The sequence below is a fragment of the Cherax quadricarinatus genome, chromosome 18, assembly GCF_038502225.1.
Source record: "Cherax quadricarinatus isolate ZL_2023a chromosome 18, ASM3850222v1, whole genome shotgun sequence".
Taxonomy (NCBI): Eukaryota; Metazoa; Arthropoda; class Malacostraca; order Decapoda; family Parastacidae; genus Cherax; species Cherax quadricarinatus.
In genome coordinates this window covers 19,921,884-20,161,427 of record NC_091309.1, presented here as the reverse complement: position 1 = coordinate 20,161,427, position 239,544 = coordinate 19,921,884, and the positions used below count along the sequence as shown (strand labels likewise).

The 239,544-nt window shown below is 39.9% G+C and overlaps 2 protein-coding genes across 28 annotated transcripts in view; one reads left to right on the top strand and one right to left on the bottom strand.

Moving 5' to 3' along the window:
• The first annotated feature begins 1,925 nt into the window (after positions 1–1,925).
• On the top strand, positions 1,926–171,294 carry LOC128689429 (mesoderm induction early response protein 1). Of its 5 annotated transcripts, none has more exons than XM_053777723.2 (12): positions 1,926–2,219; positions 8,892–9,059; positions 43,044–43,292; positions 57,570–57,614; positions 73,199–73,313; positions 78,628–78,668; positions 91,699–91,825; positions 93,695–93,927; positions 111,838–111,933; positions 118,113–118,289; positions 144,999–145,126; positions 166,222–171,294. In XM_053777723.2, exons 2-12 carry the CDS (start codon positions 8,961–8,963, stop codon positions 166,712–166,714), a joined length of 1,803 nt encoding a protein of 600 aa, XP_053633698.1. In that variant the 5' UTR covers positions 1,926–2,219; positions 8,892–8,960; the 3' UTR covers positions 166,715–171,294. The 5 variants fall into 5 exon arrangements, with proteins under 5 accessions (XP_053633698.1, XP_053633696.1, XP_069942418.1 ...); XM_053777721.2 differs by having other exon boundaries at positions 43,038–43,292; positions 166,222–171,290; XM_070086317.1 differs by having other exon boundaries at positions 43,038–43,292; positions 166,200–166,339.
• Positions 171,295–203,051: 31,757 nt separating this feature from the next.
• Positions 203,052–239,544, bottom strand: part of LOC128689428 (uro-adherence factor A) — an 828,046-nt gene continuing 791,553 nt past the window's right edge. For all 23 annotated transcript variants that reach the window (XM_053777700.2, XM_053777698.2, XM_053777703.2 and 20 more), the window contains 4 exons: positions 214,219–214,637; positions 213,767–213,996; positions 213,497–213,661; positions 203,052–203,656 (listed from right to left, as the gene is read on the bottom strand). In XM_053777700.2, the coding sequence (XP_053633675.1) occupies positions 203,634–203,656; positions 213,497–213,661; positions 213,767–213,996; positions 214,219–214,637 (837 nt within the window). In that variant the 3' untranslated portion in view covers positions 203,052–203,633. The remainder of the gene's footprint in view (positions 203,657–213,496; positions 213,662–213,766; positions 213,997–214,218; positions 214,638–239,544) is intronic.

The following is a 239,544-nucleotide window of genomic DNA, read 5'->3' as shown; positions in this document are numbered from 1 at the left end:
TGAAAGGTTGGGGTGGTAGGGGAAGTGGAATATTCAAACGGGTTCAGGAAGAAATACAAATATTATTCCTTGAAGCCTTTTTATCCACTTCTCCGAGGCTATGGGTCCCACAATTTACACCAGAGGTGGACCCCATCCTATATAAATATATATCCTATATATATATATATATATATATATATATATATATATATATATATATATATATATATATATATATATATATATATATATATATATATATATATATATATATATATATATATATATATATATATATATATATATATATATATATATATAATTATATTGCCCGATGCAGTGTATCAGATTCTGGAAAAAAAAAAACTCAAGGAAGGTTCCTTGATGTTGGCGAGGGGCTCTTGATTTAGGGAATTGGATCTGTGCTCCAGTTCCCCGAATTAAGCCTAAATGCCTTCCACATCCCCCTTCCCAGGCGCTGTATAATCCTCCGGGTTTAGCGCTTCCCCCTTGATTATAATAATAATAATAATCTGAAAAAAAGTTAATTAATTGAAGTGTTAAATATTCTGGGCAAAATGTATCCGCATATTTATTTATTGACAATAATTAAAAAAATCGGACTTTTTCTCCCAATAAGGCTACAATTATCTGCGCAGCCTTAGTTCACCAGGGTAGTACACAGGGCAGAAATAGTGTCAAGTACTGACACGATGGATAGACATGAATGCAATAAAATGCGACCCTTTATTGACAATTTTTCGCCCACAGTTTTAACAAATCACTAATATGTTTGTGACTTGATACCCGTCAGGGAAGGTTCCTTGACGTTGGTGAGGGGCTCTTGATCTGGGGAATTGGATCTGTGCTCCGGGTCCCTGAATTGAGTTGAATACCTTCCACCCCCCACCCCCCAACAGAGGCGCTGTATAATTCCTATGGGTTTAGCGCTCCCCATGATTATAATTATAATAATGTGACTTGATAAAGCCCATTGTGTGGGCGAAACGTCAACAAAGAATCACAATATACTGCATTCATTTTTATCCAGATGAGTACACATACAGGTACACATCTCTAATTAATTTGTATAACTTTTTAGTCATGTTGACTAATTAGACACATGTGCAACTCTTGGGTATCTTTAATGAGGAAACGTTTCGCCACACAGTGGCTTCATCAGTCCATACGTAGGAGAAACTTGAAGAACAGGAGAAGAATGAGGTAATCAGTCCCTCAACCTTGAGTCGATGTGTTCAGTCCATCAAGATTGATGGACTGAACACATCGACTCAAGGTTGAGGGACTGATTACCTCATTCTCCTCCTGTTCTTCAAGTTTCTCCTACGTATGGACTGATGAAGCCACTGTGTGGCGAAACGTTTCCTCAATAAAGATACCCAAGAGTTGCACATGTGTCTAATTTATCAACATGTCGGTTCTCTGAACCATTCATCTACATTTTTAGTCATGTTTTGATTCGAGAGGTAATCATTTATAAATTGATTTGATATATGTATGCATTTTTAATTCAATCTGTAATTTAAAAATATTAGTCGATATATTATGTAGATAAGATATACAAAATTAAAGTTTTTGAACATTTTATTTGTGGCCATCATTCTTTTTCATGTTCCCTTCACAAATAAGTCAATATATTATGACATTATCTGTATGACCCTTGTAGGTTTAGCGCTTCTTTTTTATTATAATAATAATAATTATGACAGAAGGAATTACGACAATTTGAAAGCCCCGCCTAATATTTGGCGCCCCAGCTATGATTGGCCATAATGTAGCCAATAAACAGAAAGAACATTGTTGTGGGTGATTTTGAACCAATGGTGGACACCCTTACTGAAGCTCTAGGCGTCCGGCGTCCCCCGATAGAAACCAACATGGCGGAGGTGAAGTTTGATCAATTCTTGTTGATATTGTTCATTTGTGCAAAAACTGTGTATTAATGGAGAAAAATGGCCAGATAAATTATATTCTAGCCACTGTTGAGATTGATAAAAAGGGTGGAGTAGTGGTAGTAGCGTAGATGTGATGAATGGAAATCACTAGGTGGCTTTGTTTACACTGGCTCGAGGTGGGGGGGATGAGAGCAGTGCGCCACGTTTTAAAGGGATTCGGTGAATAATTAGCGCAAAAGGTTCAAATTGCAGCTACATGGCGTGCCACTCGCTGCACAAGCTATTCAACCATCTTCTACTGCGGAAGAGTCGGTGTAATAGGTAACTGGAACGCCAAAATGAGTGCTGATAAGTGATTGACGATTGGCTGGGTGGGCTGCGTCTTGATTTCTTATCGCTGTTGGTAATTAAGGGCGTAGTAGAAGCTGGTTATTGCGTCGTGAAGTCCACGTATGTACCTGGCACCCCAGGCGGGGAGGGAAGAGCCCGGGCGGCATAGTGTTGGAGAGAGCAGGTGAGGGAGAGGAGTTATGGGTCGCGCTGGTGGTGGTGACGAGTGTGAACTGGACGTCACTCGCTCGCTCGCTCTCCCTCACGCACTCCCTCACCCACTCCCTCACGCACTCCCTCTCCTTCACCCACTCCCTCACGCACTCCCTCTCCTTCACGCACTCTCGCATCTCTTCCTCACGCACTCCCTCATCTCTTCCTCACGCACTCCCTCATCTCTTCCTCACGCACTCCCATACTCTTCCTCATGCTCCCTCGCACACCCACTTCCTCACGTACACTTCTTCATGCACTCGTTGCCTTTATACATTCCTCATTGCACTCATATCCGCAATGCACTCATTCTCCTTCCATGCACTCATTCTCCTTCCATGCACTCATTCTCCTTCCATGCACTTATTCTCCTTCCATGCACTTATTCTCCTTCCATGCACTTATTCTCCTTCCATGCACTTATTTCCCCTCTGTGCACTTATTCTCCCTTTATGCATTTATTCTCCCTGTATTCATTTATTTTCCCTTTATGCGTTTGTTCTCCCTTTATGCATCTATTCTCCCTTTATGCACTTATTTTCCTTATATGCACTTACTTTCCCTTTGCATTTATTCTCCCCCTGTGCACTTCTTCCCCATCCTATCTCTCATTCCCTTCTCAGACATTTATTCTCTCTTTTATACATTTAGTTACTTAGGTATTTTAATTTTTAAGGTTATGATCATTGTTTTTTACTGTAATTTACTGCTAGTCTATAAATAACAAGTTATTACAAGAACCTCCTATGCATATTAGTCACTTTGTCTGACTTTTCAGGGTTATCCTAAGCAATTTACACATGTTATTATGTATGATAATTGTACTTGTGGGGACCTGCACCCAAATAAACATACACTCATTTCCTCCCTAATGTCCTTGCCATCTCACTCTGTTCCCACCCTCCTCTATGTATTCCTTCACTCACAAACTTCTTCATACACACACTCCCTTATACTCAATTCCCCAAATATTTCAATACCCTCTTGTACACATTTTCGCACATTTGTGTGTCCAGTCACTTCCGTATACACTCCATCATATCACTCTAAGCAGTGTATTCAAGTTAGTCAGACTTAGATTTAGAAAGGATATCAGGAAGTACTGGTTTGGTAATAGTATAGATGACTGGAACAAGCTCCCAGGTAGCATCATTGGGTTGGGAACTTTGGGTAGCCTTAAATATAGATTGGAGAGTTACGTGAGTGGGTGTGAGCTGGACCTGCCTAACATGGGCTAATTTGCCTACTGCAGTGATTTGTTATTCTTATGTTCCCCTTTGGTAGGAAATGCCCTAGACATCTTATTTTAGGATTTATTGCTCTATGGACATAATTTGTTTCTTGAAATAGGTGTAAACCCTAGTTCAGTAAGCCAGCAGATGCTTAACCATTGAACAGGTCATCATCTGGTTAAGACCCGTCAGGAGACAAAATGCTGTTTCTTGATGAAAAAAGTTGCCACCACTACTCCTTCAGATACTCTCCCATATAAACTCATTCCCCCATGCACCTCACACTAACTCATACACACCCATGCTTGCTTCCTCATGTGTGCACTCCTTCATGTATGTAATCCCTCATGGGATCACATACATGAAGGAGTGCCTGTTACTCTCTCAAGGACTTCCAAACTCTTGAAGCACTCCCAGATCCCTCAAGCACTCCCAAATCCCTAATGCACACTCATATCCCTCATGCACTTCCAGATCCCACACATGCACTCCTTACAGTTAAAGTACTATGACTGAACCTTGAGCCTTGGAGTAAATGGTTAATAAATAATAAACTGTCTCTACTCTTAGAAAAAATAGAACCTAAACTTTTTGGCTTAAAAGGTGAACTGAAAATGGCAAATAATTTTGAAGTACATACTGTATAACGAGAAACCTTTCTCAATGGTAACGTCAGTGAAATATCTAAGAATATGCTTTTATCCATGCATGCTAGGTGAATTGATAGTGAATAGTGTACACAGTATAAAAAAAATAAATGCTAGATTAAATTTTGTCTATAGACAGGCATGGTGACTAACTGTTCAGGCATACAAGACTTTTTGTTTACAAATAATAACAATAATAAAAATAATCATAATGTTCATTTCTCTATACTATACAAATAATGTAATTTATGCGAATTAATACAGTGGTAGGCACAAAATAAAAATACTAATTATGCAATGTATTTTGAGCAGCAAATTATAAGGCTTACAAGTTAGTTAACTTAAGAACTAGACATAGACTATTAAGTAGGACTTCTAATGCAGTTAATTACAATCATAAGTGCAGTAAGGAAAGTAACTAATGACAAATGGCCAGTTACAAAAAAAAATACATATTTAAAATGATTCATTGTGGAGTGATTGAATAGAGATGGCAAAGATAGAGCAAGTTACTTAAATTACATTACAAATAAAATAGGATAAGGTATGTTACCAATTAAGTATGGGAGCTGGGGAAGGCTAGGAGAAGAACAGGGACAGAATTGGATGAAAGCCGGTTTTGTTTGACATAACATATTGCTGTCTCAGATGCCCATTGAATGCATTGCATTTCAGGCAAAGCTTGGCCTATACTGTTCTTAAAATTGAAATAGTTTTGTTATAGTTTTAATTTTAATATTTGAAGGTTTAATATTTATTTTGTTCTAACAAGGCGAGAGATATTAATTCACTAACAATACAAAATACTATGCAACAGTATAAGTTCACCGAGGATAATCTAGCTCTTATTCAGTAACATGGAGACTATTCTTGTTCTTTGTGCATCCTTAAATCCTGCCATCTTTTATACTGTACATATGTATCAGCTTTGTAAATAAATTTGCTTATTGCTTAATTAATCTTAAGTTAACTTTAAGCCTTCCCATAATGCTCTGCATACAAGGGGCTTCGGCATGTTACACTTAATTACTGTATTCCTTTGTACTTCTCTGTTTCATGTTCAAATTAGTAAATAAATTGTTTAAAGTCATTATGGTACTAGAAGTGGACACACACATATATTTACTATGAAGATGATAAATGACGAAAGTTGTCATGTGTGGTACAGCCCATAAGCTGTCACATATGGTAAAGCCCATAAGTTGTCATGTATGGTAAGACCTGTAAGTTGTTATATATGGTAAAGTCCATAAGTTGTCATATGTGGTAGTGCCCATAGATATACAAATCATTTCAGGCAGACTTAAGACTAAACAAACCTTCAGCTAATTGATAGAATAGTAAATAAACAATGTAACATAAGTTTTTTGAAGATGTGATAATTAGTACAATAATCACACTAAATAACAAATAAAAATCATTATTACAACATAGTGGCAACAAGCCAGGTCTCCAACACCTCACTTGTTATATAGCAGTTGAGAATGGAATGAGTTGCCTGATTATGTCAAGGCCAGTCTACAAATCAATTTATGAATGAAGCTAAAGAATGCCTAATAAATGAAACAGCAGAAATGAGGTGATTTTTTTCGTATTACTAATATATTTGCAATGATCTAATAAATTCATTTGTATTGTTATTCATAATATTAACCCTTTGACTGTTTCGGTCATATATATACGTCTTACGAAGTATCGTGTTTGACATATATATACTCATAAATTCTAGCGGCTTCAAATCAAGCAGGAGAAAGCTGGTAGGCCCACATGTGAGAGAATGGGTCTGTGCGGTCAGTGTGCACCATATAAAAAAAATCCTGGAGCACGCAGTGCATAATGAGAAAAAAAACTCCGCCTTTTTTTTTTAATTGAAATGCCGACTTTGTGGTCTATTTTCATATAGTATTTATGGTTGTATTCTCGTTTTCTTGGTCTCATTTGATAGAATGGAAAACATATTATAGAAATAGAGGTGATTTTGATTGGTTTTACTATAAAAAGAACCTGGGAATGGAGCTCAAAGTAGGGGAAATGTTTGATTTTTGCCGATGTTCAAAAGTAAACAAACGATGTCATTGTCCAATAAGTGTCCAACTAGCCATTCTAATATGCAGTCATGAATGGGTTGACATTATTTGTACAATTATTACAGTATTGCAGTAGTCTGCATAACAGTAAATCTTCTATTTTTTTGTTTGAATAAAAATTAAAAATAGAAAGCAAGAGTAATATCAGAGGGGCTTGGAAATGTGACTGATGAACAAAGAAAACGTTATTTTAGAGCCAGGAATGTCTGCATTGTTCATTCTGGACCTTATTTTTAAATTGTCATATTTTTTAATTTTCATGAAATTAACCAAATTGCAAATTTCTGACCACGTTATTGGGTAGTTGAAATCGGTAAATAGGCAGTTTCTTGTACTCAATCGATAGAAAAAAAATGGAGTTGTAAAAAAATATCTATGAGTTTGGTCGGCTGGAACAACGGAATTAGCCGAAAATAGGGCTCAAAGTGGGCGAAATCGCCAATTTTTAAATATCGCCGAGGTCGCTAACTGCGCGAGAACGTAATTCCGTCAGTTTTCCATCAAATTTCATACTTTTGATGTCATTACCATCGGGAAAAGATTCTCTATCATTTCATAAGAAAAAATAATTTTTTATTTTTTTAATTTTTGCAACACCAGGAGACACCTCAGGATTTGGGGTTGCGACAGTCGAGGGGTTAAGTATGCCTTCACTCAGGGTGTCATTTCTTTTAAAAATGGTGTTATATGAGATTGGGAGTGTTTCTCTCTATTTATTCTACTGTATCAACGTGTGGAGACAACTTGTACACAGTGTAAAGTGACGAAAACGAGACGTGTTTGCCTGGTTTGTTTACAGTATGTGTGGGTAGGGCTTCCCTGGCTGGATACCATACTTCCCAAACCTGACTTTCTACAAATAAAACTCATCTCTCACCAGGCCTGGTGGCTAAAGCTCCCCCTTCACACACGAAGGGCCCGGATTTAATTCCCAGTGAGTGGAAACATTTTGACACGTTTCCTTACACCTGTTGTCCTGTTCACCTAGCAGCAAATAGGTACCTGGGTGTTAGTCGACTGGTGTGGGTCGCATCCCGGGGGACAAGATTTGAGGACCCCAACAGAAATAAGTTAGATAGTCCTCGACGACGCACTGACTTTCTTGGGTTATCCTGGGTGGCTAACCCTCCGGGGTTAAAAACCCAAACGAAATCTTACCTTACATTAAGACTACAAATACTTTAAGGTAAGTAATGGTGGGTGTACTGTGTGTGTGTATTTTACTTTTTATTGTTTTTAATGCTTAGTTCTATTGCTAACATAATATATGCTAGTGTAAACTTGTTACCCCTGGCATTTACGTATATGCATTTATAAGTGGAAAAAATGGCGTCTTGCTTCCTGGTAATGTCTGCTTTCTGGCAGTAGCCTGGAACCTAACCTGCCATATAAGTGGGGCCCTACTATAACTGACATTTGTCCTTGAATGTTGTAATGATGTCTGAGACCCACTGAAAGACTTGGTTTATATCCGCTTGGAGATTTACAGTGTGCTCGATCGATGTCATTTTCATGCTGCTTGATGCTGTTTACAAACCAGTTGCAGTTTCGAGTTCTTGAACTACTGAATTCTCTCCCTATTTTTTCCAGTTCATTCTCAATTTTGTTAAGGTTAATGCATTGCATTAACATGGAAGAAGATATTCTTTTATTGGAAATCTTAAAATGCACTGAGTATCATGTTGTAGCCAGTAGTGTAACTCTTGAATGTAGTTATTGTTGTCATTGACAGCTGATAGTGCATTACCCAAGCCAGAATTTCAGTCTTCTCACCACTCATAGCCGTATAGTAAAACACTGTGCATAGCAGCACTGTATGTTGAAAACACTTTTCCTTCTGCTAAGCAGAAGTTAGTATAGTTGACTATCCGGTAATGCTAAATGCTAGGTAAGAATAATCATTTAACTAGTTACTCAATAGGTCTTTCTATTAAAAGCTCTCCCAAAAGTTAGCACTTGTTTGAAGTGTCACTCCCTGGTACAACTGTGTTACTATTGCATTTACTGATTGGTGCTTAAGTACATTGCACTTTCCTGCAAAGGTGAACTGCATATGGTTCTTTGCCTTAAATGTATAGTAGAAGTGCATCACAGGTCAGCACCATTCATTGAGACCTGGCAGTCATCTTTTCTCAACCAGGCTGAACGAATGTGTTTACACCTTTCAATTTTTGCCTTATTGTGTATCATATATCGGTTAGTGGATGCTGTTAAATGAATTTCCTTCTATGGATCAGTATTCTTGCTGGGTAAGGGGCAGAAGTTAAGTCTTATTATCTTACTACAGAGCTTTGGCAATTGGTAGAGCTAAGCTCTATTTGGGGGAGGCTAATGATGCTTAGTATATAGTTCCAGGACCTGAAAATTCAAAAATTCCATATTGAACAGATGCCCCCTCCCCTTATTTTTCAGAGGTTCAGTAGCAGGGATTATGTATGTGTAAACTTTTTCCCTAATAATTTTTTTTTTTTTCTTTGACAACAGAAAGAGAGCATAGGGACCACTGGAAGTGAAAGCGATGCTGGAGATGGAGAATTTGAGCCCACTGCGGAAATGCTAGTCGATGACTATGACGATGAGAGAACATTAGACGAAGAGGAGGATATGGAAGAAGGGACTGACCGAGAGGAAGAAATTGATAATCTTGAAAAGGTGGGTAGTGAAGATAACTTCTTGGGTGTTAAATAAATAATTAACTCTTAACTCTTTCTGGGCAGTGACCCCTGCTCTCGAGCTTACTTTCAGCGTTGCAAAATTTTCAGAAAAAAAAATTCTTATGAAATGGTAGAGAATCTTTTTCTAAAGGTGATTAAACAAAAAGTACAAAATTTGATAGAAAACTGATGAAATTATGCTTTCACGAATTTTGCTGTGTCAGCAATACTTACACGACTCTCGAAATCGTAATGACACGATTGCAAACAAACCATACCACAGGTGGGGTTTGATCCCGCGGTCAGAGAGTCTCAAAACTCCAGACCGTCGCGTTAGCCACGGTCTGTGGCTAGCTGGTCCAGTGGCTAACACGACTGTCTGGAGTTTTGAGACTCTCTGACCGCGGGATCAAACCCCACCCATGGTATGGTTTGATACTTACACATTGGCAATTTCCTCCGATTTTAGGCCAATTACATTGTTCCAGTTGACCAAATTCTTAGCTCTTTCGCTAGTTGTCTTTCATTTTATCGATCGAACACAAGAAATTGCCCAATCAATTATTTCAACTACCCAGTAGAGTGATCAGAAATTGGTAATTTGGCCAATTTTACTCTAAATTTCAAAATAAGGTCTAGAATAAACAATACAAGCATTCCTGGCACTAAAATAACATTTCCTCTTTGCATTAGTTACATTTTCAGGCTTTACACATGAATGCCATTTTGATTTTTTGTTCACAAAGAATTTTTATTCATACAAAAAAATAGATTTACTGTTCAATTTTGTAATAATTGTATAAATAATAGCGCATTCGTGAATGCATATTAGACCCACCAGTTGAGTTGACATGTATTGGATGCATGACATGATTTGTTTACTCTTGAACATCTTCAAAAATCAAACATTTCTGCTACTTTGAGCTCAATTTCAAGCTATTTTCAGTCCTAAAACCAATCAAAATCATCTCTATTTCTGTAATATATCTTCTATTTCATCAAATTAGACCAAGAAACTGAGAATACAACCATAAAAACCATACAAAAATACACCGCAAAGTTGCTCTTTTAAACCCAAGAACATGGTCTTTTTTTTTTAATTATGCACTGCCTGCTGCAGGAATTTTTTTCATGTGGTGCACACTTACTGCATAGACCTATTCTCTCTTATCTAGGCCCAAATTTACCACTCACAGCTCGACTTATCTGAGTGAGCTGAGCTCATGGCATAGCACCATAGAGCCGACACTGGCTTCAAAGCCGTAGTACAATGGGACCGACCTTGAAAGGATTACACTGGATACAGTGTGCATGTTTGTGTGTGTATATGCATATGAGGCCAGTTTTACACAAAAGTGAAAACAATTCTAATTTAATACGAGAGTCCAAAATAAACACTGTATACATTCCAGGCACTAAGCTTTTCCTCTGTTCATTAATTGTGTCCTAGGGACTCTCCTATATTACACTTGCTCTCCATTTTAAACTATAACCAGATCAGGGGGTGTAGGAGGCCCTTATTCACCCTCAAAAAAATTGTCAAAAATATTTCCTGTGCTTTGAGCCCTATTTCAAGCTACTTCAAGTCCTGAAATGTAAAAAAAAAAAAAAAAATAGGGCTTTATATTGCAACGAGACATGATGAAAGATAGTGTTTGGTGCCGGTGTGGTGCACCAACAACACAGCCACCCATGTCAGGTTGCTGTTTTACTGCATGTTATTATTTTTGTTAGGTATCCCTGAAGGGGAACCTTTAGGTTTATTTGTTTTACTTCCTCTAAATGTTCAATATTCTTTTGCTCATAACTCCAGAATCTCTCATTGATTGGATTCAAATTTAAACTCTTGTGTTGCTAACAAAGAAGATTCTAGGAGCAATTGCTATCAGCAAGTGTCCTCTGAATAAAGTTATTGAACCCATTCAGCATCCTGGAATGGCTTGAATAACTTACAAAACCCTCAGTGGCATAGCTTCTAACATTAAAAAGTTGCCTCCTAATTTAACGAGGGCAGAGAGCGAAATTCAAGTGTGTAGGTGCAGTTTTGACCATTTTATGAGTAAAATAGCATGAAACTTTGATTCTAGTTTAACCACAATCAAAATGTGTTTTCAGCTCTTTTGAATAGCTTCAGTATTTAATGGCTGATTCATCTTAAGACAGGATAGTACGTATTCAGTTTGGTTTGTGTGAGGGCAAATTTGTCAGGGCAATGAATATTTTTTTGAAAACTTGAAATCTTTGGAGCTTTTATCAAATGGAATTATTTTAAAAAGCTCAATTTTTTCTTAAAGGATTGTAGAGAATTTTAAGACTAATGTACCTCCAAATATAAAAATTTAAAACTGACAGAGAATAGGAGAATAGGATAGCAGATGAACAAGGAGGCTTTAGGAAAGGTAGGGGGTGTGTGGACCAGGTGTTTACAGTGAAACATATAAGTGAACAGTATTTAGATAAGGCTAAAGAGGTATTTGTGGCATTTATGGATTTGGAAAAGGCGTATGACAGGGTGGATAGGGGGGCAATGTGGCAGATGTTGCAAGTGTATGGTGTAGGAGGTAGGTTACTGAAAGCAGTGAAGAGTTTTTACGAGGATAGTGAGGCTCAAGTTAGAGTATGTAGGAAAGAGGGAAATTTTTTCCCAGTAAAAGTAGGCCTTAGACAAGGATGTGTGATGTCACCGTGGTTGTTTAATATATTTATAGATGGGGTTGTAAGAGAAGTAAATGCGAGGGTCTTGGCAAGAGGCGTGGAGTTAAAAGATAAAGAATCACACACAAAGTGGGAGTTGTCACAGCTGCTCTTTGCTGATGACACTGTGCTCTTGGGGGATTCTGAAGAGAGGTTGCAGAGATTGGTGGATGAATTTGGTAGGGTGTGCAAAAGAAGAAAATTAAAGGTGAATACAGGAAAGAGTAAGGTTATGAGGATAACAAAAAGATTAGGTGATGAAAGATTGGATATCAGATTGGAGGGAGAGAGTATGGAGGAGGTGAACATATTCAGATATTTGGGAGTGGACGTGTCAGCGGATGGGTCTATGAAAGATGAAGTGAATCATAGAATTGATGAGGGAAAAAGAGTGAGTGGTGCACTTAGGAGTCTGTGGAGACAAAGAACTTTGTCCTTGGAGGCAAAGAGGGGAATGTATGAGAGTATAGTTTTACCAACGCTTTTATATGGGTGTGAAGCGTGGGTGATGAATGTTGCAGCGAGGAGAAGGCTGGAGGCAGTGGAGATGTCATGTCTGAGGGCAATGTGTGGTGTGAATATAATGCAGAGAATTCGTAGTTTGGAAGTTAGGAGGAGGTGCGGGATTACCAAAACTGTTGTCCAGAGGGCTGAGGAAGGGTTGTTGAGGTGGTTCGGACATGTAGAGAGAATGGAGCGAAACAGAATGACTTCAAGAGTGTATCAGTCTGTAGTGGAAGGAAGGCGGGGTAGGGGTCGGCCTAGGAAAGGTTGGAGGGAGGGGGTAAAGGAGGTTTTGTGTGCGAGGGGCTTGGACTTCCAGCAGGCATGCGTGAGCGTGTTTGATAGGAGTGAATGGAGACAAATGGTTTTTAATACTTGACGTGCTGTTGGAGTGTGAGCAAAGTAACATTTATGAAGGGATTTAGGGAAACCGGCAGGCCGGACTTGAGTCCTGGAGATGGGAAGTACAGTGCCTGCACTCTGAAGGAGGGGTGTTAATGTTGCAGTTTAAAAACTGTAGTGTAAAGCACCCTTCTGGCAAGACAGTGATGGAGTGAATGATGGTGAAAGTTTTTCTTTTTCGGGCCACCCTGCCTTGGTGGGAATCGGCCAGTGTGATAATAAAAAAAAAAAAATAAAAACTGTTGAAAATTCATGTTTTTCTAGCATTTTTAAATTTCCTGAATTGAATGATGCCAGAGCCGTCCATCTGTTACCTGGAGAGGGTTTCAGGGGTCAATGCCCCCCGTGACTCGGTCTGAGACCAGGCCTCATGGTGGATCAGGGTCTGATCAACCAGGCTGTTACTGCTGGCCACATGCAAACTGACATATGATCCACAGCTACAGTTTCCTCGTACCATCTGAGGTTTTCATTTATAACTCCAGAATGCCTTACACAATCACTTTCACATTTTATACCCTGGTTAAATAATACTAGGTGAAGTTGACGTGTGCAGGTGCTCTCTGCTCGATTTTATATAGACCATTCCAAAATTCATTTCCACGAGATCGCTGTACAGAGCTTCGACTTCACTATTGCAGGTATAGCTGACACATTGACTAATTAATGTTATTGTAGTTTATAGATTCACACACATATACACATGCACATCCTGGTGATAGTGGTGGTGATGGCTTTGAGGATATTGTAATAGTGGTGGTGGATGGTCATACCATTGAAGGTTTTGACATAAGCTGGTGCTCAGCTTCATTTTATATAGACCATTCCCAGAATTGATTTCCATGAGATCACTTTACAGGGCTTTGACTTTGTGGTTTCAGGTATTGCCAACACATTGACTAGTGTTGTTATTGGTTATAGATTCACATACAGTAGAGCCCCCCATATCTATGGATTCAGGTTCCACAGTTTCGGTTATCCATGGTTTACCTCAGTCCAAAAATATTAACAAGGTTGCAATTTAAGGTTTCATTTATTTTATTTGCTGTATTATGCGATTTCATTATTTTTTTTTTTTACTGTTTGATTAAGAGTGTATAAAACATGGTCATATAAAGTTTAATTAAGAGCAGTCAACACACATATTCATAAAAGAATATATACAGCCTCTCTTTACTTATTGACAGAGTTCCATTCCTAAGACCATGTTGGTAAACAGATTCGTCACTCAGTGAGGAGCATACTATAATGGTAGTGCGTTTGTGTTGATCAACCATCTTTGATATTGTTTTACTGTCACCTTTGCACCATTTATAACACTTCTGGCATATTTTTAAATGCAGCTGGTGGTGGTAGGGGTGGGGATGGTGGAGGAATGTATTTTACTGTTATTTAATGTAGGTAATTCTTTGGGGGTGGGGGTGGTGAAGGAATGTATTAAACTATTATTTAATGTTGGTAATTCTTACGGGTGGGGGTGGTGAAGGTATGTATTTTACTATTATTTAATGTTGGTAATTCTTATTATGCAGAATTTATCAGTTCTTCTTTATCATAGGTATGTATGTAAATGAAAACCAACACATACAGGGTTTGCTACTACCTGTGGTTTCAGGCATCCGCAGTAATCTTGGAATGTAGAGTCTTGCCTATGGCTGGGCTCTGAGAGTGGTGAAACTCTCGAAACTCTTCAAAGGTATACCCGAGGATGGAGGAGGAGGAGGAGGACTCCTGTATATACAGTGCTAGTCACAGCATTGTGCCGGGTGAGAGCCCCGGCATAATGCCATGATGAAAATCAAAGGCCTACCATACAGTTTTTTTTTTTTATCAGTGCATTATGCTGGGTAGCAGCTGTTAGCATGATGTCACTGCCTGCTGCCACACTCCACAGTGACTCCTCAGTGCTCATATGGCTGCTGTGGTGAGAGGAAGTGTTTCACTTTTGTCTCTCATCTTCCCCATCTTTTGTCCAGTGTTCCCTTTGGTTTTGGGGCTATACATGTTTGATTATGGGTAAAAGGAAGTCTAACACCTGAAACTATAGCTCAAATCATAGGGCTTCACAAAGCTGGGAACCAGACAAAAGAAATAGTGGAGAACGTTGGTGTGTGTGAGTGCTCAGTGAGGAACTGGGTGCAGCATTTCAAGGCTGGTGGTGGTGTTGAGGTACTGTCTGCCAAACCTCGGCCTGGCCCCTCGAAGAAGACATCTGTTTATATGTTAACTGTGTTAAAGAAGCAGTTAGAGAGTACACCTAAGATAACTGCTAGAGAATTGAAAGAAAAGAACCCACATGTTCTCTCAGAGGTGTAAGAACTGTTTATGGGTGTGTGTCAGAACTGGGCAGAGGTGTAAGAACTGTTTATGGGTGTGTGTCAGAACTGGGCTACAGTAGTCACCACCAGGTTAAGAAACCGATCCTCTTCAAGCCACAGAAGAAATGTAGGCTGGATTATGCAAAGAAATATCTTCACTGGAATCCTCAACAGTGGTCTGAAGTACTTTGGAGTGATGAAGCAACCTTCACTATCATCTGTAACCGTGGGAAACACGTACTGGCCCAGAGGTAGTGACCCACTACACCTGTGGGACCACCAAACACCCAGACTCGCTCATGGTTTGGGGGTGTTTCAGTGCTCAGAGTGTTGATGAACTCATTGTGCTTCCTAAAAACCAGTATATGATTCAGTATAATTACCTGGAGTTATTGTGTGACAATTTACTTGAGGCATTTGACAAGTGTGGGGCTACAGTTTTTATGCAAGATGGTGCACTGTGTCATACTGCCAAATCTGTAGTTCATTGGCTTAAGGACTGAAGTGAGGTTCTTTAATGACTGGCCAGACAGTTCCCCAGACCTAAACCCTATTGAGAACCTCTGCTCAATAGTGAAACAAAGTTTACTGGGCAAGGATATCAGTTCCAACCCATGGCTGGAAGCTGCTCTACATGAGGCATGGAATATACCTCCCTAAACCCTCAAGAATTTGTGAGAGTGTCTTCCTACATGGCTGAGGGACGTGATTAACCCTTTGACTGTTGCAAGCCCCTTTCTGAAACTCATTGTATGTCGCAAAATTTTTGGAAAAAAAAAATTATTTTTGCTTATGAAATGATAGAGAATCTTTTCCCGATGGTAATGATACCAAAAGTACGAAATTTGGTCGAGAACTCGCAGAATTATGCTCCCACAAAGTTAGTGGTCTTGGCGACATACGCATCGGCGATTTCACTGACTTTGAGCCTTGTATTTGGCCAATTCCGTTGTTCCAGTTGACCAAACTCGTAGCTATTTCTTTAGGACTCCATTTTTTCTATCAATTGAGTACAAGAAACCACCCATTTACCGATTTGAACTACCCAATAAAGTGGTCAGAAATTGGCAATTTGGCCAATTTCACACAAATTAAAAAAAGATGCCAATTTCAAAATAGGGTCCAGAATAAACAATGTAGACATTCTTGGCACTAAAATAACATATCCTCTGTTCATTAGTCACGTCTCTAGGTCCCTCTTGTATTACTACAGTGGTCCCTCGATAATCGTAGTTCTCGGGAATCGTAGATTTCGGAAATCGTAGGGATATTTTTGTATAAACATGGGCTCGCTAATCGTAGGTTGACTCGTGAACAGTAGGTCGTCCAGGACGCGTATGCACGGTGTGAGCCGGGGCTGCCCCTCTACCCAGCCAGTGTGGTATTGTTTACCAGTGAGCAAAGGTCCCCTCACGTGCTCCTACGAAATATTTCATAATCCACTCATTTTAGTGCTTGCAAGTACTAAATAAGCTACCATGGCTCCAAAGAAAGCTCCTAGTGCCAAGCCTGTGGTAAAGGTGAGAAATACGATTGAATTTAAGAAAAAATTCATAGAACAATATGAAAGTGGCACAAGTGCGGCCGAACTGGCCAGGATGTATAAGAAACCCTACACAACCATATGTTCCATCGTGGCCAAGAAAGAGGAAATCAAGGACGCATTTGTTGCAAAGGGGGTAAATATGCTGACAAAAATGAGATCATCAGTACTCGAAGATGTTGAGAAGTTATTATTGGTGTGGATAAACGAAAAACAATTAGCAGGAGATACTCTTATGACTTCGATTATTTGTGAAAAGGCTAGGCAGTTGCACAACGATCTGGTAAAGAAATTGCCTGCAAATAGTGGTGATGTGAGTGAATTTAAGGCCAGCAAAGGTTGGTTTGAGAGATTTTAAGAACCGTATTGGCATACACAGTGTGGTAAGGCATGGTGAGGCTGCCAGTTTGGACCACAAGGCGGTTGAAAAATATGTGCATGAATTCAAGAAGTACATAGAGGCTGAAGGACTGAAACCTGAACAAGTGTTCAGTTGTGATGAAACAGGCCTCTTTTGGAAGAAAATGCCAAAGAGGACCTTCATTACACAGGAGGAAAAGGCAATGCCAGGACACAAGCCTATGAAAGACAGGCTGACGCTCATGTTCTGTGCTAATGCTAGTGGGGATTTCAAAGTGAGGTCATTACTAGTGTACCATTCTGAAAATCCCAGAGTGTTCAGGAAAAACAATGTTATGAAGAGTAAATTGTGTGTTTTGGAAATCTAATAGTAAGGCATGGGTCACGAGGGAAATTTTCGTCGAGTGGTTCAATGAAGTGTTTGGCCCTAGTGTGAAGAATTACCTCCTGGAAAAGAAATTGGATCTCAAGTGCTTGTTAGTAATGGACAGTGCACCTGCTCATCCTCCAAACTTGGATGACCTAATTTTCGAGGAGTTTGGATTCATCACAGTAAAGTTCTTGCCCCCGAATACCACTCCTCTCCTCCAGCCCATGGACCAGCAGGTCATTGCAAACTTTAAAAAACTCTACACCAAAGCAATGTTTCAAAGGTGCTTGAATGTAACCTCAGACACTCACTTGACCCTAAGAGAATTTTGGAGAGAACACTTCAGCATCCTCCATTGCATAACCCTTATAGGTATGGCTTGGGAGGGAGTGACTACCAGGACTTTGAACTCTGCTTGGAGAAAATTGTGGCCAGATTGTGTCGACAAGAGGGATTTTGAAGGGTTTGGGACTGACCCTGATGAGCCTATGTCTCTTGTTACATCAATTGTGGCACTGGGGAGTTCCATGGGGTTGGATGTGAGTTTGGAGGATGTGGAAGAGTTGGTGGAAGACCACAACGAAGAGCTCAACACTGAGGAGCTGCAAGAGCTTCAGCAGGAACAGCAACAGATCGCAGCTCAGAATCTTGCTGCAGAGGAGGAGGAAGAGAGATGGAAGAAGGTGCCTTCAGAAATTAAAGAGATTTTTGCTATGTGGGGTAAGATGGAAAGATTTATGGAGAAACATCACCCTGACAAGGCTGTTGCAAGCCATGTTGGCAACATGTACAGTGACAAAGTCTTGGCCCATTTTAGGGAAGCGTTAAAGAGATGCCAGAAACAGAGCTGGGTTTGTTGAGGTGGTTTGGTCATTTAGAGAGAATGGATCAAAGTAGAATGACATGGAGAGTGTATAATTCTGTAAGGGAAGGAAGGTGGGGTAGGGGTCATCTTCGAAAAGGTTGGAGGGAAGGGGTAAAGGAGGTGTTGTGGGCGAGGAGTTTGGACTTCCAGCAAGCGTGCGTGAGCATGTTAGATAGTGAATGGAGACAAATATTATTTGGGACCTGACGAGCTGTTGGAGTGTGAAGAGGGCAATACGTATTTATTGAAAGGATTCAAGGAAACCGGTTATTTTATATAACCGGACTTGAGTCCTGGAAATGGGAAGTACAGTGCCTGCACTCTAAAGGAGGGGTTTGGGATATTGGCGGTTTGGAGGGATATATTGTGTATTTTTATACGTATATACTTCTGAACTGTTGTATTCTGGGCATCTCTGCAAAAACAGTGATTATGTGTGAGTGAGGTGAAAGTGTTGAATGATGATGAAAGTATTTTTGGGGGATTTTCTTTCTTTTTGGGCCACCCTGCCTCAGTGGGAGATGGCCGACTTGTTGAAAAAAAAAAAATAAAAAATTTACCGTTATGCAGACTACTGCATTATTGTAAAAATGGTATAAATAATATCAGTGCACTAGTGAAAGAATATTAGACTCCCCAGTTGACGTGTATTGAACGTGTGGTGTGGTTTGCTTACTCTTGAACATTGGTAAAAATCGAACATTTCCGCTACTTTGAGCTCAATTTCAAGGTCATTTTCATCGTGAAACTAATCAAAATCATCTCTCTTTCTGCAATATGTTTTCCATTTTATCACTTGAGACCATGAAAACGAGAATACAACGATAAATACTATACGAAAATACACCTCAGAGTCGGCGTTTTAATATAAAAAAAACGGTCAGTTTTTTTTCTCATTATGCACTGTGTGCTGCAGGATTTTTCTTATGTGGTGGACACTGACCACACAGACCCATTCTCCTGCTTGATTTGAAGCCACTAGAATTATTGAGTATATATACGTCCAAAACACTGGCTCGTAAGACGTATATATACGACCAAAACAGTCAAAGGGTTAAGCATAAAGGACGCAGCACCAAGTATTAAAACCTCAGTAAGTGTGCAAGTATATATATTATAATCTTTCATGGTATGTGTTTGTGTTTTGGTACATGTTTGAGGGAGGGGCGGCATAATGCCGTGACTAGCACTGTACATGTGCATATGATAGTGGTAGTGTTTTTTTTTTTTTTTCCAACAAGTTGGCCGTTTCCCACCGAGGCAGGGTGACCCAAAAAGAAAGAAAATCCCCAAAAAGAAAATACTTTCATCATCATTCAACACTTTCACTTCACTCATACATAATCACTGTCTTTGCAGAGGCGCGCTCAGATACGACAGTTTTGAAGTCCCTCCCAACTGTCAATATCCCAGACCCCTCCTTTAACCCCTCAACGGTCCAAACATATACATGTACATGTATATACGTTCTTACCGCTAGTGCCCCAAGTGTATATATACGTTTTAATTTTCTTGCCTCCAGATTTGGCATGATTGGCCTGAGATGCCTGGTCAGCATAGAATGGGTCTTAACACTCGGTGTGCACCATATTAAAAAAATCCGGGACCACTTAGTACCTTGTGGGAGCGCCAGTTAAATTGAGTGCCAGCTTGAGCAAACAGTGGGGTAAACATCAAGGATTCACTGATGTAATGTCATATTAACACTCCCTTTTTAGGAGGAAAGTGATGTTAGCCCCAAGTTTAGGGTCTGTCTACCTCTGTGTCTTTGTCTATCTGTCTCTTTCTCTTTTTATCTCTCTCACAGGTACACACAAATACAATTATACTTTTTCCTCCTTCCTCCTCCTCCTTCCTTCCTCCTCCTCCTTTCTTCTTCCTTCTTCTTCTTCTTCTATACTCCCGTGTATCCAAAACATTACTGGGACCTATAAATACATGTATATATTTCTAGACAATAGTAAATGACCAAGGCAGGTGTAAATGTCCAAATGTCAATGTGTGTGTGACAATTTGAGTACAATTTCAGTACCTAATATTAGTGTCAGAACAAAAATTGGTTATGAAATGCCAAGAACTACAATAAATTGTCATTATCAGAACATAAAAATTATATAAAATAATATAGAAATGAGAAAAAATGGTATATTGGCAACACTTCCTCAAGAGGCAGGACTCGATGTTGCCGTCAGGTGAGCATTAAGTGCCAACTTTGCAGCCTCATATCTCAGTAAGTACTGACCCTATTTTTTTTACTTTAATCCTATAACACTCAGAAAATTTTTCTCTTTATTTCCGTGAAAAAAAATTATTTTTTTATTTTTCAAAATATTCAGGGCACTGGGGGAGAGAACATATACAGTATATACATTTGGACCATTTAGGGATTAAAGTGCAGGCATTGTACTTCCCATTTCCAGGACTCACGTCCGGCTAAATCTATAATAACTGGTTTCCCTGATTTTTTTTTTTTTTTTTTTTTAAACAAGTCGGCCGTCTCCCACCGAGGCAGGGTGACCCAAAAAAGAAAGAAAATCCCCAAAAAGAAAATACTTTCATCATCATTCAACACTTTCACCACACTCGCACATTATCACTGTTTTTGCAGAGGTGCTCAGAATACAACAGTCTAGAAGCATACACATATAAAGATACACAACATATCCCTCCAAACTGCCAATATCCCAAACCCCTCCTTTAAAGTGCAGGCATTGTACTTCCCATTTCCAGGACTCAAGTCCGACTATATGAATCTCTTCAATAAATATTACCTTGCTCACACTCCAACAGCTCGTCAAGTACCAAAAACCATTCGTCTTCATTTACTCCTATCTAACATGCTCACACACGCTTGCTGGAAGTCCAAGTCCCTCGCCCACAAAACTTTCTTTACCACCTCCAACCTTTTTGAGGATGACCCCTACCCCTCCTTCCTTCCCCTGCAGATTTATATGCTCTCCAAGTCATTCTACTTTGATCGATACTTTCTAAATGACCAAACCTCCTCAACAACCCCTCTTCAGCCCTCTGACTAATGCTTTCAGTAACTCCACACCTCCTAATTTCCACATTCTGAATTCTCTGCATAATATTTACACCACACATTGCCCTTAGACAGGACATCTCCACAGCCTCCAGCCGCCTCCTCGCTGCAGTATTTACAACCCAAGCTTCACACCCATATAAGAGTGTTGGTACCACTGTACTTTCATACATTCCCTTCTTTGCCTCCATAGATAACATTTTTTGTCTCCACAGATACCTCAACGCACCACTCACCTTTTTTTCCTTCATCAATTCTATGGTTAACCTCATCCTTCATAAACCCATCTGCTGACAAGTCAACTCCCAAATGTATATTAAAACATTCACTTCTTCCATACTCCCTCTCCCCAATGTGATATCCAATTTTTCTTCATCTAAATCATTTGATACCCTCATCACCTTTCTCTTATCTATGTTCACTTTCAACTTTCTACCTTTACACTAGGGATGTAAATAAATCTTGAGTTTCTGTAGTTAATTAAATGGTTGTGTGAATTGCGATGTTGTACACAGGCATTCCTTGCATCAGTCCTGCTTGCGTATTGGTGTTCTGAAATACATGTTTGGAGGTCTCTTGATGTTTCGCCCACGTATAATTTGTTGCAGTCATTACAAGGGATTATGTATACCCCTGCAGAGGATGGAAGCTTGTCCTGTCTGCTACTGGTGATTTCTTTGATGGTCGTGGTTGTGGAGGTAGATACTTGGAATGATGTATTGGAAAAGATGTTAGAAACATGTTTGGCAATGGAGTTGGTGGGGAGAGGTGTTTTGCAAAACACCTCTCCAAACTCTTGGGCACTATCAGTCCTGCACATCTCAAACACTTGGGTGATCTTCTCAATCGCATTCACAACATCAACATCAGGAACAAGAAACTTTCCAGCCTTGACATAACTTCCCTATTCACCAAAGTACCTACTACACAAGCCATCCATCTCCTGCGCAGAAAAATTGACGATTCACTTGATCTTCCTATTCCAGCCAGTGATTTCATCGACCTCGTTGAACTATGTGTCGGCTTTACGTGTTTCTCTTTCGAAAATCACCTCTTTCAACAGACTTTTGGTCTACCCATGGGCTCGCCACTCAGTGCCGTCCTGGCGAACTTATACATGGAACATCTGGAAGCCGAGCGTTTCTCCACCATTATTCCTTCGACTGTCATCTGGCTCCGTTATGTTGACGACATTCTCCTCATAACTCCCAGGCGCTTCAACGTTCAAGCTCTCCAAGACAAGCTCAACCAGGTCGAGCCCTCAATCCAGATCACACTTGAAGAAGAAGTCAACAACACTCTTCCTTTCCTTGATGTTTTTCTCTGCAAAACTGACCATGAACTTCGTTTTAAAGTCTATCGAAAACCAACCAACCAAAACGATCTACTCCACTTCTACTCTCACCACGACACCAAAACTAAACGTGGTGTAATTATAGGCTTCTTCCTGTGCGCACTCAGAATCTGCAGCAATGAGTTCCTTGAGGAAGAATGCACTATAATTGAACAAGTATTTTCTAAACTCCACTATCCTCGTCACTTCATCAGAGACTGCAGACGGCGGGCATTAAACATCTTCAACACACCCAGAAAAGACACTGCCGAGAAGAGATACATAGTCCTCCCCACCAACTCCATTGCCAAACATGTTTCCAACATCTTTTCCAATACATCATTCCAAGTATCTACCTCCACAACCACGACCATCAAAGAAATCACCAGTAGTAGACAGGACAAGCTTCCATCCTCTGCAGGGGTGTACATAATCCTTTGTAATGACTGCAACAAATTATACGTGGGCAAAACATCAAGAGACCTCCAAACACGTATTTCAGAACACCAGTACGCAAGCAGGACTGATGATACAAGGAATGCCTGTGTTCAACATCGCAATTCACAAAACCATTTAATTAACTACAGAAACTCAAGACTCATCGCCACAGAAGACAACACTCAATACCGAAGAATCCTGGAATCATCGCTTATCTCTATAACCAACAATTTCAACCAGAACAATGGCTTCTATAACATAGCTGAACCACTTGCCAAGAAACTTCTTCATCGCTATCCCACATAAGAACATAGAACACTGCAGAAGGTCTACTCACAACTTGTCCAATACCCCTGCCAAGCTACCCAAGACTCTGTAACCCCACCCGGTGGATCATCAGATGCAGCATTCTCCACCTGACCTCAACATTCTGAATCTGACTATAAATACTCCTGTACCTTCCACCCCAGGTAGATCTGTTTGTGACTTGAAAAAGCCCACTGTGTGGGCAAAACGTTGTCAATAAAGGATCACATTAAACTGCATATGTGTTTATGTTTCCACACTAGGGATGTATCAGATGTGAAAATTTAGATGTGGCGGATGCGGATGTGTATTCGGATGTCTTACTTATTTTGCGGATGCGGATGCAAATGCGGATATCTGCTTACAGTACAATGCGGATTGCGGATGTCACATCTTGACATCCTTGCGGATGCAGATTTTGCAGAATAGTCATAGTACACCATTTTTTTTTTTTACCGTATGACAAATACTCTTGTTGAGTGAGGGACTGAACACATCGATTCTAGGCTGAGGGACTGATTACCTGAAACTCCTCTCCTTATGCCTTCCTGCTTTGTATTGGACTGATGAAGCCATTGTGTGGTGATACATTTCTTCAATAAAGTTGGAAAAATTCAGACTCAGAAAGGATATAGGAAAGCACTGGTTTGGTAATAGAGTTGTGGATGAGTGGAACAAACTCCCAAGTACAGTTATTCAGGCTAAAACATTGTGTAGTTTTAAAAATAGGTTAGATAAATACATGAGTGGGTGTGAGTTGGACGTGACTAGCTTGTGCTGCTGGGTCTGGTGCAGTGCTCCATCCTTGAGTGGAGATGATCAGACTGGGTGGGTCATTGGGCTAATCCAGGGGGGGGGGGTCATTGGTCTAATCCGGGGGTGGCATGGACCTGCTCCGCATGGGTCAGTAGGCCTGTTGCAGTGTTCCTTCTTTCTTATGCTCTTATGTTCTTATATGTTGCATAAGTGTGTCAATTCTTCAAGCTGTCAGTTTCCAAACCATTTATCACATGCTTATTTGTATTTAACACCATTTCAACAATATCGCCATCACTCATGGAATGCACAACAGGTGGAGTTATGTAGAGATGACTGACGCTCCACACAAAAGAAAGAAGGAACACTGCAGGAAGCCTACTGGCCTGTGTGAGGCAGGTCCAATTCTCCCACCTTGGGTAATTTCAAATTTAGGTTGCATAAATACATGAGTGAGAGGGGTTGGATTTGAGTGGGACTTGCATGTGAGTAAAAGAATTATCAAAGCTTATTATGATCGAGGCTAGAACCTTAGGTAGCTGTAAAGAGAGATTGGACAAATATATGAGTGGGAGGGGATGAGTTTGATTGGTGTCGCGGGTGTGGGAGTGAATTCTTGAGTAGTTAAGACACATGTGCAACATCTGGATATCTTTATTGTAGACGTTTCGCCATCCAGTGGCTTTATCAATACAGATTCTAGGACATAATTGGAAGACAGTTGAACTATATACAGAAGATGAGGTAATCAGTCCCTCAGCCTTGGAGTTAGTGTTCACAGCATCGTGGTGGAGGAGAATCTGGAGCAAAGGCAAGAAGACTGGCGGTTATATAGGCGTCAGTGGATCAGGACGTGCAGCAGACGAGGGCATGTCACTGGTAGGCGGGATTCCCCAGTGGAAGTAGGTCCTTCCCAAAGAGATGGGTTAGTTGTAGCAGCCGTGAAGAAGGTCTTGTAGATGTTCTCTGAACCAAGATTCCATGATGTTGCAGTGTCTGACAAGTTGTGCAAGAAAGGTATAAAATACCAGCAATATGAAAGTTAAGACACATGTGCAACATCTGGATATGTTTATTGTAGACGTTTTGCCATCCAGTGGCTTTATCAATACAGATTCTAGGACATAATTGGAAGACAGTAGAACTATATACAAAAGATGAGGTAATCAATCCCTCAGCCTTGGAGTTAGTGTCGGTATTTTATACCTTTCTTGCACAATTCTTGAGTAGCTTTGGGTTGTGGTGGTTTTGATAAGGACCTGCCTTGAATGGGCCAGTAGACCTTCTGCAGTGTTACTCCATTCTTATGTTCTTCTTATTGCTTGGGTAGCATTTATTCTGTTAGTGGGTTGGATCTGTGAAGGACCTGCCTAGCATGTGCCAACATGCTAGGCAGTGTTCCTTCTTTCTTATGCTCTTGGTCAGGTCAGGTCACATTCATTTAAGGACATAAGAAAGAAGGAACACTGCAACGGGCCTGTTGGCCCATACTAGGAAGGTCCTTCACAATCCATTCCACTAACAGAATATTTGCCCAACCCAATTTTCAATGCTACCCAAACAATAAGCTTTGATAATTCTATTTACTCATGTGCAAATCCCACTCAAATCCAATGCCTCTCACTCGTGTGTTTATCCATCCTAATATGTTTATCAAACGTTATTTACATCCACTATATTAATTCTTGTTTTCCATTCATACACCTCCACAGTGTGTGATGAATGGTTTGAAAAAACCGACAAGTGTCTCAATCTTCACCTCCACAGTGTGACTGACTGTGTGAGTCTCACACACACACAGTCACACGGTCTCACACACACAGTGGAACTTACACATGGATAATTTCAAATTTAGGTTGGATAAATACAAACTGCAATAATGGATTCAAATTAGACAAGTTTAGATTTAGAAAAGATATAGGAAAGTATTGGTTTAGTAATAGGGTAGTTGATGAGTGGAACGGTCTACCTAGTAGGGTTATCGAAATTACCTTGGGTAGTTTCAAATTTAGGTTGGATTAAGTACATGAGGGAGAGGGGTTGGATTTGAGTGGGATGTGCACGTGAGTAAATGGAATTGTCTAAGCTTATTGCTTAGGTAGCGTTTATTCTGTTAGTGGGTTGGATTTGTGAAGGACCTGCCTAGTATGGGGCAACAGGCCTACTGTTGGGAAATAAACATGCAAGCTCTGTAATTTAGGCTATAATATCCGCCACATCCTCTTTGTTTGGCGCAGATGCGGATGCAAATGCGGATATATACTGTAAAGTAAAAGGACACAAGTGCAACTAATGTGACATTTATTGTGGCAACGTTTCGCTCTCCTAAATGCGGATATCTCATTTAGGAAAAAATAAGGATATGGATGTAAGAAATTGTGCGGATGTCCAATACATCCCTACTTTACACACCCTCCCAAACTCGTCTACTAACCTTTGCAACTTTTCTTTAAAATCTCCCATAAGCACAGTATCATCGGTAAAAAGTAAATGTACTTGATTCCATATACAATTTAATCCCACTCCTCTCCCCAACACCCTAACATTTACTTCTTTTACAACCCCATCTATAAATACATTAAACAACCATGGTGACATTACACATCCCTGTCTAAGACCTACTTTTACTGGGAAATAATCTCCCTCTCTCCTGCACACCCTAATCTGAGCCTTACTGTCCCCATGAAAACTCTTTATGTCATTTAGTAACTTACTACCTATTCCATACACTTTTTTTTTTTTTGAGGTTTTTTCAAGGGTTCTTAAGGAATGCAAAATGGAACTCTGTGAACCATTAACTAATATTTTTAATTTATCTCTTCAAACAGGTGTAGTGTCTGATATGTGGAAGATGGCTAATGTAATTCCTATTTTTAAAACAGGGGACAAGTCGTTATCATCAAATTACCGCCCAATAAGCCTGACCTCAATTGTAGGCAAATTACTAGTCAATTATAACTGAGATTATAAGAAGCCATCTCGATAAGCATAGCTTGATTAATGATACTCAGCATGGATTCACAAGAGGCCGGTCTTGTCTAACTAATTTATTAACTTTGTTCAGTAAAGCTTTTGAGGCTGTTGACCACGATAAAGAATTTGATATTGTTTACTTAGATTTTAGTAAGGCTTTTGATAGAGTTCCGCACCAAAGATTGTTAAAGAAAGTGGCAGCTCATGGCATTGGGGGAAGGGTGCTCTCGTGGATCGAATCATGGCTCACAGACAGGAAGCAGAGTGTGTCCATGAATGGGGTTAAGTCCGAGTGGGGATTGGTAACAAGTGGCGTTCCACAGGGATCAGTCTTGGGCCCATTGTTGTTTATAATATATATCAATGATCTTGATGAAGGAATTACTAGTGATATGAGCAAATTCGCCGATGACACAAAGATAGGTAGGATAATTGATTCAAACGTAGATGTTAGGGAACTTCAGGAGGATTTAAACAAACTCTATTCTTGGTCAGAAAAGTGGCAGATGCAGTTCAATGTTCTGAAGCTCGGGAATGTCCATAACCCTAGCACTTATAAGTTAAATAATGTAGAACTTAGCCATACAGATTGCAAAAAGGACTTGGGGGTTATGGTGAGCAGCAACCTTAAACCAAGACAGCAATGCCTAAGCGTACGTAATAAGGCAAATAAGATTACTGGGATTTATATCAAGAAGTGTAAGCAACAGAAGTCCAGGGGTCATACTGCAGCTTTATACATCATTAGTAAGGCCTCACCTAGATTATGCAGCTCAATTCTGGTCTCCATATTACAGAATGGACATAAATTCGTTAGAAAACATTCAGCGTAGGATGACTAAATTAATACATAGCATTAGAAATCTTCCTTATGAAGAAAGATTGAAGACTCTTAAGTTACATTCACTTGTTAGACGAAGAATGAGGGGAGACCTGATCGAAGTGTATAAGTGGAAGATAGGTATTAATATAGGGGATATTAATAAGGTGTTGAGGATATCTCTCCAAGAGAGAACCCGCAGTAATGGATTTAAATTAGATAAGTTTAGATTTAGAAAGGACATAGGAAAGTATTGGTTTGGAAATAGGGTAGTTGATGAGTGGAACAGTCTACCTAGATGGGTTATTGAGGCTGGGACTTTGGGTAGTTTCAAATTTAGGTTGGATAAGTACATGAGTGGGAGGGGTTGGATTTGAGTGGGACTTGCACATCAGAGCTTATTTCTTGGGTAGCATTGAAAATTGGGTTGGGCAAATGTTTTGTTAGTGGGACGAATTGTAAAGGACCTGCCTAGTATGGGCCGACAGGCCTGCTGCAGTGTTCCTCCTTTCTTATGTTCTTATGTTAACATCTGCCACATTGCTCCCCTATCCACTCTATCATATGCCTTTTCTAAATCCATAAATGCAATGAAAACTTCCCTACCTTTATATAAATACTGTTCACATATATGCTTCAATGTAAATACTTGATCTACACATCCCCTACCCACCCTAAAGCCTCCTTTCTCATCTGCAATCCTACTCTCTGTCTTACCTCTAATTCTTTCAATAATAACCCTACTGGACACTTTACCTGGTATACTCAGTAAATTTAATCCCCTATAATTTTTACCATCTATTTTGTCCCCCTTCCCTTTATATAAAGGAACTATTGTAGATGAATGGTTCAGAGAACCGACATGTTGTTGAATTAGACACATGTGCAACTCTTGGGTATCTTTATTGAGGAAACGTTTCGCCACACAGTGGCTTCATCAGTCCATACAAAGGAGAAACTTGAAGAACAGGAGGAGAATGAGGTAATCAGTCCCTCAGCCTTGAGTCGATGTGGTCAGTCCATCAATCTTGAATAGAATACGGCATATGAGCGGAGAAGCAGCTTATAAACCATAGACAGGTGAGGGACAGCAGTCGTAGGTGGTGTCACATTTGTCCAGTGTGGAAGTAGGTCGTGCCCAAGGGTTAGGCAAGTGGAGAATTCCCAAGTATTAAGATCCCAAGAAGTTGCAGTGTCTGACAGGATTGTAGATGAATGGTTCAGAGAACCGACATGTTGTTGAATTAGACACATGTGCAACTCTTGGGTATCTTTATCGAGGAAACGTTTCGCCACAGATACCCAAGAGTTGCACATGTGTCTAATTCAACAACATGTCGGTTCTCTGAACCATTCATCTACAATCCTGTCAGACACTGCAACTTCTTGGGATCTTAATACTTGAGAATTCTCCACTTGCCTAACCCTTGGACATGACCTACTTCCACATTGGACAAATGTGACACCACCTACGACTGCTGCCCCTCACCTGTCTACGGTTTATAAGCTGCTTCTCCGCTCATATGCCGTATTCTATTCAAGATTGATGGACTGACCACATCGACTCAAGGCTGAGGGACTGATTACCTCATTCTTCTCCTGTTCTTCAAGTTTCTCCTTTGTATGGACTGATGAAGCCACTGTGTGGCGAAACGTTTCCTCAATAAAGATACCCAAGAGTTGCACATGTGTCTAATTCAACATAAAGGAACTATACACACTCTGCCAGTCCCTAGGTACCTTCCTCTCTTTCATACATTTAATAAACAAAAATACCAGCCACTCCCACTCAATATATCCCCCTGCTTTCACACAGTATATCCCCTTGTTTTTAACATTTCTGTCATGATCCCATCAGTTCCAGCTGCTTTACACCCTTTCATTCTATGTAATGCCTCACGCACCTCCCCCACACTCGCATCCTGCTCTTCTTCACTCCTAAAAGATGTTATACCTCCCTGGCCAGTGCATGAAATTACCGCCTCTCTTTTATTGACATTTAAAAGTTCCTCAAAATATTCCACCATCTACCCAATCGCATTTTTCTTCCCACTGAAACTCTCCTACCCCCTTCAGCTTTGTTTCACTTAAAGCCAGGACATCCATCTTCTTCTCATTCATAACATCCACAATCATCTCTTTCTTATCATTTGCACAACATCCATGCACATTCATACATCCCACTTTGACGGTTTTCTTCTTTTTCTTTTTAGTAAGTTATACGGGAAAAAAGGTTACTAGCCCATTGTTCCCGGCATTTTAGTTGACTTTTACAACACGCATGGCTTACAGAGGAAAGATTCTTATTCCACTTCCCAATGGAAATGAAATGAAAAGCACTAAGAACAAGAACTATTAAGAATAAATCAAAGAAAACTCAGATGAATGTGTATACATAAATGTGTACATGTATGTGTAGTGTGACCTAAGTGTAAGTAGAAGTGGCAAGACATACCTGAAATCTTGCATGTTTATGAGACAGAAAAAAGACACCAGCAATCCTACCAACATGTAAAACAATTACGGACATTACACTCACTTGGTAGAACAGTAGTACAAGGTTTACAGGCCTAGCTGACATCAATGACATACTACTATATAGAAAGCCCCTTGTTATGCAGGGCATTTCAGGTAAATTAGGTCAGTTTTGTCCCAGGATGCGACCCACACCAGTCGACTAACACCCAGGTACCCATTTTTTACTGATGGGTGAACATAGACAACTGGTGTAAAGAAACGCACCCAATGTTTCTACCCTCATTGGGAATCGAACCCAGACATTCACCGTGTGAAGCGAGAGCTTTAATCACCAGGCCATGGGGCTGGTGCTAATAATGGTGGCAATGGATGTGGTGGTGGCGGCATCAGCAGCAGTAATGATGATGGACATATGTATATACATGCAAAAACATGCGCAGTAAAACCCCCATATCCGCGGATTCATTTTCAGTTATCCACAGTTTATTGTGGCCTGCAAATAACCTTTAATTTTGCTTAATAATAGCACAAAAACATAACAGTAGTGATGGGTGGCAGTTCTTCAAAGCTTCAAGGAAGCCATGAAGTGCTTTCCTTCAGCAAAAAGTGCTAATTCTCCATTTATTGTGTGTAATTTATCAATTTTACTTTTTCAGAGGTGTGTAAATGAAAAAACAACATACAGGGTTTGCTTTTATCACTGGTTTCAGGTCTTCATGGTATGTTATTACTGGTCTGCTGTTGAACAACGGTTCAGTGCCGATGAAGGTAGCGTAGGTAGCAATGATACGGCCGTGGACTAGTTTGGTTTTAATTGGATAGGAGTGAGTACACAACGGGCAGTGTGAGGGAATGACCAATAGCCAGTCCGTGGAGGGGAGCGCTTGTACCTCTCAAGTCAGTCGGCGGGGAAGTGAGAGCGAGAGGGCCCAGCGTCCCACTGACCTGGGTGAGCCTACAGAGGGCAGCACTTAAATGCCGTGAAATATGAACTAAGCTGGCAGACAGCATAGGCTGTCTGTGCTGACAGTACAGGCTGTCTACATTTGCTCGGCCATGCACCTCGCGTCGGGACAGTACTGGTGGGCCCGTAGGTGCAAAAGAATTACTTACACTAGCTATCCCAGGGAGGGACTGGCTTTCACTCACTTGTAAATAAAAAATTGACATAAAATGCAACAGGCAAAAAAAAAACTCCCATCCTGGGAAGAGAAAACTGGCTTGCCCACGCAGCTTCATTGAGGAGAGAGTCTGGAGACGTCAGCACTGGAGCTAAAATCTATATACAGGTTGTCCGCAGGGCTGAACATCAGGCTTGACTACTCGTCTACGAACGCTGTTGCACCCTCACATCTGCAAACAATGACTGACAGTAGCATTTCCTAAGGTGTGACATATGACTCGAAGGGCAGCACTGCCCTGACCGTAATACAGGCTTTAAAAGAGACACCGGGTGCACATACCTACAATAATACTATGTCCATGGAATTCATTATACTCTGGGTACCCTTCTAAAATTATTTACATGATGTTGTCCACCCTGACTCCATTATCAACTAGCTATACAATGTGTGTGCATTTATACCCATTTCTGCAGGCAAACAATTCGCGTAACTAGCGTAGGGGTCAGACGAGTCAGTAGGTACGTCAATGTCACAGAAATGTACTGTTGTCCTGGGTCACAGGCCATAAGTATGGAGCCTTACTGGGCTGTCGTCAGTAACAGTAGTAGTGGGAGAAGTAGACAGGTTGTCCCTAGCATTGGTCTGATCGTGGTGACTCCAGCTCTGCTTCGGCTTGCACATGGTCCACATACATGTGTATACAGTATACAGTAGACCCCCGGTTAACGAACTTTTTTCATTCCAGTAGTATGTTCAGGTGCCAGTACTGACCGAATTTTTTCCCATAAGGAATATTGTGAAGTAGATTAGTCCATTTCAGACCCCCAAACATACACGTACAAACGCACTTACATAAATACACTTACATAATTGGTCGCATTTGGAGGTGATCGTTAAGCGGGGGTCCACTGTATGTATGCATGTACATGCATGTATAGTGTGACCTGAGTGTAAGTAGAAGTAGTAAGCTATACCTGTTATCCCGCATGTTTATGCGGCAGAAAAAAGGACACCAGCAATCCTACCACTATGTAAAACAATTACAGTAGGGCCCCACTTATACGGCAGGTTAATTTCCAGGCTACTGCCGGAAAGCAGAACGCCATTTTTTCCCACTTAAAAATGCATATAAATGCTAGATAAGTTTACACTAACATATGTTAAGTTAGCAATAGAACTAGGCATTAAAAGCAATAAAAAGTAAAATACACACAATACACCCAGTACTTACCTTAAAATATTTGTAGTCTTAATGTAGGGTGAGAGGTGATTTTTATTTGTAGGAAGTCAGGTTTGGGAGGTATGGTAACCAGCCAGATAAGCCCATCCCACCCCACCCCACTGACATGTAATTAACCCTTTTAGAGTCCAGAGTCCAAATTTCAGTGTCCAAGAATTTTCAAAGAATAATTTTGTTGTTTTTTCTTATGAAATGATAGAGAATCTTTTTCTGAAGATAATAAAACAAAAAGTACAAAATTTGATGGAAAATTGACAAAATTATGCTTTCAAATTATGACGTGTCAGCGATATTTGCGCATCGGCGATTTTGCTGACTTTGACTCCCATTTTAGGCCAATTATCTTATTCCAGTCATCCAAATTCTTAGCTATTTCACTAGTATTACTTCTATTCTATTGATTGAGCACAAGAAATCGACAACTCAACTGTTTCAACTCCAAAATGAAGTGATTGGAAATTGGTAATTTGGCCAATTCAGTGCAAAGTTCAAAATATTCCAATTTCAAAATAGGGTCCAGAATAAACAATGCAGGCATTCCTGGCACTAAACTAACATTTCCTCTGTTCATTAGTTACATTTTCAGGCTTTACAAATGAATTCCATTTTGATTTTTAATTCACATAATGAATTTTTATTCAAACCATGCAATATTATAATAATTGTATAAATAATATCAGCACATTTGTGAACGTATATTAGACCCACCAGCTGGCGTGTATTAGACGTGTAAGGTCATTTGTTTACTTTTGAACATCGGCAAAATTTAACATATCCGCTACTTTGAGCTCAGTTTCCATCCATTTTCATTACTAAAACCAATCAAAATCATCTCTATTTCTGTAATATATCTTCCCTTTCTATCAAATGAGACCAAGAAATCGGAAATACAGTGGTCCCTCAATTATCATCCTTAATCCGTTCCTGGAAGTGGGACTATTATCGAAATAGACGATTTTCGAATCAATTTTCCCCATTAGAAATAACGTAAATACAATTACAGTGGACCCCCGCATAACGATGGCATCACATAGCGATTTTTCCGCATACCGATTACTTTTATCGCAAAATTTTTGCCGCGCATACCGATTAAAAACCCGCTCACCGATTTTCGTCCGAGACGCGTCCAATGTGCCCTCAGCCAGCCTCACATGTGCCGGCCGTCCCATTGTTTACCAGCCAGCCTCCGCGGTAACATCCAAGCATACACTCGGAATATTTCGTATTATTACAGTATTTTCGGTGCTGTTTCTGGAAAATAAGTGACCATGGGCCCCAAGAAAGCTTCTAGTGCCAACCCTACACCTCAAAGGGTAAGAATTACTATAGAAATGAAGAAAGAGATAATTGATAAGTATGAAAGTGGAGTGCGTATAGCCGACCTAGTCAAGCTGTACAAGAAACCCCAATCAACCATCGCTACTATTGTGGGCACCAGAAAGACAATCAAGGAAGCTGTTCTTGCCAAAGGTTCAACTGTGTTTTCGAAACAAAGATCGCAAGTGATGGAAGATGTTGAGAGACTCTTATTGGTGTGGATAAATGAAAAACAGCTAGCAGGAGATAGCATCTCTCAAGCGATCATATGTGAAAAGGCTAGGAAGTTGCATGAGGATTTAATTAGAAAAATGCCTGCAACTAGTGATGATGTGAGTGAATTTAAGGCCAGCAAAGGTTGGTTTGAGAGATTTAAGAAGCGTAGTGGCATCCATAGTGTGATAAGGCATGGCGAGGCTGCCAGTTCGGACCACGAAGCGGCTGAAAAATATGTGCAGGAATTCAAGGAGTACATAGAAACTGAAGGACTGAAACCTGAACAAGTGTTTAATTGTGATGAAACAGGCCTGTTCTGGAAGAAAATGCCAAGCAGGACCTACATTACTCAGGAGGAAAAGGCACTCCCAGGACATAAGCCTATGAAAGACAGGCTTACTTTGTTGATGTGTGCCAATGCTACTGGTGATTGCAAAGTGAAGCCTTTATTAGTGTATCACTCTGAAACTCCCAGAGCGTTCAGGCAAAAGAATGTCCTCAAGGATAATTTGTGTGTGCTGTGGAGGGCAAACAGTAAGGCATGGGTCACTAGGGAATTTTTCTATAACTGGTTACACCATGCATTTGCCCCCAATGTGAAAAATTACCTAACTGAAAAGAAATTAGAACTTAAGTGCCTCCTGGTGTTAGACAATGCCCCTGGTCATCCTACAGACGTGGCAGAGCGACTTTATGGGGACATGAGCTTCATTAAGGTGAAGTTTTTGCCTCCTAATACCACGCCTCTCCTGCAGCCCATGGACCAGCAGGTTATTTCCAACTTCAAGAAACTGTACACAAAAGCTCTGTTTGAAAGGTGCTTTGTAATGACCTCAGAAACTCAACTGACTCTAAGAGAGTTTTGGAGAGATCACTTTAATATCCTCAATTGTGTAAACCTTATAGGTAAGGCTTGGGAGGAAGTGACTAAGAGGACCTTGAACTCTGCTTGGAAGAAACTGTGGCCAGAATGTGTAGACAAAAGGGATTTTGAAGGGTTTGAGGCTAACCCTGAGAATCCTGTGCCAGTTGAGGAATCCATTGTGGCATTGGGAAAGTCCTTGGGGTTGGAGGTTAGTGGGGAGGATGTGGAAGAGTTGGTGGAGGAGGACAATGAAGAACTAACCACTGATGAGCTGATAGATCAACTTCAAGAGCAAGAGGCCAGACCTGGGGAAACTGGTTCAGAGGAGGGGAGAGAGAAATTGAAGAAGTTGCCTACTACAAAGATAAAGGAAATCTGTGCTAAGTGGCTTGAAGTGCAAACCTTCATGGATGAAAATCACCCTCACACAGCTATTGCAAGCCGTGCTGGTGATTATTACACTGACAATGTTGTGAAACACTTTAGGCAAGTCATAAAGGAACGAGAGGTACAGGCCACTATGGACAGATATCTTGTGCGAAAGAAGTCCAGTGACTCTGAAGCTGGCCCTAGTGGCATTAAAAAAAGAAGGGAAGTAACCCCAGAAAAGGACTTACTACCTCAAGTCCTAATGGAAGGGGATTCCCCTTCTAAACAGTAAGAAGATAATGCTCTCCCCTCCTCCCATCCCATCAATCATCACCAGATCTTCAATAAAAGTAAGTGTCATTTAATTGTGCATGCCTTTTTCAGTTTGTGTGTATTAAAATTAACATTTCATGTGGTAAAAAAAATTTTTTTTCATACTTTTGGGCGTCTTGCACGGATTAATTTTATTTCCATTATTTCTTATGGGGAAAATTCATTCGCATAACGATTATTTCGCATAACAATTATCCCTCTTGCACGGATTAAAATCGTTAACCGGGGGTCCACTGTAATCCGTTCCTGACACCCAGAAGTATTAAAACAAAAAAATTTTTTACACGAAATATAGATGTAGTACATAAACAATACAGTGGGACATGATGAATGAAACATTAACAGCATAATACTTACCTTTATTGGCAATTCTTCTTAGTGTATGGAAGACTGGAGAAGGAGAGAGATTGGATTATTTACAGTTTGGAAGGGGAATCCCCTTCCATCAACACCTCAGGTACCAATTGCTTTTCTGGGGTTACTTCTCTTCTCTGTTTCTTAATGCCATTAGGACCAGCTTGAGAGTGACTGGAGTCCTGTCTCGCAAAAAAACTGTCCAGAGAGCTATGTTTCTGGTGTCTCTTTAAAACTTCCCTAAAATGGGCCAAGACTCTGTCACTGTACAAGTTGCCGATATGGCTTGCAACAGGGTGATGTTTCTCCATAAATCTTTCCATCCTACCCCACATTTCAAAAATCTCCTTAATTTCTGAAGAAGGCACCTTCTTCCATCTCTCTTCCTCCTCTGCAGCAAGATTCTGAGCTGCGATCTGTTGCTCATCCTGCTGAAGCTCTTGCAGCTCGTCAGTGGTTAGCTCTTCGTTGTGGTCCTCCACCAACTCTTCCACATCCTCCAAACTCACATCCAACCCCATGGAACTCCCCAGTGCCACAATGGAGTTCACAACTGACATAGGTTCATCAGGGGCCACCTCAAACCCTTCAAAATCCCTCCTGTGGACACAATCTGGCCACAAGTTTCTCCAAGCAGAGTTCAAAGTCCTGGTAGTCACTCCCTCCCAAGCCTTACCTATAAGGCTTATGCAATGGAGAATACTGAAGTGTTCTTTCCAAAAATCTCTTAGGGTCAATTGAGTGTCTGAGGTCGCATTAAAGCACCTTTCAAACATTGCCTTGGTGTAGAGTTTTTTATAGTTTGAAATGACCTGCTGGTCCATGGGCTGGAGGAGAGGAGTGGTATTCGGGGGCAAGAACTTTACTGTGATGAACCCAAACTCCTTCAGAAATAGGTCATCCAAGTTTGGAGGATGAGCAGGTGCATTGTCCATTACTAGGAGGCACTTGAGATCCAATTTCTTTTCCAGGAGGTAATTCTTCACACTAGGACCTAACACTTCATTGAACCACTCGACGAAAATTTCCCTCGTGACCCATGCCTTATTATTAGATCTCCAAAACACATACAATTTCCTCTTCATAATATTGTTTTCCCTGAACACTCTGGGATTTTCAGAATGGTACACTAGTAACTGCTTCACTTTGAAATCCCCACTAGCATTAACACAGAACATGAGCGTCAGCCTGTTTCATAGGCTTGTGTCCTGGCAGTGCCTTTTCTTCCTGAGTAATGTAGGTCCTCTTTGGCATTTTCTTCCAAAAGAGGCCTGTTTTGTCACAATTGAACACTTGTTCAGGTTTCAGTCCTTCAGCCTCTATGTACTCCTTGAATTCCTGCGCATATTTTTCAGCCGAACTGGCAGCCTCACCATGCCTTATCACACTGTGTATTCCAGTACGCTTCTTAAATCTCTCAAAGCAGCCTTTGCTGGCCTTAAATTCACTCACATCGCCACTAGTTGCAGGCAATTTCTTTACCAAATTGTCATGCAACTGCCTAGCCTTTTCACAAATAATCGACTTCATAAGAGTATCTCCTGCTAATTGTTTCTCATTTATCCACACCAATAATAACTTCTCAACATCTTCGAGTACTGGTGATCTCATTTTTGTCAGCATATTTACCCCCTTTGCAACAACAGCTCCCTTGATTTCCTTTTTCTTGGCTATGATGGAAGATATGGTTGTACGGGATTTGTTATACATCCTGGCCAGTTCGCCCACACGTACGCCACTTTCATATTGTTCAATGATGTTTTTCTTAAATTCAATCGTATTTCTCACCTTCTTTACCAAAGGTTTGGCACTAGGAGCTTTCTTTGGAGTCATGGTAGCTTATTTAGCACTTGCAAGCACTAAAATGAATGGAATACATATTATGAAATACAGTGGACCCCCGCATAACGATGGCATCGCATAGCGATTTTTCCGCATAACGATTACTTTTATCGCAAAATTTTTGCCCCGCATACCGATTAAAAACCCGCATACCGATTTTCGTCCGAGACGCGTCCAATGTGCCCTCACATGTGCCGGCCGTCCCATTGTTTACCAGCCAGCCTCCGCGGTAACATCCAAGCATACACTCGGAATATTTCGTATTATTACAGTGTTTTCGGTGGTGTTTCTGGAAAATAAGTGACCATGGGCCCCAAGAAAGCTTCTAGTGCCAACCCTGTGGTAAAAAGGGTGAGAATTAGTATGGAAATTAAGAAAGATTTTGAAGGGTTTGGGGCTAACCCTGAGAAGCCTATGCCAGTTGTGGAATCCATTGTGCCTACTTCAAAGATTAAGGAAATGTGTGCAGAGTGGTTTGAACTGCAAACCTTTATAGATGAAAATCACCCTGACACAGCTGTTGCAAGCCGTGCTGGTGACTATTTCAATGACAATGTTATGGCCCATTTTAGGAAAGTCTTGAAGAAACGGGAGGTACAGAGCTCTATGGACAGATTTGTTGTGCGACAGAGGTCCAGTGACTCTGAAGCTGGTCCTAGTGGCATTAAAAGAAGAAGGGAAGTAACCCCAGAAAAGGACTTGCTACCTCAAGTCCTAATGGAAGGGGATTCCCCTTCTAAACAGTAAGAAGATAATGCTCTCCCCTCCTCCCATCCCATCAATCATCACCAGATCTTCAATAAAAGTAAGTGTCATGTAATTGTGCATGCCTTTTTCAGTTTGTGTGTATTAAAATTAACATTTCATGTGGTAAAAAAAATTTTTTTTCATACTTTTGGGCGTCTTGCACGGATTAATTTTATTTCCATTATTTCTTATGGGGAAAATTAATTCGCATAACGATTATTTCGCATAACGATGAGCCCTCTTGCACGGATTAAAATCGTTAACCGGGGGTCCACTGTATTTCGTATGAACACGTGAGGGGACAGTCGCTCACTGGTAAACAATGGCACACTGACTGGGAAGGGAGGCTGAGGCGGCTCAGCCGTGAGTATGCATCCAGGACGAAAGACGATTAGCGAGTTAACGGACCATTTGCGAGCCAATGTTTAGACGAAATAACGCGACGATTTCCGAAATGGACAACTTTCAGGCCAGACAATTATTGAGGGACCACTATACAACTATAAAAAAACATGAAAAAACACTGCAAAGTTGCTGTTTTAATCGAAAATTATGGTCTCAGTTTTTTTCCTCTCATTATGTACTGTGTGGTGCAGGATTTGTTTTGTGTGGTGCACACATACCACATAGATGTATTCTCTCATATCTAGGCCCAGATTTACCACTCACTGCTCATCAGAGTGAGTTGAGCTCATGGCGTAGATCTACGGTTTGGACCCTCAACATAAAGCCATAGATCTACGGCACAGACCCTGAAAGGCTTAAAGCACCCCAGAGCAATAAAATACAGTACATTCATTAATTACCTTAAAATATTTGTAGTCTTAATGTAGGGTGAGAGGTGAGTTTTATTTATAGGAAGTCAGGTTTGAGAAGTATGGTAGCCAGCCAGGGCAGCCCACCTCACCCCATGTAATGTAAACAAACTAGGCGAACATGTCTGGTGCTCGTTTGTTTTGTATTATACCATACTACAAACACTTTACATTGTGTACAAGTTGTCTCCATGTTGATACAGTAGAATAAATGAAGGGAAACACTCCCATTCTCATTTAACACCTTTTTAGAAGAAATGACGCCCTGAGTGAAGGCATACGAAAGTAATAATTTTCTAGTTACCCCCAGTAATATTATAGTGTACACATTTTCTCTGATGTTTGCCTGGCTACCACATCTCGTATTTATGTTAATATATTCTACTGTGGGGTGTATTTATCAAGTTTATATGTTACGTAGCGTGTTTATTTTATAATTTTGAAAAAATATCATAGATGGATTAATGGAAATGTCTATCTTAATGTAATATATGACATCTAATGCACCCAAGAGATTTCTTATTATTATTAACCCTTTGAGGGTCGACAGGCCCTCTCTGAGACTCGTTATCAGGGTCGGCCAAAAAAAAAAAAATTTTTTCTTATGAAAAGATAGAGAATCTTTTCCTGATCATAATGACACCAAAAGTACAAAATTTGATGGAAAACTTGCGGAATTATGCTCTTGCGAAGTTAGCAGTTTCGGCGATGTTTACGCATCGGCAATTTTGCCCACTTTGAGCCCCATTTTTGGCCTATTCCACTGTACTAGTCGACAAAAAACATGAATATTTCACTAGAACTCCATTTTTTTCTATAGAATGAGTGCAAGAAACCACCCATTTACCAATTTCAACTATCCAGTACAGTGGTCAGAATTTAGCAATTTTGCCAATTTCACACAAATTTCAAAAGATGCCAATTTCCAAATAGGGTCCAGAATAAACAAGAAAGAAATTCCTGGCACTAAAATGACATTTCCTCTGTTCATTAGTCACGTCTCAAGGCCCCTCTTACATTCTTTTGCTTTCCACTTTGAATTTTTATTCTCACAAAAAATAGAAGATTTACTGTTATGCAGACTACTGCATTAGTGTAAAAAATGGTATAAATAATATTGGCGCAATTGCGAAAGAATACGTATTAGACTCGCCTGTTGATGTATATTGGACGCTTGGCATGATTTGTTTACTTTTGAACTTTGGTAAAAATCGAACATTTCTGCTACTTTGAGCTCAATTTCAAGGTACTTTTCATTGTAAAACGAGTCAAAATCATCTCAATTTCTGTAATATGTCTTCCATTCTATAAAACGAGACCAAGAAAACTAGAATAGAACAATAAATACTATACGAAAATACAGTGCAAAGTCGCCGTTTTATTCCAAAAAAACGGTCAAAGTTTTTTTTTTTCTCATTATGCACTGTGTGCTGCAGGATTTTTTTATACTGTGCACACTGACCACAGACCCATTCTTTCATATGTAGGCCTACCAGCTTTCTCCCACTAGATTTGAGGGCGCTAGAATTTAGACGTACTAGTACGTCAAAAACCCTGGGTCGTAAGCTGTACTAGTATGGCCGAAACCCTCAAAGGGTTAATATGGCATTAAGGGTAGAGAGACTCTTAGTGATTTTAACCCTTTCAGGGTTTTGGACGTACTAGTACGGCTTACGCACCAGGGTTTTTGAAGTACTAGTACGCCTAAATTCTAGCGCCCTCAAATCTAGTGAGAGAAAGCTGGTAGGCATACATATGAAAGAATGAGTCTATGTGGTCAGTGTGTGCAGTATAAAAAAAAAATCCTGCAGCACACAGTGCGTAATGAGAAAAAAAAACTTTGACCTTGTTTTTGGATTAAAACAGCGACTTTGCACTGTATTTTCGTATGGTATTTATTGTTCTATTCTAGTTTTCCTGGTCTCATTTTACAGAATGGAAGAAATATTACATAAATTGAGATGATTTTGACTCGTTTTACAATGAAAAGTACCTAGAAATTGAGCTCAAAGCAGCAGAAATGTTTGATTTTTACCAAAGTTCAAAAGTAAACAAATCACGCTAAGCGTCCAATACACATCAACTGGTGAGTCTAATATTCTTTCACAAGTGTGCTGATCTTATTTATATCATTTCTACACTAATGCAGTAGTCTGCATAACAGTAAATCTTCTATTTTTTATGAGAATAAAAATTCAAAGTGGAAAGCAAAAGAAAGTAATAGGGGCATGGGGACGTGACTAATGAACAGAGGTAATATTATTTTAGTGCCAGGAATGACTTTTCTTGTTTATTCTGGACCCTATTTGGAAATTGGCATCTTTTGAAATTTGTGTGAAATTGGCAAAATTGCTAAAATCTGACAACAGTATTGGATAGTTAAAATTGGTAAATGGGTGGTTTCTTGCACTCATTCGATAGAAAAAATGGAGTTCTAGCGAAATAGTTACGATTTTTGTCGACTAGTACACTGGAATCGGCCGAAAATAGGGCTCAAAGTGGGCAAAATCGCCGATGCGTGAACATCATCAAGACCGCTAACTTCGCGAGAGCATAATTCCATAAGTTTTCCATCAAATTTTATACTTTTGGTGTCATTATGATCGGGAAAAGATTCTCTATCTTTTCATAAGAAAAGATCTTTTTTTTTTTTTTTAAATTTTGGGCGACCCTGAGAACAAGTCTGGGAGAGAGCCTGGGGACCCTGAAAGGGTTAATGTGTACCTGCATGCCAGTACAGTGTGTAAGTATATTTAAGTACAGTACACATAAGTATAATTATCAGAGTACATACAAAATATGCAGTAACTTTAAAACACGAGATTTTTGAAAGTTGCCAGACATAATAGAGAGATGTGCTCACGGAGAATGTAAACAAACCGGGTGGGGAGCGCTGTATTAGAAAGACTTGGAGCCATATAGCAAGTTATGGGCATAATTTGAAATCGCCGTATTAGTGAAACACCGTAAAGCGGGGCCCCTACTGTATAATTATTATTATTATTATTATTATTATTATTATTATTATTATTATTATTATTATTATTATTGGGTATCCCTGCCTTTAAGAGGTTGCCTGAATTTTTTTTCTTCTTTCATTTTCCTTCAGCTTTAAAATTTTATTTTGCCTGTAACTTGAGAATACCTCATCCAATCGCCTTTAAATTTTCAACACTTGTGTGTGGTAACAGGGACCAAATTCTTGGAACATTTGGCATGTTCATGTGCCCTATGATCTCAGTTGTTGAAGCCATTCCTGGCATTCTTCATTGGCCCAGATAATTTCCAAAATCCTCACTGGTGTAGTTTCAGATGTTCTTAAAAACGTTAGCCTCCTAATTTGACAATTGTGGAGATAAATTTCAAGTATGTTAGTGTAAACTTGATGACTTTATGTGTAAAATAGTGCTTAATTTTTATTCCGCTAAATCTTGTTTTATTATCGTTAAGTCCTATTAAATCTTTGGCAAGAGTGTCATTAAAAAGATCAATTTAATTTTAATGTATACAAGGAAACTTGCTAAAATTAGAAGACAGTATCTTTGCCCCAGGAACAGGACATGCCCATTGCACAGCTTCTGGCTATGTATGGAGGATATCCACCTGAAGAAGGTGAGGGAGAGGTGGAGGATCAAGCTAATGGAGAGAGGGGAACAAGTCGAAGAGTGAATGTACGTGAAAACAACAATGAGGGAGCAGTAGAGAATGAAGCAGAAGTTGAGAATGAAACAGAGGAGCCCGAAGAACCAGAAGTCATATCCTCAAGATCTTCCACTTCTGAGGAAAATCTAAATAACCATGATAAGGTATGCTATATGAGACTGTAGTTACTTTTTATAATACATACTGTGTGTATGTCACACAAACTACATAAATTTGTTAATTTTATCTGGCATTTGAACAGTATACAGTTCAGAATATGTGTAATGTTTGTTACTTTGTACAGGCTTTTCAGCTGTTAAAATCTTTCAGATCAGCACCAAAATATAAAATATATCTAGTTTTGCTCTGCATGAGTGGAGAACTCTTACCTTGATGTCATAGTTATATTCAAGTGAGAAAAAATGAAGATAAAACAGAGGCAAATAGCATAATGCAGATACAGTAAAGATTGAACAGTTGATCAAGTGCTACTATATGACTTGTAGACCATTAATGAAAAAAGAGGCCCGTTCGTCCCCCCCCCCCCCCTATAGATATTCTGCCATGATTAACTTTCACTAATTGATCACAATGCTTTTATTGTGCCTAAATGTAGTAAAACAGGAGAGCTTTACCTAACTTGTCAGGGAAAGTGTTTTGTCATTTGAGTACATTACTGGAATGCCCTGGACTGTAAACAAGCTGTTGGTTGGCCAGCGTGCATTTCACCAATTGCAGTCTTCCTCTTGTACAAGTATTTTTGTAGCTAATATCTCCTATAATAATAACTTGTATAAGAAATACCTTAACTATTTTTGCCTGTGTTTAGATACTTTGCATGAATGTTAAGAAATAAGGAAACAGCTGAGGTTTTCCAAGTACTGAACTACAAACCCCTCAAGTGAGGTGTAACTTGATGCTGGTGGTGAGCTCTTTATCCAAGGAATTTGCCCTATCCTCCCTTTCCTTTCATCCAATCAGTGCTATTTCCCAGGTTCTCTTTGGGTTTAGTACTTTTTCCTAATTTGAAAATTAGTACAATGTAGTACGTATTGGCAGTGTTTGTTATGCTTTAAATATATACAGTTTTGCTGGGACTCATTAGGACCTCTTTAAGTCTTGTAATACATCATTATGCTTGATAAAAAAAAAAAAGAAAAAAAATTAACCTGAACATTTCTCTCAAACAATGTTAATTTAAAAATTCATTTATCTTGATTGGAAGTGTACCAAAAAATTTGGAACCCAGCACACTTACCAAAGATAACTGCAGTATTTTTGATAAACTGAAAATAAACATTACAATGTGTTAGTCTGTTAGGTGAGTAGTGGTTGATTATGTTAATTGCTCTGGTGTGTGGCATGACTGACACTATCCCTCCTTCAATAAGCATGACATAAGAAACACTCATGCATAGATCATAAGAAATAGAAATTAATCAGACAGTTCAGATGTATGCTGGATTGTTGCAGTGGGGTGATATTTGGAGGGGGTGAGGGAGTGTTCACAACTGAGTATGGCATTGTAGTCTTACTGTTAATTTCTGCTGTCTCTCCCTCCTATTTACACCTATCCCTCGTTATGTGCAGGTTTGCTATGTGTAATTTTGCCTATATGCGGTGCACCCTGTTTCTACCAGGAATTCACTATATGTGGTTCATATTCAATCTTATGCAGTCAGTTGCTGTGCACTTTGCAAATGTCAGTGGGGCATTGTGGGAGTGACACCACACATCATCAAAACAACAGATGCCTCATATTGGCATATCTGTAAGACATTCCCTGAATGCTTGCTACTGCAGGTATTATTATGGCTTTGCATCCTACCAAGTCATCTATTAGCCCTGTTCCTGGTCCATAGAAGAAATGCAGGGCTTCTCTAATATTGGAGATGAAGTTGGAGATTTTGAATTGTTGTGATGCTGGCAAGGGGCCAGTTGTTCTTGGGTGTGCATACACTGTTGGCCTGTCACCCATTTACTATTAAAAAAAATACTGAAAGCATTAGGAGCTCTGTACTGAAGTCTATGCCACTTAATGCTTCAGTAACATTCAGAATAAGAAATCTTGAAAAAATGATGGCAGTGTAGGTGGAGGACCAGAACCAGAGGAAAATGAATCTCTGCTCCTTCCCAGTCTTGAATATTAGTCCTTCATGGCTAGAAAGGTCTGTTATGAAAAATTCTTTTGGCATCAAAGCCTTCACAACATTAAAGTGAAAAGAGAATTTGCAGTTGTTGATCATATTGCTGCTGCAAAGTTTCCTAAGAACCTTAAAGCAGTTATAGCTGCTGAGGGCTACAGTCCTAATGAGGTTTTCAATGCAAATGAGACAGGGCTCTTTTGGAAATGGATGCCATCTAGGTCATAGATATCTAGGGAGGAAAAGGTTGCGGTTGTATACAACGTAAAGAAGAACAGGCTCAGTGTTCTACTGTAGAGGAGTGCTGCAGATTTCAAGTGTAAGCCAATGCTGGTGTACCACTCCCTTAACCCACGTGCATTGAAAGAGTCGAGTAAGAACATGATGCCTGTACATTGGGCTGCAACCAAGAAGGGATGGGTGACAGGCCAGATTTTTGAAGATTATTTCATACAGCTTTTCATTGTGGAGGCAGAGCTCCACTGCAGACAGTCTGCCTTAGCCTTTAAGGTCTTGCTCATACTTGCCAGTGCCCCTAGACCCCCTAAGCACCTTGAACATATCCTGAATTTTAGCATATTGTTCCTTCCACCAAACACACTAATGCTGATCTAGCCTCTTGATCAGAAAGTTTCAACATTCAGGGACTGTTACTTAAGGAGGACAATGGCCTAATTGCTGAAGGATACTGATGGCCCTAACAAGCCAACATTTTATGAGTGGTGGAAGTCCTACAATGCTAGGGATGCAGTAAACAACAGTAATGTTTTTTGGGGGACAGTGCAGTCTGCTACCTTGAATGATGCTTGGAAGAACATTTGAGAAGACTGTGTTATGAACTTAAGTGCTTCCCAAAATTGTCAGAGAGTAATAAAAGTTGTTGAGCTTGGATTGAGGGTGGTAAGAGAAGGCTTCTTGGATTTTCAGAAAGATATTGTGAAGCTTATTAACTTCCTTAATGAAGAATTAAATATTGAAGACCTCATTGAGATTTCTACAGTTGAAAAAGAAAAGGAGGAAGAAGAGGATGAAGTGTGTCTTGATGTAAAGGATATGATTATGAAGAAGCTTGGAGAACTGTTTGCACATGCTGAGAGACTCCCAGTTTGCCATGGACATTGACCTTGTCTGGAGAGGAGCCTCAAGTTCAAATTTTGTGTGAATACCCTTAGTGCCTAAAATTAGGTATATGCTCAGAAACAATAAATGGTTAGGCAGACCTCCATGTTGCAGTACCTTCACCCACACCCAGACCCACTCCATCTGAAACTTCTACATCTCCATTTGTGTTGTTTGAAGTTGACAGCTCTTTGCATATGCCTTCTCTTGATGTTACCCTACCTCCTACAAGTGATATGGAGCCTGACCTTGACCACTTTGCTCCATCCTTTCCTCACACTTACTAATCCTTCAGCACCACCCTCCACCTACGCATCCACACGTGCTAGTGTGTCTGCTGCTGTTGGTGAGTACCAGTTCATAATTTTTCCTTAAATGTTTTAGAATCAAATTCATTTATATGTTTGACTATATGATGATTCTGTCATAAAGTCATATTTTTTGGTAAATATTAGTGAAAAAGGGGGAACTTGGCAAAGCTTTGGAGTGAATCTCTATTTATTACATGTTATAGTGGGTTGACTTTATGCATTTTCACTTTATATGCTATAATAATAATAATATAATATAATATATTTATTTACTACAAGTACATGTACAAGGAATGTGGCAGATGTTGCAAGTATATAGAATAGGTAGTAAGTTACTAAATGCTGCAAAGAGTTTTTATGAGAATAGGCTCAGGTTAGTGTGTGTGTAGAAGAGAGGGAGATTACTTCCTGGTAAAAGTAGGTCTTAGACAGGGATGTGTAATATCGCCGTGGTTGTTTAACCCTTAAACTGTCCAAACATATATGTACTTTCTCTTGCGCAGTGCCCCGAATATTTTGAAAATAAAAAAAAATGTTTTTTTTTTCCATTGAAATACAGAGAAAAATTTTTTAAGTGTAATAGGATTAAAATAAAAAAAATTAGGGTCAGTACTTACTGAGATATGAGGCTGCAAAGTTGACACTTAATGCTCGCCTGACGGCAACATCGAGTCCTGCCGCTTGAGGAAGTGTTGCCGATATACCATTTTTTCTCATTTTTATATTATTTTATATAATTTTTATGTTCTGATAATTACAATTTCGGGCGAGATATAAGCGACTATTGGCAGAAAGGTGGGCTAGTGCAAAGATGAGTAGTGGGGGGGGGGGGTTAAAGAGGGTTGGAATAGTTTTAAAAATGCAGTATTAGAATGTGGGGCAGAAGTTTGTGGTTATAGGAGGGTGGGGGCAGGAGGAAAGAGGAGTGATTGGTGGAATGATGAAGTAAAGGGTGTGATAAAAGAGAAAAAGGTAGCTTACGAGAGGTTTTTACAAAGCAGAAGTGTTATAAGAAGAGCAGAGTATATGGAGAGTAAAAGAAAGGTGAAGAGAGTGGTGAGAGAGTGCTAAAGGAGAGCAAATGAAAGAGTGGGAGAGGCACTGTCAAGAAATTTTAATGAAAATAAGAAAAAAATTTGGAGTGAGTTAAACAAGTTAAGAAAGCCTAGGGAAAGTATGGATTTGTCAGTTAAAAACAGAGTAGGGGAGTTAGTAGATGGGGAGATGGAGGTATTAGGTAGATGGCGAGAATATTTTGAGGAACTTTTAAATGTTGAGGAAGAAAGGGAGGCGGTAATTTCATGCACAGGCCAGGGAGGTATACCATCTTTTAGGAGTGAAGAAGAGCAGAATGTAAGTGTGGTGGAGGTACGTGAGGCATTACGTAGAATGAAAGGGGGTAAAGCAGCTGGAACTGATGGGATCATGACAGAAATGTTAAAAGCAGGGGGGATATAGTGTTGGAGTGGTTGGTACTTTTGTTTAATAAATGTATGAAAGAGGGGAAGGTACCTAGGGATTGGCAGAGAGCATGTATAGTCCCTTTATATAAAGGGAAAGGGGACAAAAGAGATTGTAAAAATTATAGAGGAATAAGTTTACTGAGTATACCAGGAAAAGTATACGGTAGGGTTATAATTGAAAGAATTAAGAGGTAAGACAGAATGTAGAATTGCGGATGAGCAAGGAGGCTTCAGAGTGGGTAGGGGATGTGTAGATCAAGTGTTTACATTGAAGCATATATGTGAACAGTATTTAGATAAAGGTAGGGAAGTTTTTATTGCATTTATGGATTTAGAAAAGGCGTATGATAGTGGATAGAGGAGCAATGTGGCAGATGTTGCAAGTATATGGAATAGGTGGTAAGTTACTAAATGCTGTAAAGAGCTTTTATGAGGATAGTGAGGCTCAGGTTAGGGTGTGTAGAAGAGAGGGAGAATACTTCCCGGTAAAAGTAGGTCTTAGACAGGGATGTGTAATGTCACCATGGTTGTTTAATATATTTATAGATGGGGTTGTAAAGGAAGTAAATGCTAGGGTGTTCGGGAGAGGGGTGGGATTAAATTATGGGGAATCAAATTCAAAATGGGAATTGACAGTTACTTTTTGCTGATGATACTGTGCTTATGGGAGATTCTAAAGAAAAATTGCAAAGGTTAGTGGATGAGTTTGAGAATGTGTGTAAAGTTAGAAAGTTGAAAGTGAACATAGAAAAGAGTAAGGTGATGAGGGTATCAAATGATTTAGATAAAGAAAAATTGGATATCAAATTGGGGAGGAGGAGTATGGAAGAAGTGAATGTTTTCAGATACTTGGGAGTTGACGTGTCGGCGGATGGATTTATGAAGGATGAGGTTAATCATAGAATTGACGAGGGAAAAAAGGTGAGTGGTGCATTGAGATATATGTGGAGTCAAAAAACGTTATCTATGGAGGCAAAGAAGGGAATGTATGAAAGTATAGTAGTACCAACACTCTTATATGGATGTGAAGCTTGGGTGGTAAATGCAGCAGCGAGGAGATGGTTGGAGGCAGTGATGTCCTGTCTAAGGGCAATGTGTGGTGTAAATATTATGCAGAAAATTCGGAGTGTGGAAATTAGGAGAATGTGTGGAGTTAATAAAAGCATTAGTCAGAGGGCAGAAGAGGGGTTGTTGAGGTGGTTTGGTCATTTAGAGAGAATGGATCAAAGTAGAATGACATGGAAAGCATATAAATCTATAGGGGAAGGAAAGAGGGCTAGGGATCGTCCTCGAAAGGGTTGGAAAGAGGGGGTAAAGGAGCTTTTGTGGCGAGGGGCTTGGACTTCCAGCAAGCGTGCATGAGCGTGTTAGATAGGAGTGAATAGAGACGAATGATACTTGGGACCTGACGATCTGTTGGAGTGTGAGCAGGGTAATATTTAGTGAAGGGATTCAGGAAAACCGGTTATTTTCATATAGTCGGACTTGAGTCCTGGAAATGGGAAGTACAATGCCTGCACTTTAAAGGAGGGGTTTGGGATATTGGCAGTTTGGAGGGATATGTTGTGTATCTTTATACGTATATACTTCTAAACTGTTGTATTCTGAGCACCTCTGCAAAAGCAGTGATAATGTGTGAGTGTGGTGAAAGTGTTGAATGATGATGAAAGTATTTTCTTTTTGGGGATTTTCTTTCTTTTTTGGGTCACCCTGCCTCGGTGGGAGACGACCGACTTGTTGAAAAAAAAAAAATTACAATTTATTGTATTGGCATTTCTTAACCAGTCTTTGTTCTGACACTAATATTAGGTACTTAAATTGTACTCAGATTGTCACAAACACATTGACAGGTAGACAATTACACCTGCCTTGGCCATTTACTATTGTCTAGGAATATATACAAAGTATTTATAGGTCCCAGCAATGTTTTGGATACATCAGAGTATAGAAGAAGGAAGAAAGAGGAGGAGGAAGAAAGAAGAAGCTCCCTTGAAGCAATGTGACAAGCATCCGGGATGGCAGTGATGAGATGTGGGATGACATTTGATGGGTGGGTGCCAGTGAGGGTGCAGAGATAAGAGGAGATAAGCTTTTACATTTGATGGGTGCCAGCGAGGGTGCAGAGATAAGGGATGACATTTGATGAGCTGGTATCTCTGTCTCTGATTATCTGTCTCTCTGTCTGCTTGACTCTTTCCATCTCTCTGCTTGTCTCTCTCTCTGTCTCAGAGAGAGCCACTGTGAACCAACAGGTATTCATATGCATTATATCTACAAGCACAGTAGAGCACTTTGGATTTTTTTAGGTTATCCTAGGTAAATTACACTATCTATAATTGTATTTGAGTGTACCTGTGAGACAGATAAAAAGAGATAGATAGACAGACAGGGATAAATAGAGATAGAGATAGACAGACCCTAAACTTGGGGTTAACATCACTTTTCTCTTAAAAGGGGAGTGTTAATGACATTACATCAGTGAATCCTTGGTGTTTGCCACACTGTTTGCTCTAGCTGGCACTCAAATTAACTGGTGCTCCTACAAGGTACGAAGTGGTTCCAGATTTTTTTAATATGGTGCACACCGAGTGTTAAGACCCATTCTATGCTGACCAGGCATCTCAGGCCAATCGTGACGAATTTGGAGGTAGGAAAATTAAAGTGTATATATACGTTTGGGGTGCTACGCGTAAGAATGTATGTATACGTTTGGACCGTTTAGGAGTTAATATATTTATAGATGGGGTTGTAAAAGAAGTAAATGCTAGGGTGTTGGGGAGAGGAGTGGAATTAAATTATGGGGAATGAAACACAAAATGGGAGTTGACACAGTTATTATTTGCTGATGATACTGTGCTTTTGGGAGATTCTAAAGAAAAGTTGCAAAGGTTAGTGGATGAGTTTGGGAGGGTGTGTAAAGGTAGAAAGTTGAAAGTGAACATAGATAAGAGTAAGGTGATGAGGGTATTATACAAATGATTTAGATAAAGAAAAAATGGATATCACATTGGAGAGAGGGAGTATGGAAGAAGTGAATGTTTTTAGATATTTGGGAGTTGCCTTGTCAGCGGATGGGTTTATGAAGGATGAGGTTAACCATAGAATTGATGAAGAAAACAAGGTGAGTGGTGCATTGAGGTATCTGTGGAGACAAAGAACATTATCCATGGAGGCAAAAAAGGGAATGTATGAAAGTATAGTGGTACCAACACTCTTACATGGGTGTGAAGCTTGGGTTGCAAATGCTGCAGCGAGGAGGCGGCTGGAGACAGTTATGTCCTAAGGGCAATGTGTGGTGTAAATATTATGCAGAGAATTAGGAGGTGTGGAGTTACTAAAAGTATTAATCAGAGGGCTGAAGAGGGGTTGTTGAGATGGTTTGGTCATTTAGAGAGAATGGATCAAAGTAGAATGACTTGGAGAGCGTATAAATCTGTTGGGGAAGGAAGGCAGGGTAGGGGTCGTCCTCGAAAGGGTTGGAGGGAGGGGGTAAAGAAGGTTGTGTGGGCGAGGGGCTTGGACTTCCAGCAAGCGTGCATGAGCGTGTTAGATAGGAGTGAATGGAGACGAATGGTATTTGGGACCTGACTAGCTGTTGGAGTGTGAGCAGGGTAATATTTAGTGGAGAGATTCAGGGAAACCAGTTATTTTTATGTAGCCGGTCTTGAATACCAGAAATGGGAGGTACAATGCCTGCACTTTAAAGGAGGGGTTTGGGATATTGGCAGTTTGGAGGGGTATGTTATAGTATATCTTTACATATGCTTCTAAACTATTGTATCTGGGCACCTTGGCAAAGACAGTGATTATGTGTGAGTGAGGTGAAAGTGTTGAATGATGATGCAAGTATTTTCTTTTTGGGGAGTTTCTTTTTGGGTCACCCTGCCTCGGTGGGAGACGGCCGACTTGTTGAAAAAAAAAAAAAGCATGTACAAGGTATCCAAGCTTATTTGACATCAATGACATAGTGCTGTATAGAATGCCACTTGTTATGCAGAGCATTTTGGGTAAATTAGGTCAGTTTTATCCCAGGTTGTGACCCACACCAGTTGACACACCCAGGTACCCATTTTACTGATGGGTAAACATAGACAAGTGGTGTAAGGAAACACGTTCAGTGTTTCCACCCCTTCGCTGGGTATCAATCCCAGACCCCTCACAGTGTGAAACGAGAGCTTTTGCCACCAGGCCACAGTGGCAGCAGTGGTAGTGCATAAAGCAAGGGATAGGTGTACTTATCAAAGACAGTTGTAGGTATTATTCATAATGTAATATTAACTGCTAATGTGGCCATGCGGCAACAAAAATAAAGAGAACCAGTAAGATTGGGAGGTAACAATTGAGAAAAAACATTGGAACTTGTGTCAGTTTTCACTGTGTTTGAACTTGGGTGCTGAATCTGCCTTCAACCCAAGCAAAAATGGTGAGACCTCTCAAATTTTACTCTACAACCTACCAATACACTTGAATTGTCTGTACGACGATTATAATTATTTATGATCTCTGCAAGAGGGGCTGATACTGTCATGCTTAGCGAAGGATGAGAAGGGATTATACCAACCATACTGCATTCATTGGTACAGTAAGTTGTACCTAACACTCTTGCCCAGTTTTCTCAATCTCATACTGCATCTCACAATTTATTATTTTTTTTATTGTTCTTTTATCAAATTAATTTAGATTTAGTATTGTGTATGGTTGTTTGGTATAGGTGTGGCAGGTTCTTATTTATTTGGCACAAGTTTGTCAAATATGAATTTTTGTATTATTATTATTACTGGAAATGCGAAGCATTATTATTTTGTTGTTTTTGGATATAACATATGAGAAAATTGACCTGTAGTTTCAATATATCATGGAATTACCCAGATAACTCTAATCAAGTCGCTGTCCCAGATTTCCGCTTGGCTGATTTCATGGGTATGAGAAATTACCTGGGTGGGTTAAATTGGGACGACCTTACTGTGTGTCAGGTTGGTAGGGTTGGTTGCCAATATGACGTATTTCAGAGCATAGTGCTGGCTGCCCAGATGACTTTTGTCCCAAGTAGGGAAATTAGATCTAACAAAAAATGATCCCAGATGGATAAACAATAGATTAAAACATCTCATTGGTCAAAAGAGAGGCATATATAGACATATCAGAAGAGGGGAAGGGCAGTTAAGAAATCAATATATTCAGTTAGAGAGAGAAATAAAAAAAGGAAAAAGAAAAGCAAAATGGGATTATAAGGCTAAAGTCGGAAGGAATTCGAAGACTAACCCAAAAGGGTTCTTTCAGGTATACAGAAGTAAGATTAGGGGTAAGATAGGCCCACTTAAGAGTAACTTGGGTCAGATTGCTGACAGTGATAAGGAAATGTGTGAACTTATCAATACCTACTTCCTCTCAGTTTTTACTCAGGAAGATACTAGTGAAATTCCAGAATTAAATTATGTAGAACAGGACGACAATAAACTATGCATGATTAGGGTAACTAGTGACATGGTCCTCAGACAAATAGAGAAATTAAAACCTAACAAATCCCCAGGTCCTGATGAACTGTTTGCAAGGGTGTTAAAGGAATGTAAAGAGGAACTTAGTATACCTTTGGCTAATCTTTTCAGTATGTCACTACAAACTGGCATAGTGTCAGACAAGTGGAAAATGGCAAATGTAATACCCATTTGCTAGGCAGATGACAGGTCCTTAGCTTTGAACTATAGACCAAAAAGCCTTACTTCCATAGTTGGTAAATGTATGGAATCAATAATTGCCGAAGAAATTCGTAGCCATCTTGAAAGGCATAAATTGATTAATGAATCTCAGCACAGTTTTATAAAGGGGCGTTCCTGTCTTGCGAATTTCCTAACTTTATTCACTAAGGTGTAGGTGTTTGAGGAGGTACATCATGGTATTGAATATAATATTGTGTATACGGACTTTAGTAAGGCTTTCGATAGAGTTCCACATCAGAGGCTGTTAGGCACACGGAATAGGAGGAGAAATCTTTTCCTGGGTAGAGGCATGGTTGACAAATAGGCAGCAGAGAGTTTGCATAAATGGGGAGAAATCAGAATGGGGGCACATCACAAGCGGTGTTCCATAGGGGTCAGTGTTGGGCCCCATGTTGTTCACAGTCTACATAAACAACATAGATGAGGGAATAAATAGCGACATAAGCAAATTTGCTGATGACACCAAAATAGGCCGTCCAGTTCATTCTAATGAGGACATTAGAGCACTCAGGATGATTTGAATAGACTGATGCAGTGGTCGGAGAAGTGTCAGATGCAGTTTAATGTAGACAAATGCAAAGCTCTAAATGTCGAAAAGGAAATTAACCATGCCACATATAAACTAAATAATGTAGATCTTAATATTACGGATTGCAAAAAGGATTTAGGAGTTTTGGTTAGCAGTAATCTGAAACCAAGACAACAGTGCATAAATGTTCGCAATAAAGCTAACAGAATCCTTGGCTTCATAGCAAGAAGTATAAATAATAAAAGTCCTCGGGTTGTTCTTCAACTCTGTAGTATATCTTTGGTTAGGCCTCATTTAGGTTATGCTGCACAGTTTTGGTCACCGTATTACAGAATGCATATAAATGCACTGGAAAACATACAATGGAGGATGACAAAGTTGATCCCATGTATCAGAAATCTTCCCTATGGGGATAGACTGAGGGCCCTGAATCTGCACTCTATAGAAAGGCATAGAATTAGGGGGGGTATGATTGAGGTATATAAATGGAAAACAGGAATTAATAAAGGGGATGTAAATAGAATGCTAAAAAATATCTAACATAAACAGGACTCGCAGCAATGGTTTTAAATTGGAAAAATTCTGATTCAGGAAGGATATAGGAAAGCACTGGTTTGGTAATAGAGTTGTGGATGAGTGGAACAAGCTCCTGAGTACTGTCATAGAAGCTAAGATGTTGTGTAGTTTTAAAATTAGGTTAGATAAATACTATATGAGTGGGTGTGAATTAGACTAACTAGCTTGTGCTACTAGGTCAGATGCCGTGCTCCTCCCTTAATTGACGTGTCTGACCTCGCTAGGTCAGTGAGGTCAGACGGTCAGTGAGCTTAAGGTCACTAGGTCAGTGAGCCTAAGCTGGTGGGAGAACTGGACCTGCCTCACATAGGCCAGTAGGCCTGTTGCAGTGTTCCTTCTTTCTTATGTTCTTACGTTTTATCGAGCTCTCTAATATAAGCTACAGCAAAAATTCCAACTCTCTCTCTAATAGGATGATTAACAGAATCATGTCTTTTAATCTAGCAAGGGTGGTAGGTTAATTTGTGTTTGGTTAAAAGAGCACCCACTGTGCAATGATGTTTTTTGTAATTTTAAAAATTTTCATGCAGTAGTAAATGAGAGAATGGCAGATGGAGTAGTAAAAATAGTGCAAAATAAACATTTGTGGAAAGAAAGAAAGGTATAAATGTTTAAATTAAATTTTGGGGGTTTATAATAAAATTAGGATGTGAGAAGTGAGTTATAAAGATTTTGGTAATGGACAATGCATAAAACATGTACAGTGGAACCTCAGTACTCGAACTTAATTTGTTCCAGAAGGCTCTTTGAGTATCAAACTAATTTTTTCCCAACCAATTTTCTTTTTTGTTGGCTGTTACCACTAATCTTCTTAGGCTCCATGGTGATTTATTTATACAATTAATATAAAAAAAACACCAAAAAATGCAAAGAAACACGAAATAGTTTACAGTGAATTTCTTGCATGGTTGAGTGCCGAGCAAACGGTCGACTACCTAGCAATTTTTATACTGAACAAAGCATTCGAATACCGAATTGTTCGAGTAAGGAGCTGTTCGAGTACTGAGGTTGCAATGAATATGTTTTCAGAAGAGGATAAATAGGTATACCAGTTATTATGAAATGCTTAATTAGAGCAGCTTATAGTAACCTAATAATGGTAAAAGATTGAAGGGTAGACTTTTGGACGTGCATGTTCTTAGAGAAACTGCTTTTATATCAGCTCATTATTCAGTGATAGAAGAAAGTGGGCAAGGAGAATAGTGCCTGTGGGTAAAATGTACAATGGAATTGCAGGGCTATTATCAAAAGAGTTTGGGGAAAGGCATTTGGTACAGTATTATTTCAGAGAAGCAAGGTTTATTAAGGAAGATTTTTTCATGGTTCAGAATTTAGTATTTTTATTAGTTTACTCATTATATATAGGGTAATTTCTGACATGGGTTAGGGTGGATTTTTTTTTTTGTGCATGCGTGTGCGCTCACATACATATGCACACACGCACGCCTAATTGTGGTTGCAGGGGTTGGATCAGCTCCTGGCCCTGCCTCTTCACTTGTGTGTGTGTTTTGTCTGTCTGTCTGTCTCTTCTGTCAAAAAGTTGTTTAGTTTATTTACAGCTTTGGGAGATAAGAGACTCAATTAATTTTATTTTAGATTTGTGAGTTATTTAGATTTCCTAATTAGACTGAAAGTTATGTATCTTTATTGTTATTTCTTTTTAAATTAAGTCTTAATTTGTATTGATAAGAAAAATTTTATCAGTGGATAAATATGCATTTAGTCAGCTATGGGTTGTTTTATCTTTTTCTTTGGATTTGATTTGTTTAATTTTCATAACCCAATATACATTACAAAGTTTATTTAGTCTATTCTTCATTTAACTTCTCTCCTATTTTTACATTTGTTATCTAAAGAATGTTTTAAATCACACTTTGGATGCTGTTTTATCCCATAATGGTTTTTATATTGATCAGTTTTATGCAGACACTTACCATCAGACATTGCTTTATTTTATCTTCTATTGTTTTTTTCTCTTTTCTTCCCACTTATTTGTGTACATGTGTGCATATTATTATTATTATTGTATTACATTCATGAAAAACACTATACCCATAGAGGTCAGATAGCACCTAGGGGAATGAGAGGCATTTGCATTTGATCTAATGAATGGGTGGGCAGATCCAATTTCTTGTATCAAGAGTCCCTCACCAGCATGAAGGACCTTCTATTTTTAAGGGGGAATTAAGTTTATAGGGGGAAAAAGGGGGTGAGCTGTTGCTCTTGGTCACATTTCGTGATTTTCAGTTGGCTGAGGTGAATCAGTTTTGTCAGTTTTATTTTTAAACTGTAAGTGGTCCATTTCTAGTGTCATTGCTCAACTCATTCCACTTCCTTACCTCATTTATTTTTAACAAGATTTCCTAGTATCCCTGTGACTTATTCAGGTGTGTTATTTCCAAATATGCCCTCTTGTTCTTGTTTCATCCATGGTAAGAGCCTATCATTACCTACCCTCTTTATGCCAGAGACATGAGGCCTAGTTCTTGCATTCTTTCTTCATAACTCATTCTCTTCAATTCAGGTACCAGCTTTAATGTGCTGCTTTGTATTTTCCTAAGTTTAACTTTGTGTTTTACTAGGTGAAGGTTCCATACCGTCGCTGCATACTCAAGACTGGGTTGTACGTGAGTTTTTTGAACAAGTCTGTCTAGCTTTTTTGTACAAGCTCAGGAAAACGATTATTACAAGATCTTTTCCTTAACTGTTTATTTGAGCTTTAGTCCCATTCAGATGATATTCTGTCTTTGTCTCCTTTCCCAGTCTCCCAGCTTCATAACTTTGCTTTTGCGCTTTTGCTCGAGTTAAATTCCATCAACTTTTACTTATCCATTCTTGAGGTCCATCCATGTCAATGTGCAGCCTTGTTTCATTCTCTGCAGTTTATATTCTTTTTATTTTGACATCATCCAGACATTAGAATATGTTGAAGTAAACTGTAACTAGCTCATTTGTGTACACTAAGAAATATAATGAACACAACACTGATCCCTGTGGAATTCTACTAGTTACACTTCCATCCTGATGTTTCATTATAGTGATTTTTATTATTTTAAAGTAATCCTTTATCCATGTTAATACCTTTTCTTTTACCTCAGTTTCATACATAGGCGTGTATGTGGCACCATATTAAAAGCTTTGCTGTTTAGGAATGTGCAGTCCATAAACCCATCTCATTCCTATTTTGTATGTTTATCTTTTGAGTTTTTGCATGCTGATCGTGTGTGTGAATTCCTGTTTGTAGCTTCAGAAGTAGATCTAAGATTTGGTGTTTTGTCTTTAATATTCATCATATAATATTTCAAAATTTCCAGTGCTTGTAGCACTTAATCCCTCCTCTTGAAATCCATTCTATTGTTCTACCACTGTTTACTAAGCAAGTACTATCATCTTTTCAAATGAGTATGAAGTGAAACCTATTAATTTTTTGCACTCTAGCAGGAGTGTTGATTTTTTCTTTGTTTCATGAACACTTAAGATGACAGGTAAATCTTACAAACTTCAAGTACTTCCATTCAGTATACCCATACCTTTAATTTTATATGTGCTTTATAGTAGTTCCTAATACAGTGGAACCCTGGATTTCAGCCGTAATCCATTCTAGAAGGTCGGCCTAAATCCGAAAAGGCCAAAAACTGAAGTAACATTTCCCAAAAGAATTAATGTAAATACAGTGAACCCCCGAGTTTCATGATTAATCTGTTCCAGAGGGTTTGCCGAAAGTCGGAATTCACGAATGTCGAAACCATTTTTCCCATAAGAAATAATGTAAATCCAATTACTGTAATCCGTTCCAGACACTCAAAAGTATTAACAAAAATTATTTTTTTGTTGCATTAAATATAGATTTACATACAGAAAAGAATGAGAAATCAGTATAAAAGAATATTACACTTACCTTTATTGAAGACTCTTAATTATGGAGGATGAGCAGGAGCATTGTCCATTACCAGGAGGCACATGAGTGGCAATTTTTTTTCCAGGAGGTATTCCTTCACACTCAGGCCAAACACTTCATTGAACCAATCAAGGAAAATTTCCCTCGTGACCCATGCCTTACTGTTAACCTTTCACATCACACACAATTTACTCTTGGCGACACTGTGTTTCTTGAACACTGAGATTTTCAGAGTGATACACCAGTAAAGGCTTCACTTTCAAATCCCCACTAGCATTACCACAACACGAGAATTAGCCTGTCTTTCATAGGCTTGTGTCCTGGGAGTGCCATTTCCTCCTGCATGACGTAGGTCCTCTTTGGCATTTTCTTCCAAAAAGAGGCCTGTTTTGTCACAATTGAACACTTGTTGTGGGACGAATTCTTCAGCTTCTAAATAGTCCTTGAAATCTTGCACGAATTTTTCAGCTGCACATTTGTCAGAACTGGCAGCCTTGCTATGCCTTACCACACTGTGTATGCCACTATGCTTCTTAAATCTCTCAAACCAGCCTTTGCTGACCTTAAATTCACTAACATAAGCACTTGTTGCAGGCATTTTCTTTACGAGGTCGGTATGCAACTGCCTTGCCTTTTCACAAATTATCGACTGCATAACACTATCTCCTGCTAATTGTTTTTCATTGATCCACACTACCAACAAATTCTCAACATCTTCGAGTATTTGCAATCACTTTTTGGCGAGGATATCTACCCCCTTCACAACAACAGCTTCCTTGATTTCCTTTTTCTTAGACACAATGGAAGTGATCGTTGAATGGAGTTTTCTGTACGTCCTGCTGAGCTCAGCCACACTCACTCCACTTTCATATTTTGTGATTTCTTTCTTTAATTGTATCATGTTTCTCACCTTCTTTACCAAAGGGCTGGCACTAAAAGCTTTCTTTGGGCACACAGTGGCTTATTTAACAGTTTCAAGAACCAAAAAAATGGATTATTACGAAATGTATCGTATAAACGCCTGGAGTGATGGTCACTCGTGGAGAAACAATGCCACACTGACGCTCTGAATGTTGTGTGGGAGCCTTTGTGTATGCCTGGCCGCTCCTGGCCACACAAACGTGTTCCATGTGACAGACAAATCGCAAGGCAAATCACGAACCACGAGGCTTTATTTTGATGAAAAAAGTTGCCGAAAGTGGAAATTCATGAAACGCGAGGCTCGTAAAACTCGGGGTCCACTGTACAATTCGTTCCAGACACCCAAAAATATTAACAAAAAATACATTTTTTAAAGATTAACTAAAGTTTTACATAAACAAAACAGTGAGAATTAAATAAAATGACTAATGAAATGGATTAATGAGCATTTAACATCACATTTACCTTTATTGAAGATTCTTGTTGGCATATGGAAGACGGGAAGGAGAGAGGGAGGACTGATTATTGTTTGAAGGGGAATCCCCCTTCATAAGGACTTCAGGTATTAAGTCCCTATCTGGGGTTACTTCTTTTCTTTGTCTTTTACTGGCACTAGGACCAGCTTGTGAGTCACTGCACCTCTGTTGCACAAAAAAACTGTCCAGAGAGGTCTGTTTCTGATGTCTTTCTAAAATTTGCCTGAAGTGGAACAAGGTTTTGTCACCGAACATGTTGCATATATGGCTTGTTTCAGCTTGGTCAGGGTGATATTTCTCCACAAGACTTTGCACCTCCCCCCACTTTGCACACATGTCCTTAATCGCTGAAGAAGGCACCTTCTTCCCTCTCTCTTCCTCCTCCTCTGAACCAATTTCCTCAGCTGTTGTCTGTTGCTGTTGCAGATGAAGGTCTTACATCTCTTCTGTGGTTAGCTCTTGGCCCCATGGTAGCGTATTTCGCAGTCGCGCTCAGTAAACAACCACAAAAAACAATGGATTATAACAAAATGTTTGGATGAATGCGCAGAGTGTTACTCACTCACCGAGAGACACAGCCAGACTGACTCACACACGTGGCGTGGCAGGCGGACACGTCCAGTATGGTCAATTTCCGAGTTGCCGACCGAAATCCAGGATAGAATTTCAGTCAAAAAAGTGGCCGAAATTCGATTTGGCCGATATCTGGGGGTCCACTGTATAATAATACAGTAACAGATAACAGAAATGAGACATTTCTACTATCTCATTGGCACATGTTTATTCGTAATCTATAAATATGGCCTCTTAGTTTACCTACTGATGTTATGAAATATTCCTTGTCATTTTTTTCATATCCTTTGATAATATATTCTTATTTTCTAAAGTTGGCCAGTGTTGCATAGAAGTTTTGCATTATAGCTGTAGGAATCTGCTTACAATCTTTCTATTAATCCTTTCACTATCACAACCCCCCAAATAAAAAATGCTGACAGTGTTATGATTTTTTTTTAAAAATCAGTCTTCTGAAATGTAGAACTTTTTTCTGAAGGTAAAGATGCCAAAAACATGAAATTTGATGGAAAACTTTCAGAATTAACCCCCTTCAGGGTCCAGACCCTGATCTGAGCCACATTTTCTGCAATTCCATTGTTCCAGTCGATAAAACTCATAACTGTTTCGCTAGTATTCCTTCTATTCTGTTGATTGAGTACAAGAAACCGCCCATTTACCTATTTCAACTACCCAATAAAGTGATCAGAAATCCGTAATGTCGCCAATTTCACACAAAATTAAAAAATTGCCAATTTAAAGATAGGGTTCAGAATAAATAATGTAGACCTTCTTGGCACTAAAAAAAACATTTCCTCTGTTCATTGGTTATGTCCCCAGGCCTCTCTTGTATTAGGCTTGCTTTAATTTTGAATTTTTATTCACACAAAAAGTAGAAGATTTACTGTTATGCATTCTAATGCATTATTGTAACAATTGTATAAATAATATCAGTGCATTCCTAAATTCATATTAGATTAGCCAGTTGAATGTGTATAGGATGAGTGATGCCATTTGTGTACTCTTGAATACCAGCAAAAAATTAACATTTTTGCTCCTCTTAACTCAGTTTCAAGTTATTTTCAGCCCTGAAACCAATCAAAATCATCTTTATTTATGTAATATATCTTCCATTCTATCAAATGAGACCAAGAAACCAAGAATACAATCATAAAGATCATTTGAAAATACACCTCAAAGTTGCTGTTTTAACCCAGTCTGTTTTTTTCCCCATTATGCACTGCTTGCTGTAGGATTTTTTTCATATGGTTCACACTTGCCATATAGACCCATTCTCTCATATCTAGACCCAAATTTACTGCTCACAGCTTGTCTGCATGAGCTGAGCTCATGGCATAGAACTACAGTACTGACCCTGGCTTCAGAGCCGTTGGACTATGGCACTTACCCCAAAAGGGTTAAGCAAGTGCAGAGTCGATGATCTGAGTGAGATTTATGCATAATCAACTTTTCCAACTTTGAGTCCTATTTTAGCCAATTCCAGTGCTCAATTCAACTTTATTTGAAGCATGTAGAGAGAATGGAGCGAAACAGAATGACTTCAAGAGTGTATCAGTCTGTAGTGGAAGGAAGGCGGGGTAGGGGTCGGCCTAGGAAAGGTTGGAGAGAGGGGGTAAAGGAGGTTTTGTGTGCGAGGGGCTTGGACTTCCAGCAGGCATGCGTGAGCGTGTTTGATAGGAGTGAATGGAGACAAATGGTTTTTAATACTTGACGTGCTGTTGGAGTGTGAGCAAAGTAACATTTATGAAGGGGTTCAGGGAAACCGGCAGGCCGGACTTGAGTCCTGGAGATGGGAAGTACAGTGCCTGCACTCTGAAGGAGGGGTGTTAATGTTGCAGTTTAAAAACTGTAGTGTAAAGCACCCTTCTGGCAAGACAGTGATGGAGTGAATGATGGTGAAAGTTTTTCTTTTTCGGGCCACCCTGCCTTGGTGAGAATCGGCCAGTGTGATAATAAAAAAAAAAAATAATAATTGAAGCTAGTTTGCTAGGATGCATTTTGTTCTTTCGATTGAATGGTAGTGCACGCAGAAGTTAGTAAGTTGGCAAATTTTGCATAAAATTAAAAAAAATCCAATTAAAAAATAATAAATAAATACTGTAGGCATTTCAGCCACTAAAATGACATTTCCTCTGTTCATTGACCATGTTCCCAGGCCTCTCCTATATTATGCTTGCCCTTCATTTTGAATCCATCATCACAGTCACCTAAAGTCAATACCTGACCAGCTGGACTGTAGTTCGTATGCCGAGTTGCGTGCGCCCAGCAGTAACAGCCTGGTTGATCAGGTCATGATCCACCATGAGGCCTGGTCACAGACTGGGCCACGGGGGCATTGACCCCCCTGAACCCTCTCCAGGTATACACCAGAAAATCAAGTTTTACCCTATTTTTCAAGTAAAATATAATGAAGAATGATTGGGCAGAGTTTAGGGCATCCCAATAATTGAAGGAGACCTACTAAAATCCCATAAGACAGACTGGAGACCCCAGGGGGCCCTACCCTTCCTCAATTTTTTTCACAGTTTTCCTGAGGAAGGGTAGGGCCCCCTGGTTCCCCTGGTCTGTCTCATGGAATTTTACTTGAATTGAATATTTCTGCCACTTTAAAACCTATTCCAAGCCACTTCTGGTTTGAAACTATCCAACATTATCTCTACTTCAGTAGTGTCTTCTCCATCCATCATTATCTCTACTTCAGTAGTTTCTTCTCCAAGAAACAGCCAATAAAGCCATGAAAAACCATATTAGAAAACACCTTAAACTCACTATTTTAAACCAAACTAGTTCAGAGATGTTTGCTTTTTCGATCATGCATAGTGTGGGGGCAGGATTTTTTTTTCTATGCATATTCAGCGTATAGACTCATTCTCTTTTGTCTAGGCAAAAATTTACCACTCATAGCTTATTTGAGGGAGCTGAGCTCATAATGAAGATCTACATAAGTGGCATCATTGACATTGATCTATGTGAGAAACAATGAAAAGGTTAATATTTTTGTCTGATATCTTTAATATTTTATTACACTTAATAAATTCAATTCCATCATCAATCTATCACTACTCTTGCACCATCTATCTATGTCTTCTTACAGGGATACATGTACATAGTCATTTTTATTTCTTATCTTGCTTGGATCTTTCCATCATCAGCAAACATGTTGATACACAGGTGCAGACTGACATGCACACATTCTCTCACACTAAAAAAAAGGCTTTTGATATGGTGCCCCCTGAAGGTTACATAGCAGATTGGAGAAGCAAGCTATAGTAAATAGGAAGATATTAACATGAATAAGGAAACACTTAAACAATAGAAACTTCAGAGTCACTATGAGTGATAAAACCTCAGTATTGGTGTGTAACTAGCAGAGTTCCACTAGGCTCTTTGTTGGGTCCTCTTACTGTTAGTGATATATTTAAATGACCTGATTGAAGGAGTTAACTCCTACATATCCTTGTTTTCACTTGCGAATGATGCAAAAATAATGAGAATAATACGAACTTAAGAGGATGGAAGAAAGTTGCAAGAAGACTTGGATAGACTTCAGGGATGGCCAAATATATGGTTATTGGAATTTAACCATAGTAAAAGCAAAGTTATGAAGCTAGGAGACAGGGGGCCTAAAGCAAAAAGCATTTAGGGGGAAAAAAGCTCACGGGAGCAAGTACTGAAGACCTTAACCCTTAAACTGTTCAAACGTAGATCTACGTTTTTTCAACATTTGAATGTATGTAAAAAAAGTAGATCTTCGTTTCTTTTTTTAATTTGAAAACGTGTAAAAAAAACTTTGATCTACTTTTTTTTTTTTAAATATGTAAAAAAAACGTAGATCTACTTTTGGAGCACTACGCATGTGAACATAGATCTGCTTGGACAGTTTAAGGGTTAACCCTTTCAGGGTCGACAGGCCCTGTCAGAGACTTGTTCTCAGGGTCGGCCAAATTTCAAAAAAAAAAAAAAAAATTTTTTCTTATGAAAAAATAGAGTTTATTTTACTGAACATTATAGGCTAAACAAAAAAAAATTTACCATCAATACTTACCGAGATATGGAGGCGTGAAGTTGATGAAAAAGGGGCACTGTGTGGCAACATCGCCGACTGCCGTCACCCAGTATTCTTTTATTTACTTTCTTATGTACTAATTTCTATTATTTTTTAATTTTTCTTTTTCCAAGTAACTTTTATGGCCTGTGAGACCAGTATGATCAGTATTTTGTAAGTTATTTCTTTTTCAATACTACACAATATGGGCGTAAACACTGTTGTCATTGTTTTGTTTACAAAAAATATTTGCACAAACAAACGATATGAAATGTTGTTTATTACTATTTTTCTATATTTTACATACACATATACAGTCATAGGGAATGTTTCTAGAAGTTCTGCAACCTGTGGAAATCTTTGAAACATTGTGTCATGCACAGTGTTTCACACACAAAACGAGTGTCTCTGCGTTGTTGTGGGCGTTTTCTTGTATGTGCACAGACGTAACACCTCTTTTGAGCCTTCTTCTTGAAAGCAGTAGCAGGCAGTTTTACCAGGAAGTGATCACCATGCTTCAAACGAGAAGAAAGTTGTTGAAAATTTGGTGGGCAGTCTACTGCAGGTGCTGTTCCTTGGTACTTGAATACTATTTGTCTGATGACAGACAAACAGAATTCGCTGTATGGTGGTTTGTTTCTGGTCCACATCTTACACATATTATAAGCATTCAGCATGGAAATGTCCAGAAGATGGAAAAGGAGTTTTATGTACCACTTATAACTCTTGCGAACACAATCACAAACCCAATCTGCATGTCACAGTTGTCCACTGAACGCATATTGAGGGTGTAGTCCATCACAGCTGCAGGTTTTAGAATGGGTTCATTGCTTTCTCTATGCTGCCTGCCAGTGTCTGCCATTTCATTAGGGTGAACTGATGACAACAGTGTGACATCTCATTTGTCATGCTACCGAAATGCCATGATGTCATTGGCAGCAAACACCTGCACCTCACCCCTACGAGTGCCAGCGTCAAGCCTGGGCATATGTTTCTGATTTGCATGCACTGTGCCACGCACATCTGTCATGTTCACACGCAAAAAATCACTGAGTGTGGGGCTTGTGTACCAGTTATCTGTATATAATATATGCCCCTTACCAAGATATGGTTCCCTCATTGTTCTAACCACATCACCAGAGATGCCCAATAACTTCCTGGTATTTTGCAATGTATAACTTCCAGTGTTCACAATAATATCCAATACCAGACCACTGTAACAATCACAAAGCACAAACAACTTTATACCAAAGCGTTTCCTCTTGCTTGGTATGTACTGCTTGAAAGAGAGTCTTCCTTTGAACAGAATCAAAGACTCGTCAATTACAAGCTTCCTGAAGGGATAAAAATGAATATTGAATTTCTCTTTCAGATACACAAACACATTCTTAATCTTATATAACCTGTCATTTCTGTCAGGCCTGGTTTTGTCTGAGAAGTGAAGCATACGTAACATTAGCATAAATCGATTCACTGGCATTATATCACTGAAACCTGGGGTTGCAATCAGGCGGTCTGTTGACCAGTATGATTTCACACTGTGCTTATACACATGTGGCATAAGCATTATTGTGGCAAAGAAAAGATACATCTCAGCCACAGTTGTCTCCTTCCACTGGTGTAGACATGATTTTGGTGAAAGTATTGTGTTTGCCATGGTGTACTCGTAGTATGTGTTGCTTTCCATGACAATACTTTCCATCAGGAGTTCGTCAAAGAATAACTCGAAACATTCCAGTTCACTGGCATTGTTCCCAAGCGTACAGGATGGCCGTATTCCACTTTGGCTGTCATCAAACTGGTGGGAATTTGGAACAAAATTGACAGCTTCCTGCCAATCCCAGGTGTGGTGTGTAGGTTGGTACTGGACAATGACAGGAGGTTGTGGTTGTGGAGGCTGGTGTGGTGGGTGGATGGGGGATGGTGGCCTTTGTTGTAGATCAGCTGAGGCAGCGGCATGGGTGGCAGCATGGCCCACTGCTGGTGCCTCAGGGCCGACACCACCACTACCACCACCATGCACATTTTCCATCCGAATTGCAACACTGTCATCGTCATTTTCACTGTGTGTTCCTGTTGTACAGCCACGGGATGTACTCCGAGATGTACTCCTTCCCCTTGGAATAGCATATGGCACACTACCAGAGCGCATATATCGTCGTATATACTGACGCTTCACTGGGGAATATTGCACTTCACTATCACTACTGGAACTAGTTTGAAGAGCTTGTAGTTCATATTCACTATCACTGTCATCACAAATGCTCACATTTGATTCTGGGATTTGGGAAAATAGGAGTTTCCTCTTTGATTCTGGTAGAACTGAACGTGAACAAGACGGCCCAGCACCCGAGGTGGAAGGCTGAGGGTCGTCTGGGTTTTCCTCACTATTACCGATATTATGGTCATTAGTTCCGGACAAAACCTCACCAAAACCTTGAAACTCATCTTCACTGGCACTTCCATCTGTATTAGAACTGTCACTGGGGAACAAAAGTGTCCCAGTTCACCGAGGAGTGAGGAACTTCTTACCGCGAGGCGTGGTGGACATTGTTTACAAAGATGATGTTCCCACAATGCACCACTGGGTCCCAGATTTTTTTAGTACTGTGCACACCCACCACACAGACCCATTCTCACATCTAGGCCTACCAGCCTTTTCCCGCAAGATTTGACGGCACTAGAATTTGTGCGTACTAGTACGTCAAAAACCCCTGCGTGTAAGCCGTACTAGTACGGCCGAAACCGTGAAAGGGTTTAAGTATTCATTTCTCCAATTCTGTTTACTGAGGTGCATATAAACAGAACATCAGCAGTATAAGCTAAACTTGCAAAGATAAAAGTAGGAATTTAGACAAAGACCTGTTTAAAATGCATTTACCCTCATTTACAATGCACTCTTGAATATGCAGTGCTGATGATCTAAATGTAAAAAGTGAAACTAGAGTGCAAGAGAGAGCTCAAAAGGAATGAGCTACAAAAGAAAAAAAGATGCGAGAGCCATTTCTTCTCACTTGAGGAGGGAAGATGAAGAGAGTATAACCACATACAAAATACTACAGGGCATACATGGTGTAGGCAGATAAGCATTTTACCAGAGATATAACAAGAACAATAAGTGATTTGAAATTAGACACAAACAAGCAAGAAGAACATTAGGAAATATTTATTTAATGTTAGCAGTATGTTGAATGAGCCGTGTAATGACAGTAGAGGTCAACTAGATGCAGGGTTTCAAAAACTGAAATGACTGGGCTCAGTCACGTATCATTTGAGCAAAAGTTGAAAGGTGGGACCACTAGCTAGTACTCACCCTCTCTTATTTCTGCAAACTCAAAGGTAATTACAAATAAGTGATATGTGATAACAGAAACTCTGTTTACCTCTGTGCTGTAATTGAAAATCTGACTTTGGCTACCTACTCATCACAACTAATGGTCTCATTTTCATTATAGTTTATTTCTCTTATCTTCATCTCCATTTTTTGTATTCTTTCTTCCCTTGAATTATAGCTTTCACTTACATTTGTATTTATTCCACTTTATTTTTTCTTCTTTCTGCATCCCGACTCAACAAAAATAACAAGTCTTGTTTTGTCAGTAGTTTCCATCAGAAGCTTGTGATCTTTTGCAATTGATGTTTCAGTCTTAATGCTTGCTTGCCTTGGTGTCCAGTGCTTCCATTTGCTTATCTGTTTTTCCTAGGTTGAGGTTGGAGGGAGGGGTAATGGAGGTTTTGTGTGCGAGGGGCTTGGACTTCCAGCAAGCACGTGTGAGTTTATTTGGAGCAAATGGAGACAAGTGGTTTTTAGGACTTGACTTGCTGTTGGAGTGTAAGCAGGGTAATATTAATGAATGGATTCAGGGACTTGCTGTTGGAGTGTAAGCAGGGTAATACATGTATTAATGAATGGATTCAGGGAAACCGGCAGGCTGGACTTGAGTCCTAGAGATGGGAAGTACGGTGCCTGCACTCTGAAGATGGGGTGTTAATGTTGCAGTTTTATAACTGTATACAGTGTAAGCACACCTCTGGCAAGACAGTAATGGAGTGAATGATGGGGAAAGTTTTTATTTTTTGGGCCACCCTACCTTGGTGGGAAACGGCCAGTGAGTTAATAAAAAAAAAACATAGAGGGCTGAAGAGGGGTTATTGAGGTATTTTTGTTAAATTTTTTTGCATTACTTGGCCTCATTTGCTTACTTTTTATCCATCTTTGTTTTGTATGAATCCATGTACTTCCCTTCTCCAAATTACTGTTGTTTGCTTTATCATTTTTTGTTGTGCTACATTTTGTTCCAGTTCCTTTGTTATATTTTCTTTCAACCTCCAACTTCTATAATTAGTTTTTCTAGATGATTTTTTAGTTCATCAGTCTTAATTGTTAGCTCATTGATTTCTTATCTACTCTCTCCCGATTTAAATTGCTGAGAAAGCCTGCAAGAAGGTAAAAAAGTTAAGAGAGAATATAGAGGATTTTACAGAATAATAATAATAATAATAATAATAATATCTATTTCTACAAGTACATGTACATGGTATACAGTCCTAGCTGACATCAATGACATACTACTATATAGAGAGCTGCTTGTTATGCTGAGCATTTCGGGCAAATTAGGTCAGTTTTGTCCCAGGATGTGACCCACACCAGTCGACTAACACCCAGGTACCTAATTTATACTGATGGGTGAACATGGACAGCAGGTGTCTTATGGAAACATGTCCTAATGTTTTCCAGCCAAATTGTATAAAGCATTGCTCCACCACCCCCAAAATATGGGCTAGTGAATGAATCTAATTTCTTAATGTTTTGTCTGTGGGAATGTGTAGATATTGTCTTCTACGTCTGCAAATTAGGCTGAGAGCCTATAACAAAGTTTGGTAACTTGAGCTTCATAGCTCTCATATTATTCATGTCTTCATTTTTCTTCATTATTTGAATTTGGTGCCTTTTCTTTTCTGCTGTGCAGTGCCTCCTACATCTTGCATAAATACAAATTTCCAGATTAGGGCTTGACTCATGGAACTAGTTGACAAATGTAACCATGGAGTGATAGCCCCCAAAAATAAGGAAAGTGCAATGGGAAAAGTAGGAAGATAGATATTCACTTTCTATTGAATAGAACACAAGGAATGGTAGTAAACAAAGCAAAATTTAGCCTTAGTTAACTAAAAAGTTTAGTATTCCATGGCATGATCCCAGTGCCCTTACTGTTTCTCATCTTCATAGCAAACATAAACAAAAACATTAGCTACAGCTGTCTCTCATCCTTTGTGAATGATACCACAATAAGGATGAAGATCACCTTTGTAGAGGATACACAAAATTTGCAAGCAGATATCAGCATAGTCTTCCATTGGGTAATAGAAAATAACATGATGTTCACTGACAACAAATTACAAATGCTTGGATATCGTAGAAATGAACCCAGAATGAGCACTGGATACAAAAAGAACATATATAATAATGGCAGGTGACCTATTATTTAAAGAGTACAATGAGGCACAGTAAGGGGTGTTAATGTTTTATAACTGTAGTGTAAGCATACCTCTGGCAAGAGAATGCTAGAGTGAATGATGATGAAAGTTTTTTTATTTTTTTGGGCCACCCTGCCTTGGTGAGAAATGGCCGATGTGTTAAAAAAAATAATAAGGCAAATGTCACAAAATCCAGGAAAATGACAGGGTAGGTAATGAAAACTTTCAAGATGAGAAAAATTTCACTGTTGACACTTCAAATCACTTGTGTTCATTTGTTTAGAATATTGTTCAGCATTGATAGCTTCATTCAAGGCAGGAGAGATATCAGAGCTGGAAAATTTACACATCATTTACTGCACGCAGAGCCAAGAGAGCATTATAACTACTGGGAATGCCTCATGCTTGGAATGTACTTTCTGAAGCAAAGCAGAGATACTGTCTCTGATAACATATACAGCATATGAAAATCTACACGTGACCATTATGTACTGGAGTGAGAATTATGGAAGAAAGAGTAAAATAGATCTAGTAAAAGCAGGATCGTCATGGGCACAGTAAGAGAATGCTGTGTCAACATTTGTGACCCAAAACTATAAAACCTGCTACCAGCAGATATCAGAAATTTTGCTGGAAGATATGTAGAAATTTTCAAGATGAAACAGAGTTGCTTCTGCCAAGTACCAAATCAACCAAGCTGTGAAGAATGTGTGAGCCAAGGGGCCATCAGCAGCAACAGCCTAGTTATTCAGGCAATCAGCATTAAAGCCTGGCCCCAGGCAAGGCTCTAAGGGTAAAAAATAACAAAAAGTCAATACCCAGTCACAGGTATCACAGGTTAGACTAATTTATATATACGTACAGTGGAACCCAGGTTTTCGTCCTTAATCCATTCCAGGTCAGTCAAAATCCGAAATGGACAAAAACTGAAGTAATATTTCCCATAAGAAATAATGTAAATCCAATTAATCTATTCCAGACACCCAAAAATATTAACAAAAAATACATTTTATAGAGAATAACTATAGTTTTATGTACAGAAAACAGTGAGAAATAAATATAAAGCACTAATTTTAATGGATAAATGAACACATAAATCACTTTTACCTTTATTGAAGACTCTTGTTGGCATATTCTTTATGAGATCTGTGTGCAACTGCCTTGCCTTTTTGCAAATTATCGCCTCCACAACACTACCTCCTCCTAACTGTTTTTCATTGATCCACACCAACAACAACAACTCAACATCTTCAATTGTTTGCCATCACTACCACCCTCTACCACCATCACAATAACAACCACAACCCCCCTCTACCACCATCACAACCACAACCCCCCTCTACCACCATCACAACCACATCCCCCCCTACCACCACACTGCCACCCTCTACCACCATCACAACCACAATCACCCTCTGCCACCATCACTACCACCCTCTACTGCCATCACAACCACAACCACCCTCTTCCACTATCACTACCACCCTCTACTGCCATCACAACCACAACCACCCTCTACCACCATCACTACCACCCTCTACCACCAATGTTTCGGATGAACGCACAGAGTATTGCTGACTGAACAAGTGACAGAGGCAGACTGTGAGCGGCGGTATCCTGGGCGGGCAGATGTGTCTGATATGGACGATTTCCGAGTGGATGTACGAAACCTTGGGTAGATATTCGCCGAAAAAAGTGGTTGAAATCCAAATTGTACGATATTCGGACTGGACGAAAACCGAGGTTCCACTGTATTTTTTCAAATTGCCTTGTTGGCATTGGAATATTTTGTTCTCTGATGATCCAGTAGTAATATTTATATTTTGTAGTACTGTATAGCCGGATTATTTGTTTTATTCCTCCAAATAGCTTGCCTTTGATATACCTTTGATGGGTTCTGGGAGTTTTCCCACTCCTAGAGAGCCCAGCCATGGGCCAGGCTTATTTAGTGCTTGCCCAGTCAACCAGGCTGCTGCTGCTGGTGGCCCACTACCCCACATATCCATCACAGCCTGGTTGATATTGCACTGGAGCACAGCAGAAACTACAAAAGAACTGAGGATGTGGCATTCACTCATTTATTATATACCTTGAACACTAGTAATTTTCCCTTTTGAATCTATGAACACACCATGTACACCTTGTAAATTTGTCAACCTTGAAGAGTTGGTAGTGTTTTGAAAACTGGTACTCGGAGATTTGCATTGTTTTTGTGTCTTTGAGTAGCATCATCATAGTTTTGATGTACATTTTATCTTGCTTTTTCAAGTTATTAACACATAAGTGTGTGCATGTGTGTTTGAATTACAACTAATATGGCAGTGGGTTGATGATCAGGGAATGATGTACAGTATTTCAGCTTCTTGTGGTCATTGTAAAAAAAAAACTACATCTGGCATATTTCTTTTTGGGGCCCAAGAAAGAAAACACAGTGAAAAAGAAGTTTTAGATGCATTCTTGATAACTCACTTGCATTGGGAATTCAGTAGATTAATAAAAAATGAGCTCTGGCCATTATTTCTTTTTCATTGTGGTAAACTTGTTTAATAGTTTCATAAATGGAATTGCCTTTGTGAGGTTAACAGTAGTACATATTGTTAACTTCACAAATAAAAAAACTGGCCATTATTTCTTTTTCATTGTGGTAAACTTATATAATAGTGTTTCATAAATGTAATTGCCTTTGTGAGGTTAACAATAGTATGTATTGTAATAAAGTTTTGAGGTAGCCTGATCTTAATATGCATTTCTAGCCTGTTCTATTTCTTTCTTTTGCTTCTTGAAACTTTTCTTGTATATACTCTACTTTCTACCTCATAGATACAAAGGAATACAAAGGATACGAAACAACAGACCATTGGGTCCAAACGAAGCTGTTTATTAAGTCGAAGACTTTTGACGACGCAAACATTGAAAGATGTGGATTTGAAGAGAGGTATTTGTTCATCCTTGTTTTTAAACATATTTGTGGTAGTAATCTCTCTTGCTTCTACTACAGTAATATATTTTGCTACACAATATTTACCAGTATCAAAAATGATATACAGTATGTAGTTTTGAATAATATCATTTGCCTTTATATGTATTGTAATTTTAAAAATTATTGTTATGCATTATATCTGACTGAGTGATGTTTGATTGTATCAAGATTTTCATGATCTTTGATAATTTTAAACAGATAAATGTTTCTTATTGTCTGTGATATGATGAAGTAAATTTAGATTTTGTAACCGGGTTCATTCATGGGCAGTCTTCATTTAATGAATGGGTTGCCTTTCTAGGAAACCCATTCATGTTTATCTTTGTTACATGAAAAATTTTATGCCTTGGTACCATTGCATTACTGTATTTAAATTGAGATATTGTATATTCTACTGGGATTGCACATAAGGACATAGGGAAGTTAACGAAAGCATAATGTATACTGTATTTATCTACTGTAATAATATACATTAACACCTGCATGTTGTTGCTTGGAGAAATTTGATGGAATTTTGGTGTTAATGGGTATGGAAGGGGAGGGGGTCAAGATTGTCTACCTATTTGACAGAAGCACCACTGCTTGGCCTTTTCACTTGGTGAACTTTTAGAAACTCATGCTTGTGCATAAGCCAAGGCACCTCAATTCCCCCTTGTTCAAACAGCTCTGCACATGAAACCAGTTGAGTTAATGATATAATCTTGTATTTGCTGGACAAGTATTTGATTCATTGCATCACATTCATTAGTGTAAATTTCAGTAAATGAGATTTCATTAAATGAGGAATACTTGCTGTTGACTTCATAGTGTGTATATTCTTTCTTAGATATGGGAATCAGACTTACGCAGAATTGTAGGGTAGAACATAATAAGACGTTGTACAGCAGTAGGAAGACTTTTACAATCTGAATATTGATGATCAGTCGATAAAACCTGAAAATAAGTTTATACTTTTTTACTTCCTCGGTACACTGTCTCATTGGCTTCAAATTATTAGCCACTAGTACACTATTCCAAATTGATTTTGTATTTTTTTCTTTAGTTCTGTAGAGTTTGGGTAACAGCTTGCTTTTTTTTTTTCTGATGCAAGTTACCCTACATCGTTGAAAAGTAAAAATCATATACCACTTACTAATTCAGTAAACTAAGTTATGACATGATAAGTCAACTTAGGCCTTGCTAATTTTTTTATATTAGTAATTTTGCTCTATAATTGACTTGCTTTCATTGAGTTTTTTTTCTACTGTGTAGCAGTATTAAGACATACATGTATATTCTACTGTATAGCAGGCTATACAGTAGAATATATGTCTTATTTTTTTTTTTAACACATCAGCTGTCATGCACCAAAGCAGGGTGACCCAAAAAGAAAGAAAAAACATTTGTAATCATTCAACACTTTCACCAAATATGTTTAGAAAAAATCAGGAATGATGTTTACAGTGTTAATTAATTCAACAATCATTGTTGTACATATGGCAGACATAAGAATTTACTGAATGTAAGTGATACCTTATGAATTTTTCTGGGGATCAAGGACATTTACATATATTCTTTGAACACATTGGCTATCTTCCACCGAGGTAGGACATCTGTTCACGGTATTTTATTTCCTGGTCGCTGATAGACGTATGATAAATCTTCTTTCTTTCTTTCAACACATCGGCCGTATCCCACCAAGGCAGGGTGGCCCAAAAGGAAAAACGAAAGTTTCTCCTTTTACATTTAGTAATATATACAGGAGAAGGGGTTACTAGCCCCTTGCCCCTGGCATTTTAGTTGCCTCTTACAACACGCATGGCTTACGGAGGAAGAATTCTGTTCCACTTCCCCATGGAGGTAAGAGGAAATAAACAAGAACAAGAACTAGAAAGAAAATAGCAGAAAACCAAGAGGGGTGTGTATATATATGCTTGTACATGTTTGTGTAGTGTGACCTAAGTGTAAGTAGAAGTAGCAAGACATACCTGAAATCTTGCGTGTTTATGAGACAGACAAAAGACACCAGCAATCCTACCATCATGCAAAACAATCACAGGCTTTCGTTTTACACTCACTTGGCAGGACGGTAGTACCTCCCTGGGCGGTTGCTGTCTACCAACCTACTACCTAGACGTATGATAAATATTTTTTTACAAATACTTATATATATCTTGGAATCTCCCCTTCTCTTGTATAAATTACTGAATATAAGAAGTACAGTATTTCATCTTTTTTGGGTTGCCCTGCCTTGGTGAGAGATGGCTGATGTGTTGAAAAAAAAAAAAAGAATACATTGGAATTGAGTGAGGGTAAGATACATTTATTTTATGCCAAAATGTGGAAGACTTACGAGCATTAGTACCGTATTTAAAAAATTAGAATGTTTTTTGCGTTGCCCTGCCTTGGTGAGAGATGGCTGATGTGCTGAAAAAAAAAAATATTGGAATTGAATGAGGGTAAGATACATTTATTTTATCCCAAAATGTGGAAGACTTATGAGCATTAGTACCGTATTTAAAAAATTAGAATGAAATAAAAAAATGTATTCTAGGTTACTTTATAACATACTACGGACAGTATAACAGGAAAAGGTTTTGCTTGTCAGCCAGATCAGTCAGTAAGTTGTCCTTCAGCCCTTCGGGTAAGTAGTAACTGAACTAGTGAGCGATGACCAGACACTTTCATTGGACCCTTTTCCGTATACAATAATACACACTGCATAGTATATTATAGCTTCATATACAGTGCAATGTTACAACAAGGCACATAAAGCATGTCACTTAAGAAAATTCTAAATGAAATTAATCAATAACTTTTTAGCTCTTTGATTTCCAGACATTCCCCTTAAGCTGCAGCCCATGTTTCTGTTATGAAAAAATGCAGTAGCGTGCATATTAATTAGGACAATGATGAAATAAGACATATTTTGAAAATTTATGCTTATTTGAAAAATATACGACTGATAGGACAGAAAATTGATTAAATAAAGAGGGATTAAATAAAGGAGGGGTTTGGGATATTGGCAGTTTGGAGGGATATGTTGTGTATCTTTATACGTATATGCTTCTAAACTGTTGTATTCTGAGCACCTCTGCAAAAGCAGTGATAATGTGTGAGTGTGGTGAAAGTGTTGAATGATGATGAAAGTATTTTCTTTTTGGGGATTTTCTTTCTTTTTTGGGTCACCCTGCCTCGGTGGGAGACGGCCGACTTGTTGAAAAAAAAAAAAATATGACTACCTTTTGCTTTTATAAGCATTGCCACATGCTTTGGCATAGAATAAACCAGTGTTGAACACATTTTGGCAACTTCTTTGTTGTGGTAACAGATCCTAGTAACAGCAGCAGTTAGCTTCTCTACAGTTGAACAGTCCTGTTTTGCAATCCTGCATTTGGTTATTGCCCATAGATTCTCAATTGGGTTGAGGTTAGGAGAGTTTCCAGGCCAATTTAGAATGCTTGGCCCACTCTGTCAGCATTTTTTGAAAGTGTAGCATGCAGCAATTTCCTACTGGAAAATGCCTTCTCCATCAAGAAAATCACTATCTACAATGGGAAGCAAATGAGTTGCCAGATTTGCCTTCTATTTGTTACTGTTGATGATTCCTTCAACAATAACAAGCCATCCAGGTCCTTCAGCAGTAAAGCTACACTAAAACATCTTAGTTGGGTGTTTTGGTGCTTGCTGAGTGTGTCCACTCTGAAGAGGTTTGCCTTTGCTCCATCTCCCTTCCACTGGTCTGAACCCATGTACAGTGGACCCTCAGTTTTCGAGCTTAATCTGTTCCAAAAGGTTGCTCTAAATCCGAAATGCTCGAAAACTGAACTAACATTTCCCATAAGAAATAATGTAAATCCAATTAATCCATTCCAGACACCCAAAAATATTCACAGAAAATTAATTTTTTAAAGATTAACTATAGTTTTACATACACAAAACAATTATAAATAAATAGTATAAACATTACATACCTGTATTGAAGACTCTTGTTGGCATATGGAAGACAGGGAGGAGGAGAGAGGGAGGATTTATTGTTTGGAAGGGGAATCCCCCTCACGTTTCTCACTTTCTTTACCGAAGAGCTGGCACTCTGAACTTTCTTTGGCCCTATGGTGGCTTATTTCACAGTCACAATCAATTAAGAGCACCAAAATGAATGGATGAATGCGCAAAGTATTCCTTACTCATTGACAGACAGATGCAGAATGAGTGTGATATGTGTGACGAAGTGGCCTTGCCGACGGGGTGGACGTGTCTCAAACACTTGATTTCCAAGTGGATGCTCGAAATCTGGGACAAAATTTTGCTGAAAAAGGGTCTCTAAATCCGAATTACTCGATTTCCGGGACGCTTGAAAACCGAGGGTCCACTGTACTTCAGAATGTGCCTCGTCTGAAAATATAATTTTTCTCCATTTATCTGGTAATCTGTCATCCATCTGTTGTGATCAAGTGCCCACTGCAGCCATTTTTTCTTCATAGCAGCAGTCAATAGGTGTTTCTTTACCGCCTTTTTGGCAATTCTGCCAACTTAAAGGAGCCTTCGTTAAACAGTTGAAAATTCAACATTTACGCCAGCTGTAGCCAAATCTCTCTTATGATAACCTTGTCATCATGAGGTGTTGTCTTGTGTTTTCTTCCACATCTTCCTCGATGCACCACTCCACAATCACCAGTGCTGTCAGCTCTCTTCAGGGTTTGACCAACAGATGACCTTTGCTGGCTCAAATTTTCGGCGATCTGTCTGACACTCAAATCAGCATGTTTTCTAAGAGCTACAGTACTTGCATGCTTTCTAGGTGTAACATCCATTATGAATTTCAGCAGTAATCATGAATTGAAGGGGAGAATTTGGCAAAAACCACATTCATTTACAGAGCATGCTTGCAGGAATAGCCTTAGAGGACAACAGCTATTGTAGCACTGATGAGATTTGCAGGGTAACACCACAGCTGGATGCTTGCCAGAAGTTGGTAGAAACTCTTCTGAAAAGAAAAGAACCCAAACTACATAAATTAAGCTGGAGACTAAGATATATTATGAGATAATCACAAAATTTACTCCTGTCTCGATTAATATGCACACCACTGTAATTTTAGAAAATAAGTAACTGTAATGTTTGTTATCCAAAATTTTCCATAATACTGTACATTATTGGTAATTCATGCTTGTGTAAGTTTAATAAAAAAAAATTCATCTAATGTAGAATCTGTAATTAAAAAATTTTAACTGATTTCATGAATTTGAATTGCTAGAAAATTAACTAATGTTTTTCAACAATCCACTAGGAGTTGCAGTTGAAAATCAGTCTTCCATCATACAACTTGAGGTGCGTGAACTACAAACTGACCTGTTCCTAGCCAGCAGACAGGAGTAGGGCAGGACTTCATTAAACTTCTTTCAAATGATTGCTTCTCACATTTAAGGCAATCTGGTTAAAAGAGTGTATCAATGTTGGACAACACATACGTATGAAAATGCCCTTTTTTTTTTACATTGTTAATAAAATCCTGTTATAAATTTACTTAGAGATGAGTCTCCTCATCCTCTTGCCTTGAATGGCCTTAGAGAAGTCAATTACTGTTTATTCTGTAGTGTAGATAGTTTGTCCTTCTTTTCATATATAACATTAAGATTTACTGTCTTTTTCAAATGTTTGATTTTTTTTTTTTTAGTTTAGTTCAAGTTTCTAGTAGTGCTTCAGTTTTCTTCTTGTATTTGTATTACACTAATAGGAAATGTATAATATTTATTACAAAGAAAATAACTTATTGGTCCCCAGCTGATTAGGTGTGCTGTATGGTTTAACCTACTATCATCATTATTATTAGTGTAAATCAAGAACAGAACTGGTCAAATGACTGACCCTTCTTGAGCTACACTTGCATCTAGCTATGCTTGCACCTTTCTGTTTATGACACTTTTGTGTTAAGATATCTAATTATGAAGCCATCTTAACTCATTTTTTTTTTTAGTGTCATAAGTTTTTGTTTTAAATATTCTTGATAGATGTACATTACATAAAACTTCTTATTCGTAGCACATTTTAAAAACATGAAAGAAATGAAGGTGTTTAGTTATGCAAATTATTTCTTTGAAAATCAAATTCTTTCTTTGAAAATCTTATTACTGGCATAAAATATAAATTGCTGATAATGATGAGGACATACTTTATTTCCTCTTTTTAATGGTAGGGCATTTGTTACTTGACGTATTCTTGACGTATTCGTGATTGGTTAAAAAAAATTGTTTGAATTGGAGTTGTCAGTGTCCTGGATACATAGTACGTACTATCAAGTGCTTGCTAAAACAGAAAAAAAGCTAGAATAACCATATTGAAGTTAAATTAGTGAAATCCCTAGGCATAGATGAAATAACCAGTAGACAGGTTAAAAAATTAGTTTTGAAAGATTAGTTACACAAAATGTGTAAGTATTTCACTTACTTATAATTCCAAAAACTTTGGAGAATATTGTAAGGAGCAAACTGGCACAGCACCTTGAGACTGAAGGTTTTATTGAAGAAAACCAGTGTGAATTCAGTGATAGAAAATCATGCCTAATAATCTGCATTCTGTAACAAGAGTTAGAGATAAAACAAGAACATCAGGGTTAATCCAGAAGCTGGAGAAAGTACTTGAGTGGATCAGAGGTTATGCTGATAGAATACAAAGAGTAACAGCAGATGTTATTTAATTCTACCCATGAGGCAGCAGGATTGGGAGCTGTATTTCAACCTCCATAAACAACTCTGTGATGTTAGCTTCAATTGATCTAGTTGCATTATTCCAGTCTGGTTCAAGTTGGCATTAGCTACAGTTGCAATGGCTCTGTGTGGCAGAAGTTCTTGGTTTCACTACTATGTTCCTCACTTCAGTGACTAAGTTCGAATAGCAGAAGTTTGCATCCTTAGGTTACACATCCTTGTTTTCTAGTCATTGATCTGCCTGTGCATGATCAGGAAAAGCTTTCATCTCGGTTCATACTCAGATATCCAATTCAAGAGTCCAGATTAGTTGGACTACAACTACTGTCAGGACTGTAGTACAGACTTAACTGCATAGTTTTGGCCTACTTCAGGTATGTCAAAACTATGCATGTAATTCTGTAGCTTTTACTCAGCACCTATAGGTAGCTACGGGAGGAGTCTCTTATACAAGCGACCCCTTTAGGCCACTAAGATGACAGTCATGATCATAATGCTCTCTCTTTGAGATTTCATAGAGACTGAGAAGGGCTTTTATCACAGGTAAACATGGTGCTAGGACAAACCCATTGTTTCTTGAAGTAGGTCTTTTAACACCAGGTGGATGTTTTTAATAAACATCATGGCTTATGTCTATTGCCCAAGTGCTCATTGAAGTTTTTGTAGGCATGTTACCTCTGGACATTCACACAGTAAGCATAAACTATTCAAGAATGAAATGGATTGGCAGATTGCAATTCCTGGACAATATTTTATTTTATTTTCAAAAAAGCTCTTGATGGATTTTCTTGTGTGAGATTGATTTGGAAATTAGGAAATTGGGGGGGGGGGGAATAAAGGTAAAACTATGACAGAGCATGTGCAAGGTAAACAATTTATTCAAGAATGAATTGGATTGGCAGGTTGCAGTTAATGTGCATTACTGTATGTGGATTTCAAGGAAGCTCTTGATGGAGTTCCTTATGAAAGACTGATCTTTAAATGTAAAACATAGGAGGAATAAAAGGAAAACTATTACAGTGAATGAGAGACTGCCTGTGTACAAGGAAAATGCAAACATTGGTATGAAGTCAAATCTTCCCAAGAAATAATATGGTATGACACTTTTAGCAAAGAAACCTTCACAAAATGGGTGCTTTATCAAGCACGTGGAATAGATAAAAACAGTGTCATGTGAAGCATTTGGGGAGGTGAGATGCTGTCAAGTCAGGTCAGGCACTGCAGGGAAGGGTCGGGTTTTGTTGGGAGAGGTCAGATGTTGTTATAATTGAGGTTAAAGGTTCAGGTTGTGGTATTTTGTGTTTAATATATTGTTCCAAGAATATCTGTGCATAGGATTTAAACAGGATGTGCATCACTCAGTTTTGTTCTGGTTGGTGAGGTGTCGAGTGGCAGCCTCAAGACATCTATATTTAGTCATGTTGTTTTCTTTGTAAATAAGATGTACTTGTGTATTCAGTCATGTGAATATATACTGCTGTGCATTATACATACCTGCCTCACATCTTTCATGCATTTTGTTTGTGTATTTGTGCTCTAAAAATCTAGTATCTAAACCCCTTGCTGTCTCACTTACATAAGTTATCATAACTGCTGCAAAGTATGTTGTAGACTCCCTCTGCTGTGTTTTTGTTGAGTTGAGGTGTTTTAATGAATACATAATTTGAGTGTTTTGGTGGAGGGTACAATGATGTTTATGCTGACTTTCTGGAGAAGGGTGATATGGTTACTGCAAGAGCATAGTGGGAAGTGTTAATTGTTACTTGATGGTTGTTTCCATTGGGTATGGAGAGAATATTGGAGGCTTTGCTTTTGCTGGAGTGAATGATGTGCAGAAGAATTCACTGCTGCAGATCTGGAGGGTACTTAAACAAAGGCCTGGAAATTAATCCTTGTTTAGTTATGAGTTTGTGGTGTGAGAGGAAATGAATCAAGTCATCTTTGTTAATAGGCTTTCTATAGACTATGAATTTGAAATGATCACTCTTGATGGGAAGGATGTCCATAAAAGGGGGGTAGAGAGTTGTCGTCCTTGACTTGCAAAGTGAATTGAATTGAGGGCTCAACTTAATGGAGTTGATCTTCGAAGTTACTAAGGTTGAAGCATCTACGACTGACCAAGGAGTCATGGACACATCTCAGCTAGGAAATATAGTGAAGAATAATATCCTTAAACCACTCCCTTTCAAGGTGCTCTAAGTAAATGTTGGCTAAGACCTCACTGCAGAACCCATTGCCCTGCTGAATTTCTGCTGGTTTAGGTCTTCTTTAAAGAAGGATAGGTAAAGTGGCACACAATTTGAGAACATTAAGGGAATTCTGTGTCAGCAGAAGAAAGTCAAAATTTGCATGGTTGGCATTCTGGAGAAATTGTTACTTGGTCAATAGGAACTCAAATTAATAATGAGGTTACATCAGCACTGATTATTTTCTTGTATTTTATGATGATATCATTAAGTAGAGAGAGAGAGAAAGGTCTTCTGAATGTTTAAGGTGTAAGGGATTAATGGTACCCAATAACTCGGATAGGTGTTGGGCTAGAAGGCCAAAGATGGATATTTCTCACTGTACCTATGGCAGTAGCCATAACCCCCCCTCTTCAGAAAGCTGACATGAACATTGCTGTATTCTTCACCAAAGCCACTGAAGTACTGTATTCACTTAAAAACACTCACCCCAAGAAGAACACAAGCACAATGGGGGTCTGCAGTATACATTGCAGTGGTTGTGAATGCTTTAATGTAGATGAGACAGCAAGGGATATAGATACTAGATTTAAAGAACACAAATATGCATGCAACAGGCATTCACATCTGACTGGGAACAGGCACATCTTATTTACAAAAAAAATAACAAGACTCGCCACAATCCACCTCACACAGAACAACACAAAGGACTGTATATTTTGTATAGACCTATTACCATGCTCTTGATTAAAACATTAAATAAGCATACCACAACCTGACCCTCCAATCTCACCTCATCCTGGCATTGCTTGACCTCACCTGTAAAGGTACCTGATCTTTCCCACATTTTTGCACTTACATATTGTATTGTATACACACGATTCACAGTAATAAAAAATTGAGAAACAACCAGCACCATTCTGTGATAACTGCCAAGTTACATTGTCCATCCAACATTTATTAATAGCGTGTCCTGCCTATCAGAGAGTGCATGTAGGATTCACTTTCGATGTCTAACTCGCCTCAGCACTTGCTGTCACAGACCTTGTTGAAAGTCCCACTTTTAATGCTAACTCACTCTTGACTTTTTAACTGAAACTAGCCTGTTGCACCAACTTAGATTTGAATTTTGCTTGCACTAGCCTCCACCTTCTACTAACCCATAACTTTACACACCCCAACCTGTTGCTCATTCTTGACCTTTTGCACAATTTTGCTTTTGCAAATTCCTCTCCACAATGATGTTACCCTTACGTGTTTAGCACTTAATTTGATTATAATAATTTCTTGATGGCACTTGTGTACCAACACTTAACCTGACCTGGCAGCATCTCGCCTCCCCACTATGCTTTATGTATCAGTTGTACTTAGTAAAGCTTCCAGTGGTGAAACATATTAATAAAAGGTTTCTTTGCTGAAAGTGTCTTTTTATCACCGTTTGTTGGCTCTTAGCCATTCATTACATGGAAAAATATCACCAGCGAGGTGCCACAGAATCTGATATTTGCCTGAAATAATGTTTTTAATTTATGTAAATGACTTGCCAGAAAATAATAAATATATGAACATCTTTGTTGATCCAAAGATTCTTTGTGAGATAAGAAAAAAAAAAAGGGGGCCTCATTCCTGAAGGATGATCTAAATAGATTGAACAGTAGACCAATAAATGATTGACGGAATTTAATATGGGTAAGTCCCATGTAATAGAAATAAGAGAAGTGAAAGCAGGCCACTCACACAGTATAGATTGGATAATGAAACAGTATTAAAATGTCTAACAAGGAGATGGACCCAGGAGTACTCTCCAACAAAATTTTCTCATTAGAAGAGTGTATAAATAATGTGAAACTCCTTTGCAACACTGCCCAACTTTTAAATAGTTCATAAGATAGTGACCAAATTAATGCTTGGGTTACGTTTCTGAAAGTTGGCACTTTTAACAAATATTAACTGGAATGAAGAACATATGGCAAAATGAGGTACAAAGGACATCTTCACAACCACTTGCTAACTCCTGGCTCAACTTTAAGGTATGACCTACTTCCACTGGGGGATCCAGCCTACCAGTTGTAATGCTTTTATCTGCTACACCTCATCTGACTCAAGTATATAAGTGCCAGTCTTCCTGCCTGTGCTTCAGATTCTTCAAAACTACAGTTTTCACCTGCTCTTAGGTTGAGGTATTGATTACATTGTCTTCCACTGTCTTCTGTATATATTTCTACAGTCTTCAGAATGTCCCTGTAGTGTGTTGATAAAACCACTGGATAGCAGAATGTCTACAAAGTAAAGATACTCGTAGGTCACACCTGTGTCTAATTCATCGGCTAAGGTTATGCTTCTGGAACCTCCAGATTTTTTTTTTTTTTTTATGTGGCCTAGTGTAATATTTACAAATGTGGCAGGCAGAATCATCTACTACCTCCCTCACCTGCTGTCAGCATTTCAGCATCAGTAAAAATAAGCCACATTTCCTTAACAAATTATACCAAATGTCACTCACCAAACATATATTAAAGAAGACTTCATTTCAGAAAGTAATCAAGAAAGATGTAAAGATGTATTAGTCTTCTTTCAACACACCGGCCGTATCCTACCAAGGTGGAGTGGCCCAAAAGGAGAAATGAAAGTTTCTCCTTTTACATTTAGTAATACATACAGGAGAAGGGGTTACTAGCCCCTTGCTCCCGGCATTTTAGTCGCCTCTTACAACACGCATGGCTAACGGAGGAAGAATTCTGTTCCACTTCTCCATGGAGATAAGAGGAAATAAACAAGAACAAGAAATAGAAAGGAAATAGCAGAAAACCCAGAGGGGTGTGTATATATATGCTTGTACACATATGTGTAGTGTGACCTAAGTGTAAGTAGAAGTAGTAAGACGTACCTGTAATCTTGTATATTTATAAGACAGACAAAAGACACCAGCAATCTTACCATCATGTAAAACAATTACAGGCTTTCATTTTACACTCACTTGGCAGGACGGTAGTACCTCCCTGGGCGGTTGCTGTCTACCAACCTACTGCCTTGAAGATGTATTAGTATTTAAAAAAAAAAAAAAGAGTATAGAAAGTGGATGTCACTTTTTTTTAACCCCTTAACTGCCCAAACGTAAACCTACGTTTTAGTTTTCCTGCCTCTAAATTTGGCACGATTGGCCTGAGATGCCTGGTCAGCATAGAATGGGTCTTAATACTCTGTGTATGCAGTATTAAAAAAATCTGGGACCACTTAGTATCTTGTGGGAGTACCAGTTTAACTGAGCACCAACTAGAGCAAACAGAATGGCAGACACCTGGGATTCATTGATGTCATTAGTATTAACACACTCATTTTAAGAGGAAAATGATGTTGACCCTGAGTTTAGTGGTGGATGTGGCCACAAGTGGTTGAGGAAATATCAAAAACCTCGATAATAACCCATGTGCATCATTTGTGCAACACCCTTTCAATTTTGGTACCATTGATAGTGTCATCCTGCCAGAATGTCTTATAACCTATGCCCTAAGTAAAGAGAAACAATTCTGAAATGTGTAATACGTGTTCGGCAGGCTAGCTGGCCGGAGGCTGGCTGGCTGATTGACTTTGGCTGTCTCTATCTCCGTCTGTATCTCTGTCTGTCTTTGTCTATCTCTGTCTCTATCTCTGTCTCACAGGTACACATATACAATTATACATAGTGTAAATTACCTAGGATAACCCAAAAAACCCAGACAAAGTGCTCTACTGTTCTTGTAGATATGATCCATATTAAGCATAACTGGCAAGTAATATGTAATTTCACTTGTACAGGAATCAGACGTGACGACTGTGTTGTGTGTAATACCCGTTGGTTCACGAGTGGCTCTCTCTGAGACAGAGAGACAAGCAGACAAAGACAGATAAGCAGAGACAGAGTTAGACAGATAGACATGTTTATGTGTAACAGTGAAAACAAATAAAGCCAAGGCAGTGCATGCTCTTCAAATGTCAACACTGTGCACTGTCAGCAGTGGTGACACTTGCTTACACCACACTTCAAGGAAACATTATTATTATTATTATTATATACTCCTGCATATCCAAAACATTGCTGGGACCTATAAATACTATGTATATATTTCTAGACAATAGTATGTGACTAAGGTAGGTGAAAATGTTCACCTGTCGCTGTGTTTGTGACTATTTGAGTACTATTTCAGTACCTAATATTAGTGTCAGAACAAAGATTAGCTATGAAATCACAAGAACTACTACAAATTATGATTATCAGAACATAAAAATTATACAAATTAAAAAAATGAGGAAAAAAGGTATATCGGCAACACTTCCGCAAACGGCAGCCCTTCATGTTGCTGTCAGGTGAGCGACAAGCACTTACTTTGCGGCTTATACATGTATCTTCATAAATACTGACTCTTAATTTTTTTTTTTTTTACAAAGTCCTTTTTATTTAATTTTTCTTTTTTCCAAAATATTCGTAGCACTGGGCGAGAGTACGTAGATCTATGTTTGGACAGTTAAGGGGTTAAGTGTTGCAGTGGCTTGTGCTATATGAGCCTTCCCAGTGATGTGGAAGGCTGTTATTGCTCAAATGGCATAAACTTTGGTGGTTCTCTAAGCCCCAGACAGAAATGCATTTGTTAGGGTTGCAATGCAATCACCACCGTGTCTTCAATAATGATGGGATGATACTTAAAATTTTTGCTGATACCCACAGATATTGATACATTGGCCTCCTAATCTTCTCTATACAACTTTCTTGTTTATTAACTTTTTCACATTTTAATACCAGTCACCAACAATTCTGGAATTAAGGCTAGAGTAGGCAGTCTATATGACTGTTAAAACACAAGTTTGTAATTAGTGTAATTATGTATATATGTTGGTAGAATTACCAACAATATGTAGAGGTAAGACAGAATGTAGGATTGCAGATGAGCAAGGAGGTTTCAGAGTGGGTAGGGGATGTGTAGATCAAGTGTTTACATTGAAGCATATATGTGAACAGTATTTAGATAAAGGTAGGGAAGTTTTTATTGCATTTATGGATTTAGAAAAGGCATATGATAGAGTGGATAGAGGAGCAATGTGGCAGATGTTGCAGTATATGGAATAGGTGGTAAGTTATTAAATGCTGTAAAGAGTTTTTATGAGAATAGTGAGGCTCAGGTTAGAGTGTGTAGAAGAGAGGGAGACTACTTCCCAGTAAAAGTAGGTCTTAGACAGGGATGTGTAATGTCACCATGGTTGTTTAATATATTTATAGATGGGGTTGTAAAGGAAGTAAATGCTAGGGTGTTTGGGAGAGGGGTGGGATTAAATTTTGGGGAATCAAATTCAAAATGGGAATTGACACAGTTACTTTTTGCTGATGATACTGTGCTTATGGGAGATTCTAAAGAAAAATTGCAAAGGTTAGTGGATGAGTTTGGGAATGTGTGTAAAGGTAGAAAGTTGAAAGTGAATATAGAAAAGAGTAAGGTGATGAGGGTATCAAATGATTTAGATAAAGAAAAATTGGATATCAAATTGGGGAGGAGGAGTATGGAAGAAGTGGATGTTTTCAGATACTTGGGAGTTGACGTGTCGGCGGATGGATTTATGAAGGATGAGGTTAATCATGGAATTGATGAGGGAAAAAAGGTGAGTGGTGCGTTGAGGTATATGTGGAGTCAAAAAACAGTTATCTATGGAGGCAAAGAAGGGAATGTATGAAAGTATAGTAGTACCAACACTCTCATATGGGTGTGAAGCTTGGGTGGTAAATGCAGCAGCGAGGAGACAGTTGGAGGCAGTGGACATGTCCTGTTTAAGGGCAATGTGTGGTGTAAATATTATGCAGAAAATTCGGAGTGTGGAAATTAGGAAAAGGTGTGGAGTTAATAAAAGTATTAGTCAGAGGGCAGAAGAGGGGTTGTTGAGGTGGTTTGGTCATTTAGAGAGAATGGATCAAAGTAGAATGACATGGAAAGCATATAAATCTATAGGGGAAGGAAGGCGGGGTAGGGGTCGTCCTCGAAAGGGTTGGAGAGAGGGGGTAAAGGAGGTTTTGTGGGCAAGGGGCTTGGACTTCCAGCAAGCGTGCGTGAGCGTGTTAGGAGTGAATGGAGACGAATGGTATTTGGGACCTGACGATCTGTTGGAGTGTGAGCAGGGTAATATTTAGTGAAGGGATTCAGGAAACCGGTTATTTTCATATAGTCGGACTTGAGTCCTGGAAATGGGAAGTACAATGCCTGCACTTTAAAGGAGGGGTTTGGGATATTGGCAGTTTGGAGGGATATGTTGTGTATCTTTATATGTGTATGCTTCTAAACTGTTGTATTCTGAGCACCTCTGCAAAAACAGTGATAATGTGCGAGTGTGGTGAAAGTGTTGAATGATGATGAAAGTATTTTCTTTTTGGGGATTTTCTTTCTTTTTTGGGTCACCCTGCCTCGGTGGGAGACGGCCAACTTGTTGAAAAAAAAAAAAAATGTAGAGTAGAAGGACACAAATGCAACTAATGTGACATTTTATTATGGCAATGTTTTGCTCTCCAGGAGCTATGTCAAGCTTGACAAAGCTCCTGGAGAGTGAGATGTTGCCACAAGAAAATGTCACATTATTTGCACTTGTGTCCTTTTACTTTACATAGTGCAATTATGGGTTACTAGCTTTTTTGCACCACCTCCCAGCATGTAGGTCTGCAAAACATTACAAAACAGTTTGATGGTAAACTATAGAGTGGCTATCATGCCTAAAAAATGCGAGTTATGAAGAAAGGCTGAAAGCATTATACATGCTCTCTCTACTGATAAAAAGGTTAAATGAGAGAAGATAATCATGTACTGTATAAGATTACCAAAGCATACAAAAGAGTTAAGATTTCCTTGCACCACTAGCAGGGTGAACGAAAGGCCATATAATAACTAGAAATTAACCCTTTCAGGGTCCACACCCTCGATCTGAAACTTGTCTACAGGGTCCAAGAATTTTTCCCCCAAAATTTTTTGTTGTTTTCTTATGAAATGGTAGAGAATTTTTTCTGAAGGTAATAAAACAAAAAGTAGAAAATTTGATGGAAAATTGACAAAATTACACTCTCATGAATTTTGCCTCATCAGTGATATTTACATATCGGTGATTTTGCCCACTTTGACTCCCATTTTAGGCCAATTATATTATTCCAGTCGACCAAATTCTTAGCTGTTTCACAAGTATCATTTCTATTTTATCGATTGAGCACAAGAAATCGCCCATTCAACTATTTCAGTTACCCAGTAAAGTGATCAGGAATTGGTAATTTGGCCAATTTCACACAAAGTTCAAAATGTTCCAATTTCAAAACAGGGTCCAGAATAAACAATGCAGGCATTCCTGGCACTAAAATAACATTTCCTCTGTTTATTAGTTGTTTCCAGGCTTTACAAATTAATTCCATTTTGATTTTTTATTCACATTATTTTTATTCAAACCAAAAAATAGAAGATTTACTGTTATGCAATATTGTAATAATTGTATAAATAATATCAGTGTATTCGTGAATGCACGTTAGACCCACCAGCTGATGTGTATTGGACACATGACGTCATTTATTTACTCTTGAACATTGGCAAAAATTTAATATTTCTGCTACTTCGAGCTCAGTTTGAAGTCATTTTCTGTACTAAAGGCAATCAAAATTATCTCAATTTCTGTAATATAACTTCCTTTCTATCAAATGAGACCAAGAAACCGCGAATATACCTGTAAAAAACATGCAAAACAACACTGCAAAGTTGCTATTTTAACCAAAAAATACAGTTGCAGTTCTTTTTCTTGTTATATTTGTTTTATGTGGTGCACACTTACCACAGAGATGTATTCTCTCATATCTAGGCCCAGATTTACCGCTCAGCTTGTCTGAGTGACCTGAACTCACAGCGTAGCACTACAGCTTGGACCCTGACTTCAAAGCCATAGAACTACGGTACAGACCCTCAGATGGTTAAATAAGAACAGGTGCAGAAGGGTTACTAGTGTTCTTCACAGTGCAGTTATTTTTTTTTTTTAACATGTTGGCCGTTTTCCACCAAGGTAGGGTGACTCAAAAAGAAAGAAAAAACTTTCACCATCACTCATACATAATCACTGTCTTTGCAGAGGCGCTCAGGTACGACAGCCTAGACTTCCCTCCAAACTACCAATATCCCAAACCTCTCCTTTAAAGTGCAGGCATTGTACTTACCATTTCCAGGACTCAAGTCCAGCTAACCAGTTTTCCTGAATCCCTTCACAAAATATTACCCTGCTCACACTTCAACAGCTTGTCAGGTCCCAAAAACCATTCGTCTCTATTCACTCCTATCTAACACACTCACCACAAATTGAGATCTGCTTCAATAACTACAAATTGTTAGTTACATATTCAAGCTAGTAACTTTCCACTCTAAAGAGGGGATGTTATCCTTTCCTGGAGGGGTCACTGCCGAGTTAGGGCTGTAAGGGACATTTTAACCCGTATGCAGACATTGATCCATGCTGGTCAGACAGCCCCATAGTCTCTGTGTCATCGAGCAGGTGTCGTGGAGGCTGATTTAGAAAGTTTAGCATATCCGTACTCCCAAGTACAATTTTTTCTGCAATAGTAGACTTGGGACCAGTTATTTGTACCATTAGGCTCCTGTTAAGGATGGGTCGGATTCTTTCATTTTTTCCTGTCCCGCCTGAAGCAATTCAAGACACTGAAATCCCTTCATTATTCTGTTTCTCTTCTAGTCATACTGAATGTATTGCAATCAAGAAATTTAGTTTCAGTATATTAAGTATTGCTTGAGGTCATGTAGAATTCATCCTTATGACATCAGAAGATTATGTATCCCCTTAGTAACTCCTCCAATTGCTGCTAAGCTTAATAGATGGTCAGGCAAATCCAAGTTTCTCTGGTTAATTTCCAGGGAAGTGGTGCCTACAGTTGCCTTCTCAGGATTCCACCAGCTTGTAAACTCAGGCATGTTGCCTTTCCCAGGTACTGTGCTACTGAAAGGATCCCTAAGGAATCATCAAAATCATTATCTCTTTTGGGACTCTTGGAACTTCGGAGACTGTGTTCCAAATTTTTATGCTGTCAAACATATACAGTACGTGGATGTCAATTGTTCCATCTTAGGTTGTTGAAATGCCATCTGCCATCTGGGGACACAGTGAACCAAAACCACTGAGGCAGGGTAACCCAAAAAAAAGAAGAAACACTTTCACCATCATTCATGCTATTGCTGTCTTGGCATAGGCTTGTCGATGCTACAGTTCAGATGCCCTCCAAACTGCAAATATCTCCCACCCCTCTCTACATATACAATGTGTATAAGCAAACATGTGTATGCACATGTCAGCATATATAGTAAATTACTCTTTAGCCTATGCTGTATCATATATATAGAAGAGTATGTGAGGAAAGAAAAAAAAATTATGTCCCATTGGTTATAAATATATCAAGATAATGATTGCCAATTTTCTTTTTAGCAAATAAAGCCAGAGGTGAAACCTGAGAGAAAACGAAGAGAAAAGACTTCTGAGTTGGCACAGCTGTATGCAGACATGGATACAAATGGTGACACTCCAACACCCTCATCTTCACGGTCGCTCAGATGTAAGCTTATTGATTTGTTAGAACTTTTTCTATTCTATACACTGTACTGTATGTGAGAGAGAGAGAAATTTTATATTTGTGATTCTTCATTTACTTCAATGACTTACCATACCAAATGCATTCCATTAATTTAAACTAGTTTTTTTTTTTATAGGTGATTCCACATTTGTTATTTCAGTCCAGAGCTGGTTATCATTAACAGTGTAGTCAAAAATGTCTACTTTGTTGATAACTAACAAACTTGCACACAAAAAGAAATCTACTGCATAATATTTGGAAACAAAAAATTTTTGCATGTGAATATCAAGATTAATGTTGCACATATTGAAAGAAAAGATGAATTGATTAATGCTAATTCGGGTTACAACATGGGTACCAGACACTGTATGACCCCTTTAATACCCTTTATCGGGCAAGTGTCCATAAAATTAGAAATTCGAACTGAACTCCCTATGGTGGATAGAGTAACTCAATATAAGGTCAATGAGCCTATATAAATGAAATTCTGATGGTTAGTTTTCAAGCAACTGCAAATCTCCGAAGCACGAAAATTTACGACCTTGCCCGACATAGGGAGTATAAATCTGAATGTTGCAAACTGTGCAATTGTTAATAAAACACCCAATAACTATTTTTAAATTTATTATACAAACAGACAATATCAAAAACATAAATGGAACTTGTATCAAAACAGTTTGTATGTATTAGAAAAATATAAAAATGAAACAAATAGCAACAAGGGCACATTGCAATGGGATAAAACTTTCAAGTACCATATTCCTGAGATTCATGAGGAAGACCAATTATTCTTGTTGCTAATTCATAGTATGGTAGTCCCTGAAGCAATCTCTATTACTCTTTATGCACAGATTTATTTGCATACAGAACACTGAAGTGAGGATGTAACATATTTCTTCAAGTTGCTGCAATACTTGCAACTAAACCTTTCTTTTTCTTCACTAATTTCTGCTTTTTGGCTGGCCTTTCTTCCTCCTCATCATCATTTGGCATCTCTGCATCCAGTGGCAAGTATTCATCACCACTATCCAGCAATTCTGGGTCATCTACTTCTGGTTCTGAGCCACTGTCCTCCAAAATGCAGACATATTTTGACCTGGTGCTGGAGGGCTCCCCATGAAACAACTTCTCATTGATCTGAAAGGACAATAAAAACCTTCTGTATAGATCCAGACCACTACAGAATTCATATATGCAATAGAATTTTTTTTATAAATATTTATTTTACTGAAATTGTACTATGTCACTTCTCGGGCAGCCATGAAAATTTGTGAGCTTCCTTTGTTGCACTTTATTCAACTGCATGCTACACTCACATTATGCTTCACAGGGACTTTATGAAAATATCAAAATATGCCTAAACTATTCATTTACGCACTAAACACAACAATAAGTACTTACTGACATTGTAGAGGGTAAAATCCAAGAGTATATTAGTGACACTGGATGGAAAAAACCCACTCTGGGCAACGCCAAGCCACACGTGTTTATGTTTTGTTCTCTCAACCAATGGGAAGGCGGCAAACGCCATCACCACTTAGCTGAAGCGACTCAGGGAAGGCTTGTGATTGATTAGAATTAAAGAACAGGAATCCAGATGCGCGGCACGTGTAGGATGACACGCGCAAACTTGCACGTGTTGAAGCTAGAAAATTTTAGAGCCTGCCCGATAAAGGGTTAAGTTTAACACTTTCCACTGATTAAAATAAATTAAAACTTGACATGGACAGGTAATTTGTTTGTCATAACTGTATTGTAGAATAAGTTAATTTATTAATGGTGTTAATTTTTATTGTATTTCAGTCACTCAGTTTTTCTTTAAATTAAAATCTCTCACATTTGAAATTCCAGGTCATAGACCGTTAGGAATTCTGTCAACTGGTAGCTCTAGACAGCAGAGTGAAGAAGAGGAGGAAGATGAAGGCGAGTATTCCGGAGAGGAGGAGGATTGGCATAAAACTATTATGATTGGTTCATCCTACCAGGCACAAGTACCAGAGGGTCTACAAGCATATGGTGCAACTCCTCCCTATGAAAATGAAGATAAACTGCTATGGGAGCCTGGCAAGTTAAGCCCTAGACAGGTACATGATACAGAGTTGGTGGAACAACTGTTTAAATTTTTTTTTTTTATTAATGATGTATATTTTTCACCACTGGCTGCTTAACTTAAAGAAGGGGAAAACTTCAATTATCATTTATTCAATAACTGCCTTGCCAGAAGTATACTGACATCAAAATTCCAAATGGAAAATGATAAACAACAACATTATTCAAGACAGTACAGGTTGACCATCACTAATCCGGCATCATCGGGACCTGTAGGGTGCTGGATTAGTGATTTTGCCGGATTACAGAGTGGTTAGGTTAGAATACACTTAACCCAACAGCGATATTTACGCATCAGCAATTTTGCCCACTTTATGCCCTATTTTTGGCCCATTCCATTATTCCAGTCTACCAAACTCAGCTATTTCACTAGTATTCCTTCTGTTCTGTCAATTGAGTACAAAAAACCACCTATTTACCAATTTCAACTACCCAATAAAGTGGTCAGAAATTGGTAATTTGGTCAATTTCAAGAGATGCTAATTTCAAAATAAGGTCTGGAATAAACAGTGCACTAAAATAACATTTTCTCTGTTCATTAGTCATGTCTCCAGGCCTCTCTTATATTATGCTGGCTTTCCATTTTTAATTTTTATTCACACAAAGAAAAAAAATAGAAAATTATGCGACTACTGCATTATTGTAATAACTGCATAAATAATGTCAACTCATTCGTGACCACATATTAGACCAGCCAGTTGGACACATATTGTACAGTGACGTCATTTGTTTACTCTTAAACATCAGCAAAAATCAAACATTTTCGCTGCTTTGAGCTCAATTCAAGGTACTTTCCATCCTAAAACCATTCAAAATCATATATATCTATTTAACCCATAAACGGTCTAAACGTATATATACGTTCTTACCGCTAGCACCCCAAATGTAAATATGTTTTATTTTTCCTGCTTCCAAATCTGGCATGATTGGCCTGAGATGCCTGGTCAGCATAGAATGGGTCTTAACACTCGGTGTGCACCATATTAAAAAAATCTGGAACCACTTAGTACCTTGTAGGAGTGCCAGTTATATTGAGCACCAGCTAGAGCAAACGGTAGGGCAAACACCAAGGATTCACTGATGTAATGTCATATTAACACTCCCCTTTTAAGAGGAAAGTGATGTTGACCCCAAGTTTAGGGTCTGTCTATCTGTCTCTTGTCTATTTCTGTCTGTCTATCTCTTTCTCTGTCTATCTGTCTCACATGTACGCACAAATACAATTATACATAGTGTAAATTACCTAGGATAACCTAAAAAATCTGAAGTGCTATACTGTGCTTGTAGATATAATGCATCAGAATACCTGTTGGTTCACAGTGGCTCTCTCTGAGACAGAGACAAGCAGAGAGATGGAAAGAGACAAGCAATCAGAGAAATAAGACAGAGAGACAGATAATCAGAGATACGAGCTCGTCAAATGTCATCCCTTATCTCTGTACCCTCGCTGGCACCCAACAAATGTCATAGCTTATCTCCTCTTATCTCTGCACTATCTCGTCTTATCTCTGCACCCTCGCTGGAACCCATCAAATATCATCTCATATCTGATCTTATCACTGCCCTCCGGATGTTTGTCACTGAACACTTGTCTTACACATTGCTTCAAGGGAATTTCTTCCTTCTTCCTCCTCCTCCTTCCTTCTTCTTTCTTCCTTCCTTCTTCTTTCTTCCTTCCTTCCTTCTTCTATACTCCCGTGTATCCAAAACATTACTGGGACCTGTAAATACTTTGTATATATTCCTAGACAATAGTAAATGACCAAGGCAGGTGTAAATGTCCACCTGTCTATGTGTTTGTGACAATTTGAGTACAATTTCAGTACCTAATATTAGTGTTAGAAAAAGGATTGGTTATGACAGGACAAGAAATACAATAAATTGTAATTATCAGAACATAAAAATGATACAAAATAATAAAAAATGAGAAAAAATGGTATATCGGCAACACTTCTGCAAGCGGCAGGACTCTGTTGCCGTCAGGTGAGCATTAATCCTTTCAGGGTCCCCAGGCCCTCTCCCAGACTTGTTCTCAGGGTCACTCAAATTTCAAAAAAAAAAAAAAAAAATTCTTATGAAAAGATAGAGAATCTTTTCCCGATCATAATGACACCAAAAGTATGAAATTTTATGTAAAACTTACGGAATTATGCTCTCGCGAAGTTAGCGGTCTTGATGGTGTTTACGCATTGACGATTTTGCCCACTTTGAGCCCTAATTTCAGCCAATTCCAGTGTACTACTCAACAGAAATCGTAACTATTTTGCTAGAACTCCATTTTTTCTATCAAATGAGTTCAAGAAACTACCCATTTACCGATTTCAACTATCCAATTCAGTGGTCAGAATTTAGCAATTTTGCCAATTTCACACAAATTTCAAAAGATGCCAATTTCCAAATAGGGTCCAGAATAAACAAGAAAGACATTCCTGGCACTAAAATAAAATTTCCGCTGTTCATTAGTCACGTCCCCAGGCCCCTCTTACATTCTTTTGCTTTCCACTTTGAATTTTTATTCTCACAAAAAATAGAAGATTTACTGTTATGCAGACTACTGCATTAGTGTAGAAATGGTATAAATAATATCGGCGCACTTGTGAAAGAATATTAGACTCACCAGTTGACGTGTATTGGACGCTTAGCATGATTTGTTTACTTTTGAACTTCGGTAAAAATCGAACATTTCTGCTACTTTGAGCTCAATTTCAAGGTACTTTTCATTGTAAAACCAGTCAAAATCATCTCAGTTTCTGTAATATGTCTTCCATTCTACAAAATGAGACCAGGAAAACTAGAATACAACAATAAATACCATATGAAAATACAGTGCAAAGTCACTGTTTTAATCCAAAAACTTGGTCAAATTTTTTTTTTTCTCATTACGCACTGTGCGCTGCAGGATTTATACTGCACACACTGACCACATAGACCCATTCTTTCATATGTAGGCCTATCAGCTTTCTCTCACTAGATTTGAGGGCGCTAGAATTTAGGTGTACTAGTACGTCAAAAACCCTGGTACGTAAGCCGTACTAGTATGTCTGAAACCCTGAAAGGGTTAAGTGCCAACTTTGCAGCCTCATATCTCAGTAAGTACTGACCCTATTTTTTTTATTTTAATCCTATTACACTTAGAAAAATGTGCTCTTTATTTTCATTAACAAAAATTTTTTTATTTTTCAAAATATTCGAGGCACTGGGGTAGTGAACATATATATACGTTTGGACCATTTACGGGTTAAGGTATAAGGTATATCCATTCTGTCAAATGAGACCAAAAAAACTGCTTTACACCAAAAACACATTCGCAGTTTTTTTTTTTTTTCTCATTATGCACTGCGTGTTGCAGGCTGTTTTTTTATATAGTGCACACTTATCACACAGACCTATTCTCTCATATGTAGGCCCAAATTTACCAGTCACAGCTTATCTGAATGAGCTGAGCTCATGGTGACTGACAGTTGCTGCAAAGCCACCTTATCGTTTATGAACAATGCACAGTGTGTGTGCTTTGCACAACGAGAAGCATCTCTCTTTATTTGTTGGAACCATGGCTAGGGTTAGAAGTGAGCAGCTTATAACAATAAATGGAGAAAAACAAATTGGAATGACTTATGCAGAAAGTAGCGCCACCAAACAGTAGCAGCAGGTTGGTGTGGAAGCCCCAGAAATTTTAATTTAGGCTAGCTGAAATTAATGCTGGATTATTGATGGAATTGGTTTACCAATTGATGGCTGACCTGTTCCAGGAAGTATAGGGCAGTAAAGACTAGTAGCAGTGAATGCCTTTATTGGTACTACACTTCACCCACAGGTAGGCTTTTTTACTCATGAGTAGGTAAAACTAATAAGGACTTCACTGCTGTTAGTTAGTTTTTTTTTTTTTTTTTTTTTTTTTTTTTTTTTTTTTTTTTTTTTTTTTTTTAGTATTATGCTTCTAATTTGCTTAAGGAAGTATATACCAGAGGACTCCAAAGACAGCAAATACAGAACCTACTAGAAATCAAAATGCACTCAGTTTGATCTTCACTCACAGTGAGGAAACTAGTCAAAGACATATCCTCTTAAAAATGCTTTCAGATCATTAAAATGCAAACAAGAGTAAGTACATGCATGGAGACCTAAGTAGTAGTCAGTAAATTCAGCCTCAACAACCAAACACTTGGACATGTATACAAAACTTGGCAGAAACTACATGGAATTAAGCAGGTACAAAGTTGGTGCTCTGGGCACAATTTTTTTTTTTAATCTTATTTTAAGCCAATTCCATTGCTCAGTTGACTAAATTCTTAGCTACTGCATTTTGCTAGTATGCCTTTCATTCTAGCGATTGAGCATGCAAAACCACCCATTCATCTAACAGAACAGCCTTATAAAGTCACAAAAGTTAGTACAGTGGAACCTCGGTTATCGTTTGCCCTGGTTTTCGTCGAATTCAGTTTTTGACGACTTTTTTCATAAAAATATTGTCCCAGTTTTCGTTTATCACTTTGGTTTTTGTCCACCGTACTGAACATGTCTGTCTGCCAGCGCCCACACAAAGCATCCTAAACACGGCTTTGTTTCTCGTCGAGTGAACATTACCCTGCGCATTCATACAAATTTTGTAGAAATCTATTGTTTTTTGTGCTTGTTTATTGAGTGCGACTGCTAAATAAGAAAGTTCCTAGTGCCAGCCCTTTAACCCCTTGACTGTCGCAACCCCAAATCCTGAGGTGTCTCCTGGTGTCGCAAATTCCACCTCCCTTCCCCTCCCCACCCACCAAAAAAAAATCCTTATGAAATGATAGAGAATCTTTTCCCGATTGTAACGACACCAAAAGAACGAAATTTGATGGAAAACTGATGGAATTACGCTTTTGCGAGGTTGGCGTCCTCGGCGATATTTACGAATCGGCGATTTCGCCCACTTTGAGCCCTATTTTCAACTAATTCCATTGTTCCAGTCGACCAAACTCATAGCTATTTCTTTAGAACTCCATTTTTTCAATCGCTTGACTACAAGAAAATGCCCATTTACTGATTTCAACTACCCAATAACGTGGTCAGAAATTTGCAATTTGGCCAATTTCATGAAAATTAAAAAATAAGACAGTTTCAAAATAGGGTCCAGAATGAACAGTGCAGACATTCCTGGCTCTAAAATAACATTTTCTTTGTTCATCAGTCATGTCTCCAGGCCCCTCTGATATTACTCTTGCTTTCTATTTTTAATTTTTATTCAAACAAAAAATAGAAGATTTACTGTTATGCAGACTACTGCAATATTGTAATAATTGTATAAATAATGTCAACCCATTCATGACTGCATATTAGAATGGCTACTTGGACACTTATTGGAAAATGACGTCATTTGTTTACTTTTGAACATCGGCAAAAATCAAACTTTGAGATCCATTTCAAGGTTCTTTTCATAGTAAAACTAATCAAAATCACCTCTATTTCTATAATATGTTTTCCATTCTATCAAATGAGACCAAGAAAACGAGAATACAACTATAAATACTATACGAAAATAGACCACAAAGTCGGCATTTTAATTAAAAAAACGGTCGTTTTTTTTTTTTTCTCATGCACTGCATGCTGTAGGATTTTTTTTATATGGTACACACTGACCACACAGACCCATTCTCTCATATGTGGGCCTACCAGCTTTTTCCTGCTTGATTTGAAGCCGCTAGAATTTATGAGTATATATACATAAAAAACGGTGGCTTGTAAGACGTATATATACAACCAGAACAGTCAAAGGGTTAATAAAGAAGGTGAGAAACACGATAGAATTCAATGGTGGTAGAGGGTGGTGGTGATAGGGGTAGAGGGTGGTAGTGGTTGTGATGGTGGTAGAGGGTGGTAGTGATGGTGGTAGAGGTAACCTCTCCTCCTTCTCCCCTCCTCGCCATCTTCCATACACCAACAAGAGTCTTCAATAATGGTAAAAGTGATTTAAATGTTCATTTATCCATTTCATTAGTGCTTTAGATTTATTTCTCATTGTTTTCAGTTTGTAAAAACCATAGTTATTCTCTATAAAATGTATTTTTTGTTAATATTTTCGTGTGTCTGCAATGGATTAATGGATTTACATTATTTCTTGTGGGAAATATTGCTTCAGTTTTCGTCAGACTCTCTGGAACTAATTAAAGACAAAAACCGAGGTTCCACTGTAATTTGGCCAGTTTTACACAACATTCAAGAAATTCTAGTTTAAAAACAGAATCCAAAATAAATACTATGTGCATTCAGCAACCAAAGCAACATATCTAGTGTTTATTGATCACATCCCAAGGCCTCTCCTATATTACACTTTCCCTCTATTTTGAATCCATCATAAAAAAAAAAAAATTTTTTTTATCATATTTCTAGGATTTTTTTTTTTTTTTTTTCAACAAGTCGGCCGTCTCCCACCGAGGCAGGGTGACCCAAAAAAGAAAGAAAATCCCCAAAAAGAAAATGCTTTCATCATCATTCAACACTTTCACCACACTCGCACATTATCACTGTTTTTGCAGAGGTGCTCAGAATACAACAGTCTAGAAGCATACACATATAAAGATACACAACATATCCCTCCAAACTGCCAATATCCCAAACCCCTCCTTTAAAGTGCAGGCATTGTACTTCCCATTTCCAGGACTCAAGTCCGACTATATGAAAATAACCGGTTTCCCTGAATCCCTTCACTAAATATTACCCTGCTCACACTCCAACAGATCGTCAGGTCCCAAGTACCATTCGTCTCCATTCACTCCTATCTAACACGCTCACGCACGCTTGCTGGAAGTCCAAGCCCCTTGCCCACAAAACCTTCTTTACCCCCTCTCTCCAACCCTTTCGAGGATGACCCCTACCCTGCCTTCCTTCCCCTATAGATTTATATGCTTTCCATGTCATTCTACTTTGATCCATTCTCTCTAAATGACCGAACCACCTCAACAACCCCTCTTCTGCCCTCTGACTAATACTTTTATTAACTCCACACCTTTTCCTAATTTCCACACTCCGAATTTTCTGCATAATATTTACACCACACATTGCCCTTAAACAGGACATCTCCACTGCCTCCAACCGTCTCCTCGCTGCTGCATTTACCACCCAAGCTTCACACCCATATAAGAGTGTTGGTACTACTATACTTTCAGACATTCCCTTCTTTGCCTCCATAGATAACGTTTTTTGACTCCACATATACCTCAACGCACCACTCACCTTTTTTCCCTCATCAATTCTATGATTAACCTCATCCTTCATAAATCCGTCCACTGACACGTCAACTCCCAAGTATCTGAAAACATTCACTTCTTCCATACTCCTCCTCCCCAATTTGATATCCAATTTTTCTTTATCTAAATCATTTGACACCCTCATTGCCTTACTCTTTTCTATGTTCACTTTCAACTTTCTACCTTTACACACATTCCCAAACTCATCTACTAACCTTTGCAATTTTTCTTTAGAATCTCCCATAAGCACAGTATCATCAGCAAAAAGTAACTGTGTCAATTCCCATTTTGAATTTGATTCCCCAAAATTTAATCCCACCCCTCTCCCAAACACCCTAGCATTTACTTCCTTTACAACCCCATCTATAAATATATTAAACAACCATGGTGACATTACACATCCCTGTCTAAGACCTACTTTTACCGGGAAGTAGTCTCCCTCTCTTCTACACACCCTAACCTGAGCCTCACTATCCTCATAAAAACTCTTTACAGCATTTAATAATTTACCACCTATTCCATATACTTGCAACATCTGCCACATTGCTCCTCTATCCACTCTATCATATGCCTTTTCTAAATCCATAAATGCAATAAAAACTTCCCTACCTTTATCTAAATACTGTTCACATATATGCTTCAATGTAAACACTTGATCTACACATCCCCTACCCACTGTGAAACCTCCTTGCTCATCCGCAATCCTACATTCTATCTTACCTCTAATTCTTTCAATTATAACCCTACCGTACACTTTTCCTGGTATACTCAGTAAGCTTATTCCTCTATAATTTTTACAGTCTCTTTTGCCCCCTTTCCCTTTATATAAAGGGACTATACATGTTCTCTGCCAATCCCTAGGTACCTTCCCCTCTTTCATACATTTATTAAACAAAAGTACCAAACACTCCAACACTATATCCCCCCCTGCTTTTAACATTTCTGTCATGATCCCATCAGTTCCAGCTGCTTTACCCCCTTTCATTTTACGTAATGCCTCACGTACCTCCCCCACACTTACATTCTGCTCTTCTTCACTCCTAAAAGATGGTATACCTCCCTGACCAGTGCATGAAATTACTGCCTCTGTTTCTTCCTTAACATTTAAAAGTTCCTCAAAATATTCTCGCCATCTACCTAATACCTCCATCTCCCCATCTACTAACTCCCCTACTCTGTTTTTAACTGACAAATCCATACTTTCCCTAGGCTTTCTTAACTTGTTTAACTCACTCTAAAATTTTTTCTTATTTTCATTAAAATTTCTTGACAGTGCCTCTCCCACTCTATCATCTGCTCTCCTTTTGCACTCTCTCACCACTCTCTTTACCTTTCTTTTACTCTCCATATACTCTGCTCTTCTTATAACACTTCTGCTTTGTTAAAACCTCTCATAAGCTAACTTTTTCTCTTTTATCACACCCTTTACTTCATCATTCCACCAATCACTCCTCTTTCCTCCTGCCCCCACCCTCCTATAACCACAAACTTCTGCCCCACATTCTAATACTGCATTTTTAAAACTATTCCAACCCTCTTCAACCCCCCCACTACTCATCTTTGCACTAGCCCACCTTTCTGCCAATAGTCGCTTATATCTCACCCAAACTTCCTCCTCCCTTAGTTTATACACTTTCACCTCCCTCTTACTTGTTGTTGCCACCTTCCTCTTTTCCCATCTACCTCTTACTCAAACTGTAGCTACAACTAAATAATGATCCGATATATCAGTTGCCCCTCTATAAACATGTACATCCTGGAGCCTACCCATCAACCTTTTATCCACCAATACATAATCTAATAAACTACTTTCATTATGTGCTACATCATACCTTGTATATTTATTTATCCTCTTTTTCATAAAATATGTATTACTTATTACCAAATCTCTTTCTACACATAGCTCAATTAAAGGCTCCATTTACATTTACCCCTGGCACCCCAAATTTACCTACTACTCCCTCCATAATATTTTTACCCACTTTAGCATTGAAATCCCCAACCACCATTACTCTCACACTTGATTCAAAACTCCCCACACATTCACTCAACATTTCCCAAAATCTCTCTCTCTCCTCTACACTTCTCTCTTCTCCAGGTGCATACACGCTTGTTATAACCCACTTTTCACATCCAATCTTTATTTTACTCCACATAATCCTTGAATTAATACATTTATAGTCCCTCTTTTCCTGCCATAGCTTATCCTTCAACATTATTGCTACTCCTTCTTTAGCTCTACCTCTATTTGAAACCCCTGACCTAATCCCATTTATTCCTCTCCACTGAAACTCTCCCACCCCCTTCAGCTTTGTTTCACTTAAAGCAAGGACATCCAGCTTCTTCTCATTCATAACATCCACAATCATCTCTTTCTTATCATCTGCACAACATCCACGCACATTCAGACTTCCCACTTTGACAATTTTCTTCTTCTTATTCTTTTTAGTAATCTTTACAGGAAAAGGGGTTACTAGCCCATTGTTCCCGGCATTTTAGTTGACTTTTACAACACGCATGGCTTACGGAGGAAAGATTCTTATTCCACTTCCCCATGGATATAAAAGGAAAAGTAATAAGACCAAGAACTATTAAGATAAAATCAAAGAAAACTCAGATGAGTGTGTATAAATAAATGTGTACATGTATGTGTAGTGTGACCTAAGTGTAAGTAGGATATTGAAATATAACCAGTAATGATTAGTCATGGTTTAGGACATTTCAAGAAAATAGACTAGGGGGGTTAGGAGAGTTTACTCTTCCTCAGGAAAATCATCAAAAATAAAATATTTCACCAACTTTGAGCCCTCTTTCAAGCTATTTCTGGTCCTGATAGACCAGTATTATATATATTTCATAAGTCTTCCATTTTATTTATTTATACCAAGAAACGGCTAATAAAACCATAAAAATCATCCTAGAAAACACCTTAAAGATGCTATTTTACCCCTCTAACTGTGGGAGACCTTTGAAAAAAATTCCTGTGTGGGGGAAGATTTTGGAAAATAAAAAACAAATGTTTTTTCTTAAAAATCGATAGAGCTTGTTTTTCTGAAATGAATAAGACCAAAATGAGTTAACTCTGATTAAAGATTACAATTTTATGGCGTGTTGAAGTTGGTGAAAAAAAAATCACTAATCGGCAACAGCAGCGTTAAAGCGCCAGCGATGTTTACATTTTACAATTTATTGACACTAAGATATGATTGCTTTTTTTTTTTTTTTTTTTTTTTTAAAATTTTTTTAATTGCTCTAATGTTTAACAATACATTTGTGTGTGTGTCTAGGTAGTAGGTTGGTAGACAGCAGCCGCCCAGGGAGGTACTACCGTCCTGCCAAGTGAATGTAAAATGAAAGCCTGTAATTGTTTTACATGATGGTAGGATTGCTGGTGTTTTTTCTGTCTCATAAACATGCAAGGCTTCAGGTACGTCTTGCTACTTCTACTTACACTTAGGTCACACTACACATACATGTACAAGCATATATATACACACCCCTATGGGTTTTCTTCTATTTTCTTACTAGTTCTTGTTTATTTCCTCTTATCTCCATGGGGAAGTGGAACAGAATTCTTCCTCCGTGAGCTATGCGTGTTGTAAGAGGTGACTAAAATGCCAGAAGCAAGGGGCTAGTAACCCCTTCTTCTGTATATATTACTAAATACAGGAGAAACTTGTTTTTCCTTTTGGGCCACCTCACCTCGGTGGGATACGGCTGGCGTGTTGAAAGAAAGAAAGATGTGTGTGTGTGTGTGTGTGTGTGTGTGTGTGTGTGTGTGTGTATTCATCTCACCTAGTTGTGGTTGCAGGGGTTGAGTCATAGCTCCTGGCCGCTACTGGGTTACTCTCCCCGCACCATGAACTTTATCATACCTCTGCTTAAAGCTATGAATGGATTCTGCCTCCACTACATCACTTCCCAAACTATTCCACTTCCTGACTACTCTGTGACTGAAGAAATACTTCCTAACATCCCTGTAATTCATCTGTGTCTTCAATTTCCAACTGTGTCCCCTTGTTGCTGTGTCCCAGCTCTGGAACATTATGTATCTGTCCACCTTGTCAATTCTTCTCAGTATTTTATATGTCGTTATCATGTCCCCCCATCTCTCCTGTCGTCAGGTCGGTTTTCCTTAACCTCTCCTCCTAGGACATACCCCTTAGCTCTGGGACTAGTCTTGTTGCAAATCTTTGCACTTTCTCTAGTTTCTTTACGTGCTTGGCTAGATGTGGGTTCCAAGCTGGTGCCGCATACTTCAATATGGGCCTAACATACACTGTGTACAGGGTCCTGAACGATTCCCTTATTAAAATGGTGGAATGCTGTTCTGAGGTTTGCAAGGCACCCATATGCTGCAGCAGTTATTTGGTTGATGTTCGCCTCAGGAGATGTACCTGGTGTTATACTCACCCCAAGATCTTTTTTCCTCGAGTGAGGTTTATAGTCTCTGTCCCCCCTAGACTGTACTCCATCTGTGGTCTTCTTTGCCCTTCCCCAATCTTCATGACTTTGCATTTGGTGGAGTTGAACTCCACAAGCCAATTGCTGGACCAGGCCTGCAGCCTGTCCAGATCCCTTTGTAGTTCTTACTGGTCCTCATCCGATTGAATTCTTCTCATCAACTTCACATCATCTGCAAACAGGGACACGTCAGAGTCTATTCCTTCCGTTATGTTGTTCACAAATATCAGAAACAGCACCGGTCCTAGGACTGACCCCTGTCACAGGTGCCCACTCTGACACCTCGCCGCGTGCCATGACTCTGCTGCCTTCCTGGCAGGTATTCCCTGATCCATTGTAGTGCCTTCCCTGTTATTCCTGCCTGGTCCACCAGTTTTTGCACTAATCTCTAGTGTGGAACTGTGTCAAATGCCTTCTTACACTCCAAGAAAATGCAAACTACCCACCCCTCTCTCTCTTGTCTTACTGCTATCTCCCTGTCATAGAACTCCAGTAGGTTTGTGACACAGGATTTCCCATCCCTGAAACCATGTTGGCTGTTGTTGATGAGCTCATTTCTTTCTAGGTGTTCCACCACTCTTCTGATAATCTCCATGACTTTGCCAACTATACATGTCAGTGACACTGGTCTGTAGTTTAGTGCTTCATGTCTGTCTCCTTTTTTAAAAATTGGGACTACATTTGCTGTCTTCCATACCTCAGGTAATCTCCCTGTTTCGATAGATGTGTTGAATATTGTTGTTCGAGGTACACATAGCGCCTCTGCTCCCTCTCTCAGGACCCATGGAGAGATGTTATCTGGCCCCATCGCCTTTGAGGTATCTAGCTCACTCATCAGCCTCTTCACTTCTTCCTTGGTTGTATGTATTGTGTCTGACACATGGTGGTGTACCCGACCTCTCCGTCTTTCTGGAGTCCCTTCTGTCTCCTCGGTGAAGTGTTCTTTGAATCTCATGTTAAGTTCCTCACATACTTCATGGTTGTTTCTTGTTGTCTCTCCTCCTTCCTTCCTTAGCCTGGTGGGTGGGTGTGTGAGTGGGTGGGGTGTGTGTGTGTGTGTGTGTGTGTGTGTGTGTGTGTGTGTGTGTGTGTGTGTGTGTGTGTGTGTGTGTGTGTGTGTGTGTGTGTGTGTGTGTGTGTGAGAGAGAGAGAGAGAGAGCAGATGAGTGTGTGTGTGAGTGAGTGACCCAAAAAGAAAGAAAATCCCCAAAAAGAAAATACTTTCTCATCATTCAACACTTTCACCTCACTTACACATAATCACTGTTTTTGCAAAGGTGCTCAGAATACAACAGTTTAAAAGCATATATGCAACACATACCTCCAAACTGCCAATATCCCAAACCCCTCCTTTAACCCTTTGAGGGTTTCGGACGTACTAGTACGTCTTACTCGCAGGGGTTTTTGACGTACTAGTACGCATAAATTCTAGCGCCGTCAAATCTCGCGGGAAAAGGCTGGTAGGCCTCCATATGAAAGAATGGGTCTATGTGGTCAGTGTGCACAGTATAAAAAAAATCTTGCAGCACACAGTGCATAATGAGAAAAAAAAACTTTCACCGTTTTTTTGGCATAAAACAGGGACTTTGCACTGTACTTTCGTATGGTATTTATTGTTGTATTCTAGTTTTCTTGGTCTCATTTTATAGAATGGAATGCACATCACAGAAATTGAGATGATTTTCACTGGTTTTACAATGAAAAGTACCTTGAAATTGAGCTCAAAGTAGCAGAAATGTTCGATTTTTACCAAAGTTCAAAAGTAAACAAATCATGCCAAGCGTCCAATACACGTCAACTGGTGAGTCTAACATTCTTTTGCAAGTGCGCCAATATGATTTATACCATTTTTTACACTAATGCAGTAGTCTGCATAACAGTAAATCTTCTATTTTGCGTGAGAATAAAAATTCAAAGTGGAAAGCAAAAGAATGTAAGAGGGGCCTTGAGATGTGACTAATGAACAGAAGAAATGCCATTTTATTGCCAGGAATGTATTTCTTGTTTGTTCTGGACCCTATTCGGAAATTGGCATTTTTTGAAATTTGTGTGAAATTGGCAAAATTGCTAAATTCTGACCACTGTATTGGATAGTCGAAAATGGTAAATGGGTGGTTTCTTGCACTCATTCAATAGAAAAAATGTAGTTCTAGCGAAATATTCATGTTTTTTGTCGAATAGTACAGAGGAATTGGCCGAAAATGGGGCTCAAATTGGGCAAAATCGCCGATGCGTAAACATCGCTGAGACCGCTAACTTCACGAGAGCATAATTCCGTAAGTTTTCCATCAAATCTCATAATTTTGGTGTCATTATGATCGGGAAAAGATTCTCTATCTTTTCATAAGAAAAAAATAATTTTTTTTTTTTTAAAATTTGGCCGACCCTGAGAACGAGTTTCTGAGAGGGCCTGTCGACCCTCAAAGGGTTAAAGTGCAGGCATTGTACTTCCCATTTCTAGGACTCAAGTCTAGCTATATAAAAATAACCAGTTTCCCTGAATCCCTTCACTAAATATTGCCCTGCTCACACTCCAACAGCTCGTCAGGTCCCAAATACTATTTGTCTCCATTCACTCCTATCTAACACACTCACGTATGCTTGCTGGAACTCCAAGCCCCATGCCCACAAAACCTCCTTTACTCCCTCCCTCCAACCTTTTCGAGGATGACCCCTACCACGCCTTCCTTCCCCTACAGATTTAAATGCTCTCCATGTCATTCTACTTTGATCCATTCTCTCTAAATGACCAAACCACCTCATCAACCCCTCTTCAGCCCTCTGACTAATACTTTTATTAACTCCACACCTCCTAATTTCCACACTCCGAATTTTCTGCCTAATATTTACACCACACATTGCCCTTAGACAGGACATGTCCACTGCCTCCAACCGTCTCCTCGCTGCAGCATTTAGAACCCAAGCTTCACACCCATAACTTTTTTTGTCTCCACATATACCTCAACACACCACTTACCTTTTTTCCTTCATCAATTCTATGATTAACCTCAGCCTTCATAAATCCATCCGCTGACATGTCAACTCCCAAATATCTGAAGACATTCACTTCTTCCATACTCCTCCTCCCCAATTTGATATCCAATTTTTCTTTATCTAAATCATTTGATACTCTCATCATCTTACTCTTTTCTATGTTCACTTTCAACTTTCTACCTTTACACACACTCCCAAATTCGTCCACTAACCTTTGCAATTTTTCTTTAGAATCTCCCATAAGGAGAGTATCGTCAGCAAAAAGTAACTGTGTCAATTCCCATTTTGTATTTGATTCCCCATAATTTAATCCCACTCCTCTCCTGAACACCCTAGTATTTATTTCTTTTACAACCCCCATCTATAAATATATTAAACAATCATGGTGACATTACACATCCCTGTCTAAGACCTACTTTTACCGGGAAGTATTCTCCCTCTCTTCTACACACCCTAGCCTGAGCCTCATTATCTTCATAAAAACTCTTTACAGCATTCAGTAACTTACTACCTATTCCATATACTTGCAGCATCTGCCACATTGCTCCCCTATCCACTCTGTCATATGCCTTTTCTAAATCTATAAATGCAATGAAAACTTCCCTACCTTTATCTAAATACTGTTCACATATATGCTTCAATGTAAACACTTGATCTACACATCCCCTACCCACTCTAAAACCTCCTTGCTCATCCGCACTCCTATATTCTGTCTTACCTCTAATTCTTTCAGCAATAACCCGACTGCAATTTTCCTGGTATACTCGGTAAACTAATTCCTCTATAATTTTTACAATCTCTTTTGTCCCCCGTTCCCTTTATATAAAGGGACTATACACGCTCTCCGCTAATCCCTAGGAGAGCATATATAGTCCCTTTATATAAAGGGAAAGGGGACAAAAGAGATTGTAAAAATTATAGAGGTACAAGTTTACTGAGTATACCAGGAAAAGTGTACGGTAGTTATTATTGAAAGAATTAGAGGTAAGACAGAATGTAGACTTGCAGATGAGCAAGGAGGTATATTAACATAATATACTACATTTAATGAGACTCAGTGATTTTTTTTTTTTTTTTTTTTTTTTTTTTTTAAAAAAGTCGGCCATCTCCCACCGAGGCAGGGTGATCCAAAAAGAAAGAAAATCCCCAAAAAGAAAATACTTTCATCATCATTCAACACTTTCCCCCCTTCATTCACACATAATCACTGTTTTTGCAGAGGTGCTCAGAACACAACAGTTTAGAAGCATATACGTATAAAGATACACAACGTATCCCTTATTATTATTATTATTATTAGTAGTAGTAGTAGAAGTAGTAGAAGTAGTAGTAGTAGTAGTAGTAGTAGTAGTAGTAGTATTATCATTACTAATATGGCATCTTGAGACATAAGACAGTGATTTTAATGTGTACCTGCACACCAGCACACTGTGTAAGTTTATTTAGGTATAATTATCAGAGTATACAGTAGACCATCATTTAGCACTGTAGTTACGTTCCTGAAAATGCTGTGTTAGGTAAAATCGTGTTAGATGAACTGAAGAACTTATGGGGAAAATAGGGTTACGTTCCAGGGAGCCCCCAAAAAATGCACTTTTTTTTTTTTTTAGGCCTCCACATCTTGCAAAAATAAAAGTGAATATATAGTTTTAGTTCATTGATTTAATGTATTATGTTGTTTTTACTGCTGAAGACTACAAATGTAACAGAAATAATAGTACAACGGAATCTTGACTTACGAATTTAATCCATTCTGTGGACTTGTTTGTATCCTGATTTGTTCTTATGCTGGGTCAATTTTCCTCATGTAAATTAATTGAAATGCAATTAATTCATTCCAGCTGAATTCCTGCTCTCAGGAAGCATGACAAAATAACCCTAATATCAACTCTTTGGCTTATTTGTTTGTCACAATTCATCTAATATGACATAATAAACATTATAAATAACATAGAAACCTGATATACACTCTAGAATGAATAAAATATGTCATTACGTGGACGGCGGAGGGTGGAGGATTGTGGTTGCAAGAGTGGTCGCTGTGTACAATTTTTATGTTTATCTCATTACACTACATACCTAGTCTGTGCTTATCAATGATTTCTTGCTTTAACCCTTTCAGGGTCAGCAGGCCTTCTCCCAAACCTTTTCTCAGGGTCGGTAAATATTTGAAAAAAAAAAATCTTATGAAAAGATAGTTTTTTTTTTTTTTTTTCTAAATTTTATAGGCAAAAAATTTTTTTTGCTATCAATACTTACCGAGATATGGAGGCGTGAAGTTGACAGAAATTGAACCGCATACGGCAGCATTGCCGACTGCCGGTAACCCGGTAATAGTTTTTGTTTTGTTTTTTCTACTTTTTTCTTTTATTTTTGAATATTTTATTTTTTCAAGTAACTTTTATGGCCTCTGAGACTGGGCCATGGTGTGGTAACTCTGATCATCATAGCAGTAACCAGGAAGCTTTGTCTGGGACTGGGCCAGGGTGTGGTAACTCTTAAAATTGCCTCAAAAGCAAACTTGAGGTACAATATATACTGTACTAGAGAGGCCCAAGCTGATGCTGCCTCCCACACTTATTAATTAATATTTTTTCTCAGCTCTAATTATCTGACACACGTTTCTTTGAGAATCTAGCGGTAGATGGTGTGTGAGTTTTAAGAAACATTGTCAACCTCATAACGAATTTGCTAATGAGCATATGTCAACTGATCAAGTAGCTGCTCTTGCTGTGTTCAACTTGGCCCAATAGGTTCATTCTAACCCTCAGTACTCACCCCATTTACTTCAGGTAATTACTAGTAGAATGTAAGGTAAGTTATACTGTAGGTATTTATGTCTAATATAATAGTAAAAAATTTAATAGGCAAATTTGAAATTGTTCGGAACATAGCAATTTTTCCTGTACGTTCTTTACTTCATTTGATGCTACATTATGTTTATGCACAGATTTTCAGGAATGTAATTCAGGCATTATGAGAGGATTTCTGTATATTTTTAAAGGGGTAACTCACTATCTTTCTCTTACTCTACTTTAAATTTAATGCTTCAATCTAGATAATTTAATTTTCCAAGATAGAAAAATGTCACTAATATATCAGTACCATAAATATCATGTTATGCTAAAAAGTGTCTTTTCAAATAGGGCATTGACATTTTGTCTGGTAGGGAAACATGCTTTTTTCTTTTCTTCTTATTTAAAGGTAGAGGAGTACCTGCGAGCACTAAGTCATCCACCACCTGGTTCTCAAGGTGTTGCAGCCATTCCTCTTGGAAAACATGTTCGAGATGATGAACAGGTGAGTGGATGGTAGCTTTCAGTTTGCCAGTTCATATGCTAATCTGTCAGTACCCTGTATACTATATACTTGCCATTTGGATAGTATGTGTAATGTCTTGAATATTCTTTTCTGTGAACATAGTTCAGCTCTGCCTTAGTGACCTTGATAGTGTACAATAAAAACTTAAAAATTAAGTATTAATTACAGTAACTAAAGACTGTATTATTGCCATCAGTGACTTTCATGGTATTCAAGGAGCTTGTATTCTCCAGACTTAATAAGGCTCTATTTTTTTTTCACAACTGCACCAGAGAGTCCTAGCATTCCATGTGTATTTTCAGTAGTTTCCTTTCCTCTGTACACAATAATGTCTAACACTTCTCCAGTTTCATAATCACATTACAAATAGTTTGATACCAAACTGATGCTGTTTTCTTCTTATATATTGCTTGAAGGAAAATCTTCCTTTTAATAAAATTAGACTCATCTATGACAATGTTCTTGACTGGGTGGGTGTATACTCACTGAATTTATGTTACAGATACATAATCACTTCTAGGTAGTAGGTTGGTAGACAGCAACTGCCCAGGGAGGTACTACCATCCTGCCAAGTGAGTGTAAAACGAAAGCCTGTAATTGTTTTACATGATGGTAGGATTGCTAGTGTCCTTTTTTCTGTCTCATAAATATGCAAGGCTTCAGGTAACTCTTGCTGCTTCTACTTACACTTAGGTCACACTACACATACATGTACAAGCATATATATGTGCACACCCCTCTGGGTTTTCTTCTATTTTCTTTCTAGTTCTTGTTCTTGTTTATTTCCTCTTATCTCCATGGGGAAGTGGAACAGAATTCTTCCTCCGTAAGCCATGCGTGTTGTAAGAGGCGACTAAAATGCCGGGAGCAAGGGGCTAGTAACCCCTTCTCCCGTATAAATTACTAAATTTAAAAAGAGAAACTTTCGATTTTCTTTTTGAGCCACCCTGCCTTGGTGGGATATGGCCGGTTTGTTGAAAAAAAAAAACATAATCACTTCTCATATTTTGTAGAAGAAATCATCTGGGGATTGCTTTTGTGAGAGAAATGCAATCTATGCAGCAGCAACAGAAAGCTATCAATGGGCATGATTTCACTGAAAGCTGATGTTGCTAATGCATTAGCATTAGTGCTACAAAGAACAGATACATCTTTGCAGTGTTTGTGTCCTTCCATTGTCGAAGCCTTGATTTCATTGAAACGAGTTCTATTATTTTTTTTATTAACACATTGGCCATTTCCCACCAAGGCAGAGTAGCCCAAAAAAGAAAAACTTTCATCATCATTCACTCTATCACTGTCTTGCCAGAGGCATGCTTACACTACAGTTATAAAACTGCAACATAAACACCCCTCCTTCAGAGTGTTGGCACTGTACTTTCCATCTCCAGGAATCTAGTCCAGCCTGCTGGTTACCTTGAATCCCTTCATAAATGTTACCTTGCTTACACTCCAACAGCATGTCAAGTCCTAAAATCTATTTGTCTCCATTTGCTCCTATCTAACATGCTTACACACACTTGCTGGAAGTTCAAGTCCCTCACACACAAAACCTTTACTCCCTCCCTCCAACCTTTCCTAGGCCGACCCCTACCCCGCCTTCCCTCCACTACAGATTTATACACTCAAAGTCATTCTAGTTCATTTCATCCTCACTACATGTCCAAACATAAGAGTTGCCACCATGTATTTGTAATAGTTTTTTGTTTGAGCAACAATAATGTTCATCAGTTCAGTGGAATTGTCTGTTATAGGACAATTTGGCTGAATTCCACTATTATTATCATCATACTGTGAAATATTTGGCACAAATGAAGTACAGTGGACGCTCACCTAACGATATTAATTGGTACCTGAGAACGAATATTGTTAGGCGAATTTTTTAGCGTTGGTCGAGGCAAAATGTTAATGTTAAAATGTATCGCTAGTCGGATTTAACGTTATACGATGTCATCGTTAGTCGAGGACACTTTTCTTAACAAATTACTTAGACTATACAACAAACATTGTCCTATAAAAACGAAACAGATCACAAACAAATGGCTTGGTTGCCCATGGCTAACCAGCACCATCCTGAAATCCATTGATAAGAAACACCAATATGAAAAGCAGTATAGACAGGGCTTAATACACAGAGATATTCTTAAACACTATTCATCAGTCCTCACCAAAGTAATAAAGAAAGCCAAACAACTATACTACTCCAGTAGATTCACTGACACAAGAGGAGATATAAAAAAGACCTGGAAAACACTCTCTCAGATTCTAGGGACCCACAAACTGAAAAAACCAAGAATATTGTTCTAACTAAACCTAATGAAACACCACTGCATCCCACTGACACAGCTAACAAGATAAACGACTTCTTCTCAACCATAGGTTCTAATCTCGCCAATAAAATCCCACGTACCAATGCCCATGCCAGGGACTACCTAGATGGGAATTTCCCAAATTCCTTCTATCTTGCTCCAACTGAGCCCACGGAAGTCACTGAGATTATAAAGTCACTTAAAAATAACTCGGGGAATCTGTCTCATGTCCCACCATTATTGTACAAGAGAGCGGCTCATGTCCTCTCACATGCTATCTCATTACTTTTTAACAAGTCACTAGAAACTAGCACCTTCCCGAAACTACTCAAGACGGCAAGGGTTACACCAATACATAAAGGTGGTGACCCTACAGATTTAAACAACTATAGGCCAATATCAAACTTACCATTGCTATCCAAAATCTTTGAGAAACTCGTGCACAGGAGACTATATTCATTTATAATGGCACAAAACATACTCAACCCCTGCCAATTTGGATTCAGGAAAAATAAAAGCACTAACAATGCAATCATAAAAATGCTAGATCTGCTTTACACAGCATTGGAAAATAAGGAATATCCACTAGGAATTTTTATTGACCTAAGAAAAGCTTTTGACACAGTAAACCACAGCATCCTACTCCACAAACTTGACCATTATGGTATAAGAGGCCATGCGCTTGCATATTTCAAATCTTACCTTACTAATAGGTATCAGTATGTCACCATTAAAGACACAGCATCAACAACACAGCCACTTGATACTGGAGTTCCGCAGGGAAGTGTCCTTGGTCCCCTGCTCTTCCTCATATACATCAATGATCTTCCAAACGTATCTCAACACCTGAACCCCATTCTCTTTGCTGACGACACGACTTATGTCATCTCTCACCCTAATCTTGCCACCCTCAACACCATTGTTAATGAGGAGCTGATCAAAATATCGACTTGGATGACAGCCAATAAACTTACGCTTAACACTGACAAAACCTACTAAATTATGTTTGGTAGCAGAGCAGGAGATGCGCAAATTAACATTAAGATCGACAACACTCTAATTGCCAGGCATAATGAGGGCAAATTCCTAGGCCTATACCTCGACAACAACCTGAACTTCAGCGCCCATATCCAATACATAACCAAAAAAGTATCCAAAACGGTTGGGATCCTCTCCAAGATACGATATTACGTGCCGCAAACTGCCCTTCTCACACTATACCATTCAATTATATATCCATACCTCACCTATTCTATCTGTGCTTGGGGTTCAACTGCAGCAACACACCTAAAGCCAATAATAACCCAACAAAAAGTCGCAGTAAGAATAATCACTAAATCCCATCCCTGGCAACACACCCCCCCACTCTTCATAGATCTAAACTTATTCCCTGTTCAGTACATCCACACTTACTACTGTGCAATCTACATCTACAGGACCTTAAATTCCAATATTAACCTTGACCTAAAACGCTTTCTTGATAGTTGTGACAGAACCCACAGGCGCAACACCAGACGCAAACATCTCTATGACATTCCCCGTGTCCGACTAAACCTTTACAAAAATTCAATGTATGTCAAAGGCCCTAAAATCTGGAACACCCAACCTGAAAATTCTAAAACTTCAGACACATCCATCACCTTCAAAACTACCATCAGAAAACATCTTATCTCCTTGATACACCTTGTCAACTAATTACACGAATACCACCTGGTGGTTAACACTTACACTCACTCACCCATTTGACCATAAACAGAAATATCAATCACAATCTCAAAATAATGAATCTTAACTAGTCATAAGTTGGCCTGTGATACTCCAATACTGAAACTATGTATAGTGCCAAAACAAAAGCATTCACATTGCTAAACTCACAAACTAGTATTTAGTCACTTAGCCATAATACCAACTTACCTCATAATTTTGTAATATTTTAAACTTAAGATTTAATCTAAGTCTGCCCGAAATGCCTAGCCATGCTAGGTGTTCTAGTGGTACACTCTGTAATTATTATTTTACTACATGTAAACCACACAATAACCAAATTCTGTAAACTCAGTATTGTAATCCTTATAGGGAATAAACTTTGAATTGAATTGAGGGTCCACTGTATTTTCTTGCCAATTCCACACCCTGTTGGTTGGTGGGTATTTAATATTTGCCATTGGTATCATAGCTCGTGTTGTTACTACTTGTGGCGTTGTTATGGCTGGTGTTGTCACTGATGCTGTCATCGATGTTGTCATGATTGGTGTTGTTACTGATGTTGTCATCGATGTTGTCATAATTGGTGTTGTCACTGACGTTGTCACGGTTGGTGTTGTCACTGATGTTGTCATGGCTGGTGTTGTCACTGATGTTGTCTTGGCTGGCATTGTCACTGATGTTGTTAAAGCTGGTGTTGTCACTAATGTTCATGTTTTCACTGCCAGTGTTGTCGATGTTAGTGTTGGCAAAGCTGGTACTGTTGTCTCCACTGATGGTGCTGTCATGGCTATTGTCACAACAAGTGTTGGTGCTGGATGTCATTTTCTGATACCAATGAAAGCACCATCATTGTCATAATCACTATTACTTACCTCCATAGAACAATGAACAGCACACGAGTGAGAGCCAGACCCAGAGTAACACCACACCGGTGTTCGCTTCATAGGAGAATGTTCTGCTTCACCATCACTTGCATCAGCACTCTTCCCCTTATACATAATATTCCTCTCCACTGTTATCACTCCAACTGTCCAAATCAGGGGTAAAAAGCCATTAGCATCTGCTTTGTGTGGCAAGATGAGAGGTGGAAGGGTTGAACTAGCACTTTCTTCATTCCTGGTCATACTATCATTGCTGTATCTTTCAAAACAAGAAAATAGTGCTCCATTATCATCCTCCTCCTCCTCTAATGTCACCGGTGTCAGGATTGAACAGAATTTCCCGGATTTCACTGCAAGAAAGGTTGAAGTGTCGGCTAGCCATGGTGAGCCTATAATTACTGGGTGATATTACCCACATTATAGGTAGTAGGTGGGTAGACAGCAACCGCTCAGGGAGGTACTACTGTACTGCCAAGCGAGTGTAAAACGGAAGCCTGTATGTGTTTTACATGATGGTAGAATTGCTGGTGTCTTTTTTCTGTCTCATAAACATCCAAGATTTCAGGTACATCTTGCTACTTCTACTTACACTTAGGTTACACTACACTTGCATGTACAAGCATACACATACACACACACACCCCTCTTGAGTTTATTTCCTCTTATCTCCATGGGGAAGTGGAACAAGATTCTTCCTCTGTAAGCCATGCTTGTTGTAAGAGGTGACTAAAATGCAGGGAGCACGGGGCTAGTAACCCCTTCTCCTGTATACATTACTAAATTTAAAAGGAGAAACTTTCGTTTTTCCTTTTGGGCCACCCCGCCTCGGTGGGATATGGCTGGTGCGTTGAAAGAAAGAAGGATTACCCACATTGCCCCATGTATACCCACACTACCTGAATTTTTTTCCTAGGAGGTATGAGGTAACTAGTGACCCAAACAACACAGCTGAGGCCTAGACTGGAGGCATGCAAATTTGAGGCCTAGAAAATTTGTGCATACTAGTATGTTGGACGTGTAGACATCACTTGTGCACTAGTATGTTGGACACTGTTTATGGGTTAAGTAAAATATCAGACGAGTATTGTGAACTTGTAGGATGTACTAAATCATTCAAACTTATATGAATCTTAAATTAGTAACCATTTTAAAAATTCCAGAGGCTTTTAATAAACCTACCATTTAAGACCCCATTATTTTTTTATGAGTACAGAATTTGTTGGTGTAGGACATTGATTTTTTTTCTGAATTCTTTCAACAGGCTTTATATTTGTTGCTTCAGTGTGGGTATAATGTAGATGAAGCTTTACGTAGACACCGTATGAATCCTACTCCTCTGGCTTCCACAATGACACTGTGGTCTGAGGAGGAATGTAGAAATTTTGAAAATGGGCTAAAAACTTATGGCAAAGATTTTCATCTAATACAACAAAATAAGGTATGTATTTACATATTCTACTTTTTCAATTTAGTTTAGTGTTACTTTGAACAGTATGGAACTTTTTTGGTATACAGTAATTCATTGAAACAGTGCATTATTTGGGATACACAGATAACCCTCTCATAGGAGACAATCCCATGATAATGTCTCAGTTGACTTAGACCATTAACTAGTCGCACAGACAGTAGCAAAGGCAAAGGAGTCATAACTGTACTCTTCTAGTCTTCACAGACACCGTCTTGTTGAAGCCTCCCTTATACATAACATTTCTAGTATGAATCATCTTCAGTAACACTCCACCCTCTGTCCCTCTACACTACTACTACTACTACTACTACTTATTGCCACCTTTGTCACACTTTCACTACTTCTATGACTACTGTCATCACTATTATTACTACTACTACAACAACATTACTACTCCCTCCTCTTGATCTACTACTCTTGTCTCCCACCCCTTCTCATATATATTCTGGCTCCCTTCTCTTCGTGCTTCTGTGTGTGACTAGCTAACCCTTTCAGGGTCTAGACCCCTGATCTGAGAATTGCTCTCAGGGTCCAAGAATTAAAAAAAAAAATTCTTATGAAATGATAGAGAATCTGTTTCCAGAAGTAATGAAATCAAAAGTGCAAAACTTGATGGAATTATGCTCTTGCAAAGTTTGGACTCTCTGTGATATTTACACATCAGAGATTTTGCCCACCTTGAGTCCTATTTGATGCCAATTCCATTGTTCCAGTCAAGCTAACTCTTGGCTATTTTGCTAGTATGCCTTCCATTCTATCAGTTGAGTGCAAGAAACCACCCATTTAACTATTTCAACTACCCTATACAGTAATCAGAAATTGGTAATTTGGCGAATTTCAAACAAGATTAAAAAATTGTTAATTTAAAAATAGGGCTCAGAATAAACAATGTAGACATTCCTGAATAACAATACACAGTACACATTCCTGGCATTAGTTTTCCCCAGACCTCTCTTATATTACACTTGCTTTACTTTTTGAAGTTTTATTCACAAAAAAATAGATTTACTGTTATGTAGACTACTGCATTATTGTAATAATTGTATAAATAATGTAAGTGCATTCATGAATGCTTAGACTGACCAGTTGGACGTGTATTGGATGAGTAACATAATTTGTGTTCTCTGAAATATCGGCAAAAATTTAACATTTTTGCTACTTTAAGCTCAATTTCAAGCAACTTCAAGTCCTGAAACCAATCAAAATCATCTTTATTTCTGTAATATTTCTTCCATTCTATCAAATGATGCCAGAGAATACAACCATAAAAACCATCTGAAAATACACTGCAAGTTGCTATTTTAAACCAAATACACGGTCACAGCTTTTTTCCATCATTCACTGCGTGGGGTAGAATTTTTTTTTATGGTGCACACTCACTGCATAGACCCAATCTCTCATATCTAGGCCCAGATTTATAGCTCACTGCTTATCTGAGTGAGCTGAGCTCATCACATAGTACTACTGCACAGACCCTGAGCTCAAAGCCATAGTACTATGGCACATACCAAAACATCATCATAAGTTTTAGTTTCTTATGCAGTATGCAGGTTATTTGGGTACTATTCTAGTCATGGTATTGTGCTTTTTTTACTCTTTTTCATCAGTATGGGATTGTGATCTTTCTGCTAGCTTCAAAAATCTACATTTTTTTTTTTTTTCTCAACAAGTTGGCCGTCTCCCACCGAGGCAGGGTGACCCAAAAAAGAAAGAAAATCCCCAAAAAGAAAATACTTTCATAATAATTCAACACTTTCACCACACTCACACATTATCACTGCTTTTGCAGAGGTGCTCAGAATACAACAGTTCAGAAGCATATACGTATAAAGATACACAACATATCCCTCCAAACTGCCAATATCCCAAACCCATCCTTTAAAGTGCAGGCATTGTACTTCCCATTTCCAGGACTCAAGTCCGACTATATGAAAATAACCGGTTTCCCTGAATCCCTTCACTAAATATTACCCTGCTCACACTCCAACAGATCGTCAGGTCCCAAGTATCATTTGCCTCCATTCACTCCTATCTAATACGCTCATGCACGCTTGCTAGAAGTCCAAGGCCCTAGCCCACAGAAGCTCCTTTACCCCCTCTTTCCAACCCTTTCGAGGACGACCCCTACCCCTCCTTCCTTCCCCTATAGATTTATATGCTTTCCATGTCATTCTACTTTGATCCATTCTCTCTAAATGACCATACCACCTCAACAACCCCTCTTCTGCCCTCTGACTAATGCTTTTATTAACTCCACACCTTCTCCTAATTTCCACACTCCGAATTTTCTGCATAATATTTACACCACACATTGCCCTTAGACAGGACATCTCCACTGCCTCCAACCGTCTCCTCGCTGCTGCATTTACCACCCAAGCTTCACATCCATATAAGAGTGTTGGTACTACTATACTTTCATACATTCCCTTCTTTGCCTCTGTAGATATCGTTTTTTGACTCCACATATACCTCAACGCACCACTCACCTTTTTTCCCTCATCAATTCTATAATTAACCTCATCCTTCATAAATCCATCCGCCGACACGTCAACTCCCAAGTATCTGTAAACATTCACTTCTTCCATACTCCTCCTCCCCAATTTGATATCAAATTTTTCTTTATCTAAATCATTTGATACCCTCATCACCTTACTCTTTTCTATGTTCACTTTCAACTTTCTACCTTTACACACATTCTCAAACTCATCCACTAACCTTTGCAATTTTTCTTTAGAATCTCCCATAAGCACAGTATCATAAGCAAAAAGTAACTGTGTCAATTCCCATTTTGAATTTGATTCCCAATAATTTAATCCCACCCCTCTCCCGAACACCCTAGCATTTACTTCTTTTACAACCCCATCTATAAATATATTAAACAATCATGGTGACATTACACATCCCTGTCTAAGACCTACTTTTACCGGGAAGTATTCTCCCTCTCTTCTACACACCCTAACCTGAGCCTCACTATCCTCATAAAAACTCTTTACAGCATTTAGTAACTTACCACCTATTCCATATACTTGCAACATCTGCCACATTGCTCCTCTATCCACTCTATCATATGCCTTTTCTAAATCCATAAATGCAATAAAAACTTCCCTACCTTTATCTAAATACTGTTCACATATATGCTTCAATGTAAACACTTGATCTACACATCCCCTACCCACTCTGAAGCCTCCCTGCTCATCCGCAATCCTACATTCTGTCTTACCTCTAATTCTTTCAATTATAACCCTACTGTATACTTTTCCTGGTATACTCAGTAAACTTATTCCTCTATTATTTTTACAATCTCCTTTGTCCCCTTTCCCTTTATATAAAGGGACTATACATGCTCTCCGCCAATCCCTAGGTACCTTCCCCTCTTTCATACATTTATTAAACAAAAGTACCAACCACTCCAACACTATATCCCCCCCTGCTTTTAACATTTCTGTCATGATCCCATCAGTTCCAGCTGCTTTACCCCCTTTCATTCTACGTAATGCCTCACGTACCTCCACCACACTTACATTCTGCTCTTCTTCACTCCTAAAAGATGGTATACCTCCCTGGCCAGTGCATGAAATTACCGCCTCCCTTTCTTCCTTAACATTTAAAAGTTCCTCAAAATATTCTCGCCATCTACCTAATACCTCCCTCTCCCCATCTACTAACTCCCCTACTCTGTTTTTAACTGACAAATCCATACTTTCCCTAGGCTTTCTTAACTTGTTTAACTCACTCCAAAATTTTTTCTTATTTTCATTAAAATTTCTTGACAGTGCCTCTCCCACTCTTTCATCTGCTCTCCTTTTGCACTCTCTCACCACTCTCTTCACCTTTCTTTTACTCTCCATATACTCTGCTCTTCTTATAACACTTCTGCTTTGTAAAAACCTCTCGTAAGCTACCTTTTTCTCTTTTATCACACCCTTTACTTCATCATTCCACCAATCACTCCTCTTTCCTCCTGCCCCCACCCTCCTATAACCACAAACTTCTGCCCCACATTCTAATACTGCATTTTTAAAACCATTCCAACCCTCTTCAACCCCCCCACTACTCATCTTTGCACTAGCCCACCTTTCTGCCAATAGTCGCTTATATCTCGCCCGAACTTCCTTCTCCCTTAGTTTATACACTTTCACCTCCCTCTTACTTGTTGTTGCCACCTTCCTCTTTTCCCATCTACCTCTTACTCTAACTGTAGCTACAACTAAATAATGATCCGATATATCAGTTGCCCCTCTATAAACTTGTACATCCTGGAGCCTACCCATCAACCTTTTATCCACCAATACATAATCTAACAAACTACTTTCATTATGTGCTACATCATCCCTTGTATATTTATTTATCCTCTTTTTCATAAAATATGTATTACTTATTACCAAATTTCTTTCTACACATAACTCAATTAAAGGCTCCCCATTTACATTTACCCCTGGCACCCCAAATTTACCTACTACTACCTCCATAACATTTTTACCCACTTTAGCATTGAAATCCCCAACCACCATTACTCTCACACTTGATTCAAAACTCCCCACGCATTCACTCAACATTTCCCAGAATCTCTCTCTCTCCTCTACACTTCTCTCTTCTCCAGGTGCATACACACTTACTATAACCCACTTTTCACATCCAATCTTTATTTTACTCCACATAATCCTTGAATTTATGCATTTGTAGTCCCTCTTTTCCTGCCATAGCTTATCCTTCAACATTATTGCTACTCCTTCTTTAGCTCTAACTCTATTTGAAACCCGTGACCTAATCCCATTTATTCCTCTCCATTGAAACTCTCCCACCCCCTTCAGCTTTGTTTCACTTAAAGCCAGGACATCCAGTTTCTTCTCATTCATAACATCCACAATCATCTCTTTCTTATCATTTGCACAACATCCACGCACATTCAGACTTCCCACTTTGACAATTTTTTTCTTCTTATTCTTTTTAGTAATCTTTACAGGAAAAGGGGTTACTAGCCCATTGTTCCCGGCATTTTAGTTGACTTGTACAACACGCATGGCTTATGGAGGAAAGATTCTTATTCCACTTCCCCACGGATATAAAAGGAAAAGTAATAAGACCAAGAACTATTAAGATAAAATCAAAGAAAACTCAGATGAGTGTGTATAAATAAACGTGTACATGTATGTGTAGTGTGACCTAAGTGTAAGTATAAAGTAATCTACAAGATAATTTTGTAAGGTATGATTCAAGAATTATCTTTAATAGTAGCCCAGTGGTGAGAGTCATGTCACTCACCACTGGGATCTGGGGTTCAAGAACTGGATGAATTACATACTAAAAAAAAAAAAATTCTCCATGGGGAAGTGGAAGAGAGTTCTTCCTCCGTAAGCCATGTGTGTTGTAAGAGTCGACTAAAATGCCGGGAACAAGAGGCTAGTAACCCCTTCTGTATATATTACTAAATGTAAAAGGAGAAACTTTTGTTTTTCTTTTTGGGCCACCCCGCCTCACTGGGATACGACTGGTGCGTTGGAAGAAAGAAAGAAGTTAAGAAATGCGGTACAGGCATACCACAAATATTCTGGCACCCTTGGTTCCAAAGTGTTGCTTGAATATTGATTTTGCTGGACTACTGGAGGTCACGTAATACAGTGGACCCTCAGGTAACGATTTTAATGCGTTCCAGAGAGTTTGTCCTTAACCCTTTCAGGGTTTCGGCCGTATTAGCACGGCTTACGCGCCAGGGTTTTTGATGTACTAATACGCATAAATTCTAGCGCCTTCAAATCTCAGGGGAAAAGGCTGTTAGGCCTAGATGTGAGAGAATGGGTGTGTGGTTGGTGTGCGCGGTAGAAAAAAATCTGGGACCCAGTGGCGCATTGTGGGAACGCCATTATAGTAGACCTTGTTCACCATGACTCACGGTAAGAAGCTCCTCACTCCTCGGTGAATTGGGAGACTTTTGTTCCCCAGTGACAGTTCTAATACAGATGGAAGTGCCAGTGAAGATGAGTTTCAAGGTTTTGGTGAGGTTGTGACCGAAACTAATGACCATAATATCGGTAATAGCGAGGAAAACCCAGACGACCCTCAGCCTTCCACCTCTGCCGCTGGGCCGTCTTGTTCACATTCAGTTGTACAAGAATCAAAGAGGAAACTCCTATTTTCCCAAATCCCGGACTCATATGTGAGCATTGGTGGTGATAGTGAATATGAACTACAAGCTCTTGAAACCAGTTCCAGTAGTGATAGTGAAGTGGAATATTCTCCAGTGAAGCGTCAGTATATACGACGATATATGCACTCTGGTAGTGTGCCATATGCTATTCCAAGGAGAAGGAGTACATCTAGGAGTACATCCCGTGGCTGTACAAGAGGAACAGACAGTGAAAATGACGATGATAGTGTTGCAATTGGGATGGAAAATCTGCATTGTGGTGGTAGTGGTGGTGCCGGCCTTGAGGCACCAGCAGTGGGCCATGCTGCCACCCACGCTGCCACCAACACTGCCACCCACGCTGCCACCCACGCTGCCACCAACGCTGCCACCCACGCTGCCACCCATGCCGCTGCCTCAGCTGACCTACAACAAAGGCCACCATCCCCCACCCACCCACCACACCAGCCTCCACAACCACAACCTCCACAACCACCAACTCCACAACCACCAACTCCACAACCACCAACTCCACAACCACAACCACCTGTCAGTGTCCAGTACCCACCAGCAGACCACACCTGGGATTGGCAGGAAGCTGTCAATTTTGTTCCAAATCCCCACCAGTTTGATGAAAGCCAAAGTGGAATACGGCCATGTTGTACACTGGGAAACAATGCCAGTGAACTGGAATGTTTTGAGTTATTCTTTGACGAATTCCTGATGGAAATTATTGTCAGGGAAAGCAACAGATACTACGAGTACACCATGGCAAACACAATACTTTCACCAAAATCACGTCTACACCAGTGGAAGGAGACAACTGTGGCTGAGATGTATCTTTTCTTTGCCACAATAATGCTTATGCCACATGTGTATAAGCACAGTGTGAAATCATACTGGTCAACAGACTGCCTGATTGCAACCCCAGGTTTCAGTGATATAATGGGAGTGAATCAGTTTGTGCTACTATTATGTATGCTTCACTTCTCAGACAAAACCAAGCCTGACAGAAACGACAGGTTATATAAGATTAGGAATATGTTTGTCTATCTGAAAGATAAATTCAATATGTATTTTTATCCCTTCAGGAAGCTTGTAATTGACGAGTCTTTGATTCTGTTCAAAGGAAGACTCTCTTTCAAGCAGTACATACCAAGCAAGAGGAAACGCTTTGGTATAAAGTTGTTTGTGCTTTGTGATTGTTAAAGTGGTCTAGTATTGGATATTATTGTGTACACTGGAAGTTATACATTGCAAAATATCAGGAAGTTATTGGGCATCTCTGGTGATGTGGTTAGAACAGTGATAGAACCATACCTTGGTAAGGGGCATATATTATATACTGATAACTGGTACACAAGCCCCCTCACACAGTGATTTTTTGCGAGTGAGCATGACAGATGTGTGTGGCACAGTGCGTTCAAATCGTAAACGTATGCCCAGGTTTGACGCTGGCACTCGTAGAGGTGAAGTGCAGGTGTTTGCTGCCAATGACATCATGACATTTCGGTGGCATGACAAATGAGATGTCACACTGTTGTCATCAGTTCACCCTAATGAAATGGCAGACATTGGCAGGCAGCATGGAGAATGCAATGAACCCATTCTAAAACCTGCAGCTGTGATTGATTACACCCTCAATATGCGTTCAGTGGACAAATGTGACGTGCAGATTGGGTTTGCTGATTGTGTTCACAAGAATTATAAGTGGTACATAAAACTCTTTTTCCATCTTCTGGACATTTCCATGCTCAATGCTTATAATATGTGTAAGATGAAGACCAGAAACAAACCACCATATGGCAAGTTCTGTTTGTCTTTCATAAGACAAATAGTATTCAAGTACCAAGGAACAACACCTGCAATAGATCGCCCACTAAATTATCAACAACTACCTGCTTGTCTGAAGCATGGTGATCACTTCCTAGTAAAACTGCCTGCTGCTGCTTTCAAGAAAAAGGCTCAGAAGAGGTGTTACGTCTGTGCACATACAAAAAAACGCCCACGACAACGCAGAGACACTCGTTTTGTGTGTGAGGAGTGTAAAACACCACAGTGCATGACACCATGTTTCAAAGACTTCCACAGGCTGCAGAACTTCTAGAAACATTCCCTGTGACTGTATATGTGTATACAAAATATAGAAAAATAGTAATAACATTTTATATCTTTTGTGTGTGTAAACAACAATTATAAACAATGTAAGGACAATATAAGAATATTAGCAGTTTGGAGGGATGTTATGTATCTTTATACGTATATGCTTCTAAACTGTTGTGTTCCGAGCACCTCTGCAAAAACAGTGATTGTGTGTGAGTGAGGTGAAAGTGTTGAATGATGAAAGTATTTTCTTTTTGGGGATTTTCTTTCTTTTTGGGTCACCCTGCCTCGGTGGGAGACGGCCGACTTGTTGAAAAAAAAAAATAAGGACAACAGTGTTTGTGCAGTTATTGTGCAGTAAATAAAGAGAAAAAACTTATAAAATAGTGCTCATATTGGTCTCACAGGGCATAAAAGTTACTTGGAAAAAAAACAATTAAAAAACAATAGAAAACAGTGCCTAAAAAAAGAAAATAAAGTAATACCGGGTGACGGCAGTCGGCGATGTTTCCAAATAGGGGGCATTTTCTGTCAACCTCACGCCTCCATAGCTCAGTAAGTATTGATGGTAAAAAAATTTTGTTTAGCCTGTAATGTTTAGAAAAAAAACTATCTTTTCATAAGAAAAGTAAATTTTTTTTTTTTTTTTTTTAAATTTTGGCAACCCTGAGAACAAGTCTCTGAGAGGGCCTGGCAACCCCAAAAGGGTTAACCGATTTTATCGTTAGCTGAATTAATTTTCCCCATAAGAAATAATGGAAATCCAATTAATCCATTCCAGACACCCAAACATATTAAAAACAGAAGTTTCGCATGAAATATACATTTTCCTACACAGAAAACAATGATACATGAAGATTAAATATTACATGAAGAATAAATGACATTATTATTGAAGATTTATTGATGATTGATGAGCAGGGGGAGGGGAGTTGATGGAGGTGTATTATTGTTTGGAGGGGGAATCCCCTTCCGTAAGGACTTTAGGTAGCAAGTCCTTTTCCTGGGTTACTTCCCTTTGTTTTTTAATGCTACTGGGAACAACTTGACAGTCACTGGACCTCAGTCGCACCAAAAATTTGTCCATAGCGGTCTGTTTCTGGCGTTCTTTTAAGATTTCCTTAAAATAGGACACAACATTGACATTGTAAAAGTCACCAGCATGGCTTGCAATAGCTGTATCAGGGTAATGTTCGTCCATAAAGACTTGCACCTTTGTCCACATTGTACAAATGTCCGTAATCGTTGAAGAAGGCAACTTCCTCCATTTCTCTCTCTCTCTCTCCCCTCCTCTGAAGCAATTAACTCAGCTGTGGTCTCTTGCTGTTGCAGATGCTCTTGCAGCTCATCAGTGGTTAGCTCTTCATCATCATCCTCCACCAACTCTTCCACATCCTCGCCACTAACCTCCAACCCCATGGACTTTCCCAACGACAATAGATTACACAACTGGTATAGGCTCCTCAGGGTTAGCCCCAAACCCTTCAAAATCCCTCTCTTGTACACATTTTGACGACAATTTTTTCCAAGCAGAGTTCAAAGTCCTGCAAGTCACTCCCTCCGAAGCCTTACCTATAATGTTTATGCAATTGAGGATACTGAAGTGATCTTTCCAAAACTCTCTTAGGGTCAGTTCAGTGTCTGAGGTCACTTCAAAGCACTTATGAAACATTTCTTTGGTGTACAGTTTTTTTTTTGAAGTTTGAAATGACCTGCTGGTCCATGGGCTGGAGGAGAGGAGTGGTATTAGGAGGCAAGAATTTCACTTTGATAAAACTCATCTCCCCCAAAATTCACTCCGGCAAGTCTGAAGGATGAGCAGGAGCATTGTCTAATACCAGGAGGCACTTAAGGTCCAATTTATTTTCCAGGAGGTAATTTTCACAGTGGGGCCGAACACATGATAAAACCAGTCAGAAAATGTTCCTAGTGACCCATGCCTTACTGTTTGCCCTCCACATCACACAAATTAGCCTTGACGACATTGCTTTTCCTGAACACTCAGGGAGTTTCAGAATGATACACGATTGCTTCACTTTGCAATCCCCATTATCATTACTACACAACATGAACGTTAACCTGTCTTTCATAGGCTTGTGTCCTGGCAGTGCTTTTTCCTCCTGTGTAATGTAGGTCGTGTTTGGCATTTTCTTCCAAAACAGGCCTAGGACTTTGGGTAGTTTCAAATTTAGGTTGGATAAGTACATGAGTGGGAGGGGTTGGATTTGAGTGGGACTTTCACATCAGAGCTTATTTCTTGGGTAGCATTGAAAATCGGGTTGGGCAAATGTTTTGTTAGTGGGATAAATTGTAAAGGACCTGCCTAGTATGGGCCAACAGGCCTCCTGCAGTGTTCCTCCTTTCTTATGTTCTTATGGTTGCAATCCTTCAGCCTCTTATGTACCCCTGGAATTCCTGCACATATTTTTCAGCTGCTTTTTGGTCCAAACTGGCAGCCTCACCATGCCTTACCACACTGTGTATGCCACTACGAATCTTAACTCTCTCAAACCAACCTTTGCTGGCCTTAAATTCAATAACATCACCACTAGTTGCAGGCCTTTGTTTAACTAAATCGTCATGCAACTGCCTTGCCTTTTCACATATGATCGCTTGAGAGATGCTATCTCCTAATATCTGTTTTTCGTTTATCCACACCAGTAACAGTCTCTCAACATCTTCGAAAAGATACTTGCACCTTTCGCAACAACAGCTTCCTTGATTGCCTTTTTTGTTGGCCAAGATAGCTATGGTTGATTGGGGTTTGTTGTACAACCTGGCCAGCTCGGAGACATGCACTCCACTTTCATACTTTGCTATTGTCTCCTTCATTTTGATTGTAATTCTCACCCTTTTTACCACAGGGTTGGCACTAGAAGCTTTCTTTGGGCCCATGTTGGCTTATTTAGCAGTTACTAGTACTAAAAACACTGGAATAATACAAAATGTACCGAATGTATGCATGGGAGTGACCGCACTGGCTTGTAAACATTGGCACATTAACTGAAGGTAGGGCAGCTAAGGTGCGCTCAGGCCAGACGGGACACATGGACGCGTTCGGGACGAATGATGTAAGTTGAGTTTTTCTTCATAGGTCGGGGAAAAATTTTTAAGCTGAAACGCTTCGTAAGCCAATTTTATCATTAGATGATGCCTTCATTAGTTGAGGGTCCACTGTACTTTCATACATTCCCTTTTTTTCCTCCATAGATAACGTTTTTCGTCTCCACATATACCTCAACGCACCACTCACGTATTTTCCTTCATCAATTCTATGATTAACCTCATCCTTCATAAATCCATCTGCTGACACGTCAACTCCCAAATATCTGAAAACATTCACTTCTTCCGTACTCCTCCTCTCCAATTTGATATCCAACTTTTCTTTATCTAAATCATTTGATACTCTCATCACCTTACTCTTTTCTATGTTCATTTTCAGCTTTCTACCTTTACACACACACCCACACTCATCCACTAACCTTTGCAATTTTTCTTTAGAATCTCCCATAAGCACAGTATTATCAGCAAAAAGTAACTGTGTCACTTCCCATTTTGTATTTGATTCCCCATAATTTAATCCCACCCCTCTCCCCAACACCCTAGCATTTACTCCTTTTACAACCCCATCTATAAATATATTAAAGAACCATGGTAACATTATGCATCCCTGTCTAAGACCTACTTTTACCGGGAAGTAGTCTCCCTCTCTTCTTCTTTTTCTTCTGTTGGGTTTCAGGGCCATTGACAGCATACGTCGTACCGAGCCCAGCCGTCCAGTGCTAGGAGAGGGGACCTCGACCAAAGTGGAAGAATGGTTTGACTAGTAGCTGCGTATTATATGTCCCTGATACGCCCTGAAGTCAGCAGGAAGGAGCAGATACAGGCCAATATCTCCCGACGGTCCAGAAGACGAAACCCCCTCCCCGTTGAGAAAAAGAAGCAGAGTGAAAGTGTGCACCCCAAGCTTGTGCAAGGCCGCACAGAAAGTAGTCCGTGTAGAATGGTAACGTGGGCACCACAGCAGGAAGTGTTCCATCATCTCAGGCTGTGAGGGACACCTTGGGCAGTACGGAGAGTCCGTCATCTGAAGGCGGTACAGATGAGCCGCTAGTCGCGAGTGCCTGACTTGAAGGCGAGTCAGTGCAACATCCACCGAGTGGTTGGGATGGTGAGCCCAAGGGCAGGGGTCATTAAAAGATCAGACAGAGCCCAATGCCAAGGAAGAGAGGGAGTGTGCCAGGCCCTTCTGCCACTGATGATGGATTCCCTTCCAAAGCCCTTGTGAAATCACCGTGGCCCAGGGTAAGAGGGGTAATAGTAGGAAGTGTGTGCGTGAGGGAGGCCGCTCGATCCGCCACTTCATTGCCCCAGATTCCAACATGGGCGGGTACCCACTGAAGGGAGATGCTCCAACCTAGGCTCTGAAAGAAGTGCAGAAGGAGAGATTGCGTCCAATGAACGAGGACATGTAGTGACCGTGGACGGGCAGTGCACAAAAGTGCCAGGGAGGATTGGGAATCAGAGAACTAATGGCTGTGGGGGAATGTGATCTAGGACAAAAGCCAGAGCCTGGTGAATGGCGAAGAGCTTCCCTGCCAGAACAGAATGAGCAGGGCCTAACCGTCAGGTTTGACACAGGGAGAGATTAGCAAAGAAGGCTGCAGAGGATGTGGAAGGAGGGGAGATCCGTGCCGAGCCATCCGTGTAGATGGAGAATGAAGGACCATATGTAACAGAGCGAAACTCTTCAAAGAGAAATGCAACTAACTGAGGGGGTTCCTTGTTCCTGTAATGCCAATCCAGGTGAATGTACCGCATCAGGTCCAGCCGGGGGGGACCAGAGAGTGGAGAGGGGAGGGAGTCATCACAAGCGCGGGAAGTGTAAGGCAGGTCAGGGAACACTGGGCCCTGGCCACAAAGGAAGGCTAAACCAAACGTAGGGGGACAGAGGCTGTCTCCCACATCTGTGGAGAGAGGCGGCAGGGGTGAGTACAAGGCAGAGAGGCCATATGATGGAGCCGTAAACAGTTCCTCGCTATTCTCACCGATGAGAGAGGGACTATCTCTGACTCTGCCTCCAAGGCTGCAATGGGGGTGGAGGGGAATGCCCCCAGCATACTATGGATGACTGAATTCTGGAGAACGTCTAAGTGATGAAGAGAGGAGGAAGAGGCTGAGCCATACACCTCACTCGCATAAGTGAGCTTGCTGCGAACCATAGCTGTATAGAACCTAAAGAGAAGGTCTCGATCCGCCCCCCACTTGGTACCAGAGATCCGGCGCATAAGTGCAGTGCAACATGCACACGAGAGGTGGAGGGTCGCTATGTGTTTCTTCCCTGTCAAGAATGGTGCATATAAGGTGACTCTCAACCAACGATGAGAGGAGACCAAAGGGATTGGCATCTGATTCAATGAGACTGATGGAAGAGTGGGGAGTCGGTGTCTAGTAAAGCATAAGAGCTTGGACTTAGAGTCACTAACCTCCAAACCCCAGGTGGCAGCCCATGATGTTATGCGTTGCAGGGCACGCTGAAGTGTTTCCTGCGCTGTCAGCAAAGTCAGGGCACTGCACATACGGGCCACATTATCTGCATATACCAGGGTACGCACTCCCTGGATGAAAGGGAAATCCAACAGTAAGACAGAGAAAAGGAGTGAGCTAAGAATAGATCCCTGGGGCACTCCCCAGTATACAGGACGGGGTGAGGACAATGCGCCACCCACTGCAACACGAAAGGTCCTCCCTTGCAAAAAGTTGTGCATCCAGCAGAGGGGAGCTCCTGTCAGCCCCATGCTGGCCAGTTTAAAAACAATTGCCGTGTGTGACGCAGAATCAAATGCTCTGCGCAGATCCAAAAATGCAGCCAAGAGGAGCTCCTGGCACTCAAATGAAGTGTGCATGAGCTGTGTAAATTGAAGCAAAGGGTCGAGGGTGGATTGACCTTCTCGGAAGCCACTCTGGTTATCAGGCAGGAGGCCATGTTCCTCAGTCCACCATGAGAGATGGGTAGCCACCAGTCATTCCAGCACCTTACCCAAGCAGGGCATTAAAGCATTGGGCCGGTAAGAGCCCGGTTGGGTATCATCCTTGCCCGGCTTTAGAATCGGAACCAGGAGAGAGCGCTTCCACACATCAGGGAAGACACCCGTAGACCAGCTGGCATTGAAAATCTCCAGCATAGCATCCGTACAAGAGAGAGGTAGGTGTATTATGAATGAATAAGGTAAGTTATCCTCCCCTGGAGAAGAGCGGGAAGAAAGTTGGGAAAGTGCCCGCTGCAGTTTGTGGGAGCTAAAGGCAGTGAAACTTGGGTACGGCAGGTGGCAAAGGGCCCCATTTGATCACCTTAGAGGGTAGAGGAGGAGGACGAGCAAACATAGGACCAAAGAAATTTGCAAATGACTCAGCCTTGTCCCGGGGTAAGAATGGAGCCGCTCCTTCCCCCAACAGGGGAAAGTACTTACAGAATGTGATCCCAACATAGAGTGGAAAAAACCCCATGCCTGACTGGCAGAGGTGCAAAAGAAAGAGAAGAACAGAATAAAGCCCAAGATGCATGTTTTGCTTGGAGGAGGGTTCGCCGACAAAGTGTGTCTGCCCTTCGGTAAGCCAGCTGCTGAGTCCGAAAAGGTTGGCGCTGCCATTATGCCCACGCTGTCTGACACGCCTTCACTGCTCAGAGGCACTCATCATTCCACCATGGAACCCGGGGGTGTGAACGGGAGAAGCTACTGGAGAGACAGAATGAACGCAAGCCCGCCTCAAGCATGGCCCCTTGAAGAGACGCGACAGCCTCATCCAGCAAGGAGTCCTGAGGCAGGTTATAATCAGAGAGGACCCGATTATAGTTTGTCGAACTGGCCTGGGTGGTTTTCCACCGTGAACGAACTGCCGTCACTGGCACTGCTAAGGCTCCATTTGTAGAAGTAAGGACTGGAAGGTGATCACTTCCCATGAAGGGACCTATAGTAACAGCAGCTGTAGTAAAATGCCCACACCCAAGAATGAGGTCCAGGGTAGAAACTCACCCAGTATAAGGATCCACTCTAGTCTCCAAACCTGGTGGTGTGAGCAACGAAGGGCGAGATGTGAGGAGGGTTTGGAACAGGGCCCTACCTGTGGGATTCACCGATCCCAAAGAAATGAATGGCTCCCAAAACTGGTGCCTAGCGTTAAAGTCTCCTATCACAAGTGTAGAACCACGGAGTTGCCCAAAGTAGTAGGTAAATTCACTTTGTGTAACCGACCTGCCCGGATTATATATCAGGAGTATGTTGTACCACTGAGTGCCCAAGGTAACTCTCACAGCCAGAGTTGCCAACACTCCACTCTCATAGGCTTGGAGAGAGAGGGTCGTACTCTGGAGCTGGTTGCGTACAAGAAGAGCTAGGCCACCACCACTCCCTGCGAGGCGATCCCTACGGTAAACAGTAAAACCAGGCATCTGAAGAGAATGTCGAGGACATAACCATATCTCAGAGAGACCCACCACCAGTGGCTGTACCTCAGCCAGATACCGCTGAAGGTCCAGAAGCTTCCCCAGTACGGAACGTGCATTCCAAAGAAGAAAAACAGAGGAGTGAGAATGATTCATGTGTTTGAACTAAGTAGCCCAGTAAGGTGAGGGAGAACCGACAGACATGCAGTCACTAGAGGCACCCTGGAGGTAGGAATGTAGCACCTCCTCCACCAGATGGAGAACAGGATGAAGGAATAAAGCCCAGGCAGGTGAGAGTGAAAAGCCGGGACCTTCAGACACAAAGGGTCTTGGAATAGGGACAGGCCGAGGCTGGGGTTGAGGAGAAATGGGGGGGGGGAGTCGGCTGCAAGGTGGGAGACTCCGGGTCGGGTAAGATGTCCACCAGAACTGGGTGGGGTACCGAGCATCGAGTCAATTTGGAAACTGCACCACCTCGACCGGAGGATGTGCGTTGCGAACGAGGAGGGGCATTGGCAATAACTTCCGCAATGGAAGCTGGGTCCGAGGACACCTGGGTTGATGTTGCCCCGGGGGTGGGGAATCCTTTAAAGGGAGAGAGAGGTCCGCAAGAGCCCCACACTGATTTGTAACAGGGACATTAGCCCTCACAGCTACAGAGTACAGGTGCCCTGGCTGTGTCATTTCTGGGGAGATACCCTTAGTGGGGGACACTGGAGGCAAAGGAGGCAAGGACTGACGGACTGTAACTGGCTTTATGGATCGCAAGCAGGAGTTACATTCATTGAGCGAGAGAGACTGGGCCCTGGCTGAGTTTGCCAAATCAAGAGCCTGGTGATATGCTGGGCAAGACCGAAACGCAACCTTGTGGTTTCCTTTACAAAAGTAGCACGAAGCCAGCGAGTACAGGTAATGCTGTCTTTAATGACTGGGTGAAACCCGCTGCAGTTCGCACATCTTACCTTACCACGGCAAGACAACTCTCCATGCCCAAAAAAGAAACATTTCTGACACCAGTGTAAAGGAAAAGTATAAGGAAGAAAAGGAAACCTTAGGTTGCCAAAAGTCACAGACCTCGGGAAAGCACCCAAGAAACATACACGAACCATATGAGATGGGACAGGATGATTCGAGAGGCTCCAAACCTCCCGCAAACCTAAGTTGTCACCGCCACTGTAAACCAATTCAGAGTGGATCTCTTCATCTGAGAGGGATGCAGAAATCGGTCCAATTCTGCCGTAACAACAACCAGCAGACAACATTCCACCTACCCAGGACATGAATGGCATTTAGTGGTAAGTTTCTATTCAGAAAAGACTGACAATGGAGCCGGAGCCTTAGGGCTGCACACCTACCGAGTTGCTGGACACCCCCATCTATGCAATCCTTGCCGAAAAGAGATCCACTTATGGCGTTGGTGACGTCCCGTGGATTTGTGAAGGGTGTACCGCCATCCTTAGGACACACATGAACCACCATCATGTCTGGAGTAATTCAAGTAGGAGAAGGAGCATAGTCTGGACAAGCAGTTGGTTGACGTTTTGGGCTAGACAGGGGCCTGGCACTGTCATCAACCTCAAGGGCTCGTTTGTTTATCCCAGTAGGGGGCACACTAGCCATATCTTGGTCCGGCGGTAATGAAACAGTTGTCAACTGAGTAGGGACTGGAGGGGAGGTCCCCCCCCCCCATGGGGACGAACGACATCTCAGTCGAACCCCCCATAAATGGGCCACACAACACCGCCTGATAGAGAAAACAATGAAAACACAAGCACACAAGAAAAGAAAGACAGTGAAGCAGAGCCTAACAGGGCCTATTTATTTATTTATTTATTTATTTATTTATTTGGACACGATACATAGATGTACAAAGAAATATAGTGGTTAAGTGTAACGTGCCAAAAGCCCCTTGTATGCAGAGCATTATGGGCAGGCTTAACCCTTTCAGGGTCCGTCCCGTAGATCTACGGCTTTATGTTCAGGGTCCAAACCGTAGATCTACGCCATGAGCTCAGCTCACTCTGATAAACTGTGAGTGGTACATTTGGGCCTAGATATGAGAGAATACATCTATGTGGTATGTGTGCACCACATAAAACAGATCCTGCAGCACACTGTGTATAATGAGAGAGAAAAAATGAAATCATGATTTTTCGATTAAAACAGCAACTTTGCAGTGTTTTTTCGTATGTTTTTTATCGTTGTATTTGCAATTTCTTGGTCTCATTTGATAGAATGGAAGACATATTACAGAAATAGAGATGATTTTGATTGGTTTTAGCACTGGAAATGGCTTGAAACTGAGCTCAAAGTAGCAGAAATGTTAAATTTTTGCCGATATTCAAGAGTAAACAAACGACCTCACACTTCTAATACACGTCAGCTGGTGGGTCTAATATACATTCACAAATATGGTGATGATATTTATACAATTATTACAGTATTGCATAACAGTAAATCTTCTATTTTTTGGTGTGAATAAAAATTCATTATGTGAATAAAAAATCAAAATTGAATTTATTTGTAAAGCCTCAAAACATAACTAATGAACAGAGGAAATGTTAGTTTAGTGCCAGGAATGCCTACATTGTTCATTCTGGACCCTATTTTGAAATTGGAATATTTTGAACTTTGTGTTAAATTGGCCAAATTAACAATTTCCGATCACTTTATTTTGTAGTTGAAACAGTTGACTTGGCGATTTCTTGTGCTCAATCGATAGAATAGAAGTAATACTAGTGAAATAGCTAAGAATTTGGTTGATTGGAATAATGTAATTGGCCTAAAATGGGAGTCAAAGTCGGCAAAATCGCCGATTCGTAAATATCGCTGACACATCAAAATTCGCGAGAGCATAATTTCGTCAATTTTCCACCAAATTTCGTACTTTTTGTTTTATTACCTTCACAAAAAGATTCTCTACGATTTCATAAGAAAAAATAACAAATTTTTTTTTTTTTAAATTCTTGGACACTGGTGCGTGACTCCAGATTTGGGCCTTGGACCCTGAAAGGGTTAAAATTAACTTAAGATTAACTAAACATTGATATATTCAGTGGTAAAAATTATTGTAAACAAGTAATAATTAAGCACAAATGAGTATTTCAAAGCCTACACCACCAACAAACAACTGAGGAGCCTTTGGAAGACACATCCACACGCCACCAATGCCAGCCGAGCTCTCCCCCTCCATCTCTTCTACACACCCTAACCTGAGCCTCACTATCCTCATAAAAACTCTTTACAGCATTTAGTAACTTACTACCTATTCTATATACTTGCAACATCTGCCACATTGCACCCCTATCCACTCTATCATATGCCTTTTCTAAATCCATAAATGCAGTGAAAACTTCCCTACCTTTATCTAAATACTGTTCACATATATGCTTCAAGTGTAAACACTTGATCTACACATCCCCTACCCACACTAAAACCTCCTTGCTCATCTGCAATCATACATTCTGTCTTACCTCTAATTCTTTCAATAAAAACCGTACTGTACACTTTTCCTGGTATACTCGGTAAACTAATTCCTCTATAATTTTTACATTCTCTTTTGTCCCCCTTCCCTTTATATAAAGGAACTATACATGCTCTCTACCAATCCCTAGATACCTCCCTCTCTTTCATACATTTTTTTTTTTTTAACACACCGGCCGTATCCCACCAAGGCGGGGTGGCCCAAAAGGAAAAACGAAAGTTTCTCCTTTTACATTTAGTAATATATACAGGAGAAGGGGTTACTAGCCCCTTGCTCCTGGCATTTTAGTCGCCTCTTACAACACGCATGGCTTACGGAGGAAGAATTCTATTCCACTTCCTCATGGAGGTAAGAGGAAATAAACAAGAACAAGAACTAGTAAGAAAATAGAAGAAAACCCAGCGGGGTGTGTATATATATGCTTGTACATGTATGTGTAGTGTGACCTAAGTGTAAGTAGAAGTAGCAAGATGTACCTGAAACCTTGCGTGTTTGTGAGACAGAAAAATAGACACCAGCAATCCTACCATCATGTAAAACAATTACAGGCTTTCATACGTTTATAAAACAAAAATACCAACCACTCTAACACTATAAACACCCCTGTCCCCCCCTAGCTTTTAACATTTCTGTCATGATCCTGTCAGTTCCATCTGCTTTACCCCCTTTCATTCTACGTAATGCCTCACGCACTTCCCCCACACTCACATCCTGCTCTTCTTCACTCTTAAAAGATGGTATACCTCCCTGGCCAATGCATGAAATTGCCACCTCCCTTTCTTCGTCGACATTTAAAAGTTCCTCAAAATATTCCCGCCATCTACCCATCTGCTGACTCCCCTACTCTGTTTTTAACTGGCAAATCCATTCGTTCCCTAGGCTTTCTTAACTTGTTTAACTCCAAATTTTTTTCTTATTTTCATTAAAATTTCTTGACAGTGCTTTTCCTACTCTATCATCTGCTCTCCTTTTGCATTCTCTCACCACTCTCTTCACCTTTCTTTTACTCTCCATATACTCTGCTCTTCTTATAACACTTCTGCTTTGTAAAAACCTCTCATAAGCTACCTTTTCTCTTTTGTCACACCCTTTATTTCATCATTCCACCAATCACTCCTCTTTCTTCCTACACCTATAACCACAAACTTCTGCCCCACATTCTAACACTGCATTTTTAAAACTATTCCAACCCTCTTCAACCCCCCCATCCCTTCCTACTCATACTTGCACTAGCCCACCTTTCTGCCAATAGTTGCTTATATCTCACCCAAACTTCTTCCTCCCTTAGTTTATACACTCTCACTTCTCTCTTACTTGTTGTTGCCATTTTCAAGCAAGATGAAATGAAAGACTGGATATCAGATTGGAGGGAGGGAGTGTGGAGGAAGTGAATAAGTTCAGATATTTGGGAGTGGATTTATCAGCAGATGGGTCTATAAGAGATGAAGTGACAAGGAGACAAAGGTGAGTGCTGCATTAAGGAGTCTGTGGGGACAAAGAACGTTATCCATGGAAGCAAAGTGGGAAATGTATGAAAGTAAAGTGGTACTAATGCTTTTATATGGGTGTGAAGCATGGGTGGTGAATGTTGCAACAAGGAGAAGGCTGTAAGCAGTGGAAATGTCATGTCTCAGGGCAATGTGTGGTGCAGATATTATGCAGAGAATCCATAGTTTGGAGATTAGAAGGATGTGTGGTGTTACTAAAAGTAGTACCCAGAGAGCTGAAGAGGGGTAGTTGAGGTGTTTTGGACATTTAGAGAGGATGGAACAAAATAGAATGACTTGGAGGACGTATAAGTCTGTAGTTGAAGGAAGGCAGGGTAGGGATCGTCGTAGGAAAGGTTGGAGGAAGGGGATAAAGGTTTTGTGTGTGAGGGGATTTCGTCTTTTTCAGCAAGTGTGTGTTAGATAGGCACGAATGGAGGCAAATGGTTTTTATGACTTGACATGCTGTTGGAGTGTGAGCAAAGTAGCATTTATGAAGGAATTCAGAGAAACCGGTTAGCTGGGCTTGAGTCCTGGAGGTGGGCAGTCGTGTCTGTACTCTGAAGGAGGAGTGGAGATATGTTGCAGTTTTTGAGCTGTAGTATCAGCATGCCTCTGGCAAGGCAGTGATGAAGCGAGTGGTGATGAAAGTGTTTCTTTTTCGGGTCACCCTGCCTTGGTGGGAGATGACCAGTGTGTTAAAAAAAATTATTTTTTATTATTAACACATCGGCCATTTCCCACCAAGGTAGGATAGCCCAAAGGAGAAAAACTTTCACCATCATTCACTCCATTACTCTTGCCAGATGTGCACTTACACTACAATTATAGAACTGCAACATTAACAACCCTCCTTCAGAGTGCTGTCACTGTACATCCCATCTCCAGGACTCAAGTCTGGCCTGCAGTTTCCCTGAATCCCTTCATAAATATTACCCTGCTCACACTCCAACAGTACGTCAAATCCTAAAAACCATTTGTCTCCATTTGCTCCTGTCTAACACACTTACGCATGCTTGCTGGAAGTCCAATCCCCTCCCACACAAAACCACCTTTACCCCCTCCCTCCAATCTTTGGTAGGCCGACCTCTACCCCGCCTTTCCTCCACTACAGATTTATATACGGTGGTCCCCCGACCTACAATATTAATCCATTCCTGAGAGCTCATCGTAAGACGAAATGATCTACTAAATGAAGAATAAATGACACCTTTATTGAAGATGCAGCAATGACTGATAAGACACTTTCCTGGGAGTGCCTTTTCCTCCTGAGTAATGTAGGTCCTGTTTGGCATTTTCTTCCAGAACAGGCCTTATCACACTGTGTATGCCACTACGATTCTTAAATCTCTCAAACCAACCTTTGCTGGCCTTAAATTCACCAATATGAGCACTAGTTCCAGGCATTTTTTCCTGTTCACCTGGGTATTAGTCGACTGGTGTGGGTTGCATCCTGGGAGACAAGATTAAGGACTTAAGGACCCCAGTGGAAATAAGTTACAGTTCTTGATGACACACTGACTTTTTTGGGTTATCCTGGGTGGCTAACCCTCTGGGGTTAATTGTTTCTCAATATTCTTGATAAGCCACACCAACAACGGTGCTACAGCAACAGCAGCAGCTGACCGTGGTACGATAGTACAGTGAACCCCCGCATAACGATATTAATCCGTTCCTGAGAGCTCATTGTTGTGCGAAATTATCGTTATGCGAATGAATTTTCCCCATAAGAAATAATGGAAATCAAATTAATCTGTGCAAGACACCCCAAAGTATGAAAAAAAAAATTTTTACCACATGAAATATTAATTTTAATACACACAAACTGAAAAAGACATGCACAGTTACATGACACTTACCTTTATTGAAGATCTGGTGATGATTGATGGGATGGGAGGAGGAGAGAGTCTTAGTGTTTAAAAGGAGAATCCCCTTCCATTAAGACTTGAGGTGTCAAGTCCTTTTCCGGGGTTACTTCCCTTCTTCTTTTAATGCCACTAGGACCAGCTTCAGAGTCACTGGGCTTCTGTCGCACAACATATCTGTCCATAGAGTCCTGTACCTCCCGTTCCTTTATGACTTTCCTAAAGTGGTTCACAACATTGTCAGTGTAATAGTCACCAGCACGGCTTGCAATAGCTGTGTTAGGGTGATTGTCATCAAAAAAGGTTTGCACTTTAAGCCACATTCAACACATTTCCTTTATCTTTGAAGTAGGCAACTTCTTCAATTTCTCTCTCCCCTCCTCCGAAGCAGTTTCCTCAGGTCTGGCCTCATGCTGATGAAGATGATCTAGCAGCTCATCAGTGGTTAGTTCTTCATTGTCCTCCTCCACCAACTCTTCCACATCATCCCCACTAACCTCCAACCCCAAGGACTTTCCCAATGCCACAATGGATTCCTCAACTGGCATAGGATTCCCAGGGTTAGCCTCAAACCCTTCAAAATCCCTTTGGTCTACACATTCTGGCCACAGTTTCTTCCAAGCAGAGTTCAAGGTCCTCTTAGTCACTCCCTCCCAAGCCTTACCTATAAGGTTTACACAATTGAGGATATTAAAGTGCTCTCTCCAAAACTCTCTTAGAGTCAATTGAGCTTCTGAGGACACTACAAAGCACCTTTCAAACAGAGCTTTTGTATACAGTTTTTTGAAGTTTGCAATAACCTGCTGGTTCATGGGCTGCAGGAGAGGAGTGGTTTTAGGAGGCAAAAACTTCACCTTAATGAACCTCATGTCCCCATAAAGTCGCTCTGCCACGTCTGTAGGATGACCAGGGGCATTGTCTAACACCAGGAGGCACTTAAGGTCTAATTTCTTTTCAGTTATTTAATTTTTCTCATTGGGGGCAAATGCTTGGTGTAACCAGTCATAGAAAAAGTCCCTAGTGACCCATGCCTTACTGTTTGCCCTCCACAGCACACACAAATTAGCCTTGAGGATATTCTTTTGCCTGAACGCTCTGGGAGTTTCTGAGTGATACACTAATAAAGGCTTCACTTTGCAATCACCACTAGCATTGGAACACATCAACAGAGTAAGCCTGTCTTTCATAGGCTTGTGTCCTGGGAGTGCCTTTTCCTCCTGAGTAATGTACATCCTGCTTGGCATTTTCTTCCAAAACAGGCCTGTTTCGTCACAATTAAACACTTGTTCAGGTTTCAGTCCTTCACTGTCAATGTACTCCTTGAATTCCTGCACATATTTTTCAGCTGCTTTGTGGTCCGAACTGGCAGCCTCACCATGCCTTATCACACTATGTATGCCACTACGCTTTTTAAATCTCTCAAACCAACCTTTGCTGGTCTTAAATTCACTCACATCATCACTAGTTGCAGGCATTTTTTTAATTAAATCCTCATGCAACTTCCTAGCCTTTTCACTTATGATCACTTGAGAGATGCTATCTCCTGCTATCTGTTTTTCATTTATCCACACCAATAAGAGTCTCTCAACATCTTCCGTCACTTGCGATCTCTGTTTCGAAAACACAGTTGAACCTTTGGCAAGAACAGCTTCCTTGATTGCCATTTTCTTGGACACAATAGTAGCAATGGTTGATTGGGGTTTACTATACAACCTGGCCAGCTCGGAGACACGCACTCCACTTTCATACTTAGCAATGATCTCTTTCTTCATCTCTATAGTAATTCTCACCCTTATTCCTGTAGGGTTGGCATTAGAAGCTTTCTTGGGGCTCATGGTCACTTATTTTGCAGATAAAATCACCAAAAACACTGTAATAATATGTTCCGATTGTATGCTTGGATGTTACCGCGGAGGCTGGCTGGTAAACAATGCCACCGGTGGAACATGTGAGGATGGCTCAGGCCGCACATTAGAAGCGTCTCGGACGAATAGCGTTGAGCGGGTTTTTTAGCGGTATGCGAGGCAAAATCTTAGCGATAAAATGTATCGGTATGAGGATTTAACGTTATGTGATGCCAACGGTATGCGGGGGTCCACTGTATTTTGATAATATTTCTCACCCTTTTTACCACAGGGTTGGCACTAGAAGCTTTCTTTGGGCTCATGGTGGCTTATTTAGCAATTAGAAGCACTAAAAACACTGGAATAATACAAAATATTCCGAATGTATGCGTGGGAGCGACTGCTCTGGCTTGTAAACATTGGCATACTAACTGAAGGCAGGCCAGCTGAGGCGCGCTCAGGCGGACAGACATGTGGACGAGTACCAGACGAATGCTGTAGGTCGAGTTTTTCAACGTACGTCGGGGTCAAACTTTTACACTGAAAAGCATCGTAGGTCGATTTTAACGTAGGTTGGGGACATGGTACGTCAGGGGTCCACTGTACTCTGGAAGTCATTCTATTTTGTTCCATTCTCTCTACATGTCCAAACCACCTCAACAACCCAACAAAATTATAGTAATAATAATGGAATGGGCAAAAGCTGAAATGAGTATCAAAAAGGAAAATAGGTTTCACACATGAAGACTTCTAGTTTCATCGAACAGAACCAAGGAGCATTTAGCATCACAAAATGACTATCAAAACTCATCTCTGAAATGCACATTGCAGGTGAACCAGCAACTTAACATTACCACTCCATTATCCATTACCCATCTAGACTTACCTTCACCTTTTTTTTTTTTTTTTTTAATGGTTTTTATCTGTAGATAGTGTTTTATTACTATACTATACTGGTCAGCAATCCTTCTATTTCATAATACAAGTCCATTCTGAAGTTTTCTCTTATACATTTAAAGATATATTTTTTTTCATTAATGTTAATGTAAAAAATTTTAATTTTGCAACAAAAGAATCTTAGAAAACTTACCTAACCTTATTATAACAAGAGCAATTTATTTTAGCCTAACCCAACTAAATATATTTTAAATACGTTTACAATAATTTAGTACTAAACAAGCACAATCAAATATATATTTTTTGTTAGGTTCAGAATGATTTTGGCGAAATTATTGCATACACAAATTTTCACTTGACCTATATGGCAAGATGAGCGTTGCTATTTAACCCGTAAATGGTCCAAACGTATATATACGTTTTTTAAAAATTTGAAAGTATGTAAAAAAAGTAGATCTTTTTTTTTTTTTTTTTTTTACATTTGAAAATGTGTAAAAAAAACTTTGATCTACTTTTTTTTTTTTGTTATATTTGAAAATATGTAAAAAAAATGTAGATCTACTTTTGTAGCACTACACATGTGAACGTAGATCTGCTTGGACCGTTTACGGGTTAAGCCAAGTTCGCAAGTTCTGCCTATTCGGCACGACATACATACATACATACATATATACATATATACATTTTTTTGTTTTTTTTCAACAAGTCGGCCGTCTCCCACCGAGGCAGGGTGACCCAAAAAGAAAGAAAATCCCCAAAAAGAAAATACTTTCATCATCATTCAACACTTTCACCACACTAACACATAATCACTGTTTTTGCAGAGGTGCTCAGAATACAACAGTTTAGAAGCATATACGTATAAAGATACACAACATATCCCTCCAAACTGCCATTTCCATTTCCACTTCCCATTTCCAGGACTCAAGTCCGACTATATGAAAATAACCGGTTTCCCTGAATCCCTTCACTAAATATTACCCTGCTCACACTCCAACAGATCGTCAGGTCCCAAGTACCATTCGTCTCCATTCACTCCTATCTAACATGCTCACGCACGCTTGCTGGAAGTCCAAGCCCCTTGCCCACAAAACCTCCTTTACCCCCTCTCTCCAACCCTTTCGAGGACGACCCCTACCTCACCTTCCTTCCCCTATAGATTTATATGCTTTCCATGTCATTCCATTTGCATATATATATATATATATATATATATATATATATATATATATATTTGTATTTATTTATTTAATTTGTCTTTAAAATAATGGTTTTATCTGTAGATAGTGTTTTATTACTATACTGGTCTGTAATCCTTCTATTTCATAATACTTTGTAATATATATATATATATATATATATATATATATATATATATATATATATATATATATTTTTTTTTTTTTTTTTTTTTTTTTTTACTGTTAACAGGTTCGGACAAGATCAGTGGGCGAGTTAGTACAGTTTTATTATCTTTGGAAGAAAACAGAAAGACACGATCTCTTCGCTACTAAAACAAGAATTGAAAAGAAAAAATATATTGTTCATCCTGGCACTACGTAAGTTTCTACTTTATTTAGACTCCATATTCCGGTTAGATAATTGATAGGTGCTGCTTTTGCTTAAAGATTTTCCTAGTTTCATGAGACAGATTATAAATATCTTACCTAGGAATTATACTTTGAGCTTGCATGTGCCCTGTATATAAGCATGTTTACAATTTTTTCCTTTTTTACCACGTAGCTCACTTTGAATTTAGTACAGGCAGACATCTCGTTATGCAAGAGTTAAGTTCCTGAAAATAACGCCATGTAATTTCACTCTATGAATGATGTATGGTAAAAATTGGGTTAGGTTCGTGACACCTCTAGGAAATACAAACTTTTTTAAAATATCTTATTTTATTAAAGGTAATGAAGCTTTTTGGCAGAATACATTGTAGATGTTGTTGCTTGTTGATTGAGAAATGTATGTTATGTACCCAAATTCTACATAATAACTCCCAGATAAAGCTAGTATTTGAGGCAATATGCCATCTTTTCCTTCCAAAGACAATGATGACGGCTAATAACAAAAAAAGGCACAATACCGTGACTGGAACGATACACAAATAACCCGCACATAGAAGAGAGGAGCTTACGACGACAGCTAATATGGTGCCAGTGACTATTATAAATTTATACCATAATCTTATCAGTAGAAAATATGCTTAAAAAGGAACAAGAAAGAGTTTTAGCCTACTTTAAATTCCTTGTTTCTTTTGCTTGTTGATATGGATGTGTATGGAGATGCTTATGTAGCTCATTGCACAGTAGACTACAGCAGGTGGTCTGATTTATAAGTTGATGCCTCTCGCATTTCATCAGATGTTGCCATCACAATTCACTATACAGTTTTCTTGTTTATAGTAGAGACAAGGAAGAATTTTGTTCTTCCTTAAATTCCTTGTTCTCTTGCTTATTGATAAATAGGTGGAGATGTTTGTGTGACTGCTCAGTAGTAGATGGCTGTGAGCCCTCTGTTTATATTTAATCAGCTATTGGCTGTTGAGGTTAAGAGGGCCACAGCATGTGCCATATTGAGCCAGAGTCAGAAACCAGCTTTCCCATGGCCATGTAAATCTCTGTACAGGAAAGTTTTCATGCTTGATGCACTGTTTTGATCCTTCAGCTATCTATCACATGCTAGTTTGTTATAATGATCATAAGTCCCTGATGTACTAGAACAGATAATTCATAGCTACATCAAATTTGCTGTAAGCAGCGAATTCATCAAATTTGCTGTGGGCAGCAAATTTTGGCCTAGACAGGAGAGAATGGGTTGTGTGGTGGATGTGAGCAGCTTGAAAAAAAAAAAATTGTGCCCCACGCATTGCATGATGGGAACAGCTGACCTCTGACCCTGCATTGAGTTACAATAGCTAATTTGGGGTGTTTATTAAGGTGGTTTTATTGACTGTTTTTGATGTTATAGAATAAGATTCTCTTGTCATTTAGAGGATAATATACAGTAGACCATCGATTAAGATGGTAGTTAGGATTCCTGAAAATCCAGCGTTAGGTGAATCTGTTAAAGGAACTGAAGAACTTATGGGAAAAATAGGGTTACATTCCTAGGACCCCTAGAAAAGCCAAATAACTTTTTTTTTTTTTTTTTTTTTTTTTAAAGGTCTCCATATCTTAGGCAAATAAAAATGATAATGCAGTTGTTGTTCATTGTCGTTATGTATGTTTCTGTTGTTCAAGGCTACAAATGCAACAAAAATAGTACTTTAATATTATCTTAAATTGTGGTTGCTGGTGTTGTCAATGATTGTAAAAGAGGGAGTGGATAGGCATGCTGAGGCCCATCTGGGCTAAGGTGGATGGTAGTCCAGTCAGTAAGTCAGTCCAGTCAAGTGAGTCAGTAGGTCAGTCACTCATGTCATTACAATCATTCAGTTCAGTAGGTCACTCATTCAAGTCAGTAAAGTCATTCAGTAAATCAGTCAAGTTGGTCATTAAGCCAGTCAGGTCAGTAAATCAGTCAAGTCAGTAGATCAGTTGTAATTAAATAAATCAGTCAAGTCAGTAGATCAGTTGTAATTAAATAAATCAGTCAAATCAGTAAGTTAGTCAAGTCAGTCAGTAAATCAGTTCATTATTCAGTAAATCAATTGGTCAAATCAGTAAGTCATTCAGTAAATCAGTCAAGTCATTCAGAAATTCAGTAAATCAGGTCAATAAGTCATTCAGTAAATCAGGTCAGTCAGTAAGTCAGTCATTCAGTAAATCAATAGGTCAGTCAAATCAGTAAATCAGACGACAGCCCGGGTTATTCATTGCACAAGCCCATATATTTGCTTCACTCTTTTTAATTATACGAACCGACGCTTCACTAAGGCGATAAGCTCTTGCCATGTCCACCACACAGACATCACATTTAAGCTTATCTAATACAGTGGACCCTCTAATTACGAGTTTAATCTGTTCCTTGACCTTGCTTGTATCCCGACTTGCTCGTATGCTGAGTCAGTTTTCCTCATTTAAATTAATTGAAATGCAGTTTATCCGTTCCGGCTCTCAGAAGGCATTACAAATACTTCAATATTTCGTTAATATCAACTCTACGGCTTATTTATCTATCAAAATTCGTCTGATATACATAATAAACAATATAAATAACAGAAACCTGATATATAGTCTAGAATAAATAAAATATGTCATTATGTGACAGGTGGAGGCAGGCATAACTGCTTCTGCTTTGTTGTATTCACTGCCATCTAGTGATGGCCTTTCGAAGCCATCTATTATTATAATTTTTTTTTTTTAACAAGTCGGCCATCTCCCACTGAGGCAGGGTGACCCAAAAAGAAAGAAAATCCCCAAAAAGAAAATACTGTCATCATCATTCAACACTTTCACCTCACACATAATCACTGTTTTTGCAGAGGTGCTCAGAACACAGCAGTTTAGAAGCATATACGTGTAAAGATACAAAACATATCCCTCCAAACTGCTAATAACCCGAACCCCTCCTTTAGAGTGCAAGCATTGTACGTATTTCTCATTTCCAGGACTCAAGTCCGGCTATATAAAAATAACCAGTTTCCCTGAATTTTTTTTTTTTTTTTTTTTTCAACAAGTCGGCCGTCTCCCACCGAGGCAGGGTGACCCAAAAAAGAAAGAAAATCCCCAAAAAGAAAATACTTTCATCATCATTCAACACTTTCACCACACTCGCACATTATCACTGTTTTTGCAGAGGTGCTCAGAATACAACAGTCTAGAAGCATAAACATATAAAGATACACAACATATCCCTCCAAACTGCCAATATCCCAAACCCCTCCTTTAAAGTGCAGGCATTGTACTTCCCATTTCCAGGACTCAAGTCCGACTATATGAAAATAACCGGTTTCCCTGAATCCCTTCACTAAATATTACCCTGCTCACACTCCAACAGATCGTCAGGTCCCAAGTACCATTCGTCTCCATTCACTCCTATCTAACACGCTCACGCACGCTTGCTGGAAGTCCAAGCCCCTTACCCACAAAACCTCCTTTACCCCCTCTCTCCAACCCTTTCGAGGACGACCCCTACCCCGCCTTCCTTCCCCTATAGATTTATATGCTTTCCATGTCATTCTACTGTGATCCATTCTCTCTAAATGACCAAACCACCTCAACAACCCCTCTTCTGCCCTCTGACTAATACTTTTATTAACTCCACACCTTCTCCTAATTTCCACACTCCGAATTTTCTGCATAATATTTACACCACACATTGCCCTTAAACAGGACATCTCCGCTGCCTCCAACCGTCTCCTCGCTGCTGCATTTACCACCCAAGCTTCACACCCATATAAGAGTGTTGGTACTACTATACTTTCATACATTCCCTTCTTTGCCTCCATAGATAACGTTTTTTGACTCCACATATACCTCAACGCACCACTCACCTTTTTTCCCTCATCAATTCTATGATTAACCTCATCCTTCATAAATCCATCCGCCGACACGTCAACTCCCAAGTATCTGAAAACATTCACTTCTTCCATACTCCTCCTCCCCAATTTGATATCCAATTTTTCTTTATCTAAATCATTTGACACCCTCATCACCTTACTCTTTTCTATGTTCACTTTCAACTTTCTACCTTTACACACATTCCCAAACTCATCCACTAACCTTTGCAATTTTTCTTTAGAATCTCCCATAAGCACAGTATCATCAGCAAAAAGTAACTGTGTCAATTCCCATTTTGAATTTGATTCCCCATAATTTAATCCCACCCCTCTCCCAAACACCCTAGCATTTACTTCCTTTACAACCCCATCTATAAATATATTAAACAACCATGGTGACATTACACATCCCTGTCTAAGACCTACTTTTACCGGGAAGTAGTCTCCCTCTCTTCTACACACCCTAACCTGAGCCTCACTATCCTCATAAAAACTCTTTACAGCATTTAATAACTTACCACCTATTCCATATACTTGCAACATCTGCCACATTGCTCCTCTATCCACTCTATCATATGCCTTTTCTAAATCCATAAATGCAATAAAAACTTCCCTATCTTTATCTAAATACTGTTCACATATATGCCTGAATCCCTTCACTAAATATTACCCTGCTCACACTCCAACAGATCGTCAGGTCCCAAATACCATTCGTCTCCATTCACTCCTATCGAAAAAGCTCATGCATGCCTGCTGGAAGTCCAAGCCCCTCGCAGAATGAACCTCCCTTACCCCTTCCTTCCAACCTTTTCTAGGACGACCCCTACCCCGCCTTCCTTCCCTTACAGATTTAAATGCTCTCCATGTCATTCTACTTTGATCCATTCTCTCTAAATGACCAAACCACCTTAACAACCCCTCTTCAGCCCTCTGACTAATATTTTTATTAACTCCACACCTTCTCCTAATTTCCACACTCCGAATTTTCTGCATAATATTTACACCACGCATTGCCCTTAGACAGGACATCTCAACTGCCTCCAACCGCCTCCTCGCTGCTGCATTCACAACCCAAGCTTCACACCCATATAAGAGTGTTGGTACTACTATACTTTCATACATTCCCTTCTTTGCCTCCATAGATAACATTTTTTGTCTCCAAATATACCTCAGTGCACCACTCGCCTATTTTCCCTCATCAATTCTATGATAAACCTCATCCTACATTAATCCATCCGCCGACACGTCAACTCCCAAGTTTCTGAAAACATTCACTTCTTCCATACTCCTCCTCCAAAATTTGATATCAAATTTTTCTTTATCTAAATCATTTGATACCCTCATCACCTTACTCTTTTCTATGTTCACTTTCAACTTTCTACCATTACACACACTCCCAAACTCATCCACTAACCTTTGCAATTTTTCTTTAGAATCTCCCATAAGCACAGTATCATCAGCAAAAAGCAACTGTGTCAATTCCCATTTTGTATTTGATTCCCCATAATTTAATCCCACTCCTCTCCCGAACACCCTAGCATTTACTTCTTTTACAGCCCCATCTATAAATATATTAAACAACTATGGTAACATTACACATCCCTGTCTAAGACCTACTTTTACCGGGAAGTAGTCTCCCTCTCTTCTACACACCTTAACCTAAGCCTCACTATCCTCATAAAAACTCTTTACAGCATTTAGTAACTTACCACTTATTCCATATACTTGCAACATCTGCCACATTGCTCCCCTATCCACTCTTATCATATGCCTTTTCTAAATCCATAAATGCAATAAAAACTTCCCTACCTTTATCTAAATACTGTTCACATATATGCTTCAATGTAAACACTTGATCTACACATCCCCTACCCACTCTGAAACCTCCTTGCTCATCCGCAATCCTACATTCTGTCTTACCTCTTAATTCTTTCAATTATAACCCTACCGTACACTTTTCCTGGTATACTCAGTAAACTTATTCCTCTATAATTTTTACAATCTCTTTTGTCCCCCTTCCCTTTATATAAAGGGACTATACATGCTCTCTGCCAATCCTAGGTACCTTCCCCTCTTTCATACATTTATTAAACAAAAATACCAGCCGCTCCAACACTATATCCCCCATTATAGTACATTATTATTATACGTATTATATTATTATTATTATTATTTTATTATTTTTATTATCACTGGCCGATTCCCACCAAGGCAGGGTGGCCCGAAAAAGAAAAACTTTCACCATCATTCACTCCATCACTGTCTTGCCAGAAGGGTGCTTTACACTACAGTTTTTAAACTGCAACATTAACACCCCTCCTTCAGAGTGCAGGCACTGTACTTCCCATCTCCAGGACTCAAGTCCCTAAACCCCTTCATAAATGTTACTTTGCTCACACTCCAACAGCACGTCAAGTATTAAAAACCATTTGTCTCCATTCACTCCTATCAAACACGCTCACGCATGCCTGCTGGAAGTCCAAGCCCCTCGCACACAAAACCTCCTTTACCCCCTCCCTCAAACCTTTCCTAGGCCGACCCCTACCCTGCCTTCCTTCCACTACAGACTGATACACTCATGAAGTCACTCTGTTTCGCTCCATTCTCTCTACATGTCCAAACCACCTCAACAACCCTTCCTCAGCCCTCTGGACAACAGTTTTGGTAATCCCGCACCTCCTCCTAACTTCCAAACTACGAATTCTCTGCATTATATTCACACCACACATTGCCCTCAGACATGACATCTCCACTGCCTCCAGCCTTCTCCTCACTGCAACATTCATCACCCATGCTTCACACCCATATAAGAGCGTTGGTAAAACTATACTCTCATACATTCCCCTCTTTGCCTCCAAGGACAAAGTTCTTTGTCTCCACAGACTCCTAAGTGCACCACTCACCCTTTTCCCCTCATCAATTCTATGATTCACCTCATCTTTCATAGACCCATCCGCTGACACGTCCACTCCCAAATATCTGAATATATTCACCTCCTCCATACTCTCTCCCTCCAATCTGATATCCAATCTTTCATCACCTAATCTTTTTGTTATCCTCATAACCTTACTCTTTCCTGTATTCACTTTTAATTTTCTTCTTTTACACACCCTACCAAATTCATCCACCAATCTCTGCAACTTCTCTTCAGAATCTCCCAAGAGCACAGTGTCATCAGCAAAGAGCAACTGTGACAACTCCCACTTTGTGTGATTCTTTATCTTTTAACTCCACGCCTCTTGCCAAGACCCTCGCATTTACTTCTCTTACAACCCCATCTATAAATATATTAAACAACCACGGTGACATCACACATCCTTGTTCAGTGATGTTTTTCTTAAATTCAGTCGTATTTCTCACCTTCTTTACCAAAGGCATGGCGATAGGAACTTTCTTTGGAGCTTATTTAGCAGTTGCAAGCACTAAAATGAATGGAATATTATGAAATATTTCATATGAACACGTGAGGGGATGGTCCCTCACTGGTAAACACTGCCACACTAGCTGGGAATGGAGTGTGAGGCGGCTTAGGGCCGTGAGTACGCATCTGAGACAAACAACTATTTGTGAGTCAAATGACGATTCACGAGTCAATGTTTTGATGAAAAAAAGTTACGACTTCCGAAACTTACGACTTTCGAGCCTTACAAAAAACGAGGGTCCACTGTATTTTTATACATATTATTATTATTATTATTATTTATTAGTACGTACATATTCTTATAATAATTTATATTATTATACGTATATTATTATATGTATTATTATTACAGTAGACCGTCATTTAGCACGAGTTTATTTGGCATGATTTGGGTATTGCACGATTGAAGAATTGCGGCACAGTTTTATGTAACACGTCGTATAATTAATTTAATACGGTACAGTTTCTGGGAAGGAAAAAAGAAACACTTTTGCTACAAGGCAGCTGTGTTTGTGAATTGTGTTATATTTTAATTACTGTATCTTGTATCTGTCAAGCAATCATGACACCTAGTAGCCGTACCAGTGTTGCTGAAAGTGGCACGAAGAGCTATAAGCACTTAACCCTTTGACTGTTTCCGACGTATAAATACGTCTTACGAGCCAATGTTTCTGACGTATTTATACGCACAAATTCTAGCGGCTTCAAATCAAGCGCCAAAGGTCTGGTAGGCCTACACGAGAGAGAGTGGGTCTCAGTGGTCGGTGTGCACCCTGTGAAAAAAATCTGGGACCCAGCGGTGCATTGTGGGAACGCCATGTTGTTAGTCCATTTTCACCATGCCTCTCGGTAAGAAGTTCCTCACTCCGCGGCGGATTGGAGGTCTTTTGTTCCCAAGTGATAGCTCTAACAGCGATGAAAATGTCAGTGACAGTGAATTCCAGGGTTTTGAAGTGAGTGTTACTGGAAAAAGTGCCCAGGATAACATAATTAGTGATGAAAACCCAGATGACCCACAACCTTCCACCTCTCGTGCTGTGCCGGCTTGTTCACGTTCACGTTCACCTGTACCAGGACGAAAGAGGAAACTATTTGGTCGTGTACAACACCCAGATGATAGCAGTGAATTGATAGTGATAGTGATAGTGATTTCAAGGTCATTGAAAGCAGTTCTAGTGACAGTGAGAGTGAATATTCCCCAGTGAAGCGGCAGTATGTACGACGTAGCATGCGGTCTGGTAGTGTTTCATATGTTGTTCCAAAGGGAAGGATAAACTCTGGGAGCACATCCCGTGGCCCTACACCACGACCTGATAGTGAAGATGACGATATTGTAACGATGGGTATGAATGGTGACAGTGAGGGAGGAGGCAGTGGTGGTGATAGTGAGGGTGGCACGGCCCATGTGGCACCATCAGCGGGCCACGCTACTACCCACGCTGCTGACGCAGCACAACAACCAGCCTCACCCTGCCCCTCACTCCCACAACCTGCACAACCACAACCACGGTACAACATCCAGACCCCACCAGCAGACCGCATCTGGGATTGGCAGGACGGTGACGAGTTTGTTCCCAGTCCCCATGACTTTGATGAAACACAAAGTGGAATAAAGCCATCTTGTCCACTTGGGAACAATGCCAGTGAACTGGACTGCTTTGAGTTATTCTTCGATGAACCCCTGATGAACATCATTGTCAGGGAAACAAACACATACTGTGATTACACCATGGCAAATACAATTCTCTCACCAAAATCACGGCTACACAAGTGGAAGGAGACAACTGTGGCAGAGATGTACCTGTTTTTTGCCACAATAATGCTTATGCCACATGTGTATAAGCACACTGTCACCACATACTGGGCAACAGAACGCCTGATTTCAACTCCAGGTTTTAGTGACATTATAGGTGTCAATCGTTTCCTGATACTGTTACATATGTTGCACTTTTCAGACAAAACCAGGCCTGACAGAAGCGACAGGTTATATAAGATCAGAAATGTGTTTATGTACCTGAAACAAAAGTGCTGCATGTATTTTTATCCCTTCAGGAAGCTTGTTATTGATGAGTCCTTGATTTTATTCAAAGGAAGACTCTCATTCAAGCAATATATACCAAGCAAGAGGAAACGCTTTGGTATAAAGCTATTTGTATTGTGTGATTGCAGAAGTGGTCTAGTTTTGGATATAATTGTGTACACTGGCAGTAATACTTTGAGAGATACCATGAAGTTATTGGGTATTTCTGGTGATGTGGTTTGAACAATGATGGAACCATATCTTGGTAAGGGGCATATGTTATTTACTGATAACTGGTACACAAGCCCCTTACTCAGTGATTTCTTGCCAGTGAACTTGACAGACGTGTGTGGCACAGTGCGTGGTAATCGTAAACATATGCCAAGGTTCAACGCTGGCACTCGCAGAGGTGAGGTGCAAGCCTTTGCTGCCAATGACATCATGGCATTTCGGTGGCATGACAAACGTGATGTCACATTGTTGACATCAGTTCACAGAAACGAAATGGTACCCAGTGGCAAGGACAACAGAGAGACCAATGAACCCATTCTAAAGCCTGCAGCTGTCATGGACTATAACCTCAATATGCGCTTAGTGGACAAATGTGACATGCAGATTGGGTTTGCAGACTGTGTACGCAAGAGTTATAAGTGGTATATAAAACTTTTTTCCATCTTGTTGATATCTCTATGCTAAATGCTTATAACATATACAAGTTGAAGACCAACAAAACACCAAAATACATGTATGGTGAATTTTGCCTGTCAGTGACTGGAGTCACTCTCAAGCTCTGTTTCTGGCGTCTCTTTAACGCTTCCCTAAAATGGGCCAAGACTTTGTCACTGTACATGTTGCCAACATGGCTTGCAACAGCCTTGTCAGGGTGATGTTTCTCCATAAATCTTTCCATCTTACCCCACATCTCAAAAATCTCCTTAATTTCTGAAGAAGGCACCTTCTTCCATCTCTCTTCCTCCTCCTCTGCAGCAAGATTCTGAGCTGCAATCTGTTGCTCTTCCTGCTGAAGCTCTTGCAGCTCCTCAGTGGTGAGCTCTTCATTGTGGTCTTCCACCAACTCTTCCACATCCTCCAAACTCACATCCAACCCCATGGAACTCCCCAGTGCCACAATAGATTTAACAACAGACAGGCTCATCAGGGTCAGCCCCAAACCCTTCAAAATCCCTCTTGCCGACACAATCTGGCCACAATTTTCTCCAAGCAGAGTTCAAAGTCCTGGTAGTCACTCCCTCCCAAACCATACCTATAAGAGTTATGCAATGGAGGATGCTGAAGTGTTTTCTCCAAAAATCTCTTAGGGTCAAGTGAGTGTCTGAGGTTACATTCAAGCACCTTTCAAACATTGCTTTGGTGTAGAGTTTTTTAAAGTTTGCAATGACCTGTTGGTCCATGGGCTGGAGGAGAGGAGTGGTATTCGGGGGCAAGGACTGTACTGTGATGAACCCAAACTCCTCGAAAATTAGGTCATCCAAGTTTGGAGGATGAGCAGGTGCATTGTCCATTACTAGCAGGCACTTGAGATCCAATTTCTTTTCCGGGAGGTAATTCTTCACACTAGGGCCAAACACTTCATTGAACCACTCGACAAAAATTTCCCTCGTGACCCATGCCTCCCTATTAGATTTCCAAAACACACACAATTTACTCTTTATAACATTGTTTTTCCTGAACACTAGGATTTTCAGAATGGTACACTAGTAACGGCTTCACTTTGAAATCCCCACTAGCATTAGCAGAGAACATGAGCGCCAGCCTGTCTTTCATAGGCTTGTGTCCTGGCAGTGCCTTTTCCTCCTGTGTAATGTAGGTCCTCTTTGGCATTTTCTTCCAACAGAGGCCTGTTTTGTCACAATTGAACACTTGTTCAGGTTTCAGTCCTTCAGCCTCTATGCACTCCTTGAATTCATGCACATATTTTTCAGCCGCTTTGTGGTCCGAACTGGCAGCCTCACCCTGCCTTACCACACTGTGTATGCCAGTACGCTTCTTAAATCTCTCAAACCAACCTTTGCTGGCCTTAAATTCACTCACATCACCACTAGTTGCAGGCAATTTCTTTATCAGATCGTCATGCAACTGCCTAGCCTTTTCACAAATAATCGACGTCATAATACTATCTCCTGCTAATTGTTTCTCGTTTATCCACACCAATAATAACTTCTCAATCTCTTCGAGTACTGGTGATTTCATTTTTGTCAGCATATTTACCCCCTTTGCAACAACAACGTCCTTGATTTCCTTTTTCTTGGCCACGATGGAACATATGGTTGTATAGGGTTTGTTATACATTCTGGCCAGTTCGGCCACATGTACGCCACTTTCATATTGTTCAGTGATGTTTTTCTTAAATTCAATCATATTTCTCACCTTCTTTACCACAGGCTTGGCACTAGGAGCTTTCTTTGCAGCCATGGTAGCTTATTTAGTACTTGCAAGCACTAAAATGAATGGAATATTATGAAATATTTCGTATGAGCAAGTGAGGGGACCGTCGCTCACTGGTAAACAATGCCACACTGGCTGGGAAGGAAGGCCGCCCCGGCTCAGAGCGTGCGTACGCGTCCCGGACGAACAACTATTCGTGAGTTAATCTACGATTAGCGAGCCCATGTTTTTACGAAAATATCGCTATGATTTCCGAAAATTACAACTCGAGCCCTACAATTATCGAGGGACCACTGCACTACATAATCACTGTTGTCATTATATTGTTTAGAAAACATGTTGACACAAATGAACAAAATAAAATGTTTTTATTACAATTTTTCTATATTGTATATGCATATATAGTCACTGGACATCTTAGAAGTTCTGCAGCCTGTGGAAGTCTTTGAAACATGGTGTCATGCACAATGGTGTTTTACACTCCTCACACATAAAATGAGTGTCTCTGCATTGTTGTGGGCATTTTTTTGTATGTACACAGACATAACACCTCTTCTGAGTCTTTTTCTTAGAAAGCAGTAGCAGGCAGTTTCATTAGGAAGTGATCACCAGGCCTCGGACAAGAAGGTAGTGGGCGGTTTTTCTATTGCAGGTGTTGTTCCTTTGTACTTGATTATTATTTGTCTGATGACAGACAAACAAAATTTGCCATATGGTGTTTTTTTTCTGGTCCTCATCTTATACATATTATAAGCATTGAGCATGGAAGTGTCCAAAATATGAAAAAAGAGTTTTATGTACTACATAACTCTTGCAAACACAATCAGCAAACCCAATCTGTATGTCACACTTGTCCACTGAATGCATATTTAGGGTGTAGTCCATCACAGCTGCAGGTTTTAGAATGGGTTCATTGCTCTCTCTATGCTGCCTGCCAGTGTCTGCCATTTCGTTAGGGTGAACTGATGACAACAGTGTGACATCTCATTTGTTGTGCCACCAAAATGCCATGATGTCATTGGCAGCAAATGCCTGCACCTCACCTCTATGGGTGCTTGCATCGAACCTGGGCATGTGTTTACGATTTGCACGAACTGTGCCACACACATATGTCATAAAAAAATACCATACCATGGGTGGGGTTTGAACCCGTGGTAAGAGAGTCTCAAAACTCCAGACCGTTGCGTTAGCCACTGGGCCAGCTAGCTTCAATAAGATTCGTCCAACTAGGTATATTTCTACACCATAGGAAGGTTAGCATAGGCACCACTTGTCCACAAATGCAAGTTTTTACAGACGAATCTCCCGCTAGCATGGCCGTGACGAACTCTAGCTCAAGTCCCCTCAAAGCCGTGAACATGACTCACGAAATCGCAATGACACGATTGCAAACAAACCATACCATGGGTGGGGTTTGAACCCGCGGTAAGAGGGTCTCAAAACTCCAGACGTCGCGTTAGCCACTGGGCCAGCTAGCGGGAGATTCGTCTGTAGAAAACTTGCATTTGTGGACACAGTGGTGCCTATGCTAACCTTCCTATGGTGTAGAAATATACCTAGTTGGACGAATCTTATTGAAGCTAGGTGGCCCAGTGGCTAACGCGACGGTCTGAAGTTTTGAGACTCTTACCACGGGTTCAAACCCCACCGGTGGTATGGTTTGTTTGCAATCGTGTCATTACGTTTTCGTGAGTCACATCTGTCATGTTCACTCACAAGAAATCACTGAGTAAGGGGCTTGTGTACCAGTTATCAGTATATAATATATGCCCCTTACCAAGATATGGTGCCATCATTGTTCTAACCACATCACCAGAGATACCCAGTAACTTCCTGGAATGTGTTACTTCCAGTGTACACAATTATATCCAATACAAGATCACTGTAGCAATCACAAAGCACAAACAACTTTATACCAAAGCATTTCCTCTTGCTTGGTATATACTGCTTGAACGACAGTCTTCCTTTGAACAGAATCAACAACTCATCAATAACAAGCTTCCTGAAGGGATAAAAATACATATTGAATTTTTGTTTCAGATACACAAACACATTCCTAATCTTATATAACCTGTTGTTTCTGTCAAGCCTGGTTTTGTCTGAGAAGTGAAGCATACATAACAGCAGCATAAATTGATTCACTGGTATAATATCACTGAAACCTCGGGTTTGAGAATATTCCACTTCACTCTCGCTACCAGAACTGTTTTCAAGAGCTTGTAGTTCATATTCACTATCACTATCATCACCATTGCTCACATCTGAATCCTGGATATGGGAAAATACGAGTTTCCTCTTTCGTTCTGGTACAACTGAACGGGAACAAGATGGCCCAGCACCAGAGGTGGATGGTTGAGGGTCATCTGGATTTTCCTCACTATTACCGGTATTATGGTCATTAGTTTCAGTCACAACCTCGTCACAACCTCATCACAACCTTGAAACTCATCTTCAGATACTTCCATCTGTAATAGAACTGTCACGGGGGAACAAGCGTGTCCCAATTCACCGAGGAGTGAGGTGTTTCTTACCGCGAGGCATGGTGAACAAGGTGTACTAAAATGGCGTTCCCACAATGCACCACTGGGTGCCCGATTTTTTTCCTACTACGTACACTGACCACGCAGACCCATTCTCTTGCATCTAGGCCTACCAGCTGTTTCCTGCTTAATTTGAGGCCGCTAGAATTTACAGTATGGCACCAACCCTGGCTCATAAGCTGTACTAGTACGGCACCAACCCTGAAAGGGTTAATGACTATACAGTAGTCCCCCAAATTTGTGGGAGTTACGTTCCAAGACCACCTACGAATTTGAAAAAAACGTGAATTTTGGACGCGGTTGTAGTTTAACCCCTAAATATGCCCCCAAAACACTTTAATTTAATTTCAAACTCAGCTTCATATGTCACCCTTTAAAAAAAAAATGTAAAGATAAACCTGTATACAGTACTGTACTGCAGTGTCTCCCGCAGTGCTAGAATGTAAAATACCGATGTTACCCCCATATGTACTGTAATTCATGCAAGCCCATTTTCTTTGGTATACTGTAATTCATGCAATCCCATTTTCTCTGGTATACGTACGGTAAATACAGTGGACCCCCGCTTTACGATCAGCTCCCAATGCGACCAATTATGTAAGTGTATTTATGTAAATGCGTTTGTACGTGTATGTTTGGGGGTCTGAAATGGACTAATCTAATTCACAATATTCCTTATGGGAACAAATTCGTTCAGTAATGGTACCTGAACATACTTCTGGAATGAAATAATATCGTAAACCGGGGGTCCACTGTATATAGTAATAATTTAATTTAGTAAAAGTAAAGTTAAGTGTATGGGTACTCACCAGTAATAAATGATATCGTTCTCTGTACAGCACTAAAAAATTTATATGGTATTATATTTTATATGGAAATTTTGCTGAGTTAATGTTAATATTTATGTTACAAAATTATTAAATTATGTTTTTCTTAATATTTAGCATTAAAATACATAAAAAATTATATATTGCCACAAAAAATTACGCAAATTTGCGGGGATTTCCGTGAAAAATTATTAGTTAGGTTCTAAGGAAAACTCCGTGAATTATGATATACAGTGGGGGTCCGCTGTATACAGTAGAACCTCTGTACTCAAATTTATTCGTTCCAGAAGGCTGTTCAAGTGCCGATCTGTTCAAGTACCGAACGAATTTTTCCCAACCAATTTTCTTTTTGGTAGGCTGTTATCACTAATCTTCTTAGGCCCCATAGTGACTTATTTATACAAATAATCTAAAAAAATGCGAACACAAAATAATTTACAGCGAAGTTCTGGCAGGTCGTGTATGTTTGGTCAAGTGCCGAGCAAACAGTCAACTACTGAGCGATTTTTTTACCAAACAAAGTGTTCAGATACTGAACACCGAATTGTTCGAGCAGGGAGCTGTTTGAGGACTGAGGTTCCACTGTAATTCCTTACCTCTCAGAAGGGAAGGAATATGGCCTGTAATTAGGAACAGACTGGAGACAATGAAGTTATCATGTTTAAGGGTGTGTGAATCTGGGTTGGAAGGTGGGAGGAGTAGGGGTCATTCCAGGAATGGTTGCATGGAGGGAGTAAAAGAGGCTTCGAATTTTAGTTGCTTGAGCATTCAGCAGGTTTGTGTGATGTGTTGGATAAGAGTGAATGAAGACAAGTTGTTTTTAATAGATGTGCTGTTGGAGTGACCAGGATAACTGTAATAAAGGGATTCAGGGAAACCAGTTAGTTGGATTTGGGTCCTGGAGGTAGGAAGGTCAGTGCCTGCTCTCTGAAGAAGTGGTGGGCTGCTGTATTTGGAGTGCAATCCGAATCATGATGTCAGCACACTGTTGGAAAGACATGTGATTGACTGAATGATGATGAATGTTTTTTTTTTTTTTTTTTTTTTTTTTTTTTTTTTTTTTTTTTTTTTGGTCACCCTGCCTTGGCAGAAGACAACTATTAAATTAGAAAAATATCTTCATGAATTTCTCTCATTTCCATTTTTTTTTTTTCATTTTAGTTTGTTTATTATGTTATTGAATAGGAGAGTAGGTGTGGGTTTGGGGGAGACAGATGTTATCTGTGAATAGCAAAGGTTTTAGTTGGTGAATGGCATTTGTTAGGTCATTCATATAAAAAAGGAAGAGTGGATAGCCAAGGATACTTCAATGTTTATAGATAGAATGGATGAAGAAATGTGGTTTATGGTCAGATGTTGGTATGTACCGCTGAGGTAGGATTTGGTAAAGAAGAAACTTTATGTTCTTGATGCCTACAGTGCTGTAGTTGAAGAAGAATATTGTCATCAACAGTATCAAGTGTTTTTCTTAAGTCACTACTCATGTGAAGTACGTATAGCTTTTGCGGGTAAGGTGCAGTGAGACCAAGCTAGGTTTTTAATACAGTATGTTATGTTTTGTTATGTAGGAACATGCTCAAGTAATTCTTGTGTATAGAATTTAAGATGGAGCTTCTGTAAAGGAAATATTACTTACAGAGATGCGTGTGTTTATTTTATTTGTGTGTCTCACACAGTCAGTCCTCCAAATTTGTGGAACTCAAAATTTGCTGATTTTGGTTATTCAAAAATTTTACTGGAGGGTCTTCCATGAATAATTTCAAGATTTTTGTGTACTCATTTTGCTTTGGCTATTTTAAAGCATTTGCATTTTCAAGGTGTACATGTAGCGAAAATAATAAGAGATAATACAGGTCTGCCGTCACAAATCCGGCATCATTGGGACCTGTAGTGTGCCTGATTACAGAGTGGTTAGGTTAGAATACACTTAATAAAATTAACCAACTTAACTTACAGAAGAAAGTTCATTGAACATCGACAAAAATCGAACATTTCTTCTACTTTGAGCTCAATTTCAAGGTACTTTTCTTCGTGAAACCAATCACAATCATATCTATTTCTGTAATATATCTTCATTCTATCAAATGAGACCAAAAAATGAGAATACAACCATAAAAACCATACAAAAATATACCGCAAAGAGGCAGCTAATGGCTGAGAAGTGAACTCCCTCATTTATCTTATGATATTCTGTGTAACTGTATTTGTGTATACCTGAATAAACTTACTTATTTACTTACTTCTATTCTGTCGACTGAGTAAAAGAAATTGCCCATTCACCTGTTTTAACTACCCAATAAAGTGGTCAGAAATTGGCAGTTTGGTCAATTTCACACAAATTTCAACAGATGCCAATTTCAAAATAGGGTCCTGAATAAACAATGCAGACAGTCATGTCACTAAAATAACATTTTCTCTGTTCATTAGTCATGGCTCCAGGCCCCTCTTATATTACTCTTGCTTACCATTTGGAATTTTTATTCACAAAATATAGAAGATTTACTGTTATACAGACTACTGCACTATTATCATAATTGTATAAGTGATGTCAACCCATTCTTGACTGTGTATTGGAATTTGGATTGGCAGGTGTCCGGACAGGTATTGGACATTTGTTTACTCTTGAACATCACTAAAGAATAAAACACTTCTGCTACTTTGAGCTCAATTTCAAGGTACCTTTCTTTGTGAAAGCAATCAAAATCATATCTATTTCTGTAATATATTTTCCATTCTATCAAATGAGACCAAGAAAATGAGAATACAACCATAAAAACCATACGAAAATGTACCGCTATGGGGCCGCTACTCATTTGCAAGTCCCAAATGAGTGGATAGAGTTATCAGAGCTTATTTCTTGGGTAGCATTGAGGACTGGGTTGGGAAAATGTTTCGTTAGTGGGATGAATTGTAAAGGACCTGCCGAGCATGGGCCAACAGGCCTGCTGCAGTGATCCTCCTTTCTTATGTTCTTATGTTCATTAACCACTATCACAACTGCTTCCACTCTACCACCACCATCTTTGTATTTTTCTACAAGCTTTTTCATAAATTATGTGTTTCTCACATTCTTTACCAAAGGGCTGGCACTAGAAGCTTTCTTTGGTGGTAGTGATGGTGGTAGAAGGTAGTAGTGATGGTGGTAGAAGGTAGTAGTGATGGTGGTAGAAGGTAGTAGTGATGGTGGTAGAAGGTAGTAGTGATGGTGGTAACAGTTGTAATAGTGGTAAAAGGTCGTAGTGATGGTGGTAGAGGGTTCCTTCTTTAGTGATTCAGCGATTCTACCAACTCCTCCAATGTTGTTGGAGTTATATAGGGCTACAAAAACCACCGCCGCCTCACCACCATTATGGACGGCTTACGCTCAGTGGCCCTTATGTACCCAACAACAACACAACACAACACCTCTTGTGACATACATAATGACTTATTTTATTCATTCTACAGTATATCCCATGTTTCTATGTTATTAATATTGTTTATTATGTCATATTAGTTGAATTGTGATAGATAAATAAGCCATAGAGTTGATATTAGTGTCATATTCTCCAACAATAAACTTGCCATCCCTCCCTCACACAAACAAATAGCCAATAAGAACATAACAATGGAAAAATACTGCAGGTCTACTGGCCCATACAAGGCAGGTCCTTATCAAAATGACCTCCACCCAAAGCTACCCAAGAATTTACTCCCGTACCCAATGACACAAATCAAACTCAGCTCCTCCAACTCGTATATTTGTCCAATCTCTTCTTGAAGCTACCCAAGGTCCTAGCCTCGATCACCCTACTGGTAAGTGTGATGTTAAATAAGAACTTAAGAAAGTAGGAACACTGGAACAGGCCTGCTGGCCCATACTAGGCCAGTCCTTCACAAATCCAACCCACTAACAGAACAAATGCTACCCAAGCAATAAGCTCAGGTGCAAGTCCGACCCCAATTCAACCCCTCTCACTCGTATATTTATCCAACCTAAATTTGAAACTACCCAATGTTTTAGCTTCGATCACCCTACTAGGCAGACAGTTCCACTCATCAACTACCCCTATTACCAATGTTCATTTATACATTTTATTAGTGCCCTAGAGTCCTTATGGAGGGGGATTCCCCTTCCAAATAACCTATCTTCCCTCTCTCCTCCTCCCTGTCTTCCATTCATCAACAACAGCCTTCAATAAAGGTAACTGTCATGTTGAATGTTCATTCTTTTGTGCATGTAAATCTATCTTTTAGGTAAAAAAAAATATTGTTGTTGATACTTCTGGGTGTCTGGAACGAATTAATTGGATTTACATTATTTCTTATGGGAAAAATTGATTCGAAAATCGTCCATTTCGATAATAGTCCCACTTCCAGGAACGGATTATGGACGATTATTGAGGGACCACTGTACTAGAAATAAGGCACTTCGACTTTTTTGGGTTATCCTAGGTTCTCTACACATATGCTGCTATGTGTGATAATCTGTGTAGAGAAAATAGCTTTTTTGTTTCAGTTTTATGGTGCAGTACAAGTGTATATCATAGTTAGCCATGTTCTATACTCTGTTTTCTCTTATATAAGCCCCAAGATGGAGATAGGAGAATGGTACTTGTATCCCATATCCTCTTCATACCTCCGTCGAACTGCTCGGTATTGTGCCAAATATTATTCATTCTGGAGTATTTAGCATGTTTTTATGTTATTTATATTGTTTAATATGTCATATTAGATCAGTTGTGATAGGCGAATAAGCCGTAGTGTTGATATTAGCGTAATAATAAAGCATATTCCCCTGCATCACAGGACTGAGCTCATGGCAACCAACAGTGGCTTCAAAGCCATCTTATCTTTAATGGATAATGTACTATGTAGGTGCTTTACATAACGAGAAGCCTATCTTTTATTCATTGGAACCATGGCTAGGGCTAAAAGCAACCAGGTTATAACAATAAATGGAGAAAAAGAAATTGGAATGGCTTATGCAGCAAGTAGCATATCAAACAGTACCAGCAGGTTGGTGTGGCAACCCTGGAAATTTGAAATTTTGCTACCCGAAATTAGTGCCAAATAACTGATGGAACCGGATGTCTGATTGCCGGATTTGTGATGGTGGACCTGTTCAGTATTGATACAGTGGTGATCATTTTTCATATTTTGTGACTGAGTTATGTTAATAATGCTGTATATTATTTAGGTGATCATTATAGAGCTTCAGCAATGCGAATGTATCCCAAGTTATGTAGGCCATGGTTTTTATGCTATGTTTAAGCCCATTTCATACTTGCATGTCTGAATTACAATGTACAGTACATCTCTGGCAGCTAGCTGGAATACCTTCTTAAGACATCAGTCACCTCAGTGATAAACCACTGTTGCTGTTGTTGTTATTGTTTTAATATATTATTACATACATGATTCATTGTTTTCACTTTGTACCCTGTTTGTGCTTTCTCCAGACTATTGATAGTGCTAATTTTATCCTCTTTTGAGCTTTGAAAAGAATGTCTTAACTACTTGACATATACTATTTGTTCCACCAAAAAAAAAAATGTATTTGCTTCTTGCCATGTGCTTCTGTTAATCTTTCCTCTACATGCCTGGTTTTAATTTTCAGCTTTACTAGCATGCCCTCCCTCCTTGTTTAACATGCAAAGTAGTATACCCATATGTGTGATTACATTAATATGTTTTATAATACAGCATGATGGTTATATAGTGTACTTAGTCTTATCATTTATGAATTATGATTGATAAATGCTCTGAAGTTTAGACTATATCTTTGAAGTAACAGTATTGTTGTCTTAAAACCAGTATTGTCCACTTGAAATAATCAAATAATATAATATGAAATACTAATCGTAAGAACTGCATCAAGACTTATTGCAGAATTGTTGTAAAATGATTATTTATAGTGAATAATATATTTGCTCTATATTTTGGTAATTTTAAGGATTACTACAGTTATACAGCTTTATATGTGAGTGTAGTGATTATTTGTGGGTGTTGCAGTGACTACATGGACCGGTTCCTAGATGAAGGAGAAGGAGGTGGCGCTCATGTGTCCTGGCGTGACAATCGTTCGTCGTCCCCCAGTCTTCATGCACTATTATATGGGCGTCCGCCTCCGGGAAGCACTGCTGGAGCAGCTGGAGTTGGGATAGAGGTCTCCACTCCTGCAACTGTTGCTCAACCTTCTCAGTTCAACCCTGCAGCAGAAGTTAGTGGAGCCAATATTAACAAAGACAGCGAGGCGTCAGTTACTTATTCTGGTCTAAATCAGATGGAAGACTTAGCTCGCCACTTGGACCCTGATTCATTAGAGTCCCTGGCCAAGATGACTTCTCCAAACACTTCAGTATCAATAGCTAGAACTGGAAAAAGAAACAATACTTCTCATCCTATGGATGTAGATGTATCTATATCACGTTCCTCTCTTCTAGCCTCTCAAACAATCAGTGTAGAGGCTAAAAGTGTTGCAATGACAGAAACTGTTGCACAGTGAAATACACTATTTGCCTTTTTTAATGTGTGTGAGTGGTGTGGTGGTTGTGAAAAGTGCAAATGTTCGTTACCAGTGTTGCTGTCTGATGGTGTAACCAAGAGGACACCCAAAGTCTGCCTTTTTTGGGATCTGATGATCCAAAAACGCTTACCTGGAAGCGGCCTCGTGAATTTTATACAGCACCTAAGATGGTGTTTAGATCTATAACTCAATGAAGTAAACAAAGATCTTTCAGTAATTCTGGTTCTTAAAAGTGATTGTCAAGCTGTAAATGAAAATGTAACACAGCTGTAAAACACAGGGATTACATTGAGCTCTTATAAATTAACACATCATTGTATATTTATACATATATTTTTTGTTAAAAAAGTGCCACATAATACGTGTAAAATATATCTTGTACAGTGGATATTGCTATGTACTCAGTTTCTCTGTTGAAGTGTGCATCTTTTGATTCCACATAAGTTTATTCGTTTTGCTGATGACATTTTTTATGACTTCACAGCAATATCTGTCTTCATTAATTTCTTTGGAAAAGGGTAAATGCCTTTTTTCTTTGAAAATGAGGAGAGTTCTTTTTATAATTATGATAATAATGCAAAGCTATTTCTTTTTTTACAAGTTATATTAAAAATGATTTTAGCCTCTTGAACTGTTAATTAATATTTTGGTTTGTAACCATTGATGTAGTACAAGCCACTGGAATGCTTTAATCTTCAATTTTTCAACATTTACAAAAAATATTATAAGATAAAATTTACTGTATGTTTAGATTTAAATACAGTAATAATTAATTTGAAAACAAGGTTAATTTAGGTCATGACCATTTAAAATATTGATTATTATCAAGAGAGATAAACATGAGTTAGCTTCTATATTTCTTTTGAAATATTCTTTGAAATTATAATTAGTATTTATTGGAAGAAAAAAAAAGCTAGATTGGTTATCCTGAGTAACCCAAAGAAAATACTCCATCTTGATCCAGTGATGTTTTTTCCCCTTTGGTTTCATTTGTCTTAAGTGGTTTATTGGACAATAGACCAGGTACATTTTGAAGATTGTAATATCCTACTTTTGAACAAGAGTTAAAGTATTTCTTTGGAAGTTACTTTTTCCTGTTTTCTTTCAAAAAACTCAGAACATTGGCCATCTTTATTATCTATTCCAGTTTTGTGGTGTAAATATTTGGTAATTGATTCACATAATTAAAGGGAGGTTTTTAATTTCTTTGCAGATGAAGTCTTGCTTTTGGTCTTTTAACACTTGTGTTAAATCTGGCTGTTAGAAGGTGGTTATGCACTATATGGTTAATGAAAAAATTGATGTTCATGTAAAAAAATTTAACTCGAGAAATTTAGTGTTACAGTATATATACAGTACATCAACTATATTTTATTCCAAATTTAACAGTCTTTTTGCTAAGTTTTATGGGATTTTTTCATGAGTAGACAAATCAGTACATTGACAGTTATAGAATGGGATTTATTACAGAAAAATCACATGCGAAATTTTCAGTGAAATTTGCTTATTTTCTTTACAATAAGAAAGTTTCAACTGTTTAGCAGTCTGAAACTCTTGATTTATCTGATGCTGCAGTTTGGCCATAGGAGTTGCTTGACTTCTCTTCCCTTGATCTATCAGTGCTACAATTATTGTTATATTAATGGGGAAGTACTAAACCCATAGTGGTCATACTGCATCTGGAGAATTGGAGGTAATCAGGTTGGATCCAAGGCAGAGTAGGGTACCTCCAGTTTCTTGGATCAAAAACTCTTCATTGCTGCAAGTTATCCTTGTTTAAGATGACTTGGACATTGTCACTGCTGTAAAGTACTGTACATCTTTGCCTTGCTACTTGTTAAGCAGATGACCATTGAACTCCTGGTCTAATTTATTTACTAGCTCAGGTTTATCAACCTATGGGTTGATAAATCTATGCTAGTAAAAATTTATCTGCACTTCAGTCTTGCTGAATGAGTGGAACATTTTCATTATGCCTTTGATTATCCTCAAATAATATTGAGAGAAATTGAATAAAGACTGACCTGCCAAAAAGCAGCCAAACTTTTTGTTGGGCTTAAATTAATTCACAGGCAAAGCTTTGAGTTCAATCTTTCTTCAACTTTTATACATAGTTCACGTATTCCTCAGTATGTGAAAAATGCTGGTTACTTCACCACATTCATGAATCATAGTTTATTTACTGGAAGATGAACCTTGTTACAGTGTATTTGATCTTTTTTTTTATGCCTCTATGTTCATTTTTAGCTGAATGCAAATATTTATCCTGCCACTACATTTTTCTTTCCTTGTCTGTTTCATGTCTCTTTTCTTTATTCTTCTCCTTATCTTTTTTTCACCATTTATTCAGTTGCTGTCTTTCCAGAAGTGTGCTGACTTCACAGTTCAGATTTACCCTCTGACTGCAACATCTTCACCCCTCCTTCAGAGTGCAGGCACTGCCTATCCCGCCTCCAAGACTGAAGACTGGCTAACCAGTTTCTCTGCATCCCTTCATAAAAGTTTTCTTGCTCATACTCCAAGAGCACATCCAATAAAAATAACCACTTGTCTCCACTCACTATCTAACATCCATGTTCAAGCTTTCTGGATGCTCAGGGCGCTTAAACTCAAAGCCTCTTTTATATACCCCTTCTCTTTGCAACCCTTCTGAGCATTCCATATCTCTACCTTCCACCCTAGAGTTGTACGTTTTGTGGGGCCACCAAGGGTATAATTCAGAGGGCTGAGGAGGAATTGTTGAAGTGGTTTAGGCATGTAGAAAGGATGAAGAGGGATATGTTGACGAAGAGGGTGTATAAATTTGGCATGGAAGTTAGAAGGGATAGGGGTCATCCAAGGAACAGTTGAGGGAAGGGATTAAATAAGCTTTTGAGTTTTAGGGGCTTGAGCATCCATTAGACTTTTGTGAGTATGTTAGATCGGAGTGACTGGAGACATGTGGCTTTTAACCCTTTGAGGGTCGACAGGCCCTCTCCGAAACTCGTTCTCAGGGTCGGTCAAATTTAAAAAAAAAAAAAAATTATTTTCTCTTATGAAAAGATAGAGAATCTTTTCCCGATAATAACGACACCAAAAGTTTGAAATTTGATAGAAAACTTACGGAATTATGCTCTCGCACCTCTTCAAGGGGGGCTCCTTGGCGTGGTGAAGAGGCTCTTGGTCTGAGGAATTAGCCCTGTCGGTCTTCTTCCTCAGACCGAACCTAATTACCCCCCATTCTCCCCTCCCCTATCCCATCCTCCCCATCCTCCCCTTTTTCCATTCCTCCTCCTCCTCCTCACCCCTCCCTTTTGCCCTTCCTCTTTTTAGCCTTCGTGATTTCTCCCACAGGCGCGCTAGTTCCTAGGTAGGGGAAAGGACACCGGGGTCCATCCCATTCCGTTGAGGTTTCTTGGCGGTGGCGTAGTTTGCCGTGGAATCTGGATTGCCTAGGGATGTCCCGATCCCTCTCCGGTATCCCGGAGTAGCTTTGGGTGTCTTTTGGGCGACGGGTGTAGCTCTGGAAGCCACCTTTCGGATTCCGGGGGTGGTGGCTGAAGGAGGTATGCTTTGTGGCGGATATCCGGCCGCCCTCTCTTTTGTCCACCGAGGTAGCTCGGCAGATGTGAGGTTGCTATCCCAGATTGCTGGTTTACTGGCATGAAGGGTAGGGTATGGCACGGGTTCCATGCTGCATCTGCGCTACTAGCGGTGTCGAGTCCTCTTGGGCGCGGAGGGAGATTTCTGGCCCTTTCATTCCTCCTAGGAACTATCCCTCCCCGGTCCCCCCTTTTTTTTTCTTTTTTTTTATTTTTATTTTCTTTTCTTCTTTCTTTTTTTTCTTAAAAACAAAAAGAAAGAAGTAACCTAACCATGGCAGCCCTAGTCCATGAACCTGGTACCCCCGGGCCCCTTCTTGATACCGCACCCCGTTCTGACCCCGCCTCGTCTTTGGACCACTCTTCAGACATTCCTCATGCCTCTGTACCTATTGCCGGTGCTGTTTCCTCACCCGCTTCAGGTACTGAGGCCTCGACTGACTCCTTCGATTTATCAGACCTTCGCTCTCCTCTGACTATGCTTCCGGCCTCTCCCTCTACGGTGCGGCAATTTTCAAATCGCCGACCCGTTCCACGTCGGACCAACTCTGGTCCCACGCCTAAACGTCAACGACAATTACCTGCTGATGATACTTCTCCACCTTCACCTTCTCGTTCTTCTCAGAAACGATCGACACGTCCTTCACTACCTTTCCACGCTCAGTTTCAGACTGAACAGTGGACTAAATTCTTCACTTTACGACCAACTTCCTCTACTGCCTATCTTTCTGACCATAGTATTGGCAAGGCACTCCTACGCCATGTTGGTAAAGATATTTCTTTTCATGCTCTTAAGAGCGGTACGCGCATCATTACCGTACAGAATGCTACCCAGGCTCGTGAGCTCTCTCGTCTTTCCCATATAGATACTGTTCCTGTCACCCTTGAAAAACATCATTCCCTCAATTCTTGTAGTGGTACCGTTATTCTGCCCCATACCATAGTTCAACAAAATTTCCAGACATGTGGCACCGACATTCTAGAACAGCTGGAACTCCAAGATCTCCCAATCCTCAAGGTAGACACTTACGTTCTTCCTGCCCGTGGGCGGAGACGATACCCTAGCAATGTGGCTCGTTTAACTTTTGACAGCCGAGAACTCCCATCCTCCGTTTATATAGCAGGACATCGGTTACAAGTTCGAAAGGTGATCCCTACACCACAACAGTGTAGAAATTGCTGGCGATTTGGCCATCCAGCGAAATATTGCAGATCTATCGCCGAATGCCCAGTCTGTGGTGCCGATGACCATTCTAATACGTCTTGCAATCGATCTCCCTCTTGCCTTAACTGTCATGAGGCTCACCCTTCGTACTCTCGCCGTTGTCAGGTCTATTTAAACGAGCGGGAAATCCGTTACCTCAAAGAGACAGAAGGTCTCCCTTATGCCATGGCAGTTTCTCATCTCCGCCTCCAAGGGAGACTCCCACGTGTTTCTTATTCCCGTGTTTCAAAACGTCCCCCCACTTCTGGTATCCCTTCTTCTACACCCACCTCTGTGGTTACCTCTCCCATAATCACTCCTGTATCTAATCCTTTTGCTGTCCTCGGCTCAGACGTCCCTACTTCAACGCCTCAGTCTAATCTCACTTCTTCGAGTTCTCTCTTACAAGCCTCAGTATCGACGAGACCTCGTACGACACCTCTTCCCAATCGTCCCTCTACTTCTCAAAAGTCAAAAAAAGGTCCGGTAACACCTCCTACCCATCTTCCACCTCCTCATTTTACCCTCCCTGTCTCTGTCCCTAGTTCTTCCCCTCTCACTGGCTCAGTTACAAGTGCAGAGGTTCACCCTCCTCCTCGTAATGTACCTTCCTCCCCTGTTCCCTCCCAAGTTTCTTCCTCTTCTGCCACCTCCCAGGTTCCTGTCTCTTCTGTCCCCTGCCACGCTTCTCCAGTTCCCTCCACCCTTTCGCCCCCCCCTACCTTGGTACAGTCCAATACAGTTCCAATCTTTACTCATCCTCCCCCTACCATTCCCAATATTGTCTCCCATACGACATCTCTGAATTCCGAAACACTTGAAGCAATCTCTGAATATATTGCAGAGACCAAACCATCAATGGACACTGATCCACCTTCCGCTCTTTCTCTCTCCTCTGCTCCATCTGCGCAACTCCTTTCTTCACAGCGCACCGTTCCTTCGCTGCTTGAACATTTTCCACTGCCTCCGCATGTGGACTTTTCTAACCCTTCTAGTCCGTAGGAACCCTTACCTGCGGATTTCAAGTATCTTTATCATTGCCAATCATGGCCTTTTTACAGTGGAATATACGCGGCCTCAGGGGTAATCGGGGTGAGCTTCAGATGTTACTCTCCCAGTTTGCCCCTGTTGGTGTTTGCTTACAGGAACCAAAATTACACTCTGCTGTTATTTCTCACATCTCAGGCTATAATTTATTGTATTCTTCAGATCCTTTTCCTGATGGGACCTTTAATGAAAGTGCCCTTCTTCTCCGCACTGATATTCCGTACCATCAGCTATTTATTCATACTTCGCTGCATTACACAGCAGCCCGTATCCACTTACATAGGTGGTATACGCTCTGTTCTTTATATCTCTCTCCTTCTCGGGCATTATCTATTCCGGATTTTGCCTTCCTTGTTTCGTCATTACCGCCACCGATTCTGTTACTTGGTGATTTTAATGCCCACCATTTCCTCTGGGGAGGGTCTCACTGTGATTCCCGTGGAATTCAGTTAGAGGCTTTTCTTGCCACCCACCCCCTCCATGTTTTAAATACAGGTACTCACACCCATTTTGATCCTCGGACTCATACTCTCTCTTGCATCGATCTCTCAGTTTGCTCTTCCTCCGCCGCATTAGACTTTACTTGGTCTGTTCTCCCGGACTTACATGACAGTGATCATTTCCCAATCATTCTTACTTCCCCTTCATATTCGCCACCTCTTCGCACCGCACGCTGGCAATTTAATCGGGCAAATTGGAACCTTTACTCACACCTGACTGTTTTTAAAGAGGTTCCTTCTTCGTCCTCCATCGATGAGCTTTTACACCTCTTCTCGTCCTCCGTTTTCACTGCAGCTTCTCATTCTATACCCCAAACTTCGGGCAGGCATTCTCAGAAATGCGTGCCTTGGTGGTCTCCTGCTTGTGCTCGTGCAGTACGTTTGAAACGCGCTGCATGGGGCAGGTACCGGTACAATAGAACCACAGAGCGACTCCTTGATTTTAAACAGAAGCGTGCGATCGCTCGCCGTGTCATCCGTGACGCTAAACGCACTTGCTGGCGAGATTATGTCTCCACCATCACCTCTGCTTCCTCTATGAGTGCAGTCTGGAAAAAAGTACGAAAACTGAGTGGTAAATATTCTCCTGACCCGGCTCCTGTTCTGCGGGTTGCCGGTGTTGATATAGCAAACCCACTAGATGTTGCCAATGAAATTGGCAATCATCTGGTCCGTATTTCTCAGGGACTCCATCTATGCCCCTCATTTCTTTCCTCAAAGTCTGCCAGAGAGTTAGCACCCTTGGACTTTTCTTCTCTCAGAGAAGAACAGTATAATGTGCCTTTTACACTTCAAGAACTGGAGGCAACACTCTCAGCTTGTCGATCATCGGCAGCTGGGCCCGACGACATTCATATTCGTATGCTACAACATTTACATCAGTCAGCCCTTGCAGTCCTATTACGCCTTTACAATCTTATTTGGTCACAAGGAGTTCTTCCACAGCTGTGGAAATCCGCCATTGTTCTCCCTTTCCGCAAACCAGGCACTACGGGACATGAAACCTCCCACTATCGTCCCATTGCTCTTACCAGTGCAGTTTGCAAAGTAATGGAACGTCTAGTAAATAGACGTTTAGTGTGGTATTTAGAGACACACAACAGTCTCTCCACTCGTCAATATGGCTTTCGTAAGGGACGTTCTACCATAGACCCCTTACTGCGCTTGGATACGTATGTTCGTAATGCCTTTGCGAATAACCACTCAGTTATTGCCATATTTTTTGACCTTGAGAAGGCATATGACACAACTTGGAGGTATAATATTTTAGCCCAAGCCCACTCCTTAGGCCTTCGAGGCAATCTACCATCCTTCCTTAAGAACTTTTTAACTGACAGGCATTTCCGTGTTCGGGTTAATAATGTGCTCTCCCCGGACTTTGTCCAAGCTGAAGGTGTCCCCCAGGGATGTGTTCTGAGCACAACACTTTTTCTCCTTGCTATTAATGATTTGGCCTCTAGTCTTCCATCAAATATTTGGTCATCACTCTATGTTGATGACTTCGCTATTGCCTGTGCAGGCGCTGACTGTCACCTCCTTACAGTTTCTCTCCAGCATGCAGTCGACCGTGTTTCCAATTGGGCCACCACACATGGGTTTAAATTTTCCAGCACTAAAACCCACCAAATCACTTTCACTAGACGCTCTGTCATCTCTGATCATCCTTTGTACCTCTATGGCTCACGTATCCCTGAACGTGATACAGTCAAGTTTCTGGGCCTCCTCTTTGATCGTAGGTTATCCTGGAAACCTCACATTACCTCTCTGAAGGCAACTTGTCACAGCCGGCTGAACCTTCTTAAAACCCTTGCTCATCTTTCGTGGGGAGCTGATCGTCGAACCCTCCTTCACCTACATTCCACCCTTATTTTATCGAAACTTGATTATGGTGACCAGATCTATTCAGCGGCATCTCCTGCTACTCTCTCTAGCCTTAACCCCATTCATCACCAAGGATTACGTTTATGCCTTGGTGCTTTTCGCTCTTCCCCTGTCGAAAGCCTCTATGCAGAAGCGAACGTTCCATCCTTATCCGATCGCCGTGATGCCCATTGCCTGCGCTACTATGTACGCTCTCATGATCTCCGCAATCCTTCCATTTATAGAATGGTCACTGATATTAGTAGACATTCTTTATTTGTTCGCCGCCCCTGCTTACTCCGTCCCTTCTCTCTTCGCCTTCATTCGCTCTTGTCTTCTCTTCAACTACCACCTTTCTATGTACATGTAGCATCTCACTTTTCCCTACCCCCCTGGGAAGTTCCAGCTGTTCGAGTCTGTTCTTTCTCCCTCCCTTGCTCGAAAGCCCAACTGTCTACGGTCGCTTCCCGCTCTCTTTTTCTTGACCACTTTCACTCTCATTCTCATGCCATTGCTGTGTACACAGATGGCTCTAAGTCTTCTGACGGCGTAGGATTTGCAGCAGTGTTTCCGGACAGCGTCGTACAAGGGCATTTACTATCTTCAGCTAGTATTTTTACTGCTGAATTATATGCCATCCTTACAGCACTTATCCGTATTGCATCTATGCCTGTGTCATCATTTGTGGTTGTCTCAGACTCCCTTAGTGCTTTACAGGCTATACAAAAATTTGATACACCTCACCCCTTAGTCCTCCGTATCCAACTTTGGCTACGCCGCATCTTTACTAAGCATAAAGATATTGTTTTTTGTTGGGTCCCTGGTCATGTTGACGTACAGGGCAATGAACAGGCAGACACTGCTGCGCGGTCAGCAGTACATGACCTACCAGTTTCTTATAGAGGTATTCCATGTACGGACTATTTTGCTGTAATATCTTCCCACCTTCACACCCGTTGGCAACAACGTTGGTCTACTATGCTCGGCAACAAACTTCAGTCTATTAAACCGAGTATAGGTTACTGGCCGTCTTCTTATCACCAGTGTCGAGGTTGGGAGACTACTCTCTCCCGTCTTCGCATTGGCCATACTCGTCTTACTCATGGATATCTCATGGAGAGGCGTCTTGCTCCTCTCTGTGAGAATTGCCAAGCTCCATTATCAGTCAGCCACATTCTGTTGGACTGCCCACTTTATCAACGAGCACGCAGAATTTACCTCTGTCGTCGTCTTCGCCCCGCTGCTCTCTCTTTACCTTCCCTTCTCGCTGATGGACCCACCTTTCATCCGGACTCTCTTATTGACTTTTTGACAACGACTGACTTACTTCACAAATTCTGATACTTTCAGCCCTTTCTACTTGTATCTCTTGCTACCCTCTACCCCCGTACTATCCCCTGCCCCGCTGTTTTCTGTAACCTGCTGATCATCCCCCCTCCCTCCTGCCATCCAATTCCCTTGCTTCCTTCCCTACCCTGCAGCGCTGTATAGCCCTTGTGGCTTAGCGCTTCTTTTTGATTATAATAATAATATAATAATAATATGCTCTCGCAAAGTTAGCGGTCTCGGCGATGTTTACGCATCGGCGATTTTGCCCACTTTGAGCCCCATTTTCGGCCAATTTCACTGTACTAGTCGACAAAAAACATGAATATTTTGCTAGAACTCCATTTTTTCTATCGAATGGGTGCAAGAAACCACCCATTTATAAATTCAACTATCCAGTACAGTGGTCAGAATTTAGCAATTTTGCCAATTTCACACAAATTTCAAAAGATGCCAATTTCGGAATAGGGTCCAGAATAAACAAGAAAGACATTCCTGGCACTAAAATGACATTTCCTCTAGTCATTAGTCACGTCTCAAGGCCCCTCTTATATTCTTTTGCTTTCCACTTTGAATTTTTATTCTCACAAAAAATATAAGATTTACTGTTATGCATTAGTGTAAAAAATGGTATAAATATTATTGGTGCACTTGTGAAAGAATATTAGACTCACCAGTTGACGTGTATTGCACGCTTGGCACGATTTGTTTACTTTTGAAGTTTGGTAAAAATCGAACATTTCTGCTACTTTGAGCTCAATTTCAAGGCACCTTTCATTGTAAAACCAGTCAAAATCATCTCAATTTCAGTAATATGTCTTCCATTCTATAAAATGAGACCAAGAAAACTAGAATACAACAATAAAAACCATACGAAAATACACTGCAAAGTCGCTGATTTATTAAAAAAAAATGGTCAAAGTTTTTTTTTTCTCATTATGCACTGTGTGCTGCAGGATTTTTTTAGACTGTGCACACTGACCACATAGACCCATTCTTTCATATAAAGGCCTACCAGCTTTCTCCCACTAGATTTGAGGCCGCTAGAATTTATGAGTACTAGTACGTCAAAAACCCCTACGCGTAAGACGTACTAGTACGACGAAAACCCTCAAAGGGTTAATGGCCATGTTGTTGTACTGTGAGTAAGGTCTCTTTTATATTTATAAAGGGATTCAGGGATACGGTTAGCCAGATTATAGTCTTGGAGGTAGGAAGGGCAGTACCTGCACTCTGAAGGAGAGGTGGGGATGTCACGGTCAAAGAGTAATTTGATTGTAATGTGAGCACACTTCTAGAAAGATGGCAATTGAATGGATGATGGTGAATGGGTTTTCTTTATTTTGGGGTCACCCTGCCTTGGCAGGAGATGGCCATTGCATTACCACCTCTTCCCAATGCCCTAGCATTCACTTTCATAACCCCATCTATAAATATATTAAACAATGATGGTGACATCACACATTCCTGCCTAAGACCTACTACCACTAGGAGATAGTCCCCCTTCCTCTTACCTACACTAACTTGAACCTTACTGCATAAAAACTTAACTGTTTTTAGTAACCTACCTCCTATTCCATACATCTGCCACATGGCTTCACTGCACACCCTGTCATATGCCTTTTTTTAAATCCTTCAGTGCAACAGATGCTTTTTAACACATTCCTAAGTACCATTTATATGCTTCAGTATAAACACTTTGTTCATTTCCCACCTTTCTTAAATCCTCCTTGTTCCACTGCAGTCCTGCTTTCTATCTTATCCTTAACCCCTTCAGTAATAATTCTGCAGTAAACCTTTATCCCCCTATAATTCTTACCTTTCTCCATTGCCTCTTATACAAGGGAACTGTGTGTGCTCTCTGCCAATCCATAGGTACCTTTCTTCTTTCATGTATATATTGAGCAAATGCACCAATCTGACACCATATTCCTGCCAGCTTTTAACATTTTAGGTCTTAACTCCATCTATCTCATCCAGTTTACCCCCCTTTCATTCTGCCTACTGCCTTGTGCACTTTTCCCACATCCACCTTAGCTCTTGTACAATGTTATTCCTCACTATACCATTCATGAAATAACTGACTCTCCTTCATCACTAACATCCAACAGCTTGTCAAGGTATCCTCTCCATCTTTCTACTACCTGACATCTCCCCTCTTTCATTTGTGTTCATGCAAGTGCTTGTGCAGGCGTGTGTGCAAGTGTGCATGTACGTGTGTATTGTGTGCTCTTTTTTTCTCTCTCTCTTTTCTTCTTTTTATCTTCTCTTTTCTCTTTTTTATCTTTTGCTTTCTCTTTTCATTCTCCTCTCTTTTCTTTCTTTTTATCTTTCACTTCTTTTTAAGATTGTCATTTCCCACTTAGGCAGGGTGATTTAAAAAAAGGAAACACATTCACCATCACTCATTTAATAGGAAACTGGAAGAAGCAAACACTACCATTGTCAGTTTGTTGGTAACTTTGTGAGTTACACTATACATCCTGATTAGGTTAAGTGTCATGCACAACACATTGCTCCTTTGTCTCTACCTATTTATTTGAAGGAGAGAGACATACAGTATTATGATTTCATTAATAAGTTTTTAAGTGTTATGTACATCGGTAATTATTAGAGTTCATAAAGCATACATTACCTATATGTTTACAGAAATATTATGTATATGGTAGACTCACTTACTTAGGTGCCCCTACAAACATTATTATTTACAGACCTCTTCAGTTATGGTTACTGAATGTCAATGTGAAGAAAAACTCTTAAAGAGTTAGAAAATTATATTTATTTAATTTTTATGCAGTGAGATCTATCATTGAATGAATAACTATTTAATTGTTTCCTGACATTATTTTCACCACTGGTAGTGTGCATACTGCTACAGACTATTTTAACAATATTAATGCATTGTTATTTGTGAAATTTGAAGTCCGTGCATTTAGAGCCTAAATATCTTACTCCAAGTGTTACTTTAGAGGTGTCATTCATATTGGAGTGCCCTTTAAAGTGACCGCAGGTATGAGTTTGTCTTCTAAAATTTGTAATGCCTTTTAAAAAAGCTGGCAATGATTTCTTTAATAATGATTTGAAACTTATTAGCTTCCAAGGACCACTTGAGTTCATGGACTGTGCACACTTCTGTATGCAAGTCTCTGTACAAATAATTATAGTAGAGTGTCAACTAACCTTATTAAGTTATCTAATATATTTTAATTGCTGAAAAATGACATTTTCAAGTGGGGTCTTTTTAAGTAGATTAATAGCTTAATATTGTACAAACAAAATGTTTTTAATATAAGGAGCATGGAAAGTGTTTGAGGGGGAAATGAATTGCATTTATTTTCACGTTAAAAACTTGAAGTATATGTTGGCCAGTAAATGTTTTATTAAATGAAAAATTGCATAAATTTTAGTACACAAGTCATTACATGTCATGATTTGATAAATACTTGAGATATTGGATTGTTGAGCTAGGCAAGTTTAAAACTATTATGGGATAAATATTATTTGTTGAATAAAGAAGATGTAGAGGATGTATAAATGTAGTTTGTATACTTTGGTGAGCAATATAGAATATATGGTCCTTTGCAAATCTAGGGAATTATTATCATATTCACAAAAAAGCACTATAACCTGTGGGAGTTTAAAGGAATTTTGTTAATGTACTATACATAGGAAAGGAGGACTACAGTGAGAGTTGCCTCTATTCTGTGTATAGAAGAATACTGAAAAAATTACAGAGTTTGTATTGAACATAGTGCCTTGCATACACCTGATCATTGTGAATTTATTTATACTTGTGTGGATTTTAGCACTAAAGATGGCAGTTAGGGATATTAAAGTATTTTTGTTATTCAAATTAATCTGTCTTTAGTTAGATTAATAAACTGTTTGGTTGTAATAGCTGAGTGGAAAGAAAGATGGTGTAATGGAGCTACCATTTGAAATGAAGATGGGAGGTTAGAGAGTGAAAGTGGGGAGTGGGGGAGAGCCTTCTAGGGATCAATCAGTGCAGTGGTGTTGTGAGCCTCTTGTGAACATTTTGCTGTGATGGTGTGGAGATTTGCAGTGAAACTTAGTGCTGGGATGCACTTTCTTAATGCATACTTGGTTATTACATCAGGTTGGAAGACACATCAACAAGGGAATTGGAAACTGGATGATGTTTCAGTCCATTCTAAAACATTAACAAGTCACACACATCAAGAGATGTTGTGAAAGCTAGTAGTAAGGTCAAAACAGTTGGAGAGAAAGGTCACATTTAATTGTGTTCTCGAGATTAGAGCATTTGACAGTATACTGGGAACAAAACTAGGGCTAAGATTCAAGTTAATTACAGTATTTTATGTATTAGAGGCAGAATAAACAAGGTGTCATCAGTGAAGGCTTGGAGAGGGGAAAGGTGATTTTGAGAGAGAGCCAGTTTATGGAATGGCCATAGTTACTAACATGGCAGAAAAAAGGAGCAGCCAGTTTTACTATTGTTGAAGAGGGCAGGAGTAGTAGGAAGTAGAATAAAATGCCAAAATTTTGGTGGCAGTTGTGTGCAAGTTTAATAGCCAAAGGTCAAAGGATGTTATTAAGATTATGTAAATTAGAAGCATAAGGAAGGCTATGTTTGGGTGTCTTCATGGAGAAATGAGTTGTTCTGCAATTAATTTCTTATTTTGTATCAGCTTCCACTTGAGCCTCTTGCTTACAGATTGTACATAATGAGGCTAGTGTAATGGCTTTGAGGATTTCCTTGAGCTTTTTTTGCCCACTTCAGATCTCTAAAATATAAAATTTAGCATCTGAAAAATTTCTTCCTCTTGCTTTGGTGCTGACACAGCATGTTTTACCAGTTAATGGTTGTTTGGCACTCATATGGGGTTAAACATTAAATACTTTAACTGGAGCAGAGCTTTTGAAGTGATAGTACACATAATATAATAAAATTACTCTTTTACATCCAAAACAGTGCCTAGGTACAAGTCTGCCCTAACCACCTTATAGCCTGAAGATGATACAGACCTTGAGGCTAGTTAACGAGGATGGGGGGGAAGGCTTCCTTCACTTTCAAGGATGAGTGGCATACAAGTGCGACTTGGCAGATTGTTCTCTCCATTCACCTAGTTTAATGGGCTGTTAGGCAGAAGGGTAGCATGCAGTTTGGTATGCCTGTTGTATATTGATCCAAAGTTTTAAAACAATCTCTTAGGTACTTGAAATGTTGATGTCAGCATTGGAGATGAATAATCTGTAAATGGCAAATAGTAAATATTTAAGGATAAAGGGTTGTGTATATGTAAACCCATTAAGAAAACTTGTCCATAATGATAGTTATCTCAAGAATGATTTTGCTTTAAAATAAAGGTTAACTATCTTTGAAACACTTTGAAGAAAATCGGATCAATTTTTCTGTTATAATTATGTTAGTAAGTGAACCGCAGGAACAACAAGCCCAGTTAATATCATCACCATAAACTTCTTGGCCCTAGACTAATGGCAGAAAAACAAAGAAGTGTTTAAAGGAGAAAAAAGCAAGCTACTCAAGTAACAGATTTTAGGCAATCTAAACTACTACTTAAAGAATGTATGTCAAGTGTCAGAAAATTGTCAGAGACTATGCATTGTAGAGTTTCTGTGTTGAAAGTCGTTTGGTGCTTTTTTGTGAATGTAATATATTAAAAGTGAAAATTTATAGGAGTGACTGTGCTGCTAATCATTGTTCTAATTTAAATAATATTGTATATTCTCTAACTATGTTTCCATCATTTGAATCATAATATCTGTATGTACTTTTTATTTTAATTTAAATTTTTGTCCATTTCACTTTCTGGGGAGAAGAATACTGTAATTCCATATCAGGTCTAGAATCAGAAATGTTGGTAGTGATGAGTTTCTTTTAGGTAGAAAGGGAAAAGTTGAATTATGTATGCAGAAAGACTTCAGGGATAAACATAATAATGTCGATAAAGGATATTCCTTTACCACAAATATACTTTAGCAATATTCTATGCACCATGAATTTTCCTTTTTGATGTGCTTAGTTTATTGATTATCTTAAGTTGCTCAAAAAAATTTCTGTACATTGTATCAAAAAATTCATGTGAAGGCAAGAGTTAGTTTTTCAAAACTTGAAACAGGTAGTTTTGGCACTATTCAATATATGTAAGCATTGGCTGTCAGTATCAGAATTGAGCCAAGGACTGAGGACTACTAGTCATGCTATTCCATGTTAGCCATGTTATAGATTTTTTCATTGAATTATTTCTGATCATGACATTCATTTAAACTGCACGTGATAACTGTACTTTAAATATTAACATTTAAATGAAAATTAGGATTTTCCTTTGATGTGAAGCAAAAAGTAAAAAATAGGTATGATATAGAATGAAGATAACTAAGGTGATAATAGACTTAGGGTTTTGAATCATCTTTTTAACTTTTTTTTTCCGCTAGCATAGCGTATGGTAGTGTGGGGCAGGTGTTCAGAAATAACCTATCCTTTAACAACTGATTGCAGATATTTATTAATACTGTACATTAATATTATACAGTAAATTCTTTTCATAATAATGGGGTATGTTTTTGAAAATTGCTGCCTTACATAAAGTAGCATTATGTAAAGTGAAGAATATATGGAGAAAATTTTACATTCTAGCTGTCATTGCTTGTGTTTACAGAGTTGATGTGGCCTCACTGGATCTTGTTCAATGTAGTGAGGCTTACATACTTGACACTAGGCTCGTGTGTATATATCATAAAAATAAAAGTGACATTTCCTTATCAAATTGTACCAAACAAAGGAGCTCGCCACAAATATACCAAATGAACATACGCCAAAGATAACTACATCTAATAAAGCCAAAGCAAGGAAAATACATTAATACAAAAATATTGGTGAGGTGGCTTGGGCATGTAGAGAGAATAAGTTGGCAACGAAGATATATAAATCTATTATGGAAATAAGGAGGGAAAGAGGTCATCCCAGTAATGATTGGAAGGAAGGGGTATAAGAAAGTGGCTTTGAATTTTAGGGGCTTGAGCATCTTCAGGCTTGTGTGAACATGTTAGAAGTGCATGGAGACAAGTGGTTTCTAATGGATATGTTAGCCGAGTCCTGGAAGTGGGAAAGGCAGTACCTGTACTCTGGAGGAGAAGTGGGGGTGTTACAGTTGGAGGAGAATCTGATTGTAATACAAATGCACTTCTGGAAAGATGGCAGTTGAATGTTAGTGAATGTGCTTTCTTCTTTGAGTCACAACTGCCTTGCCAGGAGATGGCCATTGAATTAAAACTAAAATATAGACAGCATCACCTACCTCCACCATTACCTGACATCAACATGTCAACATTGTTAAAAAAGAAGCGAAATTTACTTAACAAATTATATCAAACATATAGGAATTTGCCATACTATACCAAACATATACTAAAAGGGAATGCATTTAAGAACATGATAACTAAGAAAAATGAAATATCATTGTTAAAAAATGGCATGGCAAGCTGTTGCTGCATTTCTAAAGGGCTTCAATGGCTTGTGTCATATGAGTCCTACTCCCAGTTATGTAGGAGGATATGTATGGGAGATGTGGGGAGGTGCTGGCTATGGGTCAGTATAGCTTGGTATAATGTAAACTGTGGTGGCCCTATAAACACCAACATAAACAACTTGTCATGGCTGTGCCATGAATATTCTCATCACACTTTATTATTAACCTTCAGGTTCATGAGTCCAATAAAACTGGTTGAGGATTCTTTATGTATTAATATTCTAAATACTGATCTTTTGAGGATTCTTGATACATTAATATTCTGAACATTTTCATCTCAAACTTTCTATACGGATGTTTTATGGAATTTATCCATTCAAAAGGTATATAAAATTATGCAAAGCAAATTCTGTCTAGTGGACATCAATTCCTGTAGTTTAACAATAACAGTTGGAGGCTTGGAGGTGGTGGGGGCACTGCATTGTGAAAATCTTAGAGGTTTCAGCCTAAATTGTGCATTTATTTAAGAATTACAGATCATATGAAGGGTTTGCTCATGCCATGAATAAAAAGGCAGCAGTTTTTCAATAGTGTTTAACTAAAATAGTTTTGTGTAGGATTTCATTATAACAGGGTTTTTTGATGCTTGTGAGGGGTTTTTAAGAACATAAAAATAGAAAAGCACTGCAGCAGGTTTACTGATTCAGGAAAGTGGACCTATCCTCCCATTTAGATAAAACCTGATTCCTTTCCATTCCCCATATGACCCCCTATAAGTTTAGCGCTTCTGATTATAATAATAATGAGAGAGTTTACTGTATTCGCAAAAAAAAAAAAAACTTAACCCTTATGGATTATTCAGCACAATGTTTTAGAAGAAATTTATATTTCCTGTTGAGATCTTCAATCCAATATGTGCTGTATGGTCTCAGTGTACTACATGTACCCATTTTGCATTAATGCAATTTCTTGCAGTAGAGTTTTTCAAGACAATATTAGAAGTTTTTAAAATATACTCTAGAAATGATACAAGATTTGAGATACCATTTTGGAATTAATTTAGCAATTTTTTGGCTGTGTTTGAATGTATTTCTCAATTCTTGTAATTCGGGGTAGTTTGTATATGTACTTTGGCAGTCCATCTTTAAAGCCAGACTTTCAGTGTGTGTTCTTAGCAAGACTGCAAGCGAGCCAGGCTCTTACTTGCAAGCTACGTATCCATAATAATGTGACCCAGTTATCTACAGTATTGTATTTAATGAAATTTTAGCCAGGGATGAAGATTTTAAAGTTTGTATTTCTTTTACATAGGGTCATTCCTAAGTAATCATAACTAAAAAATGCATTGCTTCAACAGGTGTTTTCTCCCATTTGTGTTGGGTGGGATAGCAAAACTGAATTCTGAAGGACATTAAGTGTTGAAAACTAAGGAGGTGACTTCTATTTAACTGTTATCATTCATGTTGTATAGCAACCTTACCATTTATATTTACATGACACAGGATATTTTGATAATACATGGATATGTCAATTGAACACCAGCAAAAATATATGTAAATGTCTGCCTTGTGTGACTGTAGTTGAAAATTTTTTCCCTTCTGTTTTAATATGATTTTTTTTTCTTAATACAATAAAAAGTCTATGAACACGCATTAACGGTAAACCATCTCACCGTGTTGATAAATATTTTCTCTTCTACCTCCCTCCTTTGTTGTTTCTGCAATGCTCTACAAATCTAGGGTGGGAGGTATGTGGGGTTATTAAGGTGTGAAGATATACTGTGTATATATATGTGTGTATATAAGTTTATGTTAATTATTAATGCCTTGCCTCCCACTAAAGGTTTGTATTGAGCATGGGAAGTTGACACTCTACTGTAGTTCCACCAGTACAAAAATTCTTAAATTGGCTATTTCTTAAAGAATTTAATGTTTTACTTGTCTCTAGGGTTTAAAAATTTACCAACTTTTACTCAGCAGATGAATATAAGCAAAAGGCTGTAGAGTCATTGTAATTTTAACTATGTTCTTTTTAATTGATAGTAAAATAGCATATTTTATTGTAAATAAAGAATACTTCTTGTAAACTTATTTTAAATGCCTCTTTCAAATTTGTTTATGGTTATGCAGCACTGAGTGACCCTTGTGAGTTGAGTGCTTTCTATGAATATATGGTACAGCAATTTAATAATGTATATCCTAATGTTTGTTACTTAGATATTGTAAGTTCTGAAATATAGTAATATCGAATGTCCTGGACCTAACATATTTTAGCACAGTAGATTAAGCTTAAATGTAATCACATAACATACATACATACATATACATTATATATATATATATATATACAGTGGACCCCCGCATAGCGAACGCTTTGTCCGCTAAAATTTTGCCCCGCATAGTAGACAAAAACCCGCTCAGCGAACTTCGTTCGAGACGCGTCCAATGTGGGCCCTCAGCCAGCCTCACATGTGCCGCCCGTCCCATTGTTTACCAGCTAGCCTCCGCGGTAACATTCAAGCATACACTCGGAATATTTCGTATTATTACAGTGTTTTCGGTGCTGTTTGTGGAAAATAAGTGACCATGGGCCCCAAGAAAGCTAGTGCCAACCCTACACCTCAAAGGGTAAGAATACCCATTGAAATTAAGAAAGAAATCATTGATAAGTATGAAAGTGGAGTACGTATCACCGACCTGGTCAGGTTGTACAAGAAACCAAAATCAACCATCGCTTCTATTGTGGGCAAGAAAACGGCAATCAAGGAAGCTGTTGTTGCCAAAGGTTTAACTGTGTTTTCGAAACAAAGATCGCAAGTGATGGAAGATGTTGAGAGACTCTTATTGGTGTGGATAAATGAAAAACAGCTAGCAGGAGATAGCGTCTCTCAAGCGATCATATGTGAAAAGGCTAGGAAGTTGCATGACGATTTAATTAAAAAAATGCCTGCAACTAGTGATGATGTGAGTGAATTTAAGGCCAGCAAAGGTTGGTTTGAGAGATTTAAGAAGCGTAGTGGCATCCATAGTGTGATACGGCATGGTGAGGCTGCCAGTTCGGACCACAAAGCGGCTGAAAAATATGTGCATGAATTCAAGGAGTACATAGAAACTGAAGGACTGGAACCTGAACAAGTGTTTAATTGTGATGAAACAGGCCTGTTCTGGAAGAAAATGCCAAGCAGGACCTACATTACTCAGGAGGAAAAGGCACTCCCAGGACATAAGCCTATGAAAGACAGGCTTACTCTTCTCATGTGTGCCAATGCTACTGGTGATTGCAAAGTTAAGCCTTTATTAGTGTATCACTCTGAAACTCCCAGAGCGTTCAGGCAAAAGAATGTCCTCAAGGATAATTTGTGTGTGCTGTGGAGGGCAAACAGTAAGGCATGGGTCACTAGGGAATTTTTCTATAACTGGTTACACCATGCATTTGCCCCCAATGTGAAAGATTACCTAACTGAAAAGAAATTAGACCTTAAGTGCCTCCTGGTGTTAGACAATGCCCCTGGTCATCCTACAGACGTGGCAGAGCGACTTTATGGGGACATGAGCTTCATTAAGGTGAAGTTTTTGCCTCCTAATACCACTCCTCTCCTGCAGCCCATGGACCAGCAGGTCATTTCCAACTTCAAGAAACTGTACACAAAAGCTCTGTTTCAAAAGTGCTTTGAAGTGACCACAGACACTGGATTGACTCTAAAAGAGTTTTGGAAGGATCACTTTAATATCCTCAGTTGTGTAAACCTTATAGGTAAGGCTTGGGAGGGAGTGACTAAGAGAACCTTGAACTCTGCTTGGAAGAAACTGTGGCCAGAATGTGTAGACAAAAGGGATTTTGAAGGGTTTGAGGCTAACCCTGAGAGGAGTAGTATACCAGTTGAGGAATCAATTGTGGAATTGGGGAAGTCCTTGGGGTTGGAGGTTAGTGGGGAGGATGTGGAAGAGTTGGTGGAGGAGGACAATGAAGAACTAACCACTGATGAGCTGATAGATCAACTTCAAGAGCAAGAGGCCAGACCTGGGGAAACTGGTTCAGAGGAGGGGAGAGAGAAATTGAAGGAATTGCCTACTTCAAAGATTAAGGAAATGTGTGCAAAATGGCTTGAAGTGCAAACCTTTTTTGATGAAAATCACCCTCACACAGCTATTGCAAGCCGTGCTGGTGACTATTACAATGACACTGTTGTGAAACACTTTAGGAAAGTCATAAAGGAACGAGAGGTACAGGCCACTATGGACAGATATGTTGTGCGAAAGAAGTCCAGTGACTCTGAAGCTGGTCCTAGTGGCATTAAAAGAAGAAGGGAAGTAACCCCAGAAAAGGACTTGCTACCTCAAGTCCTAATGGAAGGGGATTCCCCTTCTAAACACTAACACTCTCTCTCCCCTCCTCCCATCCCATCAATCATCACCAGATCTTCAATAAAAGTAAGTGTCATGTAATTGTGCATGCCTTTTTCAGTTTGTGTGTACTAAAATTAACATTTTTTTGTGGTAAAAAAATTTTTTTTCATACTTTTGGGTGTCTTGCACGGATTAATTTTATTTCCATTATTTCTTATGGGGAAAATTAATTCGCATAGCGAACATTTCGCATAACGACCAGCCCTCTTGCACGGATTAAGTTCGCTATGCGGGGGTCCACTGTATATATATATATATATATATATATATATATATATATATGTATATATATATATATACGTATATATATATATACATATATATTTTTTTTTTTTTCCAACAAGTCGGTCGTCTCCCACCGAGGCAGGGTGACCCAAAAAAAAGAAAGAAAATCCCCAAAAAGAAAATACTTTCATCATCATTCAACACTTTCACCACACTCACACATTATCACTGCTTTTGCAGAGGTGCTCAGAATACAACAGTTTAGAAGCATATACGTATAGAGATACACAACATATCCCTCCAAACTGCCAATATCCCAAACCCCTCCTTTAAAGTGCAGGCATTGTACTTCCCATTTCCAGGACTCAAGTCCGACTATATGAAAATAACCGGTTTCCCTGAATCCCTTCACTAAATATTACCCTGCTCACACTCCAACAGATCGTCAGGTCCCAAGTATCATTCGTCTCCATTCACTCCTATCTAACACGCTCATGCACGCTTGCTGGAAGTCCAAGCCCCTCACCCACAAAACCTCCTTTACCCCCTATTTTATATATATATATATATATATATATATATATATATATATATATATATATATATATATATATATATATATATATATATATACATACATACATACATACATACATACATACAGTGGACCCCCGCTTAACGATCACCTCCAAATGCGACCAATTATGTAAGTGTATTTATGTAAGTGCGTTTGTACGTGTATGTTTGGGGGTCTGAAATGGACTAATCTACTTCACAATATTCCTTATGGGAAAAAATTCGGTCAGTACTGGCACCTGAACATACTACTGGAATGAAAAAAGTTCGTTAACCGGGGGTCCACTGTATATACACACACACACACACACACACACACACACACACACACACACACACACACACACACACACACACACACACACACACACACACACACACACACACACAAGCACACAATCACACACACACACACACACACACACACACACACACACACACACACACACACACACACACACACACACACAGTGATAGCACAGCCAACGTTCATTTAATATGTCCACCAATGTGTATTCCTCTAACTTACCTTGGATCTTTTCATATACTGTATTCATATCCTGTACAGAGAGCCTTTATTTAATGATGGAAGGCAGGGGGAAGGGAATAACCACTGTAGGTGCCATGAATTTCACTAACTGGGGCTTGCAGTGTTAACGGAGCTGCATCTGCATACTAAGAGATCTTCCTGCGTGTGTGTTTGTGTGTATGTCATGTACAAAGTCATAAAAATAGGTGGTTTAGTGTTGACCCTGCTGAATCAATAGGCTTGTCTTTCTTGAATAAGACCATCTTCAAGAGAGGGGGCAGGGGGGGTTAATGCTTGACACTTTTCTATGACTATAATACATAAATAAGCTAAGTTATATACAGTACAGTATTTGGGGATCATACAGTGCTTGTTAAATGGGAGGGAATCAAGTTTGGTCTGTGGCAGGGAAAGTTAGCTCCAGTCCCTTGAATTAATAGTACTTCACCATCATCAAAGCTGCTAATCTCCTTGGAAGAGTTACATAGACCTAAGGGTATGTAGGTAATGCAGTAAGGTGGTAGAAGAAAACTACCCAGGGAGTCATTACTGTTCTGTCATACAAGTGAAATGGAAGTTTGCTAAACATTTCTTTTGTACTATGTACAGCTTTCCTATGCAGATGCATTCCAGGTCCATGGCAGGTGTACTAAGCTCAGTGAGGCATCAACATATAATTTTGCATGAGACAAAAGACACAAGTTCAATTACATGTGGGCTCTTATCAAGTGACTTGATAAAGCCCATGTGGGCAAAACATCAGTAATGCCTTCACGTAACTGCACTTGTCTCCATTTCTCATCTTGTCGGTATTTTATATTAATACCTATCCTCCTTATTTTATTTGATAAAATTATTTTAGTGTGTTTTGTAAACCACGCCAATCATGTACATCAAGGGTACGAATATATAACAAATACAGAATTACCAATAAAAATGGGACTGCATAATAATGAATTTGCATGAAGCATAGCTGCACAAAGTGAGTGGTTAACTTGTAGATCATTTTTGGATGATTTTTAGGTTTTGATGAATGAAATTTGAATATGCATTGTAAAATACGTCTTGTGGTTTTTGTTCCTCTCATCCCCAGAAGTTATACTATTCCATCTTTTCTTGAAAATGCCATTGCTTTATTATATCATGTTTGTTTTGCCACCTTTGCTTTGTTTTACCACTTATGCTTTATCGTGTCACCTTTGGCTTATTGTGTATAAATTTTGCTTTATTGTGTTACTGTTGCTGTGTTATATTTGTTGCTGTATTGTGTCAGTTATTTTATTATATCATTGTTGTTTTACCATATCATTGTTGCTTTATTATATCGTTGCTACTTTTATTACATCATTGCATTATTACACCTTTGCTTTATTGTACCACCTTTGCTTTATTATTGTTCTGTCTCATAAGAGGTAAAATGATGGGTAAGTCTTAAGAATGTTTACTTACATTTCATATGTCCACTTTGCCTTCCTGTGTTTTCCTTAATATTTCTATGGTGCCTCCTTTCCAATTTCCTTGGGTAATTAAATAAATTTCCCCATAAGCCATATCTGGAGGGTGTTTCAGGGGTCAATGCCCCCATGACCCAGTCTATGACCAGGCCTGGCAAGAAAAGGAGTACTGGGTACTTACTGTATATGGTTCTGTGTGCATGCACATGAGTGTGATGAATGGTTTTGAAAACTGACAAGTTGAAGAATTGAGGCACTTGTGCAACATATGGGAATCTTTATTGAAGAAACATTTCTTCAATAAAGATTCCCATATGTTGCATTAGTGTTTTAATTCTTCAACATGCACGCGAGTATTGCATTTACTTATTAACTTTGGAAACAAGTGCCAAACCCGTGTGAGTAGTACAGTGCAGATGTGGTTTAAGTTGTAAGGGGGATCAGTGAAATTGAAGGTTAGTGAAGGTGTAAAATTAACATCATAGTTGGTGCAATAGGTTAATTTCTGTTAACTTAAAAGGCATAGAGAAAGTCTGTGTTAAAAGTGAGGCTTTTGGTAAGAAAGGCATTGAAGATGTTGGGAGTGAATTATTCATGCTCTCTGATAGGCTGGTTTATTGTGTTAAACTGTTGATTAAAGCTACAATATTTGGCAGTCCTTGCAGATAAGTACCAGGAATTTTTGCTGCGAATTGTGTGTGGCCAGTTCAACATCTTCGTCCCACACCCAACACTGATGGGTCAGGAGCCCAGTTGTGGTGTGATGGACAATTACTACTGTAGTTGCCCTGTAAATCAGATCTACATTATTGCCGGAAGGTCTGGCAACTTCAGAACAATCCTTAAAAAAAAAAAAAAAAAATATTTTCAAAAAAGGGACTTCCCTGTGAGATATTGGTATAGCATTTTGAATAGCAGGCTGAGTCTGCATGTTCAGAAACAAAATTAGGTGTTTTAAGCTATCATTGATGTGCTGCTTAGGAATCTGAGCCTTTTTCTCTTATTACATAAAGTTTTCAAAAAAAAAAAATGTTAAGTATTTTGGCTATTTAAGGTTGAAAAGCCATATGATATATGTTACCAAAAAATTAAGAATTAAGTGTGGTTCATGCATTGACAAAAACTAACCATTTTTAATATAAATTCACTATGTGTGTGCACAACAACAATGACAAAGTTCCTTACAGTCTTACAAACACTTATATCACAGTTTTAAGACTTTTTCGCTTGTGTTCGGTATCATTCTGCTCGAAAGCCCAACTGCCTACGGTGGCTTCCCGCTCTCTTTTTCTTGATCACTTCCACTCTCATTCTCATGCCATCGCTGTGTACACAGATGGCTCTAAGTCTTCAGACGGCGTCGGATTCGCAGCAGTGTTTCCGGACAGTGTCGTGCGGGGGCATTTACTTTCTTCGGCTAGCATTTTTACTGCTGAATTGTATGCCATTCTTGCAGCACTTATTAGTATCGCATCTATGCCTGTGTCATCATTTGTGGTAGTCTCAGACTCCCTTAGTGCTCTACAGGCTACACGAAAATTTGATACATCTCACCCCCTAGTTCTCCGTATCCAACTTTGGCTACGCCGTATCTCTACCAAACATAAAGATACAGTGGACCCCCGCATACCGATGGCACCACATAACGATTAATCCGCATACCGCCTGCTTTAATCGCAAAAAGTTTGCCTCGCATACCGCTTAAAAACCCGCTCACCGATTTTCGTCCGAGACGCGTCCAATGTGCGCCCTCAGCCAGCCTCACATGTGCCGCCCGTGCCATTGTTTACCAGCCAGCCTCCGCGGTAACATCCAAGCATACAATCGGAATATTTCGTATTATTACAGTGTTTTCGGTGCTGTTTCTGGAAAATAAGTGACCATGGGCCCCAAGAAAGCTTCTAGTGCCAACCCTACACCAATAAGGGTGAGAATTCCAATAGAAATGAAGAAAGAGATCATTGATAAGTATGAAAGTGGAGTGCGTATTGCCGACCTGGTCAGGTTGTACAAGAAACCCCAATCAACCATCGCTACTATTGTGGGCACCAGAAAGGCAATCAAGGAAGCTGTTCTTGCCAAAGGTTTAACTGTGTTTTCGAAACAAAGATCGCAAGTGATGGAAGATGTTGAGAGACTCTTATTGGTGTGGATAAATGAAAAACAGCTAGCAGGAGATAGCATCTCTCAAGCGATCATAAGCGAAAAGGCTAGGAAGTTGCATCAGGATTTAATTAAAAAAATGCCTGCAACTAGTGCTGATGTGAGTGAATTTAAGGCCAGCAAAGGTTGGTTTGAGAGATTTAAGAAGCGTAGTGGCATACATAGTGTGATAAGGCATGGTGAGGCTGCCAGTTCGGACCACAAAGCGGCTGAAAAATATGTGCATGAATTCAAGGAGTACATAGAGACTGAAGGACTGAAACCTGAACAAGTGTTTAATTGTGATGAAACAGGCCTGTTTTGGAAGAAAATGCCAAGCAGGACCTACATTACTCAGGAGGAAAAGGCACTCCCAGGACATAAGCCTATGAAAGACAGGCTTACTTTGTTGATGTGTTCCAATGCTAGTGGTGATTGCAAAGTTAAGCCTTTATTAGTGTATCACTCTGAAACTCCCAGACCGTTCAGGCAAAAGAATGTCCTCAAGGAGAATTTGTGTGTGCTGTGGAGGGCAAACAGTAAGGCATGGGTCACTAGGGACTTTTTCTATAACTGGTTACACCATGCATTTGCCCCCAATGTGAAAGATTACCTAACTGAAAAGAAATTAGAACTTAAGTGCCTCCTGGTGTTAGACAATGCCCCTGGTCATCCTACAGACGTGGCAGAGCGACTTTATGGGGACATGAGCTTCATTAAGGTGAAGTTTTTGCCTCCTAATACCACTCCTCTCCTGCAGCCCATGGACCAGCAGGTTATTGCAAACTTCAAAAAACTGTACACAAAAGCTCTGTTTGAAAGGTGCTTTGTAGTGACCTCAGAAACTCAACCGACTCTAAGAGAGTTTTGGAGAGAGCACTTTAATATCCTCAATTGTGTAAACCTTATAGGTAAGGCTTGGGAGGGAGTGACTAAGAAGACCTTGAACTCTGCTTGGAAGAAACTGTGGCCAGAATGTGTAGACAAAAGGGATTTTGAAGGGTTTGAGGCTAACCCTGAGAGGATTATGCCAGTTGAGGAATCCATTGTGGCATTGGGAAAGTCCTTGGGGTTGGAGGTTAGTGGGGAGGATGTGGAAGAGTTGGTGGAGGAGGACAATGAAGAACTAACCACTGATGAGCTGATAGATCAACTTCAACAGCAAGAGGCCAGACCTGAGGAAACTGGTTCAGAGGAGGGGAGAGAGAAATTGAAGAAGTTGCCTACTACAAAGATTAAGGAAATGTGTGCAAAGTGGCTTGAAGTGCAAACCTTTTTTGATGAAAATCACCCTCACACAGCTATTGCAAGCCGTGCTGGTGATTATTACACTGACAATGTTGTGAAACACTTTAGGGAAGTCATAAAGGAACGAGAGGTACAGGCCACTATGGACAGATATGTTGTGCGAAAGAAGTCCAGTGACTCTGAAGCTGGTCCTAGTGGCATTAAAAGAAGAAGGGAAGTAACCCCAGAAAAGGACTCGACACCTCAAGTCTTAATGGAAGGGGATTCCCCTTCTAAACACTAACACTCTCTCTCCCCTCCTCCCATCCCATCAATCATCACCAGATCTTCAATAAAAGTAAGTGTCATGTAATTGTGCATGCCTTTTTCAGTTTGTGTGTACTAAAATTAACATTTCATGTGGTAAAAAAAAAATTTTTTTCATACTTTTGGGTGTCTTGCACGGATTAATTTTATTTCCATTATTTCTTATGGGGAAAATTCATTCACATACCGATTATTTCGCATAACAATTACCCCTCTTGCACGGATTAAAATCGGTATGCAGGGGTCCACTGTATTGTTTTTTGTTGGGTCCCTGATCATGTCGACGTACAGGGCAATGAACAGGCAGACACTGCTGCACGGTCAGCAGTACATGACCTACCAATTTCCTATAGAGGTGTTCCATTTCGACTGTTTTACTGCAATAGCTACCCACCTTCGCACCCGTTGGCAACAACGTTGGTCAACTCTGCTCGGTAACAAACTTTCATTCTATTAAACCAAGCATAGGTTACTGGCCGTCTTCTTGTCATCAGTGCCGAGGTTGGGAGACCACTCTCTCCCGCCTTCGCATTGGCCACACTCGTCTTACTCATGGGTATCTCATGGAGAGGCACCCTGTTCCTCTCTGTGAGCAATGTCAAGTTCCAGTATCGATTAGCCACATTCTGTTAGACTGCCCTCTCTATCAACGAGCACGCAGAATTTACCTCCAACGTCGTCTTCGTTCAACTACTCTCTCTTTACCTTCCCTTCTTGCTGATGGGCCCTCCTTTAATCCTGACTCTCTCATTGACTTCTTGACAACGACTGATTTACTCCACAAACTCTGATGATACTTTTCGCACTCCCCTCAGCCCTTTTTAGTTCAGTCTCTTGCTGCCCTTTACCCTTTCACCATCCACTGCCCCGCTGTTATCCGTAACCTATTACTCATCCATCTCCCTTTTGCCACCTGATGCCCTCGCTTCCTTCCTGCCCTGCAGCGCTGTATAGTCCTTGTGGCTTAGTGCTTCTTTTTGATTATAATAATAATAATCGGTATCATTCTCCTGAACCAGTGTCCAGCAGTAGTCAGCCATCAAACTGATTATCAGGTTTCTTTGATATGTCTTCTCCAAGATGGTATGTCTTGGTGAAATTGTTTACTGTGTGGTTCTATTTTGCAGAAACTGTATGTTCTGGAGCAAAACTAGGTTCAGATTTGAATTCAGCATCCCTTAGAAATGTGTTTTTAAATGTGAACTGAAACCTTTGTTGGCTAGTGTTATTCAATATAATTATTTTTAGTAATACTGTCTATTAAAACATTAATTTTTATGAGAAGATAGTATCATAAAATTAGTATATTTATAGTTTTAGTTATGATAATTGTTGGGGAGAGGGGTGATGAGTATAAATTGAATCTAGATAAGCAGGTTGCATCAAATATATTGAACATTTATATTCAACCTGTATATTTACATCAAATTCAGAAGCTGTTTATAACTATTTTTTGAAGCAGTTGGCAGAGAGGGGACTCTTTGAATTTTTTAACCCGAGACCCACCGCCCCCTTTTTTTTTTTTTTTTTTTTCTTTTTTTTTTTTTCTTTTTCTTTTGTTTTTTTTTTATGGACTTCCTACACAGGTTATCCAATATGTGGAATATTAGATATTTGTTTCTTGTATCTATGCATTCTGTTGCAGCCCTCTTAACAAGTTTTAGCACTGGCTTAATATTTGTAATGATTGTTCTGTATATATAGCATGCATAATAATTAGGTTTTTTTTTATGGTGAGTAAATTTAAATTTTTGAATAGTGGGGATGTTGGTTTCTGGAATCTGATTAAGTGAATTATCATACATCCATACTTATTCTCTGCATCTGAGGATTGTAAACATCATGGAAGAGAAAATAAAGGGATTTTACCATTCCTAAAACTTCCATCATCAGAGGCACTGAAAGATGGCCTGATGTCACACCGGAGGGTCAGCAAACCTCGAAGATCCAATTTTTTGTCAGTTAAAGTGAAACGACCAGCACGGTTTTACCAACGGAAGCTACTTTAGAAGCTGTATTTCACCAAAAGGAGATATTTCCCACTAACGAGGCCATATGGAGAAGGAATGTTGTTAGTATTTAGATCCGCTGTGAGGAAGGGGATGAAATGTAAAATTTCTTGGACTAAATGCCTTTGCCATGCAAGGTATTATCTACCCTTTCCTTGAAGGAGACTGTTAGCTAAGCCTTCACAGGCCATGGCCACCCAGAGTAGGTAAGTCCCTTCCAATGCAGTCTAAAGCATCGACATAGACCATAATTACCCTATGGAAAGTAATTGCCTTCTGGGGGCATGAGGTGCAAATAGGACAATAAACAAGGAAATGGAGTAAAACTTCAGTAAGTAACATTTTTCTCTCATTTTATTTTGTTTTAAAAAGTTTTTCATTTTGAGAGTATTGGCCCCTGTGCATTTTGTATTTATTTTTGTTGTTGTTGTTGCAAGAACAAGTAACTTCAGGGCAAAGACTATGTTAACATGAGAGTTCCACTTACTGTGTAAGTATTGAAATTGGATCAAAGTGAAATTTTGGCTAAGATTTTAAGCTTTTATACTTAATTTGTTGTACTGTATAATGGAAGCATTTATATTATGGTTCTTCAAATGCTAAACTGTTTAGTGACTTTTATATTAATAAAAACCAACATTTAACCAAAATATTCTGTATTGTGAAGCTGAAGGCAGTTTGTTTTGTTGCTGAAGTTTTGAGTGAAAGATGTATGTTTTTGAAAATATATTGCAGTACTGTATAACCCTGTATGGGTTTAGAGCTTAGTTTTGATTATAATAATTATTTAAAAAATGTAATCAAGTACCTTCAGCTATTTACCCTGCTTGTAAGGTAAATTATATCTCAGAAGGATGGTGAAGCAGGTACCTTCTACTTGATATGTGCTTAAATATGATACAATACCCTAAAGATTTTTTTGGGGTGGCCATATGTATAAGTAGAGGGAGCATGAATTTTTCTAGAATATCACTATGTTTTTATTAATGTATGTGCTTATATTAACCCTTTGATTGTGGTGTCGTATATATACATCTTACGAGCCGGTGTTTTTGACATTGATATACCAAAATTCTAGCGGCTTCAAATCAAGTGGGAGAAAGCTAGTAGGCCCACATGTGAGAATAGGGGTCTGTGTGGTCAGTGTGTGCAGTATAAAAAAAATCCTGCAGCACGCAGTGCATAATGAGAAAAAAAAAAACTGACCATGTTTTAGAATTAAAATGGGGTGTATTTTCGTATAGTATTTATGGTTGTATTCTCGTTTTCTTGGTCTCATTTGATAGAATGGAAAACATATTACAGAAATAGAGATGATTTTGATTGGTTTCATGATGAAAAGGATCTTGAAATTGAGCTCAAAGTAGCAGAAATGTTTGATTTTTGCCGGTGCTCAAGAGTAAACAAATGACATCACCATCCAGTTAAGTGTCCAACTAGCCATTCTAATACGCAGTCATGAATGGGTTGACATTATTTATACAATTATTACAATAATGCAGTAGTCTGCATAACAGTAAATCTTCTATTTTTTGTGTGAATAAAAAATCAAAATATAAAACAAGAGTAATAAGAGGGACCTGGAGACATGACTAATGAACAGAGAAAATGTTATTTTAGTGCCATGAATGTCTGCATTGTTTATTCTGGACCCTGTTTTGAAATTGGCATCTTTTTTAATTTGAGTGAAATTGGCCAAATTGCCAAATGACCACTTGATTGGGTAGTTGAAATTGATAAATGGGCAGTTTCTTGTACTCAATCAGTAGAACAAATGGAGTTCTAAAGAAATAGCTATGAGTTGGGTCAACTGGAGCAATGGAGTTGGCCAAAAATAGGGCTCAAAGTGGGCGAAATAGCCGATGCGTATACGTGTATTGCCGAGATCGCTAACTTTGCGAGAGTGTAATTCTGTAAGTTTTCCATCAAATTTCGTACTTTTGGTGTCATTACCATTGAGAAAAGATTGTCATTTCATAAGATTTTTTTTTTTTTTTTCCAAAATATTTTGCGACACAGAGGGAGACTTCTTGACAGTCAAAGGATTAAAGGAGTTTAATTTTTTTTTTCATAAGGGGTCCATGTCATTCATTAGTAAATTGTTTGAAACTCTTTAACTGTCTCCCACACAGATCTGTCATTGACACCCATGTCACTTGTGTAGTTCTACATTTTGAGCTCAACTCTCAAACTGCAAGCAGTAAATTTTGGCTTAGGCATGAGAGAATGGGTCTGTGGTGAGTATGCGGTTCTAAAAATTTTTTGCTCCTGCCCAGTGCTTGACAGCAAGAGTAAACCTGACTTTGTGTTTGGTTTAAAATATCAGCTTTGAGGTGTTTCCTAGGGTCGTTTTTATAGTCTTGTTGACGGTTTCTTTCTATCACTGGATAGATTGGAAGCCATATTAATGAAATAGAGATGATTTTTGTCAATTTCAGACTAGCAGTTGCTTGAAATAGAGCTCAAAGTGGCAGATTTTTTTTTTTTTTTTGTGTGTGTGTGTGTGCGCACGCACGCGCGCTCACCTAATTGTGGTTGCAGGCATTGAGACTCAGCTCTTTGCCCCGCTTCTTCACTGGTCACTACTAGGTTCTCTTCCTGCTCCATAAGCTGTATCATACCTCTTCTTAAAACTATGTATGGTTTCTGCCTCCACTACAACACTTCCTGACAACTCTATGACTGAAGAAATACTTCCTAACATCCCTTTGACTCATCTGAATCTTAACTTCCAATTGTGACCCCTTGTTTCTGTGTCCCCTCTCTGGAACATCTTGTCTCTGTCTACTTTATCTATTCCTCACAGTATTTTGTATGTCATTATCATGTCTCCCCTAACCCTCCTGTCCTCCAGTGTCATCAGGCCGATTTCCCTTAGCCTTTCTTTGTAGGACATTGCCCTTGGCTCTGGAACTAGCCTTGTTGCAAACCTTTGCACTTTCTCTAATTTCTTGACATGCTTGACCAGGTGTGGGTTCCAAACTGGTGCTGCATACTCCAGTATGGGCCTGACGTATGTGGTGTAAGGAGTCTTGAACGATTCTTTACTGAGGTATCGGAACACTATTCTTAGGTTTGCCAGGCGCCCATATACTGCAGCAGTTATCTGGTTGATAAGTGCTTCCGGAGACATGCTCAGTATTATCCTCTCTCCAAGATCTTTTTCCTTGAGTGAGTTTTGTAGGCTTTGGCCACCTAGCTCCATCTATGCCTCTCGTTTCTTTCCTCAAAGTCTGCCAGAGATTTAGCACCCTTGGACTTTCCTTCTCACATTGAAGAACCATATAATGTGCCTTTTACAGTTCAGGAACTGAAGGCGACACTCTCCACTTGCCAATCATCGGCAGCTGGGCCTGACGACATTCATATTCGGATGTTACAACATCTACATCAATCAGCCCTTGTAGTCTGCTTACACCTCTTCAATCTTATTTTGTCCCAGCTGTGGACATGTGAGTACTACGGGACATGATGCCTCCCACTATTGACCTATTGCTCTTACCAGTGCAGTTTGCAAAGTGATGGAACGTCTGGTAAATTGACGTTTAATGTGGTATTTAGAGATACACAATAGTCTCTCCACTAGTCAATATGGCTTTCATAAGGGCCGTTCTACCATAGACCCCTTACTACGCTTGGATACGTATGTTCGTAATGCCTTTGAGGATAACCACTCAGTTATTGCCATACTTTTTGACCTCAAGAAGGCATATGATACAACTTGGAGGTATAATATTTTGGCCCAAGCTCACTCCTTAGGCCTCCGAGGCAATCTACCATCCTTCCTTAAAAACTTTTTAACTGACAGACATTTCCGTGTTCGGGTTAATAGTGTGCTCTCCCTGAACTTTGTCCAAGCAGAGGGTGTCCCTCAGGGATGTGTTCTGAGTACAACACTTTTTCTCCTTGCTATAAATGATTTGGCCTCTAGTCTTCCATCCAATATTTGGTCATCACTCTATGTTGATGACTTCGCTATAGCTTGTGCAGGCGCCGACTGTCTCCTCATTACAGTTTCTCTCCAGCATGTGGTCGACCATGTTTCCAATTGGGCCACCACACATGGGTTTAAATTTTCCAGTACCAAAACTCGCCAAATTACTTTCACTAGACGCTCTGTCTTCTCCGATCATCCTTTGTACCTCTCTGGCTCACGTATCCCTGAATGTGATACAGTCAGGTTTCTAGGCCTTCTCTTTGACCGTAGGTTATCCTGGAAACCTCACATTACCTCTCTGAAAGCAACTTGTCACAACCGGCTGAACCTTCTTAAAACCCTTGCTCATCTTTCATGGGGAGCTGTTCGTCGAACTCTCCTTCACCTACATTCAGCCCTCATTTTATCGAAACTCTATTATGGTGATCAGATCTATTCAGCGGCTTCTCCTACCACTCTCTCGAGCCATAATCCCATCCATCACCAGGGATTACGTTTGTGCCTTGGTGCTCTTCGCTTTTCCCCTGTTGAGAGCCTCTATGCAGAAGCGAATATTCCATCCTTGTCCAATCGCCGCAATGCCCAATGCCTTCGCTACTGTGTTCACTCTCATGATTTCCGCAATCCTTCCATATATAGAATAGTCACCGATCTTAGTAGACATTATTTGTTCGTCGCCCCTGTTTGCTCCATCCCTTTTCTCTTCAACTACATTCGCTCTTGTCTTCCCTTCAGTTGCCACCTTTCTATATTCATGTAGCATCTCACTTTTCCCTGCCTCCCTGGGAAAAGTTCCAGCTGTCCAAATCTGTTCTTTCTCACTCCCTTGTACGAAAGCCCAACTGCCTACGGTAAGCTTCCCGCTCTCTTTTTCTTGACCACTTCCGCTCTCATTCTCATGCCATCGCAGTGTACACAGATGGCTCTAAGTCTTCTGATGGCGTTGGATTCGCAGCAGTGTTTCCGGACAGTGTCGTGTGAGGACATTTACTATCCTCGGCTAGCATTTTTACAGCTGAATTGTATGCCATTCTTGCAGCACTTATCTGTATTGTATCTATGCCTGTGTCATCATTTGTGGTTGTCTCAGACTCCCTTAGTGCTCTACAGGCTATAGTAAAATTTGATACACCTCACCCCCTAGTCCTCCGTATCCAACTTTGGCTATGCCGTATCTCTACCAAGCATAAAGATATTGTTTTTTGTTGGGTTCCCTGGTCATGTTGACAGGCAGGGCAATGAAAAGGCAGACACTGCTGCGCAGTCAGTAGTACATGAACTTCCAGTTTTATATAGAGGTGTTCCATTCACAGACTATTTTGCTGTTATAGCTACCCACCTTCACACCCGTTGGCAACAACGTTGGTCTGCTCTGCTCAATAACAAACTTCGTTCTATTAAACCGAGTATAGGTTACTGGCCGTCTTCTTGTCATCAGTGCCGAGATTGGGAGACTACTCTCTCCCGTCTTCGCATTGGCCACACTTGTCTTACTCATGGGTGTCTCACGGAAAGGCACCCTGTTCCTCTCTGTGAGACTTGTCAGGTTCCAGTATCGGTTAGCCACATTCTGTTAGACTGCCCTCTCTATCAACGAGCACGCAAAATTTACCTCTGTCGTCATCTCCACTCTACCCTCCCTTCTTGCTGATGGACCCTCCTTTAATCCTGACTCTCTCATTAACTTCTTGACAACTGACTTACTCCACAAACTCTGATGACGATACCTTTCGCACTCTCCTCAGCCCTTTCTACCTCAATCTCTTGCTACTCTCTACCCTTGTACTATCCACTGCCCCGCTGGTCTCCGTACCCTACTAATTATCCCACTCCCTTTTGCCACCTGATACCTCTGCCCTGCAGTGCTGTATAGCCCTTAAGGTTTAGCACTTCTTTTTTATTATAATAATTTGTTCTACTCGTGTGAGCTCTTATGGTTACCTCAGCAAACGTGGCCACCACTGCTCTGTTTGCTCTTATCATATTCCATTCATGGCCTCCTGCAGGTTATACATCACTGCAATGACTACCTTATGTCCACCCCAGACTGAATTGTACCTACTGTGTAATCCCTTTCTCTAGTCTCATTCATTCAATTTCCTCAAATCCCCATTGGTTTTTAATGAGCAGTGCAACCCCTCCTCCCCCTCTGTGTTTAATTCAAAATAGAGGACAAGTGTTGTTATATCGGAGAGGCCAGTTTACTAGATTTCCTTTCTCTCCCTTATTACCAAACCAACCTGTCTCCCAATTTTGTTACTCAATTGAGACTTAATGGTTCAAGACAATGTAACTTAAAGCTTTTTCTCCGAAGTGTGGCTTTTGTGAATTGGTCTAGCCATAATATTGAGTTATTCTTCTGTAAGTCGATGCAAGACAAAGTGGTTTGTAAGTGCTCGAGTCATAGGTGTGCATCACAATTAAAGATGTTTGCAAGTTGAGGGTCACCTGTATTAAAAAATATTGAATAATAAGGAAGATAGAAACAAGTCACTGTAAAGTACTTGTTTTAATTACAAGATTATAATAAATCAATATACAGTACAAGATTCATTTATAAAGAACCCTTTATTTTAAATCATTATAAAACTCAACTTATTTACTTATAATGACTTAGTTTTATAATTAAACTATTATTTACAATATATAATGTACAGCTTTACTATATTTGATTGTGCAAATTGTTTATACATAAATTAAGTAGAATTCCTAGCTGCCTACATATAGCTATGTACCAACAACAAAAGAGGTTTTTATAAACTTTCACAAGATCTATTTCCTACTAGACCTTACTAAGTTTTCATATAAACTATGAAATCTTCATTCTTGTACACTTCCACACTAGTCTATTGTCAGTAAACAATACTGCCAGACTCGACAAAAGTACATTCAACATCGGCAAACAAAAAAATATTTGTATGTTTTTGCTATAATTATGATTCATTCTAAGTTAAAATACACTCAAAACAAAACTGTATAAAATACACATTATTCATTGTGACATGTCTCTCGTGACATGCCTCAAGGTTTTGGCACCAGAGACAACTAAAAATTTCATCATTTTAACGTGTTGATGCTATACTTTGCTGAACTTCATCCCTGAAATAAGAATACATACATGAGATAATGTAAGGATTATCAATTTCTATTCAATTAAGAGTAACAAGTGATAAACATTAACATCCAGATCTAAAATTCTCTCAAAACTTTCTATAAAACAGTATCAATTAGGCATAGAAATTTTTGAGAGAGAAAAAATGTTGATTTCATTGCTAAAAACTGTAATTATGCACAGGAATTAGCTATTTATAACTAATAGCCAATTCTTGGTGTTACCTTGTGTTTCTATGTCAAAACCCCAAGTTATACACTTATAAAGTTAAGACTGAAAGGTCTTCAATAGATACACAAGATAATGTAAGGATAATCAACTCTTAATTACCATATCAGTTGCTATTATGAATAGTTATTAGTGTAAAATTTTTACCGCTAACATCAAAACAGTATCCAGGTCTAAAATTCTCTCAAACTTTTTCTATGCAACATCATCTATGTAACATGAAAAAAGTGGTGACTGTCACTAAAGACTGATTATTATTATTATTATTACAATCAAGGGGGAAGCGCTAAACCCGGAGGATTATACAGCGCCTGGGGGGGGGGGATGTGGAAGGCATTCAGGCTTAATTTGGGGAACTGGAGCACAGATCCAATTCCCTAAATCAAGAGCCCCTCACCAACATCAAGGAACCTCCCTTGAGGGGACTAAAGACTGAAATTATGCAAAAAGACTGCTTTACAATTAATGAAATGGACTATTTCTGGTAGTCTTCAAGGGGAGCTCCTTAGTGTGGTGAAGAGGCTGTTGGTCTCCTTCCTCAGACCAAACCTAATTACCCCCAATCCCCCCTTCCCTATCCCCTCCTCCCCACCCCTCCCTTTGGCCCTTCCTCTTTTTGGCCTTTGGGATTTTTCCCACAGTGCGCTAGTTCCTAGGTAGGAGAAAGGGTACCGGGGTCCATCCCATTCCATTGAGGTTCTTGGCAGTGGCGTAGTTTGCCATGGAATCTGGATCGCCTGGGGATGTCCCAATCCCCCTCTGGTATCCCGGAGGGTGGCTTTGGGGCGACGGGTGTATCTCTGGAAGCCACCTTTCGGATTCCAGGGGTGGTGGCCGAAGGAGGTATGCTTTGTGACGGATATCCGGCAGCCCTCTCTTTTGTCCACTGAGGTAACTCGGCAGATGTGAAGTTGCTATCCCGGATTGCTGGTTTACTGGCATGAAGGGTAGGGTATGGCACGGGTTCCATGCTGCATCTGCGGTGCTGAAGTCCTCTTGGGTGCGAAGGGAGATTTCCGGCCTTTTCATTTCTCCTGGGAACTATTCTTTTTTTTTTTTTTTTTCTTAAAAACAAAAAAGAAAAGTAGCAGCCTAACCATGGAGAACCCAGTCCATGAACCTAGTACCCCCAGGCCCCTTCTTGATACCACACCCCATTCTGACCCTGCCTCGTTTTTTTATCACTCTTCGGATACTCCTGATGCCCCTGTACTGTTTCCTCACCCGCTTCAGGTACCGGGGTTTCCACCGACTACTTCGATTTATCTGACCTCTGCTCTCCTTTGACTATTCTTCCAGCCTCTCCCTCTACGGTGCAGCAATTTTCAAATCGCCAGCCCGTTTCACGTCAGACCAACTCCGGTCCCACTCCTAAACGACAATTGCCTGATGATAATACTTCACAACCACCACGTTCTTCTCAGAAAATATCAACACATCAAGCACTCCCTCTCCATGCTGAGTTTCGGAATGCACAATGGACTAAATTCTTTACTTTACGAACCACTTCCTCGATTGCCTATCTTTCCGACCATAGTATATTGGCAAGGCGCTCCTCTGCCATGTTGGTCGAGATATTTCCTTTCATGCTCTGAAGAGTGGTATGCACATCATCACTGTTCAGAATGCTACCCAAGCTCATGATCTTTCTCTTCTTTCACATATCGATACTATTCCTGTCACTATCGAAAAACATCATTCCCTCAATTTTTGTAGTGGTACTGTCATTCTGCCCCATACCATAGTCCAACAGAATTTTCAGGCATGTGGCAATGACTTTCTTGAACAGCTGGAACTCCAAGATCTCCCAATCCTCAAGGTAAACACTTATGTCCTTCCTGCCCGCGGGCGGAGACGATACCCTTGCAATGTGGCTCAATTAACTTTCAACAACCGTGAACTCCCGTCCTCTGTTTATGTAGCAGGACATCGGTTACAAGTTCAAAAGGTGATCCCTACACCGTAACAGTGTAGAAATTGCTGGCAATTTGGTCACCCAGCGAAATATTGCAGATCTATAGCCGAATGCCCAGTCTGTGGTGCTGACAACCATTCTAATACGTCTTGCAGTCGGCCTCCCTCTTGCCTTGTCATGAGGCTCACCCTTCGTACTCTCACCATTGCCAGGTCTACTTAAATGAGCGAGAAATCCATTGCCTCAAAGAAGCTGAAGGTCTCCCTTATTCTATGGCAGTTTCTCAACTGTGCCTCCAAGGGAGACTGCCCCGTATTTTTTATTCTCGTGTTTCTAAACGTCCCCCCGCTTCTACGGTCCCATAGTCACTTCTGTCTCTAATTCTTTTGCTGTCCTGGGCTCAGAAGTCCCTACTTCAACACCTCAGTCTGTTCTCACTTCTTCGTGTTCTCCCTCGCAAGCCCCGATATCAACAAGACTTCGTACAACACCACCTCCCAATCGTCCCTCTACTTCTCAGAAGTCCAAAAAATCTCTATTGCTCAAATCTTCTTTAACCCCTCCTTCACTTCTTCCACCTCCAAATTTTACATTCCCGGTCTCTACCTAATTCTTTCCCTCTCACTGGCTCTGTTACAAGTGTGGAGGTTCACCCTCCTCCTCGTGTTGTGCCTTCCTCCTCTGTCCCCTCCCCAGTTTCTTCCTCTTCTGCCACCTCCCAGGTTTCTGCCTCTTCAATCCCCTCCCACACTTCTTTTCCAGTTCCCTCCACCCTTTCGTCCACCCCTACTTTGGTACAGTCCATTACGGTTCCAATCTTTACTCACCCTCCATCTCCAATATTGTCTCCGATGTGATGTCTTTGAATTCTGAAACATTTGAAGCTATCTCTGAATATATTGCAGAGACCAAACCATCAATGGACACTGATCCACCCCCTGTTCCTTCTCTTTCCTCTCCTCCATCTGAGCAACTCCTTTCTTCACAGTGCACCATTCCTTCGCTGCTTGAACGTTTTCCGCTACCGCCGCATGTGGACTTTTCTAACCCCTCTAGTCTGCAGGTACCCTTACCTGCGGATTTTTAGTATCTTTATCGTTGCCAATCATGGTCTATTTACAGTGGAATATATGCAGCCTCAGGGGTAATCGAGGTGAGCTTCAGATGTTGCTCTCCCAGTTTTTCCTTGTTGGTGTTTACTTACAAGAACCAAAATTACACTCTGCAGTTATCTATCCCATCACAGGCTATAATTTATTGTATTCTTCGGATCCTTTTAGTGATGGGACCTTTAATGAAAGTGCCCTTCTACGCACTGATATTCCGTACCATCAGCTATTTGTTCATACTTCGCTGCATTACACAGCAGCCCGTATCCACCTGCATAGGTGGTATGCACTCTGTTCTTTGTATCTCTCTCCTACTTGAGCATTGTCTATCCCAGATGTTGCCTTTCTTGTTTTGTCCTTACCACCACCACTTCTGTTACTTGGCGATTTTAATTCCCATCATTTCCTCTGGGGGGGTCTCACTGTGATTCCCGTGGCATTCAGTTGGAGGCTTTTCTTGCTTCCCACCCCCTCCATGTTTTAAATACAGGTACTCCAACCCATTTTGATCCTCGTACTCATACTCTCTCTTGCATTGATCTCTCAGTCTGCTTTTCCTCTACTGCACTAGACTTCACCTGGTCTGTTCTCCCGGACTTGCATGACAGCGATCATTTTCCAATCATTCTTACTTCTTCATATTCACCACCTCTCCATAGCCCACGCTGGCAATTTGATCAGGCAAATTAGGACCTTTACTCACAACTAACTACTTTTAGTGAGGTTCCTTCTTCGTCCTCCATTGATGAGCTTTTACATCTCTCCTCGTCCTCCATTTTAACCGCAGCCTTTCATTCTATACCCCAAACCTCGGGCAGGCATTCTCAGAAGTGCATGCCTTGGTCTCCTGCATGTGCTCGTGCAGGACGTTTGAAACGCGCTGCGTGGGGCACATACCAGAAGCGTGCGGTCGCTCGCCGTGTCATTCGTGACGCTAAACGCACTTGCTGGTGAGATTATGTTTCCACCATCACCTCTGCTTCCTCTATGAGTGCAGTCTGGAAAAAAGTGCAGAAATTGAGTAGCAAATACTCTCCTGACCTGGCTCCCGTTCTGTGGGTTGCCGGTGTTGATATAGCAAATCCTCTTGATGTTGCCAATCATCTGATCCGTATTTCTCAGGGGCTCCATCTATGCCCCTCGTTTCTTTCCTCAAAGTCTGCCAGAGAGTTAGCACCCTCGGGCTTTTCTTCTCTCAAAGAAGAACCGTATAATGTGCCTTTTGCATTTCAAGAACTAGAGGTGACACACTCAGCTTGCCGATCATCGGCAGCTGGGCCTGACGACATTCATATTCGGATGTTACAACATTTACATAAGTCAGCCCTTGCAGTCCTCTTACACCTCTTCAATCTTATTTGGTCACAAGGAGTTCTTCCCCAGCTGTGGAAATCTGCCATTGTTCTCCCGTTCCGCAAACCGGGTACTACGGGACATGATGCCTCCCACTATCGTCCCATTGCTCTTACCAGTGCAGTTTGCAATGTGATGGAATGTCTAGTAAATCGACGTTTAATGTGATATTTAGAAACACACAACAGTCTCTCCACTAGTCAACATGGCTTTCGTAAGGGCCGTTTTACCATAGACCCCTACTACGCTTAGATACGCATGTTTGTAATGCCTTTGCGAATAACCACTCAGTTATTGCCATATTTTTTGACCTTGAGAAGGCATGTGACACAACTTGGAGGTATAATATTTTGGCCCAAGCCCACTCCTTAGGCCTCCGAGGCAATCTACCATCCTTCCTTAAGAACTTTTTAACTGACAGACATTTCTGTGTTCGGGTTAATAAGGTGATCTCCCCAGACTTTGTCCAAGCTGAAGGTGTCCCCAAGGGATGTGTTTTGAGTACAACACTTTTTCTCCTTGCTATAAATGATTTGGCCTCTAGTCTTCCATCCAATATTTGGTTGTCTCACTATGTTGATGACTTCGCTACTGCTTGTGCAGGCGCTGTCACCTCATTACAGTTTCTCTCCAGCATGTGGTCGACCGTGTTTCTAATTGGGCCACCACGCATGGGTTTAAATTTTCCAGTACCAAAACTCGCCAAATTACTTTCACAAGACACTTTGTCATTTCCGATCATCCTTTGTACCTTTATGGCTCACGTATCCCTGAACGTGATAGTCATGTTTCTAGGCCTTCTCTTTGACTGCAGGTTATCCTGGAAACCTCTATGAAGGCAACTTGTCACAGCCGGCTGAACCTTAAAACCCTTGCTCATCTTTCATGGGGAGCTGATTGTCAAACTCTCCTTCCCCTACATTCAGTCCTCATTTTATTGAAACTATTATGGTGACCAGATCTATTCAGTGGCCTCTCCTGCTACTCTCTCTAGCCTTAATTCCATCCATCATCAGGGATTACATTTATGCCTTGGTGCTTTTCGCTCTTCCCGTTGAGAGCCTCTATGCAGAAGCAAATTTTCCATCCTTGTCCGATCACCGTGATGCCTATTGCCTTCGCTACTATGTATGCTCTCATGATCTCCGCAATCCTTCCATTTATAGAATAGTCACCGATATTAGTAGACATTCTTTATTTGTTTGCCGTCCCTTTTCTCTTCGCCTACATTCGCTCGTCTTCCCTTCAGTTGCCACCTTTCTATGTTCATGTAGCATCTCACTTTTCCCTGCCCCCCTGGGAAGTTCCAGCTGTTCGAGTCTGTTCTTTCTCATTCCCTTGCTCAAAAGCCCAACTGGCTATGGTAGCTTCCCGCTCTCTTTTTCTTGACCACTTCCACTCTCATTCTCATGCCATCGCAGTGTACACAGATGGCTCCAAGTCTTCTGATCGTGTCGGATTCGCAGCAGTGTTTCTGGACAGCGTCATGCGAGGGCATTTACTGTCTTCGGCTAGCATTTTTACTGCTGAATTGTATGCCATTCTTACAGCACTTATCCGTATTGCATCTTTGCCTGTGTCATCATTTGTGGTTGTTTCAGACTCCCTTAGTGCTTTACAGGCTATACAAAAATTTGATACACCTCACTCCCTAGTTCTCCGTATCCAACTTTGGTTACGCCATATCTCTACCAATCATAAAGATATTGTTTTTTGTTGGGTCCCTGGTCATGTTGACGTACAGGGCAATGAACAGGCAGACACTGCTGCGCAGTCAGCAGTACATGAACTTCCAGTTTCATATAGAGGTGTTCCATTCATGGACTATTTTGCTGTTATAGCTACCCACCTTCACACCCGTTGGCAACAACTTTGGTCTGCTCTGCTCAATAACAAACTTCGTTCTATTAAACCGAGTATAGGTTACTGGCCGTCTTCTTGTCATCAGTGTCGAGGTTGGGAGACTACTCTCCCGCCTTCACATTGGCCACACTCGTCTTACTCGTGGATATCTCATGAAGAGGCGCCCTGCTCCTCTCTGTGAGAATTGTCAGGTTCCAGTATCGGTCAGCCACATTCTGTTAGACTGCCCACTCTATCAACGAGCATGCAGAATTTCCCTCCAACGTCGTCTTCGCTCAGCTGCTCTCTACCATCCCTTCTTGCTGATGGACCTTTCTTTCATCCAGACTCTCTCATTGACTTTTTGACAACAACTGACTTACTCCACAAACTCTGATGATGATGCCTTTAGCACTCCTCAGCCCTTTCTACCTCAACCTCTTGCTACCCTCTATCCCCACACTATCCCCTGCTCCACTGTTTTCTGTAACCTACTAATCATCCCTCCCCCCTTTTGCCGCCCGATACCCTCGCTTCCTTCCCTGCCCTGCAGCGCTGTATAGCCCTTGTGGTTTAGCGCTTCTTTTTGATTATAATAATAATGATATTTCTGGTAGTGTTAACCTGTGTTTCTATGTAAACAAACCAAAGTTAATATGAAACCTTTGTGGAATTTATACAGTAAAGTATAATGTGCAAAGTATACAGTTAGACCTTTCAAGAAAGAACTTTGAAAGGACTTGAGTTGATCAGTCAGTTGAGCAGAGGTCAAAAATATTAGCAGGTGGTGTATTTGAATGCACGAAAATTTGTATGTACTAGTACACCGGAGAGTTAAAAAAGGTAAAAGTAAATAAAAGCTTTCCTGATGAATAAACCAACAATTTTTAAGGTTGTGGTTGCCAAATTTCTTTTTCTTAAAGTTAACCTTAAAACTTCAAGAGGAAAGCAAAGAATAGCTATATCCTTTCAGGACATTTACAGTATAACCCATATTGAGTGATGCAGTGTTGTGCTCTAAGCAAAGGGACTTCAATGATTATAAAACATGCTGTCTTGCTGATATGTTTCACAAATGATGTGTAAAAGGGTATGTCCTTTAGGATATACAAGCCATCATATGTCTACATTCTGCAGTTCACAAATAAAGAATACAGGGACCGAAATTACAAGAATATTACTGATGAATAAGGCATGTGCAACACTTGGTTATCATTATTGTCAATAAAGATATCCAAGTGTTGCATGTCTTATTCATCAATTTGTCTGTATAAGAGCATTACTGTATAGTGGGACACAAATTCATAGGTGTAATTTATGTAAGAAGTAAACCTTGATAGATGCATTATTAATGAAGGTTTAAGGAAATAATGCATATACATGAAGCAAGTGAAGTCTTGCAGAAAATTAAGTATTACAGTACTGTATCACATTTTTCTCAAGGTCAGTGGTCAAGAGAGGATGTAACTATCTTTTGTGCTAATATGACTTGCTCTGTAAGCTTTGAGGAGCATTACAGTATTTTAACCCTTTGACTGTTTTGGTCGTATATGTACGTCTTACGAGCCAGTGTTTTGGACATATGTATACTCAATAATTCTACCGGCTTCAAATCAAGCAGGAGAAACCTGGTAGGCCCACATGTGAGAGAATGGGTCAGTGTGCACCTCAAAAAAAACCCTGCAGCACGCAGTGCATAATGAGGAAAAAACTTACCTTTTTTTTTTTTTAATAAAACGCCGACTTTGAGGTGTATTTTCGTATAGTATTTATCGTTGTATTTTTGTTTTCATGGTCTTAGCGTGATAAAATGGAAAACATATTATAGAAATAGAGATGATTTTTATTAGTTTCGCAATGAAAACAACCTTGAAATTGAGCTCAAAGTAGTGGAAATGTTCGATTTTTACCAATGTTCAGGAGTAAGCAAATCACACCACACGTCCAATACACGTCAACTTGGGAGTCTAATATTCTTTCATTAGTGCACTGATATTAATTTGTGTGAAATTGGCCAAATTGCCAATTTCTGATCACTTTATTGGGTAGTTGAAGTAGGTGAATGGGCGGTTTCTTGTACTCAATCGACAAAATAGAAGTAAATAAGTAATTTTATTCAGGTATACACAAATACAGTTACATAGATTATCATACATAGTAGCATATGTATGGAGAACCTAGGATAACCCAAAAAAGTCAGACAAAGTGACTAATTTCCAGTACCTGGCTTGGGCTTGTCATATATGATTTTTGGTAAATATTTTTTTTCTCAGTTGTTTGTTGGGCTATCTTACTGAAACTTGGTCAATGTATGATGGAAAGATGCTCTCAATGTACACCACAAATGAAAAAAAAAAAACGGATGATAAATAAGGGAGTTCACTTCTCAGCCATTAGCCGCCTCTTTGCGGTATATTTTTGTATGGTTTTATGGTTGTATTCTCGTTTTTTGGTCTCATCTGATAGAAGGGAAGACATATTACAGAAATAGATATGATTTTGTTTGGTTTCATGACAAAAAGTACCTTGAAATTGAGCTCAAAGTAGCGGAAATGTTCGATTTTTGCTGATGTTCAATGATCTTTGTGTAAGTTAAGTTGGTTAATTTTATTAAGTGTATTCTAACCTAACCATTCTGTAATCCGACACACTACAGGTCCCAATGATGCCGGATTTGTGATGGAGGACCTTAGTAATAAACAACAATTATTTGCATCAATTTATACTCTTATGTTCCATTGGAGCAATGTTGGGCTATGCATTTCCCCATGTTCGAAGTACTAAGACACCTCGTAATACATCCAATGTAAGAAACTAGTGTATGTAGTGCTAAACATTAAAAAAATAAAAAACTGAAAAATAATACTAATAATTTGACATCAATAAATTGGAATATGTAAATATCACTTGCAAAATTTTTTTTTTTTTTTTAATTCCACCGAGTCTTATTTGACTTATGAAAATGCATTTTTTCAATATGCAAGAAAAAATTATTGTTTTTCAAAATCTCGCCACAAGAAATTTATTTTCCTGCTATGCCACAGTTTAAGGGTTAATAAATGAAAAGGAGGAACACAGAAACTGGAAAAATGTATGATTAAGAATAAATTGAGAAAATGCTTATCTAATGCCTATACAGGTGATGGCAAATTAATTTTCAATATCTTCTCTTCATAAAAGAGAATACCAATACTTACTGCAGGCTGAGTTTGTGGTTTATATAAGCATGGTTACTTCTTGGCAAACCCCTTCTTAAGTACGTACTGTGTATATTACCGGTAGCTGGTCTGCTCACAGACAGTGCCATGGGGGCGTTGACCCCCGAAACCCTTTCCAGGTATACTAAAATGAAGTGTCTGTTCATGGGCAAAAATGCTTACCTTCATCATTAGAGTAGCAATTATGGCAGTGTAACTTGTGATTGCGTACTCTCACATCAGCACCAGCTGACCCATTGCCTAATTGTATGCCACACACACAACATTTGAAGCATGGGATATGATAAAACAGTCGCAAACTTTCAATTATCATGGCAGCTCCCCGACCTGAAATGAAAAGTACTTATATAACTAGCATAAATCAATTTCCACTCTTTATGTCATTTCAGCATAAAATGCTTGGAATAACTATTAAAATAAAAAATTACAAACCTAACTCCTCAGAGCAATGTGAGCACTTCTTTTTTCCTGAGACACTAAGCAGTCTTTGATCTTTTGCAGAGTTGGCTTCTTGTTGAGAAGTAGGAGGGGATGGCTGGCCAGGCCCCATCCCAGATTGATAAAGTGGGGCATGTGTATGAGAAACACTCAAAGCATCTGCATTCATGTAGTCATGGTAGTTTTCATCACGATAACTGTTGCTGCCATAGTTATTTCCCAATCTAATTATGCAAAAAATAACATTTCAAATAAATATAGTACACTGTATAGTCACAAATTTGAATATACATCAGCTATAAATGTAAATATTTCATGCATATATTTTTTGACTATTACTTAAGTAAAATATATACACCTGTAATTCATGCAAGATTTGGAAAATTAATAAAAATTATTCATAATGGAAATTCTTAGACTTCAATATACAGTGTATTATTACTTACCTGCCACTGGCATTTGTGTACGTATTCTTGCTGTTTTTGTTGTTAACTCTTTGGGTTAGGTTATGAATAATTGAATCTGGAAGAGCTTTGTCACCATTTGGCGCAGGTGATGGTATGTGAGGTTGGTAAGTGGTGGCCTGGTTTCTCCAACTACTGGTGGTGGTATTATTATTGCAGCTCTGACTTGGTGAAGGATTTCTCAGGGACTGAGGATAGTTTGAGTATGTGGAGGATGAGTTTTGAGGAGTGTAATTAGATGTGTTCTGTGTAGGAGGGTAACTTGTTATTTGTGGTAGAGTTGAATTATGTGAGGTTTGTTGTGGTGACACATTCTGTGATGACTTAGGCTGTGGTTGAGCAACTGGAAGTTTCTGACGGGAAATTCTATCCTGTTGTTCTAGTCTTCTTTGTTCTGCTTCCTGTAAGATGGAAGTTACTTGTATTTTAAAGGGTACTGCATAAAGAAACAAACATATAATCTGGCCAATGTTACATTATTTTCAACACATTCTAGTTGAAAAACAGGGTCCAAAACAAACATTGTAGGCATTCTAGCTACCAACACAACCTTCTGTTCATTAACCCGTAAACGGTCCAAATGTATATATACGTTCTCTCCCGTAGTGCCCCAACTTTTTTGAGAAAAAAAAACATTTTTTTAATAGGAAAAAAGAGCATATGGTACCCAGGCATCCCCAATTATTTTAATATGATGCACAGTGAGTGCACACACCCATTCTCTCATGTCTAGGCGACTCAGGCTTATCGTGCCAATGTTGAATGAATGACAAATAAAACTTATATATACGTTTGGGGCACTAGTGGTAAAAACGTATACAGTGGTCCCTCATTTTTCGTAATTAATCCGTTCCTGGAGCCGTTACTATAAACGAAATTTACAATTTACGAATCAATTTGCCCATAAGAAATAATGTAAATACAATTAATCCATTCCTAACACCCAGAAGTATTAAAACAAAAAAATTTTTTACATGAAATATACATGTAGTACATAAACAATACAATGGGAAATGATGAATGAAACATTAACAGCATAACACTTACCTTTATTGGAGATTCTTCTTAGTGTATGGGAGACTGGAGGAGGAGAGAGAGTGGATTGTTTATAATTTGGAAGGGGAATCCCCTTCCAGCAACACCTCAGGTACCAATTGCTTTTCTGGGGTTGCTTGTCTTCTCTGTTTTTTAATGCCACTAGGACCACCTTGAGAGTCAATGGAGTCCTGTCTCGCAAAATAACTGTGGAGAGAGCTCTGTTTCTGGCATCTCTAACACTTCCCTAAAATGGCCCAAGACTTTGTCACTGTACATGTTGCCAATATGGCTTGCAACAACCTTGTTAGGGTGATGTTTCTCCATAAAGCTTTCCATCTTACCCCACATAGTAAAAATCTCTTTAATTTCTGAAGAAGGCACCTTCTTCCATCTCTCTTCCTCCTCCTCTGCAGCAAGATTCTGAGATGCGATGTGTTGCTCTTCCTGCTGAAGCTCTTGCAGCTCCTCAGTGGTGAGCTCTTCGTTGTGGTCTTCCACCAATTCCACATCCTCCAAACTCACATCCAACCCCATGGAACTCCCCAGTGCCACAATTGATTTTACAACAGACAGGCTCATCAGGGTCAGTCCCAAACCCTTCAAAATCCCTCTTGTCGACACAATCTGGCCACAATTTTCTCCAGGCAGAGTTCAAAGTCCTGGTAGTCACTCCCTCCCAAGCCATACCTATAAGGGTTATGCAATGGAGGATGCTGATGTGTTCTCTCCAAAATTCCCTTAGGGTCAAGTGAGTGTCTGTGGTCACAGTCAAGCACCTGTGAAACACTGCTTTTGTGTAGAGTTTTTTAAAGTTTGCAATGACCTGCTGGTCCATGGGCTGGAGGAGAGGAGTGGTATTCGGGGGCAAGAACTTTACTGTGATGAACCCAAACTCCTCGAAAATTAGGTCATCCAAGTTTGGAGGATGAGCAGGTGCATTGTCCATTACTAGCAGGCACTTGAGATCCAATTTCTTTTCCAGGAGATACTCCTTCACACTAGGGCCAAACACTTCATTGAACCACTCGACGAAAATTTCCCTCGTGACCCATGCCTTACTATTAGATTTCCAAAACACACACAATTTACTCTTCATAACATTGTTTTTCCTGAACACTCTGGGATTTTCTGAATGGTACACTAGTAATGGCTTCACTTTGAAATCCCTACTAGCATTAGCATCAGCCTGTCTTTCATAGGCTTGTGTCCTGGCATTGCCTTTTCCTCTTGTGTAATGATGGTCCTCTTTGGCATTTTCTTCCAAAAGACGCCTGTTTCGTCACAATTGAACACTTGTTCAGGTTTCAGTCCTTCAGCCTCTATGTACTCCTGGAATTCATGCACATATTTTTCAGCCGCCTTGTGGTCCGAACTGGCAGCCTCACCATGCCTTACCACACTGTGTATGCCAGTACAGTTCTTAAATCTCTCAAACCAGCCTTTGCTGGCCTTAAATTCACTCACATCACCACTATTTGCAGGCAATTTCTTTACCAAATCTTCATGCAACTGCCTAGCCTTTTCACTAATAATCGAAGTCATAAGAGTATCTCCTGCTAATTGTTTCTCATTTATCCCCACCAATAATAACTTCTCAACCTCTTCGAGTACTGGTGATCTCATTTTTGTCAGCATAGTTACCCCCTTTGCAACAACAGTGTCCTTGATTTCCTTTTTCTTGGCCACTATGGTTGTGTAGGGTTTCTTATACATCCTGGACAGTTCGGCCACACTTGTACCACTTTCATATTGTTCAATGATGGTTTTCTTAAATTCAATCATATTTCTCACCTTGTTTACCACAGGCTTGGCACTAGGAGCTTTCTTTGGAGCCATGGTAGCTTATTTAGTATACTTGCAAGCACTAAAATATAAATGGAATAATATGAAATATTTCGCTGGAGCACGTGAGGGGACCTTCGCTCACTGGTAAACAATGCCAGACTGGCTGCCGCCACAGCTCACGCCGTGGGTACGCGTCCGGGACGAATTACGACTCGCGAGTCAACTTATGAAAAGCGAGTCCATGTTTATACGAAAATAACCCTATGATTGGCGAAATTTACGATTGCTGGGAACTACGAAAAGCGAGGGACCACTGTATATACGTTTGGACCGTTTACGGGTTAATCATGTCCCCAGACCTCTCCTATGTAACTTGCCCTGCATTTTTAAAATAATCTATCATCACAAAAGATCAAAGTTTTAACCTACTTCTCAGCTCAGTAAACCATAACCAAGAATGCTTGTCCCAGTAACTGAAGCAGACCTAACACACTCAGAAAACATACTGGGAAAGAAGTAGGGGGGACCCCTTCCTTTCCTCAGAAGAATTGTCAAAATTTACTAAAACTAACCATTTCACTAGTATGTCTTCCACTCTATCAATTGGCATCAAGAAACAGCAAATAAAATCATACAAATCACCCTCGAAAACTGCCCCAAGGTCACTATTTTAACCACTTCCATCCGTGCCATAGGTTTGAGGTCACTGTCCATGCCGTTGGACTGTGCCATGAGCTCAGCTTACTCATATAAACTGTGAGCGGTAAATTTGGGCCTAGATATGAGAGAATGTGTCTTTGCAGTAGAGCGATAAGTGTACACCATATAAGAAAAATCCTGCAGCAAGCAGTGCATTATAAGAAAAAAAATGCAAACATATTTTTGGGGTTGAAACTATGTGGTGTATTTTCATGTGCTTTTAATGGTTGTATTTTCGGTTTCTTATCCTCATTTGATAGAATGGAAGATATATTACAGAAATAAGAGATGATTTTGATTGGTTTCAGGACTGAAAATAGCTTGAAACTGAGCTCAAAATAGCAGAAATGTTCAATTTTAGCCAATATTCAAGAGTAAACAAATCACATAATTTGTCTAATACATGTCCAACTGGTGGGTCTATTATGCATTCACGAATGTGCTGATATTATTTATACAGGTTGGCCATCACTAATACGACATCATCGGGACCTGTAGGGTGGCAGATTAGTGACTTTGCCGGATTACAGAGTGGTTAGGTTAGAATACACTTAACCCAACAGCGATATTTACACATTGGTGATTTCACCCAATTTACACCCTATTTTTGGCATATTTCACCATTCCAGTCTACCAAACTCAACTATTTTGCTAGTATTCCTTCTATAGTGCTGTTTAAATTTAGCAAGGTTTATACAAGTGTTGCACTGAACATTCTCTTCAGTGCAACTCTTGTAACAACAGATCTCGCAAGATCTGTTGTTTCTGGTTTGTTATACAAAATGGTTAGCTGGTTTATTATGTGTTAAAATCCATCAACTACACGATAGTCTTTAACCCTTTCAGGGTTGGTGCCGTACTAGTACGGCTTACGCACCAGGGTTGGTGCCGTACTAGTACGCGTAAATTCTAGCGGCCTCAAATTAAGCAGGAAACAGCTGGTATGCCTAAATGTGAGAGAATGGGTCTCCATGGTCAGTGTGCGCGGTACAAAAAAAATCAGGGACCCAGTGGTGCATTGTGGGAAAGCCGTTTTATTACACCTTGTTCACCATGTCTAGCTCTAAGAAACTCCTCACTCCTCGGCTAATTGGGGCTCTTTTGTTCCCAAGTGACAGTTCAAACACAGATGGAAGTGTCAGTGAAGATGAATTTCATGGTTTTGAGGAGTTTGTGACCAAAAGCAATGCCCTGGAAACCTGAAGGAAGGAAGAAAGGGAGGAAGGAAGAGATGAGAGGAAGGAAGGAGAGAAGGAAGTAAGGAGACCATCAACCTAGGATAACCCCAAAAAATTAGACAGTGACTTATTTCCATGTGGGTTGGTGGGGTGGGGAGGAAGTCGACAGGCAGTGAGGGTGGTGACTGATGGTGTTATTTGTCATTGTGACACTAATTATGCCAGTGACTCAGCATATTTACAAGTCCATCCCCACACAACAACTACCAGCTTACAGAAGCTGTAGCAGTTCTGGGAAATGTCCAGTGACTTTATATGTATATATATATATGTGATAGAAAAATAGTAATAAACATTTTTTTATTCTTGGTTTGTGTAAACATGTTTTGTAAACAATATAATGACTGTATGGTTACTGTGTTGCATACGAGTGAATATACATTCAATATATCTTACATTGGTCTCACAGGCCATAAAATTACTTGAATGAAGAAAGACAGGAAGGAAGAAGTAAGGAAGGAAGGAATGAGGGAAGGTAGGTAGGAAGAGATGAGAGGAAGGAAGAAGGAAGGAGGGAAGGTAGGTAGGAAGAGATGAAAGGAAGGAAGGTAGGTAGAAAGAGATGAGAGGATGGAAGGAAGAATGAAAGGAAGGAAAGAAGGAAGGTTTGTGGGGAGAAAGGAATGTGTTGCGGAAAGCAGTGAGTGGTGGTATGATGCATCATTGTGACACAAGACACACCAGTGACTCAGCATATTTACAAGTCCACCCCCATACAACTACAAGCTTTCAGAACCTCTTGTAGTTACAGGAACCTGTCCATTGACTCTATATGTGTATATATATATATATGATAGAAAAATAGTAATAAACAACATTTTCTACTGTTGGTTTTTGTAAACACGTTTTGTAAACAATATAATGACAGCAAAGTTTGTGCTGTTATTGTGTAGTATACAATGAGTGAATATTTACCAAACAGTCTTTATATTGGTCTTAAAGGCCATAAAAGTTACTTGAAAAAATAAAATATTAAAAAAATAAAAAAGTAGAAAAAACAAAATAAACTACACCTACCATCCGACTTACGACTGAGTTCAGTTCCGAGAAACTGGTCCTAAGTCGAACTTTACTACTGAATATCAACAAAACATTTTTTGTAATGACTTTATTTTATTGTTTTATTTTGGTATTTCATGTTTTACTCTACTTTTTATGTTGTTAGTACTGTATTTTACTATCTTCGGCTAGCATTTTTACTGCTGAATTGTATGCCATTCTTGCAGCACTTATTCGTATCGCATCTATGCCTGTGTCATCATTTGTGGTAGTCTCAGACTCCCTTAGTGCTCTACAGGCTATACGAAAATTTGATACATCTCACCCCCTAGTTCTCCGTATCCAACTTTGGCTACACCGTATCTCTACCAAGCATAAAGATATTATTTTTTGTTGGGTCCCTGGTCATGTCAACGTACAGGGCAATGGACAGGCAGACACTGCTGCGCGGTCAGAAGTACATGACCTACCAATTTCCTATAGAGGTGTTCCATTTCTGGACTATTTTGCTGCAATAGCTACCCACCTTCACGCCCGTTGGCAACAACGTTGGTCAACTCTGCTTGGTAACAAACTTCATTCTATTAAACCGAGCATAGGTTACTGGCCGTCTTCTTGTCATCAGTGCTGTGGTTGGGAGACCACTCTCTCCCGCCTTCGCATTGGCCACACTCGTCTTACTCACAGGTATCTCATGGAGAGGCACCCTGTTCCTCTCTGTGAGCAGTGTCAAGTTCCAGTATCGATTAGCCACATTCTGTTAGACTGCCCTCTCTATCAATGAGCACGCAGAATTTACCTCCAACGCCGTCTTCGTTCTACTACTCTCTCTTTACCTTCCCTTCTTGCTGATGGACCCTCCTTTAATCCTGACTCTCTCATTGACTTCTTGACAACGACTGATTTACTCCACAAACTCTGATGACGATACCTTACGCACTCCCCTCAGCCCTTTCTAGCTCAGTCTCTTGCTGCCCTTTACCCTTTCACCATCCACTGCCCCGCTGTTATCCATAACCTATTACTCATCCACCTCCCTGATGCCCTTGCTTCCTTCCTGCCCTGCAGCGCTGTATAGCCCTTGTGGCTTAGCGCTTCTTTTTGATTATAATAATAATTTGGAATATTTTTCAACCCTGAGAACAAGTTTGGGAGAGGGCCTGTCGACCCTGAAAGGGTTAAGGACCCCAATGGAAATAAGTCACTGACTTTTTTTTGGTTATCCTAGGTTCTCTACACATATGCTGCTATATATGATAATCTATGTAACTGTATTTGTGTGTACCTGAAAAAACTTACTTTTATTCTGTTGACTGAGTACAAGAAACCACCCATTCACCTATTTCAACTACCAAAAGAGTGGCCAGAAATTGGCAATTCGGCCAATTTCACACAAATTTTAAAAGATGCCAATTTCAAAATAGGGTCCAGAATAAACAATGCAGACATTCCTGGCACTAAAATAACATTTTCTCTGTTCATTAGTCATGTCTCCAGGCCCCTCTTACATTACTCTTGCTTTCCAATTGGAAATTTTATTCACACAAAAAATAGATTTACTGTTATGCAGACTACTGCATTATTGTAATAATTTTATAAATAATGTCAATCCATTCGTGACTGCGTCGTAGACTGGCTAGTTGGACACATATTGGCCGGTGACATCATTTGTTTACTCTTGAACATCGGCAAAGAATTGAACATTTCCGCCACTTTGAGCTCAATTTCAAGGTATGGTGGACACCTGAGTTTCGTGAGCCTCACGCTTTGTGAATTTCGACTTTCAGCAAATTTCTTCGTCAAAATAAAGCCTCGCGGTTCGTGATTTTCCTCACGATTTATCAGTCATACGGAACGCATCCATGTAGCCAGGAGTGGCCGGGTGTACACAAAGGCTCCCACACAACATTCAGGAGTCAATGTGGCATTGTTTGTTTGAAGAAAAATACGAAAGTGGTGGTGGTGGTAGAGGGTGGTAGTGGTTGTGATGGTGGTAAAGGGTGGTAGTGGTAGTGATGGTGGTAGAGGGTGGTAGTGATGGTGGAAGAGGAGGGGTAGTGATGGTGGTAGAGGGTGGTTGTGATGGTGGTACAGGGTGGTAGTGGCAATGATGGTGGTACAGGGTGGTAGTGGCAATGATGGTGGTACAGGGTGGTAGTGGCAATGATGGTGGTACAGGGTGGTAGTGGCAATGATGGTGGTAGAGGGTGGTTGTGGGTTGTGATGGTGGTACAGGGTGGTAGAAGTTAGAGCTGCAAGAGCTTTCTGGACAGTTTTTTTGCGCAACAGGGGTCTAGTGACTTCTCCATCCTCTTCCCTCCTTGTAATGTAGTTCAGCTGGGCTTGTGAGGTCTCTGGAGAGACCTAATTTTCTCAGTAGTAGTACCAGTTCCTAGTAACCAGTTACCAGTAACCAGTGTACCAGTAGAGAGGCAGGTCGGCTGTTGGTGCCTTCCCACACTTTCCGTTATATTATACGTACTACCAGCCTACGTGAGTATTCTTACCCTATCCACGTATCGAAAACCCACATGACAAATGGTGGCACCGGTGTGGCCGTGGATTTAAGGGTATTTCAGACGTTAGAAGACTGTTTGTGGGGAGCCGGCAGGTCAAAGGTGAACCGTCCGCCACCTTCAGCTACCCGCTACCCTCACTCTTCTCCACCCTGTGTACTCCAGCCTGCAAGCCTGTTGCAGCCGTTTTTCAAGCTTCCTGGCTTAGTTCGTGTGCTAATTGCTTCAATCTCCGAGGGGTTGACCCGGATTTTGCAATTAAGCCAGCCAAGCCAGACTGTGGAAGTGAACGCTAGTCAGCCTGCCTCAGCCTACCATCCAGCCTGTCTCCTGTCATCCACCTGCTCCTTCATGCTGTGTGCATCGTTACACGTCTTCCAGTCAGCCATTCTCGTGGGTTAAGCCAGTCAGTCAACCCAGCTGAGAGAGAGAGAAGTAAGCCACGCAAGTTCCTCTGAAGTATTGTTTCATATATCGCTTGTGCTTGGATGCTGGTAAGAGTGGTCTTCATCATCCCTGTGGCATTGTGATTTAGTTAAGCCACCTTGTGCGTGGTGAGAAGTGCGTGGCAGTGAGAGCGCACAGGGCCAGCTTGTTCCTCTGCCCCCACCACCACCCACCCGCCACACACTCTTCACTCATCTACCTGTGGCTGTTTGCACCCTTGTACTGGGTCCTAGTACTGTTTTGGCTCACATAATTGGTCAAGAGATTGTAGCTGAGCGCCAACAATAAAGCCAGTTATGTGAGTTCACCGAGAAAGTGCATTTCTTCACGACGACAGTGTGAGTGTAGGAGGCGTCATCACCGCACAGGACGTCTTCCCCTCATCACCAGTCATCCCGTCTTCTACTCCAGACTTCAGTGATAATTTTCTAGAGACATTTTCCTGCATTTAAAGACATTTACGTGTGTGAGACATTTACAGTGAATTTCTTGTGTACTCTAAGCCTTGTGTTTTCAGTGTAGACTCAGTGTTTCTTTGACTCATTATTTTTACAATATTTTTCAGTGTTATCGCTCATCTCTTGTTTCATTTTTATAATTTTTATCTGTGTTTTTTTTTTTTTTTGCTACTCTCTGTCTGTAGTATGTATTATTGTGTAGTGTACCAGTTAGTCACTCCGTGTGAAGTAATTCATTTTTTTTTTTATCTTATATTCTTTCAGCATTGTATTCTCCAGTATTTGTCATTGTAGTTCATGCAGTGATATCCACCCCAGTATACCAAATTACCTATTTATTTCTGTGTCTTTTTTTTCGTACACCAGCAGTGTCTCATTCCCTGATCTTTTCGCAGACTTGTGTACCATTATTATTGCCAGCAATTTTTGTCGTATCAGTCACAGCAAGATTTTGTTGTAAGAATCTACTAAAAAAAAAAAATGAATAAGTGAATATGTTGTGTGTGCCCCGCCACTTGTAAGTGTTACACTTCCAGTTTTGTTTCTTTTTTTTATTTTTATTCATATTTTTCATATTTCTTTGAACAAATTCACTCTTAGTGTAATTTTAATTTCTTTTTTTAACGTAAAGTGTTTTCTTTACTCTGTTTGAGTAAATTGTTTTGTCTAATTTACAATTAAGAGTTAAAGTGTTCAATCAGTTTTTCTTCATATTTTTATTTTATTATTTAACCCTTTGACTGTTTCCAACGTATAAATACGTCTTACGAGCCAATGTTTCTGACGTATTTATACGCATAAATTCTAGCAGCTTCAAATCAAGCAGGAGAAAGCTGCTAGGCCCACATGTGAGAGAATGGGTCTCCATGGTCAGTGTGCACCATATAAAAAAAATCGGGGAGCCAGTGGTGCATTGTGGGAATGCCATTTCAGTTGTCATTTTTCAGCATGTCTAGTGGTAAGAAATATGTGATTCCCCAGCAAATCTGGGACTCTTCTCTTCCCAAGTGATGCTCTAACACAGATGGAAGTGTCAGTGAAGATCAATTTCATGATTTGGAGGAGTTTGAGACCAAAAGCAATGGAGGAGGAGGAGGGGGAGGAGGGGAGGAAGAGGAGGAGGAGGAGGAGGGAAGGAAGAGGAGGAGGAGGAGGAGGAGGAGGAGAAGAGGAGGAGGAGGAAGAAGATGATGTAATAATATTGTTCCCTTGAAGCAAGAAAAAAAAAAGTCCACCCCATGACAGTGACAAGATAAGGGGAGATAACATCTGATAAGAGCTGACTTTGATGAGCGTAAAGGAGGGTAATATTACATGACCATCGCCTCCCTTTGTTTTTGCTGGTACACAAACATTTCTGTCTGTCTATTTGTCTGTCTGTCAAGCTCCCTGTCTGTCCATCTAGCTCTCTGTCTCAGAGAGAGCCACAAGACTGTGTCATCACGTTTACTCACATCTTCAAGCAGAGTATAGCACTTTGTCTGGATTTCTTGGGTTATCCTAGGTAATTTACACTATGTATACTTGTATTTATGTGTACCTGTGAGACAGAGATAGGCAGACAGAAAGAGAGACAGATTGAAAGATATAGAATGAGGGAGAAAGATAATTAGATAGAATGGAGGAGGGGAAGCAGCATCCGACCCCATTGTTTTGACAGGGGTAGGGGTAGTGACTAATGAGACAATATGTCACTTTGACAGCTGCCGACTTCTGACTCAAAACAATTATAAGCCACACACTCGCACACAAGACAAGGAGGAGGAGGAGGAGGAGGAGGAGGAGGAGGAGAAGGAGGAGAAGGAGGAGAAGGAGGAGAAGGAGGAGGAGAAGAAGGAGGAGAAGAAGGAGAAGAAGGAGGAGAAGAAGGAGGAGAAGAAGGAGGAGAAGAAGGAGGAGAAGAAGGAGGAGAAGAAGGAGGAGAAGAAGGAGGAGAAGAAGGAGGAGAAGAAGGAGAAGAAGAAGGAGAAGAAGAAGGAGAAGAAGAAGAAGAAGGAGAAGAAGAAGAAGAAGAAGAAGGAGAAGAAGAAGGAGAAGAAGAAGGAGAAGAAGAAGAAGAAGAATTGTTTGTTTGTTTGTTTGTTTGTTTGTTTTTGTAAACAAGTTTTGTAAACAATATATTGATAATTATGTTTGTGTGCTTATTGTGTTGTATACAACGAGTGTATATATATACATTGCACCTTACTTTGGTCTCATAGGCCACATAAGTTATGTGAAAAAATAAAATAGTGAAAAAAACAACAAACCTTCAAATACAAGTAAACTAAAGTTTACCGGGTGAGCGGCAGTCGCCGCTGTTGCCATACGCGGCTCATTTTCTGCAAACTTCACGCCTCTATATCTCGGTAAGTACCGATGGCAAAAATTTTTTTTTTTGGACTAAAACACTCAGAAAAATAATCTTAACATTTTCATAAGAAAAAATAATTTTTTTTTTGAATATTTGGCGACATAGAATGACAGTTTCAGAGAGGGGCCTGAAACAGTCAAAGGGTTAACCAACATTTTCCCAGCGTAACTTTATTGCTGCATTGATTATTTCTACACCTTATTTTGTTGCACTTGTTCTGCAGTGAATTATTTTCTTTTATTGTTATCTTTATACATTATTATTCTCAGTTCATTATTGTTTGAGTCTTGCTTTTCATTTTATTATTTTTCCTCATGTTGTCTTTGTATTATATTTTAATTTTGTTTATACATTCTTAGAAAATATTTAAACTTCCCAGTTCTCTCTCGTTGCATACAATTTAGTGATTTTATTTTATACTTTTTACATTAATTTACAGTTTTATTAGTTAATTTCTTTATTAGCAAGAATACAGACAGCTCATTTTGCATTTAATTCAGTCTCCAGTAATATTTTTTACTTGTAAATTTCAATGTAATTTTTATCTTGTCCAGCAGTCCTTTACATTGAGTTGTCCTTCCTCTTGCAGTGTATCTTAGACATTTTTTTTATTACTTCTGCAGAATTAGTTGCATCTCTTTTATTTCAATTTTAGCATTTTGTATCATTTTTATTGTTCATTATTTTTGCCTTATTTGTTCTCGTGCAACTTCTTTGCCATTATGTCTCACATACCGCCAAGTGATACTTTAGTGAATGTCGACACTCAGACCTCTCAGGCTACTGCTGCTCCTGTCATCAGTCCTCATAGTTCCTTATGGACTGACAGACCGACCCAGACACTGAGACACTATAGTTTTACTTGTGATTCCCTTGATGTGTTACCTTTATTCAATGGCCATGTACATAGTCTTGAAGCATGGTTTACGCCATTCGTTCTCGTGTTAATGCTCTAGTTGAAGGTCCTCCTTCTGAGGAAAGTCTTATCAGACTTGCGAAAGAAGCTCTTCATCGATCCCCTGCTGCTGTTCACGTTGTTGATCTCCTTGATATGCGAGACTTCAGGAATCTTACTAAGTGGTCACAATATGAGGAACTGATTCGTTCTTTCCTCGTACCAGTAAAAACAGCTGATCCATATGTCGTTCTTAGGGAACTAGTGAATGCTACACCCATGACTAATGAATCGTTGAGTGCATTTGCCGTTAGATTAGACAAACTTTTATCATCATTTATCAATGCTGTCCAGTCCTCAGCTTTTGTCCCTGACGAGGATAAACCATCCACAGCGTCGTTTGCTAAAATAGCAGCTTTTGGAGCAATCAAAGAACTAATGCCGCCTGCTTCCGTGTGTGCTTATGAGGCTAATCCCCCAACTGTGACGATGGAACCCCTTACAGCCCTAAATCATGTACGTTCCTTGTGCCCCCAGGGTACTTTCCCATGTATCAAAAGTAATTTCACACCTATGCCTCAGTCTTCACCACCTCTTGTTTGCGCCACAGCGACAAATCGTGGTCGTCAACCATCTCAGCGATCACCAAGGACCAGTGTACAGAGTCATTATAAACCTCATAGTATTCATAGTACATTCAGTAACCATAGTCAGCGGACTTGTTACAACTGTGGTTTCCATGGCCATATTGCAATTAATTGTCCTGATAGTTACCCTAAGAGGCGTCGTACTGATGATGAGTACCAGTCAGATCTTCCCTACTGTACTTATCATAGAATACATGGACATGACACATCTGAGTGCAATACTCTCTACAACCTTCAGTACTCTAGGTCTTTCCGTGGCCGTTCCAACCGCAGAACCCGTAGAGGAAATAGACATCGTGGTTCTCAAAATAACCAGAACCAGGCTCATTCTTCCAATTCGGGGGAATTCGAGCGCCCCAGTCAAACCGTCCCATGGTGACAGTAGGTGATAATGAGTACACCATCCCCGTTCACAATTCCTTTGAAGCCTTAAGCAGTCTCGAGAACGACAATCCTGCTGATGATGTTGCTTCACATGTCTCTGACATAGATGATTTTGGGGATGAAGTGGAACAAATCTTTGCTGATGAAAATCCACCTTTTTGTTTGCACATAACTTCCAATGCAACCATAGGCCCTATAGTGCAAGCATCTGTTCATAATGCGCCCGTTCATTTGTTCATGGACTCTGGTGCGCAAGTCAATATTATCAGGTCTAGTTTGTTTAGGGATAAGCAGCTACGACACGTCCTTCTCGTAGAACTGACTCATGTGTCCTCCCTTAGTGGAGTAGCTGGTTCTCACCTGCGTGTCCGTGGTCGGACTTCCCTAACTTTTTCTATCCAAGGTAGAGACTTCACTGCTTCCTTCCTTGTTGTCGACCAGATTACTTTCCCTGGTGACCTTCTACTAGGATTTGCTTCCATGCGAGACTTACGCATTGTGCTCAACCCTTATCGATGGCATGCCCAAATTGATGACTTGATCGTACCATTTTGGGGTTACCAGCTTGGATCCGAGATCTGCCATACTGCCGCAGAGTACGACATTCAAATTAAGTCCTTACAGGCCAGTGCATTTTCCAGTAGCGTATCCAAGCGGTCAGGCACTGATGATCCTGTCACTCCTGTCTGTGTTCCTGCAACTTCAGACTTGCAAGATAGTGTCCAGTTACCTCAAGTGTCCGAGGACGCTCTGACTACCTTGAGTGCTGAGCCTATCCCTGCAATGTCTGCTAGTTCAAGTAGTAGTTTCTCCACAGGGGACGCCTTGTCGGAAAACGATTACTTGCAACTAGTAATGCCATCTCTTGTTGATGTCATATGCTGTCTGCAGAAAGACGTTTCTGTCGCAGCTAGTGCCCTCACTAGAGTGTCTGTTGTTGTTCCTAGTGTTCCAGATGGTGATAACGTCCTAGTTGACAGTGATTCCTGCAAAGTAAAAGGTCTATTTGTTGAACCATCCTTACATGTTGTAAGAGATAGTAAGATCCATTTCTTCCTAGCTAACACTTCTGGTCACAGTGTTCGTCTCAGAGCAAATACCAATCTTGTTGACCTTGTTCACTATCCTTACCCTGTTCAGGTTGAGGATGAGTTGTCACCTGACCAGTGGGTCGGTGCTATTTCTACCGGGGAGACCTCATCCACTTCATTGGATCAATCTGTTCCACCAGTTGAGGAGAAAGACTTAGCTCCCACTGACTTCCCAGATGAAGTCAAGCGTTTGTTGACTCTGTTGAACAAACGTCGTAAGGCCATTGCCTTACCAGGCGAGAAGATGGGTATAACGAACTTATTGTCCCATCGTATACCACTGGAACCTGGTACTAGACCTATCTATATACCTGCGTACAGAAAGCCTCATTCACAAGTTGCTGTCGCAGAAGAATTGATCAATCAAATGCTTGATGATGGAGTTATTGCACCTAGCAATTCACCTTGGAATGCGCCCTTGATCCTAGTACCTAAGAAGGATGGTACTTGGCGCCCAGTGATTGACTTTAGGAAGTTAAATGCGAAAACTATTCCAGACCACTTCCCACTTCCTGTACTTGGTGATCTTTTACGTAACATTGGAGATAACAGTCTTTTCAACCCTGGATTTGTTACAAGGGTTTTGGCAAGTCCCTCTTCACGAGGACAGCCAAGAGCTAACTGCATTCTCCACTCCTACTGGTCATTATCACTTCCTCCGTATGGCGTTTGGATTACGATCCTCCCCTATCACGTTCTCAAGGCTCATGACTAATATCTTTAGAGGTCTCATAGGTAATGCACTTATGGTGTATGTACTTGGATGACGTAATCGTCATGTCTAAAGACGTGGATACACACTTGAAAAGACTTGATGTAGTACTTGGTAAGCTTGAAGAAGCCAATTTAAAGATCAAACTGTCTAAATGTCAATTTTTCAGATCAGAAATTAAGTTTCTTGGTCACGTAGTCACTCCTAGAGGGGTTACGACTGACCAAAGTAAAGTAACTGCAGTACTAAATTTTCCAACACCCAAAACTGCTGATGCCGTAAGATCCTTTGTGGGCTTAGCAGGTTTTTATAGATCTTTTATTGCCAATTTTTCTTCCATAGCTGCTCCTCTAACTGAGTTGCTTAAGAAAGATGCTCCTTTTGTTTGGACCTTCCGTCAAGAAAGAGCATTCCAAACTTTAAAAGAAAAGCTAACATCTGCTCCAATTTTGAAATTTCCAGATTTTTCTAAGCCCTTCTATCTGACTACTGATGCTAGTTTTATTGGCATAGGTGCCGTACTAGCTCAGAAGACTGATGGCAAGTACAACGCAGTTGCATTTGCTAGCCGAGTCCTTACGAACGCTGAACGTAATTATACAGTAACTGAGCAAGAAGCTTTAGCAATAGTATGGTCTTTAAAGCACTTCCGAGACATTTATCAGTACAGTGGACCCCCGCATACCGATTTTAATCCGTGCAAGAGGGGTCATTGTTATGCGAAATAATCGGTATGCGAATGAATTTTCCCCATAAGAAATAATGGAAATCAAATTAATCTGTGCAAGACACCCAAAAGTATGAAAAAAAAAAATTTACCACATGAAATGTTAATTTTAATACACACAAACTGAAAAAGGCATGCACACTTACATGACACTTACTTTTATTGAAGATCTGGTGATGATTGATGGGATGGGAGGAGGGGAGAGAGAGTGTTAGTGTTTAGAAGGGGAATCCCCTTCCATTAAGACTTGAGGTGTCGAGTCCTTTTCTGGGGTTACTTCCCTTCTTCTTTTAATGCCACTAGGACCAGCTTCAGAGTCACTGGACTTCTTTCGCACAACATATCTGTCCATAGTGGCCTGTACCTCTCGTTCCTTTATGACTTCCCTAAAGTGTTTCACAACATTGTCAGTGTAATAATCACCAGCACGGCTTGCAATAGCTGTGTGAGGGTGATTTTCATCAAAAAAGGTTTGCACTTCAAGCCACTTTGCACACATTTCCTTAATCTTTGTAGTAGGCAACTTCTTCAATTTCTCTCTCCCCTCCTCTGAACCAGTTTCCTCAGGTCTGGCCTCTTGCTGTTGAAGTTGATCTATCAGCTCATCAGTGGTTAGTTCTTCATTGTCCTCCTCCACCAACTCTTCCACATCCTCCCCACTAACCTCCAACCCCAAGGACTTTCCCAATGCCACAATGGATTCCTCAACTGGCATAATCCTCTCAGGGTTAGCCTCAAACCCTTTAAAATCCCTTTTGTCTACACATTCTGGCCACAGTTTCTTCCAAGCAGAGTTCAAGGTCTTCTTAGTCACTCCCTCCCAAGCCTTACCTATAAGGTTTACACAATTGAGGATATTAAAGTGCTCTCTCCAAAACTCTCTTAGAGTCAGTTGAGTTTCTGAGGTCACTACAAAGCACCTTTCAAACAGAGCTTTTGTGTACAGTTTTTTGAAGTTTGCAATAACCTGCTGGTCCATGGGCTGCAGGAGAGGAGTGGTATTAGGAGGCAAAAACTTGATGTTAATGAATTTCATGTCCCCATAAAGTCGCTCTGCCACGTCTGTAGGATGACCAGGGGCATTGTCTAACACCAGGAGGCACTTAAGTTCTAATTTCTTTTCAGTTAGGTAATCTTTCACATTGGGGGCAAATGCATGGTGTAACCAGTCATAGAAAAAGTCCCTAGTGACCCATGCCTTACTGTTTGCCCTCCACAGCACACACAAATTCTCCTTGAGGACATTCTTTTGCCTGAACACTCTGGGAGTTTCAGAGTGATACACTAATAAAGGCTTAACTTTGCAATCACCAGTAGCATTGGAACACATCAACAAAGTAAGCCTGTCTTTCATAGGCTTATGTCCTGGCAGTGCCTTTTCCTCCTGAGTAATGTAGGTCCTGCTTGGCATTTTCTTCCAAAACAGGCCTGTTTCATCACAATTAAACACTTGTTCAGGTTTCAGTCCTTCAGTCTCTATGTACTCCTTGAATTCATGCACATATTTTTCAGCCACTTTGTGGTCCGAACTGGCAGCCTCACCATGCCTTATCACACTATGTATGCCACTACGCTTGTTAAATCTCTCAAACCAACCTTTGCTGGCCTTAAATTCACTCACATCATCACTAGTTGCAGGCATTTTTTTAATTAAATCCTCATGCAACTTCCTAGCCTTTTCGCTTATGATCGCTTGAGACGCTATCTCCTGCTAGCTGCTTTTCATTTATCCACACCAATAAGAGTCTCTCAACATCTTCCATCACTTGCGATCTTTGTTTCGAAAACACAGTTAAACCTTTGGCAAGAACAGCTTCCTTGATTGCCTTTCTGGTGCCCACAATAGTAGCGATGGTTGATTGGGGTTTCTTGTACAACCTGACCAGGTCGGCGATACGCACTCCACTTTCATACTTATCAATGATCTCTTTCTTCATCTCTATTGGAATTCTCACCCTTATTGCTGTAGGGTTGGCACTAGAAGCTTTCTTGGGGCCCATGGTCACTTATTTTCCAGAAAAAGCACCGAAAACACTGTAATAATACGAAATATTCCGATTGTATGCTTGGATGTTACCGCGGAGGCTGGCTGGTAAACAATGCCACCGGCGGCACATGTGAGGCTGGCTGAGGGCGCACATTGGACGCGTCTCGGACGAAAATCGGTGAGCGGGTTTTTAAGCGGTATGCGAGGCAAAATTTTTGCGATTAAAGCAAGCGGTATGCAGATTAATCATTATGTGATGCCATCGGTATGCGGGGGTCCACTGTACTCTGTTCATGTCTTGACAGACCATGCTCCACTGATACCTTTATTCCAGAACAAACAACCTACTGGAAGGTTAGCCAGATGGACCTTGACTATCCAAGAGTTCAATCCCACCTTTGAACACTTACCTGGCAAGTCAAATGTAGTCGCAGATGCCTTATCGCGACATGTTAGTATAGTAACTGCAGACCCTCCATTTAGTGCTGAGGATGTAAAGAATGCTCAACGAACAGATCCCATGTGGTCTGGTGTGATTCGATTCCTGCTCCAGGAAGATCTTATTCTGACTGTGAAGCCACCAGCACCCATCAGTGACTTTGTCATGAACCAAGAATTACTGTATCGAACAGCCGAGTTGGGTACTCCTAGCAGAAGAGTTTACAAGTTAGTAATTCCACAGTCACTAGTGAATGTAGCCTTACAGCTAGTTCACGATGTACCAGGTGTTGCGCACCCTGGTATGGATCGTTCAGTAAAACAAGCCAGATTGAAATACTTTTGGCCTCGTATGGCAACTGATATTTCTGAGTATGTTAAGAAATGTAGTGTCTGCATGCAACATAAAGGTAATGCTAATGGCCCTAATCGAATCCAAGTGTATCCAACCACTAGCGAACCGTGGGAAAGAGTTGCACTAGATTTGTTAACTAATTTCCAATGTTCCCTCCAAGGCAACAAACATCTATGTGTTATGGTAGACCATTTCACCAGATATTGTGAGTTAGTTCTTATTGCAGATAAGACTGCCGAGACAGTAGCTAAAGCATTTAAAGAACGCATTATCTGCAGGCATACCACCCCTAAGTCCCTAGTAACAAATAATGGAGGTGAATTCTGTAATTAGATTCTTGAAAATTTGTGTACCTTGTACAAGATCTCTAAATCCACCATTGTTCCTCATCATCCTGCCAGCAATGGGTTAGCGGAACGTACCAATAAGAAAGTACTTGATGTCTTGAGAGCCACTATCAATCCCAACAGTGAAACTTGGGATGAAGTTATACCTGATGTGCAGTGTGCTATAAATTCTGCTTACAATGTTTCTATAGGTGACACTCCACATTATGCATTGTACGGTGTAGATAAACGTTTGCCTTATGAGTTGCTATATTCTAATCCGACACCAAATTACAACCCTGATGATTTCATAGCAACTCGTACCAGCTTAGCTCAAAGTGTTTTTAGAAGAATCCGTGAAACACTTCATAAATCAACAGCAGAATTTACAAGAGTCGCAAACACTCGAGCAAAGCCATCCAAAATCAAAGTAGGTTCGAGAGTTATGCTGACTAACTTTAACAAAACATCTGCAATGCCAAAGTTTGATCAAAAGTTTGTTGGTCCTTATTGAGTAGTTGAACATATCACTGGTAATAAGTATAAGGTTAGAGAAGTACTGGTCAGTATAAAGAATCGCATTTAGATCATATGAAGTTAGTATGTGATGATAATGATGTTCCAACCCAGACTAATGTGACAGACTCTGACAATCCTCCTGATCCTGTACTCTCTACCTCTGATACTCAGTCAGACGATCAACCTGAATGTCATTATTCCCTACGTACACGACAGGTATTGAGAAATCCTCAAGTATTATTTGTAACTACCAATTCAGATTTGCCTCAAATACAGTATGAGTTAGCCAGTGCAACAGAGTTTGATCCTCCCAGAGATGACACCCATTCTGCATATATCAATCTCACCCTAGCAGAGTTGGGGTTAAATGTAAATAACCTGTATAGATGAATAATTACAGTATCAACTTATCAGTATTCAAGAATTTTTTTTTGTGTTCACGTTCTCTCCGAATTCTGAGAGCTAACAGTCTAGATTTGAGTGCACCGAATCTGCCTTTCTGTTAAACACTTCTTTCTTTGTATATATTCCTTCCTCAGAATCCGTAGATCACATGAATACAGATCGATCGATCAAATTTTTTTTTATCACTTCTATTGTGTAATCTCAACATTGAGTTTCATTCGATGAGTTGTGCTATATTATACCTTGTATTGCATTACAGTTTTATTACAGTTTCAGTTATGTAAGCTTCCATTCCAATATTCTACTTATGTATGTTATAATGTTCAATTGTTGTGTACTTTGACATTGTATAGAATCAGCCCAAGCCGTACACCTGCCGTCTCTAGTTTGTATAAGTTGTATGTCGGGACGACATACGTTAGCGTCGCCGAGCTCTCAGTAGTAGTACCAGTTCCTAGTAACCAGTTACCAGTAACCAGTGTACCAGTAGATGACTCACTACCAACCGTCTCTGCGTGAATCACTGACTGTATTCATATTGCTGCTGACCATAGCAGGATTTCAAACATCCTCACCCGTAGGCACTCATGGGTCAGTCAAGATAGGGAGCAGAGAGAGGCAGGTCGGCTGTTGGTGCCTTCCCACACTTTCCGTTATATTATACGTACTACCAGCCTATGTGAGTATTCTTACCCTATCCACGTATCGAAAACCCACATGACAATTTAACCAATTATATGGACACCTTGCCTTGGCAAATGTCTGTCAGAGACACGCCTTTCCGGCTTAAGTCTCAGCACTTTTGTTCGTCACTGGCATCAGATCTCGGCGTCAGGTCGTACACGTGGTTGTGGAGGGTGTTTGGACCACCATATAAGCCCAAGGAACAGCTGAGCAGAGAGATTCGTGCGGAGCTCTGGCCTGGGTGCAGAGCTCTGAGCAGAGACTTCGAGCTGAGCTGCTGCTGGGGTGCAGGGCTCGGGAGAAGGCTGCTGAAGTCTCTGGAGGAGACTGTTGGAGACATTGGGCAGAGTACTGGCTTCGAGCAGTACTCGTACTGTGTAGGTCTTGTGACCTGTGACTTAGTTCCTGTGGTGAACTGTCCTCTGAACCATATTGTAAGTTATATTCTGTTTCGTCTAGTTGATTGTATTCCCTGTCTCACTGCTTATGTGTACCACCCCATTTATCTAAACCACAATAATGTTCTCCTGTTCCCAAATATATTATTGTACAAGGACTTAATAATAAACTGTGTTTGAGTAGAATAGTAATATTCACTGTCCCCATCATTTCTCCATTTATTTATGTTTAGTTAAAGTAGTGAGAGGGTGAGCAGTGTGGTGGGTAGAGTAATGAGAGGTGAAGATGTAGTCACCAGTGACCTCACATTACCTACCTCCGCTACTCATCTCTCCTACCACCTCGCCTGCTTGTCCCCTGCCTACTGACTCCCTCCCCTTACTCCCATATTCCCCACTTATATCCTATTCATTCCATTACCCCCCCCCCCCCCGTACAAAGGAAGATGACAAAGTTGATCCCATGTATCAGAAATCTTCCCTTTGAGGATCGACTCTCTAGAGGATGCACTCTCTAGAAAGGCGTAGAATTAGGGGGAATATGATTGAGGTGTATAAATGGAAAACAAGAATTAATAAAGGGGACGTAAATAACGTGCTAAAAATATCTAGCCTAGACAGGACCCGCAGCAGTGGTTTTAAATTGGAAAAATTCAGATTCAGAAAGGATATAGGAAAGCACTGGTTTGGTAATCGAGTTGTGGATGAGTGGAACAAACTCCCGAGTACCGTCATAAGACCTTGAGTAGTTTTAAAAACAGGTTAAATAAATACATGCGTGGGTGTGAGTTGGACTTGACTAGCTTGTGCTACTAGGTCGGATGCCGTGCTCCTCCCTTAAGTGAATGTGACTGACCTGACTAGGTCAAGGCATTGGCTTAAGCCGGTGGGAGAATTAGACCTGCCTCGCATGGGCCAGTAGGCCTGTTGCAGTGTTTCCTTTTTCTTATGTTCTTTCTTATGTTCTTAACATCCTCCTATCTTCCATACACCAAAAAGAGTCTTCAATAAAGGTAAGTGTGATGTTATTATTGTTTTATACTTGATTTCTCATTATTTTCTGTATGTAAACCTATATTTAATCCATAAAAAAATCATTTTTGTTAATACTTTTGGGTGTCTGGAATGGATTAACTGGATTTACATTACAGTGGACCCTCCCTTTTCATCATTAATCCGTTCCAGAGAGATTGGAGAAAACTGAAACCATTTTCCCCATAAGAAATAATGTAAATCCATGCAGAAAAGAATGATAAATAAATATAAAGCACTAATAAAATGTATAAATGAACATTTAACATCACACTTACCTTTATTGAAAACTCTTGTATGGCAGACGGGGCGGAGGGGAGAGGGAGGCGAGTTTATTGTTGGAGACAAGACAATATGGTGTACATCAACTCTACGGCTTCTTTATCTATCACAATTCATCTAATATGACATAATAAACAATATTAATAACATAAAAACATGACATATACTCTAGAATGAAGAAAATATCCTAGGTAGTAGGTTGGTAGACAGCAACCACCCAGGGAGGTACTACTGTCCTGCCAAGTGTTTTACATGATGGTAGGATTGCTAGTGTTTTTTCTGTCTCAAACATACAAGATTTCAGGTATGGCTTGCTACTTCTACTTACACTTAGGTCACACTACACATACATATACAAGCATATATATACATGCCCCTCTGGGTTTTCTTACTAGTTCTTGTTCTTGTTTATTTCCTCTTATCTCCATGGGGAAGTGGAATAGAATTCTTCCTCCGTAAGCCATGCGTGTTGTAAGAGGCAACTAAAATGCCGGGAGCATGGGGCCAGTAACCCCTTCTCCTGTATAAATTACTAGATTTAAAGAGAGAAACTTTCGTTTTTCTTTTTGGGCCACCCTGCCTCGGTGGGATACGGCTGGTTTGTTGAAAGAGAAAAAGAATAAAATATGTCATTATGTATGTCACAAATGGTGTTGTGTTGTTGTTGGGTGTAGAAGGGCCACTGAGAGCATTAGCCTTACAGGGTGGTGGTGGTGAAGGCAGCAGCAGAGGCAGCAGTGTTGTCAGTAGCCCTATATACAGTGGACCCCCGGATAACATAATTAATCCGTTCCAGAGAGTGTCTTATACCAAATCTGACTTAATCCAAATTAATTTTCCCCATAAGAAATAATGGAAATCCAATTAATCCATTTCAAACACCCAAAAGTATTAAAAAACATGTTTTCTACATGAAATATACATTTACCTACACAGAAAACAATGATACATGAAGAATAAAACAATAATAACATCATACTTACCTTTACTGAATACATGGTGATGTATGGAAGACAGGAGGTGGGGAGAGGATGGAGTAGTTTACAATTGTTTGGAAGGGGAATCCCACTCCATAAAGACTTCAGGTACCAAGTCGTTATCCTGGGTTACTTCCCTCCTTTGTTTTTTAATACCACTAGGACCAGCTTGAGAGTCACTGGACCCCTGTCGCTCAAAAAAGTTTTCCAGAGAGGTCTGTTTCTGGCATATGTTAGGAATTGTGTTGGGAGACACAAGATAGTCCTTCAATATGAGACTAATATCAGCTCTACGGCTTATTTATCTAGCATAATTCATCTAATATGATATAATAAACAATATTAATAACATAGAAACATAACATATACTCTTGAATGAATAAAATATGTCATCAAGTCACGAGTGTTGCTGTGTTGTTGTTGTTGGGTGCATAAAGGCCACTGAGACATAAGCCATACATAGTGGTGGTGGAGGCAGCAGCAGCGGTAGAGACTAGAGACAGCGGTGTTGTCAGTCATCCTATATAACTCCAACAACATTGGAGGAGTTAGGTTCATGCTGTCCTTTTTCTATCGATTACTCACTTAACTTACTTGCTACAGTTAATGCTACACTTTATCACTGGCTGCCGCTATAGTCATTATAGACTCCTGCTGCTTTAGCATTGTACGTATTGCAGAATCACTGAAAAAGGTGCATTTCCCCTCTATCTCAGCCTTTTACCCAATGGCTGGCTGGCACTAGAAGCTTTCTTTGGGCCCATGGTGGCTTGTTTAACAGTTACAAGCACTAAAAAGAATGGAATACAAAATGTATCATATGAATGCGAGAGAGATCGTCCTGACTGGCTGGTAAACAATGGCACACTGGGCAACTAAGGCCCCGACACGACTGACTTATACCGAGTTCAGTGACATTCACCGAGCCAGTATTTTGACGCAAAAACATTACTTATTCTGATTATTATTACTCATTCAGATGATGTCTTAATCTGGGGGTCCACTGTAACCCCAACAACATTGGAGGAATTAGGTTCGTGCTGTCCTTTTTCTATTGATTAATCACTTAATTTACTTGCTACACTGTTAATGCTACACTTTATCACTGGCTGGTGCTATAGCTTTTATCGACTTGTAGAATCACCGAATCACTGTAGGCACATTCTCCCCTCTCTCTTCCTCCTCCACTTTGGTACTCTGCTACGATTTATTTCTTTAATTCTATCATGTTCCTCACTTTCTTTAACAAAGGACTGGAACTAGGAGCTTTCTTTGGGCCAATGGTGGCTTATTTAGTGGTTACACACAATAAACAAGTGCCAAAAACAATGGATTATTACGAAATGTTTCGTATGACCTCGCAGGATATGTTCACTCACTGAGAAACAACATGACTGCCTCAGAATGCATGTGGGAGGCAGCTTTGTGTGCGCGCTGGGCACTGGACAGGTTCCCTACCATCAATGAAAACTGAGGAAATCGACGAAACTGGAACCAGTATTTTGACGAAAAAACTCGGTGATGACAGAGATCAACGAAAAGGGAGGGTCCACTGTATTTCTTATGGGGAAAATGGTTTCGACATTCGCGAATTCTGACTTTCGTCAGACTCTCTGGAACGGATTAAATACGGACCTCGGGGGTCCACTGTACTTTTCGTTGTGAAACCAATCAAAATCATATCTATTTTTGTAATATGTCTTCCATTCTACCAAATGAGGCCAAAAAAACGAGAATACAACCATAAAACCTATATGAAAATATACCACTAAGGGGCGGCTAATGGCTGAGAACTCCGATTTCTTTCATTCTTGGTGTATATTAACCCTCTGACTGTCAGTGTCGTATATATACATCTTACAAGCCAGTGTTGGTGACGTATTAATATTAACCAAATCAGCCAAAACATCTGCTAA

Excerpts from the sequence above, each read along its gene's own strand:
- LOC128689429 (XM_053777721.2), top strand. The coding sequence starts at position 8,961 with ATGCTAGTCGATGACTATGACGATGAGAGAACATTAGACGAAGAGGAG. Across the intron at positions 78,669-91,698 it reads CTTCCATCATACAACTTGAG|CAAATAAAGCCAGAGGTGAA; the intron begins GTGCGTGAACTA and ends TTTTCTTTTTAG. Across the intron at positions 93,928-111,837 it reads GCAAGTTAAGCCCTAGACAG|GTAGAGGAGTACCTGCGAGC; the intron begins GTACATGATACA and ends TCTTATTTAAAG.